This window comes from Vicugna pacos, chromosome 9 (genome assembly GCF_048564905.1).
Source record: "Vicugna pacos chromosome 9, VicPac4, whole genome shotgun sequence".
NCBI classification, from domain to species: domain Eukaryota; kingdom Metazoa; phylum Chordata; class Mammalia; order Artiodactyla; family Camelidae; genus Vicugna; species Vicugna pacos.
Window position 1 is genome coordinate 77,509,663 of NC_132995.1, and position 261,937 is coordinate 77,771,599.

General features: G+C 46.2%; 4 protein-coding genes and 2 long non-coding RNA genes across 16 annotated transcripts; 2 read left to right on the forward strand and 4 right to left on the reverse strand.

Moving 5' to 3' along the window:
- Positions 1 to 24,404: 24,404 nt before the first annotated feature.
- Positions 24,405 to 87,977, reverse strand: LRRC8C (leucine rich repeat containing 8 VRAC subunit C). Of its 2 annotated transcripts, XM_072968283.1 has the most exons (4): positions 87,742 to 87,977; positions 56,393 to 56,598; positions 51,315 to 51,456; positions 24,405 to 26,857 (listed from the first exon to the last, which is right to left on the reverse strand). In XM_072968283.1, exons 3-4 carry the CDS (start codon positions 51,450 to 51,452, stop codon positions 24,584 to 24,586), a joined length of 2,412 nt encoding a protein of 803 aa, XP_072824384.1. In that variant the 5' UTR covers positions 51,453 to 51,456; positions 56,393 to 56,598; positions 87,742 to 87,977; the 3' UTR covers positions 24,405 to 24,583. The 2 variants fall into 2 exon arrangements, with proteins under 2 accessions (XP_072824384.1, XP_072824383.1); XM_072968282.1 differs by lacking the exon at positions 56,393 to 56,598.
- Positions 87,978 to 96,405: 8,428 nt separating this feature from the next.
- On the forward strand, positions 96,406 to 97,434 carry LOC140698550 (uncharacterized). The gene is made up of 2 exons (XR_012076370.1): positions 96,406 to 96,937; positions 97,262 to 97,434. It is a non-coding gene; the product is annotated as an uncharacterized lncRNA (long non-coding RNA).
- Positions 97,435 to 105,166: 7,732 nt separating this feature from the next.
- LRRC8B (leucine rich repeat containing 8 VRAC subunit B) lies at positions 105,167 to 129,741 on the reverse strand. Of its 5 annotated transcripts, XR_012076065.1 has the most exons (5): positions 127,603 to 129,741; positions 112,104 to 112,258; positions 111,146 to 111,394; positions 106,797 to 107,130; positions 105,167 to 105,598 (listed from the first exon to the last, which is right to left on the reverse strand). XR_012076065.1 is itself a non-coding variant. In XM_006197310.4 (2 exons), the coding sequence occupies exons 1-2, from the start codon at positions 129,739 to 129,741 to the stop codon at positions 120,673 to 120,675; spliced, it is 2,412 nt and encodes an 803-aa protein (XP_006197372.1). In that variant the 3' UTR covers positions 120,498 to 120,672. The 5 variants fall into 5 exon arrangements, 2 of the variants coding, with proteins under 2 accessions (XP_006197372.1, XP_072824385.1); XR_012076063.1 differs by lacking the exon at positions 106,797 to 107,130; XR_012076064.1 differs by lacking the exon at positions 105,167 to 105,598 and having other exon boundaries at positions 105,645 to 107,130.
- On the reverse strand, positions 128,675 to 176,437 carry LOC102544274 (leucine rich repeat containing 8 VRAC subunit B). Of its 2 annotated transcripts, none has more exons than XM_072968285.1 (6): positions 176,362 to 176,437; positions 159,183 to 159,316; positions 158,013 to 158,136; positions 141,058 to 141,182; positions 132,257 to 132,358; positions 128,675 to 129,767 (listed from the first exon to the last, which is right to left on the reverse strand). In XM_072968285.1, exons 3-5 carry the CDS (start codon positions 158,118 to 158,120, stop codon positions 132,295 to 132,297), a joined length of 297 nt encoding a protein of 98 aa, XP_072824386.1. In that variant the 5' UTR covers positions 158,121 to 158,136; positions 159,183 to 159,316; positions 176,362 to 176,437; the 3' UTR covers positions 128,675 to 129,767; positions 132,257 to 132,294. The 2 variants fall into 2 exon arrangements, with proteins under 2 accessions (XP_072824386.1, XP_072824387.1); XM_072968286.1 differs by having other exon boundaries at positions 158,013 to 158,160.
- LOC140698551 (uncharacterized) lies at positions 166,181 to 169,037 on the reverse strand. The gene is made up of 2 exons (XR_012076371.1): positions 168,862 to 169,037; positions 166,181 to 166,542 (listed from the first exon to the last, which is right to left on the reverse strand). It is a non-coding gene; the product is annotated as an uncharacterized lncRNA (long non-coding RNA).
- A 49,821-nt stretch (positions 176,438 to 226,258) lies between the features above and the next one.
- Positions 226,259 to 244,665, forward strand: LOC102542648 (guanylate-binding protein 6). 5 transcript variants are annotated; one of them, XM_072968293.1, is made up of 11 exons: positions 226,259 to 226,377; positions 232,648 to 232,867; positions 233,666 to 233,793; positions 237,099 to 237,208; positions 237,399 to 237,595; positions 238,943 to 239,188; positions 239,935 to 240,215; positions 240,902 to 241,114; positions 242,052 to 242,154; positions 242,494 to 242,687; positions 243,629 to 244,665. In XM_072968293.1, exons 2-11 carry the CDS (start codon positions 232,678 to 232,680, stop codon positions 243,854 to 243,856), a joined length of 1,890 nt encoding a protein of 629 aa, XP_072824394.1. In that variant the 5' UTR covers positions 226,259 to 226,377; positions 232,648 to 232,677; the 3' UTR covers positions 243,857 to 244,665. The 5 variants fall into 5 exon arrangements, with proteins under 5 accessions (XP_072824394.1, XP_072824395.1, XP_031536339.1 ...); XM_072968294.1 differs by having other exon boundaries at positions 232,648 to 232,855; XM_031680479.2 differs by having other exon boundaries at positions 226,266 to 226,377; positions 232,651 to 232,867.
- The last annotated feature ends 17,272 nt before the right edge of the window (positions 244,666 to 261,937 follow it).

Consider the following 261,937-nt stretch of genomic DNA (forward strand, 5'->3'; position numbering starts at 1 on the left):
TATTCCAAGATCCATGAGCCTTGGCACCCGAATCAGATACCTGTGGACAAAAAGAAGCCAGTCAGTCATTCCTTTCTTCTTCCCCTCTTCTTCCTCCACTATTTATCTGTCCCACATTGTCAGCGAGTGAGTCAAGTGTTCAATATGGTTTCCACGGAGGCTGACTTTGGAAAAACCAGTACAGTCCCTCAGACTGTTTCTCAGAGAGTTCATCATGACCTTCTGGGATGCTGAAAAGGTCTTTTCTGTGTCAGGCCGTCCGGGGGGAGCTTACACCCTTTTGCCCATGTTTGGCAAAACAGATGGAGGCCAGGATGCCCACACAGCAGGATGGAGGCGAGAGCGTGCCAGGGCGAAGGGTGCAGGCGTGGGTGTGGGGAGTACAGTGTGCGGATGGAACGGAGGGTAAGCCGCCAGGGAGCGGTGAGAGGCCTCCTCGTCGGAACTGCTCCGTATTCCAGCAAGTCCCTAAAGCTGAGAGAGAATTCAAACAGGGGAGACCTTCCCTGAGGTATTTATATTCTTTGCTAACAAGGTCAGAAATAATCACCTTTACTGTGAATCCAAATAGAGCGTGTAATGCCAGTCACGGTGGGGTTTGGGGGAAACCGCCCCCGGGTGCCTCCCCCCGAGCCTGGTCTGGTGCCCACGAGCCCTGCTCCCACCCTTCTGTGTGTGGAAGCCCTGAGAGAATGCTGGCATCCTACGTTGGGGGGGGGGGAGGCGGGGCAGTGGGCAGGAATGGGGTTTACCCTGCTGTCAGCTAAGAATGCAAGCGATTTCAGCTAGGAAGTTTGGAACGGGGCTGGGGAGGCGAGGTGCTGCCACGCTGGAGAGCTCTGGGCGGCAAGAACAGCGATGAAGACACCTGTTCGGGGCCGGCGAGGTGCATTGGAAGACGAGTGGCAACACATGTGAGCGACAGCGTGGCCATGGCCCACCTCCCCCATTCCGGCCTCGTACAAGGGTGTCTCCTGCGGCCACTCTGATGGGAAACGTGCAGGGAAGGGAGCTGCGGGAAATGGAGTTCAGCCTCCCCATACTGCCCTTATCAAGCCACCACTCCAGGTCAGCTGCTTCCAGGTCTTGAGGCCTTTCCGTGTCACCACCTCACCCCCTTCCAAAGAGCCTTCTAAGTTGTTTGTTCACTTGTCCTGTTCCAGCCTGCTTTGAATGTTGGTGGCACAGGCCTCGAGCAGGGCTGGTTAGGGCTGGAGGCAGCGTGAAAGGGAAAGGCTTGCAGGTCAGCGTCGTCTAGAGGAGACCCCACACCAGGTTCAGCTCCAGCTGCAAAGGACAAGGGTCTCAGCCTCGGGGTGTGGGCTCCCGGGAGGGGCATTTTGCTTCTCACTGCCCCTACCCCTCCAGTGCCGCCCCCTCACACAGCCAGCCGCCAGCTCCAGGGGCGAAACCTCTGTCCTGCACAAAGCTGCCTGACCAAGCAGGAGGGCTGCGAGTGGGCTGCAGGACAGCCCTGCTTCCCTTGCCAGGCGTCAGCCTTGAGGAATGAAAGATGTTTCCAATCCAAGGTTCTGGAGGAGGCATCTTTTTATAGTTCGTCCAACCACTGGACGCGTAGCTCTGCCCTTTGAATCAGATGCCGACAGCTGCCTCACAATTTTTTTTTCTTTTTCTTTTTTTTCTTTTGGGAAAGACAAGCCAGGGCAGTCTGCCTGGACTTCACAGATTGCTCTCCGGTGAGCTCAGCTCCGGGTCTTCCTGTCTGGAGCCTGAGGGCTCCTCCACGTGAGGAAAGTGGGCGCTGAGAGGAGGAAAGTCCTCCGAAAGCATTAGCGCAGCGCGCCTTCACCATGGTTTGGAAGGGTTACTCTTTTTCTTTTGGAGGGTCAGCAAGGCATTTCAATGAGAAACTGAGCTTGACAGAGGGGGATTTTGGGTGTGTGCATGTGTGTGTGTGTCTGTGTTTCAAAAAGGAGGCAATCCAAGCACATTTGGAAAGAACCAGTTTCCCGTCAGGGTGGAAAGCTGACTGTCGACTGGCTTTGGCTACATCCAGCCCGCGAGCGCATAACAAGGACTCGCCGCATGAGGACGCCCTGACAGATTCACATCGACTCAGGGTGCTTCTTTCTTTCCTGCTGCCTGTCGTGGCTCAGTTCCGTCTGCATTAGCACCCCCAGCCTTTTACTCCGATGACCCTCGAGCTTCTACTTTGATCCCCACGGCCTGGCACGCTCCTTGTGGTGCTATTGTGGGATGGCTGGGTGGAGGTGATTTTGGACTCTTCTTCCAATTTCCTTTTCAGCAGCCAGTGAAATGCTGGAGGCATGTAATACTTGTGATTAAAATCGTGGTACAAAGTGCAACTGGCCCACAACTGATTCTGCTCTAAGAATCCAAAAAAAGAGGTGAGCCAGTTGGCTGAAGTGCACATACACATTGTGTTAGAGGCTCTGATGTAGACAGCATGACTCTTCATTATATGGTGGGCACTTTGGGCTACTTAGCGGCCAGGCCTGCCCTGCATATACCTACATCTGCAGACGTAGCTCAGAGCAAACCTGTACCACCTAGGAAATCTGTGTTTGTGTTCCTGGATCCTCACTAATTCTCTCTTACCTGCATCCCTTTCTCTCCTCTCTGGAACTTCACCATTCTTAACTATTTTTTGCAGTATGGAATAATGCAAACAATAATAGTTAGTGTGTGTTACTTACTGGGCATGTAGAAGCCATTGTACTGAGCACTTTACATGAACTGAATAATATTATCCAATAAATATTTACATAGGACGTATTTTATATTAGAAAAGTTTCCAGGTGCTGGGGGTGCAGAATAAAGCAGACAAAAATCCCTTCCTTCAGGGAATGTACATTCCAGAGGGAGACAAAGGGAATTGAAAGAGTGAAATACATGATATAAAGATGATGATAAATGCATTGGAGAAAAATAACACGAGGCAGGGTGCTGGGAAGCACTGGTGAGGGAGCAGGAGGCGGACAGCTGCACCACAGCTGAGCCACGGGCCACCTCTGTGAGACAGCTAGCGCTGCTGCCCTCAGCTCACCGACGACAAAACCGAGGCTTCGACTGTAAAAACACTTCCTCAAGAGTAAGTCTATCAGCCACTCTTATGCCCGAGTCCACCTCTCCCAGAAGCATTTGCTGTGACTTGCTTCCTAGCTGGAGAAGGCAAAGCAGCTGCACACAGGTAAGGAATTACATCACCAGTGGGTGTGCCGGAAGTGCGAGGGAGAGGAAAGGCCATGCTGCCTGTGGCTCAGACGTCCCCAGTGGCCCCGTCAGCCTGTGGCTCAGACGTCCCCAGTGGCCTTGTCAGCTTGCTTACCTGGGCTCCCCCTGAGCTAGAACAGCCCTCTGCATGATGCTAGGCAGGGTTCCATGGCCACAGAAAAGACTTTCAAAAAATCTCAGCCAGTTTTTAAAAATAGACTTCATGTTTTAGAGCAATTTTAGGTTTGCAGCAAAATTGAATGGAAAGTACAGAGAGTTCCCACACCCCCAACCGCCCCCCCAATGCAAGCCCCCCCCCCCCCACTGTCGACATCCGGCTGGTCTCTTTATTTACAAGGGGAACTTCTTTCCCTCCCTGTTGCTTTCTCCTCAATTAAGTCTAGGCTGCAGATTCAAATACTCAAATACTATCGCTCACTGGACGCTGACGCCTCCCGCGCACACCTGGGCGGCCGGCCGTTCTCTCCTCTCTTTTGCGCGGAGGACCCACTGCCCGCAGAGCAGGACAGAGGGCTCAAGGAGACTTGGGCGGACAGATGGCTGGGTTCCTGAGCGCCTGCAGGGCCATGAGCTGCTGCAGGTCTGAGGCCATCTCTGCCTCGCAGCGCTGTCATTGTAAGCAGCCTTCTCCTCCTGGCCAAGGCATGCATTTTTTTCTGGGAGTCTCTCAGTCTTGGATTTCCCCTTTTGCTTTTCATTTTATCACTGTGAGTTGGCTAGTCTTGCCCTCCAGACTTGCCCAAAGCGTCCTAAGTGAATGTGGAGCCGTGACAAGTTCTCGCTGGCCACCGTGTGCTGAGCCACAGTTCGTGCCGCTCCTCACTGGCCCCGCTGCCTCTTGGGCTGGCGCGCTCGCCCCGGGGCCGGGGAAGCGGCGGCCAGCCAGACGGCCTCACCTTGGACAGAGCCGCATCTGGGAGGGCTTCCGGCGAAAACAGGTCATCAGCTAGGCGGCTGAGAGAGGCACGGGGTGGGGCTGGGGGCGATATCACCCCGATCTTTCCTGCCGGATTTGACAGAGCTTGGCTTTTGAGGGAAAAGGAGGTGAAGTCATTGACGAGCTTTCTCCACTGACGAGTCAGGGGACGAGGTCACATCTGGGTTTGTCTTCAAACCCGGAGAAGAATGAGCTCACGCTGCTATGCCGTTTCCCTTACTCTGCGTCCAGGAGTGAGGGGAGAGGGCACGCCGTGTGAGGGTGTGCCTTGTGCGAGAGGCTGGGGAGGTCTGGAAGCGCTTGAGCCTCCAAAGGCAAGTCTGTCTTGTTCCCTGAAGAGCTTGCATTTCTCTGGGAGCAGCCCTCCCAGGGCAGCACAGTGCTGGGCAAGGCCTAAGTTCTGCTCAGGATGTTAGAGCACGCAGACCGCTAGATACGAGCAGAGAACGGGGATCCCAGGCCAAGTGGCAGAAAGTGGGCAAAAAGTACAGAGGCACAGGGCCAAATGCAGGAAACCCTGTACATGCCAACAACAGGGGCCCCTGGGTGCCAGAGAGAAGCAGGAACCTCGGGACTGGTGGCAAGTCACACATTTTGGGGTGACAAGTGCCCTGGAGGTCGGCAAAGAAAGGTGGGAAGAGGCAGGGATCTCCAGTGTCTGAATGTAAGCTTTGGCTCATTATGCCCTCATTTCAATAAAATTGGCCTTGCAGATGAGAATTGCCCATCGTGCACTGAAGCCATGACACTTCCGATCCAGACTAAATAAGGACAAAAATCCCTCCTCCCTTCAGGAAGGTAGAGCTGGGATGAAAATAAGCAAATACGACCCCAAACCCTTTCCTCCCCAGTGAATATTCCACCCACTCATTTCTACAATCTGTGTAGCCAACCTGCCAGAGAAACTCAGGGCAGCCGCTCGCCTGAGCCTGCCCGCCTCCCCCTGAGAGTGTAGCCTGTCCCTTAACAAACCCTCACCTCACCGTCTTGACCTCCGTGTCTCGCCTCTGAGTTCCTTCTGCAAGGAGACAAGAACCTACTTGCTGGCAACAAGGACACCCAGGGCCACACCGCAGCTTTCACGGGCCCCTTGCTCCAATAAGAAAAAAGAAAAGAAGACTTATTGTATGACTATGTTGGTATAAAGATAGTTCAGGCCGGTATCATTGTCACGGAAGTGTTATTGTATTCATTTTGTTCTGATTTTAAGAGAAAATTAAACACTTTTCTGGGTCTCTAAAAAGTTTCATGGATAAACTGGCCCTGAGGTCAGGGCGCTCCTCCCCTTCAGAAAGGAATCTGCGGCTGGAGGGAGAGCACAGAGGGCACCACCAGCTCCCGCCCTCACTCTGCCCGAGTGGGATGCTCTGCCGGGGATGGGGCTGCGAGGCCGCACGGAATGGCAGCCTGCCTCCCCGTACAGACGGGGGCCTCCCTGTAAAGACGGGGGCCTCCCCGTACAGACGGGGCACTGAGCAGAGGCAGGGCGGCCTGCCAGGCCACAGGCTGACTTCAGAGGACTTACTTCCGGCGACAGTGACATGGGCTAAGCAAGTAATCCACCCCTGGGCAGACGCTAGCCATTTCCCCAGCAAAGGCAGAGAGCCTTGGGGGCGCGATTTGGAAACCCAGTGTCCCAGGCAATCAGCCTGTGTTGAGGAAACAATATAAGGCAGGAGTGACCACAAAAAATATTCACATTTGTTCACTGAACAAGTATTTATTGAACATCAAGGACGTGCTAAGCACCAGGCCTTGGGAGACACAAGTCCTGTCTTTCCTGAAACTTGTATAAATATTATAGACTGTACTTTTGAATTCTCCAAGGTGTCCACTTACAGCCACGGATAAGTCAGGAAAAGGGGGAGGGAGAAAGCAAAATGTGCGATGCCATGCCTCTGGCTAGCAGTCTGAAAAGCACTGTCCCTTGATCCTCCTCCACTCCATGAAGCACGAATATGGAGGTACATCCATACCTCTGGGTAGGAAACGTGCAGCAGTTGCTACGGGGGCCACATCGAAAGTGTGATAGCCTCTCGAAGACACGCTCCGCAACTGAGCACGGCAGCCAGTAGCACATGGAATTAGGTGTGTGCTGGGCAGGAAAGTTCTCCAAACAGAAGTCGTGTTTCAAGGAGCAAACCTGACTGGGTCAAAATCCTGGGATGTACAGGACAGGAATCTCTGACCCGCAGAGTCTCCTTCAGGCAGGCACCAACGGTCTGGATACCTGTGGTTCCCACACAAGGAGTCCGAAACCACAGCACCACAGCCCTGGACACAGCAAGGCGTGGCTGGGCCCACTGAGGGGCTGTTTGCTTGTGACTTGTTTTGCCACGTCCTGGGGGTGTGTGTGTGCGCATGTGCATCACTGGGGACACAGGGAGCTGGGTCCCAGACATTCACAGGAGCCAGGAGTCCAGCAATTTCTGGATGAGCCCCGCTGCCCCCGAGGCAGGGCTGGGTTAGTGTGCCGCTCTCTCAGAAACGTGAGATTGCTCATTCCTTTTACTCCGTCTCTGCCACAGCACCCACTGATCCCAAACGTTTAAAACGTACTTAAAAATAATACCAGCAGGTGTGCTTCTGCACAGGCCTCTCATGCTGTGCTGGTTTTCCTCGTATCCCGAGCCTCACGCATGTCCCAGTGCTGCCCCCGCCCCCCCCCCCCCCCCGCCGCCCAGGCTTGGTCAGGCGACAGGAACTCGGCAAAATAACCCGCTGAGACCTAGCTGCCATCGTCTGCCCAACAACTAACCTGCATTTCTGCTTCTAAGCCCAGGCCCCATAACCCACCCAAGTCACTTTAGGAATAGAAGATTATTTTTCCTTCTTTCCCCTCTAAGTATCTGTCCAAACCAGGAGCACGGGAGTCTTTGGAAAGCCAGTCTGCCCCGCCTACATCGTCCCCCTTCCCCCCCTTCCCTCTCTTCCTTCTACGTAGGAAGTAGAGTATATAGAACATAATTTAATCTGTTTTCGTTGATAATGAAAATCCTTCTGAAATTTCAGATTCACTGCTAAGAATTATTTTCACTGGATAGAATGACAAATGTTGATGTAGGAAGTCTGCAGACTAGTCAGAATCAGAGGACTTTCAGAAATATTTAGAACTAGCCTGAAAGTTGGTTGTGAGCTTGTCCCAGTTTAGAGTCACTTTCGGGGGATTTCCCGTTTTCCCCTGCGAATCAAAGGCGGAAGAATGTCTGATTAGCTGAAGCTTCCGGTTCTGTCTCTGGTTGAAACTTCCCTTGCCGCCTCTTTTTTTTCAGATGCATCTGGGCTGAAGTGTTAGGAAGACCCTAACAAGGGGAAGTCCCGTTTGTCCAGTTAAACCATCCACATATCTGGCTACAAGACTATCTTCTTGTTCACTGTCACCTCTGGGCGAAAACACTTTATCCTGATCAACAAAAGCCCTCCTGCCGCTGCCCACAGCAGGGAAGAGCTTCCGGAAAGGACGCCAACGTCACTTCACCTCTCCAAACGCTCTGCTGGCCACAAGCCTGGACTGGCACATGCCTGCCACCACTTTAATTATTTTGTCTAGCACAGCAGACGTGTGGCAATTACATACTTTCCAATTTCTATCACAGCTGAACTCTTCCCACATAATTAACAATCTCAACTTAAAAAAATCCTTTTCTATTGTAAATGTCATATATTTTCATTGTAGAAAATTACAAAATACAGAGGAACATAAAGAAAAAAACCAAAGATAACCCATAATCACACTATTAAGTGACAATGTTAACACTTTGGCAAACAGCCCTCAAGTATCTTTTCTATGTATACATTTTTTATATTCAACTTAAATTTTACATTTTAATAGGGATTTGGTATTTTTCCAGCAAAAAATATATCACACACATTTCCCCCATGCAGGTGTTTGTGCACAACGTGACAATTAATGGCTATGTATTGTTCAGTTGTGTAGATGTATCATAATTTAGTAAATAAATCTATGGGGAACCATAGTTAGGTGGGTTTTTTGGACAGTTTTTTCACTCACATGTAATACAGACATAGACAGCTTTGTACATAAATCTTCAGAAAAATCCCCAATTACTTCCTTATGGCACATTTCCAGACATGGAATAGCTGGCTGACAGGCCTTAAACATTTTCAAGTCTTTTACCAAAATACTGCCAAACTGGCTTCCAGAAAAAATGTACGAATTTGTTTTCCTAAGATGGTAAAGTGAGCAGTTGTTTGTCTACATCCTCAACAATATACTGCCTTCAAAATAAAATGGTACTAATTTGGTTGTTGAAAAACGGGAACCTCATTTTCTCTGAAGCTTTTCTGGACGCTAGGGAGGTGGAGCACAGGCTTACGTGTTTAACTGGCCACTTGCGTGCGAGCCCCAGGGAACGGCTTCTAACGCCGTCTCCTCAGTTCCCCCACTGCGATGGCCGTCTTTACTTCCTGGCTTGTAGGTGAGCTAATTGTTGGGTGGTTTCCACTGTCAGATCATTTCCAAAGATGAATTTTACGGCAGTTTGTTTTATACGCTTCTTTTTTGTCAACTTCTCTAAGAAGATCGTGGAAAGTGAATACCTGTTAAAAACTGGCCAGATTACCTTGCTTCCAAACGTGTAAGGAATGTTTCTCCTAAGTCTACCCATGTAATTACTCTGTTTTGAAATTTTGCAGTGACTCCTTTTCATCTTCATCAAATGAAATTTATTAGAAGAAAAACGACATCCAGGATCCAGCGGCAGTTCTCCCCTGAGCCGTGCTGCTCAGTACCTGCTGGACCTTACGTCGAGCGTGCTCGGCACACACAGAAAGGGGTAACAAGTACAGGACAGGAGGAAGCTTCAGGAGGTGATGGATGTGCTCACGGCACAGGTTGTGGTGTGGCTTCACAGGTGTATGCTTACCTCTAAGCTTCCCAAGTTGTGTACGTCAATTATGCACGGCTTCTCGTATGTCAGCCAGACCTCAACACAGTAGCTGAAAAAATACAGTGGCCGCCAGCCACACGTGGCTGTCTAAATTTGAAAAATGAAATAAAATTAAAATTTCAGTTCCTCAGTTGCTCAGCAGTCACAAGTAGTGTGCAGGTACCTTTCTGGACAGCCCAGATACGGGATTTTTCCCTCATCGCAGATGGTTCTGAAAGCCACTGATCCACAGATTTTGCTTTTTCCAGTCTCCAAATCTGCTCCTTTCTGTATCTCCTAGCCTCTGCTTAGAATGCCCTCCTCCTTTTCTTTGGCTCATTCCCACATCTCCTTTGGCATACAGCTCAGATATTACCTACTCTGGAGAAGTGTCCCCTGACCACTCATGTCCCCCAGCCTGGACTGTAGGCCCTCCTGTGGCCCATTAGAGCCCTGGGCATAGAATGCCCATCAAAGTCAACCGCAGGTATCGATTCTCTGGTCCCTGTCCCTTTCCAGCTCACCAAGGGGAGAGTACGTCTTCAACTGCTGATCACCTAGGACCCAGCTTAGTTTCTGAAAAATGGACAAAGCTTAGTGTATATTGAATAAACGGTCCATCTACCGTTTGCCTCACCCTCTGCAAATGTGTTATTCTTAAAAATTCTCAAGAACTAAAAAGTATGCCAAAAGAAGTATTTAAAGAACAATATATTTATTAGAAGAGTACAATTGTGAACTATAATACAGTCATGACACACATGGGCACGCTTTATAAGCTGCCCCATAAAAGACAGTTACAGCAGCAAAACTATAAACTTTCTCTTTATATAGTTATTGACACGGTGCCTTTGTACTTCAACAGGTGTTCATCATTGGAATAATTGGAATAATTACAACCATTCCTGCTTAGTAGTTCTCCCCCAAAATAAAAAGCTTCCCGTTACCCTTAGTCTCCCAGAGTCTCTGGGGTCTCGTCTCCTGTTCCTTCTAAAGTGACAGCAAACTGGGGGGAGGGATAAAGGAAGAATCTGGGATTAACATATATACGTTAGTATAAAATAAACAAGGTTCCACTCTATAACACAGAGAACTATATTCAGTACCTTGTAATAACCTATAACGAAAAAGAATATGAAAAAGAACATATATGTGTATAACTGAATCACTTTGCTATACACCTGAAATGTTGTAAATCAACTATACTTCAATTTAAAAAATAAATAAAAATAAAAAAAAATAAAGTGACAACATACTGCTTGAGAAGGTGCATTTGTAAGCACCAGGCTCAGAGTACTTTTTCCCTTTTAAATTAGAAAAAAATCACAGTTAATATGTATTTCTTAGAGGAAAAAATTAAAATACAGATACTTATTTTTTAAAAAAAAGGAGAATCACTCATAATCCCCCTCCAGATGACACCCTCTGCTTGCATTTGACACAAAATTTTCCCCGATTTTTCTCTACAAAGAGATAAATATATATTTTTGTTTCTTGCAAAAATGAGATCGCACTGTGCTTGGTTTTCAATTTTTTTCAATGAACACATGATAAATAAGTTTATTTACATGAGATAGTCAACACTTTGTTATAAAACAGGCTTTGTGTTGATAAAAAGTTTATTTATCAATAAATATGCCCGCAACATTACTTTAAATGTTTATTATTTGAAGATAGCACTTTCCATCTTTGGACGCTTAGATGAGCCCGTCTTTCCCGCTTCCGTCGACAGCGCCGAGAAGGCTCTCCTGACCGAGCGTGTCCCGGGATCTGCAGGTCTGCACGCGTCCTCCTCCGAGGCAGAAGCAAGGAACGGTTTTCGGGGCTTCAGAGGGGGTCGGGGAGCGGTGGCTGCACACCCGCCCAGGCCGCCCCGGGAGCAACGCAGCTGAACGAGCGGCGCAGAGGGTTACTCTGAGGTCAGCAGGCCGCGGTCGGGGCAAAGCTGACCTGCTAGCGCTCCTTCGGGAGGCGCCACGGCCGCGCTGTGAACGAGGGGAAGGAAAGGCGAGGCCGGGGAAGAGGAAGGCGAGCTGGCTGCTGGCGACGCGAGACAGCTCGGGCAGCAGCGCACGCCAGGCGGCTGGGAGCAGCAGTGACTCGCCGCAGGAAGGACGAGGACTCGCCTTCCTCCCTTTGGTTCGAATCCCCCCACTTCCCGGCTGGCGCTCCTGGCCCCGCGGGCCTGGCTGTGGGCGGAGCCACGCAGGGGGCGGGGCTTCCTCTGGGTCTGAAGCGGTGGGAGCAGCGAGGGAGTCCCCGTCTCCTCAAGGCCAACATGGGTGATGGGCGCTCCCGCTGGGGCAGGCTCACGGGGGCCTGCCGGGCGCTGAGCCGCACGCACCCTGAGGGAGGCAGGAAGTGCAAACACACTAAGAAGTGGTGAGGCGGGAAGCCCCATAAAAAGACCGGCCAGACCCCTGGGCAGGGTCGCTGTTCTCCTCCCAGCACCGTCCGGTTCCCGGCCCAGGGGCTCTATCTCACTTTTGGCCTCTAAAGCGGCTAACTTACACCTAGAATTCTATTGGTTCCCTGAGCTTACTTCTGATTGGTTATTTCCTTCACTCCTGATTGGGTATTACTCTCACTTCTGATTGGTCCACTTCCCTAGCTTCTGATGGTTCATTTGTAGTACTTCATTTGCATGGGGCTCACTCCTGATTGGTCTACTTCTGCAAAGCTTGTTCCTGGTTGGTCAACTTCTGTTGTACTTTATTTGCATATGATGTTGCAAAGTGTAAAACCGACAGCCTATAAAAGGCCTGTGTAAACCGACAGACAGGGTCTAGAGCTTGGAGTGTTCACTATTTTGCGTGTGTGGGTGTAATAAACCTAAGTTCTCCGAGTGTCCGAGAGCTGCTTGGTTTTTCGCCGGAATCCAGGTTGCTGTCCCAACTGAGCTGTAACACCGGACTGTATAATGCATTTTTCCGCAACAGTGGTACCAGGAGAGGAAGGGCACGGCCTCTAGATTTTGAACTTACGGTTTCTCCACTAGGCTCATCAAAGCCCTTGGTTTTGAGAGAAGAAACAGTGCATAGTGCGTCCACGGGAAATACCAAGCCTGGTTCTCCCCAGGAGGCAGGGCAGAACGCAGCATGTAAGGAATGGGAAAAGGAAATTAAGCTCTGTGGGCAGGAGAGCTCCACCTTTTCTCTGGGGACAGAAAAAGAGCAAGAGGTCAGGCGAGGACACTTGGCTGTGTCCAGCCACGTCCTCCCCCGCATCTCCTGGTCTGGACCACCCCGCCCCCCCGTGACTCAAGCAGGCAGCTGGACTCAGCTGGGAGCGGGCTTGGGAGAGGGCAGGCGGATGCTAACTGTGCATCCTGCTGTGTGTGAGAGCAGTGGCACCTCCAAATGAGCACCCCAAAGCCACAGGGGGCGGGGCCAGAAGGGGGAGGTCTTGCCCGGAGAACGACACTCAGAGTTCAGCTTGAGTCATTTCCTTCGTGACTTTCCAGACTCTCAACAGAGGGAATTTCCGACAATGAACTGGTCTATTTAAAATATGGCAGCAAAGCAAAGGGAAAACTAGGGTGTGAAGGAAGAGGAAGAGGCAGGGACAAAGGAGAATGAGTCTGCTGGGCGGTTTCCCTGAGGTCCCAACGCCAAGGACAAGTTAAAGCAGCACTGCAGTGCTTATGAGTCGCGTTACGCACGGCCAGGTTTGCTCTGGGCATCGTCAGCCTGCCCACGCTTGTCTTCCCTGTGCAGTCTTCGGTTTTCTTCAAGACCAGATGGTAGTTTATTTCTTTTTACAAGGATTTGAAAACAGAGGAAGGTTTCATGTAGCCTCTGTAAGGTTACCAGGCTTGGACGTAACTAAGGACAGACTTAAATTCCTGCCTCTTCCCGCTGCCGAAGGATGTGCTCCAGAGCTCTGTGGTGCTGGGGGCAGGTCCAGGGCACCCTCAAGCCTGGGCTGCCCACCCTTACCTCCCATCAGTTTCAGGGGCTCTTGGTCCTTCCCTGCCCCTAAGTCCTCTAATGACCGTGGATCTCTCAACCTCTGTGTCCATTCAAAACCCTCTTTCCCCACAGGGCTCTCAATGCTGCCGCGGGGTCGCCGTCATCAGGACTCAGCTCAGGCTCCCCTCCCGAAACCCCTCCCATCGCAGGCAGATCTGGCCACGTCCTCCCTGTGCTCATGCGCAGTGGGAGCAGACTTCCGGGTGAGCTCCTGGGAGACTCTGGACACATGGCTGTCTTTTCCTGCCAGTTCATGAGCTATTAGAACACAGGAGTCATATTCATTTTTGATCCTTCAGCACCTAGAATGTGCTCAGAGAACGCTGGTTGGTGAAGACAGTGCCTGTGTGACCAGAGTGGTCCAGCTGGTCTTGTGGATCAGAGGGCTGACTATTCCACACCGCTTTATCTAAAGGACTTGGGCGTCCCTGGATTCCAGTATGTGTGGGGGCGTCGCGGAGTCGTGACAGGCAGATCAAATGGCACCGGCATTGCCGAGGGTTCTCTGATGGAGCTGGGAGGCCATTGAGGAAGGGTCAACTTACGCACATCTTGCCCAGACAGACTCTGACCTTTGGAACACTGACCGTCTCAACGCAGGCATCCAGCACAACTGGCAGAAGCTCACGACGCCAACCCGACCCTCACCCTGAAACAGCTGGTGGCAGCCCCGGGGACGAACCCCCCTGTCCTCACGTCACAGTGCAGACTCAGCTTCTGCCTTTGTAAGCCTCGAACGCTTTCTTTTCCCTGGGACACTCTGGCTTTATCTGAACCTGTGTCCCCGGCAATGCAGTTCTTAAGACCCCAGATAAACTCTTCTCTTACTTTTAGCCCTTTGAGTTTTCCGGTCCACAGAGCCGACCACCGCAGATGCTGAGGAACGGCTAGCCGTGTTTACACGCCGGCTGCACCGCTCACCGTGCCGCCCAAGGCAGCTGCTTCCCCGTGGCCCTCCTGGGATGCGCCAGCTCCTTGAGGGCAAGGGGACCAGCCTACTGCCTTTAAGGCAAAGCCTAGCATATTCCAGGTGTTAAATAAGTGTTGACTTTAGGAAAATGTGCGGTTTTGTAGGCTACTTTTTACATTATCCAGAGCTCAGCCTAGAGTCATCATGATACTAGCAAATTTCTTCAGTGCAAGCACTGAGCACGTCTTACACGTCACACAGCTCATCATCACAGCAGCCCTTCAGGTGGGTTCCCCCACACCCCTTTTACAACGAGGAGACTATGACCCAAGGAGCTAAGTGATTTGCCTCGATGCACACATCCAGACGGTGGCGGCGGGGAGATGTAAACCCTGGTTTGAATTCAGAGGCTCTGAGGCAGCCAGCTTTTTGGCTCTAGCCCCTCCCTCGTATCCCAATTACCTTTCAGTGTCTGAACTTCTAAGAAAAGGGAACAAGTCGTCCTTCCCGAACTCCATCCTCCTCTCCTCACAGCCCCCACTGACTGCTCCACATGAAGGAGTGAGGATTACTTTTGCAGACTTGGCATTTTCAGAGGGACAAAGAAAGGGGGAATTTTGAAGACAGGAGGAATAGTCAGAGAGGGGCAGGTCACAGCCACAACTTGTAACAAACAGGCTGATAAAAGAACGTAACAGCAGACACCAGACCTCCTCTTACGGGATGGACGCGTGCTGAGAAAACCTAGATAAACTGCCCAGAGTGATGGGGCTCAGCAGAAGGAGGTAGATAGCTGAAGAAAGCTAACCTGCCCAGCAACGGGAGTGAGGGATTTGAGATTAGAGCTGCGTGCTGAGCAGAGGCTGGGGACAGGGAGGACGGGGCGGGAGAGGGGAGGAGGCTGAGTAATGTCATAGACAGGCTGGGGGGCTTCTGCAGACCTGGGGCCCTGAAGCTGGCGTGGGTCTTGCAAAAGCTCTGCCTCTCCCAAACCTTCATTAACATCCCTGAGATGTACCAAAGCCTGGTGTGCGTGCTGGGGGGAGGGCAGGCTCGTCTCTCAGGTGTGTGCACAGGAGCACGGAGGCCCCTGGAATGACTGGTGGGAAGATGCGGCAGGCTGGAGGGAGAACCCAGACCTTCGTGCAGCATCGCCCAGACAGTTCGCACCAGCTGCGGCAGGGCAGGCCGCCCCGCTGCGAGTCACTGGTTTAAGCTGTCTGCTGGAGGACGTCTCCGGGACTTTTCTGGCCTCTTTGCTCGTGAGTAATTGTTTCCTAGAAAACGCTTCCAACCCCCAAACATTCCTCTTGAGCTAGAAGGACAGGGCCCAACGGAGCAGGCTGCCGTGAGCGGGGTCGGGGCTTCGGAGATCTGCTGCCTGGCCTCTGGGCTCTGGGAGCGTGTGTCCAGCGGGAAGCTGGGGCGCCGGGCGGACACCTAGCCCAGAAAGGAGCAGGTGCTGAGTCCCCGGGCTGAGCACGTCTGTGCCTTTCACCACGGACGCTGGCGAGACTCTTTCTTGGGGCTCTGTGTGAGCCGCAGGCCGGGGCCGTGGGTGTGCGCGTGCTCCTCCGAGCCGCGCAGGAGGCTTTGGCTGCCACTGGGAGGCACGTGAGAGCCAAGCAAAATTTCTGAAGGCCCTTTGTTTACACCCTGTCAAAACGTGGATGATTTTTAATGTATGGGTCAATAAAATGAAATGATGACTTTCTTCCAGTTATTTCATAGTAGAAGTTCAGCCAGGCTCTCCCAGCTTGCCCAAAGAAATTAGAAACAGAGAACAGGAGTGAAGGAAATAATAGCTTTCTCTCTTTTCTTTTTTACACTAATCACCAGATATGCGGAAAGACTGTGAGACTTTGAGTGTTACTTGGCCTGTGTGGATCCTGTATTTCTCACCTGCAGTCACCAGTGAACATCAGAGAGTTAGGCAAGGCTGCTGCCCAGCGGTTGAAGAGGACGAAGTGGACAACGTGACAGATTATGTTTCTCACAGGCGCCTCAGCAGTACCTCCTGTTCCACACGCGCCTTACGTGTGGCCCTGACACTCCTCCCTGAAAGATCTGACCCTAAACTGGGCGAGAGTTACAACTACATCAACCAACAGAACACGGCAGAAGCAGCGTCACAGAAGCGGGGCCCTGGAAGGTGGCAGAATGTGTCCTGCCTGTTGGAGCAGACGCTTTAGAGCCGCGCTGTCGTCTAGGATCTCTGGCTGCCCTGGAGCTGCCGTCCTCTGAGGCAGCCCAGGTGGCATGGGGAGGCCCAGCCGAGGTTCCAGCCAGTGGCCGAAATCCGACGCCAGACATGGGAGTGAAGATGCCTCCAGGTGATTCTAGCTCCCCAGCCATCGACTCTTCCCAACTGAGGTCCCAGACATGGTGGAGCAGAGAGAAGCTGCCTTTGCTGTGCCCTGTCCAAGTTCCTTATCCACAGAATCTAGGAGTGTAATAAAGTAGTTGTTTTTCCCTGCTAAGTTTGGGGGTGGTTTGTTACGTTGCCATAGGAACTGGAACAGACATGAAACCGGGAGCCCTATCCCGTCCTCCTGAGACCCTCTGTGGGAGGAAGCTTCCTGGAACACTATTTGAAAGCCTCAGGACTAAGCAGCCTTCAACAGCTCCAGATTCTCTGTTTCTAGGAGACCTGGAGTGTAATGGCTTCATCAGGAAAGAGCATCACCTTGCCCAGCATTAAGGATTGAACTGCGTTCTACCACAAGATGACATCCTTACCTGGTGCCTGCGCATGTGGCCTTATTTGGAAATAGGGTCTTCGCAGATTTTCAAAGTAAGATGAGGGCACTTGGGTGGGTCCCGATCCAATATGATTCTTATAAAAAGGGGACACTTGGACACAGACAAACACAGGCAGAACGTCATATGAAGGTGAAGGCAGAGATCTGGTGATGTGGCTGCAAGCCAAGGATTGCCAGCAGACCAGCAAAGACAGGGCAGAGGCGTGGGACAGGCCCTCCCGCACGGCCCTCCGAAGGAGCCGGGCCTGCTGACACCTTGGTCTAGAACTGTGGGACGGCACTGTGTTCACGTAGGCCACCCAGGGTGTGGGAGTCTGTTGCGGAGGCGCTAAGGAAATAGCACATCCCAGAACCATTTGGAACAGGGGTGACTGCCCTCCTGGCTCCAAGACCCTCAGTTAGGAGAGTGAGGCCTCTTGATTGACTCAGCAGTATTTTTCAGCACCCATCTCATCTAAGCCACAATGGGAAGCACTTCAGAAAAATCCGAAGGTAAATTAAGTCTTGGTTTCTGCAGTCACTGGAACTCCAGGAGGCGGCGAGTCCTAAAATAACCGTAGCACAAGTGAGAAGTGACTGGGTGATGCGGCAGGTGGAAAGTGTTAACGGAAATTCTAAGAAAGTCTTAAAGCTCTTTCAAAAGTCTCAGGGACCTTAGTGTAAGTAGAGCTAAAATCAGACGCGGGTGGCTGGAAGGCAGACAGAAGGGGCGTGTCTCCGAGCATTTAACTCTCCTCGGGTCTCCGTCCAGTCAAAGGGCTCAGGTGAAGTGCAGCTCCTTTACTGTCAGGCCTATTTAAAGCATTTGCAGAGTTACTTTTGCGTAACGTTGGTTTCCTCCCCGCACATGTAAGAAAAAACGTGTGTGAGTCTGAACATTTTAAAACAGCCTGGAATGCGACTTCTGTGTTACGACTGTTTACCATGATACAGTCAGTGCTGTTAAGAATGCCATTTGCTGTAAGGTTTTGGAGTCAACTTTCAGGCATATTTTTGGATGCAGGTTCTTGATCAGATCTGTAATCAAAGCACTCAGTATCGCTAGCAGTTTCTTTTAAAAATTTACTTATGCATTTTATTTATTTTATTATATCAGTTTCTGAGTTAGGAAAAGCGAATTGAAAATAATGGTTCAGCTGGTTGGCCATACTTTTGATCTGATTGTTTTAACATTGTTGTTGGTAGAATTGAAGGGGAACAAATCAGCCCGAATTTTAGAAAGTATACTGAGCACCCTTTATCAGGAGGCTCCCGGTTAAGCAAGGCACACCTCCACCCCCCCACCCCCCCCAACAAACAGAAGTCTGGTGTGATTTAATCAGGTGCTTAATCCCTCTGACATTTTCGTATTTCCCATTTGACACCAGTTCAGTTTCTTTGAGGGATGGTCTGGACGTAACAAAACATTCTTGTGGCTAAATATTTAGACTGAGTAGTTTTGATTGAAGCTAACCTCTAGTTGTCGATCTCACAAGTGTGAACTCATTTTAAACACTTCCTCACTAAGGTAGCGGTGGGCACTGTCCTTTGTTTCCAGATGCGTGAGACTATTAACGCTGTTTGCCTGCTGGTGTGGTTCGGGCTCAGGATGTGGCTCCCGCGAAAGTCCAAGGGTCATGTCACCAGAGGCTAGGACCCAGGGAGAATTAAGGAAAAACCCTGAATAAATAGTAAGTCTTAAGAAAGTCTTCCTTGCCATTCTAACAAGTGTCAGATTGATTTCTCCTTTAACAGCACTTAAGAGGTCGCTAGTGTGCACGGCCTCAGGTTTCTGTTGAGACTGGCTACGTCATAAAGTGCTCTTTATAAATAAATTTAAATCCCTAAGAAATGTAATTTATACATACAACTCAATAGGCATAAATGGAACACATTAATTCCCTCAGAAATTTGTGGGCATTTATTTCTCAAACTTACAAGGATTATCTTTTCATGTTTTTGCATTGGTTTTATTTATTCTTGGACTAAATCAGCCTGAACTGTTGAAAGTTGTCCAAATGTTACTTAGATCATGATTTTAGCAAAACTACTCCACATGGTCTCTATGAAATTACAATGGAATCCCAAGTATCCTGCAATTCAGATTGAAGAAATGTAATTTTTTCCAATATCAAAATCAGTGCTGAGAAGTTGATTTTTTTCCTTAGAACTATGGAGGAGATATAAATGCAAAAGTTACATGTTGCCTCTTGTGTGTCCCTTTTCCCAAGATCTGTCTTACCTGAGACTGCTATTAAGAATGGAACTAAACACCTTTTTAATGGTGATATCTAGGTGTAACTTGAGTTGAAATAAAATTAATTCTTGAAGATTAAGAAAAAAACTAAAGAGAAAGTCCATCTTCTACTTGTTTCTAGACTTTACAACAGAAGAATCCCTGAATCAAAATAATCAGAATGGCCAGTCTGGTTCAGATGTTTGATAATAACGTCTTTGCCTACATTTTTTATGCAGAATATCCAGACTCTGAAAGTACCCTATCGCTTGTGGGATGCCTGTCATATAAATGCTTACTTGCATTTTGCTTGAGAAACCCGAAGTATAACCTGCATTCAGAGCTTTACACACAGAAGTAATGCAGCTAAGGAACAGCTTTTCACTTTTCCCTACTCGGATATTTAGGGGGAAATTCAAACTGACATTGAGAATGCGCAGGCTTGTGCTGTGGCTAATTAAGTGCCCCACTGAGTCTAGAATTTTCTTCAGCGACTTCCCTCTTCGTGAGCTTCTCCAGCCAAATGTGAATGCTTGTCTTGTACCTTGCTGGCCAGCAACATGAGTAACTGAATCGACTTACTTAATGTCAGTATTTCTCTCACTGTTCTGTATCAGTGAAAGGACTGGAAGATGAGGCAGTGGAAGACGGCAGGGGACAGAGGCTTTTTCACAGGTGCAAACTGCACTGAAATCACCAGATGTCCCTAAATCTGCTGCGCATCTCAGCTCTTGTCTCCAGAGCTTCCCCGGAGCGCTCACACAATCCCGTCTGCTTTCTGATACACACAGCCACGTGGCCTTCTCACCACACCAGTAATCCTTCTTCAGCTCAGTAGTCCTTCTCCAAAGGACTCTCTGTTGATTATCAGTTGAATAACTGAGTCATAAATGGCTACAGGAAAAATATGTGAAGTGACAATTCAGCTTTGAAAGTTCCCAATCACAATTCTCTATGCGTAAGTGGTGCATGAAGTTTTCCTATAAAGGGCTTCCCTAAGCCTAGAATGTACGTGTTTAACTGAGGAAGGCCTTCTGTCTGTACAGAACCGTTCTGACTCATTTAAGTAGCCACAGTCATTACCATAAATGTATTTACCAAAAGTTCAGCTGGACAGCAGTTGTACAGTCTGATCTGGCAAATGCACGGAAATTGTGCTCCAGATTACACAGTAAGGCACTAATTACCCAAATGAAACTCCAGGGGCACCTTAGGTGGATGCAGTACAGAGAATCAAGGAAGGAAATAATTAGTCACAATTGCAGAAACAGCTAGTTATGAAGTGAAAAAATGCATGCGCCCTACTTCCTGCAGAGCCCAGGGCTCCTCACTAACAGCACAGGCAAAAATACAAGAGAAACGCAAGAGAGAAACATGATTTCCACAGAGAATACGCAAGGGACAGACCTCAACCTTAAATTACAAAAACGACTTTATTTAGGCTATTTTCTGTTCCTATGGGCTACTTAGCCAAATAACATTAAGACACCAATCATAAATTTACACTATGACATATCAAACTTTCAAGCATTTTCTTGACGGCTGTAGAGGTTCTGCCCGCATTTGACACAATCTGAATACATACAGTGGAGAAAACAGCAGCAAAAGGAAAACCAAGTGAGCACATAAGGCATTGAGGGTCAACCCAGTAAAGATACTCATCAGTCAGGTGGGAGAGGGAACGGCATTCAGCAGAGAGCAAATTTATACCACAGTCAAAATCATGCACAGGAACTGGTATTTAACATGGCTGAGAAATTAAGTTGTTTAAAGTTATATTCCCCCTTTTAAGATCTTTTGATTAGAAAAAAATTCCTTGGGGCAGGAGGAGACCCTCTTCCCTCTCCCCAAAATGAACTGAAGGATGTTACCTTTATCAGTGAAAGGCTCTGGGAAGATGGAGTCAGAGTGGATACCGAGTTTGGAAGGCTGGCATGAAACCGTATTAGAAGCATGTCACTGAGCCCTAAGTCTGAAAAGCCATGACTGGTCTGGTCAAGACTGCCCAAGTTTTCTTGCAATGTGTCTCAATAGACAAGAAAAGATGAGACAAACTCACAGACCCTGAGGCATTCCCCTCACTAAAACCCTGAGTTATTGAGACCCTCCCCAAAATGAGGACTGCTTGAACAGCATCACCACATTCCGGATTTAAAGGAGAATGTAAACTGAATCTTAATTTAGTCTCTAATCGCAAATAGAAATTGTTTTGAAATTTATCTTATCTATTCACTACTAAGTACTGCTGACAGTTTTCATAAAGATGGATCATGACTGTTCGCTGTTTAAATACATCATCACTACTGATCAGGTATTTGGTATGAAATTAGAGAGTAAAATAAACTACTTAGAAAATGGACTCTTCTTAGAATTAGGAACATAAACGACAGCAAAGCTCCTCCTGGGGGAAGTGGTGACTAGAGATACAAAGATTTTTTCTTCTTTTTCTTAATACCAGAAATCATGAGATAGCACATGGCAGAAACATGGACTTTCCTCATCCCGAGTAACCAAAGGGAGACTCCAGGTTGCTTAGACCCCTCTCTACAAAGACGGCCAGAGAGGCAGATAAGGAGGCATCTCTAAATGAGCAAAACCCTCGCAGCAAGCTTCGTGCCCGAGTCTTCCTGGAGGAGCAGCGCCTGCTGCCCAGGAAGCCACGTGAACCATCAGAACTCATCGCAGCAGCGCCTGGGGCACCGAGGGCAGGGGAAAGGCGGGGAGCAACCAGGGACTTTACCAGTGCAAGGGTCAGGGTTTACTGCACCAAGAACTCTCACATTAAAAGTGCCGTGTCAAGAACAAAACAAAATGAAAAGCCACCCCATAGCTGGCTTCCTGAGGCGTGCTCTTCTCGGGCGAGTTCCACTGGGATATATGTAGACACTCTATTTCAGCCAGATCATCACCAAACAGTTGTCTGTTCTACACTTAACCATTAACACTGACCCAAAAGCACACTCATCCTGGGTGTCGGTGTCCAGTAGCCACAGGGTTTAACGGTGCATATGATGGATGCCTTTATATGCACACGAGCAGCTTCTCATGAAGTCTGCAGAAGCTGGAGAAATAGAGCTAGTTGTTCCTTTTTAGCAAGAGCACTTGTAAAATACGAAAGGGATTAGGTAAATACCCCTTTGAACACTGAGTTGATTCACTGAAGGACTTTAGAAAAGTCAGCAGTTCATTTACCTGAGTTTCCCATTTAAAGGCTAAATAGTAATTAAATGCTTTTTACTTAAGAATGTGAACAAAAATAGACAATATTAAAAAGGGCCAGAGTCAGAAAATTTAGACTCAAGATGAAGTTTGAGCACTTTGAATTTTTATAAAATCTAATAGAAACATCTATGCATTTTTTTTTCCTAGTTAAAACTAAAGTCATAGAACTTATACTGATTGACTGGATGTTATTTAGAACTTAGGTTAGAGCCTGTGAAATCATTAAGAAAGCAAATCAAATTCTTTTGGCATTTCGAGCAAACTGTCACAAAGACTAATTATTAGCGATTTACTTCAGTTAGGAACCCATGTGAGATTATGAGTTAATACCAGATAGAGACTTCAGCATAAATATGATTTTTAACCTGAATAGATCCCCTTTAAAGGGTGATATAGAAAATAACTATAAATTTTCACCAGAAAAACAGTGCACCCAGTGTTTCACCAGTAGTTATCAAAGTTCACCTTTGAACAGGGGGGTATGCAGCCTTGTCGTGCCCAGCCACGCACAATCTTGTAGGGTATTTTGTTTGCTTAAAACAGGTTCTAAGTACAACACATTGTTTATAATCAGGATCCTAACAACATTCTAGAATTGAATATTTTATCCTACAAGAAATATAACCATGTCACTATTCTAAACATATTGTTTCAATTCCAGGTGGAAAGAAACCAGCTTTATAAAATCACCATTCTAATACTTGAACACAGAGCAGAAACAGCAAAGCACCTTGGTCTACATGATTCAATTATTAAATAAACGAAAAGCATCTCTTCCCCTAATCCTTTACTCCATGATGTATCATAATATTTAAAACACAGCTGAGGTACCTGTATCTGCTGAGTAGTTCCCATAGCTGTGTTCCGTGAATGACTCAAAGTAGCATTAAGCAAAGTCACCAGGGTCAAGGAGTAAATTTTAGAAGCAGCATTTTTAAACCCCAAACCATCTTCCTACTGCCTTTCACTAAGTCGCAGAAGTCCCTTAGCTCAGACCAGGGTTTCAGAAACACTCAGTGCAAAGCTGGAGAATGAAACAAAGTTCCCATTTAGGTGGGACCTGTCCCAGGCTGAGAGCACAAATAGTGTTTTCATGTTCCCATTCTATACTGTTTAGCAGTCAGTGAAAAATTTTGCCCCAAACCCATACTATGTTGGATTTTTAAGTCCAAAGATAAATGAAAGCTCTGCTGACACCAGGCAAAGACTATTTCTAAGTGATATCTGCTTAGCAAGTTATTCACACTTGGAAAAAAAAGTAACAAAATCATTTCAGATGAGATATGCTTATTTGATGCCAAAGAGAGCAGTTTCTGTGCCTGCAACACTAGCATTTGCAGGAAGGGCAGGCTTGAGGGAGACTGGTTAACATACATACACATACATGGATCGTTTCATGTAACAGGCAGAATTTGAACAGCTCCCCACAGCTGCACTGCCCAGAGGGTCGGTCAGCCTGGCTGGAGTGCATCAACTCTGTAACAGAGTGCTTCAGTAGTGCATTTTTTTTTCCATCAGATGTATTCACATATCAAGATATCAAAGATGATTAAATTACTAAAAAAACCAGGCTTCTAATTCTATGATTTTTAAATTTAATTACCTATTTTAATTAAAATAAATCTAGCTTCTCTAAGGTTGCTCACCAGTACTGCATAGCAATGTTGGTATTAAAGGGGAGGAATCTCTGTATTTCATTTTTAAATGATATTTTAAAAATGTTGGTAAAAATTAAATCATTTAAATTATAAATGACCAATTCAAGCATTTGACCTTGGAAGATTATTGTCTTTACTCACAAAAATTCTTGCCTGTTAGGTTTATGAAAGAATATAACTTAGGGTTCTGTTGGAGGCAAGGAGAAAATGTGAAGCGTCTATGGCAATGCACTTACGTGAATTTACACTCCAGAGAAGAGTTTTCTGTAGCATGAAGGACTTGGCTGATGGAGAAGGCAGCTGGTATTAAAATAACTAGCACAGATTCCTTGGTTCACATACAATGAAAACCAACAATAAGGACCTTGTAGAGATGTAAACAAGCTAAATACGACCTTGGCAAAATATCTTCATCTATTTAAGAAACACCAGAAAGCATGCAACTAAAATTCCCTCCCTTTCACAAGAATGAACTGGGGGGAAAAAAAACAACGAAAAAAAACCCCAAAACAAACCAAACAAAAACAAAACAAAACAAAACAAAAAACAGATGGAACCATGTTTTTGTCAGTAGAAAACAATAATAGATACATTAGGTTCCAGGACAAATAAAACTTTAAAATATTAATTTTGAAAAAATACAATTAAATTTTTATTAAAAAATACATACTCCTTACTCATTCTTTGTGCACATTTTGTTTTGTGTGAAAAAGAAAAAAAGTAGGAAAGGCATTAAGATTACCTAATTATTTACACTGTATTTGGTAGAAGCGTGTTTCAGCCCAACTTTAAACAAAAATAAGTTACTCCGTTTTCATCTGCTCGCGGACATCAGAAGGCAGGGTTTCAAACAGAGCATCTTCTACAACTAAGCCAGCTCGCTTCAGAGCCCGGCAGTCACCCAGTTCGGGAGGGAGGATTTCAAAGTGATTGCCTTTAACATCTAAGTAGGAAAGAAATTGTAAATTTCCAATTTTCGGGGAAAGTACTGATAGGCTGTTTTTCCCAATCTTCAGAGTTTTCAGTTTCTTACAGAAGTAGAGTTCATCTGGCAGGCTCTCCACTTTGTTACAAGTGATGGAGAAATACTGTAAACTTTGCAGAACTCCGATTTCAGGTGGGATAAATCGAATGTCGTTGTAGGACAAGTCCAGGTATCGGATTTTGTTGCACAGGAAGAGGTGGGAAGGCAGCACCTCTATCTTGTTGTGGCTGAAGGACAGGCGCTCCAGGCTGGTGAGCTTCTTTATGTGCTCTGGGATGTAGGCGATGCTGTTGTGCCACAGCTTGAGCACGGTCAGCTTTCGCAAGTGCTGGAAGCTAACGATCTCTTCTATAGATTTCAGATTATTTTCCTTGAGGTCCAACTCCTGGAGGCTGAGCAGGCTGAACACGGCGTGAGGAATGCGCTCCAGGTCGCAGTGGACCAGCTCCAGCTCGGTCAGGTTGGTCATCTTCTTCAGATTGTTGAGCATCACCAGCTTGGTGCCGTCGTTGTGAATGCACATCTTCTGGAGATGGCTGGAAACATCCACCACTGCCTGCGGGATTTTGGAAACGTTGCTTTTGATGGAGAGAATTTTAAGGCTTTTGAGATCCCGCAGAGACTCAAGGGTAACATTTCTGGAAATATCGTGACTTAGCGAGCCAACCAGGTAGAGCTCCTCCAGGTTCCGGAGTCCGTACATCCAGGGGGGCAGCTCCCGCATATCATCAAACTTGACGCTCAAGACCTTGAGGTTTTCCTTCAGGAAAGAGAGTGCCGCGCTGTGGATCTTGACCGAGCACTGGTGCAGAGAGAGCTCCTGGAGGTTGTCGAGCTGAGCAATGGTGGCTGGTATCATCACGTTCTTAATGATTTCAAGTTTCAGAGACTGCAACTCTGTGATTTCAAAAACAGTGTCTGGAAGGCCAGAGAGCATGATGAGAGGCAGTTCCAGGCGGTTATGGGCGTTCGTCTGCAGCTTCTGCCTCAGTTTATCAGGAGTCCACTCGTTATTCAAGTTCAGCTGCTTCAGTTTGTTTTCGCTCACTTCAGACAGGAACACTGCAAATCTCTTGGAATACAGAGGGTCATACTGATCTATCATATGAAGCATAAAAGCAAAGTCATTTTTCACATCTGGAATGTCGTCGATTCCAGTCTCCTGCCGGACGTACTCAAACGAGTACTCCCTCAGGGAACGGTAGAACAGCCAGTACAAGGTATACAGGCACGTCAGTCCATAGATGCTTACGAAGCACAGGTAGCAGAAGGAGAGCTTTGAGAACAGGTGGGCCATGGTGTGGTTGCAAGAGAAGTTTTTGTATCCGGTCATGTCTTGAATGTCAACATTACAGTCCACTGTGAACTGGACTTTGGAGACCAGGGCGCTGTTATATGCAATGATGATTAGGAATTTTATAACCTTAAGTACCATCTGGCGAACATACATTGCGTAGAGTATGTCACCTTCTTCCACGTGCAGCCTGAACTTCTTCACCTTCTCAAATAAGGCCTTGGCTTGCTCACCCTCCTTCTTATCGAGAGCCCCCGCCGTGGACTTGTCGACCACAAACTTCTCAGGAATGGACTTCAGGGACTGGGAGGTGACCAGGCTGCCTTCCGGGCCGGACTGGGTGGTGTTGGACCTGCTCACGTTGTTCTTCCTGTTGTCCTTTTCTTCGGAGTCCTCCCCGGACACTTCAGATAAAGCCCGTGTGGTCCAGGGAGAGTCAAAACACTTCCCCAGGATGGAGATGAAGTGCTCGATTTTGGAGCTGGAGCCAGGGAATTTGAACCAAAAGTTGCTGCAGAGCATGAAGACCAGTGTGTGGATGAGGACGAGGTAAGGGAAGTACTTGGCATACCAGTGGAGGGCTCGCTCGTAGCACATCTGGTTGATGAAGCTGTACTGCTGAAGGTCCAGGTCTGTCTTCAGGCCTTTCATTTCCACTGTGACCGGGTTAGTAGGAGACGGTTTCGGTGGAGGCAGTGGGATGGTACTGGCCACGGCTTGAGAGACATTTGAAACAGAAGAGTGGTTCTGAGAAGGCTGAACTCTTTTCGGAAGGCAGATTATCTTGTCTTGCATGACCTGAAACACAGAAATCATTTTTTCAAATTGTATTACTCAGAGAGCTTTCATAATGTCATTAGCATGAAGAGAGCAGGAATAACAGCTAACAAACGTCCATTTCCTTGGCCTGGAGGGCACCGCGTTCAGCCCCAGCACCAAGAGTCCACTTCCCAGCCCACGCGCTGGGGAGACGAGACACACGTCTCTGTTCATCGTGTCTCAGTCGTGACACAAAACACAGCAGTTCCGTTAGGACATAGAACAACTCACAACAAAATTAATATTGAAAGGACATTCACGTATTTTTGAAAATTTGCGTTTCTTCTCTCACGAGGGCGCCTGGGAGAACCAGCTTCTGGGCAGGGAAGCGCCTCCTCTGCCAGCCGTGCTCTCACGCTGGGTGGCTCCCGAGGCCTTATTGGCTCGTGTGTGGGGAGTGAGAGCGCTGCAAAGAGGGGATCTGGGAGAAACGCCTGTGTTTATCATTTCCGCTTTTCTTTCTGCCCATCTCCTGGACAGGCGTAGGTGAATGTGACGGGCTTTAATATAATGGGAATTTACTAAGCTTTTGTAAAAACTATTTCTTCACAGGGAAGTGAAAGAATACAGACATGTCCAATAGTAAAATAATTATCTAAACTTGTTGCTTTTCCCACAAAATATTACATTAACTTCTCTTTACCAATGCTTCAATTTTTTGAGAAGCATATTAAGCCCTAGGAGCGCCCAGCAGCCTCACACGAGTGCAGTCTGGGCACGAAGGAGGCACCCCTTCTGAGGAAGAGGTGGGACGAGGCGAGACACACCTTGAATCAACCCGGAGGAGTCTCTCCAGGAAGAAGACCTCCTAAGTGGGATTATCTGAGCAAACAGCTCAGAGGAGGAACAATGACCAAGAAGCTGACAGCAGGAAGTTGGACTTAGTAATGCAGGGGGGTCTGTCTGTACCTTAAAATGTCAAATGGCTAAAATCCACAGTGTTTGGTGATTTTGCAACGGCAGAGCCCTTTATGTAGATTCCGGAAGTGGAAGCTGAATCCACCACCATGTCGCCTGCTACGGCAGGGGAACGTGACCCCAAGCCCCCAGAGAGAGGTACAAGGTTTGACAGTGCAGAGGAGCACACAGCACTTCGCAGAGTGTCCGACACGTTGGAGACCAGCTGCACACACTTGCCGAGAACATGCGTGAACCCAGAACTGACACCAGCCCTTCCAGCTCAGAGCTGCAGGGGTCTGGGTGTGTGCCATGCCCTTCCTAGGGATGGAGTTGGGGATGCGACCACAGTGGGGACGGCGACAAACTTCCTGTTGTGCGTAAGATGCAGCCCTGTTCCAGCAATGCCATGGCGTTGTTTTAACAGTCACCTTATCCTTATTCCAGTTTCACAGATAAGGAGACCAAGGCACAGAAAAGTTAAGCACCTTGTTTAATGTCATCTAGCCAAGGCCACCTGGACCCAGCACCCACATACTTATTTTACTTTACTCAATTTCTAGGATAAACAAAAAGATCTCAATTTTACCTTATCCTAAGCAACAAATTACCTTATGTAAATTATATGTGTTTTAGGTGAAAAGCTCATCTCTCCCCACATCCCGTGACGATAACAGTGAAAGCATGAGGTGAGGGGAACAGACAAAGTTTCGCCTGTAAAGATTTATAAAAGCTCCACCCTGGAAGGTAAAGCAGGGGCGACTGCTTGCTATGTAAATCAAAAGAATACCAAACGTGATTGCATTCAGAGGGTTTGGTGGCTACAGCAGCGTGAGAACAGCTGAGAACGTCTTCAAACACTCTTATCACTTACCTGTATCAGCAAAAACGGTAAACACGTCCACATTTGTGGGCATGGGTATGTCTACTTGTAATTATACCCACAAAGTATTGCCAATCCATGTGTTAGATACTAGAAAGCTTAATTCTTCTCTCCTTAAGTTGAAAATAAACATAAATGAAAGTTTTCACTTTAATCTCATCTCTCAGTGGGGCATCCTTCTCATTTCTTGGGGGCCAAACACTCTGCCTTGGAAACCCCTGGAATAGAACACAGTGGGAGAAAGGCTACACAAGTGTCAGACTGCCCTGAAGAAACACCAAAGAGGGAAAACGAGAAATTCGGTACTTGGGGTCATGTTTTAGACACTGTCCCACTCATGTTCTCATTTAATGCTTCAGTAATCTGTGAAGTAGACAGAAGGTGGGTGCTAGAGACCAGCATGGGAAGGAATGCTTCCCTGAGCGTCTTCTCCAGGAGTGACACCTTAGAGCTAGGGCCCTAATACGACATGGTTAATGGTGTGATGAAAACAGAGAGGCCTTGGTGTGAAAGCAAGATCAGCACCTTCTGACGGTGCTAAATCCCTGCCAAGCACCCAGGTGGCCCCATGACTGCCCAGCCCCCGCCCCCAGCCCTTCCCCAGGCTTGCTCCTCAGGGGGGAAGATGAACCTCTGGGGCTTGGCTGCTGCCAGGGAGCCCAGCCAAGGAGCAAGTGTGGGCTGGAACCCTGCTGCGCTCCCCCTGCAGCTGCACCCTGTGGGATGCCTTTCTGTATTCTGCACAAGGCACCCGACTGGCTAGCATACTAGCATCGGCCATGCTAGAGAGGTGGGTCATTTTCTCCCCGTTCTACAAAAGGACCCGACGAAGGCTCAGAGACGCTCAGTACCTTGCCCGAGTTCACAGTCAGGAAACAGCAGCGCAGACTAGCCTATCTCCACCCCTCTACACAGTCTCCTCATTTCTCCACACTTCTGCTGCGACGGCTTCAGGAGAGCAGCCCAGTGCAGGAGGGCGACACAGAGACGATCTCCAGAAGCTCCTTGCAGCCTTCTGATGCCACATTTCTCCTTCAATCTTCATGGAGACGCAATTTTTAAAATGTGCCTATTTAAATCTCTGGAGGGTAAAGAGAATACTCTATCTTCTGGAAACTGTTAACTACTCAGAAATGAGCGCAGAGCAGAAAAAGATAATGGAATTTCGTCAGAGGAACAGTAGCTGCTTCTGCTGCCAGGAGGGCAAATCACAGTAAGATGCCTGCAGAGACACCGCTCAGAGCAGAATTCCCAAGGGATGTGACGGCAGGTGGTCAGTCCAGGACTACGGAAAGGAAGAAGGAAGGCTGTGGAGTCTAGCAGTAAAGAGTGTGACGACTTACACGGCAAAACAGCCACAGGAGAGGAAGGAAGTTACCCCCCGTGGTTAATAGAAACCCTATTTCTGATCGCTGCAACATGCAGCAAAACGGGGAGAAGCAACAGTGTTTTCAAAGGTAGAGTGAAAAAGAGCAAGAAGGCAGAAAGAAGGAAGGCAGACAGGCTTCCTTCAAAAAAAGAGAAGGGCAAAGAGTACTTTTGTGGTATCTTTGTAACTAGCAGCCTATAAGAACTTAAGTTTCTGTTTCACCTCTTCTGCTCTTTTGAGAAGCTGCTCTAATTAACCCTATACCCCACTTCTTCTCTTTTTGACTGAAGTGCAGTCAGTTACAACGTGTCCATTTCTGGTGTGCAGCACAAAGTCCCAGTCACGCATATACACACATAGGTTTGTTTCATATTCTTTTCCACTAAATATTATTACAAGATATCGCATATAGTTCCCTGTGAAACCAATGCCTCACTTCTTTCTATGTTTACCCCCAATTTAAAGATGAGAGTACAAAACACGCCTTAAAGAAAGGCTGCAAAACAAATTTCAAAGGAGCCATGGTTCCAGGCAGCTGGTGCCGGACTGAGAGCGGGTGCTGAGGGTGAGAGCGGGGGAACCTGCCCCCGTTCCGCTCTGGGCTCAGGCTCCGAGGCCCAGACCATCACCACCAGCACATGCACACTCACTCTCATGTCACCATGTGGAGGAGGTCCGTCTTCTTCAGGGGCAACCCTCAGACTGCCTTTGGAGGAAGAAGTTTTGAGACTAGAGTTACATGGCGTGTTTGTGTAGGGGGAGGGCAAGAAAGAGGGGCAAGAAACGGTGGTAGGGGGTAGAGACAAGAATTTAAAAAGCAAGATGAACAAGAGAATCTGATCCAAAATATTATAAGGCGAGAAAGTTACTGTCCTAAAAGTGGCTTTGGGGCTAAGTCTTGGATGAAATCATCTCCACTGAGGAAAATATCTAAGTTAGCTTGGGAACGAGGAGGAGGGGGCACTGAAGAAGGAGTCATTGAGGACAAAGGGCAGGTGAAGTCGGGCAAACAAAGCCGGCTGAACCACCAACCATCCCGGGGAGGGGCGGGCGTGGTGGGAAGGGCGGGGTCAGCAGAGCAGAGAGGGGCCAGACTCATCCGAAGCGGGTCAAGGCACACGTGAGGAGGCTGCAGGACACACTCATGTTTCCACTTTGAGTTGTAAGTACCTTTCACTCTTCCCCAAACCTTTGCTAGAATCTGCCACACACACACACACACACACATTTTATGAATGAATTTTGTAGAAATCACAGCAAAAAGGGACCAAATTTCATGCTTGGGTCAAAACTGTACAGACAAGGAGAGTTTGTCTGAGACACTGAAAATCCGTTAAGCTCAGCTGTTTCCATGGAAGCAGGAGCTGGGGCCGTGAGGCCTCTCCCATGAGTCTGCCGGGGCTCAGGGAGGCCACTCGGAGAGGCCACGGGCTGCGACTGACCCAAGACCTTCTAGGTCTCAAGGCGCAGCTGACATCCAGGTAACAAAAATATGTAAGATGCTCCTCAAGACTTTGTCAGCAAAGTTCCTGGAGGAATAAACACATACATGTAAAATCGTTCCATGGCTGTCATACTTTCTAGGTAATGTTTCTGCAAAAGAAACGCGAGCGCTGCAGGCACTAGGGAGATGGCCTCACTAAAACTTGGATTGATGAACTATCATTTGCAAATTATTTTAAGATGACAGCTGTTTTTAGGGGAAAAAAAGGAATTCAGCTTTTAAAATTCCTAGGTCAATGAAATAAACTGAATTTCTTGCCTTTACTTTCTATGGTGGGGGGTATGTTTTCAAGAGAAACAAAGTAAAATTCAGCCCTCCCTAAAACAGGAAACAGCCCATCTAAACTATGCCCTGAAATGCTGATCAGATCTACAGACATTAAATATTTCAAACTATAATTGTCAAATTTATACCAGCAAGGAGTTGCATTTTTAAGTGGAGTATGTGCACACTTTTTCGCAGCATACTGAAATACCTTGCATGGTCAGTGCAAAATTAGGGCCTTTTAACAGTAATTCTCATTATTTTAAATCATTAATCTTCATCTACACCTTTGATTGTATGATATACCTTTGATGGGGGTTATTTTATTATCCGTTCCTTTGTTAGAATCATGATACTCATTAGCATAATGTAAAAATAAGATCTACTTAATTTAGGCAGTTTCCAGAAAAGCACCGCAGTGGAAGCAGCAGGGACCTGTGGTAACACGTTTGCATGAGTGACACCGAAACGCTGAGGTTAAAACAAAGCAAGGCAGATCCAGAGCAAAGCAGACCACTGAGCTTCAGAGAAACTGTCTGAAATAACAAAGGTAGAGCCACACAAACAAGGGCCAGCTTGCCCGTTGCACGCGGGAGACACAACCATCACCGATGGGGCGGCGCAGGGCACGGAGCCCCACGTGCTCTGCAGTCCCAGTGACACCACGAGCAGCAAACTCTCAAGGTCAAGCACAAGAGGACGACAACTCAGTCAGTCATGAGTGTTGTAAGTGCTCAAATTCACGCCTGCCTTTCACAGCGAACTTTGCAATCAGCTTTATGGTCTAGATCCAGGAAAACAGCAGCAGCAACAACAGCAGCTCGGTGGCACTTTTACTGGGATGGCATTACACCCATGAGCTAATCTGAGGAGCACCGACGTCTTTGCGGTGCTGGCTCCTCCTCCCCGTGGCGTGTCCACTTGTGCACATCTCCGTTTGTGTCTCTAAGGCTGCTTTCTAGCTTTCCTCACATAGGTTTTTTGTTATTTATTGTTAAGCCTAAGCATTTTATTTTTTGTTATTATAAATCTTTTTTTTTAAAAAAACAAAACACTAGTTTTTAACACAGAGGGGAGATCCTCCCTTCCCCCTTCTGCCCCCACGCCAGCCCGCAGCAGGCGCTGGTCAGCGCGGAGCGGACTCCTCCGCAGGCGCCTCTGCGCACGCCCGCCGACGCGCACGGCCACACACGGCACCTTACCGCCCGGGCTGTCCTCGTGCCTCGCGCTTCCGCTCTCGCGGTGCGTCTTGGAGGCCTCACACGTCGGCACACAGGGACTTACTCCATTCTGGAGACCCCAGAATTACACAGTGCGGATGTACTACGATGTATTAAAAACACTCCGATGCTGATATGTGCATTTAAGCAATTTTTCAAATTAAAATCAGTGCCAGTCTCAAAAAATTACATGCTGCCTGGTTTTACGTGGCATTCTGTACACCCGTCCAGAGGGCACATGGGTGGCTGCCAGAGGCTCACTGCAAAGGCTGAGCCCCGGGCATTCCCTGGGGTGCTGGGACTCTTTGGATCCTGTGTGGTAGTGACAAGAACTTCTGTATGTTTTAAAACTCAAACGTGTATCTTGTTTTGATAAAGAGTATGTTCTTGAAGAGGGGAGGGCTGAATGTTGCCTAATACTAACAGTGCTCTACCAGACTTTTTTCTGCTTTTTTTTATATCATTCTTTAATCTCTATTTTGTACCTTTGTCTGTGATTTTGTTTTATTTTTTAGGTGCCTGTTTAATGGATTAAAAAAAATCCAGACTAATCATCGCTTTCTTCTTACAAGTGAATTTAATCTCGTCTTACTTTGTTCACCTCATTCATACTTGGATATTTACTGCCATTTGGATTTCTTTCCGTATCTTTAATTTTTATATATGCCTTTTCGTCCCCCATCCTGCCTTCTGTTGCATTGATAAAATTTTGAAACACACAATTTTAAAAACGTAATCTATTTGATTGCGATTATTTACATATTTATTAAATCATGTGCTCACTGATTTTTTTAGACCCTTTATCTTCCCCGGGGTTCCTTTTCCTTCTGGTTAAAGTATATCCCTTAATAGTTCTTTTGGTAAGGGTCTACGGATGAAAATCCAGGCACCGCACATGTCTGAGTGTGTCTATATTGCTTTATGTTCTTGAATAAGAGTTTAGTCAATTGCACAGTTCTGTGTCGACAGGCATTCCCCTTCGGCACTTGAAAACATTGTCCCATCTTCTGGCCTTTTCTTGCTGATGAGAAGGCTGCTGTCATCTTGCATTTGTTCTTCAGTGGGCAATCTATCTTTCTCGACAACAGCTTTTAAGATTTTAGCTTTAATTCCAGACCTTCTACAATTTCACTTTAATTTTAAATGGATGAAGATTAACACTGCTCAATGTCAGTGGTCAAGGACTTGACTGGCTTCAGTTTTGGAAAATTGTAGCAAAATCTCTTAAAATAATTGAAGAATTACTTCATCACTTCTTCCATTTTTTTCCTGCCATTCCTCCTACTGCATGCACATCACCGTCTCGCAGCGGGTCCCCTGGGCCACGGTGCTGCGTCACCCCGTCTCCCCGTGTGCTGGGCTCTGGGTAACTCAGAGCCCTCATCTAGCCCATCACTCTGCCCGCAGCTGAGCGCAGTCTTGTTTCTCTACATGTTGGCGTTTCTAAATTCAGCGCCTTTTCTTATTTCCACGACGTAGAGAATTTTTATATCCATTTGCTCTTCTATCAGATCTGCCTCCTTTTTTATGTTTTGTCCTTACACTTTGACCAGTCTAATAAGCACACTTATTTTAACTTCATGGTTGGTTCTAAAGTCTGTTTTGTCTCGAGCTGAGTGCATCGGGGTCCCAGCTGCCAGTGCTGCTCAGAGACTTTCTCAGCCTGGTGTTCCTCGTGTGCTCTGGGTGGCAGGCTTATTCTGAGGAGGCTGTTTTCTCACACGCGCCCTTTTGTGGCTTCCTGCACCCAACCCCCAGCCCCCGGTCCACCATCAGGACTCAGCACGATGCTCTGATGTTCCACTGCCACGTCAGGCCCTCGCAGATCCAGTCAGGGGGACGTGGGCAGGCGGCTCAGTTCCTGGGTGGGAGGCACCCCAGGTGAACGGTTTCCTCTGAAGCACCGGCTAACCGCCATTCTTTTTAGCTTCCTTTTGGGAGCCAGGGCTTTTGGCTACAAACAGTGACCAGGCTCCAGTCTCTTATCTTTCTTGGAGCATTTTCAGTTCCTTTCCTGGCAGGAGCTGAGCTCCTGGCCGCTACTGCCTGCATTTGGACGAGAGCCCGGCGGCTGCTTCAGCCCCCTCAGTATTCCGTTTGGGCTCCACACAAGTGTTTATCTTGTTTCGAGCCCACGTATGCGTTTTGTTATCTCTTTTTATGCTTTATCATGACTGTGCGCGTTGAACAGAGGGAGTGTTTTCAAGTGTAACTCTTGCTTCACTATCTTTTCAGAAGAGACAGACAGTGTGTTGTAATACAAAAATCAGTCTCAAGTCTACCATCATGAAGAATCAGCATCGCCGGGGTAAAGCCGAGCAAGGCACACCTGTGACGCCAAAAAGTCCCCCTGCCGAGGAAAGGCTGCGTTTCTCTTGCACCCTCCCAACTGCATACAAGAGCAGTTGTTTTCCTGTAACCTCAACAATTACGCCACAGTTACGACTAGGTTATCACTGCAAGAAGTGAGAAACGTAGCTGCGTATGATAGGACAGCAGGCCTCATTCCAATGATGTCGACGTGCGTTCTTTAGATGGTGACCTGCTCTTTCAGAAGATGGTGCTTTAGCTTGGTTCTGGCGAGTGTGACACACACAGGCAGACTAGAGCCGCAGCGGGGCGGGTGGGCCAACATGCAGGCGATTAGCTTTATCCTTTCCCCTCCCCCCGCTGCACAGATTCAAATACAACCACTGCAAAAGGCTGTGCCCTGAAGCTGACCATCCTGGTTTGCCCCCAATCTGGTAAGAGCAAAACAAGTTATCTCTGTTGATCTAAGAATGACCTAGTAAGAAGCAGACCCCAAAGACCTACCCCCCAGGGCTTGTTCAGAGGTACTAAGGACAGATTATCCGTGACTAACTTACACTCACTGACTGCCTACTTCGTGCGAACCAGATAGGAGAGGCAGGGAGGCGTAGCCAATGTTCGCAGTCCTGAAAGCACTTACGGTTTTGTTGGAGACACATAAATAGCCATGAGAAAAGTCACACAGGAGTGCACACAGGCTGCACGCCCACCACGTGAATGACGTGGTGACACAGAAGGAGTTCAGGCGCTGAGTGGGCCGGGAGGGCTCACGGAGTGGGGCAACGTCTTCATCTGGGCCTCGAAGACGCTGGACTCGGACAGCTTTGCGGGAAGGGGAAGGTCTGGACCTTGTGGGCTCCAGAGACAGGAGCAAAAGGTTTTATTTGGGAAGAAAAAGTGAAAAGTTTAGAAAGATGGACCATCACTATTCCTTCCTGGGAAAAGAGATGGGGCTGCAGGGGAAGGGAATCAGCTTTCATGTCACTAAGCTATCAGCTCATGTGCAAACTTAATTAATCGCGTTCTGCCAGAAACAAGATGCTAGAAGACACAGCGTCTGTCCTGAGGGACGTGCGATGCGTGCTCATCAGTGACAGAGCTAATGCTAAGCACGCAGATTTTGTTTCAAGGCTAACTACTGAAAATATTCTGAGTACAAAAAAAACTTTGGTTGAGAAAGAAAAGTAACTGAAAGGACAGGGAAGATGGTTCTAAAAGGGGCAAGAGTTAGGTACTTCCATTCTTAGCAACACCTTATTCACAGGGTGTGCTGTTCTCCAAGACCAGCACTTGTGTATTTGGGGGCAGTCGCCACTGGAGCACAGAACGAGACGCCCCCGAGCACACACACCGCCTCCCTCGCTCCCACCAGCACAAACGGGCGCTTGCCTGCAGGGGAGGCGGGAAGGCACGGCCGCAGGGCGCGGCCTCACTTCCCGCCTGCTGCGCACTCGCGCACGCGGCGCCCTCCCTTAACGATGGTGTTTAAACCTCACACGATGGTCAGGAAACAGCACCCTGTGTGCAGAGGAAGTCTGGACGCAGAGAGAGGAGGGCGAGAGAGACTGAGCCGTCTGAAGGAAACTGCCGAGTTTTGAGATGTTTATTAATAAACACGGGGCTGAGTAAAAAGTCTGTTTTCAGTGGTTGCTCATCTCCTCAATAGCAACAGGGAAAAGAGAAGAAAAACATCACAGCCTGGCGCTCCGAGGCCCGGGGTCGACGTCCTCGGGAGGAGAATCTAAGGGATCAGAGGGGCAGGCGGCCAAACCCTAGGCTCTTGGACCCCCGCGTTCTGCGGGCGGTGGGGCGCGACAGCAGCGCGCGTGCCGGAGGGGTCGTCCGCACGCGGAAGCAGGCACCGAGCAGATCTTCCCAGGTGACGCGTCATCGGGAACCTCTCTGCCTGCGGAACGTCAGATGCACCGGTCTGCTAGAAGAATTAAACACTTCGAAGCTAGAGCTTCACTCCCTGAGTCGTCACCGTGACGAACAGAAACATACAGACCACCAGAACTGAAGCGGTTTTCTCACAGCACCCACGCAAACACGGCGCGACTTACCGACCCTATGGAAACACAGCCTGTTTACCTGCCATTGACCTCCTGCACCAGGAAGCTCCCTACGGCAAGTTCCATCCTTGCTGGCCCTGCCTTGTACGCAGCACGCACGACACGCGAGGTGGATAAACACTGCGGCCCCGCCCTGGAGGAAGGTAAAGGCAGCACGGACCCCGTCAGCTGCCCGTGCACAGCTGGAGACACCTGCCTCCTAGCTACCTTCCTCTGAGACCAAACAGCTCGTCCACGCATCCTCCAAACTAGCCAGTGACCTCACCCAGTGATTCCTGAAGCCAGAGTGAAGGGCCGACTCACTTAAGACACACGGAGAAGGTGCCAGATTCAGAGGCTCTACCCATTCATTTCATCCCTAAGTGAGGGAAGAACCATCACACCCATGTCAGGACTGTGTCTGCACTTCGACATCCACTTAACAAAGGCGACTCTCCTACCGCTGTGAAGATGCAGTCTCTGACTTCCCGAGGGCAGGGATGACCGTACACACATTCATAAACGTTCATTTTTTTTTCTGACCTTTGGTTAGCCTGAGACTTTCCAGCCATCAAGGATGCATTCATTCCTTGTCTCCTGTATCTTAGTTGCATCCACACTGTGTTTTCTTTTGAGGAAAGCGTCTCCAGGACACAAAAGGAGTTAAGAAAAAATTTCCAAAAACGAGGGCACGGATGAGATTCCAAACTGTTTTCACTTTGCTTACGGCATTTTTCCAAAAGCCAAGTGGACTAATGAGTGATCTCATTCATGGCAATTTAAGACTTAAGTGGAAAGCATCTATTTCAAAGTCAAAACGACATGAAAAAATTCAGTGCATATGTAAAAACTATGGCTAAACATTACAGATACACTGTTAATCATTCATAACCAAGACAATTGGCTTTGGTTGCTTAAAAAATTTGAAATATTTATAATTATGCTCTTGAAGTAAGGAAGAAAAGCTCTTTCTGAAGCTACCCCCAGGGACTGGAATCTCAGTTCTACATTCAACTGACGTGTCTCTGGACACCTTGCAGCGCACTGATAAACCTGTGAGCAGGGTGACGACAGAAATCGGGAGAGTCCAAAGAGAAACGTAAGTCCTCCGGACTGTACGCCAGTGCGCAAGCAGCACAAGGATACAGAATTCTAACACGGGAATCATCCAGACAAACAAAGAGAAAAGTACTAAAAGAATCTTTTAAAAAGAGATTGTTTATTTTAGAAGTTTACTGTAATAATCCAGGTGTGATGCTTTTTGGAAGTTAAGCCACCTGGATGCCAGCAGCACCGCTACCTTGGTTCTGCGCATTCCAGGCAGACAGATCTTCACCATACAAGGTGATTTCAGTTACGGATTTTTTTCTTTTTTCTGACTCATCCAGATGGCCAATCTCTGAGCAGAACTCAAGACTCTTCTTGGGTCCTCCTGACTTCTGTCTCGGAGAAAGAGGGCTTGAAGAGATGGTAACATTAAAGGAGAAGTGTTGAACCTTGGTGCTCATAGGGGTTAAGGTTCAGAGGTCAAGCAGAGGCTCCGCTTGGCATTAGTTTGCGTGGAGTCTCCCTTAGAGCTTCTCCTGGGAGTCCTCGCTTTGAGGTCTTCTTCCTCCCTGAAGCTGATGTGACAGGCTGGGCCTGGAGCTGCCTCTCTCAGGAGCAGATTATGCCCCAGGAAGACCTGCGGAGGACCGCTCACAGACGCTCTCCTCTTGGCTGTACGGGGAGTCAAAGTCAGTCTCACCCTACCCCTCTCCACCCCGTCTCTCTCTTGCCTGGCTCCCCTTTTCCTGCTCTGAGCAGGCAGAGATTACAGTGCAAGCGCAGAGGCGAGAAGGGTCCTTGTGCCCCTCCCACCACCTTCTGGTCCAGGTTACGTGGGTAGGTCCCCAGCGCTTGGCCAAGGAAGTCCCTGTGACTTCTCTAGTTCTAGACCAGCTCACCAGGAGGGTGACAGGGAGGTGTGGGGCCAGAGCTGAGCCTGCATCACACGCTCTTTTGCCTGGTCTGGTCCCCTGTCTGCATGGCTACCACATGGGAGAGGGAAGCAGACAGTCGTGGGGGAAGAACTGGGCATCTGGTCCTTGATCGTAGATCTTTCTTGATCTGTTTGCCAGAGCCTCAACATCTATGACACGTGGAAATGCCCCAGAAGAGAAGGCATTTACACTCTATAGATAGAGACTAAAAATAACAAATTCCTACTTTATCATCATTATTTTTAAATCTGGGAAATGGGAATGATGCCAGTGTTGCTCATTTGATAAAACTGGCTCAGAAAGGTCATGTGTTTTACCCCAAATCACATGGAAGAGCCTATATTTTCTGCTTGAACTTTTGGGGAAAGATTGAACTTGTCGTTTTAATTTACTTGACCTAGCTGAAATGATAAAAATCAGCCCAGGTTTTGTGTTTCCAGTGAGCAGATGAGTTTCCTTACAAGGTAAAATGATGACATAGTTCGTAGCTTATTTATTAGACGAAAGACTTTCAGCTGATACTGCAGAATTTCTAAAAACATAAAATCAAATGCAGTACAATGAGGTGCACAAAGGAGATCCAGATGGGGACATCGTACCACGTCGTCTCAGCATGCAGTAGGCACTTCTGAGTCCAGTATCCAGCACCCACATCTACAAAGTCAACATCAACATCCCCAAACATAAGCTAACATACTTGAGCTTAAGGTGACACAGCCTCAGCTTTAGGTATCAGTGCAAAGATCCTCACCAGCTCTTAGGACTAACAGACCTTGAGCAGGGAGATGCCGGCTCCACTTTAAAACAGCCGACCCTAACATTGCCAGGCAGCATAGTTTGCTGCTTAGGAAGGCGAAAGCTTTGAACTTGCTATCACATGATGAAAAGTCAGGTGCATGTTCAAAGGCCTTTATTCCCTTGTTCTCAGAAACAGGAAGTGCCGATGCCTCTAAAAAGCTGGAAGTCCTTGTTTGCTAGACACCTCCAAGCAGACGTTTAATACTTTTTACTTTGCCTCACAAGTCTTTCTCTCTGTAACAACCACGACCCTTTCCCCCGTAGGAATACAATTTAAAGCATCCCACACACAGTATCAAGAACCTTGCTTTCCCAGGTACACTAGCTGCTCTTCCCCTCTACAGCCACTGCAGCACCAACAGACAGGCACACCCACCCACACACACACAAAACAGTTACCTTGTGTTTTAGAAGGATGCATGTAAATGCCCATCTTTGCAACCGTCTAAACATCTTCAGGGCCAAGACCAAGTTTTGTGCTGTCAGAACACGGCAGTGCCAGGAACACACAAGCTGATCGCCCTGGTGCGACGGCCGACCCAGTGAGCCGTTTGTCTCTCTAAATGCTCCCTAAGCTTCTCTGGGGCAGAGACGGAGCCTTAAATTACTTTGTATCCCCCATAATACCGAACACAGTGCTGGGAACCGAGTCAATATGCAGTAAATATGCACTGATTTATTTGCAGTTTCTCAGCAAAAATTTCATTAAACAGGACACTTCTCCCTTTCACCAAATTTACTCAGAAAGAAACTAGGTGTTAATCTGCCAAGGATGCTATAAAAGAGATTCCACATTGGACGAGAACGTCCAGTGTGTCACCTCTAAATTCTTTTCCAATTCTGAATTTGTCATTTTTATTTTTTAAAAGAAACCTCACTAGTGCAGGACAATTATCTTCTTAGATCAGCAAAAACCAACACCATGAAAATACCACCATCACTCAGAAACCACTAAATTTTAAGTAAATTAAAAAACAAAGCCTGAAAGACTGAAGTATACTGAACAGTTAATGAATGTAAGCCAGACCTCAAAGGTCCATCTAAAAACTGGTCGTTTAGAATGAGGAAACCATTTTCCCGCAAAACAGCACAAGGTGTGGAGACTCTCAGGGCCGCTCACAGAATCCATCCCACAGGTACAAGAGCAAGGGCGAGCACCGCTGTGGAACCCGGGCAACACTCACAGTGTCGCACACTCACTGCGCGGCGCCAGCAGGATACCTCTCCACACAGCACCCACTGCAAAGGGCAATCACTCGTGTAACAAAAACCTGGTGTTCACCACGGCCGTCAGCTTTATTATAAAACAGCCACCTATGACCAAAATGTGACGAATTCTCAGTTCTGTAAAGTATACTCCGTTGGTCTCACTGAGATGATTCTCTGTGACGTGCCTCAGTATCAACAGTTTCTTCAGTTTCTTTGTTGTAAGAGCATGATTTTTTTTCTATACAAATTTTGGCTGTAGTTTTCCAACACATGCGGGCACCTAACATACAAGTCAGGAATTGTTGATCTAGTATTAGCACATTTGTGCAATACATCCTCAAAGGATTTCTTCTTTCAAGGCTGTTACTCAAACGTAAGGGCCTGGCTCCTTTCCCTGGCCCTGGGTTCACGCGAACTACCCTGCAGAGGGTGCTCCCCGCATTCCAGTCCCGCTCTGCAGAGGCTGCACTTCATCTCCAGTGCTACTAAGAAAAGACCATTTGCTACTCTTTGCAGGGAGATCTGATTTTTATCACCTGTCGTTAATTATTGCACACAAAGCTCCCCTCCAGTTTGCGGTGCAGGTTTAAACTGCACGTTTGTGTAATTGCTTCTATCACTAAGTCCGTTCTTAGAGCCGCGGAAGCACAGTCATGCACTCACTCAACACACATCTCCCAAGTGCTACGTTTAAGACGCCAAGGTGGGCGCCAGGAGGTATCAGACCGACCCTGCCTTTGAGCGCCTGAAGTCTGTGAGGGGCAACGAGATATACCAGTAACGTTTTCTTCCACACACTGTGGCCGGCTGTGTCAGCAAAGGGGTAACACTGCTTGCTTTGGTAGTTCATAAGGTCCCGGGCTGCAGACACTGCAGGATTAAATTCTTTGTCCTAACTGACAAGTCTGAAGCTTGACTCTCAGGTGCCTGACACTTTTGGTGATGCTCAATTTAGGTCAATACTGATGTCAAACCTTATAAAGTGGATCCCAGCAAGAAAACCTGCAAGAGGCCACGCTCCCCTTGCCCTCTCTGTACCCGCCACACTGGCCTCCTCAGTTCCCTCTGCTGGAATGTTCTTCCTCCGGATACCCGCGGGCCCCTCCCCCTCGCAGTTCCGTTACTTCTGCTCCAGCGTCACTTCTTCAGAGAGGACTTCCCCGACCACACCGTTTAAAGCAGGACCGCTGCCCCCCTCTCCTTACACTGCTTTTTTTCACAAAGCCCTTACGTCTGACATTGCATTTGATTTATTTATTCATTTTCAGTTTTATTATTGAAGTGTAGTGGATTCACAATGTTAGTTTCAGGTGTACAGCAAGGCAGTTCAGGTACACTATACATACATGTATTATTTTTCCTTTTCATATTCTTTTCCATTATATGTTATTACAAGGAATTGAATATAGTTCCCTGTGCTGTGCAGTGGGTCCTTGTTGTTTACCTATTTTATATACAGTAACATGTGTCTGTGAGTCCCAGACCCTAATTGATCCCTCCCCGTCCTTTCCCTTTTGGTGAGCATCGTTTGTTTTCTACTGACGTTGCATTTGAAATGGATATGTTTATGCTTTTGGCAGGGACTTGTCATTTTTATCACTGCCTAACCCCTCTGCCTGGAACTATTTATTCTATGTCAAGAACAAAAGCACATGGTTCTCAGGACACGTGGACTCCCCCTGCAGCCTCCCCTCCGCCAGGCCACTCGCTCTCTGGACGGGCACCTCCAGTGACAGGAAACTCACTGCCTAACATGACACTTTCAGAAAGTTCTTAACTTTTTGAAAGTTTGGGTTTGTATTGAGCCAAAATCCTCCTCCCTAGAACTTCTGCTGTTGGTTCTGCTTGGTGTTGCAGGGCACGTGGAATCAGCTGAAGTCATTCACACGTTCCCCGCAGCGGCCCTTCGAGTGTCTGCGGTCCGTCTTCATGTCCCCTCGGTCTCCCCACCTCAGGCTACATGTACCTCAACCAGGCCTCACATAAAGGCTTTTGGTCTCTTTCTTCTACTGGTCACAATCTCTTAAGTTACACTATAAATACCCAGAAGTCAGTCTAGTATCTCAGTAATTCAGAAGTCTCAGTCCCCCTCCAAGGCCACTAAATGCTCACTGTGCATTAGCACACGGCAAGGACGTCTCATCCACTCTTCCTCACTCACCCCTTCATGCTGCAGAGCGAACTCTGGTGAGCCTGTACGAGTGCTGCCGGCTTTCGTTCTGGGACTGAACCCTGTAGACGAGGCCCGGCCTTGAGAAGATTATGTTCCCAACACTTAGAGGTTATTCTTCCAACTAGATTGTTGTTTTTGAAACAAAAGGATGATAAATCTTAGAGCTAATTATTCACCCACTTGTGCAACTTAGAGTTTAATTTCCTGCTTGTGAAAGAAACTAGAATATTTGCACAGAGGTTTAGAAATTCACAATTGGAAAAGGGACGCGAATTCGATGGAGCTTCTGACTTACATTTTATAAAGGAAATCTGAAGAAGTCAGTTCATGTAGTCAAGGTGACTGTGTGGTGGGAGAGGGGACCCTCGGGGCAGAGGGCTGAATTACCCACGTCCTCGATGCACAGTATATTATCAGTTCCTGCAAAGCCCCTTCCCCTCCCGCCACCTCTCCTCCTCCTCCCTCTTTTTCTTTCCCTTTATCACCTTACACCATTCTGTTCCCCTCCAGCACCGTAAGTGAGTGCTCTTCATGTAAATTTTGGTCTATGTTCACCAAGTTTCTCAAAACAAATTCTAACTAGAATTTTCTTAATGTTGCTTTGAGCTTACAAAATAATGTGTGAGGACCGAACATCTTTGTATGTGTGTGCCATCCAAAGACCATGTCTTTCCATTTATTCATAGTGCCTTACATGTCATTAGCTAGATGTGTGAAGTTTTTGTATGAAGTTCTTGTGCATTCTTGATTAGCTCAGTTCCTAGACACTTGATTGCTTTTGTTGCTGTTTTGGGCAGTACCTTATTTTCTGTTAAATCTTTTACTTCGTATGTATCTTTCTAGTTGGGAGTATTTCATATTTTAAAAAGTAAATACAAAACAATAAGACTATATATTTTAAAGAACTATACGAAGCCTAGATGTTCCAAAACAATAGCTATTATAAAATAAACATAACAAAAGTGCAGGGTTTTACAAAGGAAAACAGTAGCACAGGGGAAGAAGGAACAGACTCATTATTTACATTAAACAGAAGGCTCCAGACCCCAAACCTAGACACGTACTAGCTTTGCAGTTACAATGTAGCCCCAGTGTTCGCCTGACCCTGACCTCAGGGCCCTATGAGGCTGAGAGGATCCAGATGTTGTCAGCGTTCTCAGTGAAGTGGGACAGAGGGGACTTGGAGCGGAACCCAGTGGATCTGTTTGCCTGACAGGGTGAGAGGATCGGGGAGGGCCCCAAAGGGAGGGCCCTGATTAGAAGGAGAAGAGGATCCCCCTCCATGTCACAGTAAATCCACTTCATGGAGACGTTTACTGATTCTGGTGATTTACAAAGCACACACAATCCACGATGGATCGTGGCTGCTCTGGTGAGCATTCACTCATGACCGCTACTGTCTTTATTCTGGGGACACAGGAATGAACCCTACAGACAAGGCAGGTGGTGAATCTCATTTGCTTCACATAGAAAAACACCCAGTACGCTGTCAGTGCTTTGTTATTTGAGTGAAAAGAAGTATTATTAAGTAATCAACAGGCAGCGTGATCGTCACAGCCCAGAACAGTGAGATAAAAGGAGCTGTTCCCCATTCACTGACTGGCACTGGGCGGCATCAGATGATCTAAGAAAAGCACTTAGATTCATGCCCTGTGTTCAGCCCGAGAGTGAGGTGCAAGGCACTTACACATCACTCTTGTGGCCAGGAATTTACTGCACACTTAATTGTCAAGGTGATAGATGACAAGAAATAAAGCTCTAGGGAAGAAAAAAGGTATCAGTCTGAATAAAACCACCATAACAAGGAGGTCCTAACTAAGCCGAACTTCCGTTACTGCGTGTGACAGGGAGTTCGAGACAGTGTTTCTCGCACGGAGCCCGAGATGAGGAAGAGTGCTCTTTACAATCATTTCACCATCGAGTGATTTTTGTCTAACATTCCCCAGAGACTGAAGCAGATTGGTGCAATGTTGTGGGTGCACAGAAACCTTATGAAACACATCTTAGCTGAGGTCTTCATTTGAAGTCTACCCATTGGTGCTAACTGCAGTTTCATCACGATTCTGGATTTCATCTTAAACAACAGCCAATCTGAGTTAGAGTTTCTGACTCTCCATCTGTAAATTCAGACTCGGCAAAAGAAAAAGGTCTACCAAAAATCCCAGGAGAAGCAGAATAGGGAACTGGGGGAGGGCAGTGGAAGCAAGAATTCAGGCACATTATCAAGAGGAACTGCTCTGAAGTCACCTAGAGGGTATCACTTCTCCTGCCTGGCTTTCTGGTGAACTGCCTGGGGGCGTTTTCACCTGAAGGCCATTTGCCATGGTTCTGAGTCTGATGCTGACGGAGCTGATGCTGAAGGTTCTAAAGCGGAGAAGCAGTTCAGTATGTACCGAAAATAAAAGTGAGGATCAACTCCAACCGACACGCTCAGATGTCCCCAGCTCTTCTTCAGCGTGACCCTGCTGGCCAGTTTGCTCCTGGTGACTGGCTTAATCCACAAGGATTTTTCTGTAGGTGGTTTCAAGTCCTTGAAATCATTCTCTTGGCTTCTCCCCCAGTTCAGAAAGCAGGAAATGTCTTTCCTGCATAGCAGTCGCAGCGCAGTCCCCTAGGGCTTCCAGGGGCTTGTATCTTCCAGTTCCTGTTTCTGGTCTCTGACTTTAACTCTATATTTGGTAACGGCCCGACTGTGGGCTGTTTTGGATTTGGTCATAATAAGATAACCTGGAGTCACAGAGCAGAGATCTAAAGCAATCTTGTTTTTCCAGGAAGCGGTGTGTTGACCTTTCAGGATTTCGTCTATTTTATCAAGTGTGTTGAACTTTTGAATAGTGCTGTTTACAGCCCAAGGTCGTGTGTTTATGTTACTGGCCCTTGAGGGTGTGTGACTGTACAGAAATAGGATGCGCGCACCCTCGCGGTTTGCAGTGAGCTGATGCTTGCTTCTCACGTGGACTGATGCAATCTAGGGAGTGCTCTTCATGCGCGGTCTAAAGCCATGGCAGCTTTGAAAACTGCTACTTGCTCAGAAATGAATAGATACTTGTCAGATGAGTGAGGCAAGTGTTGATTTTAATCCTTTTACATCAGGGCAAGACAGAATCAACACCCCACTGATAGCCAGTAACTTCTTTCTTCCCCTAGGATTTTCAAAGCTACATAACGTTAAACCTATAGGCACACAACCTTCCAGGAATAAAGAGAATGAACCATTATTTGCCATTGGTAGAAGCCATTTATGAAACAGTCAAAAAGCCATGGGGTTACTGTTTTGTCACCAGTGAGTGCTCTTCTACCCCTGCTTAGACTTCACGTCGTCATGTGTCCCAACCCCAAGAGTTAACGTGTTTTGTCAATAAGGTCAGAACGGATGCTTGCACTGTCACTTCACAAAGGGGAAATCAAGGCGCAAAAACACATTTTGATTGTTGTAGTATCACCTTGGAAGTGGGACGAGACTTTGAGGTTCACGGAGAACCTTCTGTCTCTGAAGTTACCAGTCATTAAGCCAGTGTCAGAGGATTATCAGAGCAGAGCTAAGATAAGAGTTAAATTCTCCCCCTCAGGACACTACTTCCACGTGCAGTATGGATCCTGGGGGGTTACTTTCTTTATTAGTTTACACCTTATTTCTTTAATGTTTGCGATAGGTTACAAGTTGTTGTTTGTTAATAGCAGGTGTATAGTGAACAATCTTTAAGAAGATCTCAGCTGTAATTCAGAGAATTCATTCCTTTATAACTATTTTCCCTTTCAATCATTTTACACTTGTTTTTATACTTAAAATCCTGTTTCAGAAGCCAAAATTTGGCCCACAACCTGTACAACTGTAATGGTTCCATAACATCCCATAGCAGGGGGCGGGGGGCGGGGGGAGCCACATGCTGGGGAGGCGACCTGTGATCTGCACTCCTGCCGCATCCTTCCTGGCTTGGGGGCAAGTCACCTAACCTCTCAGAAGAGGATTCTCACCTGGAAGATGGGACGGATCTACCTCCAGACGCTCCTTCCAGGAGCTAGTAAAGCACATGCTGGCTCGAGCACAGCTTCCCTCCGTGGTGTCGCGCAGTGGGAGCGCCACTGGCGTCCTGGCTTCAGTGGGAGCGTCCCACCCACTGCAGGCCTCCCCGAAAGCGCCTCGAGTTCCCGTCAGCGAGGGCTTGTAAAGCGGTCACACCGAACCTTCTGCTGCTTCCACTCCTCTTTTAAAAATACTTTTTGTTCTTTGGTTTTCTGTATTCACTCTTTGAGAATTAGCTCAGTGTCTCTCAAGCCCCTCGCTCCAGGAGCTGAGCTGACAACGCCGTGCTCACCCTCTCCGCAGCCCACGCCGTGAAGGCCAGCGGGGGGCGCACGCTCCGAGGGCGGCGGGGCGTTTCTCCTCCGGTTCTCGGCGCCGCCCACCACGCGCGCCGTCCCGCTGGTGCCCAGGGGCGTCTGCCGAACCAACCGGCCCGCCCCGCACTGAGCCCGGCCTGGGCCCGGGCCCTGCATGCTCCAATGCAGTCTCTTTGGGGTGGTTCACACTGCAGAGCGCTGGCGTCTCGGGCTGCACTCTTCATGTGCCCGGTCGCCCTGTGTCCGTGTCCTTAAAGGCTGCAAGGACGACGCGGGCCCGTGTGTGAAGGGCCGGCTTAGGCCACGCATCCGAGGAGCCGGCACCGACTGGGAGCCGGCGGCGGCGGCGGCGGGGCGCGGGCTGCTAAGTGGGAAGCCCGAGGGCTTCCGCGCAGGAGAGGCTCGCCGGGGCCGAGCTCTGCGAAGAACGTGTGGCGCGGGTTCGGGAAGAGACGCTTCACGTCTGCTTGAAGCCCCCCTGAGCTCCCCGCAGACACATCCCCCAGACGGTACACGTGGCAGCTGCTTTCGTGGGCGCACGCCCCCGCTCTCACCTACCCCGCTCCAAGCTGACTGTGGGGTCTCGGTCGGTGTGACCGCGTTCCTGCTTCTCTCCCGCCACGCAACAAGCAAAGCGAGACGCGGTTCCTGGGCTTGCCGACAAGCAGGGCCGGGGACCAGGCGAGTGCCGTGGCTCAGCAGCAAAGCGAGAGGACGCGGGGCCGCCCGGCGGCGCCACGTCACTCCTTCCACCATTTCCCACCCTTGCGCGCCGCATCCGCGCTCCTCCTCGATGGCCCCGCGGCGCTGCCTCCCTCAGCTCACGCCGCTCTCGCCAGGGGCGTCCCCTCCCACTTCACGGAAGCTGGAATGCACGCGCTCCCGTCTCCCTCGGTGTCCCTTCGGCCCCTGATGAAGAGCGCCTGCAGCCATCACTCCCACCCAGGCGGAACGGACCCCTCCACCCACATCAAGGGCAAGCCCGCCTGGATCCTAGGTCCATCGCCTCCCACTCCTGAGGGTGACCCTTCTGCACCTACCCCGAGCTCCTGGGTCTTACATCCAACTGCCTACTTGACATCTGCACCTGGGCAGCCGACCTACGTCAAACAACATGCTCGAAATCAAACAGTTTCTAGTTGCTCAGGCCTAAAAATCTTAGTCGTTCTTTTTCAAAAAGATTATTTCACTCTAGTTGATTTATAATATTGTGTTAGTTTCAGGTGTGTAGCCTCAGATTCTTCTCCATTATATGTCTTTACAAGACACTGAGCACAGTGCCCTGTGTTCTCCAGCAGTCCCCGTTGTTTATCTATTTTATACATAGCAGTGGGTTTCTGTTACTCCCAGATCCCAAATTGACCCCTCCTTTCCCCCTTTGATAACCATAAGTTTGTTTTGTGGGTCTGTTTCTGTTTTGTAAAGACATCTTCCACGTGCCAAGGGTCACCACAGTCCGGAAGCCCCCGGTGCGGCAGCCTGCCAGGTGCTCATTCCCCGAGCCCAGACGCAGCTGGGCAACCAGCAGGGGTCTGTGCCATAAGCAACAGCGCCTAGTGACACAGTTACACTCTGCCTTCGTCAGGCTCCAGCGGAGTGAGCGAGGAAGTCAAGAAAGCCAGGCGTCAAGCTCTCCTGGAGAAGGGGAGCGTCTCTCACTCCTGCTGTTCCCTCCGCCTGGATGGCTCCTCCCTGGACGCCTCATGGCCTGCTCCCTCACCAACTTCAATGCCTTCATCAAAAGTCACCTCCCCAATGCGCCTATCGCCTGATTTGAGAACCGTGACTCAACCTCTCCTGCTGGGACCTCCTACCAGCCTCATATGCTTTCTTTTCTTTTCCATTGTCCTCACCGCCGTCTAGCATATATGATTTACTAACTGATTTTGCTTATTTTGCTAGTATTTTTCCCCCATAGAATTTAAATTCGAAGGCTGGGATATTTGTCTTGTCTTGTCTTTTCTTTCTTTCTTTCTTTCTTTCTTTCTTTCTTTCTTTCTTTCTTTCACCCTTTCTGCATTGATAATGCTTGGCACCTAGAATAGTGCTTGGTATACAGTGGGTTCTTCAAAGCTATTTCTTTTATTTATGAATATATTTATGTCCTTTCTGTCTTTCAAACGCTATAGTTTCTCATTGGCAAACCTCTTTTTTGGTGGTGGGGGAAGGAGGGCAAAATATTTCCAGTCTACAAATAAAAGGCAGCCTGGTGTCAGAGACTAAGGACAGGGACATCTTAGGGCTGACATGAGGATGAAATGGGTTAAAACACGTGCAAAGTGCTCAGAAGAGGGCCTGACACACAGGAAACACTACGTGTTAACTAGTGTTAAAATCAATGTTAAAAAGGCCTTTATTTCTACTCTGCACCATTTCTAGCTGTTTCCCTCTCCCCAGCTCCTCTTCCTCTTGGCTGACCTACCTGAAAGTCCCGTCTACCCCACAGCTCTTCATTTCCGCTCACTTCTCCAGCCACTGAGACTAAGGTTTCTAATGAGCCGGTCGCCGCCTTCCTCCTCAGTCCGTGAGTTAGTGGAACCACCTGTCGTCGCTGACCACGCTTGAGCCCCTCCTCTCTCCTGGTTCCCCCGTGCTACGGCTGCCCCTCCTCCACCTTCTTCAGAGGCACCCCCTTTTCCTTCTTTCTCTCTTAAAGTTATTGCTGGCATCACCTCACTCACCACATTCTCTGGGGGTGACTCCACTCACAGGCATGGCTCCAGCTCTCACAGCAATGACACCCAGCGTGTGCCAGTCCTACCGACAGTTCCCAGGGAGGCCGTGTTCTTCCTGACTTGCAGCTTTCTTTCCCCTTCCTGGAACTCTCTTCCTCCCCAGCCCCCTCTTCCTGACTACTTCTCGCGTTTTAAGACGGCCATTTCTCCTGCCCCCTCCCTCTGTGCTCGCTGAGTGCTGTGGGAGCCTCCACCACAGGGTAACGCAGCCGCGCCTGATTGCCGGTGTATGATTCAGCTGCAGTTTAATTCAGAACTAAACACTGGGCAGGACAGTGACATCTCATCAAAATGTCAGTTCTTCCAGAAAATCTCATCTGGGGGAAATATAAGTGATAAAGTAAAGAAAAAGTCCCATTTTAACAATCTAAGTGGCACTGTGGATACACATGCTGTCCTCTACTACAGAGCCAACTTTGAAAGATGAGGGACTCCCTTTGATGATAGTGACAACAAATACTGCTTGATTGTCGTCAGTTGCTATTTGAGCGCCATTAAATCTTATAGGTGCCGTATTTACCGTATTAGGAGAGTTCAGTAAATTAGGCTCCAGGCTCCCTGCCGTGATCACAGACACCACACACGAGGAGAGAAGAGCAACTCGTGCACACGGCTAGAAACCACACTGCCAGCTCTTAAGAGGTTTCAACAGCTTAGTTTTTTGCTCTGGCTCCATTCTGACGTGAGTCTAGGCACCTACCTGCAAAGTGCATCCAAATACGCCGATCATCAGCATGGCCACCGACAGGTAATCGGTGAACACGTCCCACCACGGCTTCAGCACGCGGAAGGCCGGCTGCTGCTCAGAGAACTGCCGGAATTCTGTCACCGGAATCATGTTTCTGAGGAAGGAGAGGTTACTGGTGAGTTGATTTATCCTTATGCACAACACACTGCACTGTTAACCGCATTTGAAATTCTGCTTCAACCCACTGGATTTAGCGGCTTAAATCAGTCCAGAAGCTGCCAGGGCACCTTCGGGTTTTAACAAGCCACTGAGAGAACCACCAGCTGAGGAAGGAGGGAGCCCCACGTCGAGAAAGCAACTGCCTTTGCCACCTCTTGTCCGGTCAGCCAGGCCCCTCGGCCCCAAGTGGACCAGGGAGAGCATGACCGTCCATTACTTCCCGGACTCTCCCTCCCCTAAACAGAACACGAAGACGCCAGAAACAGCAGGACCCGTCCTTTGAAATGCTTTTCTATTTATCATCTTGGGTTGTTGCCTTAGACTATTTTTTTTGAGTGTAACTTCAGTGTTGGTTTATATTAATTATTTACTAAGCCCTATTTGTAAAGCATTTTGCTTGCTCCCTGGGGAAGGCAAATGGCTTGCCATTGGTCCTTTTCTGGTAACAGGGATGATCACATTGGGGGGAGGGGGTGTGGGGGGAACTCCATTTTCTCTTGCCCTCCCCCCTTCTCTGGGTCCTCGTGCTTTTGACTTGATTTCTTTCCTCTATTTCCTACACCCCTTACATTTCACTGTGAACTTCGAACTTACCCTCTGAGATATCAGTTTGCCCTAGAAACACCTGTCTCCACCTAAATGACAGAAGATAAATGAATAGGTGTCCCTGGGCTCTGGGAAAAGGGGGAGACACATCCGTTTCCTAGTCTGCCTTGTCCTTCTCACTGCTCGTTCCCCAGCCTTTATTATGGTCGAGGATTTTAAGTTAATCATCCTGCCACCGGGAGAAGGAACAGTCTTTCCGTATCTCACGTCAAGGAGTGACGGTGGCCACTGAGGGCCAACAAGGCACTTCCTCTCCCTTCCGCCGTCTCTAGCCCTCCACACCTGCCTGGGCGTTCAGTCTGATGACAGAGCAGGGCAGAGGCTGTGTTCTGCGCTCACCCTCCCAAGCCTTTTTGTTCCTGGATCTTCGCTTCCCTAATACTGAACTGGATACTGCGTGACAAACAGCCCCAAGGAAACCAGCGGCTCCTCCTGGAGTTCGCTGGGGGTTACCTCTGGAGACGGCCATGACGTGCTCATTCTGTCTTGCTGCTGGTTCTGACTTTTCCTGAAGCAGTGATTTGCCTTCCTTAACACAATGTGGAAAGTTCAGCCACTTGGCGCTGCTCTTCCCTGTGACCGCCCTACTTGACTCTGTGCAGCACATGGTATAGTCTCCTCGTTCTGTGGAAACACACTTCCCTAACTCCACTCGGTCACCACCACCGGGCGCAGGCTTCCTGAAGGGAGGCCCTATAGGCCACGCGTGTCTGTGTCTCAAAACACATCTTGCAGGCAAGCCCCTGAGCTGAATAAGTAACTGCGCATCCCCAGCTTCACTGACACTTCGGACTAGTTTGCCTTTCCTGGCCCTTCATGACCTTTTCCTTCTCCCTGGATCATGACAATTCCACGGCCCCAGACGCTTTTCAGTCACAGCTGTTCCGGCTGGCAGTCACAGGCAGTCACTCACTCAGCTTAAACGTCCACATTCTGCCTAGAAGCTACTATTCTATTTTGCACCCCCACCACTTAACCACAGTGCCTGGCAGACAAGAGGCCCTGAACAACTGTCTGTCAAATGAATGAATGAACTCAGATGCTTGTTCACGGAGCACTGCTCGCCCGGTCAGACGTGGGGTGACCCCAGCCAGCAGCAGTGCTGACAGCCGTGGCCCCTGTGCCACCGGCTACGTCCTGTGGTGGGTTTGGTTGTCTCCCTGGTGGTACGTCCCCACACACCTTGGAGGGAACTGGGCTTGTTCTTCGAAGCAAAGAGCAATTTTAGGAATAAAAAAACGCCAAGGTAGAGCTGTGGTTCTCAAACTTTCTGATCTCAGGATCCCTTCATGCTTTAAAATGCAGTGAGGAGAAGACCTTAAAGAGTACTTTTTATGAGGGTAACACCTATCAATATTGACCACATTAGAGATTAAAACCAAGGAATTTAAAAAAATATATAAACCCATTGTAAGTTAACAAATTATATTATAAAAAAAAACTATATTCTCCAGGACAAAAACCATTAACAGGCAGAACGGCGCGTCTTACGTGCTTGCTGACCTCTGGCCGCCGGCTTGGTGGAGCACGGCTGGGCCCTCACATCCGCTGCTCAGTCTGCGGTGACGCTGCTTCGACTGAACGTTGTGAGTCAAATATATCCGCAGTTAGAAAAGGGAGGAGCATCTCAACAGACTTTTCACATAATTGTGGATGTTAATTTTTGATAACGTATCAGGCTAACGTGGTTAGTTGCAATATGGAAACTGAAAACTGTATCAATGAACTTTTCAAACTCTCTGAAGTTAAAGCTCATTGGTCTGTCTTGTGCTGTGAATGGATTATTTATCCAAGCTCGATTTTGTGATGATTTGCGTCAGTCATCTGGACAACACTGGTCACTTAGGGATGCAGATCTTCCAGATGTTGACAAATTGTATTTAAAAATCATTAGTTAGAAAACATTCATTAGTATCATCACCGCTTTTCTCAGGGGGAGGAAGCAAAGGAGAAGGTGACTGAAAAACTCCAAAACTAAAGAGAGCGCGCATGGACCCCGCACTCGCCTAATTAAAGAGAGATGCGTGTTCTTTCGTAACTCAGCTCCTCTCAACGCTGTGCATTAGCGTTCTGACACCTGCTTCCCCTTTCACTGCCGTCGCAGCTTCCAGATGACCTGTGACCGTTTCAAGAACTGTGATCTCAAGTTGAAGGAGCCACTTCTGAATAAACTGCTGAGTTTACATAGCTTTCTTCCCCTAGAGATCAACCAGGATAATTTCATTTATATTTAACATTTTTTCTATTTAGAGATTTTTTAATAAATGATTATTTTTATAATTCTTCCAACTCCAATTTCCAACTCATTATGTAAGATTTTAGCTTACCTAATAGTGTCTTTGGAACCATGGCATTGCAAATTCAATCAAGAGAATCTGATTAAAAATATATGATTTTTTACAATATGCTATGTATTTGACTCTATCCTTTTGCAGAAATCGACATGCATTTCTTTTATTAAAAATGCTTATTACCAAAAGTCATTTTAATGGTTCCATTATCTATAAAACTTTACCTCTCAAAAATACCATATCATGTATTTCTTTGGTAAAGAATATTGGTTCAGTTAGTTGCAAACCCAGAGTTTATTTCTTTCATTTATTTGGCTCTTCCTGAAACAATCTGTCTTCCCCCCTCTCAGGAGAGTTTTAGTATCTTCTTCTCTGGAATTGATCACACAGAACAAAGTCTACTCTACTTATCAACCATGACTTTAGCAAACATATTCTGCTGTGACTCAAGCCTGGTTGCCAACACTGCTCTCCAGTGGCCCTCAGGTGGGTGGGCTAACGCTGCTTCGTCCCACATTCTTCCAGCAGCTGGAGGATGGCACCGTCTTTACACAGTGCAATCACACACCATGCAAGGAGCCCAGGGCCAATCCCACACAATAGCAGTGATCATATCAGTAACATGGTGAGTGGCACCTTACAGAAATGAATGACAATACTCAGTAATTCCTGAGCACATGAAACATGAATTCTATAGGAAAGAAACCCACTTACATTATTCACCTGTGTGGCTAAACCTAACGGTCAGTTCTCAGCCCTCACATCACCCGCTCTGTCTGCAGCATTTGGCAAAATATGCCCATTGCCTGCTTGGCTTGCAAGACGCCAAGCCATGAGGTGTGCCTCCTGTTCCCGTGTTGCTCCTTCGTCCCTCGTTGGCCGTTCCGTCGTCTCCTCCCTGACCTCTGACCTCAGGGTCCCAGTGCCTAGTCTCCGGTCTAATTGTCGTCTCTAACTCAAGTACTCCCCTGTGATCACATTTAGTCACAATGCTTTCAATGGCATCATCCTAAACAAAATTCATACTGGCTTCCAGACTCACGGACCCAGCTGCCCACACAATGCCCGCATCTGGACACCCGCTAACTCGTGAAACTCAGCGTGTCCCAAGGCAGCTCCAGTCCCACTCCCCATCCCCACTGCCCGCTCCCGGCAAAGCCCTTCCCTCAGGCGACGCCCCTCAGTTGACGGCAACTCCATCGCTCCAGTTGCGAGACCAACATTTTTGGAGTCGCCCTTGGGTCTCGTCTCTTACCCCCCACATCCAATCTGTCAAAAGATACTTATATCCCTTAATGTATTGTCTGTCTCCCCTAGAAGGATGTATGTTTCACGATGGCGGGAACTTCCTTTTCAATTCTTTTTTGCATGCTGACATGTCCCAGTACTTAGAAAACAACGTTTGGCATATAGCAGGCACTCAGAACTTGCTGAGTAAATTAGTGAATAACCAGTAATGTTAATGAAGAGGGGGTGTGATTGCCTTTCGTTTTAGAAATGAGGACTACAAAAGCCTAGTGTGTCTGAGCAGTGTCACGGGAGGCACAGGGCGGGGACGTGGGCCCACGAGAGGCGGGAGGACAAGGAGAGCACGGAAGTGCCCGATTTATTTGCGGCCTCTTCCCAGTAGCACCACCGGCTCCGCAAGTCAAAATAAAGTTATCAGAATGTGCTCAAAACGTCAACTATAAAACAAATCGCTCTTCCTCCGGCAGTGCGAGGACGGAAGCAAAAACAGGACACAAAGCCAAACTTTCCAATCTTGTAAAAATGACAGCCTTCTCTCTTGGGAGAGCATGGCTCTAGGGTGTGTTTGACTCTGTAGTTGTGGCACCGATGGCAAACAAGTTTTAGAGAAGTCTGCTAAAGAAGACCGTAATTACATGGTTCTACAGAAGTAGATTTAATTTAGAGAAAATCATAAATGGGTTATAACCTTTCACAGCCTGAAAGGCGCTTTCAGAGGTCACCCACCTGTGACTCTCACTTCACGAGTGAGAAGCCTCGAGCCGGGAGAGAGGAGGTGACACGTCACCGTGAGCCGTGACTTCTAATCAGATTGCACCTCTTTATGCACAGCTCAGAGTCCGTGTGACACTGAATGCAAGGGATCCAAACCTCAGTCAGAAGCAAATGGTTCAAGCAGAATTTCTCCAATGTCAGTCTCTCTTCTCACGTCCCTAATTGAAAATATAAAATGAGAAACAAACCCTTACCGCTACACTTGGGTGACCCTAAGCTAGAACGCGCTTACAGTCCCTAAGTGAGAGCCGTAGGCTCAGAGGGAGTCGTCGCAAGAGGCAAGCCGAGCTTGCAACACAGTGGATGCTTCTGTACTACTGTCTCCTTGGAAATTTCTTTGTTTCCTTAGGTCATATGTTAAATTAATGGCCCAGTCACATTATTTAGAAAGTACTCAAATTGAGCTTAACCTGTTTTCCTAAGGGTGGTGGGGAACAAAAATCACACCTACCTGCAATTCTAGTTCTCTGTTAACCAACTATGATATGCTGCCTCTTTCTCATTGCACCTTTTCCATATTTAAAGGAAACCCCTTTAATGGCTGCACTTCACCCACCTCAAGGCCACTGCTTTACATAACAGTTCCCACTGTTACCTTTGTTATCTATTGAAGTCACTGAAACTTTGTGACATTATTATTATCGGTAGCTGCTTTTTCTCTCTCACAAGCACAGATTACTTTCATTTACTCACATACTTGCTATAATTACAGCATTGTAATAAAATTTACTTTAAAAATGCAGAGTGTCAGCTAAGTCAGGCACCATGTTAGGTGCTGAGGGAACGGAAGTGAACAAAACTGACCAAGCGCCCGCCACACCCCCTGGGCTCTGACGGGAGAAGGTAGCTAAGGAAATGCCTCTGAAGCATGAATTGTGACTGGTCTTCTTTGTACAAGTGACTGATTATTGTTTCCAGCGCCAATGACGCATTTAAAGGGGTGGCTGTTTTCACTTCCCTGAGGAGAGGGTTTATATTTTGTTTATCTGCGTATCTTCTAGGAAATAGCACAATACCTTAGAGCAGAAGCTCAGGTCGCATTTGCTAAACTCAAACAGGCCGAAACACACACACAGGCACACACACCCAGCTGAGCGTTCTGTAGCCGAGGCCAGACTTCCGTTACGTTGTCAGCCTCTGATGCAGTCTGACACACAGCAAATGAGAGAGAGACCACCGCCACGTAGCTTCACGCCGTAGATGGTGAGTATCCACAGCACACCCGCCGCTGCAGAGCCATCTGAGACGCGGACAAGGGCCAGGGGGGACGCATAATTTCAGAGGTAAGGGTCACTGAAATTCTAACGCACAGGGTCTGTCACTAGTCACAGGGAAAATGTGTGGATCACAACGGCCTCTTAGGCACCAGCGTGTCCCCAGCGGCCACACTTTGCGCCTCCCCTATCAGAACATTACCCTCTTAAGGAACAGGTGACAAAGAACAGAGCCGAACATTAAAGCCTTGTTCGCAGTGTAACGGTTTGGAGTGCCGCCTGCCTTTGTGACTCCTGGTGAGATCGTGACCTTTGGGGGTTTCTGTCCAAGAGCTTCAGCTACGTGTACATAACACTCATAATTATTCAAGGTTTAGTCTATATATTCTAAGTAAATCTAAACTCAGACATCTTTTCTAAAATGCAGCTAAACTGTGATCTAATAGTCTTTCCCGTAGGAGGTTGGCATCAAATGTAACTCACCCCGCCCCTCTCCTGTTACTCTGGACACACCCAGAGTCTTTGAGCAAGAGACTCCAGCTCTCTGCCTCCACCAGGCTTCCTGGCCACCTCTCTGTTTACACCGCTTCCACCTCCTTTACACCAGGAGCAGCAGGCTTCCAGGCGTCAGTGTCACTAAGCGCCCCCCTCCACAGGACTGTAACCCCTGAGGAGAGTGTGTGCTTCCCCTTGGACGCCTGACATCATTCAAACAGGACACAGGTGAGGCTTCCATTCTTACCAGTCTCACCATCCAAAAGCTGAGTTTAGGATCAGCAGTAACTCTGCAGTGATTGCTCTGAAGATGATTTATCCCTTCCCGGCGGACAAGAAGGGACTGAAGTTTATTGCCAACCCAGTTTTCCCCCTTGAACAACACAGCACAGAAGTTCTGGGCAGCTGGCACAGCATGAATGTACCACACAGGCCAGAAAACTCAACAGACCAAGTGCGGGAAGCCGTCTACCTGGAAGGCTGCTCTTCCCTGGAAGGGGTGGCCAGGGGAGGCGTGTGGAGAGTCAGGAAGGCTCCTGCGCTCCGGAACATTCAAAGTGGAGGTTTTTGCTTATTTTTCACCCCCTGGAGTTTAGAGGAGTCTGAACAGGCAGGGGTCCTCTTTTATTTCATTTGCTTGCTCTGGGACCCAAAGTGCTCAACGGTTTATTGAGCTGAATTCCTATGAGTCTGTGGGGGGAAGCTGCCTTTTCTGTCCCAACAGAAAGTTTGGGTGTTTCACAAACATATATATACTGGTACTTAGAAAAACAGAGCCAACAAAAAACGTGACAGGGAAGCTAAAGCAATTTGTTATCACAACTTTCCACTAAGCTTTTTTTTTTTTTTAAATGGGGTAAAATTTCACATTTCCAGCCACCAGGAACCAAAATGACACCCCTCAGGAGACAAGAGGCTGGTGGTCAAAGCGAGACGTCGAAAGACGAATGGAGTTAAATGTGACGACTTCGCTGTCCTCTTTATTAAACACACCTTTACAAAAACCTACCATTCAAAGTCTCCCTTTTAAGACCGGGGACCATGGAAAGGCTGGTAATAGCACAGAAATGTTAACTGCTGAATAAATCTCTTTGGGGCTTTTCAGGAAGGTTGCTCTCAAGAAGTGAGCTCTTGGTTCGTCTTTCCTGTTGGCTGTGCTCATAAAGTCATGATGAAAAGAAGCTCAGACCCTCCGGCCTCCAGGAAAACAGGAAATCAAAACTATAGGAGAAAATCAATGACCAGAATTACTGCCAGAATATTAAACCTGACATAAATGCTGTGGAAAATTGGAATATTAGGTTTCTGTCTATCCAGCCAGAAAATGTTTAATGCAAGGCTTTGTGCCTAAGAGAAAAATTTGTGTTGGGTTTGGCTCTAAAATGAGCATATTGATTTAAGGGCCATCTTTTCCAAGTTAGACACTACAGGAGTTCCCTCTCCCAGCTCTTGTTTTCTCACATCGAAGCTAAGTAACATCTCACACGATGGCATCTGATACTCCCAGAGCTTCACGTTCTAGCAGCTGAGGAAGGGCATGGAAAGCTTCTTGACACGAAGACTCTGGGACGTTACGCTCAGCAGGCACCTGCCTCTCGGACCTACCTGTGGCAGGACTCTAAGTGAGAAAAAGTGCTGGGAAACGCAAGTCATTAAAATGCACGTTTCTAAAGATGATACGTTCTTTACAAACAAAACAGAACAAAAACACATTAAAAAAAGAAAAACCCTCCCCTCCCCCGACAACCAAAAAGGAAAGAGTGAAGGTCGGTGACACACGTCACACCCTGTGGAGCTCAGGAGGCCTGCGGAGCTGTCGGACATCCCCCCAGAGGAGACACAGCAGCGGCACCAGCCGCTGAGGAGCTAACCCCGCACTGGAGCGCTCTTCGGCCTCCTCCCACCCTTCCGCCGCCTGTGCGTCCCGCAGAGCTTGCCTCGGTACCTCCCACTCGGGGAAGCCGTCCTCGATCGCCCTGACTAGGCAAAGCCCGCTCTGCAGGCTCACATGGCACTGTGCCGCTCTCGCGGCTGCCCCCGTCGCGGACACCCCGTTCCGTCCATTGGTGTGGTTTCTGGAGCAATGTCGGTCTCCACTGTTCTCCCAACTCCTAACGGTCTTTGGCATACAAGAGGTGCTCAATATATATTCATCGAACAAATGATTCATCAAAAACACAGAGACAAGAGCAATCCAGGTGTGAGGGCTCTGACTTAGCAACTTGAATGCTGTGTCGGCAAAACAAAAGCGGGCGGCAGAGTGCGAAGCCCACGAGCCACCTTGGAGTAAGACCCAAAACGGCGCGTCTTTCCAGACAGGCTGCGCCGCGCTTTGGAACTCTTCACTCGCACCCGCTGCCGTTAGCAAGAAAGATGGCTCGGGGCCAGACGGAGCCTCCCTGGGAGACGTATCTCAAAGATGTTCAGCGCCCTGCCAAACGCGTTTTTAAAAATGGTTCGAAGACCTGCAAGACGAGATGCTGAAGCCCAGGAATGCACCGGCCTGTGCGGCGGCACCGCTACCCGCGGTGGTTTGGCCAAACAGCTTCACTGGGAGGAAGAGGGGGGCTGGGGATGCCTGCAAGAAGCAAGACCAGTCAGGAGCTGTTAAACCGGAAGGTTTTAAGTATTAATCACAAATACTGAAAAGTCGTGCAGGGAGGCCGTAGAAATGTATTTTAAAACTCAGATTTTGAAGGAACAAGTGAGGAAGAAACAAGAAAAAAAGTTACTTTTAAAAGTCAAACGTCTCACGGCTGAGAGATCTTCGGAGCTCTGAAGTGAATGAGACTTAGGAACGAGCGAATGGCCCCCAGGCGGCCCTCGGCCGGGGGAAGGCGTGGTTTACGGGGCAGCTGTGTGGGCTGGTTGCTTTGTGCTTGTTCTGTAACGTTTAATCCTATTTTCAGAAGACCTGTGTTAACCCTGACAGACCGACGTTCCGGAGCTCTGCCGATGGCTATACAGACACAAACTAAAGTCGTTTCTACAAAAACAAAATAAATGTCTACTTAGCAAAGAAGCAGAAATTGGTGAAACAGATAAGTTGGTTCATTTCTACTCAGTGTTCACAAAAAGTGTCGGGATCCGGGGAAATGAGGTGCAGAAGCCACAGGGTCTTGAGGCAGCCTCGGTCTCCAATTCCAGAGGCTGAGAGAGGGACACGCTGTCGTTAGAGACAGCTGCTCCAGAGGCACCAAGTTTTCCACGGATGGAAGCAGCGTCTCTGAAAAGCTCTGTATCCCCAGCACCCAGCAGGTGCCCGGCAGCCTTATTCATTCTTTCTGCAATACTGTAGCGGCTTTCCCCTGCCCGGTGTTGAGCTCACTCATGTCGACACACCAGTGATTAAGACAGACACAACCCCTGTCCTTCTGAACCTTACATCGTGGTGGAAAGACGGACACTAGATAATTACACACAACTGTATCATCACAGCTGTGACAGGTATGATGAAGTGGGAGTTTGGGGTACTCTGGTAGTATGCAGAGGTACCTGAGCTATGGCGGGCTTAGGGATCGATGCCTGCACAAAGCAGGAAGTACAGGCAGGAACAGGGGCCTGGGCAGAGCAACACATTCTGGGCAGAATGAAAGGTGTGCAGTGCGATGAGTTTTGGTTCCCCTTTGAGATGTATCATTTTGCCCTCCATCACTCATTAGAAAGGTGTTGTTTCTTTTATTCAAGTAAGGTTGGACCTGACATCTTCCATCTCTGGAGACGTAAGGGCAGGGGTAGCCTGAGCTGGTTCAGCTTCCACGAGCCAGAGGGCAACAAGCTACATGTTCTTAGACTGAAACGGCAAAGAGTTGCCAGGACACAGCAGGGATCTTCTACTAAGGCGGTAACTCTCAGGGCCAAAGGCTGCGCTCCTCGCTTGCACCATCCAAACCCGCGCCCGCCTGGGAGCCGTCTCTCACTCAGCGTCGTCCGGGTTCCTCCTTCGGAACTGACTTCTCACAGGAAATCAGTCTTGGGTCAGAGGGTGGTCTCCTTGAGTCCGGTTTCGTCCCCTCCTTTCCTTTCTTGGATAGACCCTTCTTCCTTCCAGTTCTTTCTTCCTCTTCCCTTCCTTGCTTCTCCCGCCCTCTTTCAACACTTCTTATCCAACCACCATGTGCCAAGCACCGGGGATAAAAGATAAAGAAGCTATAGTTGCATATGTGGGCAACGGACCTACAAACAAGGAGGCTCCAGGTGTGTTGCCCCTTCTCTGGGCTTCTCAGATTCTGTGTGGATTCAAACCCAAAGGGCTTCTGCGAGCCAGACCCGCACCAGGAAAGCAGCAGCCCACTGGCCATCTCACCCCTGCAGACGGTCTGCCAAGAGACCTGCCAGAGAAGGGCGCAGACAAAACCAAGCACGAGACGGCCCTGGGATGGAGCGAAGCTGGAAATGGACACAGACGGGCATCTTAACTTCCACAATCTGAACTGGAACAGACTGGGATAGATTATTTTTGAAAAGTCTCTCCCTGTACAAACTCTTGCTACTTGCTATTCAAACCCCCCAAACCAAATAAATTTGTACAAGAGGGGCTGTTTATTCGATGTTCCCATTCATTCTCTCTTTGTAACAGGCACGCAACACTGTATTACTTTCAGCTGTACGACGTCATGATCTGATGTTGTATGTTGTGCAATGATGACCAGAGCAAGGCTGGTTGATGCCCAGCACCACACAGGGCACAGATTTTCCTCTTGCAATGGGAAGCTTTAGCATCGACTCTCCCTGCGCTTTCAAGCAGGCCATGCAGCACTGCTAACTACAGTCATCGTTACACACTGTGTCCCCAGAACTCACTGGCCTTGTAACGGCAAGTCTGTACCTTTCAGCCACCTTCACACAGTTCACCAACCCCCAGCCTCCTGCCTCTGGAACCACCAACGGGTTCTCGGTATCGATGAGATCAGTTTTGTGTTCTGTTCTTTGCTTTTTTAAGATTCCACGTAACTGAGATCACACAGTGTTTGTCTTTCTCTTTCTCACTTACTTTATTTAGAATACTGCCCTCAAGGTGCACCCATGTTGTTAAAAATGGCAGGATTTCCTTCTCTTCTATGACTGAATAATAAACCATTGTACACAGACACCACACTTACTTCATCCGCTCACCCATCACAGGGCACGGGCTGCTCCTGTGCTTTGACCGCTGCACACAACGCTGCAGTGAACACGGGGCGCAGACGTCTTCTCCAGTTAGTGTTTTTGTTTCCTTTGGATAAATGCCCACAAGTGGAAATGCTGGATCTATTTTTGGTTCTAGTTCTATTTTAATTCTTTGAGGAAACGCCATACTGTTTTCTATAGTGGCTACACCAATTTACATTCCTACCAACAGTGCACAAGGATTTTTCCACATCCTTGCCAACACTTATTTTTTGATGACAGCCATTCTGACAGGTGTGAGGTGGATCTCACTGCGGTTTTCATTTGCATTTCCCTGATGACTAGTGATGCTGAGCACGTTTTCACGGACTTGTTGGCAATTTGTATGTCTTCTTTGGAAAAATATCTATTTAAATCCTCTGCCCACTTAAAAAAAATTGGATTGCTCGGGGTTTTTTTCCTATTGATTTGCATGAGCTCTTTATATTATTTTGCTATCGGCCACTTATCAGATTTATGACTTGCAAGTACTTTCTCCCATTCCACATGCTGCCTTTTCGGTTTGGTGATGGTTTCCTTTGATGTACGGAAGCCTTTTAGTCTGATGTTACCCACGTGTTTATTTCTGCTTTTGCTGCCTTTGCTTTTGGTCTCACATCCAAGAACTTCTGCCACGGCCGACGTCGTGGTCTCAGCCCCCCCCCCCTGCTTTCTCCGAGGCGCTCCATGGTTTCAGGCCTTACGCGCAGGGCCTTAATTCACGTTCAGTTGATTTCTGTGTGTGGTGGCAGCTAGAGCTGCAGTTTCACTCTGCTGCTTGTGGCTGTCCAGTTTTCCCAGTATCATTTATTAACGAGACAGTCCTTTCTCCATTGTATATTCATCCTTTTTTCTTAAACTGACATTTTTTTTCTGGTGAGAAATTCCATAGCGCTTTTCTAATCCTCAGTGGGATTTGTATCCCTCAAACACACAACCACTGCCCCACAGCACATCAGCTATCATGGCTACAGAAAAGCAGAAAGCCTGTGTGTAAAGGAGGCAGCTGCCGGAATCAAACTAGAAAAAAACCGTAAGAACGTGAATGAGTCAGCATGAGGGCACAGCAGCTTTAGAAGGTATCAGCTTCAAAGAGAAAATGAAATTATTTGGGTTGCCCTAGTAACACTGAGATAAAATGTGGAAGTGAAAGTGCGGGATTCAACATTAGGAAAGCTTCTTGGGCACTAAGATCTCCCACATCCTGGAATGAGCTTTACCATGGCAACAGGCAAAAAACATGTAAACGGAAAAAGGAAGAAAGTCTACGAGGGCGTGGAAGCGCAGCGATAAAGACTGAGCTGGTCTAGTGAGCAGTCTGCACCGTCCTCTCCCTGTACTTTGCAGGATTAGAGGGGGGAAGGCGCGGAGTCTGCAGGGGCCAGATGTCCCGTGAACAGTGACAGCTCAGCTTCTCGTGTGGTTTTCACCCACTTGTTTTCCCCCACATGGTGCAGAACCTTCACTCAGTCTACAGCTCTGGTTTTACTATAGAAAAAAGAAAAAGGAAAGGAAAACATAAGGACTAGGTTACGTTTCCCACGCCCAGCCTCTGCTTCTCCGGAGGAGTTACGTCCCTGGTGACGAAGGCAAGAAGGGTCACTCGTGACAACGCGGCCCCAGGGCCCCGGAGGATTCCTCTAGTACCGAAGTGTTCAGGGCACAGCCCTGAAGCGCCCGGGTCTGAATCCTGGCTCTGCCGCCGCCGGGCGGCCAAGAGCAGGCTGCTTGACCGTCTGCTCCCTCACCTTTAAGGTGGGGGCAAGGACAGCAGCTCCCTTCTCAGGGCTGCTGGGAAGTGCAGGAGAGGGGGTTCCGGCAAATGCCAGCTGCTGCACGAGGCAGGGCACAGGCACGCATCAACAGAGCTGACAGTCAGGCCTGGCAAGTGTGACAGGGAGGTTACTACGGAGGACAAGACTGCCTTGGGGTTTGGGGCCGTCAGTTCTAGCCTGAGGTATCACACAAAGAACAATTCTTTACAGAACAGAAGAAACAAACTTCAAAAGAGCCACTTCTGTTACAGGGGAAAGGAAAGGGCTAACGATGAGCATTTGGTGTTACTGTGCCTACAGAGGCCAGGTCTCAGACAAGGAACATCCACATCAGACCCACGAGGCAGGCACCGTCTCAGCCCTGCAGAAGCAGCAGCATGCAAGGGATGAAATGACCTCTCCAAGGTCACCAAGCCTGTGGGTGGCACGGCAGGACTTCCCTCAGCCCTCAGGTTACAGTGCCCAGGCTCACCCCACTTCACGGGAGAAATTGTTTTAGCCTCTACAACCTCCTTCATGGGGAATTCAGCCTTGTCATCCGCTGGCAGAAACACCTATTTGAGGAGTTAGCAATCTGAGGACGGAATTCAGGGCTATCAAATTTGTGATACGCACACTCCAGCCTAAAACCTGGCGCTGCGAGAGAACGCCAGTCTGAGGACAGGCCTGTTTAAAGTTTACAAAGGACTCAGCCTCCCTCCGCGAAGGAGGAACTGGTGGGGCTCTCGCACTTCTCTCGCAAACAGCTGGAAAAGCAAGCTGTACCAGAGCCGCAGGTCTTCTTGTTACACACCTGGTTGCACCAGTGTTTCATTTGCTGGAAACCCTTGGGCGACGAAGGCAATCCCTGAATTTTGCACTGTTCCAGTTTCCCCGGGGGATGTGCACGTGCTTCCAGGAACGCAGTGCAGCAAAGCAGCAAGAACCTTCTGTACTGAGAACCTGAATACTGGGAAACGTGCACCAAATTCAAATAAAAGGACGGGGACTACTTACTTCCTTTTAATTGTTCTTATTCCAGTTGATTTGGTCAAGACCCTTAACATTACTCATCTCTCGCCCTTAGAAAACTATCAGAACCTCCCTTCCTCGATGCTTCGGCGAAGCGTCTCGCTTCACTGCAGATACACCCCCAGAGGGTTTGTTTTTCTAAAAAGTGGCTCAAATGCTCACTGTCTTTTTCAAGTTATGATTCTGCATTTCTAGCTTCCCCGTCTAAGCTCTACAGTGCTTCCTGAGGCAGCGGGCGGACTGTGCTTTGGGGGAGCTTCACGTGGGAGCCTCCCACGCGTGTCTGAAGCCCCTTCCCGGCCTGCGGGGCTGCCGCCTCAGTTCTGCCAGCCGACACAGGTCCCGATGTCAAGACGTACCGCGACGCGAGGACGGCCTGGCACTGCAGCCGCCTTCGGGGCCTCTGACTTCCGAGGCGGCTTCGTGTCAGCCTGCGTTCCCGGGCCCACGCTCCCTCAGGCTCAGCGTTCTTCCTATCCCCAAATCCCACCTGTGGGCACCTCTGCTGCGGCTCTGCTCTCTGTGTAAACTCGATTTCCTCATCTCGGCTTCCCAAGTTTCCGCCTTTTCTAGTTTTCCCCAATACAAGTAACTCACGACGTCTCTGGCGGCTCAGACATGGGATCTGAGAGAGACAATGAGAGCAAGATTTCGGCTTGAGAAACAGAAAGGATGGAGATGACATCTTCCAAAGGGAGAAAGAAACTACAGGAAGAGCAGGTTTGGTGTCGGGGGTTGAGGATCTTGGCTAGAGGTGTGTTGACTCCGAGACGCCCATTAAGACATCCGAGTGGAGGGACCGCAGAACAGCTGGATATGCTTGGCTGGAGAAATGAAAGATCTGCGCAGCAGACAGAGATTTGGGGGCCATCGGGGTGCAGGAAGTGATTAAAGTCATGGGACGGGGTAAAGTCGCTTAGGAAATACGCAGAGGGAGGACAGCTGTGTGAGGCCTCCTGCAGCAAGGAGCGTCTTCTCAGCAGACGTGGGGTTGAATCACTCTTACTTCCTTTAGGTTGCTGTGAAAATGCCATGTCATCATTAACAAGATGATGTCACGCCATCTCTGGTGACCCTATTTAAAAAATGAATACCAGTACCAGCACACGCTAAGCCCAGTAGTCCCTCCATTCTCCCGAGCACCTTCACACGGTTGCGCTACCAGATGCACCACCTGCGTGTTCACTTGCCTACTCGTGTTTTTGTCTGTCTCCTGTGTTGTAAGTACGTTCCGTAAGAAACAGGGACTCTGCTCACTCCTGCCTCCCCGTGTGCAGAACACTGCCTGGCACATAACAAGTACTCAATAAACAGTTGCTGAATGACTGAACAATGAAAAATGAGTGTACAGATTCTCAAATTCTTTCCATTGTCAAAAACGAACAGGTATACCTCGTTTTATTGTGCTTCACAGATAATGCTTTCTGTTTTGTTTTTACAAGTTGAAGGTTTGTGGCAATCCCGCGTGCTCAGGTGATAGTTAGCATTTCTTAGCAATAAAGTATTTCTAATTAAGGTATATACATTTTTTGAGACACAATGCTATTGCACACTTAACAGACAACATCACAGTATAAACACAACTTCACGTGCACTGGGAGGCCAAAGGTTGGTGCGACTTGCTGTGCTGTGGTATCTGCTTTACTGTGGTGGTCTAGGACCAAACCCACAGTATCTCCGAGGTGTGCCTGCATACAATGGGTATTTCTGTGGATACCAGAATTTGGATTTTTTTTTCAACACTGTATTTTCTCACGATGCCCACACTCTGCTTCAGGGCAGAGGAGAAACAAAGGAGGCACAAAAGGCCACGTGGGAGATTTATGTGAAGGTTGAAAAGGTACGTCTTTCTCTGCCTTGTTCGGGGAGTCGGCAGAGGGAAGAGGAAAGGAGTGGGGAAAGAGGTGTCTCGGCCTGATTTACGCTGAACCTCGGGCTCCGGTGTCGCAACAGCAGCAGAATCGCGTCTTCCCTCCACCCCCGTCGCCTGCCCGAGTCTCCTCCAGGGACCTGCACAGAATAAGGTAAAGGCCGCGAGAAGGGGAGCAACAGCGGGCCAGAATCCTCAGTGGCAAGTGAGCAGTAAGGCAAGCGCGCAGAAAAGCTGGAGAGCCAGGACTGTGGGAGGCCACGGAGGACGGAAGCAGAACAAACCAGTTAATACCAGCGTCCTTTAAAAACAGCTTGACACCGAGTTTGTGGCAACGAGAGCCAGAAGGCAGCCTTTTGCTGTCACCAGCATCACTCAGACCCCTTGCTGCAGTTTGAGGCTGCGTCTTTCGAGAGGAATGTGGAAAAATGTTAGACGGACACTCACATAAGACCGACAAGCTCTACCTTCCACAATATGTAGATTTCAGTATTTCCAGCTCCATTCTACTGAGTTACCCCGGTCCAGGCCATCGTCATCTCTCAGTCGGACTACGGAAACAGCCTCGTGACTGGTCTCCCTGCTTCTACTCCGACCCACACGGATTTGTCTGAACTGTGCGGCCGGAATGATCCTGTTAAAGCAGTGAGTTTCTCCTGCGTTCAGAACTCTCTGATAACTTCATCTTACTCAGAAAAAGCCAAAATGTTTACAAAAATCTTACAAGGCCCGTCACTGTGCTCACCCACCCCCAGCTCCAGTGTCATCACCCTCTCCTTCACTCTGGCTTGCTCCAGACACACTGGTCCTTCTGGCAGTTTCTTTAACATCCCAGGTTCACGCCTGCCCCAGGCCCTTTGCACTTGCAGTATCCTCTGCCTGGACTTCTCCTCTTTCTGATATCTGCATGGCTCAATCCCTTGCCTTCTTCAAGCTTTGCTGAAACTTATCCAGATTCCAACTGGTTTTTATCATTTCTGTCACCACCACTCTGGCCCAGGCCTTCACTAGCTCCCACATGGATAATACTGCAGCCCCAGCCAGGCCCCTTTCTTCCTGCCCTGCCCTATTTTTCTCCATAGCATTTAGCACCTTTGAACATACTACGTATTTTAGTTACTTATGTATTTCTCTTATCTTCTTCCCCTCAACCGTTAAGTCCCAAGATGGCAGATTTAGACACTATTTTTTCCCCTAATGTCCAGGAGAGTGCCTGGCTCACATTTGTCATTCAATAAATATTTTTTGAATGAAAGAAAAAAGCAGTAGAAACAGAATTTATACAGAAATGTTACCTAAACGGAGATAAGCAAAGGAACGTATAAGTCTCTAATAGATGAATCCAGAGCCTAGAAATATGTGGACAGACTAAGGTGCCAGATACAAAATGCTTCAACTTCGAATGTGAAAACAGGCCTCAAACTGCTGTACGAGAGACTCAGGCTGGACAGGAGGAACCTGCTGTTAAGTTATTCAGCAGAAGGTTCTAAGACAAAGCCGTGGGGTGGCCATGCCATGGAGGTCTGGAAAACAGGTGAAACTCGCTCTCCGGAGGCAGAGTGCTAGATGAGAAAGCTCTGTGCTGCTCTGCTCGGGGCCTAAGGTGAGCACCTCCCCAGAGGCCAGCGTCACTCACTGAACAGCAGAGCCCCGTGTGCTTCCAGAGGGAAAACACATGGACTGACACTAGTCTAGGAACCGCCCGCTGGAAAGCCTGCTGCTGGAGTCTGGGCTGAGCCAGGCTCCCGAAATCTGTCAGAACGCCTTGGGGGAGACGAAGCCTCAGGTGGGTAGAGTGGCGGCTCTCAGTGTCGGCTGGTTGCAGGTGGCATCGGCCAGAAGGCTTTAAAAATACTAATGCCCAGGGCCAGTTAAATCAGAACGCGCTCCAGGCGTGAAGTTTCTTTTTAAAGGTGACCAGGTGACCCCGACGTGCAGCTGAGGCTGAGACCTGCTTCCCTAGAAACATCTCGCTTCCTCTTCTTGTGATTGAAAAGTAAACCTACAAACCAGGTGCGGCCCTACGGGGAAGTCGGAGCTTTATCTGTGCCTGCAAAGCGGAGTCTGCTTTCTTAAGACGGCTTCAAGACTCTGAACTCACGCTGTACATCCTCGCCTCCCACCTCGCCCGGATCACCGCGTCAGGACGGGCGGGCTCCCGCGCGGCTGCCCCGCGGGACGAGCCTGCGCTGCGCGCTCGGCGGGGTCGGCGTCCTGGACCGCAGCCGCAGGGCCCTGCCCCGGGAGCCCGTGGCCGGTCTGTCCGGCCGCGGCCCGAGCTCGGCACCCGGCCCGGCCGCTCCGGCCGCCGCCTCGCCCCTGGGCTCCCGTCTCCGTGCCCGTGTCCCCCGACAGCGGCAGCTCCGCGCCCCAGGACGGCCGCGGCCCCCCCACCCCCCAGCGCCTTGGGAAGGCAGATGACGCTTCGCACACCGGAACTGCAGTTCTCACGGGGGCCACTTTCGCTCGACAGGGGTCCCATTTCCGAGTGACAGTGGGCGCGGCTCTGACTCGAAGCGGCCCCGTGCAAGGGAAGGAAAGCCCGTCCCGCCAGGCGGAGCCGCGGGCTCCCGCGCGCAGCGCCGGGCACCTCGCTCGTGCGTGCGACTCGCCCCGGACGCGCCCGGCGCCCCCACGGGGCTGCTCGCCCTGCCCCGGGCACGCGGTGGTGCCGGAGGGGCACAGCCAGGCGACCCGTCTTCAGAGCCAGTTATTCTCGTGAGTCACTAATCTAAGATTTCATGGGCAGCAGGACTGGAAATTACGCTTCTTGACTTAACCCAGGAGTTGGCAAGGAAGGGTGTCAGTCTACGGAAGGGGTCCTCAAAGCCCGGAGTCCGGCTGCTTGCAGTTTCTATTACCTGCATTGGAACGTCAGAGACGCTTTCTTGGAGACTGACTGTGTTCAGAGCATCCCATGTTAAGAGATGTTCTCTCAGTTTTCTCTTTGCCTTTCCATTGGCATTGGCTCCCAACTCTGGCTCTAAAGATCAGCTTTCCGGTCTCTCGGTCAAACACTTAACGACGTTGACGAACTGTAAGGGTAGAATCTACTTCGTCCAACAGCTAAATGAGAGCGCAGCTGATCCAGGGGCCTGTGTACGTCCGTATTTTTAATACAAAATTTGTAATTTATTATTTGGCGATGAAAGATGCCACATGGGTTCAGTTTTTATATCGAAGGCTTAGTTTTAGAAAGGTAATGAAGATTTCTTTAATCTTCTTCCCAGGCGATTCTAACATAAAAATAGTGATGCTGCTTAGGAATAATCTTTCTAAAAATGAGAACATAGCTGTCTCTTTCTAAAGCATAGTGTTTCTGCTCCCTTCCCCGCTTCCACTAAGTAAATGACTTAGCTGGACTATGTGATGTTGAGATGGGGAATAACTATCTTAAAATGTTGTAGAGGTTGAACATGTTCTTTTTGCATTATATGCTAAAAACAGATCTATTTTAAAACAGGCTTCATTCCAGGGGTCCGAGCAAACACACCCAAATAGATTAATTAATATATCAGAGCCCTATGCTGTTTTCAGACGGCATACTTACACTCTTATGATGTCACACGAATAATTTTGATTCAGTTTTGAATATGTCAACAGGAAGAAGACTGGCAGAAACATGAAAATTCTCAGCAAACTAATTCTGAGGCTCAAACATGACCAGAAACGCTAGTTCAGCCAAATAGCAGTGCGGCCAAAGGGTATCAAGGAACACCACTGTTTCCAAGATTCGTGGTTTCCCTACATAAGGGACCTATTCTGCTCTTATGTGGATGCGGCACAAGGGGGCCTTTTAAAAGTATGGTATATTTCAATTAAAAAAATCTCAATACAGCTGAGTAAATGTAAAGATGCTCTCAGTCAGACACACATTCTGAGAGTTTCCACACAGATGTCTGCTGCTTAACAGTCACAACACACCTTACTGCCTCACCTAAAACATTCTCCTTTCTGCATGTAAAAGACTCTAGTACGAAACAGTCCTTTGTGCATGGCTCCAGTTTGGGTCTAAAACTGTTTTCCCTTCTATTGAAAAATAAGTCTTCTGAAAATCTCGCAGAATCAGAGAGTCACCAAACCAAGCACCTCTTTTCTAAACCGCGACAGCCGCTGCCACCTGAGCTCCCTGGGCAGACCGCCCACGACGCTGGGGGTGGTTCACGTCCCTTCCGATGGCACTGACATGTCAGCAGCATTTTAATACAAAACTTATGTAATTTGTGCAAATTCTCTTCTCTATGAAGCGACTCCAGTTTTGTGCACATAGGGTGAAAAGAAATCCTGAGTCCAAAGCAATACATGCCAGCAACAAAACTGCGAAAGACCTTCCTGCTGCTGCCCCGGGCTGCATTTTACCTCGCCGAGTGTCTGAACTCTCAGAATGCTCAGCTTAGTCATAAGTAGCCACATTAATCTAAAAAGTGAAAATGAAAGTAAGCTACCTCTACTCACCATTTTGTTCAACATAGTGCAGATTTTACAGCCAGAAAGACCTGGGGTTAAAATCTAGTTCTTTGGCAACCTCTTTAAATTATGCACACTTTGAAAAGTGCCTGCAGTAAATATGACAATTATCAACCTGATTATTTAATTAAGAAAGTATTAGCGAGGCTTCTCTCCTGGGAAGCTTCTGGATTTTGAAAAAATCCCATTTAATGTATGTTCCTCTGTATCGGCTTTTCATAGAATATGCTGCAAAGTATCCCCAAATTGTGGAATCTTCTTTAAAACATTTCATAATTTTTTTCCTCAGCTCAGGATAGGCCAGTTTCTTCAAATCAGCCACCTCCAATTACATGTTTTATCTCTGTCGCATGGATATACTGAAACAAAACCCCAAGAAAATGCCAAACTACCCCGATTCTTTAACCAGATATCTGGAAATACAAAGTCCCAGATATGCAAATCTGTTAGACCCTGTGCCCCCCAGACTACGTGGCTCCCGTAGTTCCTAGGCACCTAGCATCTCTGGACCTTGACCCAGAGTTTGGAGGAAGCCTCAACAGCTAAGACCAGCAAAGAAGAGGTCAGTGGAGGAGTTCCTGAAGAACAAGTGCCCAGCCCTCCCCAACCACCTTCAGAGGCTAGCCCTGCCAGCATGAAAATCACACCACTGCGGAAAGGCTGTTCCTCTGCCCGCTGCCGTCCACGAGCGCCCCTGCCTTCCTGGGGTCTGCAGCACGGTCGCTGCTGTAGCTGCGGGGCCCACATGTCCCCTTAAGGGAGACTCCCGGCAGCCAGGGCGTGGCCTCCACGAACAGTCACCCACACGGCCCTCATGCTGCATCTCCCTTGTGTGGGGCCCCTCTGGCCCTGCGCCCTTTGTGGCCTGAGCTGGGACGGCAACGTCACGGAAGGAGGGATCGCTTATGGTCCCCTGATGTCCAGTGTCTCCTTTTCTACACTACAGTGCGTGTTCTAGGTCTCTTGAACAGGCGTGACCATGTGGCCTGGTCCTAGCCAGTGAAACAGAAATAGAAAAGATGTATTCAACGCTGTGTTGTGTCCTTAAGGAAAGGAGCTTACCCTCAACATGCCTTCACCTCACTTCTGCCCTGGAATGTAGGCTTAGTGTTAATCGTCTTCAGTTAGACCAGACAGGGATACATGATAGCAATGGTGGAGCATGAAGACTCGAGGCCGCTGGACCCTTGACATCACAGACACACATGATCAGGTTCCCATTAGTATGAGAAAGAATAATGTCCTTTCTTATTTAAGCCACTATTAGGAGGATGCAGAGATAGTTCAAATGCTATCTCTGACAGCATCTGAACTCACAACCCTTAGCCACATGTGGCAGTGCTCCCATCGGAGTAGGTGAATGCGTCCAGCTGGGGAGTATGAGAAGCCAGAAGATACACACGTGTATTTTCCAGGCACACTGACTTTACTCAAAGATTTACTCAAAGTGTCACATGGAAACCAATAAGGACATAGTTTCACGTGCTTTTCAGAGTTAAAATACAAGGTATTAAGTGAAATTTGGTACTTCACACAGTACGCTTCTAGCTCTATTCCAGGTTCCTGAAATAAGCAGAAAATCTCTTCCATCCTAAGGGAGGCTCTGATGGAAAGCTGGAGATGCACTGGCTGCAGAAGGGACATCTGGCTGGAAGTCCAAGGTTCTAGGCCCAACTCCACTTCCGATTACACGAGACAAGCCCTGCTGCCCTGCTGCTCCTCAGGTCTGCGTGCCCACACATGTCTGCGTGCCCAGTCCATGCACTGTCACGCCTACGTGTGCACTGCTGGGTTGCTTGGGAGGTAAAGACGACCCACCTACACGTGCTCTGGGAAGTGCGGTGCCCGAGCTGTACCCCGGGGACAAGGACACCCACGTAGAAGCCCTCTTGCTGCCGCTCCGTCAGGCCAGGGGTCGGCCTCTGCCTTTGCTGCTCCCTCCTCTTGGACCTCTCTCTCCTCAGTCATGGTTGGCTCCTTCCCCTCCTCCAGTCTCTGCCTTATAAGCTACGTTTTTAATCGTTTCTCTTTCCAGATATATCAGTGCTTGCAAATGTTTCCGTCCTCCTGTGCTAATGCTGCCCCTTGGCTTTGCCACACGTGTATTTGTTTACCCTGCTCCACCTGTCACAGAGGATGCCCTGAAGGACAATGCCTGGTTTCCAGCCTCCTCATAGGAGAGCGGGTCTGGTGGTGGTTTGCACCCAGTATGGTCTTGAATTAAAAACACATAGTTGATCTCAAGGGACTACCTGGCCACACCTCCAGGCAAGACCACACTCAACCAGGGCAGAGCCCCAACCCTGTTCAATTGCTGAAACCTTCCAAAAACCCAGTGAAAATTCTGTGAACTTTTGAAAACTGTGGAAAGCCTGACGCCTTGATGTCAAAGATTCTTAGCTGAAACGTCTCAGTTCTTTCCATTTTCCCACACAGGTTCACTTTTTCAATGCTCTACTCTTTCGTGATGGTCTCCCGACTCTTCCAAGCTTTTCGTCTTCCTAACTTAGACTGCAGGAGTTAGCGTGGTGGCGAGAGGGTCCCAGAGGCTGCTTTCCTTTCAGTGCAGCCTAGTGCATGCTTTTAAGATTTACCGGTACAATGCCTTACAGAAGAAAAAGTGTTCCAGGCTTGTTTGTATAACTTGCAACTCCTCCCAGAAAGAAATGAATGTTACTGACACAATGCTTAATCAATTGATTCTCATCAACTTTACTGACATTAAGAAGTTCTGGTAAATTAGTTACCAGCCAGATAGTTGATGAGCTGTCAATCAAGAGTTTAGTAGCCTTTAAGCAAATATTAGTTTCTTTTGATGTTGAATCTAGTGCTTTTCTAACCATTCTTTGAATTCATCTACTAGAGAGATTTTCTTTTATAGGAAACTTGTTATAAAACTTTGATACATGCTAACAACAAAATTGTCCTTTGGAGGTAGGTAATTAGGTTTGCTTATTTCCTTATTTTATTTTATTTTATTTTATTTTATTTATTTAATGGAGGTACTGGGGATTGAACCCAGGACCTCGTGCAAGCTAAGCATGTGCTCTACCACTGAGCTCTACCCTGTCCCCCAAAGTTGTCTTTTTTTCAGTGCAGGAATCAGTAAACTTGTTCTATACAGGGAGAGATAGTAAATAATTAGGCCTTACAGGTCACATCTGGTATATGTTGCATATTCTTGAAAAATTTTTTTTGAACAACCCTTCAGAAATGTAAAAATCAACCTCAGCAAGTGGGCCACACAAAAACAGGCGGCAGATCCAAGCCACGTGGGCCACGTTTGCCAATTTCTGTAGTGACGGTCCTCGGAGGGCCCATGGGGACGAGCACATCTCACAGGAGCAGCCTCTGGCTCAGGGAAACGTGTGACGTTCACGCTGTTCAGATCCCTTTCTTCGCTTCCTGAGCCTCAGGCTTTTTGCTGATTCAGGACAATCTGAGCACTAGAATGTCAAAGTCTAGTAGCCATCTGCAAGCATGCTTGTTCTACTGGGCATCTACGTCATCTACAATGATCTACTATCTACTTTGAGAGCTTGGAGAACAGTTTGGGCCCCAAGAACTGGTTAAACTTGAGGTTGGAGTTAAAGCAGAACCCTTCCCCAGGATGAGATTAGAGTTATTTTGACATCTGAGTGACATAAAGGACCCCCAGGAAGGGAAGTCAAGTGTAAAAGCCAAAGTTGCTGTCCCATGTTTGAGAACTTCCATGACCAGTGTTTTGCATTTGACCCACTCCACAGTCAAATGTTTGTTATATTACTAAGAAAAACTAAAGCCCTTAAAAAGGGTGAGCAACTATGCATTGTTTAAAAAAAGAAAGTATCCAAAACTTGGAAGTGAGGCAAAGGGAAGGCAGAATATCCTTTTACTGTTATACTGAAAAGTCATTTCTGTGGCCCATCCAAGGATAACTTAGAAAAATATACTCTTCTTTGACTTGCTAATTACTACTGATTACCTTCCAGACTTGTAGATTCTGTTAGGCAGAAGAGAGAACCCAACACATTTCTTTTTTATTGTGTAGTTTGTATCTAACCACGCAATGTTCCTCTAATGTTCTTTCTTCAAATAGTTCCAGAAATGCTCTTTAAACCAAACGCTTTTCCATCTTGTTGGCTCCTTCGTTAAGGAGGTGAATAGACCTTTGAGATGTTCACTTTATATTCACTTCAGTCATGTTTATCTTTTAGAAAATTATCCTTTGACAGCGCTCACAGAAGTCTCGTTACCTTGTGTTTTGCTTATGGCGGGTTTTTGCATATATCTGCGTTTGCCTAACAGTTAGAATTGCAGGTAGGACTGGCTCAGTGGTTTTCCGTATATCTGCCTGTTTCTGCAAGTGGTTACTTACAGTGTTCTGTGCCGTTCTGGTCTGTTCTGTTTTGTTTTGTTGGTCAGTGAGCTCTCTGGGCACCTATTAGACCGAAGCTTCTCACTTGCTTAGAGTACCTCTAAGAATGAAGGCCCTGTGGTCACAGGAGTTTGTCCTTTGTAGGCTAGGAAAACAGCTCCTTAAATAGATTCACTTTGAAGTGAAGGGAGAAGGGGAAATCTGCCTGGGTGACTTCATAATGGTGTGTGGGAAAGAGTTAAGGGGAATTTCTGCCCGGCCTTGGTCTGATAGTGAATCCAAACAATAGTTCTAAATAGACCAAAACAGATGGAATCTGCAGTTTATAAAGATAGTCCCTCCACTTTCGTCCTGGGCAGAGGAGTAGTGCCTGAAAGGATGCTGACTGGTGCAAGGCGTTTTACTGTGAAAAGCTCCTCTGCCTCTTTCCAGAGGGAAATTAGCAAGACCGTAAAAGCTCAAATGAGTGAATTCACATATTCCAAGCAGAAGGTAATAAACACACAATCTAGAATAAACGAATATGAAAAATGTCCACCATTCCCCACTGCCCGTAACAAAAAGAGTTAAAAACTGCACAAAAGGAAGTTTGGAGGTAACGGGAGGTACCGCAGGTCATCAAGGACAAGGGACCCCCAAGTGTGCAGACAGCTTTCTGGTTAGCCTTCAGCAGCACGTTCTATATTTCTTAACCAGAACTTTTAATTCACAGTGACTTAGTAGTACTTTAAGAGTACTTTGTGAACTACAACTGAATTATATAAAAATTCAAAGTTCAGTTGGTATTCCTGATAATGAGGAGTTCTTGGACAAATTAAACCCTTTTGTTAAATTTTGTTTAAAAGACAGTTAAGTGTCTTAACCCTGATTTTCTTCTAGTTTGGGGAGATGATGTAAAAATTACTCCTCATTGATATCAAAATGTTAAAGAGATATGATATGACCCAGCAATTCCACTTCCACACATATTTATCCAAGAGAAATGAAAACACATGTCCACACAAAAACTTACACACGAATGCTTATAGGAGCGTCACGCCTCAGAGCCCAAAGGTGGAAACAACCCGACGTTCTATCAACTGATAAATGGATAAAGAAAATATGGCATATCCACATAATGGAAAATTATTTGTCAATTAAAAGGAATGGTGCACTGATACCTGCCACCGTGTGGATGGATCTCAAACACATGCTACGTGGAAGAAGCCAGTCACAAAGGACCACCTGCTTTATGACACCATTTATATGAAATGTCCAGAATAGGCAAATATTTAGAGACAGGGGCTAGATTAGTGGCCACCCAGAGCTTGGGAGGAGAGGAGGGTATGGTAGAGAGTGACAGCTCATGGGTGCAGGCTTTTTTTGGGGGGGAGGGGTGATGAAAAGATTCTAAAATAGATTATAACAGTTGCACAATTCTGTAATTATACCAAAAACCAATAAATTACACACTTTAATCAAATAAATGGTATAGTATGTAAATTATACCTCAGTAAAGCTGTTACCAAGGATTTTAGTTCATGCCTGGCTGATCTGTTCTCCGACAGGATGCCTGTTTTAATCCTTGTATGTGTCTTATTAGATAATTACTTACACTAAAAATGTACGTCTTTGTAGAAATGTTCAGCAACACTGAATTGTAACTAGTGCCAGTTTACTTGACAGCTGTTGTGCTGCTGCAGCGATGTGAAACCATGGAGTGTCATATTCCCCTGGTATGTTTTCAATATGAACTATGATTATATGATTTTTAAGAGGCAATGTAAATTGTAATTCAAGATAATTAATATTAAGACCTAGGGCTAATATTAAAATTAGATAATTAGTGAGTAATCTATGGCAAATACTATCATATGATAGTTTTAACCTACGCATCATATCTAAACATAAACATAATTTGTCCTTCATAATATTAAAGACGACTATAATCGTTGTCTTATGTTGATAAAGTTAACTTTATTTTAAAAGCTACGGTCCAACCCTTTAAATACCACCACCCACCACCGCTTAGCTTATGTGACTTGTATGATAGATAACACGCAACGAGACAAAATGAACTATTTTTATTACCTTAGCAGAACAGATAACTGCAACTAAGGAAAAAATGGTTTTGAAATGGTCTTTTCTCAGTATGAGGCTGAAAAATTATTTACTTTCCATATATTCTGCCTAGTTGACGAAAGGTACTTTTTCACTCACCCAAACCAAGTGTGTTCTTTCAGAGGGGCAATTAGCCTTCCTGCTTTTGTGCTGCTTTTCGGTATTTGAAAATTATAAATAATTGAAAGCAAAAATAGTAAGAGATTTCTGGCCTCTAGAGAATTAAAATGCTGAGATTTCTTACACATTTTATAATTCATTGTGGGTAACAAGCCGGCCGCCAGCATGGCCTTCTCTTATCACTGGGTGCCAGCATTCTTATCTGACAACATTTTAAAATGTTGCTTTGAGATCGTTTCAAATTTGGAGCAACAAAAAAAAGGAGCAGTTTTCTATCACCTAAAACATGTCTGAGACACACTAGACAGCCTCTAGGTAGCACCAAGGGTTTGCTCCTGCTCCCGTAAGCCAGGATGTGGCACTCACAAGAAAAAGAGATGCTAGAGATAATTAGTTTTAATTGATTTGCTCCTTAAATTTCTTAATTAGGTCAACAGTAGGCTGTTCTGTTTATTGCAGTCACATTATGGGGAAAGCTCTCAAACAAAAAAAAAAGAGTTGATAGGTAAAATGTTGTTAATTGTGATAATGTCATTAGATACCCTTTCAGGATAAGTAAAATCATCTTCAAATTCAGGTACAAGGGCTGACTGAAATAGTGACTGTCAGCAGATTTACTTCTAAGATTTTGTTCATAAATTTTAAATACCCACCTGTCAGTTAGAGATTAGTATGGCATTTATCTGTAGTTGTTGCTTTGTAGATTCCTTAAGATATGGAATCCTAATTTCAAACACAAAGTCTGTAAGGAGAGAGACTTTTACTTCTTCCTTACTAACCTTCAAGTCTAATATTTTCTCATCCTCTTGCACCAGCTAGCCTCCTGTATGATGCTGAATGAGGATGAGGCTTGTCCTTGGAGCCAATCAGCTAACCGCTAGCTGTTAGTCAAGAGTCTAGTGACCTCAAACCCACATTTTTTATCTAGTCTAACAATGATACCTAATCATCCACTCTGCTTATAAAATACCCCTGGTAAGGATGAATTTTTTCACCGACCTACCAGAAGTCTTTTCTCTCACATGGAAGATAAAAATAAAATAAACCTTTAACACACATTTATAAATGATCTGTCCAAAAACGTTTCACAAAGCCTCTTCAGCTCTCTGGCTACCCACTGCCATCTCCTCAGGGTCTGTTTAACTTTTACCCTAATGGCACACAGTCAGTCTTTCTCCATCTTGCACTTCATTCATCTATTCACTCAACAAGTATTTACTGATCCTTTGCTACGTACTAGGTACTGCTCTAAACACTGGTGATACAGAAATGGACACAAAGCAGACAAAAATGTAGCATATTTGTACGGTTGGCTCATTTGTTTTTCATCAGGTACAACGCTATACCTCCCTCAAGTGGATTTCATTGCTCAGTTATGACAGTTTCCTTTCATTTTCATTTTATTTTGCCAAGTTCATGCCCAGTCCTTGCTTCGGCACTCTGCTGCTCTGTCCATCACGGGGCCACTCACAGAAACATCAGATACATGTTACGCCATCCAGATCCTTAGATGAGATGCTCAAACACTCAGCTCAGATCCGAACCCTAGACACACCACCAGCAGCTCTCCTCAGCTTCAGCCACGTTCTGGCTGCAGGGACCCACACGGCTGGGCACGAAACAGAACGATGCTCTGTGTGCTGCACAGCGCTTCCTAACTTTGCTGATAAGGACACTACCCTGGGCCCTGCTAACGTCAAAGGGGATAATACAAATTGGCCTGACCGTGTCTTCCTAATGAAGCTATTCTCACAGCTTTTTTAAAAAGTCAAGGTGTTGTTAGCTAAATAATCCCCTACAGCATTTTTTTCAGAAGTTGGATTTATAGGTTATAACTTTGCCATTAAACAAAGATATTTGAACTTGTTTCTAATTTTTGTAACTCTCTAAGGTATTTGATAAAGTAGTTAACTAATTTTTATTGATTTGATAAGTTCTTCATGTATACAGGAAGAACAGAACCCATGAGTTTTCATATACTTAACTTATTTAGTGACTTTTATCCGGGGTTTATTTTGATGTCCTGACTTCATATTTTATATAATACTTTATATAATACTAATTTCCAACTAGACATAGAAATATTTCCATGCAGGTATGTCATGACCCTATTAAGAAGGATAACTTCTAATTACACTCTCAAAGTTCATTTCTAGAATGTAAAATAATAGAAGGGGAAATGGATACACTCTAAGACAGTAGGTTAGAAAGTTTACTGTAAAATACGTCATTAAATATTTATTGCACAACACTTTCGTGAGTGGCTCTGTCCCGGGCACTGGGCAGGGGCTGTGGATACAGAAGTAAACAAAACGGTTATGTCCTGGATGGCCTCCATCTCTATGAGACTTTCACTGCAGGTAAAATCAAACAGAGAGAAAAAATGTTGAAAAATAAAGATATTTCTGGAGGTTTGAGGGTAAAGGAAAGGGAAAGGAGCAATATAGTTAAAGTAAAGCTGGAGGAGAAGAGGATTTTGGGGGGAAGGGAGCATGCCAAGGCTGACAGCCTCCAAATGCTGAAGGAAACCAATGCAAAAGGAAGCCAAGCTCTTCTAAACCCTTACAGCTCCGAGAGGGGACACCAGAAGCCCAGGCTAACACTCCCTGGGGGACTGGAGCAGGGACCCGCATGTGAGAAAGCTAAGAATGATCTCAGAAGCCCCACCCTCCCCAACAACTACTTGTTATGAGCTAAAATCTCGTTGATAGGGAACACAGTGTTTCATAATTATAAATAACTAGCTTAAAATGCAAACCCTGTAATGAATACAAACTAATTTATACTCATGAATAATTGACCTGTCACAAGAATGAATGGTTATTATCAGAGCCTTCCCAGCATAACAGAAGTGAGTAAATGAAAAAGATGTTGAGCATTTAAAATTTGGGGCGGGCTTCCCATCCCAGGAACAAAAGACTAAAGGTAGAGGAGGCTTTGGGTAACTTTGTGAATTTAACAGTCTTGCCATGGCGAAACTGGGACAATTGAAAGCTCCATAGTTTTTACAAATGTATTTCAGTTTAAGATCCAATGAAGTTGCTTTTTTATGAAGGGAAAAAAAGGGCAATCTAACTGCAGATAATTTGTTAATGAAGGTATCATCTGCATTCATATATACATACATATTGACTATCCGTCATGTCTTTTAGTTCCATATGGCTCTTCTGTGATTTTCAAACACAATCTAGAATCATGCTACATCATGTATTTTCAATAGGGGGGCAATCTTGTCTCCGTCAAAAATTGGGTCGGAGGGGGAGGAGGGTAAAAGAATCTTCTGGTTTGTAGCCTGCCAACAGGCAGCAGCACACAAACAGATACACAGAGTGTCTGCGGCGTTACAACGTATCTGAAAAAGGAGGAGAGGGACGGCAACAGTGAACTAAAGGCTAAGGAGCGCCCCTCACTCCCAGCGGGGCTTCCAGCCCCGGGTGTGTTTATCCCACCGCCCCCCTTGCTCTTCCTCCCTGCCCCACCCCAGCATGGGCTGAGCACCCGTCCCTCTGAGTTCTTAGAAGGGTTCTTGGAAGAGCATATCCCTCTCCCGGATTCCTCTGACCCAAAATGCTTCAGTCATCGGGGGCGTTTTCAGTTATTTCTCAAAGCTTCAAATTATTTTTCTTAAAACTGATTTTTGAATTTTGCCTGTCTTCTCTTTTCTCTTCTTAGCTCTGTTCATTCTCTGAATATAACCATTCCTCCCCTGACTGCCACTCAGAGGCTGTCGAATCATACTTTAAAGGGACACTCATCCAACCCCAGCAAAGGGTCTCAGATTCACTCACAGAACTTGTGATGGTGTGTTACCCTTCCACGTAGATAGCCCAGGTTATTTCTGTTTGTTTCATGCCTGGGATTGGAAAAGAGCTTAGTAATTCTCTACCTTTTATTACTTCCAGGAAATTTTCAGTGTATTCCTGCCAAACTATCTAGTTGAAGCAAAGCTCTAAGAACCCCTCCTGCCCAAGTGCTGGGAACAAACAGGAATATGTTAACATTCCAGATGTCTGAGGCTGCACTAACCTCTCCCCTCTCTGCCCATCTGACCCCACCCTCCCTGTCCTAGTTCTGAGGTCTGGGAAGGACCCACCTCTAGCAGCTGCACACGGTGTCCCGGTCCTGCTCCACGTCTTCTCCCTCCTCCTGTTTATTTTCTTCTGTCTCTCCTATCTGCGGTGAGACTGCCTGGGTCTTCTCCCTGTGCTGATTCTCTCACGAGGTCACTTCTGGTTGTGCTGTCCGTACTGTGCCAAGGTTGGTCTTATCCTCCACCAAAGAGGTCGAGACCCTCTTTGCCTATTACCTCGACCTTCTCTCTAAGGCAGGTGCAGGTATCCTCGCTTTTCAAAAGCTCCCTTTACACCATTTCACTTTTATGAAAGACCCACATTTGGTACCTGCTTTCACTGACTGAAAGAAATCCAAAGCGGATTTTTGCTTTTACAAAAAAAGGCAAAAGCAGAAAGCCGTGTTCGGCACTGGTTTTGCAGGGAGCAGGTATAGAGAGGCAGTGCGCACCCAGAGCAGCAGCAAGAGCGGCAGGGCCTGGCTCTCTCCCTTCCCAGCATCAAGCCCCGTTACTCCCACAGTACCTGTGCTGCTTCTCCATTTGTTTTGTGCATCCATTAGTAAGACGTGCCCTAAGGTTAACTGCTTCTTTAAGCCGTTTCAGCTTAGGTAAGTTTCTGTAGGAACTCGAATTACGGTGAGCAGGGAAACCTGCATTCCTTTCCCTCAGGAAGATTATATTCCTAATTAAAGAAATCCATCTGGACCGTTACCCCATCTAAAATGTTAAACTACTCAAATACTGTTGACATGATCAATATATTTGCAACCTAATGAGGTTATTATACCACCACGGGAACAATTTATCAATGAAACATAGCTATCCCACCTGGAACCTAATGGCCAAAGCTTTGTTTAGGAACTGTGGCCTGCCAGTAAATTAAATGCCAGTTAAATGGGCAAAGAAGGCTGGGAGGAACAAGTCCCAGAAAAAAAGAGGGAGGCACCACCAGCCATCATGTAACAGAGACAAGCAACCTGGGCATCTTTCCTGCTTATTGCAAGAACCTCTCTCTGAACATCTGACTCATCCTTCATTCAGGAAACTGAAGCTATCTGTGTTTCATACAAAGCAAAGAATATGAAGAAACAGAAAAATGTCCCTGTCCTCAAAGAGTTTACAGTCTATTGTAGAATATTACCTGAGCAAATAACGAAAAAAGTAAAAAATAAATAAATAAGTAAAAGTATTAGGGGTCCATGTTGTTTGAATTATAAGTGAACTGACAATAATTTTAAAGGGAAGGTCTGTGGGCTCAGGAAGGAGGTAGCATTTAGGCTGGGCCTTGAAGGAGAGGCAAGATTCCAGCTGGTGGAGGCTCAGTTAAGGGTGAGGTGTGTGGTGGGGAGATACCTGGATTGTCATGGTGCTTTGAGTGATAAGCAAGGCTGAGCTATCAGGAGAGGCAGAAAACAGGAAAGCGTCTTTGCCAAAAAATACAAATTCCAACCCATTGAAATATGGCTAATAATATTCTAAACAATGTGCAGAGTGGAACAAAGGGAAAACTACATAAGGTGAGTAAATGCTTTTAAGTCAAGACCATAAAAAAAGAGTGATTCGCACATTAAAGATGCTAAAACCAGATAAGACCTTTGTATAAAGAGTGAATCACTGACAGCACTGACTAATGGCTGCATGTGTGTAAAACACACAGATGTAAAACGAAGGGGGCACATCTCAGGGACAGAGCGTGCGCGTAGCATGCATGGTGCCTCCGTTACAATGAGCAGATGAACAAATAAACCTCATCTCCCCCCAAAAGCAAACCCTAAAAATAAAGTTTAAACAAGTAAAAGGGTTAAGAAACAAACGTAAAATGAAGCAGACACTTCACCAGTGCTAGAATACAGTGGTCCTGCCATCTATGAAGCACCTCCCAGGCGACAGGAGCCGTCCTCGTCGCTGCACTTAACCCACGCAACAGTCCGGCTGGGAGGGCTTCACTGATACACACACAATACACAAAAAGAGAGTGGGGCTCAGAGAAGTTCAGTTAGTTGGCACTTGTACTGTGCAGTTACCCCGTGCCAATCTAGAATGACTTATATTTTAAGAGAAATGAAGGGAATTCAAGGATACCCGCACGGCGATGTCACCTCCTTGGTTGCAGTATGCTTTCATGAGCGACCCAGCCCTGGAGATACAGCCAGCGCTCCAGGCACTGAGCATCAGGTCTTTGGGAGTGTGTGCTGCAGCCCATGAAGCGTCGTCGTCGTACGGGTGAGGGCCGCTGATGGGCACAAGTGAAAAGTTCATTCGGTTAAGCCCTGAATCAGTCATTTAATAGAGCTCAGCGGGAAGAATGGGGGTTTGGGAAGCAGATGGCACTGACTCCAAATTTGAATCCTGCTGTTTACTCATCACATGGAAACCCTAGCTGGGCGACTTTACTTCCTTGACCTCCATTTCCTCATACTGTCATGACAAGTTAACAAAAAATTTATGTAGGAAAGAAAAAAGAAGCAACTTTGGATGACAGAAGAGTAAGTGATTAAGGCCAAAGGGGCACTCACTAACTTAGCTGTACCGTCTTGGGTACATCACAAACTTTGAGCCTCCCTCTTCCATGAGTGTGAATGGCTGGCCATCTACCTTAAGGGGCTGTTGTCAGATTCTGAGATAATGTGCGTGAGGCCCCTAGAGCAACGAGACTGTTTTATAGTGATGCAACACGTTAAATTATTAACACAATGCTTGGCAAAATAAGGATGAGTTTCTACCCTATTTGTCTTTAAACCTGGGCCTTATTATAAAGTTATTGGTAACTACAACTTAAAAATACTACAGACTATTAAAAAACCATAACAATTTGATAAAAATTAGATACTTCAGAGTTTAAAATATTGTGAATTCGTATTGTTTTTAAAAGATAAATGTCATATAAGTGAAAAATCATTCATTCTTTTCTCTTACAGTTCCTAAAATTTTTTTTTAACTTAAAGCATTCCCTTCTAAAAAAGCATTCCATTAGGTGCCTAGTCAATCTGAAAAATAAGAGATTAGTATCATTAACAACTGCCTTGATAATTTCATTAAAAAGAACGCTGTTAAACATGCTCGCTATCTCTGATCTGATGGTTGGGTCAGTGGGCCTTATCTGTGGTCAGTCTATTATGTGAACCACAGAGGTATCCATCTTTGCAAAGCTGCTCCCCACCTCTCCCTAAAAAGCGAACAAACTGACCTAAAGAGAGTATTTAATCACTCAAGGAAAGCAAATCAGGGTTACATCCCTGGTCATCCCTATTGAAGCAAGTCACAGAAATGCAAATATCCAGATGAGAGTTGTATACGTCTTATCTGTTACCTGTGTCCACATACCCCACACACGGTTTATGAACCTGAGCAAATTTTGTTAAGTTCAGCTTACATTTGGGGTTTACATAAATCATTAAAACACTAAAGAAAGGTAATGGGAAAACATATAAAGCTAATTTGCTCTGGCGATTTTTCAGTGTTGTGCCAACCAAGAGGTGACCACTTGTCCCCCTCTTTCACCTGGATGGCATCTTAATGACCTGTCCATGAAGAAGCCTCGCGCAGCCTTAGAAACCCACCACGCACCTGCCCGGAAACGCGGTGCATCTCCTACACTATGGAGGGCCTGAAAGAAGTGTGCGACGGCCATTCTCTTCACCTGTTCCTCGCCCAGAAGCTGCAAGAAACAGCCATTCAAGCCTCCCTCCGCCCAGCGCCGGCCTCCCACACGGGGTGATTGGTTCTTATTTTTTTTTTTACTTTAAGGAGGATGGGCACTTGAAAGTGCTTCCTAACTGGTTTGTTGGGAGTTTCACAAGCTTAAAAAGAATTTAAAAGCGAAGTTTGGCCCTAAGCCTCTGAAATACTGTCCTGGGATGTGGGTAGCGTCTGAGCACTAGACGCTGGGCACGGGCGAGGTCTCGAAGGGGCCGGAATGGATGTACCCCGGCGGGCGTGGGGTGGGGGAGGGAAGACCCGGCCGAGGGCGAAGAGAAAGGAGTCAGCGCCCGCAGAGCACATCCCAAGGCTCCTGAGCCGCTAACTGCATCCCTAACCAGCTCGTTGCTGAGAGCCAGCCGGAAGGGGAAAGGCCGGCGCGGCCGCGTTCGGGTCCGAGGCAGCGGTCCTGGCCTCAGCGGCCGGCCTGGGCACCTGGCCGTGGGGCCCGCGCGATCCGGCGAAACCCTAGCTCCCCTCGGGTCCTGCCAGGGAGCACACATCGCCCTCTTCGGAGACCTTCCAATTCCTTCCTCTCCCCACAAGTGCCAACCTCAGGGGCTCGGGGGCGGCAAGGGGAGAGCAGACCAGAAGGGGCAGGCCCTGGGGGCTCGGGGGGCTTTAAGGTCGGAAGGAACGGCCATCGCCCCCAGAGTGGCCCCGTTTCCGCCTGGTCCCATCCACCACCTCCCCTCCAAACCGCAGAACCCGCCGCGCCGCGCTTGGCGCCAGACTGGGGACCCTCGCCCGACGCTGGGGCTGGCGTGGGGTGCGTTGGGTAGGGTTGGCGGGCCGCGAGCCCCAGCAGCGGATGGCTCCCGGGACCACGTTCCGCCTGCCCGAAAGCCGGGAGAAGGCAGGGGCGCGAACGAGGCGGGGCGAGTCTCGGCTCCGGCGCACCTAGCGGACCGAGCCCTGGGTCCTTGGCGGGCCGCCCCTCTCCGCCCCATCCCTGCGCGGTCCCCGCCCTTACCTCTGGGCGCGAGGGTGCCGGCAGCGGAGGGTGCTGGGGAGCGGCGAGCTGTCCCCCGGCCGCGCTCAGCGGCGGCCAGCGACAGCGGGGTCGCCCGCGGGGCCGCTGCTCATGGCTCGTCGCTGCCGGCGCACTGCGGCCGCGGCCACGGCGGCGCCCTGCTCCTAGTCCTCTTCGCGGGCTCCGAGCCGGGACGCAGCTAACGCCCCGGCCCCGCAGCCCGCCTCCCCTCCGCCTCCCCGGTCGCGGACGGAGCCGCCTCCAGCGCCGCCCCGCGCGCAGCCCGGCCAGCGGCCGCCAGCGCCGCCCAGCGCCCGGCCCCGGGGTCGCCGCGCCGCCCGCCGGCCCGCTGTGACGCAGGCCGCCGGGCCCGGGAACTTCCTCCCCTGCGGAGACCACCCCGCGCCGCGGCCGCCGCCCGCCGCCGGGGCTTCCTTCGGGGCGAGGAGGGAGGCCTCCCGCCGCTCCCCGGCGGGGCCGCCCCCGCCAGCGAGACGCCCACCTGGCGGCCTCTGCGCGGGGAGGCGGCTGGGCCCGGTACCTGCCCCCATCCCCAGCGGCGCGCGGAGAGGCCGAGGCTTCCCCGCGCCCGGCGCCGCGCCGCGACCGCGGCCCCTCCCCTGGAGCGGGGAGCAGCCGCCACTAAAAATAGCCCTTCTGGGAACTCCTCGCGAGGACCGGAGTCGGGATCGAGAAAGCCCCTCCTCGTTATCACCCTCCCCCCACTTAGGAACAGAAGGGTGGGAGGGGGTGGTGGGGCGCACTGAGGAACTCGGAAGACAAAGCCAAAACCCAGTGCTCCTGGACCACAAAGCCCACGAGCCCCTGACACCCGAGCCTGCTGTCCCGCAGGAACCCCGGTGTTCCCGGACCCCGACAGCCCGGCCCCTGGATCTCTCGGCAGCAGGCCCGGGGGTGCTGAAATTGAGCGCTCCGCGTGCAGTTTCGTACTGTGCGTGAAGGAGTTGACCGTGCACGTCAAAACCACCTGTTGTTTAAAGAGTACGGGGGAGGGCTTCCCCACCTTTTTAAAAATTGATCTGAACCACGCTTGTCTTCTCCAATTTCCCTACCCAGTTTCAGGATGAAAACGTGAACTCTGCCTTCTTGAAAGCTCACAGTAATCGGCATGGAAAATCTTCTGCCCAGTGGAAAAGTACACAGACAAGATAACTAAGTAATATGGGGTCTTTTGGGATTGCTTACCGATATTAACTCTTTTAGGAGCACCCCAAATCAAACTGTTGCTCTGTCCTGGAAGTCAGGACAAGACGGGTGTATGCCAGTAGAGCAGCGTAGACAACTGTCTTTCACGAGTTGGTTTGCTTTTACACAGAAAGCCTTAGAAAAGCAGGTGTCTCCTTTGCCCAATTTTTATTTCCAAGCCAAAATGAAAACTTGTCCAAAAGCTGTTCTCCTGGGTTTTTACCTGATTTTGCCCATGTTCCTCCCACAAACCACTACCCTTTTCCCAATTCCAGTGCTGTTGCTGAGGCCCAGAAGACCACCTGAAACCCTCTTGGGCCTTAGGCGATGAGCCTACCACCAGCCACATCTAGGGTAGGGTCTTCCTTCTGGACAGTAGGTGGGAAAGTTCCTGGGGAAAAGGCAGAGACTGTCTAGCAATTTGCTAAAAAATGCAAGTACCTTGCAAGCCACCAGGTAGTAGCTAAGGTAGCTCCAGCCCTAAGTACCTTTCCGGGATGTAAACACTCAGTGAGGCGAGTAGGACGGGTACACATGTCCTGTGAAGGGCCCTCTTCTCCAGGTGCTGTCTGAGTGCACCGCCGTCCTCCGTGTGCCCTTGGCATCCTCGCCTCAAGCTTTGGCATCCCTGAAATGCTCCCTCACTACCTGCTGTCAGGGAACCATGATCCGAGAGCTTGGACTCAGGTGAGCCGGGCATATTCCCCGCTCTTCCTGTGTAAATGTAAGGAAGTTATGGCTACTTTTTTTCCCCATCAACAATATGAGTATTAAACGATAGGGTGCTGTGAGAATCAAATAAGCTCCTTACACCACCAAGAACAGGGCCAAGCACGTTATAAGTGCTCAGGAAATGGGAGCTGTCGTGCCTGCTACTACTGTTCATTGACTTGAGAACAAAAGGACCAGGAACAGCAATGAGGTTTGGAAATGGATCTGAATCCCTGCAGGTTGAGTCCCTCCCCACCCTGCCCCCCACGGCTGCTTAAATTGCAATACTTTTGTCTGCTCTGTGCCTGCTTTGTAGTAGGGTAAACTGGACAGTTCTGCTTGCAGTCTGATGAGTCCCACACACACATAAGTCTGAGAGGCACAAGTCTGAAAATCACTATGTCACCCTGCTTAGGACTCCTTTGCTTATTGTACAGAATGTAAGCCTCAAGTCTAGTCACCTCACCTCAGTCAACCTAACTGAAATCAAGACACAGGCTTACCAAGCCTTCTGTAAAGCACGAGGTAAATCAGCAATCAATCAGCTAGCTTCTGTGAATGCTGGACCCCGAGGGTCTCAAAGAAGAATGAGGCTTATTGCCTGATTCAAGGTATTGATGGACCGTGGGAGAGGGGATCTGTCATGCACTTGAATCAGATAAACTGTTTTGAACTAAATGTGGTTGAAGTTAAGAGAAAGGCGAGGGCTCTGTGGGCCAGAGCCAACATCGTGATCTTTCACTCAGTACCCAGTTCTTTAGGCTGAAGTTTGGCATTCTGGATGGCTTCCAGGGTGAGTTCCCACACTTAGACTCCACACAGTTACAAGTTATCCATGTGCTGGCTGACAACAAGGAGCAGAAGTAGGTCTTTCTGGGCCACGCCTGACCTCGGCAAGAAATTTGGAATGATGTAGATCTGGGCTCAAATTCTGGGCTCGCCGCTCACTAGCTGCATGACGCGGAGTTTCTTTCTCTTTGAACCCTGCGCTCCCCATCCATCTGTCGAAATAGCAGTACCTTCTTTGTTAAGGTTCTAGGGAGGCTTAGACAGAATTTCTGCAACCCCTTTGGTGGCAGGTGTGCAAATGGTGATTATATCGCAGTATCTAGTTAGTTACAGGAGAAAAGCAGGCTGGACTATACCATTCCTTTAAGGCTTATTTCAGAAGTCACCTTCTCTGTGGGGCTCTGCAGACTGCAGGCAAATGTGACCCTCTCTTCCTTGTGCTCCCGCAGCACTGTTTTTCCGAAGCTCTGTTTCAGCACTTAGCATGCCACTTATCCCTGTGCGTTTGCTTCACTTCTGCATCTTTAGTCGTTTCTACATCAGCACCCAGCACAGAGCCTGGCATTAGATTTTGAAAGAATGAGTTTTAAAATGTTTTAATGTCTTGTACTGGTTTTGAATTTCAGTATAATTTGTATTAAACTGTAGGCGCTAAGACCTGAACCCCATTGGTCATAGTTTACACTAAAATCATGTATTATGCATATGTGTCTGCGTAAACCTTGATTTCTCAATGCTGGGCTTATTCTTTAAGACCAACCTGCTATACTTGTTTTGTTTTGTATGTGATGTCAGTTGATCCTGCCCAGTAATAGTGAAAGTAGAATCTAAGCTCTAAACCAGAACCGCCAGCAGGATTTTGCCCAGCACTCTCTCCCCACCCTGTGCACATCCGCTCCCCAGACGGTTTCTGGGCTTTGTGGGAAGGATCCTGAGCTAACGGGAAACGTTGTTTTAAGTTTCAGCTCTCAACACTGTTGCAACCATTAGCATTTTCTGAATTAATAGCTGTAAGATAAAATCCACCTTTAGCAACAGTTTTGAAAGCCTCGACTCTGTGCCATTAAAAATACTAGAACAGGGGAAACCTTCCCTAGAAAATGCGCTGTGAGCAGGAAGTTGCCCAAGAGGCAATTTGGTCACATGTGGTCTTGACCCTCAAGTGGCAGTAAGATCTGTGCCAGAGGAGAGGGTAGTGGTGCTGAGGACTTAAAAATAGGTTTCTAGAAAACTTTGGATCAAGTTCTTCTAAAATCAGTTCTGTATAGTTTATACACCTCCCTCAACACATACACACAAAAGACAGAGCTTCTGAGATATTCTCTGCAAATAACAACAATGAACAGCACTTGCTGGGTACGTGCTACGAGCTACATACGCATGAGCTTTAGATGGATGGTCTCAGCTGGTCGCCACTGCCATCCGCTAGCGGGCAGTGTTACTCTTTCCTGGTGGCAGAGGAGAAAGCTGGGGCACACTGTAGTCCAGGAAATAAAGGTCCCCTGACCGAAGAGTGGCAGAGTCAGGGTTTGGACCCGGGTGAGTCTATTTCAGAGCATCTCAGGCCTAACCACTACTCAGTCACATGGGAAAGGAATCTTTGTTTTTAAATTGTATCCATCAAGTATCCTCAGTTAGGTTAATGATGTCCTTTTTCAGTAGTTTCTGAAATTGCATTCATTTGTGTTTTTCCCAATAGTATACTCATGCCCAAAATGTGCCTTCCTGGGGTGACTTTACAGCTTGCTCTTTAATTGAAAAGTCTGTTATGACTGAAAGCAAACTTACTGAAAGATCATGAAGTGTCTATGGCTCTGATTTTAGGCAAAATGAAATATACCAGGCCAAGAGCCTTGTTCTTAGAATTATGTATAAATGGACCAATGATCAGTAAGTGACTTTCACATGGTAGATGCGTAGTATAAACTTAAAGTGAAACATGCGTGTGGCGTTCTCAGGAGTGACTTTCTGCACCTAAACACCACTGGTGTGACTGTTACTACATTTCGTTTGCTTGCTATCATTTATTGAGCACTTACAGCCACTGACCTAGGAACTTTCCACATGTTAACGCATTAATTAAGTCTACAAACGACTGGCTCTAGCCATGAAGTAAACTATTCTAAAGATAATGAAACACTCTTAAGAGATGTAGAGCTTCCTTATTTATTAAAAAGAAATACATTAAGATTTACCTCCTAAGGAAGGTAACTCGTTTTTCCCCCCAGGACTCAACATTTTCAGTCTTAACACCGTATCTCATTATGCATATAGAATGTGACTTCGAACAGCTCAGATCACAGTTTGACATTGACTTTCTTCAAATTTCAGTGGCATCAGCCCTGACAAAGCACCTGATTTCAGGCCTAAGGAATTACTCCTTTCCTTTGACTAAGAAATGCTCTCTCACTGAGGCATGAAGCTCCGTGGCTCAAGAAACCTTATCAGGTAGTGACACTGAAGACGCGCTTGTCGCTCACATACACGTGGCTCTCTCTTTGGGAAAGTCTGCTGGACAGTGCTCTGTATACTTAGAAAATGCTAGAACCGTGCCTAGCGGCTCTCTTCTGACACTGCCCGCCGCACTGACACAAGATACATTTTCTTGAGCCTTTTTGGAGCTCATTTGTTAATTTCCTGAATAAACTCATGTTGTTTACCTCTCTGGGGAAAAAGCAACAAGAAAGCCTGGTTTGCCTTCTCAGTGTCAATGCGAATGCTCATTAAGAATCACTTTCATTGCTGGTAGTGAAAAGAGCGTACACTGGGATTAATAAGGCCTGGACTCTGCGTGCAGTTCTGCTGTTGACTAACTTTGCAACTTGGGACGAGCCTCTTTGTATCTTTGGATCCTCTGTCTCCTTATCTGAAATGAAGGGGCTGGAACAGGTGATTTCTTAGGACTTGTTCAGTGCTAAAACTTTTCACATTGATCTTAAACGATACATATTTATCCTCTCTAGATTTGCCAGTAATGGATATAATCACCAACAGATAATCAAAGATGCAGGAAGGCATCCATCACTGCTGTTATGGGAAATGCCTCTGGAGCTGGGCAGACAACGTCTTCCTGAGCATCTTTCTCTTCCACCATCCACTGCCAGTGAGATAAAGCCTTCCCTCCATTGAGGCCTTTCCAAGTAGCATTCTGTAGTTCACTACCTTTGATAACCCTGGGAGACAGGGATCTGTGGTCAGAGTCATTTGGGGGAGTACTGTATCCCTCTTGGAGATTCACAATGCATATTGACATGCTTAGGGTTCTGAGAAGTCCTACCTTAAAAATACTTGTTACCTTTGCTGAACCTAGCATTTCTCTAACATCATTTCCCATGGAACTATTTCCTTTGGCACATCTATCAACATTCCAAGGAGAATAAAATCTCCTAGAATAGAATATTTGAATTCTTATTCTAGAGTTAAAGATTTAGAACCTTCATAAGATTTTCCCCCCTTGGAAAGAGAAGGGAGTTACAGGCCCTATTAATTAATTTAATGAATGCCTGCCAAGGGAGGCCCTCTTGATAGGTGCAATCTGCAGGCATTTTCCTTACAAACAGCCATGACAGAATGCCTGTCGTCTTTAATGAGACAAAGAGTGCCCATCCTCACTGGTGACAGTTGGCCTTGTCTCTTTACACTGAGGAATACGACTTTGCCTTTACATATTTCTGTTAGCCTCTAGGCTTCCTTCCAGAAATAGTTGAAGCTGGTACAAGACAAACACATCCGTTCTGAGCACTCAGTGGGACAGCACAGGATAGAGACACCGCTCCAGAGGTCTCTGGTATTTCTGCACATCTTGTGAGCAAGACTCTGGCCGCCCTTTCTTTCAGACTAGAGTTTCAAAGGTATCTGTGTAGTGAGCAGCCTGTGGGGACACAGGTTGTGTCTCTCTCTGGAGCAAAGGACAAGCACGTCTCTGTCCATACAATGAAGGTAGTATTTCCCTCCAGCGCAAAGGACAGAGAGACACTCCTGTCGTAACAGGCTCCCGCTCTCCGAGCTCACGCCCCCCTCCTGTAACACCATCTGCTGTCAATGTGGTAGCGCTTGAGGACCTGCCACGAAGAAATGCTGACGCTCTGGCCACTGCTGTTACTGAGAGCAGTGCGCTTTTTAAATCTCTGATCCAGGAGTTTCATGTCGTCTAACGGCACCCAAGAAACTGTGGCCGGCTAATTTTCTCTCTTGCAAAGAATAAAGTCTCAGACCTCTCACAGTCCTTGACAGTAACTGGCTTTTCCCTCCTTGTGAGTTGACGTTGGAAGAGAGACTTTGTATCCTCAGGTGTGCTCCCGCCCTGGTCTTGTGAATGTATTCTGCTATGAATTCTTTGCCTCTCTGGGCCTGTTGTACCACGTACAGCCTTCCGTCCCTGTTCCTGGGGAACATCGGTCAAGGGCTCATAGAAGCAATGTGCTCTGACTATGGAATTCAAAGACAGTCACCATAAGCGTCTGTCCAGCATGGTAACATCTCATTAAAATGACTAGAAAATATTTTACGTTCTATCTTGTTATTTTAAAGGAATTTAAGTGTTAATCCTCAGTGAACAGCACGTACCATCTTACAGTAAAGACTGGAACGTGTGTGCTGGGGGAGGGGTGGGTACTTCTGAGCTGGCTACGCTGACTTCCTCCAAAAGGAGCGCAGACAGAGTAAAAGGCTGGAGTTCAGATAAGGTGAGTTGCTTCATGTAGCCAGAGGGAGAATCATTTTAACGTAACATGAAAACAACTGTGATCGCATTTAGGAAACTGAAAACGTCCAGATTTCTTGAATGTCAACATGATTCTCTAGCTTGTGAAATGCTCCTGAGAACAGTCTGTTTGCATCCGACCTGACGACATTTCGTATTAACTGTCGGTTTCATTGGCTAAACCAAAACTCAGAATTACGCTTTCTGTAATAATACTTTTGATCAATTGCTTTGAAAGAAACATTTTCTTATTGAAAGGTTTTCAGGGACTTTAGAATACAATAATAATTGGTCTGGGAGCAACCTGGTCTGGAAATTTTAAGAGGCTGTCTGACAACTTGCTACAGTGATTTGAACGCCACAAATACAGCAGTAAGTTAACATTTGTTGAGTGCTCTCTGTCAGGCAGAGTTTAAAGGATTTTCCATGTATTATTTCATTTAATCCATGTAACACTGTGAAGTAGGTACTATCATTGTCCCCATTTCACAGACAGGGAGCCTGGGGCACAGGTAAGTATTGTGACTTGCCCAAGGCCATGCTGCTAGTAAATGGCAGAGCCGGTGGAATCAAGGTGTCTGGCTCCAAACCTGCACTCTTACCACACTCTCCTACTCCCTGTCTGCCTTATAACGTCTGAATTTTTTAAACTGCTAGAAACTGTGATCTTTTTTTTTCTGGAATGCTTAAGGGAAATAAACATCCATTTCCTTGCCTCTTTGGTGTTTTGACTCTGGATTATCTTCCCAGATGTAGTGTCTTGTTCTTCACTTCTCTACAGTGAATATATTTCAGGACCATTACGGGTGAATTATGTCCATCATCACTGCATGCTGAGAAAGAAGATCCTGTGTAGCCCATTTTGAGTAGGGAGACACTCCAATTAAGCCCCTTTGAAAAGTTCCACACAAGGTTTTGATGTATCTCAAACTCCTAATGTAAGATGTATTTGAAAAATATTTTAATAATCTAAAATAAACACAGTAGATGCCGAGTGTCTGTCAGTCTGTATCCAGAGAAGGAAGAGAACAGCAGTATTTTAAAGGTTGCCATGCCTTCCTTGGGCAAGCTTTAATTTTTCATGATCAGGAGGGACGCTGCTACCATCTCCCAGTCATCCACAATTGCCACAGTCCCCAGATGGGCACATTGTGACCCTGCCCAGGCTAACAATCGCATCACAATGCTTTTCCTGAGATCAGACCAGCGGCTTTTCCCATCTGACCTGCCAAGGAGCACGGAGGTGAGGAGGGGAGAGCAGGGGACTTCTGAGTGCTTTAAGGGGAGAGGAATTTTTAAAATCTTGGCTGACTACTGCCTAGAACGGCGAGGAAACCATGTAACATGCAGCATTTGCAGATTGCTGGCCAGCCTCTGAGACCCCAGAATGATTTCTGAAAATGAGTGGTAGGAAGGTTTCATGTAAAACTCTCTGCATGTGGGATCTGCTCAGTGTTCTGGCTTTTGGAGAGCGAGGACATGGCACAAATCCAGCTGCGAGAGCGTGATGCATGTCTGAACCCTGACCACCACGTGCACGAGAAAATGAGGGCGTCATCATGGGCTTTGCTGAACAACCTCTGTGGAGATTGGTGGGTATTTTGCTCTTTCTGCCAAGGACTGGAAGAATTTTCTGCTTCTCAAATCTGGACTGAATCTAGAGGTTTAAAAGAAGCAAGTTGATGGTTGTCAAACCTCATCGGGAGCGTCCCAGGTGTAATCTGAAACTGGTCCCCTTACTCAGAGGGCAGGGAGAGACTGAAGAAAGAGGCAGACCTCTCCAGATTGGTAGGTGGCAGGTTTAATACGGGAATCTATTTCCAAGGCTCATCTTGGGAGGACGCAGGACAAGTAGATGTCCACACCTGCCTGCCAGAACCCTAAAAGTTTACATAGATGCTTTAAGTGGGTTTGGTCATGTACACGGTCTAGATGGTCTCATCTCCACATTGTCACCTCCAGGTTTTATCCTTTATCTAAAGCTTCTGGGAGGAGGTGACACCAGTGGAATGCATGTTCCAAGGACAGGGGAGTAGGTGGGGAACCTCCAGTTCCCAGAGTTTAGCTTGCATGTCAATTCACTGGCCGTGCCTTCTCGATGACTTCCCCCAGCACAAGGACGGCTCCATCTCCTGATCTCTGCAAGACCTCAGGGAGCTGCCCAGGAGTAGTGTAATGCCTTAACTGAAACGATTGGGATTTATCTGGATTTCAACCTGCGCTGTGTGTTTCTGTAACTCGTATAACTGAACACCTACGGACCCAGTGGCTTTTTGGCAAAATCACTTTCGTGAGTGTTGCATTTGTTTGCTCTGAAGGGGACACACTGGCAGGTGCCGTCACTGGCTGTGTGACTCTGTACCACCACCTTGATGTTGTACATGTCTTCACACTGCCTTCTGCGTTCTCTCACTTCCCTTTTCTCGTCTCTCCATTCTCCTCCAAATTCCGTCAGTGTTTAAATGTCCTAGTCAAATTCTCTATAACTCTTTTTTAACACTTTCTTCTCTGTAAACTCTTACAGTATTTAGTCATCTTCTTATCTTCCATAGCTGTGGGAATTTGGATAAACTGCTTATGCTCTCTGAGCTTCAGTGCCTCTGCAGGCGAGTGAGGCTGTGACGGTCCCTGCTGTGGAGTGTGGGTGTGATGAGACCAGCACAGCGCCCGGCTCACTGCAGACGAGCAATGAGTGTTCATTTTCATTAATGTTTAACAGCTAATTCTCTCCTCTCTTTTTTGACACTTCACTTTTTTTTCTGTTTCCAATACAGCTGAGGTTCAAAAATGACTTGTTAACTTAATTATTTCAATAATGTCGAAGGAGGAGACTTTCCTTCAAGTTTTTTTTTTTTTGAGTGTATTGAAAACATGAAGAGTTGCCAGTTGCCAATTTTCTTAAAAGTTAACATCTTGTAGCTTTTTGATATATAATACATTTTTACAGCAAACATAGTAATGCTTATTGCCTGGGTACACTGTATATATTTTTTGCTATTTCGTTTCTATTTCCAATTTAATGTATCACCCATGATACATTAAAATAATCATGGCTCTTTCCCCCCAAATTTAGAACCATGAAATTATTTTTTTGAAAAATTCTGGGCTAAAATATCTATCATATTGCAGAACTTCTGCAGATATGAGTGATTCCCTGTTTTAATTACTAATGTGGAAAAAGGAGTACACACTGAGAAATCTGAAATGTAACTTTTACTGTTTACTGAAATCTGCATGCTGAAAGAAATAGCTAGTTTTAACACAATATTCTCTTTTACATGTGATTTACATAGGGCCCACCCCAACATCCCTGCCCCTCCCACTTCATGAATTTGCAACCTAGGGGAGGGAAGGCCTTCCTCTCCTTCTTGGACTTAAAAATGAATAAATTCAAAAGGCTATCTGAAAGGTAAAAACTGACAATATTCATTTGAATAAGCAGAAACAGGTCTTCCATTTGAAGAAGAGGGAAGGCAACATTTTTTTGTTCAGAAGAACAAAAGGGAATATGGCATTAAAGATCAGGACGGGGATCCTGAAGCTGTTCGAGAGGTAAAACATTAAGATCTTTAATATTAGTTGAATTTTTAATGTTTAGGCTACAAAGTTCTGTCAATCACCAAGAAGTCACTCTGTCAACATTACCTGGAAATCTTTAGAAAGCAGTTTGACGCCTCAAGCAGTTTTCTTGACCCATTGTGTGGTGTTTAATAACAGAGACAGAACTTTAAATAATTGAAGTCTTCCTTCCAAATGCCAGCTCCTCCCTCGGCGTTTCCACTTCAGCCCAGTGCAGCGCTCGGCACTCTGGCTGCACAGTGACTCTGCCTCTTTCCCAGTCTCAGCCGGACCCCACCCGCTTTGCAATTACCTATCTTATTGTCCAAAAGTACTGCTCTCAGCTCTTATTTTAGGAATGGCTGGCCTGCAGTAGCTGCTCAATGCATGATAATTACAACTTGCTTTGAGTAACTCCTCAGTGCCCAAAGGAAAAAACTCAAGCTCAGAGCACTGGCAGTTTGTAAATAATAAGAGGCTGTGGTACAATAAAGAATATACTTGGTGTTGTCCCTGCTCCTGAAACAGAGCTCCTGAAACTTGGATTTACCTGAGTGATGGAGTGCCCTTGTTAAGTTAATGAGGCAGCCACCTGGGCCTCTAGACAGTTTCAGGATGAAGGCTGGACATCAGAGAGACTGACCATGTGTTTAGTGTGTTGAAAGTTTGGGCCAGCCTGACCTCTGGGATTGGGGGTTCCTAGAGATTGAGTTCAATCATGAGGCCAGTGATTCACTCAATCATGTCTATGTCGTGACACACCCTGACTATGTTCTCTCCTAGACCTGACACCCCCTGACTCGGGGGGAGAGGGCCCTGAAGTCCTATGTTCTCTCCTAGACTTCCTCCTCGGCACCTCATGTAGCTGCTCTTGAGTTGCTGCTTCTTCTTCTTCTTCTTTTCTTTTTTTTTTTTTTTTTGGTGGGGGGAGGTAATTAGGTTTACTTATTTATTCTTAGAGGAAGTGCTGGGGATTGAACCCAGGACCTCATGCATGCTAAGCATGCACTCTACCGCTTGAGCTATGACCTTCCCCCCAAGTTGCATCCTTTTTAATAAAACCGTGATCATTAGTTGAGCACTTTTTGAGCTCTTTGAGTCATTCCAGTGAATTTTCAAACCTGAGGGAGTCATGGAACCCCCAACATTGTAGCCAGTTGGCAGAAGCGTGGTTGGCCTGGGGATCTCCCAAGACTCGTGGCAGCATTTGAGGTGAGGGCAGTCCTGTGCGGGACTTTGCCCTTAACCTGTGCAGCCTTGCTGCCCTGGGTAGTCAGTGTCAGAGCTGGCTTGGGTAGAAACAGAGCTGACGGTATTAAGATGCTGTTACTGGAATCCACAGAAATGGATCAAGCCACCAGCACATGACTTTGTACATCAGCTGTAATGGAAAGATTGATTTATTAAAAGCCTCTCCAGGGCCACAGAGTAGCAACCTGTCTCCTCTAACCTGGCTTACATGGAACCTGCTAGGATGGCCTCATAGTGAGAAATCATGCCTGTGAGTCATTTATAGAGGAGAGGAGTCAGAGTATTGTGACTAGCTTAGTGCAGGGCACTTTGAATGTATGGTGATCTATGGTCTTAATTCCATGAGGTCCTACCAACGGTTTATTTTGGCAGAAGACAAAAAAAGTGTCCTTTTCCACCTAGTGTCTCTGAGAAACATTCCACCTGGGCGAGGCAACCAGTTCTGGCTGACGTGTCACAAGCAAGTGCGTAGGTTATGTGCAAGGATTTGGAGTCCTCTATGCTGTCTGCATCCCCAGTAACGATTCTGGGAAGAGCTGAGCTGCGACTGCTGGTAGTAGTGGCTATGGGAGGAGGGAGGGCATTGCCTATTTGCTGCTCACCAAGCTATCCGTTTCCAATTTTGGTAGCAAAACATAGCAAGAGAGGGAGAGGAGAGAAGCCGCGGGCACTGAGCACCTGCTGCCTACAGGCTTGGTGTGAGTGCTTGCTTCATCCTGGTAAGCCCCCCGAGGAGGCGGCCTTATCTCCACATTACAGACTCTGCCGCTGTGGCTCTCAGCTCCCTGAGGTCTCCCGGCTGGTAAGTTAGAGGACAAGCGTTAGTCTTCAGGGCCGTCTGCCTCCAAATTTAAACTCTACACTCAACTTTAGTGCCGAGGTTCCAGCTTCGGGCCCCGCCCTGGCACACCTGAGTTACACCCTGGGTTGGGAACACAGAAGGGTCATCTTGTCACCTGCGCCTGGCCGGTGGCAGGGAGAGTGCTGGCGGTGTGTCAACCAGCCCCAGCCCAGGCCCCGGGGCCAGATTCCCCGACAGGTCACGGACTGCCACCTGCAAGGCAAGGCTGAGAGCTTCTTGCAGCCTTTTCTCTCAGCATTCTTTTAGGCAAATTGGTGCCAATTCTGGGGCAGGCGGGGACAAGTCACCATCACAGCCTCCTAGAGACACGCGGTGCAGCTGCCCGGGGCTCCCCCTCTTCCCTGCATCACCTCTGCCCTCCTGCAAATAGCCAGCTGTGGCTCTGCCAGCCAGAAGCCTTGAGGGTGCCTCCCTCTGCCCTCAGAAGACTCACTCGTGGGCTCAACACAGGCTGAAACCACCCTGGGAGGCTGAGGCTGGGGCTCCGCAGTGTCACGTGTCTATTTGTCGTTAGTGAAGGGCCTTCCCCGCGGTGGTTGGCCAGGCGTCTAGCACTGGAGGTCCTGGAGTATAGTGTCCAGTCCCCTGGTGGCAAAGGCTCAAAGGTGCCAGACAAGACACGCTGATCTTGGCAGTGTCACCTGGCCACCAGCGGGGGGGAAGCCCAGGACAGTGTGTCATCTGTCCAGAATTGTGCGCGGCCTGAGGCCTGGCGCCTGGGCCGCAGGCTGAGTGCAGCCGGTCCTGGACGACACCTCAGAATGAACACAGTCTCCCTCCTGTTTCCTACGGTTTCACAGTAGTTGATTTCCCATGGAAACAAGCAGAAATCTGTTTTAATCATTGGGCATTTTTAGTTTCCTAATTTGTGCGGGAACCTGGGGATACAGACATATGGTATGTTCATCATCCCAGAAAGCTGCAGCGGAAAGAAGTACGGTTAAAGCCAGTCTTAACCCCGGCAGGCTTCAGCCTCCGCCTCCAAAGTACTTTTCTTCATCTCGAAGACTGTCAACAGTGCTGCCAAGAGACTCGGTTCTGTTTCAGCTCAGTCCCTCCAGCGGGATTTGCGTTTGCGCCTCAGTGCAGCCTCCCCCACAGCCCGGCCAGCAGGCCGCTCTGGCAGTGGGTGGGGACCCCCCTCACTGCTGAGCCAGGTGGGTGCTGGCCGGATGTTTTCCCCGACCCTTGCGCAGACTAGTCTCGTGACCCTGGGCTGAGAGGGCTTCTCGGTGCCTCTGTCCTCCTCTGAAACCTTCATTCAGTCATTTAACACGCATTTATTGAGCACCTCTTTTGTGGTGGGCCCTGTTCCAAGAGCTGGGAAGAGAGCAGTGAATGTTACGGGGTCCCTACCTTTGTGGAGCTTAGATGCTGCTGAGGGGAGATAAACGAGAAAACAAATGGGTAGAAGGGATACGAGTTAGCTGGGACAAGGGTTGTGGGGAGAAGCCAAGCGGGGGGAGGGGATATCTGGGAAGGGAGATGACAGACTTAAAAACACTGGTCCAGGAAGCGCTCACTGGAGAGGGAGCAGCCGAGAGAGGTGAGAGAGGCCACGTGGATGCTGGACATGGGAGGAAGAGAACTGGGGAGGAGGCCCTGAAACTGGAGGTGACCTGCTGTCTTTGAGGAACAGCAGGCAGTTCAGTGTGGCCATCCAGCCTACGGCGTTGTGTTACAGCCGTGTGGATGGACTGGGACACCGGCTAGCGTTGGAAAGAGGGTGTTTATGACTAAGGGCGTCAGGAGATCACGGGAGGAGAACGTCTGTGCACATATCGGTTTGCAGCAGCTTTCTGGGCCCTGAAAGGAGATGGCTGTGAAGCTGGAATTAAACTGTGGGAATTATAATGTCTAGCTGGCAAGGGTGCCCAGGGCCTGGCTCACAGTGGGACTCGATGAATCTTAGCTTGCCTTCTTTATCTTAAGGACAAGAACTCTGTATTATTACTCTTTGTAGTCTGTGCACAATAATCTTACTTACATCTAGATTTGGATTTAGTCACTTTCTATACTGATATTTCTAAGGTACTGGAGGCTTAAGGGTCAGGTCGAGGTAAAGTTAAGACTTCAACCTAGAACAGTGCTGCCAAGTCGAAACAGAATGCCAGCCACATGGGTATTTTAAGCTTTCTAGGATCCACATTTTAAAAAATGAAAAGAAAGCTATGTGCAAACTTGTGCTTGCCAAGGGGGCGGGGGGTGGGAAGGGACAGACTGGGAGCTCGAAATTTGTAGATACTGACAGGCATATGCAGAATAGATAAACAAGACTATACTGTACAGCACAGGGAAATATATATATAAGATCTTGTGGTAGCTCACAGCGAAAAAAATGTGGCAGTGAATATATGTACGTTCAAGTATAACTGAAAAATTGTGCTCTACACTGGAAAACGACACAACATTGTAAACTGACTAAAACTCAACTAAAAAATGTTAAAAAAAGAAAAGAAAGAAAGCTATGAGATTGATTTTAATTATATTACTTAACCCCAAATACTCAAACTTATCCTTTCAACATGTAATCAATATAAAAATATTGGTGTGTCTTATTGTTTTTAGCTAATTCTTTGAAATCCAGCATGCATTTTACGCCTGCAGAACACCTCAGTTGGAACTAGTCCCACTTCAAGAGCCTGGTGGCCACGTGCGGCCGTCGGCCGTCATACCAGGCGGCGCGGTCCTGCTGATGGAGGGGTCTCCCTCTCTCGCGTCATAATTCTGCAAGCCTGACATCCGGCTGAAGAAACGTGGTGTGTTTTGTCAGTCAGGCTCAGACCTGATGTGTTCCTTTGCTTTCTATGGTAAGCAGTTAGGTGGTGGCTATTCCTGAACACGCTGAAAATAGGATCTCGAGCCGTCTTTATGCCTCACCCACTTGGAACGGCAAATTGCCCCACCAAGCACCAGCTGCCCCTGTTCTCACTCCCCGCAGGTAGAGGCACAGCCCAGAGCACGAGGGGAAGGTCCAGTAACAAGACTTCTGCTTGTGAGGGCGGCCACCCTAAAGGCCGCTCTTAAACTCGTTGGCTTTCTCTGGTTTTATGGTGGAAATTGCTGTGATGAAAAAGCATAAAAATGCTAGAGTGGAGCACAAATAACACAAATTCATGGCAGTAGATCTTCTAGGAAATGGCATCGACCGGAAATAAAAATAAAGGGAAAACTATCCTGGAAAATGTAGAGCTCTCAGTCACAGAATAGGTGGAACCTTAACTTACCTCAGCTCATAAAAATGACTTCGTGTACTTTTGCTGACTTGACCACGTCTCTGACTTACAAAATTCCTCCCTAACTCCAGAATGTTAGTACTGGAACTTAAAGGGGAGAAATACCACAAGGAATATGGTTCTAAGCACTTTCTATGTATTAATTCACTTAATCCTTATAACAGTCCAATGCCCCTTGTCACAAACCTGCAACAGATTTGGCCTGTGTGAACAAACAAACAAACATACAAATACCGGAGAGTAAAATGGTGGTTACCAAGGGATGGGGGGGCGCAGAATAAGACTGATGGCACCGAAGCGTGCAAACCTGTAACGAGTAGGAGGTTAGCCACAGATCTGACGCTCAGTGCAATGAATACAGACGGTAATACTGTGCTGTATGTCGTAGATAAATGCCGTTACGATGGCAATCATACAATATATAAATATATAAAATTAATCTGATGTGCATCTTAAATTTACAGACTGTTATGTGTCAAGTTTATCCAATAAATAAGAAGAAGAAAAAGAAAAGTTAAAGAAACACTAACAGATTTGAATCTCAGCTCTGTCACTTGCTGGTTAGGAAACTCTCCGAGACACAACTTTCTGCTATTTAAAATATGAATAATGACTCAATTCAGAAGGCTGTTGTGAGAATTAACTCGAGGTGACGTGTTAAATGTGCATACGACAGTGCCTGATACGGTAAGCTTTCCATCAACATTTCTACTATTACTGGGGACAAATGGCCACTTCACAAACCTTGAGGAGAGCGGTTACAAGTGCTCTACAGCGGAGAGGCCACAGCGTTAGAAGCTCTTCTTCTAGCTGTTAGCAAGCTGTTATTAGTGGTTTTCGAGAACCGCCATCCCCCTTGTCCACGTATTAGACAGTTGTGGAGTCCCTGCTAACCTTCAAGGCATTGGACACTCTTTCTAGAGCATTCCCACATGACTATCATTTTTAAAGTAATTTTAAGATCGGCAATACATGCACATAATGCAAAATTAAAAGAAAGTACAAAAAGATGTGCAGAGAAAAGGGTAGACAGTGTTACTGTCTTTTTGTGTATCCACCAGAGATGTTCTGTGATCCCTGAGCTTACACACACACACGCTTTCAAATATATTCTATAGAATCTATTGTTTTTATTGAGATACAGTGCTGGCTGGGGTCTCCGCAGGGACACTTCCTCACAGGCTCACAAGTCGCTGTTGACTCTGCTAGTGATCGTCTCACCAAAGGCCCAGAGGGGTGTCAGTAACCAGGTGCGAGCAAGCAGCATGCGCGCCTGTGTCAGGAGCTGCGGGAGAGAGTGAGCTCGCGCCTCGCGGTGCCTTTGTTTCCTGTGTGTCTTCGTGCTGCTGTTTCACAACAGTCAGGTTTCTGTGCCACTTATTTAGAGAAAGGTCAGGTAAATGGTTGCGCGGCTTGTATTTGCTCTTATCTCTCAATCTGCTCGTTGGCAACACTGTGCTCTGTCACCCAGAGAGCATGGGTCTGGCTGATCCACGGTAGAGAATCCGGTTGCTGCCCTTTTCTCATCCTGGACTTTATAACCTGAGAACACAGTTTTAATGATATCTCCACAGCAAAACAATCAATCTGAATATTTAACACATTTTATTAAAAATACGATTTTTCCAGAAATATACAGGTATAAACTAATTAATTAAAATGTTATGTTGTTTATTATTAAAGAAAAGAAGCAAGTGGTGAGTAAGAAGGGTGCTCAGGGACGGAGGGCAAAGCTAGTGAGTGACCCGGTGCTAGACGTGGCTCTAAGAATTTTCAGTGTGCTGTCCTATTAAAATTTCCCAACCAGTTATTCCCTCCCATTTTGCAGCTGAGAAATGGACATGTGGGAAAGTTAAGTGACACGCCCAAGGTAACATGGATAGAAAGTCGAGGAGGCAGGATTTCGAGGTCCTAAGCCCAACGACCTCCACCCTCGGGGTGGGGACAAAAGGATCAGGCGCCCAGGATGGTGGGGAGGGCCTGAATTGCCAGTTGTTCTAAATGCTCTAGGAGGCGGGGGAGGTGAGATCTGAAAACCCTAACGATTGCAACATCAGATACAACACCCACAGAGCGGGGACCGCAGTCGACGACTCTTCTCTGCCTCAGCAGCTCTGCAGACCTGGGACTTCACATGTGCACAGAGGTCGGCCCTGAGACCAGCACACAGCGTTGTGCTGGGGAAGACAGCGTTCTACCCTCGGTGCTGCCTCACTTAAGGAGCTAAGTGGAGATCAGTCATAAGGACCTGAGCACATAACCAAGATTTTTATAAAAAAAAATCAGACATGCTCTTCAGGTCCGGAGCTACTGTTGTCTCCGTCAGTTCGGGCTGCTCTAGCAGAATACACAGACGGGGGTCTCACACACAACTTGCTTCTCACAGTTCCAGAGGCTCCAAGTCCAAGGTCGACAAGTCGCCCGTCCAGTTCTTGGTGACGACCGTCCTCCTTGCCTGCAGACAGCTGATGTTTTGCAAGACAGGGAGAGGGCGAGAGCCCCAGACTCGTCCTCTTCTTGTACGGACACTAACCCCTTCGAGGAGGCTCGGCCCTCACGACCCCACCTAACCCTAATTACTCCCCAAAGCCCCGCCTCCTAACGCCATCACACTGGGAGTCAGGGTTTCAACACATGCATTTTGGGGGGACACAGACATTCAGTCCTTAACACCAACGATGACAAAACGACACAGGCATGCAGAGTTTGGCAGCTGGCAGAGAAACTTTATGCAGATCACCTCACTTGCCCCACGTGGAAGCTGTCTGTACGTTAGCTGTCTTCAGTTTCCCTGCTTGACAGATGAGGAAGCTGAGTTGAGAAGGACTCGGTGACCTCCCCGAGGTCACACAGCCAGTGAGCGGCAGTGGTGGGGTGCAAACTCAGGTCTCCTCATTCCAGTCCCCTGTTCTTTCAGCCGCGTCGGGAGTCAGACCGCTTGGCCCCGAGTATCAGCAGCAGCAAAGCGGGAGCAGCAGCTGGCGTTCACTCAGCGCCCCAGCGTGTGCCGTTCTCTCTGAAGACGTCATCTCCCAACTGTGCACACTTACTCCAGTTCACGTCCCTGAGGAAACCTGAAATGACCAGGATTGAGTCACTTTCCAAGAACACACAGTTAGTATATGACAGAACAAGTATTCGAACCAGGTCTGGCTGAATCTGAAGGTCGCGTTCAAATGCTCTGCTCCAGTGGCCCTTGACATGCTCTCTGAAGAACAGTATGTGAGATGAACATGCTCCGTTATGGAAACGTCAGAAATGAACGTCCTGCCCTTTAAAAGCGCTGGAGTCCTACAATGTACTCCATTGTGGAAGTCCCGAGTTTTAGGCGCTGCAGATGGAGGACAGATGTTCCTTTATGCTCTGAAAGGTCCACTCCGTGCAGCTGACCATAATGAGATTGCATCTTGTTCCGAACGTTTCAGAGAAATGGCATCAGACGATTCCAAATGGAGGCTGAACCGAAGGAGCGATGGCGTAGATCTGATGAGAACAGCAGCAGGATGTTACCCGGTGGTTTGGGGGGAGCCTTTCACTTCAGGGCTCAACTGAACCACACATTTTCAGACGTGCTGTACCCTGACATTCAGCCCGAAGGCCGAGAACGGCACGTCCGTCTGACGGCGACGTCTGTGAGGGGGTGTGGAGGGCTAAGTCTGAGCAGTGCGTAGCTGAACTTTCAGAACGATGCAGAATTACAAGCAGCGTAACGGCCCCAAGGCGTGGAGAGCGAGGGAGAACTTTGCTGTGACAGGTGTGACTGTTCAGACACACAGATAAATCCTGTGGGGTCAGCAGTTACAGCTCGGCGCCTGAGCGTCTCGGGGAAGAAGAATTAGACTTTCAGACAGTATTTCGCAGCCTGTGCTGTGTTTTGGAGTCGTGACTGCAACCGGTAAAGAAGTTGCTCGGGGCCGACGCACGTGTGCACGTGGTTGTGACTGAGCTGGTTTCCGGGCAGGAAGCCCATCTGTGCTCCAGAGAGAGTCACAGCGTCTCAGAGCCCAAAACTGGCCTTACAGCCACCTGGCTCAGCGCTCCTCATCTTGGTGAAGAGGAGGCTGAAGTGGGCCCAGGAAGGGTTAGCGACAGCCTGCTGTCGGCCTGAGCGCTCCCTGAAGGCCTGAAGGGCCCAGCTCTAGGTGGCGCTTGCAGACTCGGTTCAGTTTTTGCGCCGTGTTGAAGAACACAAACCCTGGAATCAGATCTGGGCTCTAAACCAGGTTTCTTGGCTTATTAGCTGGTGTGTTTTCGTGAAACATTCGGCTTTCTCAAGCCCCAGTTCCCTCACCTGGAGAGCGAGCAGATTTCCGTACTTCAGCCTCACCACACCCTCAGAGAGCCCCAGGCTCCACTTCCTCGCGCTGCTTCCCCGCCCACAAGCCTCCAGGGACTTCCCGTTGCTGTCACAGTCCGTCCACGAAAGTGCCCGCTAGCAGTGTCTGGCGCGGACGCTTGTCCTTCTACTCCCTGGCCGACCCACTGGCCCCGGGACAAGGCTTGCCAAAGCCTGGCTTCCGCCTTCCATTCTCTCTGCACCTACACGGTGCTATGCACCCTACTAGTTGAAGGGGATACTGAGACGGATAAGATTTGGTTTCCGTTGTCAATTTAGTGTGGAGGAAATCTAAAAATAACCTCAGTGCGCTGTTACAAAGGTTAGGAATACAAGCACCAAACTCCAGCTTGGGAGAAGGAAGGTGGTCAGAGACAAAATGGTATTTTGTCGTAGTCTTGAAGAATAAATGGCGGTTTGATAGACAGACAGACAGATAATCTTCCAAATTTATATGGAAAGAAGGGACTTCTGACTGAGAGAAGAGCATGGGCAGAGGCATGGAGATTTAGGAAGGCCTGGAACAGGGAACCGGCATGCGTTCCATGCCATGCACCTGCAGGAGAGCACGTGGGACGTCCAGCACTGCCCAGAGGATTTGGATTCTGGCCAAAAGAAAACCACTGGGGTCAGGTCACAGTGCTGCTTTGTTAAACCCCACAAGGCACCAAAGGGCCAGAACACTCGCATCTGCAGTGAGTCACACGTAAGAAACTGCGTCTCCTTCTCAAGGTACTAAGGCGGGGGCCTCTCGTACTGGGTGGTGGGGTGAAAAAGTCAGCATGGTTACATTTCTGCTGCTGTCACCATTCCAGTCATGCAGCGTTGGATTTAATTTTCTCAGCCTTCTCTCTACAGCTAGGAGGGACAAGACTTCTTCCTTTAAATGACACTGCTTGGCTGTGGGAGACAGACAAGAGTGTGCCTGTGGTGCCTGGTCTCAGAGAAGACCTTCCCGCCCTGTTGTCAGCAGTGCCCTGAGCGGTGGCGGATAAGCACTTGTTAACAGTGGAGGCCCGTCATGTCATCCTTTGCACGGTGACTTGGCTGCCCAATGGCTTCCAAGGAGATGCAGGTCTGCCCAGGGCGTGGCCGGTTTTCTCCACCGTCCCTTGGTTGTCCCTCCTCTTCATGTTCAGAGGAGGATGAGAGGGAGGGAAGAAAGGGCCCATGTGCTCCTGAGGGATGTGTCACAGTCTCCTTTCCTTGGTCCAATGTAGCTTTGTCATTCAAAGGGGAACATCCCCTTCATGTGTCAACCAGTCGGATGGTCAGATATTCACGGAGAACCTCAAAGCCAGATGCAGAGGCTTCTGGTAGCCGTGGAGCCTCTCCACACCAGGTTTACAGTCTGGTCAGGAACACGGACACCAAACAAGTCGGAGTTACCAAGGTGATGGCTATCCAAAAGCAGAGTGCCAGCTCCCGTGAGAACACACAACAGGGGGGCCAAGCGTGGGCCTGGCTGGGGAGGTGCTACCCGGAGGAAGTGACAGTATAACCAGAGAAATGGATGAACAGGAGTTAGATAAACGGATCAAGGAAGAGCCTTCCAGGCAGAGAGAAACACAGGGGTGAAGACTGAGGTTGGAAAGATATTTTAAAAGATTTTTCTACCATCTTTGGAGGAAAACTCACTAGAGCTAACATGAGGTGAGCACCCACGAGGGTCAGACAAGATGCTAAGCATTTTACATTATCTCCTGGAATCCTCCTGAGACTGAGCGAGCTTTGTTTCCCCGAGGGTGGGACCCTGTTGGTCTTGTCCTGACCCATCCTCCATACCTAAGGCAGCACCTGGCTAGGAGCAGGCACTAAATATTTGCAGAATAGAATTTACGTTTTGCAGATAAAGAAACTGAGGCTCAGAGAGATAAGGTCACCCAGTCCTACTGGTAGAGAGAAGGCTCCACCCAGGGCGCAGCCAAGAGCCGTTCCAGCAGCCGGCTGACAGTCCAGCTGTAAGACAGCGGTCTTGCTCTCTCCTCTTCTGGGCACAGCAAAGGCCCCGACCCGGCCTGGATCAGTCCTGAGCCGGGCACCAGAGCACAGAGTAGGTGCACAGAGCAGGCGAACGGCATGCAGCTCCAGGACAGCCCACCAGGGGTCAGTCTGCCCTTGGCGCTGGCGACACCTCTCAGGGTCCCCAAGCCTGGAGTGTCTCTCCAACTAGCAGCCGAAGGAACTGAAGGAACACTGAGGCCCAGAGGCCCACGGAACAGGAACCAGAAGACTGAAAACTTGGAGGCGTGCGTTGGCCCCAGGTGAGACTCTGGGCTGCACAGCAGTGGTGATGGACCAGCCTCAGAGTTCATGCTTCGGTGTTCAAGCCCCAGAGGGCTGAGCGCCTCCCAGATAACTTTCCACCGGTGCCACCCGAGGCCCTTTCTCCTTCCTGGGAAGCGTGACCTGAGAGGACGAGGCCCCATGGAAGTGTTCCTACCTGCCCTGCCCTAGATGGCGCCTCCTCCCCGCGCACCTGCCTCTCCTGACGGGAGGCTCTGCAGAGCCACCCTCTGAAACAGTCCCATCCTCCTCCTCTTGCCATGATGCTTCAGGCTCTTCGGTGAATAAAAGGCTTGTTCATATGCCCTAGAAGTGAGTCATTTCAAAACCTAAAAAAGGAAGTGCATGACATGCCCAAACGCTTAATACTCAGCGTTAACCCTGACTGACACTTCCCGCTCGCTGAGCATTTTATGTAGATCAGAATACTGGAGTTGGAAGGCACCCCAGGGACCACTGAGGCTCACCCGCATTAGGCTCCCTCCGCCCAGGACCCGGAGCACACAGCACGCGCAGGGGACAGTGGAAACGGCAGCGTGCTGACGCCTAGGAGTCACTGGTCTCCCACGTTCTCTCCCATTGTGAGCTGGCCAAGCTCCGAGCCACAGCTCATCCTGAGAAACACGCGGATTTCCTGCAGACCCTCTGGTCAGGGACTCGGCCGGAGCCTCTGCTGGCTATGCGAGGCAGCCCCGGGCTGTGGGCTCGTTTCCAGTCTGCAAAAAAAAAAAAAAAAAAAAAATCTCTGTAGGTGCTTGTCTCTAAGCTGGAGGAATTAGACTCACCCCCAGAAAGAAAGAGGGAGGTGGGCCAGCTGCTTTCATCTTTTAGAAGAGCACAAAAAACAGCTAAGGTGAAGGTGCAGAGTCACTTGGTAAGTCACCTTCTTCTCCTGAGCCCAGTGCAAGGAGGAGGGCCTGTGAGAGCGGCAGCCCCACTGTGTGGAGGGCCTTGGACGTGCTGATCTGGGTGCTCAGTGGGCCCGACACACCCCCTATCTTGAAGGGCAGGCACATTCTGAAGAAGCCAAGGGGAAATGCAAAGTGAACCAGTGCTTTGGGGAGTCAGTGCTCAGAGCCCCGTTAAGGCTTTCTCCAGGCGTAAACGTGTGTTCAGCCACAAGGCAGGGACAGGGAGGGACACACCATCGTTTTGGGGTAAGGAACATGGCTTCTCATCTGGAGCACGGCACGAATTCAGTAGGGACAGCATAGCCCGTCCCTCCTCCTCCTCCTCACCCTCCCGACGTCCACATCAGCAGAGCACATTCAGAACAAGTCCAGCCTGAGCTGTGCCCGGTAGTCCCTCTGCAGCTCTAAACGCTCTAAGTGCAGCATCTCCCTACGTACATCAAGACTCCCAGGGAGTTAAACTGGAACTACAGTTCTGTACAAAACCCAAGCTGACTGGGAGCCCCCTCTGCACCTTGAAACGAGGACCAGAACGTCGGCAGCTCTCTTTAACAGGATGAGGTCTTCATCCAACGTCTCCCACAGGGTCTGAAATTCAGAATGGCGCTCTGCTCCAAGGAGAGCCCACGTGCTCACAGTTTAGGTCAGGACGTTAAAATAAGGGGCCTGCTGTTGGGAAAAGAACCACAAGGCTTAAAATTACATTAGTCCTTGGGGTGAAATTGCTGTATTTATACTACAGGGTGTTGAGGACGTGTGTGTGTGTGTGTGTGTGTGTGTCTGCATGCACACCACCCCTCTTCCAGGGTGTCTGCACATCCTGAAAGACAGAAGACTGGGTTAGAGGCCAGAGTCCTCTGCTGCACTCGGCGCCATCACTCACCTGCCACAGGACCTTGGCAGCACGCACTGTGCAAAAGGCAGAGATGTGGTGCCACAGAGTCTCCGGCTCAAGGCCTCGGCCCGCTGCGCCCTGGCTCTGTGCCGGCCCGCGGCCCGCTGCGTCGGTTAGTCTTCCTGGACCGCTTTCTCTTCTTCCATAAAATGGAGTCGGCGCCTGCCTTCACGCGTCGTAAGCATCAGCGATGCTTACAAAGTCTGGCAGATGCTTTAGCAGTTCTCAGTAACTGTAACTGTGGATGGTCCTTTCAGAGCCCTGTTCCCTGCCAAGTGAGATGGGGACGGGAGCCTCCAGGGCTTTGGGCGCAGTGATAGGGAAGGGTGAGCATCAGGACGCAGGCCGTGGCCGCAGGGACTGCGGCTGCTCAGAGGCGGCCCGGGGCCGGGCGTCGGGGAGGACGCCTGGGCGCTAGCTGTGGCTCTTCCGCTAGGCTTTGGTTTAGCCGACTCTGTGCCCCGGAGGGCCAGCCCAGAGGGTGAAGAGCGCGCTGAACGGGGACACGCAGTCCCCGTGCCACCTCCCTCAGACAGCGGGCTTCCGACCGCGGGCCAGCCACCTCGGCCTCCCTCCTCAGAAAATCCCCCATGGTTCCTCTGACTGGAAAGCTCTGGTTTCTAAATCACATTAGGAGACGAGGCGGAAACTCAATGGCTAGGAAGGGACTTGCTGGCTCAGGAGAACACGGCTAGGACAGACGGGCAGCGGGAGGGCGCACCAGCTCAGAGCCGGCGAGAGGAGACCAGGGAGCGCTGGGGACCACGGCGTGAGCCCGGCGTCTTCAGACACCCGGTGGGGAAGGGAGAGGCGTGCCGAGCTTGGGTGCTGTCTACCTGACCCTCCGGGGGAGCGGCTTCGCAGACCTGGGGGTTAAGCAGGGTTCCTCTTCTGAGCAGCCATGAGACGCTGGGAGAGTCCTCACTTTTAAGTTTGCTTCTCATCTGTGAAATGGGAATGACACACCGAAGCAGGCTGTTGGGTGGGCTGACACAGCACACGTGCGGGGCCGGTGGAGCCCCTGGCAGGAGGTAAGTGGCTCGCTGAGGTGCTTCCCCAGAGGTGACAGACTCCACGCTGGAGGAGCGGGGATGGAGCGGCTAGGTGTTCATCTTTCCTCAGCGTGGAGCCTCTCATGAGGCCTGGGACGCTCTGCTCTGCCCAGGTTCCGCGTCACAGGTCCAGAGAGTTTCCCTCAGGCCTCTTGCTGCAGACTGCACCGGTGCTCCTTCACTCGCAGCTGCTTCAGGGTTTTCCTTCCCACAGAGCAACCGCCTGAGATGGGTTCAGTCTCGCCCTCTTCTCGCCACGATGAGCCGAGTAGCCCTCCATGAAGTGCAGCAGAGGCAGGAAGACTGGCATGTGAGCCCGCCCCCCGCTCGAGGGAAGACTGGAGGGGGCTCCCCGCACAAGGCGGGGTTTGGTCCCCCCGGTGTTTGAACCCTGGCCCGGGTGCTCACTTACAAGGGACACCGAGTGCCACTGGAATGACTGGTACAGGGTGGGGACCAGGCCACTCAGGCCTCCACGTGCAGTTAGGTCACCAGCCCAGGGGACGCGATGGCCCCACTCCGTCCAGCACAGAGAGCAAGTCTCTTCTTTGGAACTGGGAGTTGTGCCAGGAAGCCCCCTTGCAGGGAGTGGGGACCTTGATAACGGAAAGACATTCATTTTGATGAGCACAGGCTAAAACACCCCCTTTGATACGGCAGGTGTGTGATACTTTCAAAGCTGGGGTTTAGTGATGGGTGAGGGTACGTAAGCTTGGAGTGTGCGGTTAGGCCAGTGCCAGACAGCCCGGAGAGAAACAGAGAGAGACAGAGGCAGGGACAGGGAGACAGAGGGGGAGGGAGGGAGAGGGAGGGAGACAGGCACTGGAGTGTGCAGGGAGTGGAAGTGGGAAGGGACAGAGTCGGGCCGAAGAGCAGGGCGCCCTGATGGAGAGACAGGAAGGGAGACCCAGCAGCCAATGAGGCCTGGGGGAAGAGACCATCCCCTGGGGATGGTTCACAGAAGTGCCGTGAGAACCCTCCTTTGCCCAGCAGCCCCCTCCCCGCACCTGTCTCTCTGCTCGTGGTCTCTAAGCGCCACCTCCCTCTTGTACCCAGGCCGCCTGCTCACGTCTGGTCTGGTCCTGGTGCTGGGAACTGCATGGGGCTTCTCAGGGCATCTCACTCGAGATGGAGTCATCGAGACTAAGTGAGGGTCCCTGAATTCTCAAGCGCCTACCTCGGGGGCTGCACTTGGCACAGGCAGGGCGGGGAGGAACTGAACCGACGGGAGGGAGTGGGAACCGAGCGCACGTCTGCTTGACTTACTCTCATCTCAGCGGCAGAGGGAGGCAGAGAATCAGAAAAGATGTGTGAGAGCCGCCCACACACCAACAAGCAGGCCTGTGTGAAAAGGCACCGGACACGGAAGGTATTGGTATAAGCAGCAATTTGAAAAGCTCCTCAGAAGCACACAGGCCGTCCTGGAGGCTCCTCGGCACGGCAGAGGCAGGACTAGGAATGCCGGCCTGGAGCACGACGAAGCTACGCGGGCGCAGAGAGCTGGCTCTCCATAGACGACGCACGTCAAAAAGTGACTTTTCTCCTGATCCTTCTTTGGCATATATGTTCTTCCTCAGTGTGGGGTTGAGCTCAAGGTCTGGCTCTGTGCTTCTGGATAACTGCTTTGCTCTAGACCTGAGAGATGAGAGGGACAGAGGACACGCGCCAGGAACCCGGATTTCAGAGAGCCGAGACGAGGGGCAGGAACCCAGGCACAAGCTGCAGCTCCAGAGAGTCCAACTGTGGCCTCCACGGCGTCAGCACGGCCTCTCTCTTGCACAGCCAGGCCCTGCGTGTGGGTTGAAAAGTGAGTTTTCAAAGCAGAAGGGAGAGCTGAGGAACCCGAGGCCACCTGCTCCCCGCACTCTGGGCTGGGTCACAGGACCCGGCACCCAAGGCACCTTGCAGGGAGGCCCGGGCTCAGGCACTGGCTTCATTTCCTAACGCATCCCCACTCCTAAGGCACTGAGAGGTGAGGGAAAGCCTCACTTGCAGAACTGCATTTCCAGGGGAAATACGGCCGCCCGGTTTCCTTCATCTGTATCGAGTTCTGTCCCCTCGGTACCTGCTTTACCGTGTTCCTGAAACTCTGCGTGTGAGTGTGCGTGACTGAAGAGGAAAGCCTTCCATCCAGAAGTTTCAACCAATGCATGCCTAGCTTACCTGATAATTCAATTTTTTCTCCCTTTACTAAACCTTCTCAAAAGTTTCTACCTTGCAGCTTCTCACTTTTTACTGACCCAGGCCACCATTCAGTATCGGTGCCGGACTAACAGCACACAGAGAAACGGGAGTCAAGAAGGAGGCGGGGGGAGATGGGCTGGCCTGTGAACACCAGTCCCCAAGGGTGAGCACGACTGGACAGCTGGGCCTGTCAGGAGAGCGGCAGACTGCACGCCCTCCCCCACCCCAGCGCGCTCTCGGCTCAAGCCGGCTCCTTCCAGGGCCTTGATATTTTGCGGCCGTTGTAGTGTACTTTGAAAACTCCCACTACTGCTGTGAGAGACGCATGCAAGTCTAAAGTCAGTCTTCCAGTGAATAATACAACAGGACAGTCGCCCAGGGAGCCGTGGGAAGAGGAGGGTCCCTCTGGCCCCTGGGCCGCGAGGGCGAAAGAAGTGCGGGCACTGCGTCCGACACGGCGTCCGCTTGTGTTCGCCGTTTATTAGAAAAATCAGATTTTTATTTTACACAAAAGTTACCTTAAAAACAGAAAATTTACCGAAAACTACTGAATCTCAGACAGAATGGTTACTACCAAAATGCAGATTTACACGGTAAACCTGAGGGCCCAAAACATTCAACTCACAGCAAAGCCTTACATCTTCAAATAATCATTATCAGAAGCAAAAACCAACTATGTACATATTTCAAAAGACGTGACAAAGACAAAATAATGAATGCCAGCCTTCGCTGTGAAGCTAGCTAACAAAAGAAAATGCCTCTACTCAGGGTTGGCCCATTACTTTGCTGAGAGTGAAACATTTGAAGAGTTTTTAAAAATATCTGAGCATAAATATTTAGGGCTGCATACAACACACATATGCACAAACACATCCATTTTAATTCTATGCCCCTTTGTATTTTTAAAATTGCACCGTCTCTGTCAGAGATAGCATGTAACATGCAGGAGGCATTCCTGTTTTTCTCAGCAGTGGCGTGTTACACAAGTCAAACGCAAACTCAAGAATGGATTCAGTTCAGCGGGAAGCCACTGCCACTTGGTACTTTGGCTCATAATTCTGTTAATGCTTTACGGGTTGATGAAGTCGTCCACATAAAAAAAGTTGGAGAGAACGCAGTCCATTACCAAAGGTACTTGGCAGACAGTCCCCAGTGCATGCAGAAGTGCTGGGCCGGAAACCGGAAGGAACCAGTTAAACAGCACAGCAGTGTTCCCCCTGCTTCAACTTCCATATCCAGCTGAAGATAAGAAGTAATTATATCCAGGGCACTTTGCAGCAGTTACTAGTTTATGCCATTTCATGTATATAATGTCTTCATAATTCACACCAGGATGCAAAGTAACTCCTCTCCTCTCCTCTCCCACCAGCCTTCCTCTTGTTTCCAGAAAGAAAGAAACACTGACGCAATACGTAGCTCCTGAAAACAAAGTGGGTCTCCAGTTACAGTCACGGGCTGCTGGCAGGGATGAGGGATCACGGGACCCGCCCTAAATTCTGCAGGATGGGACAAGAGGACTAACCAGTCAGGCACAGTGATGGGCTCTGGCTCCCCCCAAGATACGTGCCCGAGGGTCACTGCACGTCCTCCAGCACAAACACACTCTGTTGCCTCACAAATTCAAGGAAGCGGGCGAGTGGAGAGGGAGAACAAAATTCCTTCTCGGACGGGACAGTGCGAAGGGACAGTAAAGACGGAAAGAGCATTTCAATGAAAATACGAGGAAGGAAAGCTGTAAGCCCTCAGGATGATTGTTTCAGTGGTTTCCGAGCCCGTCAATACAACGCAAACCCTAATTAAGCCACAGGACTCGACTCACGAGACGCCCGAAGGACAGAAACAAGTATTTCACTATCAAACAGCAATGTTACGCCAGTAACTCACTGCACTTACGCTGGAGCTAAGCCACAGCGCTGAGACCCCAAGGACCTCTGTCCACCCTGTTCAGCACAAACATCTGCTGAGTGACAGCAAGACGTGGTGCTCTCTGGGGGAGAGATCGAGGGCTGAGGATGAAGGATGAAACGCCGTGTCTAAGTGGCACACAGACGTACCCCGACACAGGTTAGGGAGGGAACACCTTCCTTACCGGGAATGCTCAGAACCACCTAGGTTCACAGACCGAGGCTGAGCATTCAGGTTTCCTTGAAACGTTATAACTAAGAGAATGGAGCACTCCGCGATCACAAGTGCGGAATAAAACAGAATGCCTGTCCCAGCGCTAACCCGCAGCCTCTGGCGACTTTGGAAAAACACTGAACATACCCAGAACCAGTAAGTTACATTTTGCACACACAGGGTGCGTGTCTGTGTACGCAAGCTCGTCTTTGTGCATCTGTGTGTCCTTGTGTGTGGATGTAAGTAAATGAATCAATGCCATTGTCAGCATACGCCTTCAACTTTGTTCTGAGTAACATCTATATTTTTTTGGAAAATACATGATACATTCTTGGAAATCAAGTGCCACCTAAAGTCTCAAAATTATAAGTGAACAAACTTTATTTTCTTCATTTAAAATCCTCTTATATGAATACAAACACTTGCAAAATGAAGATCTGCTCCCACAGAGCAGTGGAGGTGGCATCAAACACCAGATTTTTGCACATTAAGCGGGTGGCCTCAGAGTCCGTGGCGTCAGTGCTACATCATCCGAAAAGCTCCCTAACACTGACGCGAGGGGCTGAGGCAAAGAAGAGGTCCAAAAGCTACGGCGTCAAGAACAGCAGAGTCTGCTCCAGGGACCACTCCCTGCTGTCTGGAAAGCAGTGTACAAGATTCGTCATGGAGCCCGCCAGTAACTCGCTTCTGGGATTCCAACAGTGGGCGAGATTAGTGGCTTTTGCAGGTAAACAGAGCCAGTGACTAGCCATGGGGAAGGTCCAGTCTCGAAGAAATGGTAGCAAATCTGAAAACTGGTTTTGAAAACCCTTTCTTATAGAAGAGGGTGGGATTTTCATACAAATCATGGCTAATTACATGGCCCAAAACATTTAAACACACCTCCATGTATCATATTCATGTTCCAAACACCAGATAACCCTATCCAACAGTGGACTCGGTACACATGACAATTCTATTGTGAAACACAGATGCAAAACATTAAAATGATCAAAACTCACATTAAGAAAACTGAACATAACAGAAAACCCTAGAGAGAGTGAGAATCTGTTTTCTGAAGCCCTAGAGGAACGCTTCGTCAGTTACGCCTGGGTCCCTGAGAACTCGAGTGTTCTGACTAAAGGCAAGTTTTGGTAAGAATTGCGTTTTTACACTTGTTTACAACAAAATAAACAATGTTTTAGGCAGCCTTTGGTGTCTTGTGTGTTTTATAGTTAGTATTACTCAAATTTTGTCTGATGTGAACAATTCTCTTCTCTGTGGATCAGTCCAGGGGTGAGTGGCAGGTGAGGGAAGCTGCATTTTGCTGTAATTTAAAGACCCACTTCATCCTCTGGAAGGGGCAGAGCACGAGGCACCGCACCTCACGGTTCTGTGCGCCTCCCAGGTCTGTCCAGGCGCGGCTGGCAGATCCCCTCACGGCTACGTCCAGAGCGAGGCGGCAGCACGACGCCTGGGCCCGTCAGAGAAACCGCACTGGAAATGCACATTCCCCCGAACGAGTCAGTCGATTTTATTCATTTTACAACATGCGTGATAATCAACGGCCAAGCACAAAGCTCTTTATAAAAAAGAGCAAAATGGACTCCAGGAAAGTTGGACAAAGGCATGAGATGCATTTCAGTTAAGTGGATCTACTGCTTTCTGAGCTTTGAGAGCTCATCTGAACCACCGCATAGAGGCTGAGTGTTTTACATCATTATCACATCTAGAGATCATGCAGACGGAGAAGAAAAGTATTTGGCTTAACTCTTACTTCTACAGAGTGTTTTACAGGCAGTTTTAAAGACCCAGATCTGCGCCTCTCCCCTCCACCACAGCTCTGGGAGTAATTAGCACAGCGATAGCAGGGCGACCAGGGAAGAGAGAGGCAGACGATACGGCCGTCTTCTTAGAAGGAAACCCCCAAATATTTTACGGCATGAAACACAAGGCTTTTGTTATCCAAAAGTAATTAGTTGCAGAGTACAAAAACATTTTGGAGCAGAATGCACACAAATATGAGAATCATAAGCCGCCCAAACCAAGCATATTAATAATAAATTCTTAAAGAAATGCATGTGTTCCCTGTACCTTACAAAAATCATTCCCACAGATTTTGAATCCAAGATTATATAATAGAAAATATTTATGTGTTTTACATTGAATATAAAAATTACTAGCAAATAAAAAAGGCTTTGACGATACACAAGAGGACCTTTCAGCGGACACATTCATCTTTAGGACGCCCCGAGGGTGACGTGCCCTAAGTACCCTGCTCCTGCTCCAGGTAAAGGCCAAAGGCAGGCACTTCCTCAGCGTTCATCACTGTCATTAAAGGAAGACTCAAGGAAGCTGGGACAGGAAGTAAAAACTGAGCCGAGAAGGAATTCTGCCAAGCACAATGCACCCTGCTTAAAAATATTTAAGAACAGAAATCAAAGACAGTACTGAGGGCACATCAAGGGACTTTATATTGATGCGTTTATGGTCTAGGTGACCAATGTCACAACAGGAAGTCCGCTAAAACAAGTGTGCAAATAAGTAACAGGGGCTGGGGGGGAGAGGAAATGTCTACTCTTCAGGGTATAAACTGCAGCAATGTCACGCCCCCATTCACCCTCCACGTGCACCTCGGACACCTCCGTAAGTTAAAGACCAGTGACTCACAAAACTTCAGTTCAGTGTTAACACTTTTTTACCTGTTTAATTTAGGGATAGACACTGAGTTTCTTTAATAAGACATTTGGTTCTAGTTACTCACAAAGATCCATTTTTCATCCTTGTAACTCAGGAAATTTTAGTTCTCATTTAAAGCCCTGGAGTGTTCTCTTAGAAATGATTTGCCCTTTAGGTCAACATTTATCTAAGCACGTCTGCAAACGTTCTGTTACAGGAGGAGGAAGGGTGCTGAGCAAGCTTTCCTCCGCGATCAGGCAGCTCCGTTTTAGGGACTGGCACCCTTCCAGTTCAGGAGGAAGCGTTTCCAGGTAATTACCCATGAGCTCCAGATGAGTAAGGTTCGACAGCTCACCCACGTGAGGGGACAAACTCATCAGGCTATTTTTCCCCAAAAGTAAACACTGCAGCTTTTTGCACTGAAACAGCCCATCTGGTAGCATCTCAATCTGGAAAGGGAGAAAAAGAAGCTAGTAAAACTGGTTTTGGATGGCCTACCACAACACATTTGTTTATATACACCCTTACATTCCCCCAAAAACATCTGAAGTAGACAGAGACGATTTTAAAGGAAAAATGAGGACATCCCGACATGGAGTCAGGACTGAAGCCACCACGAACTTCTAAATTCCTGTTGTACACAAGTGGGCAACCGGTTTGGCTCGAAACGTTCTAACGAGCAGTTCTTAATTCTCAAAGAAAACCTCTCCGTTACACATTCATCCCTAAGATAAAAAAACAAACCAGTAACTCGGGAGAATCATAATTATTCTTGAGTCTTAGATCAGAAATAAATCGATCTCAAGAATCCTCAAACGGAGTTTGCTGTGTGTGTAAGGGGCTACACCATCAAGAACGTCCCGAGAACGGACACAAGGCTACTTGTGAGGGCTTCACAGTATAGACTGAAAACTCGATGCTGTTAAAAAAAAAAAGTTGACAGAAGCAGAGACAAAAAGATATAATACATACATATGTACAGTTCATTCCCCTCTACATACACACACACGAGTTTTCACTCTTCCTGCTCTCTGGGAGCTTTGATTAAATCACACAACAGAGAGATCACTTTAAGTACGATAACCAGCCCGCAGTTAGGTCAAGTCTCGCAGCGGCTCAGCTGCACTGCTCCGTCTCTGGGGTGAAGGGTGCCATGTGAGTTTCCGAGGGAGCCACAGTGTATATATAAATGTACAGGATTTACTGGGGAAAGAGCTCCAGCGAGAGGCTGAGCACACACAGTGCCCTTCACCCTCATCCTGCCACTGAGGGGCATGTTTGCCCCGGGCAGAGTGAGCTGCACCAACCCGCCCTGCAACGCTCGGCAGAGATGCAGCAGAGAGATGAGACAGAAGAAATGTAGCCTTTCTGATCAGAGACGCCTGCAGCTCAGGAGCAGGGTCGGTGAGCAGAGGGAACAATCAGTCCTGCGCTGTGAGCTCAGGGTTGACAGTGCCCTTTGATGCCGAGGCAATGACAAGCAAAAATGAGTTGGAAGGACGGAAGGCTTAGCTCACCTGTATTCAGTGGACGCCTGCTGAGCGCCTGGGCGGGGGTTGTGCCAGGTTCCCAGCCAGGTGTCGTACACAGAGTGCTGAGTGAGACAGATGGGTCTTTGGGACCCATGCAGGGCCTCTCAACGTTGGCACCGTGGACATTTTGAACGGCATAGTGTTTCTGTGGGGGTGCCCTGAATACTGGTCAATGTTCAGCAGCCTCCCTGGCCTCTGACCACTAGACACCAGTGCCACTCTCCTCCAAAGCTGTGACAACCAAAAACGTCTCCAGACAAACGTCTTCTGGGGGGCAAAACTGTCCCCATCTGAGAAGCACCGGTCCCACAGGGGAGAGAAACAGCAAACAATCACAGCAATCAGCAGTCTGCAACGGCCGCCGTGCAGAAGAGTGCCCTAGCCAGGGCTGCACCAGGGAGTCCCAGTCTCCCTTCTGCGGTCGGTCGGCTTCCAGATCCCAGCAGGTACCTTGCTTGACTGGACTATTTCCTGCTGGGTGAACACCCTGAGCCATTGCCTCCCTCTCCATCTGTCCGGCTGTCGGTACTACCCTGTCTCACCGATCGTCCTTCGAATCTCAGAATTTGTGATTTGAGCGACTTCCCAGCCCCCAGTACAGGCAAGGGATTTCGCCAGGTAATAGGAGTGCCCCTCTGGGGTCAGCCCCTCAGTCGTGTTGCTTTCATGAAAGGAGCTAAGGGTGTGGCTAGAAGCATGCTCCCTGAGTGTCAAGCGTCCCTCTCAGGGGCCTTCTCTTAGGATCAGCAGCCAGCTAAAGCACAGGACCTCAGCTCACCTGCTGGAATTCATCTTTGCTAAAGGAGGTGGGGGAGCTGTGTTAGAGACTTGAGCAGTTTTACCCTGAAAAATCTACTTACACATTTTGCCTGAGCCAGTAAAATTTAAAAAGAAATGTTTAGATGGCATTTATTTACACTGAATTCATTAAGCATGCTCTTTCTTAGACTATATAATATGTGAGTCAGGAAGGAAAAAAATTCCCCAGTGGACTAGTGATTTCCTCTCAAAAACCAAAAGAAATATTTAGACTATCAGATGATAAACTTTATAAACAATGGTTTTATAGGATAAATTTTATATATACATAAACTGAAAAAAAAACCAACCACCATACTAATGGCTACATGACCACTCTATATCCTAGAATTTCCCTACAACCAAGTATCTTCAACAAAATCGACTGGACCCCCAGAACATGCAGGGAAGGATGGCTCTTTCTCTGTGTCCATGGCTGACACTGATAATTAAACATTCCCCTGCTTCCCAGAGGCTGGGACCCCACTTCAGAACTCCTCAATGTCAGACTTCCTATTTTTCTGGCCATTGACACATGCTGTCTCAGAACATGCCAACCTAATCTATGAAATCCAATCATTTCAAGAAACAAAGTTGCGTTATTTCCGTATTAAGTAGTAATGTCAAAACCAACAAGCAGCGCTGCCAGATAAATGGTCTTCCAAAGAAATTTCTGTATTATTCACCTTCTGGCTAAAGTCTTCCAATTAATAAAAGAAATGCATTCGATGCAGGAAAGGAGAAATTGGAAGACCTAGGTGTAAACTGAAATGGTTTTTAAGATGTGAGCAAAGCTATTACATCCTCCCCCTTCCCTGTGCTTCTCCGTCACATTTAACACCATCATTGTCCAACTATGCTTTGGCACCAGATAGAACTGGGTGCTGCCTCTCCCTCTCCCATCATCCACACACACCACTGCTTCCCATGGAACATCATTCGGACCAATGCATCTGAGATGTAGTAGAAAGAGCACGAGAGCCGGAGCTGGAACGTGGGATCCATCCCAGATCCATCCCTGGGAAGCTTTGGGTCTCAGGCAAATTGCTCTGAACCTCAGTTTCAGGACCAGCAAAATGAGGGCAGTGGACTAGAGCAGAGGTTAGCAAAGTTCTTCTCTAAAGGAGCTGGACAGAAAATATTTTAGGTTTTGCGAGCCAGGTGGCAAAATTGAAAATACTACGTAGGTACTTAATGACTTAAGAGGGAAAAAATTCCATATTATATTTTTAAGTGATGAAATTAAAAATATAAAAACAATTCAGTACAATTCTTTTTGGAATACAGGCCCGCTAATGAGAACAAAGGAATTTATTCATGAACACTGAAATTTGAATTTCCTATAATTTTCATATGTGATAAATATTATTATTCTTTTGATATTTTTTCCACAACCACTTAAAACTTAAAAACCATTCTTAGGTCAGGCTGTGGGTGGATCTGGCTTGCAGGCTGTATGTACTTTGCTGACCTCAGGACCAGGTGACCCACAGTGTTCCTTTCAGATATGAGCCTTCGTCTCCTGGTTTTAACCTACCTTCCTACTTCTGAACCGTAACTGATTAAACCTCCCCATGGGGTTTCGTTCCTCGACTGCCCTCTCCCAGCCCTTCTGAATGCTACCACCAGAGCCTCCCTTGAAGGCACCAGTTCAGGCTCACGAGCACTTTGAAATTCAAGTCTGATCCCGGCTACTCCCCAGTGACTCAGCACTGAGCTAGACTGGCAGACTTCAAGGCACTCTCCTCCCGACCCACCTTCTGAAGGCTCTCATCTCTTACTCCATCGGGGCAGGCCTACTGCAGTCCTCTGGGCATGACCTCTATTCTTTCACATCTCCCCATTCAGTGTTCCCAGCAACACTCTTCTCCAAGAGTTACCACGAAAAAGAATGCCCTGCTCAAACACGCGTGGCCACCGTTGTGCACCACACCCCCCTCTCAGAGAGGCACAACGCATGCTCACGGATTAAAGGCTTCGAGGAGTCCTGCAGCAAAAATATCATAAAAGTGTTGAATGTTTTTTGTGATAAGAACATTACTACCCTGTGGAAGCAGCCCTGGAGTGCCCTCTCAGTGCACGTCTGCCATGTGGGGGCTGCCCAGCACCCTGATGTCTAGAGAGTTCCCCGTCTCGTCTCGGTGGGAAGCAGAGCCCACTTCCCACTAGAGGAACTGTATTTAGCATCTGTAACTGAGTTAGCATTTGTTTCCTCCATCTATATACCTGACACAATGCCTAAGTCTTTGGAGAAAAAGGAGTCTTTAAATCCTCTTTTTTCAGGAATCTTTACCAACCTCCATTCCGAATGGAGGCGTTAAGTCACATTTCTGAGTATATGCATATCTAAATATTAATACAGCCAGTTTGATTTTTTGTTTGTTTGTTTTTGGAGTTTTTCGGGAGGAGTTAATTAGGTTTATTTATTGATTTTTTTTTTTAGAGGAGGGACTGGGGATTGAACCTGGGACTCTACCACTGAGCTGTACCCTCCCCTTTTATTTTCTAATTTTTACAAATATTTTGTTCTACTTCATAGAATCATGAGAATCTCAAGGTTTCAAGAAGGAACTCTGAAGAAATTATTTAAATCCCTACGTGAAACATGAATCCTCATTCCTTCAACAATATTCCTACCAAGGGACTGACCATGTATATCTGGACAGTTTTATGAATAAAAAGATCACTTCTCCCTTCTCAAATGTTCATTCAGTCTTTAGACAGCTTTTTTGGGAAGATGAGAAAGCTTTTACTGATTGTCTAAGCTCTAATATTTACAGCTACTCCCAATAAGCTTTCTTTCCTATGTAAGTCTTCCAAACATTTGAAGACCAACACTGTGGACTGTTTCTCGCCCTTCCCTCCCCAGTACTTCCCATCATTAGGCTACACTGTCCCATTAGAGAGGAACTTGTCCTCTCTCTGGCTGTTGTCTTCCGAGTGAGTTCCTGTTCCTCAACATCCGTAGTAGGTAAGACTCTTTGTGGTTCTAAGGATGCTCAGCATCTGCTGGTCACCAGATTCTGCAGACAACACAGCCAAAGGCACCACTCTACTCTGGCCATGAACTGTCCCCAGCATAAGGCTCCTCACGTGCTACCAAGTACCTCCCTTATCCAAGACAGACTGTATCTGACACTCACGCCTATTCTGTCAACCAAGATCAAGAAGTAAATGAGCTTGGTATCAAAAGTACCAACGTCTTACAGTTTCACTACCTTAAGGCAGGAAAAAAACATTAACCTGCTTATACATTTAGATAATTCAAGAGCTGCTAACAATTTAATCAGCTCCAACTTTCAAAACTTCATGGAGTGATTTAACCATACAACAACTTGGTAAAACCGATGCCTTTCAAAATAATTATATTTTTATTATAGGTTTGACAATGGAAAAGATGTCACCAAAATACTAATATTAATCAACTGCATAAATCAATGACACTAACGGTAAATCTCGAGACCTGTAGTTTTCCAAGGTGGTCGCTTGACCAGTGGCATCAGCTTCCCTTGAGATTTTCAGAGCTTCAAACTCTTGGGTCCTACACCAGACCTGCTGAATCAGAAACCCTGGAAGTGGGGCCCAGAAATCGGTGTTTTAACAAGCCCCTCAGGTGATTCTGATGTACACAGATAATCCAGATCAGACTTAAAGGAGTTTGAAAACCTCATAATCCTTTAAGACCTTAAGTTTTTTGTGTCTTATAATGGCTTCTAATCTTGTACATATGAGTAAAGTCACAGAGTTCTATAAGCATGAATTTTGCTCTTATTCCCTAGATCTTTGGTATTTTTCCAACAATCCATGGTTTCTGAAAATACCGTCAGGTGATTAATATGTTTATCAGCCAACACCATGCTTACAGCTATATTCAGCATAAAATATGAATTACAAAGGAGGTAACACCTTTCGGGGTCGGGTAGAGGGAAGTCATCCCCATGTTCGACTGGAGAGGGGGCACCTCCATCGTCTGGCAGACCTGATTTCTGACAGGTTCTTCTCCTTCTTCCCGTGCAGATGTTACCATCACTCTCTTGCCCTTCCAGCCAGCATGGTTTTCGTTTTTTCCCTCCTCCTTCACATTTTAACCTAGGAAACTACTCATTTATTTTGTTTTTTCTTGTTTCAGCAAAGTTAAGTTTTCCTTAACTTGGCTTTACTGCTGCAAATTATGGTTCATTTTAAAAGCGTGGATGCTGGAAAAAGCTTCCAAGAAGCCCTAGTGTCGCATTATAGAACCAGGCCTTTCATTTTGAGCTGTCTTTCTACACATGCATGGAGATCTCAAGTCTTTCTTACTGCATCACAAATAGGGTTTATGAATAACTCATGATCCCAGTATTTTTAACAGAAAGTTCTCCTATGACAGATTTGGAAAGCTGAAAAGTTCTACGAAACTTTCTAAGTACTTAAGGCTTTTCCAAAATGAACACAAGCTCTGTCATAACTAGTTAATTAGTTAAAAATACTTCAACTCTGATGGTTACATAAAAAAAAAAAGGGAAAGAGAATAAAGAGAACATTTGTTGATCAACTACTGTGTGCCAGGAACTGTGCCAAAGGCCTATCCATTTTCTCATAAAATCTCCTTGACAGCTTGTGAGTTAGATTAAAAACTGATGCTCAGTGCTCTGAAAACTTGTCTGGTGGGTGGTAGTCAGGCCAGCTCAGGACACTCAGCATGACTTAAAGTCCATTATCTTTACTTACATCACACACTGTAACAGCAGATGCTTGAAAGCCTGGCCAAACAAAGGGAAGAGTGGAGTTACTTACGTTGTTGTTGGTCACAGCAAAGTACTGCAGATTACTCAGATACTGGATTTCTTCCGGAATGAAGGTCAGGTGGTTGTAGCTTAGATCCAGGTAATGTAGTTTGGTGCACAGGAAAAGCTGCAGGGGCAGATTCTCTATGTTGTTATGGTCCAGAAAGAGCTGCTCGAGATTAGATAATGCCCCGATCTGTGCAGGAATATAAGCGATGTTATTGTGCCACAACTTCAAGCAGGAAAGATTCTGCAGATGCTGAAAGCTAATGATCTCTTCCACAGTTTTAAGGTTATTTTCTCTGAGGTCTAACTCATGCAAATTGTTCAGGCTGAAGATGGAGTGTGGAATGCGTTCCAGGTCGCAGCTGATCAGCTCCAGGCTTTTCAGATGGACCATCTTTTTCAAGTTGTTCAACACAACCAGTTTGCTTCCCTCATTATCGAGAGACAACTTCTGCAGCGAAGGCAGGAGGTCTGTGATGACTTGTGGGATCCGGGAGAGGCTGCTCTTCAAGTAGAGGGTCCTCAGGTTTTTCAAGTCCTGGAAGCCCTCCAGCTGCATGGTACTCACCTGCTCAGGTAGAACACAGCCTGACAGGTAAAGTTCCTTGAGATTCTTCAGGTGGAACACCCAGCGGGGAATTTTCCCCATTTCAGTAAATTTCAGGCGGAGGACTTTTAAATTCTCCTCTAGGAAGGCCAGGGCGGGATGGTCGACCACCAGAGATGAATGGTACACGTGGAGCTCCTTGAGGTTGACCAGCTGCGAGACTGCGGAGGGCAGCTTGACCTCAGGGATCAGCTCCAGGCTGAGCACTTCGATTTCAGTCAGCTCGAAGACGTTGTCTGGAAGACCGTTTAGCATGAAAAGGTGCAGCTCTGCCTTGTCCTGGGAGTTCTTCACAAGCTTACTCTTCAGTTTCTCAACCGTCCACTCGTTGTTGAGGTTGATCTGCTTCAGTTTGTTCTCGCTGACCTCCGACAGGAAGATGGAGAAGCGCTTGGAGTAAAGAGGATCGTACTGGTCAGCCAGGTGCAGGATGAAGGCGAAGTCATTCTTGACGTCCGGGATGTCACTGTAGTTGCTCTTCTCTCGCAGCGCCTCAAAGGAGTACTGCTTCAGAGAACTCCGCAGCATCCACCACAAGCTGTACGAGGAGGTGAGGCCGTAAAGGATAACCAAGATGACGTAAAACGAAGCCAGGACCTTAAATATCTCTGCCAAGGAGTAGACGCACTGGTAGCGCTTATACCCCGTGAAAGCCTGCAGGTCCACCGAGCAGTCGATTTCAAGGGCGATGTAGGTTAAAAAGTACGGAACGTACGTGATGATGAGGACAAACAGAATGACCTTGACGATGATCTGCTTCAGATACACTCTGTAAATGATGTCCTTCTGCTCCACATGCGTGCGGAACCTTTTCACTTTTTCAAAGATGGCTTTGGCCTGTTCGCCCTCCTTCTTGTCCAGGACGCTAGAGGCCGGGCTTTCTAAGCCGGCTGACTCCAAGCCAGGCTGCGGGAAGGGCAACGGCTGCTTGTTGGAATCGACGTCGGCTGAGCACCCTGAGGACGAAAGCAAAACCTTGGACTTGGAGAGTGTCAGGGGTCGCCCTGACTGCTCGGCCACCGTTTCCGACAGAGCTCGGGTGGTCCATGGGGAATCGAAGCACTTGTGCAGGATGGCCACAAAGTGCTCGAGCCGGGAACTGGTGCTGGGGTAGTGAAGCCAAAAGTTGCTGCAGGCTGCAAAGATGAGCGTGTGCAAGAGCACCAGGTAGGGGAAGAACTTTGCAAACCAGTGGAGCTGCTTCTCATAGCAGACAGCGTCGATGTAGGCATACTGCTGTCGGTGGAGGTCATTCTGGATTCTGAGGGGGAGCGGAGGCGGTGGCCCAGGATCGGAGGACGCGTTCATGCTGGCTTTCAGGACGTTCCAAGGCACGGCGCAGTGATTGTCGAACTCCACCTTACATGGGAGACAGCACAGAACCCTGCTCTGTGTCAGCTGGAGGGCTCCAGCCAGCACGGCCACCAGCAGCATGATCAGGGTGATGTAATACCAGAAGACATCCCACCACGGTTTCAGGATGTGATAACATGACTGGGCGTCTGCTAAACATTTTAGCTCTGTTAGTGTAATCATGACTTCCCCTTGTAGGAGTACAGAAGCTGGAAGAGGAAAGTAAAAGAAAAACTACTGAAGCAGGTACCCCAAGTAAGCTGAAACTCTAAAGCTGATGCACGTCCACGCAGGACTCAACTCAGGGGCAAGTCTTGGGAGGCAGGGCTGATGACCAAGAGGCAGGAGAGCCTTCTGGTTTCATGTGAAACCTCAGGCCATCCCTCTGTGTGCTACACAGCCCCTCAGGTGAGACACATTCGGTGCCGGCCAGGCTGCATCTGCAAAGGTATTTGGTGCAGGACATGGAGCAGCTACCTCGTTTCCTCCTGGAGCGCCACTCCATGCTAAGCTATTAAAAACCGGAGGCCAAATTTTCTTCAATCAACATGAGGAAAACTTGTTTTTATGCCACTAACTTCTAACAGCCACGTTTTGTACCTTCCAAACGATCTGTGTAAGCTCTTTCTCACGCCCCACTCACTTGTCTGGAGCATCGGTCACAGCCCCAGAGCTGTGTTCCCACCACTACAAGAACTTCCTTTGAGCCAACACTGCTTCATAAAATTATCCCCTAGCGTTTGAGTGATTTATCAATTGTATGGTCAGAACAAACTGTGACTTAATACATTACCTCCTTTCCCCTCCAAGCTCTTGCTCCGTCACTTAAGTTCACATCCAACTTAGAATATTTAAAAGCTGACACACACAGCTGACAGCTTAAAAATGGGTGGGGAAGGAGGCCCCAGTTACGACTCCCCCATGGGGACTCTCTCACGTTTAACGGCTCGATGGCAAAGCACTAATAAGATAAATGATCAGGGCACATGCTATTATTAAAGTATTTTTGCCTTTAGAAAAACAAGGTGGATTTTGCATTTTCACGTCAAAAAGTACTCAGACAATGCTCTTTACAGAAATGATTCATGTAGTGTTCAGCCTTACATATATCAATTGTTTAAAAAATTGCTAGCTAGTAAAATCCAGACCATCTATAAGATGGCACAGATTAAGACAGATAAAAGAAAATATTTGGATCTAGTAACAATTCTGGTAAAAATTGCAGCAGCATGGTCGTCTTTTGCTGGTGGTCCAGCTCCAAGCTTGGCTCGAGGGCTTCTCTTGCACTTTTTTGAGTCTGAAGTCTTAACCTTCCTGGGTCTGAGTTTCTCTCTCTGGACGCCCTAGTACTGGGAGCACCCCCAAGGAAGACTTTCTGCTCTCACCAGTCCCCCTCCGAGGGCCTGGTGTCCTGTCTTTGACCCTAGAATCCCATGACAGAGGCCCTGGGACCTGCGAATACGCATCTTCTCTTTTGCTAGCCGGTCCGAGCATGCTCCTGACCACCTGACCCTGAGCCCTAACTCTTCATGCAGTCTCCTAACAAGGGCACCCCCTGATCCTGACCTTACCTGCTGGCCTGGGGCACCACCGTCCAGCTGTATTCTCACTGGGCACCAGCATGTCATATGGATTCAACTTCCTCTTAGGACACATGGCTTGAATAAGTAACTCTCCAGGGCACCTTTACTTTAGTTTGGTGGGTCTAGCTCTTAACTTCCCCCCATCTGCCTCACCCCACTGCAGTTAGTCATAACTGCGTGTGAAGACAAGACAAGACAGAAGCAAGAGGATTATAAGAGACAAACAGAAAATCCTGGACTAGGACCCCCAAATACTATAAACACGACGGGAGGAAAGGATGGCAAAAAACACTGCTGGAGGAACATGTGAGAAGTATCTAGGGGTCTCAGGTGACATAAATGCATCCTTTAGGCTAACTGTGTCACAGCTATGTGCTGTATTTATGCTGAAAAGAGTTATGGCATGACTCATAGCATTACACGAGCCCAGTAAAGGGGCAACAGTCCTTCTGTGCCCAGCTGGTGAGACCATACCTGGCACCCAACATGCAGTCATAGGGTTAAAGACTAAGTGGGCAATAAGGTAATCAGGAGCGACTTGCCTACGAACCATTTCCTATAGAGGAACACAGGTACTTGACGGAGGAACACATGCACTTGAAGATATTCAGCTGAGATAAAAGATGACTAGGGGAACCTGAGAATTTATCTTTACATCTTGCAGTGCTACCTCTTGGATTAAAGAATAAGTGGAATTCTTCCAGAGGCAGAACGAGGTGGGCGCTCATTTTAGAAACGACATTTTGATTCAGTCTGTAGCAGAGCATCCGTAGAACTGACTCCTCCGAGGAATAGCTGAGGCCCTTCTCCCGACTGGGGCGGAGCTGAGTAAGATGACCATCCACCAAGGAGGCTGCAGAGGGATTTCTTGCAACGGATAAAGAGGGTGAACGGGACCATCTCCACGGGCTCTGGCAGCTCAAAGCTTAGGGCTTTCTGTATAATCTCAAAGGTCCTGAGAGTTAAATTCATGTAAGATCCACAGCTGAAATTATGGAAGAATGTAAACACAAATGGCTCTGACAACAAGGGTGACAAGACAGTGAATATTCATCCACCAAAGAACATAAGTCAACACTGGCCAAGATAAAAATACTTCAAATACTTATACTTACTATAGTGAGGAAAATGAATCGGAGACGTTGACTGTTCTTCAGTCAGGAGGCCTACACCTTTTGAAATTTCTTAGACACACCATCTCTGTGATTGTCTTCATTCTATGAGAAAGCATAGGTAACTTGAAATAGCTGTGGATGTTCAAACAAACAAAGCTGGAGACACTATCCTCAGAGACCCTCTCCATCGTAAAACTTCATATGGCAGATGGCTTTTTCATAGACCAGCTTACTTTTCGTGTTGGGGGACATTCTGGCAAAGGTGTATAGACAGGACCCTACCCACAAACAGATCACACACAGCCCCTGAACTCCCTTAATTTACAGAGAAGTTTCTACAGAAATTTAGACATTAATGTATTTCAAAATGCTGTGTCTACAACACTTAGATGAACACGTGGCTTTCTCAAGTAGATTATGTATGTCAAGTTCTCTCACTTGGTCCTCACACACAGTTGCATTTATCAGATGGCCTGTCAAACCATATAATTTTTGAACCTTACCATCCATCCATCCAAGTAAGACCCAATGCTCCTAAAACTTAGCCTAGTGACTCATCAGATAGTTACAAGTTAATAACTTTTTAAGACATAGTCCCAAAATATGGCTGAAATTCTCTGAAATTATATTATTAAATACAGCTACACCCTTTGTATTGGGCTTTTGTTTTTTACCTTGTAGGTGAATAAAAGCCATTCTTAGCATCTACTTAAACAATCATTTGCAGTAGTCTAAATTACACATATATTGACTAGTTTGAAATGTGAAAACATTCTAAAACATGAAAAATTTTTTTAGCTGGGTATGAAAAGTATATGTTTAGTCCCTATGTAATCTCTGAAAAATTGCTGGGAAGTTCTATAAATTTGGCTGAAGATACAATCCTTTTTTGGTTTATTAAGTACTTGAAATCCAGCTCAGAGTACTGACCCCAAATTGTATTTAAGGTATTTTTAGCAGTATTCTTGTAACTTTGTCATTTTCAAAGATCAAAAAGTTAGCTTGTCTGAAATGTACTTTGGATTTACCAATCCATGTGTAAAGCCTGCTTTATAATTACCATCCAGTATCAAATTATTTTGCAAGCCAGAAAGCACAGTTAGTGTGTGACAACCCAGCTATGTACTAGTTCATACTTGGCGCCACTGGAGTATGAGTTTCTTGTTCACAACTCATTTTTGAAAGGCTTACAACATATGATACATAACTGCATTTATGTGTAGTAAGCATGATAAAGACATTCACTGTGTGAAACATTTACATATTTCCCACTGCACTGCATCTGTAATGAGCCGGGGAGAATTTATTGCCTAATTCCAGCATGCTACCAGGCCATCATGATCACTTCCTGCACAATACAGTTTCCCTTAAATACTGCAAATACACTTTTCTGCTTTAAACATGGTATTTCTAGGAAAAGAGAGAGTCACAAGCCAACTACAGTAATATTTTAAAATAATCATAATGAGAAACTTCTGCAACTAACCTGTCAGAGAACCACAGCTGAGGACAGGCTCGCCATATCTATTCTAACCAAAAATTTTTCTAAAGAATGTTTCTTGTTCACCTTTTTAAGAATTATTTTTAAAAAAGAATTATAAACTTTTCTTCTAATCACCTAGTTCACATTCCCTTTGATGATTTCCTTGTCAACAAGAAAGCAAATAAAAATCTATTATTAATAATCTAATGTCTGTTTTTCTATTTTCAAAGCACTTTCACTACATTAGTTTCATGCCAACAACAAACCATTAAGATAAATATTATTCTTCACACATTTCATAAACATGGAAAATAAGGCAGGCCCAAAGGAGCTATCTTGTCCAAGGTGACAAGCCTGGCAAGAAATAGTTACAGCTAGAACTTAGGTCCTCCAGCTCAAATCTCCAGCCTTGTGCACACTAGACCACGCTGTCTCATTCAGTTAACTATGCCAGTCTGAGTTCTCTCAAAAACTAAAAAGAAAGCTGAATATTTAACTCTATTCCCTAATTACAATATACTGAATGTTTGCATCCCTATAAAATACATATTTTAAAATCCTAATCTCTAAAGTGATAGTATTAGGAGGTGGAGCTTTGGGAGGTGATTAGGTCCTGAGAGTGGAGCCCTTGTGAATGGGATGAGGGCCCTCACAGAAGAGACCCTGGACAGCGCGCCTGCCCCTTCCACCACGTGAGGACACAGCAAGAACGCGGCCATCTGGGAACTAGGAAGTGAGCCCTCATCAGACACGGAGTCCGCCAGCACCTCGATCCCAGGTCTCCCAGCCTCCAGAAACTGTGAGAGATAAATGTGTGCTGAAGGGATTAAGACATCAGCTTACCCCCACATCTGCATTATAACTGCTTCCATTTTAACCTTTTGAAAGACCAGGACACAAATAAACAGCTTTCTGCAGTGTCTCCAGTTACATAGTATATAATCTGCTTTCTCAGCTAAACTTTTTCTACTAAACATTTCCCACTGAACTACCTAAGACTTTATATAAATATGTTTGAATTTAATGATGTATGAAAAGTTTCAAGCATTTCTATGTATTAAATGTTAATTTTCTAACTGAAGTGTTTAACTGGAGAATTAGAACATAGCTCTCCTTTGTCATTACAAAATTTAATACCGTTTGTGTGTCTAGGGAATTTTTTCCAGACAAAATTTTTGCAAACAATGAGAATTCAATCCGAATCAGATCTCTATTTCTAATATACCAATGCACTAAATCAGTTCAAAGAAACAATGTTAAAAGTAAAGGATTTTATGGTCCTAATTCCATTCCTTTAACTTTTAAACCTCATCAAAAAATCATAAAAGCTTTCAAAGCACATGAATTCATTTGGCAATCTCCCCCCCACATAGTCTCTAAGACTGAACAACAACACTCAAGTTAGCCGGCCTTCACTTCCCACTAGTCCTTATTTTACTTTGAAAGCATTTCCAAAATAACCAGTGAAAAAATAAACAAATGATGATCAGATGGCATTTAGAGTCATTATATGCTGAGATCCGGATGCCACTTCAAAGGTCTCTGCCTCTGGCCCCAGGCAGGGATACAGCCAAACAATTCAAAATGGGGTTTCTCTATATCACCATTGAAAATTGATTTAAAAATCACCTTATATCCTTTCAAAATGCTTAGTCCTACTTCTCATCAAGATGTTTCTTGGGTTTAACATACACCTAACTGAAGTTTACACTCACCTCTGTGAGTTCTCTCGCTGGGAGACAATGTGTTATATCCAGGACTAATTTGCTCCTTTTCTTTGTATTAAATAACCCCCAAACCTTCATCAGAAATCTGAAGGCAATCATTTAGCATTTCTCCAGCACTTGAATGATCAATTAGCAAGACACTGATTTTGAGGTCTAGAAGAGAACTAGGATTCATCCAGTAAAGGGTTTCTCTAACATCAATGCTCGTGAATCACTGGAGAGCCTGTGCAGTCGAACACAACGAGCCCCTCTGGGCGTTTCTGACTCGTTAGAGCTGGAAGAGGCCCAAGAATGCGCATTTCCAACAAACCCTGAGTCGACATTGATGCTGCTGGCGCAGAGGTCACTTTTTGAGAATCGCAAATCTAAGACAGTGGTTCTCAATTCTGGCTTCACGTTAGAACCAGCTGGGGCACTTTTACAAGAAACTGAAACTCGGGTGCCGCTCCTACAGAGCACTTCAATTGGTCTAGGTGAGGCCAGACTTTTTTTCCCCCAACTTCCCCAGGAGAAGAGGCTCACAAGACAGACTGGCAACAGAGTATCTGGGGAAAGCGCCTACCTTTTAAGTCTTCCCAGAAGTTTCAGGTGTCTAGAGCACACACACCCCCTCCCCGCCACAGACCACGAAGCAACAGCTACCGCCAACCACACTTCAGAGACTCAGGCCTGTGAGGCAGTGGGACAGCAAGTTGCTGACTGCAGAGAGTTGCAGGATGGGTTTAAGGAGGAAGGATCAGAAATAGGGGGCCAGCTGAAAGGCTATTTCAGCCATGTCGGCCAGAGATGATATGGCGACACTTTGTAATATATTTGAAAAGAAAGCAGTAAATGAAATGATCACTGTAAATAAAAATTCAACACCATTAGCAACATCAAATATCCAAAGAGAGGGCCATGGAGAAGCAGGGTTGAAAAGGGCTCTGATTCAGATCCTAAGGTATTATGGTACCTTCCATAGTTTCTGGCACGTGGTGTACAATAAACACAGCTGAACACACAAAAAGCAGAAGGCAGAAGAAAGTACGTTCACGCCTTAGGCAGGGTGTATCTAAGGTGATTAAGCCTCTCCCTGGAGAGGCTAGAACTCAGAAGCATATAGATGGGAAGGATTTTGGCTAACTGGTCTGCATATTCCAAACCTTAGTGGCTTAAAAGTAGTTTTATTTCTTGTGATTCTGTGGGTGGTTCTTTCACCTCGTGGTGTTGGCTGGCACAAAGAAGGCCCAGATGTCCTCACTCGCCAGGCTGGTAGTTGGCTCTGACTGCTGGCTGGAACTTCACCTGAAACTCTTCTTGGCGGCTCGAGTGTCCTCACGTAGCCTGGGGTTGGGTTCTACAGTGGTGCACTCCGAGCAGAGAGGTGAAAACTGCAGGTTTTTTATGGCACAGCCCCCAAAGCTACACAGTGCCAGCTCTGCCACATTCTACCAGTCACAGGGTTCAAGGGGACAGGAAGCAAACGCCTCCTCCCCGCGGGAAGACGACGGGGGCGTGCGGCCATATTGGATACACCACAGTCTCTGCCCACAGATGACTTACCATTCTCCCACATGAAAGGCCTCACCCTCTCCGCAGCCCTCCAAGAGCTTCATCTCACCATGGCGTCAAGTTCAGCTTGAAGTCTAGGATCCTGTGCTCTCAGTCACGTCCAGGATGCTGCGGGACAACACTCTTCAGGTTCTGTCTAACAGGGCAGATCCAGGAGGCACTGCCTTAAAGCCTTTTGAAGTCTTAATGCAGGGTCCTGCACCCGTGCCCTGGCGTTCATTCGAACCTTAAGACCGAGTTTTACTGCATGAGCGCTCTGGATCTGTTCTTTCAACTTGAGGCCATTTCTTACTTTGGGTCCCTTTTGCTGGGTGGAGAAGCTAGGAACAAGAAACAGCTTCATCCATGACCCCAGAAAATTCTGGACTGGAAACGTATCTTCTAAAATCTACTTGAAATCTGAACCGTTTCTTCTTTAATTAACCTCTCTCTTACAATATTTTGGGCATAAGTGGTCTAAAAAAGTCAGCTGGTACTTCTAATATTCTGCTGGAAAATCTAACCAGAACCACAAATTCATTAGGTTCATTTTCCGTTCTCCACGTTACTGTGGGTGTCAATCTTGTCAATCTTCCCGTCAGTACACAACCAGGGAACCACTTCACACCCTCCAACAGCAACTTCCTCACTGCCCTTCCAGCCACCATTAACAGTCTTCTCACTTCCCCTCCAGGTTCACCACCGTCTGGTCCCAAAGCCAGTGCCACATGTTTTGTTACAGCAGAACCTCACTTCTAGGCACCAATTTTTGTTTTGGCTCTTTATTGCTATGTAACAACCATCCCCAAACTTGGCAGCTAAAATAACCATCCATCATTTCTCATGATTCTGTGGGATGATGAGGCAGTTCTTCTGTTTCACATGGTGTTGGCCGGAATGTTGGGATGGCTGGACGGTCCAAAATCACAGGGCTGCTGTTTCAGCTGGCTGCTGGCCTGAACTCAGCTTGAGCGAGTGGCCAAGCGCCGGCCGCCCTTCCACATCGCTGGTTAGGCTCTCTCACAGCCAGGTGGCTCAGCTCTAAGCGGGAGCAGCTGCAAGCACCGGAAGGCAGAGGCTACAAATCTCCTGAAGGTCCAGCCTTACGAACTACTCCACACCATTTCTGCCACACTTGATGGGTCAAAAAGGTAACAGGGCCAGGGCAGATGCACAGGAGGGGAAACAAGACTCTACCTGTTCATGGGAAAAATCACGAAGCATTTGCAGCCATCTTCAGCCCACCACTGGAGTCATGAGCATTTACGGAGCAGACGGTGCCATAGAAATGAATTCATTCTCTGAAAGAATTTAGTCAGTAAAGAACAGAATTTCTCTTCCCTGCATAACATATCAGATGAGGAAGGACAATCAGACAAGGATGATTTAGCAAAGGGGGACAGAGAAGCAGAGTCAGTAACGTAAAAAAAAAAAGCAGCAGTGCCCTGCTTGTGGGCACAGAAGCCAGAGTCGGGCTTCGCAGCCGAGACACAGAGGAAGCAGAGGAGGGCAGTGACCGGCACCGCCTTTCTGCAGCTTCTTGCCCAGAGCTGTGAATCAGTCCAATAACATGCGAAGTATGAGGAAAATCACCCTAACCAGCTGAAGCCCCAGGAGAAAGGCACTGGATGTGACAGGTGAGAGCATGTGAGCAACTCCAGAAACCCTAATTAAATCACTTGCTGAACTTTAAGGACTTTGGCTTCACGTCTCCTTGTTTCTGACGGTTATGAAATACATCGCGCATTTAATTTGGATGGTAATTGTGTTTTTAGGAAAAGACCTCTCAATTCTTTGATGCTTTTAGTAAGCTACCAAATTATCTATAATCCATTTAAAATGAAGAGAAGTTACAGCCACATTATTATAATATTAACACTAGAGCATAAGCCACCAGTGGCTACAGAATTCCTAGAATGTGTAAACAGAAGGCAACCTCAAACCCTTCTCCACCATCTTCGTTGTTTATAAAATTGTTTTCCTGACCCCTCCTGTCTCCTCAGAGTAAGCAAGCCGTAAAGGAGAGCCAAGCCCAGTCACTATGCATGGTCTCTGGTGACACACACATGCTCTCCTTTCGGATGACGAGCTGACGGCAGAGACCATCAGCCCACGCGCTTCTCCTAGTGCTTCCACAGGTGACCCACCTTCCACAGGAGCAGGACCCCATGGACGACTTAACCCAGGAAGAAACCGCAGAGTCTGGGTCTACCTCTCCGCAAATAAGAGAACTAAATACCAGAGGTGTTCGAGCAGCTCCTCTATAGACACAGGGTAGCAGAATGCGGGATTGTGGCCAACTTTCCTAATTTGAAAAGAACTGGGAGGTTGACAGCATTGCTTCTGGCCACCTACCCTAAGTAATGATAGGCCTCCTTAATAAAATAAAACAGGGTTTTGGAACATGAAGTGGCAAACATAGTCCAGAACATTTCTGTGCTATAATTGTTTTTAAACTATAAATCAAAATGAGATTTTTTTTTGAGCCCTGGGACACAGAAACCAGTGTATTCCAGAAATACTTAAAGGTATGATTAAGCCACCAATCTTAACCATTTCTCTAAAGTTAACATTTATAAGCATTCAATTACGGAAGTTAGCATTACAAATGCACACCAAGGCAATAGGAGGCCTGTCTCTGCCTTCATGGGATTTGCAATCTTACTGTGGAGAGAAGACATGCATGGTTGAGAGTGAGCCCCACCATCTATGCTGTCACTTCAGCGCCAAAATGAGCAGGATGATGGCCAAATCTTTACTGGGTTCTGCATTTGGTTCTACAGAAACAAAATGCCGAAGGAGAATGGGTGAAAACTTACCGAGAATGGCAAAGCAGTACTTGTCAATGAGAGGGCAGGATTTTAGTCTGTTCATGCAACAAATACTTAGAAAGCCTACCCTGTGCCAGACAGAGTTCTGTGTGTGAGGGTAACATAGATGTGCAAGACAGACTAGATCCCAGGGGCCTCACTGTGCAGTAAGGGAAGAGAGAAAATCAAATACACGCACACGATGGAATCAGAAACTTTATGAAGAATGCACAGCTACTGTAGACTGGGGAGTCAGGGAAAGCGTCTTTGAAAGGACTACCATTAGAATGGAGACCTAAATGGAGCCAATCATGTGATGGTCTGGGGGAAGATCATTCCAGGCAGAAAGAGCAAGAAGCTTAGGATGTGTGTAGATCAAAACGGAGGCCACTGGCTGGACTGTCAGAAGCCTGGGGAGAGCAGTACAGAGGGCCCGCAGCCGAGATGAAGCGTTTGGGTATCAACAGCAGTGGTGGAAAAGCCACGGAAGAGTCCTAAGCAGAGAAGTAGCTCATCTGTCATCAGCTTTTAGATTCATGGTCAGCTCAGCGGATCAGCAGGGAAATGCGGGGACACCCGGGAGGTCCGAGGTCCACACCTTCAACCATGAAAAGAAGGGTGTTCAAAACGCAGCAGGGGGCAGACCCACTGTCCTCATTCCTGCCTCACCTGGACTGTGCGTTCAGAGCTGGTGACGCGCTTTTAACACATGCGTTGTATTCTCAGCACTAGAGGGCCATGCTGCTTAATACCGTGTTCACATGAATCACCCACTGTGTCAAAGTCAAAAGCTCTGCCACAGAGCTAGTTTAGGATTAAACTTCCAGAATTACGAAAGATGAGTGAAGTCTGCAGGAGGTGACAGAGCGGAGGACCTGGTTATTTCTGTCCCACCTATTCTAGGAGAGCGTGGCCAACCTTCCCTTATGGAAACATGGCAACCGAGTCCATGCGTTAAAAATGCTACTTAAACAAAAGTCAGAAAAGTCTAGACATGGAGTCGTGGAGCGTAAGGCTCTCACAGACATTCATTAGATTCATTAGATCTCTAATGGTAAAAAAAATGACAAACCCCAAACATACACCCTTTTCTACATGCAAAACCAACAAAGGATAAGAAGATAACATTTTACCAGAATGCATTCAGATTTAATTTTCTGTTTAATTGGTTTAAAAACATCAAAAGGAGTTTACTCAAAACGTCTGTCTGAATAGTAATTTCTTTTTACATACCAAGCAGTCAGTACTTACCTGCCCCAAGCTACCAGTGTAATAGTAATTTTCTTTGCCGTGTGCTCACAGTTTAGAATATTAATCTTACCCTGTGAGTGCTGGCCAACCGGAAGCTCTGCAGTTAGTTTCTGCTTGAAAAATTCCTAAAGAGAAATCATAAACATATTGTTATATTTTATGCATCACAGAACTGCAAGACAATGCAGCCACCTACGTGGCTCTAAAATTTCAGACATGTATAATAACTTTATGCAACATACAAAAGATAACTTTTTTAAAAAGTGAGCGCTGTTAAAAGAGATCACTTTCTGACCTCTCACAAAAGGTGTCAGCTGAAGCCCAGGGAGAGAAACAGATCTCTGCCATAAGGCACACACCCAGTCCCATCCCCACGGGAGCTCACAAGGCAAGAAACACGAATTTTGAATTCGTAATGAAGAATGAGACAAGCATTATATCTGAGGCACCACTCATTTTATAAGCAGAAGACAGGAAAGCTCACTGAAAATGTCTGTGCTTCAAACAGGGGAGCACGGAGCCGCGGCGGCTTAATGTTTAGGATCACCTTCTCCTTCCAGTTTGCTGTTGCTCTGCTTTTTGCTGGCCCGCTGCTGTCACACAATCGCGCCATTATAAAATTCAACAGCAGGACACTGAGGCCTCTTGTCGCCTCATTTCTCAAACGCTTTCTTCACAATGTTGTGGTTTCTCTGTATATCATTTTTGATGGAAGCATAGTAGTTCACACGTGGATAGGTCACAGTTTACAAAATCACTTCCCTTCTGAATCTTAGATTTTCTCTTTTTACTACTAATTAAGCTGTAAACATCTCTAATTATGTTCACATGACTTCCTTTGCACGGACCTCCAAAAGTAAGGGTGATGGGTCAAAGAGCATTAACACCGTAAGGCGTCTGACATATAACATAAGTTATCTCCCAAGGAGATTACACCAATTTTCCTTCCTACAAACAGCACGAGCAGCACCCTCACCACATGTGGGAACCATCGTCAGAAATAAGTCTGCTCATCCCACACACGAAAACGGTCTCGCTGTTGCCTTACCGTGCATTTCTTTGACTGAACTGGGCTGAATGCCTCCCGACATGTCTGAGCAATGAGTTTCATTCCTCTTTCCTGTTTCACATTTACCTAAACTGGAGGAATATTTTGCTGGGAAGACTAAATGTAGAACTTAATGAAATCTCGCTCAGAACGACAACCTGTCATCTCAGAGTGAAGCCATGGCCATCAAGCGAAAAAAGCAAAATCTAGCTCCATTTCTTTACCCGGGGTAAAATCAAATCACTCAAACTAATTTTAGAAACCATAGCAGAAGTTATCGTCTTTCTTCCTCCCCAGCAGCAAACAAAAACACAAGTGGGAAGGAAGAAACCAACACGAAAGCACTAAATGGCAACGCTCCTCAGAACAGGGACAAATGCTCCCTGGCAGGCAGGGTCAGGGCAGGGGCTGGACCGCGACCGAGGCAGAAGGGCCGCTGAGGCGGCCCCCGTGGGCTCCCCAGCCCAGTGCTCGTGGAGGCCGTAAAGCCGGCATTATCTTCCCCTGAAAAATGTTTTCTCCCCCCAGAGGCAGGACAGAAGAGACATGAATTTTCACTCCAAAAAATAAATTCCCAGATCATCTAAAAAAAATGTATTCCTGAAGATCTGGCAATGACAAGCATACGCTGAGAACTCCCTTTCTCAAATGAGAGCTCCTTTCAGAAGGTTCCCAGTGGGGGGCAAGAAGGGCTACTCCCAAGTGACTGCGGACTAAGGAACAACAAGGGGCGGTCAGCTTCCTGACGGAAAAACAAAAGGCCCCAAGGCGCGTGCTCCTACCTCCCTACCGTCAGGGGGGCCAGAGGGGACGCACAAAACACACTGCCTGGAGGAAAGCGAAGAACTGCCGCACAGTTCTGGAGTCTGGGGATGGGCGAGTCTGTCTTTCAGCGATAGTTAAGCAGACTCCTTTTAGGGTTTGGCAAGGAGGCAAGAATCTCTGCAGGGCCACTCGACCCATTTTGCAGGTCAGATGCGGCAAGAACCACTGCGACAGCACACTCACGCGACCTGCCTCGTGCAAGCCCCCAGGCTGAAGGCGCCAGGTCGTGTAAAATTCAAGTGTCCTGTGTCCACCAGTTTGAAAGGTTCAGACCGTGAGTACCAGGTGCACTTAAGACAAGGACGCCTGACTTCACCAGCAGCCCCACCCTACGCCCGCCGCAGGCCACACTCACTGCTCCTCCACCTGCGCCCCAGAGCCCGCCACTAGCGGCTCCCTCTCACTCTTTTAAGAGACGCAATAAGCGACTGCCTGCAGACCTTCGAGGACGGGGGCAGAACCTCACTTGCCTGCATCCTCGGGACCTACCCCGGAGTCTCTTTCCAGGGCCAGGTCAAGGGCAGCCGCCCTGTGCCAGTTCATCAACGGGCGCCGCAGCATCTCGGGAAAACTGCTGACCTGCACAAACGTAGTGCCCACCCGACCTCCCGTCGGGGCCTGTGCAGAGCGTGGCTGGAAGGGACGGCTGGGAGTCTGCTAGGGGACTTCTAGCCGGCTGAGATCCTGGGAGCTGGCGGAGGGGGGGCCGCAAGGGGCTCTCTGGCTCCCTCTTCCCTCTCATACAGCTCCTGGCTCCTCTTAGAAATGCGGAACAGGTGTTTAAAGAACAGCGGCCTGAAGTGGCATCAGATCCTTAGCCTGCCCAGGACACAGGCTGACAACCCGCCTCGGCTGCCCCCAGTCTCAGGCCTGCCCTCCTGCACCGGAAGTACTGAGTAAGGAATTACTTCTGAGCCAATGATACCAGCTCAGGTTTCCCCAACCAGCCAGGAACCAAGGGCACGGAGGAGCGGGGCTGGCGCCCTGAGGGACCTGGGGGCACATTCGGCGGGTCGGGAAGGGCGATGAGCAAAGCAGTGGGGCCAGAGCCTCAGGCAGCCGTTCCACCAGCTCATGACAGGCACAGAGGTTCAGAAGCAGAGGCTGAGCCTCCCCCTTCAGAAAGAAAGGAGAAAAATTCGTATTTGCCAACTCACTCACCAAACACGACATCTCACAAATCTGAATGGAGAACTGCTGTCGCATTCAGCAGGACTGGCTGCGTCAAAATGGCAGCGAGTCACTCTGAGTCAGTGACGGATCACTGGACAAACGCCACGCATCCCTAAACGAGCTTGAGGTCTCACCACATTACGATTTCACGATTCTTCTTCCGTACAAACTAGCAGCATAGTGCAACAGGAATAATGCTGGGACCAGTGGAAGTATCGAGCTTCCGCCCCACAAGGATAGCGTGCACCATGCTGCTCGGTGCCCAAGTGCTGCCCAGTCCACCTCCCCCTAAGACCACAGGCTCCGGGAAGGTAAGGACGGCCCTTGTCGCCCAGAGCCTGCCGCGTATGAAGTGCCCCCTGAGTACTGTACTTCCACAACCCTGTGAGCTACGATCAAGATGACAATATTTCACATCTTGGGGTGGTTTCAGTCTCGTAACACCGGTAACTTCCGACAGTGATCACTGTAAAGAACGCTTTGGCCGCTGTACCATGTTGTTAACCCAATGACAGAAATCAAGTTGCTGTGCAGGGCAAATCAGAGCAGTGCTTAGATCCAGCTAATTTCTGACCCAAAGAGCAAACGATGTTTCAAATAAACACTGCTGCTCACTCTTCCCCTGAAACGAGCAGTTGTTCCACAGGAGGTGCTCCTTTGGCGCTGAGGGAGCGCTCAGTGCTCTACGGCTTCTGTTAAGCGGCATCGCCATTAGCTGGTCAGGCGCTGCCTTCCTGCCTCTCAGAAGGGCTCAGCATGCAAGACAGGGGCTGACACACCAGGTCTTCTGATAATCGTCTGTTGAATGGAGAAAGCGATGGGAGGTGGGAGGGGGAAGGCTACAGCTACTGCGCACTGACTGAGGTAGGAACAACCATCCCAACTCTAATGGTGAGAAAGGTAAGGCCTGGAGAAACCAAGAAGCTTGCTCAAGCTCAGGCTCACAAGGCGAAGCAGAACTCACAGCAGCTCTGACTAAGGGCCGTCCGCTACACCGCCTCTGCAATGAGCCGTGTGAGAGGGAGTTTTATATAGAATGTGACATCGCTTTACAAAAAAAACTACAGTCTATCTTTTAGAGAAACTAAAAGACACAATCTGAAAATCAGGTCCCTATAGCTGTGCTAGCTCATGACTCAGCATCCCATCTAGAGAAGCAGAACCACCCACTGCTCCCTCCATCCTGCCTGCCTCTTTTAAGTAATTCAGATCAACGTGACAGACGCCTGAGCAGGGGAGCATCCTGCCGGCACAACCTCTCCCAGAGAAACATTGCCCTCCCGTCTAGCGACAAGAGGAATAACCCGCGTCTAAACTGTGTTTAAATGATGTTTCACGTGGCTTTTCTTCCTGGCCTTCCTATCAAATGTGGCTAAAATAAATTTATGCCACATCACCTAGATATGACCCTCCTTCTGAGTGCCTTGATAAAGATGCACCTCATGCCCTCGTTGTTACTCTGTCAGGCCTGGTTCTTACCTGAAACTCATACAAGAAAGGGAGGGTGCACAGCGGGCAAGGCCGAGTGCAGACCGTGTCATTTGCTACCTGCTTGATCTTAGACAAGCCAAGTATCAATTTTCTCATCCGTGAAATGGAGGTAAGAATGGAGTTGTTCTAACAATTAGATAACTTAGGAGGCAACTATGGATCAAAGCGCTTAGCACAGCAGCAGGAACTCAGTAAGTGCCCGGAAACGGGCGACCCCAAAAGGCTGGGCAGACGGGACCATGTTCTGTGATCACCGTGACTCCCACTCCCTTGAGAACAGCTGGCACAGGAAGGAAGGACGCGGCACCACGCGGCTCCCGGGCGGCAATCACACAGCCTCGCGGGCTCGGTGTGGCCACCTCCGCCTCCAGCTCACGCTGCCTGTGTCGTGGATTCTGATGCAGTCTGGACGACTGCGAGGGGGAGGGGGCTGGGAGGCCTCTGGCTCCGTTTCTGTCCACCCGTTGCTGGCGTCTGTGCTCCCAGAATCAGGCACCTTTACAGAAGGTCCCCTCCACCTCCTGGTCAGCAGCGCTCGCTGCCGGGGTGGTCGGTTCTGGGAAAGCAGTGTTTGGCCCTCCTGCCGAGGCGCTGCTCTGTGAATGTGCTGGAGACGTTCTAGGTAACTGCAAACTGCCCGCTTATTATTTATTTGTGTATCTTTCCTTCCCCCAACCCTCCCCTCCCCTCCCCCAAGTGGGAGTGAGCGGTAGGGGCTGGTTTTCTCTGCTCACAGCGTGGAAAACGTGCCCTGGAGCGATTCCCAGGCCTGCCTCCACCTCCATCTGCGTGGACCAACGCCACGCACTCACCCACCCCAGGCTTCAAAGCGTGGACGCTCATGCTGGCCTTGCGAGTTGGTAGCAGTGGTAAAAGAAATACTGTGGAAGCACTTTGAAATCATTAACAGTGCACGTAAATGTAAAGGGTGACTCAGAGAAAGTAATTTTTTTTTTTTGCCAGTAATTTTAAAAGAAGCTGCTTTTGGCCTTGGAACAGTATCCGAAGTTGAAACAAACAGCCATGAAATGAGCCCTGTTCACACCACTTTGGTTCCAAGGAAACAAAGCAGCAAGTGCTGGAAGGCCACCGACACTACCTCACGTTCAAGTCCTGCTATAAAGTCAAAAAGAACTTCTTAAACAGGCCCAGCGGTCCAGGTGGAAATGCGTGGCCACAACAGAGCTGCAGCAATCTCTTCCCTGCGAGCAGGCAGTAGCCCGAGGAGGAGGCCCTTCTCCAGGTCGACCCTGCAGCAACGAGCAGGAACGGACCGAACACGGTGCCAGCTGGGGACCGACCTCTGCTCACGGCGCCGATGAAATGCGGCCGCGCCTGTCTGCCCAGCGCAGAGACGGCTCTTCAAAACATTCCAGCCAGCCAGGACTGCTTATCTCTTCTGGCTCCTACTTTCCCTGGAAGGAGGTGCGGACGTAAAGGGTTGAGCAAGAACGCGAAGAGAGAAATAGGTCAGTTTCGAAAAAACAAGCTCTTGTGTCATCCACGTTTCAGGTAAAAAGTCCGCTTTCACCCTGGTGTTCAATCGGAGCTTCACTTTTGCAGCTTGGTTATGGCCGCTGGGGGTCTAGACCACTGGCTTCCACTGGCTCCTGCTGGAGCAGAGAAACGTTTGGTTTCTATTCAGGGGAAACACAGCGAGTTGCCTTTTTTCTGACACCGCCCCCTCTGCACCAGCTGGGTGTCCGGTGACGCAAGGCTGCCCTGACACGTACGGCGGTGTCGCTCCACAGGTTTAAGTAAGTGCTCCGTCCCACAAGACCGTCGCCACTGCAGGTGCCAGCCTCCAGTCCCAGGGACCCAGGTTACCCACACTTTCGTCCAGCTCGACTGGACAAAATTCAGGGGCTCTCACACCCGCCTCCTCAAGTTCAGTCATTCACCAGAACAAGTCACAGAACTAAGGAAAACCGTTGCTGGCACACACAGGCTTACTGTGTAGGACACAACGCAGCAGCAGCCAAACGGAAGAGAGGCCGCGGGCGAGGCACTCGGCGGTGGGGGAGCGGGCGGGACCGGGGGAGCTTTCCACCTGCACTGAGCACGCTGCCCTCCCAGACCCTCCCTTCGTTCCCCAGCCTGGAAGCTGCCGACCTCTGGCGTTTAGGGGTGTTTGGGGAAACTTCATTACGTAGGCATGCACGGCTGATGAACTCATGGCCAGTGGAGATGGAAAATCTCCAGCCCCTACCGCCCCCTCAGCAGTCAGGAGGTTTACTGAAAGCTCCGCCCCTCCAACCACCTGGTCAGCTCCTCTGGCGACCAGCACCCCCACCCAGAGTCACTCCATCAGCATAAACTCGGGCAGGATGGAAAGGGGCGCTTATGAGTAACAAAAGACGCCCCAGCCGGAAATTCCAAGGGTTCTAGGAGCTCTGTGCCAGACACCGGGGGCAAGGCCAAAATACACACGAACTTCTGACTGTACCACTTGTGGCATCACACTGCAGGGGGACAGTCTCGCAGGAGGTCTAGTGCTTATTTAGAGCAGCTGCAATCCGCAGCAGTGCCAAGCAGGCCACTTAGGAAGTTAAGCTCCCCTTCAAGGACCAAGCAAAGAGGTGAGCCAGCAACATCCTGGGTCAGTGACTAGAGCAGTCCCTTCTGAAGGGAGGCCTTCCCTGGCCCCTCTGACCAGCCCTTCACAACATGCTTTCAGTTCTCCACTCCTCGCTTTCACAGCACTTATCGCATACTTTCATGAAGCTGTTCAATTGAGGCCTATTTCTCTCCCACTAAAGTAAGTGCAGCTCCGTCAGGTCTGCTCTATGTGTATCATGCTCATCACTGTATCCCCAGGGCTTAGCAGACAGCCGCTGCTATTAAATATTAAATGAACATTAAAAGAATTAAAACTAGACCCTCCCCGCCGTGTGGAGCAAAGACAAGAATAACTTGTCATCGCTGCATCGTCTTATCTTCAATTCACCAAATTCCACATGACATGCACAGCCTCTGACTCCTCCAGCAGGTAAAGACTCGTCCAGCCCTATCAGCAGAGAAGAGACTTCGCTCAGCCACGGCATCAAGAATACTTCGAGGCAGCTCTCGGGACGCTGGAGTGATGAGTACGGTCAGGCTTCCATAAGATCCCACAAAGAGCTAACAGGGATCGGGGAGGACGCCCGCGCTCCAAGGAAGGGGAGTGGCAGCGTCCCTGCACATCAGGCTGGCTTTGGGCTTCAGAACCCAGGGTTCTGCGGCCTTGCTTGGTGTCAGCAAAGAGGAGAAGCCATGTTCTCTCTGCAATTTAGTTTTGATGGCTTCCTAGGAAACAAAAGCCACATTCCCCATCTGGAAGCTTCACACAGGATTTCTAAGTCAGGGAGGGGCTCTGTCTGGCTCAGCCAGCCGCACAAGCATCACCTCCGCTCAGCGACCTAGGCTCCTCCTCTGTGCACAGCAAGTAAGTCTACAGTCATTTCTCAGCAGCAAACCTGAATGTGGAAGGACTGCACCAAGAAAGCTGATGGCGTCTTTTTTTTTGTCTCCTTCCCCCCCACCAACCCCTACACAAGAAACAGCATTTTTCTATTTATACTTGACAACGTCATGTGTTTTTATTGTGGAAAGTCTTACTCATTCAAAGAGGCAACAACTTAGGCACTGCTAGTTGAACAGAGAAAGGAAGAGGCCTCATGTGCTACCAACGCACGTCATGACCAGAGGTGGGTACCGAGACTGTCACATCTCGCATCCTTTCTGACATGAGGTGTCCTCAATAATCATGGCCTAACCGCTAAGGTGCAAAGCATCATCACCCCAGATGCTGAAGAGGATGGCAAGGTGTCCAACTCAGACACAGCCTCCACAAGGAACTCATGCTTCGGTGAAATAAGCCTGAATGTGAGATCAAACAAATGGCTTCCACAGTTGTGTCTTAAGGGAATCTGTGCCAAAGCAGTAAGAGCCACTGCCCAGGAGCTACAAGCTGAACCAAGAAAGATGCATGGGGTTCACACAAATGGAGGTGAGGGATGAGGGGCCGAGGGAGGAGGATTAACGGCAGGGCATGTGATACGTCACGTGAAGGAATGAGGAACAAATAAAGAAGGCGAGGGAAGACAAGGTGAATTTAAGGAGTCAGTGAAGAGACATCTATGGATGAAGTGGAATTTTTGAGACAGAAATAATGGAGATAAGAATAGAAAGTAGATTTTGGTCAAATACTAAAGTCTAGAATGTCTGGCTAAGAATTTTTCAAGACATAGCTCAGCCCTTCGCATCAACAGGCACCTGAGAAATAACTGCTTTGGCACAAAAATGCCACTTTCAGGATTAGTAGCCAAATATCTTTATGAGAGCAGAAAGGAATTTAGATTTGATCACACAAGCAGTAGGGAGTCACTGATGATACCCGAGCAGAGGAATGATGGAAAAAATACACTGAAGGGCATGTTAGTGCGCATCAGGGACGCTGACTCGAAAGCATCAGGACTGATTCATCAAAGGGGGTTTGAGGACGAGACAGGGCACCTAAGCCTGTACCAGGGCACATACCACATCACCTTGTGAAATAAAACAGAGACTTCAAAGGCAAAATACCAAGGAGAAACACGAGGCAGTTCAATGATGCAACGGACAAAACAGTTAGATTTTGAGGCAGCAGACTTTTCCCAAAAGTCTTAATTGATATTTTCAAAAGAGGAATGGATTTGATCAGTTTTTCTACACTACATGCTACTTGAATACTTTGGTGAAATTTGATGCTCTGGAGTAAAAATATTACTTTCAGAAACAGTAGTCAAATATTTCATGCAATGCCACAACACACAAGAGCAGTCACTTAACACACACACACAATGGCGCCAGATACGCGAGTGGCCGTGCTGGATGCACCACCGTAAGCCAGCCAACAAACAGCCTGACAGCACGATGGGCCTTCCTTCTGGAAAAACCATTAGGCGTGATGTCACTCACCATGCAATCAAACCTCTGCTTAAAATCAAGTTACAATTATTCTAATTATGGGCCAACATTTCATTTGTTTCACAACTGGTGCCTAATCAAACAGTTCTGTAGACTGCACCACAAGGTAACTTAATTAAATTCAGTGCCAAAAAAGTGGGGTCTTTTTTTTTGTTTTCTTTAAGCAACTGATCTATCAGTTTAGACAATAGAAACCTTATTTCTATAAAAATTATCACATGAATTAAATCTAAATCAAACCAAAATGCATCTGTTAAAAAACAGTCTTCTCTCACAAACTCTACTTAAATATTTCCCAGCAACCGGCTTATGTGAACAAACCAGGAAGTGAAACCAAATTTGGTCACGTTGTGAAAACCAAGTAACATGAAAGAATCCGTTTGGCATTAGCTGAAGCACTGTGGAGATTTCACTTAAAACTTCACCCCCTTGGAAACAGCAATTTAATTAAAGCAGCGACAAGAGGAATTTCAAAAGCAGAAGTCTTCATTTTGCTGTTTGGCAACTTCCCTCCATCGTCTATGCAAACGTCTTTTCCTGTAGCCAGGCTGGCTCCTCTGAGGTGCGAGTGCTCACCCGCCGGCCTGGTGAGTGGGGAACGGGGATAAGCTATCATTTTCATGCTACTGAGACAGCGCTGCCACAAACCAGCACACTCTTTAACGACCTGCTTTGGAGAAATGACCTTTTGCCTCTGAGGTAACAAGCAAATCTCATTTCTCCTGATTGTTTTGGGGCTACTGTCATTCCCTGGATTTTGCTTTAAAATACAAACTCTTTAAAAACAGGAACTGTATTTTACTGTTTGTAGTTTGTTTTTGAACTGAGTATGAAGACTCAGTGACCCAGACGTACTAAGTTATTAAGTACCTACCGATCACCCTGACTGTCCAAGGACAGTGGTGTCAGACAAGACTTGTCACAGTTACGTTCAATATCTTACGTAACCTGTAACGAGAAAGGATGTGAAAACGAACATATACATACATGTGACTGAGACAGAATGCTGTACACCAGAAATCGACACAGCACTGTAAACTGACTACACTTCAATTAAAAAAAGACTTGTTACAGTTCATATGGCCCTTCTAAGCACAGCCATAAGTCCCTGCTCTCCACTTCCACCCCGATTCCTAGCGGGTTGCCTGTGGAAGAGACAGCTAGAAGATACCTGCACAAAAATAGAACGAGTTCTCATTTACTGATTCTTTTTCTTTATTCTTAAGCAAGATTTGAGTGAGTTTAATATGAAAGATACTGCAGTATTTTTATGGACATTTCTTAGCAATGAACTACCTACGACTTCATCAAGTGGTCAGATACCTCCCATCAGACACCGCACAAACACAGTGCAAGTGCGAACACCAGCGCTGCTCTGCAGACTATGCAGACACGTGGCCGCTGCACACGAGAATGAAATTTAAAGACAAAAAACCTGCGAAGATAAGCAGCGACGTGCAAACCCACTGGCATGTGTGTGTGTCCATACCGTGTGTGTGTGCGTGACAGCCGGCACACTGACGTGGGCAGTGAACGCAGCAGACATTTGGAAGAGCTGTGTCATGCCCAAGAAAATCAGACGGCCCTACTGCCGTTTTGTCAAGAGCCCGAAGAGACTGCTGAGGGTCTAACAGGCTCCCTCGTGGACCGTAAAGAAGCTGTGCGGAGGCAGTCGTCTCCTGGTCAGACCCCTGGTCTCGGGCACCTCGTTTTCTTCCTGTTACTCTCACTTTCTGTAGCAAGTACCACAATGTCACGACAGCACCTGATATTTTGCATTCTTTGGAGTCTGGGAACAGGGTGGAATTTATTGCACATTTACTGTGGATGTGGGCTAAACTGGACAAGAAGGAATGATAATCAGTGAATGAGAATTCATTATTTCATTTTACTCTGGCATTTCACCTTAAATCTATCCTTAAAACACTCAAAGTTAGGGAGATGGGAGATACACACAAAATGAATAGGGAACAGGAATATATATAACCAAGGATTAAACAGTATAATTGAAACAGTGAGATACATTTGCATAATGCTTTAAAGTTTATGGAGCATCTTTTCCCACAAGTCATTTAAATCATGCACTTGACTTTGCAATATGGACACCAGCTCAGAAAGAAAAAAATAAACTAAGTCACACGTGTCTGGTGAACGAGAGCTTGACTCCATAACTGACACCAAAATCGTGCTGTTCTCGCCGTCTGAGGCCGCCTCTCACAGCTCAGGGAGTGGAGAAAGCAGCCCAGGCGGTGTGCACCTGAGCCCCTGGGGGTAAGCAGGGGCCAACCAGGAGGAAGGCGTCTCGCTGGGGCGGCAAAAGCAGCGGGGTCTCGCGTGAGGAAGAGCAGCGAGGCAGCAGGTCCCACTGAGGAGAGAGTCTTCACAGCCAGAGAGCAATGACGTCACAACGTGAAGCAGTGACGTGGTGAGGACAGTTTGGACCTAAGATTCCAGAATGAAGACTACGGCTTCACTTGACTCACAAAAGGGAACCATTATAAATTCTGAAATAGAACGTGAGCAATGTTCTGGGAAAATTAAGCTGGTATGGCACGGGGGCTACCCTGGGGCAGGAGAAGGGAGGGGAGGGAGACAGAATGAAGGCAAGGGAGCCAGGCAGGATCCCACGGCAGTAAATCAATAACTGAGGAGTGAGGACCCAAACAGGGGGTGTCCGTGGAGATGGCCAGTGTGACTTTAAGTAGTGCTAACAGGGAAAAATCTGGCTGTACTGGCTGACGGGAGAGATGAGGAAAGGAAATAGAAGTAGACATGGGCGAAGGCTTTATCTTAAAGTGTGAGTTAATATTTCAATATTCACTGGAAAGCCAATGAGCAATCTGGTGAATTTTGCTCTTTTCCTTTGAATCAAGGGTAATTTACAAACATAATTAAGGTTTTACACCTTTATTAGGAGTTTGGCATAGCTAAGTTTTGACCGAGCATTGCTCTTGGGGGTGAATCCAGGGGGAAAGCTGAAGAAGGTGAGGTGAAAAGGCCATTTAGGTTCAGGTCATGATGAGACTTGGGTACCATGCTGTGGAATTCATGAAGGTTTTTATGCAAGGGAGTGAAATGTTCTGGCTAGTGTCAAATTTCAAATTTAGGAATTTAGCATTTGCTGCTTTGGCAGCAGCACAGAGGGTTCATCAGAAGGGAGAAGCGTATGATGTGGGCAGGAGGCCGGAGACAAGAAGGCTTGCGCCAAGACGCAACTGTGAGGAGAAGGGGGAGAGAAGCAAGTACGTTACGGCGCTGTTGAGTACCACCACTCCTAAGCACTTTCAAGCAGGTGTTCTGCTGAACAGCTTATGGGCACGGACTCCAGGCTCCCTCAGGGACTGACCAGGACTGGTGGCAGACCAGGTGCTAAGGAGAGCCAGGACTCAAGAACAAGTGACCACCCTGGTTTTGGTCACAGAGTCGATGGCGAAAACTGGTCAGTGGAGAAGGGTGAGGAGTCTGGTTTTCAAAATACTGTGACTGCAATACCCCTGGGTCACTGGGTGAAGGTCTGGCAGGCAGTTATAGATGCAAACTGGAGCCCTGGGTGAGGAGGACGAATGAACGAGCTTGTTAGATGTTCGTTGTTGCTGCTGGCCCTGGCCAACGTTGGACTGAAAGACGTGCACTTGGTAATTTGGAAAAAATCAGTTACTTAAAATAAAGAACTAAACGTAGACTGAGTCCATCTTGTCTGCAAAGGATGCACTTGGCACTTTCCTTTGTAAATATTTCTATTTAAAGATGAGACAATTTAACTTTTTACCAGGGCAATCAAGTTGACTAAGACATGAAGTCTGCATGTTATAACACATCCACACACACACACACACACACACACACACACACACACCCCTCCTTGAGTGGTTTCTGCGTGTCTGCCCAATCCGGTAAACAGGACTGGAAGTTCTCAGGTGACTTCCAGCCTCCCTGCTGCAGGTGCTCACTGCCGCCCTGTCCACGAACGGACGGCTCTCACACGATACGCGAGGGCCTGTTTTCACTGCACTGCACTGCGAGAAGGCTGCTCTCCCCCCGCCCCCCGCGACTTCAACTACATTTCGTGCTCTAAACCTATTGGTTGTTTGAAGAAATAGTGACTATATTTAGCTTATTGAGGAGTTGACAGAAACAGGAAGGAATTTTAGACGTCGTATGTTTTGTATTTTTACAAATACCGATCTTTCCTTTGCTAGCTCTGGTAGAGTTGGAAACTGTATCCTGGGGAATCCAATTCTCAAGAACACTTCCTGTTCTGCTCTTCTCTAATTTATCTCTGCTTAATGTACTGTGTAACTATTCTGTCTGTTTTCTGTGTCTGCCCACTAGCTTCAGGAGCACAGAGCTTTCACCTGTTGGGCTCAGCGATGTGTCCGCAGATTTCAGCCCAGAGAGCAGGAGGTCAGTAAATGACCGCTGAGCAGACAGATCGCAGCCCTGTGACTCCTGCGCGTCGAGGACTCAGCATGCGTTTCTCCTTAGCAGTCATGGCTCAGTCTCCATATCCCAGCTTAACCCTGAACCACGACTTCTATTTATATCTCCAAAGAAATTCCTTCAGGATCTGCATCTTGGTGGGACCCTGTAGGGCACTGAAGGTAACTGGTGCAAAGAAATTACCAGTGGGAAGAAAGGAGGAGTCACAGTTTTTCTCCGCATCCCACTCTGGCTTCTGGTTTCCTGATCTCAACTCCTGTTTTCAGCACCTGCTTCAAGCCAGACTTCCTTTTGCTATTCTGACCCGGGCTTACCTGAGCCCGACACCTGTCGTCTTCATCGCTTGACATCTTGATTCTCTTTCTTGTGGGTAAACCTAGAGAAAGGCCGAAGCCTTTGCTTCCACACAGCCTAGGCACTCACACAACTTCAGCTCACAAGACAGTGGGATTTGACACAATGCTGTGAAATGACTACGACTCAATCTAAAAAATGTGAAAAAAAAAAAGGCTGCTAGACTTTCCCCTCAAGGTTCTTACTGCCTTTTCTTGTCCTCCTTATAACACCCGATAATTTCCTCACCCCCGTTTGATGGGATAATCACAGCAACCACTTGCATTTCTTACTCTACATAATTTTCTCTGGTCTACTGGATGTAGTCAGCACGAACTATCATACAAAGACAAGAAGAAACTGTTACCATTCTCCAGATGCATAGTAAGAATGGAATTAAAAAGGACTTCAAACTTAGAAAAAAGATGTATTCTAAGCAATTTACGCTACAGATTTTCCGTTTGATGTCTAGCTATGTTAGGAGAAAATTCTGTGCTTGCGCATTCGTTGTGAGATGCAGCCAGTGCGCAACCTGAACTCTGCACTTCAAGTCGCTGGACTGGGTCGAATTTAATTCATCGGCCAAACACATCAATTTTATCAGCAGGGCAATGTTTAGAAAGGCTCTCGTCGTCTGCACAGAAGACAATTCACTTGACAGCACTTTCTTGAGTAATGACTCGAATCAGTCAGACTGAAAATAAATCTAGAGGGTGCACAGCTGTCACACAGCCCACAGCAGTCCTCTAGCAACAGTTTGATTCATTTTTCCCTATCTGTACAACTGGTTCTGCAAACACGACTGCAACCCAATAAACGCATTTTCACCCCACTGTGAAGAGAGAGCTTTCCATTGTAGTGGGGAGGGCCCTGTTGGATTCCTTTACCCTTACAGGTATGATAAACTGCACATAGTGACTTCTGGATTCTATTTAATGAGAAACAGACATTTAAAGTCAATGATCTATGTAAACCAGTTACAAATGAGGGCTCTAAAATTAGAGAGTAATGTTTTATCAATTATAGCATCAAAGTTTGAGGGACAGACAGGTACTAGACTGTCTACTGGGTAAAGGCAACTTATTTATTTACACCGTAACATTCCTTAGTTATTACCTTTTTAATTATGGAAAACTTTCAACATACGCAAAAGTAGTATATGAAACCCATGTGCCCATCACTCTGATACAGCAACCGTAATACCTACCCTGACTGGATTATTTGAAACAAATTCTAGATATTACATCTTATCTGTCTTATTTCAGTATGCACCTCCAAAAGGTGGAGTTGTTTTTTTTTTAATGTAGCCACAATATCCTAATTATGTGCTGGTGGATATTTAACAACCAGTTCTCTGAGGAGGACATAAAAGGCCCTGATCTGTAGTCTTTGCCAATTTCCATGGTGTAAATATTCCACCACGGCCAATTTCAAGCTACTGACACGATGTCAGTGAATGTGCAGCACACACATGCAGCTCCTTTACTATGCAGATACATTAGACATACATAACCTTAAGAGCACAGACAACAGCAAACTATAGTAAAATAGAAAAAGTTTTGAGTGTGACTTTTATTTTAATACTTTGAATTCGGTAATGGTTGTGTCTAACAACTGGCTTGCAAGGTTCTGGAGAACATAGCAATCAGCTCCCATCAGCCCCAGCGCACCAGTGAGTCCAAGCAAGTAATGAACAATTCCTCAATACCACCACCACCCAAACTTCTCCTCCTTCCTTCTTCCTCAGCAACAGAGGAGCATTTTCAGCAGGAAGGAGGAGGAGCTCTGCTTCGGCTACGTCAAAGTGTTAGGCTTTCTAAATGGTTCGGTGCTGCTGTGCACAGCTCAGTAGACTGTGAGAGGCTGTTTCTAGGCTAAATGAGACGCCATCACGCACGGGTACCCCGTATTACTGGCAATCGGCAGTGTTTTTATTTCACTTTTACTGCCCATTCTCAGGCCCGTGAGAGAGAGTTTGAAGAGGAGCAGGAAAGCGACCTGGCAGAGGGAACTAAGCCCTTTCCCAGGTGGACAGCCACGATTCGTTGGAGCGCTCTGCAGGAGAAACTCCTGAGATGCCAGACAGATCCGTCCCACCACGGAGACTCAGTTTGTAAAAAGCCCACTTGAAATGTGCCTTCCAGAGCTGAGCATGGCAAGTCAGATGTGGTGGGGCATAAGCATCCTGCCGAATCCTTGGCAAGGGCACCAGGCTGCCCTGTGACTCCACCCTGAGCTCACCATCAGGTGAAACTCAAGTCCAGTAAATGAACCAGTGTCTGCCAGCACTCACCCAGACTCCAGAGTGTACCTTCACGAACCCCCTCCCGCCACCCAATCTGTTCCCGAACATCACTCCCCACCCTGCCGTTGGACAAACCCTTAATTCCAGACAGGCCGGCCTGCCCACTGCCCCACAAACACACCCCGTCTTCACATATGTAATACGTACTATTTTATATTTATACAGAAGTATAAATAGTAGCACAAGGAAGCCCCTGCGGCCTTCATCCAGCTGCAGCAGTTCTCAACACACCACACCCACACCTGGGATTACTGCAAGCAAATCCTGGACGCATCACTTCACCCACAGTTCGTCCAGTGCCGCAAACATTCTGCCCTCTGCACATCTCTGCTCAGACATGTCCCTCCCAGCCCCTGCACCTTCCCAAATCCTATCTCATCCTGCCAGGCTCACCTGGGTCTCATGTCCTACATTGTTCACACTGAACCTCCCGAGTCGTACGTCTCCTTGGACATCCTTCTTATCGCTGTCCTGGGGCTCCTTACCTCTTAAGTTGCACATTCACAACGTCATTGGCCTGGAAAGCAGGAAGTTGTTCTCACTGCACAGACAGTGCAGTGACAATGCTTAGTAAAGAAAGAACTAAAGGATAACAATTTGGTCTTATAAAATTTATTAAAATTTGGTACACCAACTTCACACAGAAAACTGACTAAATTCCTCACATGGCAGACGTCTCGTGGCACAGAACGTGGTGTGTAGTATGACAGGCCAGAGAGAGCACTAGACACAGAGTTAAAAGGCTGGTCCTTGTCCTGGTCCTTCTCTTTGTGTGTTTTTTGGGTACACTGAATGACTTAGAGTTCACCCATAAAATTAACTTTAGCCATCCTCTCTCCCCGTCACTGAACCGTCAGAATCAAATGCGATTATATATGTAAAGACGGCTTTGTAATTATAAAGCATTTGTTGATACACATCATTACTTATAAATGTAGAAATGACTGGCCATCTGATTTGATAACAAGGAAAACTAATGCTTTGGATCCTGATTATATGAGAATAAATTAAAGCTCTCAACCGGGAAAACGAGAATGTGAAAGTCAGCATCATGGTCAGACAGGATTCAGAACCACAAGATTAACCCTGGGGGAATATAAGAGCACAGATAGATTCTAGCTTCAAAAACCACTTCCTTAAAAGGTTAGGGCCCTGTGTGGAGCCCGTCCATGGGCCAACCATAACCCTAAAAATGATTATCCAGACCAGGGCCCTGGAGGGCAGAGGGGGCTGTGGCCCCCTGTCAGGTGGAGGGCTCAGTTTGCTGTTGAGGGTCGAACAAAAGCTGTAGGTGACTGGCTCTCAACCAGCGTGTCCCTCCCAGGGCATGTGGCAGTGGGGAGGGGTCCCCATGCTGGTGGGGCTGAGGTTGAGAAACCTGCTGTAGAAAAACATGGTTTGGGGGGATTCACTGATGAGATTCCATGTCTCAGAAAAAAAAAAAAGAAAAAACCACTGCCTTACAATCAACATAGACAAACCAAAGGACCCCTAAAAAGAGACTGCAAAAGAAGCAAACCAGACAGTCGGCTGTTTAAGAAAAATTCCTGTTACATGACTTACATGAAAAGGCAAAATTCAACGTCTGATTCCCTCCTTCAAATGAAACTGCAGAGTTATCCAGTGGCATGGCTGTCATTCTGAGTTTATTCTCTCCTAGGACATTTTCAAAGTCTTTGGCTTCTCAACTTTTCTTTCTGCTTTGCCAGAGAACAATCATTACTATCAAACTGCAAATATTTATCGTATTATGCTAAACACTACTTAAATTACAATGGAACTGAGGTCTCTTCTTCCTCCAACAGAAAAGAAGATGGATGGCGTCATCAAAAAAAATACCGTTCTACAAACGACACTGCAAGCAGTGTCCCGTGAGGGAAAGACTCAGCCTACCTAAATGATCCACTGGAATATTAGTATTACAAGTTTTCTTGCAAGTAAGTGAAAATTATGAGGGGTGAGGAAAAGGCTTCTAATTTTTTTTTTTATAAAACTCAGGATAATCTAGGCCAATGTAGAGAAAAGGCTTTTTCAACTCTGAACGTTAACACAATTCAGCAATAGCTGGTAAAAACAACAGCTGCTAAGCCTGGTGGATCCAAACGAGATTACTAGTTCAACATCACAGAAACACACAGAACATCTCAAGATTCGCAGCACACTGACGACAAAGCACCAAAACGAAATCTCATTAGGAAAGGAAATCTTTTGTCTAGGGAGACTTTTTTTATTAGACTGAACCATGTGTAACACCTCTGAATGCTTCACCGGAAGGGAAAACACAGCATCAAAAGAATGAACCGCGGAGCGGCTTCCTTCCTCTGCCCACTTCCCCCTCTCCCCACCCTCCGCTGCACACGCCGGCCAGCTCTCTGCACCCTTACGGCTCGTTCTTCACTCGCACACCCACTTAGACAGAAACCCTTTTTTTTTTTTGAAAAATCATCATTTTTCAAAAATGAGATCATATTGTTAGAATAAACCTTCTCTCATCTGGATTGCTTTAAGATTAGGAAACTATCCCTAACTGACTCAGTCGCCTTCACGCCCAACAGGAAGAGAAACAAAGGCGTTCTAGGACTTCCGACAAATAAAAATGAGCATTTCCTACCACTTAGACTTACGTGACTCTGAGTGTTGTTACCATGAGGGCCAATTATAACGAAAGACTCTTCAAAGTTAAAACCTACGTATCTCAAAATACGTGTTAAAAATGGGAAGGACCATAATTTTTTTTACCTATTCGTTTGCTGAATAACTTGTGCTTGAATTTCAGAGAATGCAAAGACTAAACATATTTCAGGCTACAACAAAAATTTAGAGGCTTTTCCAGCCTGGTCTTGGAACAGCTATAATTTCTTCTAATTAGTCTGTAGTGCTCCTGGGCAATCAGTAACTATACAAAAGCCTGATTTTCCAGAATTAAGCAATTTGACTCTACTTTAAAGATAACCAGGAAAAAGGTCCACTGAAGCCTAGTTAACTGAAACAAGTCATAAATCATCAAGAGACAAACCGGGTGGCACCTGCCCTAACAGTTCCTCCTAGGTCAAAGGTCAATGGGACTCAACAAGTCCCGTGTTTTGTGAGGCCCTGAGAAGCGGCTGACGTGAGGCTGAGGTAGTCGAATATGGCCCGTATGTTCTGACTCTCAGCTGCGGGCGCTGATGCCCATCACAAGGTGACCACGTGTTCAATATTCTATTTAGCCCTTTACATCAATTGCCTTATTCATGCTCCCAACAACTCAGTGAGGTTATCTCCACTGCAAGATGAGGCAACTGAGGCAGTTACGGGATTTACCTATGTCTGCATAACCAACCACGTCACCAGGCTAGCACGAATGCGAATAACCTTCAAACAGACGTTGGAGGAGAGTCGAAAGCAGCTCAGCCCAAGATGAGATGAACATCAGCCTGAACGTGCTTCGCGCCTTCGCGCCGCCGTGCGCGCAGCGCAGCGCTCAGCAAAGCGGCTCGGCAGGGTGGCCCCTCACCCTGCCTGGCGGCGCCTTCACTCGAGCAAGCTCGTCTCTCAGAACGCAGCTTAACTGGGAAAGCAGAAGCAGCGCTGCCTGGCCTACTGTCTCCTCCACACTGAGACGGCCTCCAACGCAGTGGCCACTCCTTCCGCTCCTTCCGGAGGCGTCAGAGAACAACCGCCCACGAAGGAGTGAGCTCCTCGCAAACACAAAACCTACCCGACAGCTCTCAAGCGTCCTAGAAGACGAGGAGCTGCCCTGCACGGAAGGACTGCCTGGTTTCTGCAGACTCTCCTGTGCAAGAGTCATTTTTCTTCCCACAGAATACACACTCCTTCTCCGCAGCCTTCCCTCGTCGCTAGTCAGAAGACACTCACGTCCAGGACCGTCCTAGTCCACTGGGGCTGCTGCCACAGACTCCCACACCCCGGGCGGCTCAGTCAGAAACTCTCACCGCCCACAGTCCCAGAGGCTGAGAAGCCCAGCATCGAGGAGCCGGAAGATTCGGGGCCTGGGGAGAGCTCACTTCCTGGTCCACACACGGCTGCGGCTGGAGGGGCCAGGGAGCTCTCTGGAGACCCTTTCACAAGGGCACTAGTCCCGCTCTTGAAGGCTCCACCCTCGTGACTCAGTTACCTCCCGAAGGCCCCCTCCTACCACCATAACCTTAAGGGTTAGGTTTTAACATACGACTCTGGAGGGAGACGCGTTCAGTCTGGAGCAGAAGACTCCGCTTTAAAGCTGCGCTGGTATGACGTATATTCACGGGTAATCTGAAATTTGAGGATTCGAGGGGCCTCATAAATAATCAGGAGGAACTCAATCCAGTCCTTCTGTGAAAAACCGCTGAAGAGTTAGGACTTCACAGTAAAACTAGCAAAACTTCAGCAACGTAACCACCGTGAGACCCGTGATGAGAGGAAACAGGCACATTTACTCCTCTGACCTCTTCCTCAGGCATTTTTTCCCTACTAGACTTCTCTGCGCCATCCTCACTGCCCCGCTTGGTCCCTCAGCGTGCTCTCTCACATCTCCAGCTCGTCCTCCACACAGCTGCCAGCATCGCTTCCTCGAGCAAAGCCGATGTCACCTTCTGCTTCCAGACCTTCCCTGCAGCTCCCGGGCTGCCCCTGATGAAGCTGCGTGCTGCCTGGGGGGCCGACAGTGCATGTGCAGGCCCGCCCTGGGCAGAGGCTGCGCCGAGTCAGCACTGGGAGCTCCAGCTCCCACTCCAGGCTCCAGTGCTCTGGTCCTCCCAGGCATGGTACCAGGGGAAAAGCTGACTTTGGTGGGGAGGGCTACACTGTTACATATGGAAAAGCCCCAAAGCATGATTCCAGGCGTATTTCCACATCAGTGCAAGAGCCAATATAGGAGATAAAACTGGCAAAGTACTACTTCATCAGGCAAAAAAGAAAGGAGCCATGTGGCCAAAGAAACTCGAATTTAAAGCCGAAAAGAACTTCAGGCCCTCATGCCACACACCGTGCAAGACACACAGAGCATTCACCTTACTTAGCTCCAAAAATGTGATTCATGTCCCTTGACTTTATATACTAAAACATGGCGCTAACTTATTTTCCCTTTACATAAACATAAACATAAAATATAAGTGATGCAAAACTTAAGACATAATAATAAATTTAAAAATAACTGTCCAGAAGATGTAATTAGCTGGAATACTTTATTTAATCTCTGGGTATTTCATAGTGAGTGTCTAAGAACCTGACATGTGAAGATGCGACGTATGAACGAATGACCACGCGTGTGGAAGGTCAGAAACTGCCCGTGGGCACCTTCTCCCAGATCTTATGAAAAACCCTAATTTCCACGATATCTAGAGAATATTTAACTGTAATTCTAAAACAAGCACAAAATAAGTGCACAATAGTTTGACCACTTATTTTTAAAAATTTAATGGATGGGAGCAAATACTGCAAGCTATCAGTAAGCAAGATAGATTTTTAATTTTTGAAAAAATCTAATGCAGGTTAAGTACCTTGAAGAAAGGAATGTCCATGCTGGCAGAGCCCCTCTCCTGAAAGGTCGTGTTAAACAACGCTCAATCCAGCCAAGGACTCAGGACGGGCAGACCTCAACACCAGCCAAGATCCCCTCCCACGTGCTACGCTCAGTAGGTTTGCCTTTTGCAGTGGGCTGACTCTGCGGCACTGATCTCTGCCGTGCACCCCTCCACAGGCTCCCACCGCTCTCCATTCACCTTCAGGACTACGGGTCAAGAAAGGGCTGGTGAAGCGCAGAGCAACGGAAGAGCAGACCCTGAATCAGCTCGTAGCCCCGGCGCCCCCTCTCAGCTGGGCTGGCCCAGTTCTACTACCAATAAAGAACAAGCCACGCCCGAAAAAACCTAGATCCCTTTTTAGCACTGTAAACCATGGAGGAGATGCTTATTACATCTGCTTTGTTCTCGATTTCTGTGGTGCCCATCACCATAGTAACAAGGCGCACAGATGGAAAAGTAGGCTAGAAATACCCAGAAACGGGGGGTGGGGATGGGAATATGGAAGAAGGGTCCTTTCACTGGTTCAGAGAGAAAAGGCCAGAATTTTTCTATCAACATAACACTAAGGGGCACTTCTAATGGGGAAAGTAGGTTTCTTTGTCTTCAAGAGCAGCAATAGAAAGCAGCCTAAAAATTCAACAACATCAATGTTCGCAGGAGGTAGCTGCCAAGCTTCACAGGGTTTAAAGCCAGATGTGTTTTATTAGAAAATCCTGTATGCAAATCAAAAGCTTTATACAGCATCCAACTTTGGAAGTCACATACACACTCCCCAGCGTGGATGATTACTACTGAACATTTTTTGTTATTTTGCAGTGTTAAAAGTTGAGACATCTGTTAAGGAAGCGTGGCTGGGAAGATAAGCTGATACAATGAGTATCTTCCTGAAAGTGACAACTTTGTCTTCCAAGTTTTTGTATAAAATGGCCCAAGAGGAAATCCCTGGGTGGGGTCGTGGGGTGGCTGTTACTTCCCCCCAGGGAGTCGCTGTCCCTGTTGAAACTGGGACAAGGTCTTTCCCATCTCCAGCCCCTCTGATGTCTGTACAGAGACCTTCAAAGGTGCTGTCAGTCCCTATCAGCTCTGTAAGAAAAAGCTTCCCGCTCCAAGATCTCCATTTTATTTTTTTGTTTTTTTCCTTCCCTGCCACCAGCCCGGTCCTAATTTTCTAGGACATCTGGAATACTTGGGATATTATTTATGTTGTTACTGGTCAGGAAACAGGAGGAGACACACTAGCTGCACGAGCTAGTTGGGGAGGTTTTATGCCATGGAAATAAAAATGGTGTATATACAAAACAAAGCAGGAGATGCTTTATGGACTAAACTGAGAGAGTTTAACACTCTAGCAACTCACGAGTTTAGCAGAAAAAAGCAATGGGCAGCTCTGTGGGACTCGCAGGCCCTTGACTTGGCTGCGAACCAGTCTGCCACTGGATGCTTCTTACCTTGATGTCTTAACCTTAATGTCTTGTCAGCAAAAAGAAAAGCTGAAATAGAGCAGGGGTATGAACTGGAGGTGTCAAGGCACGTTAAAATGTTATGCATGTGTGTTGTTCCGGGAAAGACTCTCAAGGCTACGTACATATGCACGTGCGATGTAAAAACTGAGATACTCTCTAAGGTCTCTTTTGCACAAGTCTAGAATACCATGAACCGAGTCAGCTTATCCACATGAACTCGAGGCTTTGAGCTCCGACTCAAGTGAGCGTAATACTCAGGTCTTCCCAAAAGTCCTCACCCTAAGCTGAGGGATGCTGTTCCTGGCCACCCTGTGCAACCCCCACCACCAGCCACTCTCTAGCTCTCTGCCCTGCTTCATTTTCCTGACCGCTCTTAGCACATGGCATCATGTGTCGGATTTGCTTACTGCCTTTCTTCTCTCCTCTGGGATGTGTGCTACATCCAAAAAGGGCTCATTCTGTCTTCTTCATTACTGGGTTTGAATTCTGTTTTCTTCATAGTTGCATATAGATCCCAGTGCCTGGTGAGATGCCTGGTAAATATGAATTGCTCAAAAAATAATGAGTGAACTTTTTTTAATCCATAACACAAAGCATGGCAGACCCAAAATTCAAATACTCTTTTTTTCTTTGTAAAAAATCTGGGGGCCTGCTAAGAGCAGTGCACTCTGCTGAGCATTTCACGAGTGTATGTATCTTATTCAGTCTTCACGTGCTCACCTTAAGACACGTTTTCCAATCTTTAGAGCCTTCTATAAAATAACACATCCGGGGAAAGGAGGCCGGCAGCATACTGCAGAAGAAGTTGCCTCATCAGGTGCCAGATCTGCACTAACGTGTGGCATCTGCTGAGACAAGCCACACATCTCCTTATTAACTCAGTGTCCACGTTTGTATCATGGGGATGGATAACACTTGCTCCATCTCCCACAGGTCATTAGGAGAATAAATGCGAGTGTAAATGCTTTAGTATGAGAGAAGCGGTGTGCAAATGTATAACACAGTACTGTGGTGGGGGCTCCTGTAAAGTGTTTCAGGAGAGAAGGCAAGGGCACAGGGGACATCTGCACAGTGTCCTGACATACAAGGTGTCAAGAGCATCCAGGATCCTGGAGGACCCAGTGAAGACTTCCCACTCAATGGCATGAAGCCAGACTCACCTCCTCTGCCTTCAGACTGCAGTGCTCTGTAAAGAAAGCAACGTCCCAAACCTAGCCTGGGACCAAACCATTTTGCATGTAATTCACAACCTCCTCTTGGAAAGAAATTAGCATTCCTGATGAAACACTGCAGAAATTTTTTTTTTTCAGTGGGATTAAAACTTGTTTTTAGAAGTCACCTACTGCCGTAGGTGATTTGCCGGTCAAGCACCTGGTGATCCTTACCAACATTCTTTTTGTGTCTAATCTAACAATGAGTATTAAAAATTTATGTACTATTCCTAAATGTTCTAGGAGAGTTTGAGCATACGTTCTTAAAACAAATGGTGATTCAATTACTTTGGTATCAAATTAACTTCCACCAAGTATTTTTAAAAGAGTCATAAGCTCCAACCATGTTCTTTCCTTAATGAATGCTCTTGTTCACCAAGAAGAAATCTTTAAACTGGTCTATTAGAGGCCTTTCCCCTTAAGAGTTGATAGTTTGACTACTCCAAACCAGCTGATCTTCAAAGTGGGTATAGGGTTTGGGGGCCTTTTGTTTTTGGAAGGAAGGGTACTCTGGTAGAATCTCTTTCCAGATCACCAGTTAACCCTTGTCTAAAAAGCATCTGCTTCAGAACCCCTGATGTCCAGCTGGTTCTTTCTGGCCATCTCCCGTTTTCCCTTTTCAGCCGTCCTCTCCCCACGTTCCAAAAGAAAGGTAAACAGCTCACTCATCAGGAGACTGCTTACGGTGCATTGCCTTGGGCAGTGAAAATCTCCAGGGCCCAAAGCCGAAGGTCATTTGAAATACCTGTAGGGTGAGACATGTTAAGAAAGAGAATGATTTTCAAGACCGAGAAATCCTTGGGGGAGTCAGGAGAAAATACCCATCCATGTCCTTGCTTCCAACAGCACTAGAAGAAGACCTCATCAAGCTGTTAGACAATCACTTCTGTGGTCAGTCGCTAGGTAACTTTTGGCATACACCTCAGGAGTTTTAATACTGCCCTCATGCCCATATATTCATTTATGCAGTAAAATAACGTGTCTCAAGAATTACATTTAAAGAGAAGCACTTGATTTGATTATGAAGCCTATCTTGTTTTAGCATACGTGATATTTACCTCTGCATAAACAAGCTACTTTAAAGCCCCAGGCACCTCACTGAGAAATTATTTTCCAACAAAGTTTTACCTGTGCTTAATAATTATTCATCAAAATTCTAATATACTTGTTCTGGTCAACTGTATGTTAGTCAAAATTAATAACTCAATCCAAATGAAATTTTATTTGAAGTTTAGAAACTTATTGTCAAAAGAACTTAAAAAAATAGATATAGTATGTGTATATGTGTGTCACAAGAGTATGATAGGTAGTAAGTAAAAGATTTCAAACGTAAGAACATTGTATGGGGATTAAGTTTTATAGGAGAAGAGGAATGAAATGATTCCACGAGGTAAACAACTGTGTAAAACTCCCAGCTTCTCTGGAAGAGTCTGTTTACAGTGTGGTTTTTACACGGATGACACGGTAGAGACAAAAACCACTTCGGTATTAAATTTGGCTTCCGTTGTGTACATTAAAAAGAGTGGTTTTTAAAAATCAGTGTTTATAATATCAGAAGCACCATCTTTTATAACTATTTAAAATCAAGATAAAAATTTTTGATATTAACTTTTAAACTGGATGAGAAAAGGACAGTGTTTCAAAATCCTTTTAGAGGTAGTGGATGAAAAACATTCAGACACTTTGTTCTAAAGTGCCTGGAAGCCAAGACCCTGTGCTGACCATCTAACGTTTCGATACAATAAAAAGATAAAGCCAGAGTCATTTCAGAAAAGTCCGAAAGCTGTCTCGAGCATCCCCTGCAAATGGCCAAATCCAGAGCTCTGCACACAGTAAGTGTTCAGTGAACGCCAGCTCACTGACAAAATACTTCGGCCATCCAACTGGCATCTACCAGCAGCACGTGTACAATACCCATTCTTCCTACCTCTAACCTTCAAGGAGGTCTTTCAACTTTTCAAATACCAGCCAAAAGTGTCTTACTGAAACACAGCCCCGGACTAGATAGTAAGCACACCGAATCTGACTGCTCAGTTCTTTTCCAGATATTGATTCACGTGCCAAGTGTAATGCCTGGCCCAGGAAGCTCAGGAGACGAAGAAAGTAGCTTCACCACGAAGGAGCACCGAGCAGGCGGCGGAGACGGTCTCTGGCGCGGGGATTACACAAGGGTTAGTGCAGGCTCAGAGCCAGTGCAGAGAAAGGAGTGAGGAGCTCCTGGAAGCGGTGGGCAGAGGGCAAGGGTCTGGAATGGTCTTTCAGAACAGGTACGCTTGAACTGACTCTTGAAAGACGGGCAGGTGCTTGACAAGGCGATGTGAACACCACAGACAGAGGGGAGCGAAGCCACCTGGCAACCTAGTGCCTTCCTCCCTGCACTGCGAACAGTCTGGGATGGCTGGTGTGTGGTGCGTGCAGCGATGACTTAGAAATGACAGAGGGGCGAGAGGTGCAGCTGGAGAGCTGCAGAAGCACACAGAGGAAGACTGTCTTATGTGGGTCTCCCAGGCATCTGGACTTGATCCTGCGGCAAAGCAAGTCACGACATGATTGTTCAACTAAGCAGCAGTGGTGTGGAATTTGCCTTCCCTGCAGTGTGGGTGACAAATCTGGGAGGTGGAAGAGGGGAAAGACTACAAACTGAACTGCCGGCTGGAAGACAATTAGCGGTGGTCCTGGCAGGACTCGAGGCAGTCAAAAGGCTGTGAAGGAAGGGCGCTGAAGGGAGGGACCTTAAGGATGTGGCCTCTGGACAAACTGGTTACTATTGTTTAAGGAGTAGTTTAGGGGGGAACAAAGCAAAGAGAAGCCCAACATGTGTTCTAAGTTTTTTGGGTCATGTAATTGGGTAAATGGTATTGATATCTGATGGAATCAAAAGATGAATCACAAGTTTCAGGGGGAGAAAGTACCTTCAGCACCCTAACTCCAGGCCCCACTTGTTCTGCGAGGCAGGTGATTTTTTTGCCCACTATCACATGCAGCAGGTTGGGAAGTTTGCTCCACTCCAGGCTTAAGAGCAGGTAAACCAGGGAGACAAGATCCACGCTTTCACAGAACTTACATGCTGGCGTCTGTGTTGGGGGGGACAGAAGATGAACAGGTCGGCAAGCAATAAACCCAGGCCCGAGGACTGCAATGGGGGCAGGCAGCCGCACTGTATCTGGGCGATCAGGGAAAGTATCCCTGAGGTCACACTGAAGCTGACCTTCCATTGAGAAGGATGCCGTCATGCAGATTCTTAAGGGAAGAATGTTCCAGGCAGAGAACAGCATTTGAGAAGTCCCTGAGGTCAAAACAAGGTTGGTGCACCCTGAGGGAGGAATTCCAAATACAGGGCAAGTGAGGAGCTGGGGGAAGTCCCAGTTCCTGTGGCATTCCTGGGAGGGCGAAGGGGAAAGGCTTGCGGCCCCTTAGGGCAGTGCTGCCTAGCACAGATACTCTCGGGGAGGGCTGGGAACCTGCCCACCATGCACAACACTGTGCCTCCAGAAGCTGCATCATGACTCACAATCGCTTTGGGAAGACAAGCCACTGCTCAGCTGCCTATTCCCGCACTGAAACAGGGCCAGGAAAAACTCCTTTAGGTTCGCCTAGACAGATGAACTTTAGACCCTTTAGACGAATGGAATTCACCCTAAACGTATCAGCTCAGAACAAGAAAGCGCCTGCAGCCCAGTGGCAGGCGGCTCTGCCCCGAGGCTCAGTCGTGCCCTGACATGGCACACGGGAGCAGAGCCTCCAACCAAACCCCAAGCCCTACCAGGGGCCAGAGGTGACATTTCCCCCGAAGGATGCCCTGCTAGCTCAGCTGGACAGGACAAGGAGAAACGGCACCCCACTGCCAAGGTGCCAGGCTGGGCTCTTGTCTGTGCGGACCTGGAACGCCCTGGAGAGACGGGTGTTGGGCTGCCTGCTGGCCCTGAGATGGGCCGTCCCAAGCACGCTCCCGCCCGCTCTCTGGCTCACGCTGCTCACACCTCTCACCCCGTGGTCGCCTTCCACTGCTGCATTGTGGGCTACCTGTTCTTCTGCCCACAGTGTTTCACATGCCCCCCATTCAGCCAAATGGCTTCCAATTCCACCCGCTAAGGGCGATGCAGATCCACCTCGGACCCTATCTGAAAAGAGACTGCTTTACAGCCAGTTTTGTCAGATGCCTCTGCTTGGTGTATCAAAAAAAAAAAAAAAAGTAAGTGAATTTAATGTTTGTCAATATAACATGAATAAATTGTGAAAGAATTAAATTATTCCTAAATTATTCAGCCCCTTTCAGAGCAGCACGCTGAGAAGTTACATGTCATGGGCACTTATTTTAAAGATGGCCCCAAACCATGAAATGCATTCTCTGGAGAGGTGCTGGAGACCGTGGAGTGTTCTGGTCCATGCCAAAGGCAGGCTCACCTTGTGTCCAAGCTCATTTCAAACCATACGTCCATAACATCTCTTTACTTCAGCTCACTGGCCAATTTTTCGTTCCTAAAGTCACCACTCAACCTCGGATCATAAGATGTTTGCACATACTTTCACAGCACCCGCACGTCTCCTTCCTAACACTTTAATAATGGCAATGTTTCACTTATTTGCAGTGATCGATTCACCTGTCTCCCTCAGTAACTGCAGCTTCCACAGCAGCAGGGACCATGCTCATTTCTGCTTACCAAGATGTCCCCAGAACCTAGCACAGCTTCTGGCACACAGTAGGCGCTTAACAACTAGCCACTGGGGGAAAGATGCTATGAAATAAACTCACTGGTGGAAATGTTTCTGCTTCTAAGAGTGGATCTGCCAAAAATCATTCAAATCAAGGCTGAATAAGGTTAAATAAGGCTCAGCTATGCTGGTTTTTTTCTTTAAAAAAATACATGAAAGATTTTGCTGCTATTTGGGTTTAAACTGATTTTGGAGACAATTATCAAAAGGTTTCACTAACAATTTAACAACACTCATTTGGATATGCATGGAGATGGCCAATTTTAAAACTTTCTTTTAATGGAATAAGAGTTTATTTTCAAAAAGGTTCACCCAGATTAGGCCAAATTAAAAAAGATAAGAAAAACTACCACTGACTTTGTCAGGCACTCTCTATTATTTTCACTTAATCCTCATATCTGAATCTTACCCCTGGGTCACAGATGAGGAAATGGAAGGAGCAAGAGGCTGGGGTTAGACAATGAGCAAGCGGCAGAGCCAGGATTCACACCTAGGTCTATTTGATTCCAAGAGCTATGTCTTAAATCTAAGCCATACCTTAAGCTAAAAATAAACACTGACATTGAATAATAATGTGTGTGTTGCTCCCTCTCATGAAGAGGTACAAGACTACAGCTTAGTACCATCAATTGGGGCAAGTATGTAAAATAGGATTTGGATGCCCATGATGCAGTAGCAGGGAAATGAGAAAACTCACGAAAAAGGAATAAGGAGGGACATGAACTAACCCTAACTGAAAGCTTGTTTTATGCCAGATGCTGTATTAGATGCTTTCATAGTAATATTTCTTTTAATCCTAAGACTCCTGTGAGATGGGTAATAACAGTCAAGAAAAAAGAGGCATAGAATAACTGTGGTATTTGGCTACTCCGATGTTCCTTTTCCCCTTTCTTCCTAAAGATGTGAACCTCCCACATCTCAGCTGAGCATAAGGGTGTATGGAATAAGGACAATATTCCCCAGTCTCTATACCAGCTCGGTGAGGCCATAATACTAAATTCTGGTCAATGAGATGTAACAGGAAGTGTATAACAGCCTCCAGGAAATTTCCTTAAGAGACCATAGATTCTTGGAACCCTCCAACACTGCTGGTGGGAATGCAGTTTGGTGCAGCCACTGTGGAAAACAGTATGGAGATTCCTCAAAAGACTAGGAACAGACTTACCGTGTGACCCAGGAATCCCGCTCCTGGGCATGTATCCAGAAGGAACCCTACTTCAAAAAGACACCTGCACCCCAATGTTCATAGCAGCACTATTCACAATAACCAAGACATGGAAGCAGCCTAAACGTCCATCAACAGATGACTGGATAAAGAAGATGTGGTATATTTATACAATGGAATACTACTCAGCCATAAAAACCGACAACATAATGCCATTTGCAGCAACATGGATGCTCCTAGAGAATGTCATTCTAAGTGAAGTAAGCCAGAAAGAGAAAGAAAAATACCGTATGAGATCACTAATATGTGGAATTTAAAACAAAAACAAAAACAAAAACAAAACAAAACATAAATACAAAACAGAAACAGACTCATAGACATAGAATACAAACTTGTGGTTGCCAAGGGGGTGGGGGTGGGAAGGGACAGACTGGGATTTCAAAATGTAGAATAAACAAGATTATACTGTATAGCACAGGGAAATACATACAAGATCTGATGGTAGCTCACTGCGAAAAACAAATGTGACTATGAATATATGTATGTTCATGTATAACTGAAAAATTGTGCTCTACACTGGAATTTGACACAACATTGTAAAGTGACTATAACTCAATAAAAAAAAGTTTAAAAACGAACAAACAAAACAAAAAAAGAGACCACAGATTCTTGCCTTTCTCCATCTTCTTCCCTTCCTTCCTTCGTCCATTCTACTTTGCATGTGATGGCTAAAGCCCCATCTAGGACCATGAAGTTGAGGCCTCATCTGATGTTTAGTGGACCTAAAAGGTAGAACCAGCCTAGGTCTCAGGAGATTTGTGAACTCATAATACCAGTTCTGGATTGTCTCTCTAGAAACTTTTTTTTTTTAATGTGAAAGAGAAACAAACATCACTTTGTTTAAGCCACTCTTCTTTGCAGTCTCTGTAACTGGCAGCTAATTTTACCTCATCCAGAAACTCATCCAAAGTCTTCGTGTAGGATTCAAATCCAGGCCCGCCAGTCTGCAAAGTCCATGCTCTTACGTAGAAGCCTGAAGAACTCCTGCTTATAATTCTACAAAAGATTGGTGGTAGGGGAGGAGTGTGTGTGTGTGTAAAAATGCTGACAAGGATTTGACAGAAGAAAAGAAGGAAGGTTCGAACACACTCTCAACTCTGCATACCTGAGAGACAATCAAAGGGAATGTGCTACTGGAGAGCAAGAACGTAGTCTCCATCAGAGAGGGACCTGCATGGAGCTGAGAAGGGAAAAGAAACAGAAGCTGTGCAGCTGGTAATGTCTCTGAAAGATGCTGCTGACAGTGAAGGAGGCACTGTGGAGCAGAGCCCTGGAAATGGCCACAGGATGAAATAGACAAGGAAGAATTACAAGGAACCCTGAAATCAGAGAAGCAGGAGATGAGATGCACGGTCTGGAAAGGGACAAGCCAAGTCACATGACCCATATCAAAGACAGCATACAGCCCAAAAAGGCAAAAAGAAAGGTCAAGGTTGAAGCTCTGACAACTCATTTTTATTCATTTCCTTTACACAGATTCACAACAGCATTGAAGAAGTGAATTTAAATTGTGTTGCAATTGAGTAGAATCCTAAATGAGGGGAAGTCATAGAACAGGGAGTTTATTATTACCCTTTGTTCAGTTTCTAAATGAACAGCACTGATAAGAACTTAGCAGAGGGACCCAGTGATTGGAGTTAGGCCTAATTTTATTTAAGATCAATCTTAATAGTCCAGACAGGGAAAGATAAGTTGTTATGTCTGACAAAGACATTATTTTAAACACCAGGAAAAAAAAACTAAGTCATAATAAGGTTATGCAAGAAATTTATAAAATATAGATGGGAAATAAAATCCAAGTGGGCAATAGCAAAAACAAAAAAGGAAAGGCAGCAATGTGAAAGCAGACAAGACAGAAATGGCAATGCATTCTGCAGCTGGTTAAATGCACTCTATGCTGTAACTGGACCTCCCAGATTTCTTTTGAGTGGTCACAGGCCAGACGTGTTTGCGGAGCATCCTGTGCTCCCCAAGTCAGGAAAGCAGAGAGGGACACGCTGTATAGCAGGCAATGAGAATCCTGCCGCCAGCGGGAGGGTATAGCTCAGTGGCAGAGTGAGTGCTTAGCATGCACGAGGTCCTGGGTTCAATCCTCAGTGTACATTTTTCCTGATGATATCAGTGTATGCTAGGTGGATGCTGGAAAGGAGAAACAAAAATAAAATGTGGAACTTCAATGTGAGAGACACTAAATAAATTTCAGAGATTAGACTAAATAGGCTATTTTTGTATGGGCAGTAAAAAATCCAAAAGGAATATAAAAATACTCAGGTACCATCAAGAGGATTTTTAAATTAAAAAAAAAACTTGTTTATAGATTTTAAAAATTAGCTTAAGCAAGAATCTTCTACATATTAAAATATTTCTACCCTTCAACCCCAGAAAACAAAACAAAACAAAAAATTACAAATTTCAAGCCATTGTGGGAAAATACCCACACAATCTAAAAAAATTTGGAGGGATAATGGAATATTATTCAGCACTGAAAAGAAATAAGCCACCAAACCATAAAAATGCATGGGGGAAACTTAAATGCATAACACTAAGTGTAAGAAGCCAGTATGAAAAGGCTACAGACTGATTCCATTGACATGACATTTTGAAAAAACAAAACTATGAAGACAGTAAAAATATGAGTGGTTGCCAAGGGTAGGTGGGGAAAGGAGGCATGTATAGGTGGAACACAGAGGATTCTGGTGGAGCACAGGACTTTTAGGGCAGTGATAATACAGTATAGTACCACACTCTGATGACACTGTAATGGTGGACACATCATAGAATGTACACCACCAAATGAGCCCTAATGCAGACTACATATGGTCTGCGGGCGAGAATGATGCATCAACGTACGTTCATCGATGTGTCGGACGGACTAGTCTGGGGGATGCTGATGATGGGGAAGGATGTGCAGGAGCTGGGGGCGGGGGTATAGGGGGACTCTGCGCACTTCCTCTCAGTTTAGCTGTGAGCCTAACACTGCTCTAAAAATAAATTCTATTTAAAAAAACAAACCTTGGAGGACATGGTATCTTTTTCCAGTTATATTGACTAGAGCCCTTTTCATTTTAACTAATGTTAGTGCTTTCCTTCTGAGAAGTCAGAAGGCTGAAACAGCAATGGGGAGGAGAACGGTCTTAGAAAAGCAAATCTTAACAACAAATCTAAATCATTGAAAATGAAATCACTCTCAACGTGAGAATGTGCATGTTAGGCTGGACATGTTGGAACACCTTTCCAACTGAAGAAAAACAGAACAAGTTTCAAAGAATCGTAAATTTAATTCTAACGTGCAGTAGAGGGGTAAGTAGGGCTAAGTGCCGTAACTCAGCTGTGCACTCAGTGACAGCTGTGTGCCCTTCATACCTGAACTAAGAGCAACGTCAGATACGTCAGCGCTTATACTCTTAACTCACACAGACCCAGTTACTTGTGCGCTTGGCTGTCATTTCATGTTCCTTCAAGGGTGGAGCTATTGACTAGGAAAGCCAGGCGCAAAAGAAAGTCATCTTGGCACTCACAAACCAAAGAGCATTTTGGGGTCTCAGGAGGTGGAACCTGAACACACAGAGGGTCCTGGAACTGGTAACTAATTACACTGCAGTTTGGTTGCTTCTGTGTCTTCAACCTAACACTCAGGTTTAGCAGACCTGTCTGATAAAGAAACATGCCATTTCATTTCCTCTTGGAAAGCAGTGAACACTGCCTGTTTTAAGTTGGCCACATATTTGCAATTTAAAATTTTCATACTGATATCTTTTCACGGACTTTTAAAAAGGTTTTGGCAAGGCAAATTTGCTCAAGGAAGTTCACGGGTAGGCTTTTGTTTTAAAATGTATCTGCCCTCCTCTCGGGAGGCGGGAAGGGGGCTGCTGAGAGGGAGCCCTTCTGACCACAAAGAAAGCTTCCACCAACGTCATCCGACTAGAGGCGACCTATGGACTTCGGGAAGTCAGCTGAGGACACAGAGTGACGAGCCAGCACCGAGCCTCCTCCCCGCCGGTCTCTCAGCACCTGCTCCGCTGCAGCCCCGCCGGAGGAAACTCCCAGCTTCTCTCTCGAAACGGGTGTAGGTTGCTGCCTTCGCCCTAAACGAACGCCGACACCACCATCATATCGCAGGCCAACAATCGAAGGTTTCCCATGAGCAGAAAATGTATGCCAACCAACAGCGCCAGGGCAGGGGTCAAGAGAGAGAGACCGCAGCGCAGACGCCCCCCGGAGAGGTCCGCTCCCCTGGGGAGCGCGGGACTGCAGCCCGGGGACCCGGAGCCCGCTTCCCGGACCCCCGAGGACGCGCGCTCAGCTGCCGCGCCGAGGGGCTCGGGGAGAGTGGGGGCTGCTCGCCGCGGGCGCCCACTCCTCCTGCCCGATGACCGCAGCACTCGGAAGAGGTCCCCTCCGGGGTATCACTCCCTCTCTGCCGGGGACCAGGGAGCGGCAAAGCCGCGCCTCATCGCTTTGGCCCGGCCGCCTGCCCGCAGGCCCGGCCCGCAGGTGAGACGGGGACAGGTACCCGCACCTGCTCGGCCGGCCCCACCTGCTGCGTCCCCTCGCCCGGTCCTCCTCCTCCACCCCCGGGGCGGCTCGGCTCCTGCTCCGCGCCGGGGGCGCCCCGCCCCGACCTACCTGCGCGCCTCCGGCCCAGGACGCCGGCGCTCCCCGCGGCGGGCGCCCTGCGCCGCTCCGGGCGCGCGGGCGGCCGCCCCGCGCCGGCTCCCCCTCGCCGCCGGCTGCTGCGGGCTCAGCGGGAAGCCCCAGCGCTGCCCGGCTCGCCGCCTCCGAGCGGCTCCATTGTGACGCGGCGCGTCCGGACGGCCAATCGGGGCGCGGCGGCGCGAACCGCTGACTAAGAGCGCGAAGGGAGGGGGAGGGGACTGGGCGGGGGCGGGGGCGGGGGCGGGGGCCGCGCCGGGGCGGCGGCGGCGGAGGAGGAAGAGGGAGAGCGGCTGCGGCGGCTGCGCCCGCTGTCGACTTCGCAGCCGCCGCGGCCCGAGTGCTGCCGAGCTCCGGGACTGCGGGGCCGGGGACTCACCGCTCAGCGCTGGAAACAAAGCGCGGCTGCCGTCTCCCGGGAGCGCGCCACGAGGCCGCCCGGCCGCCCCGCCGCGAGCGCCGGTGCGCGGGCAGCAGGGCCCGGCTGCACACCTCTCGCGGGCCGGGAGAGGGCCGGGAGAGGGTCGGGAGAGGGGCGTAGGACTGCCCGGGCGCACATGCGAGGGGTGTTTGCGTCGGCCGCCGCCTTCTCACGTGTGCATCCTGAGCGACTGGTTATTTACAGATGGGTTTGCAGCCTAAGGGAAGACTGGGAGCAGGCGAGAACTTAACTCTCACCCACAGAAATCTCTCTCTCTTTTCTTACACCGCGTGCTTAGACAGGCTGCAGAGCCGCGTGGCAGTTTACAGTTGTACCAAACTAAGCGGCTTAAGTTAGGATTCTGGGCCTCCAGTAGCGTCCGTCTCTCTCATAAATCCTTATCCTCGAGATGGGGAGGGAGCACCATGGCAGAGGGGCCTGGTTTTACTCATAAAGGGGGTTTTACGGCCGGACCACCTGCCTACTGCCCCGCTCGGTTTCCTTCTGCAGTTGAGTGGCCTTCCTTTGAAAAGCAGCAAGGCGCCTTACCGAACAAACAATCCAAATCCAGGAATTCGGGGGATTTAAAATTTTTGTTATCCCCATTCACCACCTCCTCTCATCCCCACCCCAGATTTAACTGTCTTTTTGCACAGGCTGTCATCCTCAACACTCTGATTCAATTTAGGCAACACCTCTATCTCCGGATTGCTACAGGGATCACATTCCCATTTAAAAAAAAAAAAAAGTCTTTACAGGAACCTCCCAAAGGAATAAAATAAAGACTATAAAAAACTAAGCCTTTGAAGCATATCTGATCGGTTTGTATAAATGAAAGTAAATGGCACAACTGTGCTATCTGAGACGGAGATGTGCCCGACAGAGACTGATTAGGACTAGGGATTGAATTACCCTGAAAAGGAATAAGAAGGCTGTCTTCTCTATTCTCTCCTTGTCCACTCCATTCTGAGCTGGCAGCTGCCCTTCCTGAGTCTTGGAGGAAAGGCTGAAAGAGCATTCCTTCCTTTGGTCATTGATAGAGTTTTTATTGAGCTTGTGAGTGTGAGACATTAGAGTATGTGTGTATGGACAGATCTTTTAAGCTAACTTAGATTTGGGTTTGGTCCTCAAACTGCCTACAACCTGGAGGGGAAGATAAAAGCTACAGAATTAAATATAAAACAGGGGAAAAAGTGAGTGTTATGAGAAATACTGATTGTGAAGTCATGACATTAAAAACTGAAAATGTCTAATTTCCCATATGTGTCTTTGAATGTTTAGAAAGGAATATTCTCTCCCTTTCCAAATCTATGAACAGAGAATCCATTCTTCTGTCACAGCAATATCACTACTTGTGTGATTTGGGGGAGTCACTTAACGTCCTTGGGAGTCAATCTCTTTATCTATAAAATAAGAGATTATAAACTAGACGATCTGTTAAGATTTCAACTCCAGTGAGGGTACGAGTGAAAAAGTGACTCCCGTGCTTGGTAACCCAAGTCACCATTAGCAGGAAGATAAAGTGCTCAAGTTCATAAAAACTACCATATCAGCTCTGGGTTCATCTCAGATATGTAGCTTATTAATGTGTTTATTTTGTTCCAATTCTCATTAACAAAATCGCCCTCCATGATAACAACACATATTACTAACACTGGAAAAAGTGGGCTTCTGAATTTGAGCTATTGCTCCTGGGAATCCTCCTCTGAAACTGTAGCATCAAATAGATGTTTCTTTGTTTCTTCCTCCTCCTATTTCGCTTCATGTAAGCTCCTGCCTGCGTTGCAGTGGGGAGAAAACTGAATAACCTCAAACGCTGTTCTCGAAGAACTTTAATACTACTCACGTGATTCGGGCCCAAAAAGAAAGAGAGTATTTAGTAACTAGAAATTACTGGCATCCCAGGGTAGGCCTTATAATGAGAAATACAAAAGTGTTTGGTGTTTCATGCCTGTTCCCAGTTTTTGTACTACATTGCAATCTCTTTGAAAACACAACAGGTGGAGTCTTGAAATATGCTCAAGTCCTTAGAGGAGTATCTGAAATTCTCTAAGGGACTCTCTGATAACTTATTGTTATCGAAGAAAATCAATTATTCTATTCAAAGGAAATTCTAGAAGACTCAGTCAGTATGTCCACAGCCAAATTTGTCAAAGTGTAAAATTGTGTTTAGAAGTCTCATCATAAATATTAAGCACTCATTTTGTGCCCATCAGTACGCTAGACATCAAGCGTGATATCAAAAAAAGCGTCAGTCTTGGTTTCTGACCTCAAGCAGCTCAAAACTTAGATGAACATATGGAAGACAACCAAGTACTACTTACATGAAGAGCTGGATCAGTGCAGGTGGTAATAATCAGGAAGAGTCTGATTGTTTAGAAAGAACTAAATTCTATACCTTTGCCTTCTCTGCCCCAATTATTGTCTTAAAATGACCAATCCACCCTCAGGGCTCAGTCAATCTCTTTCTGGTTAGCTGAGAAACTCTGGAAGAAACAGACGTAGAAATACTCTTTTCTTCAGCATGCCATTGGTTTGGGGAATAGCTAGGGGTAGGCGCCCCACATTCATATGATAAAGGGGATGGCTGTGAGCAGCAGTGCTGCCAGTTCCGCTGCCCAGTGACACAAGCAGAGTCACGAATAACAGACATGAAAGGGTCACTACAGCCTGGTCATCTGGTTATTGAGCTGCGTGAGCCACATGGAATAATCAGCTCGCTCCTGGGCTTGGCAGGGCCCTTCTGAGTTGACTCCCTGAAAAACAAAATGAAACAAAACAAAAAAACCCAAACCAAACCAAAAAAAAGAGAGAGAGACCCTGAGTGTCATCAGCATTAAGCTATGCTCCCATGTGGCTGCCTTGATAAGTGTTCAGTTTCCTCTGTGTCATGAGAAAATTTTTATGATTCATAGAAGACAGAGTATTATCCAATATTAACAGTTCTTTTCCAATTCTGTATTCTAAAATTATTTCTGATAATGAAAACTCTATTTCTTTAAATTAATTAAAACATTGAAAGTCTACAGCGTCTAAAAGAAAGCACTGGAGATCTGGAGAGGTGAGGCAGAATTCCACGGTAAACAGGAATTATTGCTCCTTTCCTCAGAGGCATGTAGTCTTCAGGGGAAGCACGCAGCACCTGAACGGAGAGGAGAGGTTGGTGGGCCATGCAGGGTTGAAGGAGGAGCATAGGAACATGGGTCTGGTAAAGTCTGGCTAGCTTTATGGTGCTCGATTGAAATACTACTTTGGAATATTGTCTCAGCATCAGGGTTCAAGTTTGTTAGTCCCACTGAGACGTCAGGTCAGAGAAAAGAGCAGCAGTGAGAAGGCATGCACGGCTCTGCATTCTCAGAAAGTCACCCCCTGGTTCAGCTGTGCATGACTGGGCATACTGTCACTGAGGGAGAACTGTTATTTATTTTTGGCCAGAGACTTCACCATGTTTCCCTGACCTTTCCAGTCTCCTGGTTGGAGAGGTTTAATGTGAGCTCTCCTTGGGCCTGGGAGAGACTCTGAGAATGACCCCTGAGGATGAGCTCAGTGGTGAGAATTCCAAGGACAGGATGAGGAGGACACTGCGTGTGTTTTTGGAATAAGGTAGCTTGACTAGAGACGGTAATGGTGCAAGGCCAGCTGTGCACTTCTGTGTGAGCTGATCCCTTATCATGGTCCCAGTCTTAAATATTCACGACCAATTGCTCTGTGTTCTCGGTACCCACTGTACTGAGTGACCCTCTGCCTTAACTATGGGACACCCCTTCCTTTTTCTGACGAGTGTTAGGAAGGCGACCTTCCAGGCTCTACTCCAAAGGAAAAACACGAATTCCTGCAGCAGGATGCCCGCCATCCCCAGCTAATCTGTCTTCTGGGAAGACGTCCAAACGTTTCTTTGAAAGTTTCCCATGCATCCCATTTAAAGAATATGTACTGTCATCTGGGTCACATACTGTGTTCCACCACACAGGAGCCAGCCAGTTATTGACTCTTGTCCCTTTCCCATCCATAAAATGCAGACTTCTAAGAAAACGTTTGCAAGTGAAGCCAGGCTGAAACTTAGAATTAAAGCAGAGCTGGTGCTCCTTAGCTCCTGTGAAGTGGTCTGAAGAAAGCCCTGATGGGTTCTGCTAGAGACAGTGCCTGCTGGGGTCCCTGTAAGCATTCAATGTGTGTTCCCTGGACCACGTTGAAATCTGGGCAAAAGGGTTCCCGATGCTGTGGAAGCAGCTGGTTTCTGAGGTTCCTCACAGTCAGCTCATTTCTTTGCTTTGCAGTGACCCAGGTCTAACACCATCCAGAGTTTGATTCCACCCCCACTCCCACGTTTTGTCCCTCAGCGGCTGTGTGTGTATGCACTTGAGCACGTGGGTTTCTTGACCTACTATTAGGCTATCTGTTCATTGTAATACACATTTAATACCGGACTTCAGTTCTCGCCCGGACCGATTCTCTAAGAGTAGGATGTAATGTGTGCGCGCACGTGTGTGTGTATAATTTGTTAAGAATTTTTTTAGACTCAAAACAAATTATAAAAGAACAAGATTCAGAACAGTTTAGAGCTAGAGAGGAAGAGATGTGTGCCAGAAAGTGTATGAGAATTTGTGTCTTGGGTTCTGCTGGTGGCTCTTCTGGCCGTGAGACCTGGGGCAAGCCACCAGCAGTCTAGGCAGGAGTTTCTGTTTTCTATGTGTTTAATGTACCTACCCTGGACTACATAAGAAAAGCAGATAGAAATAGTCCATGCTCCAGCTATCTCAGACTTCATTTCATTTTACTCACTCATTTATCGTCCAACAAATATTTATTCTATGCCTACTGTGTGCAGAACACTGGACTGGCTCTGAGGATGCACTGGTCCATTTGATGGATGTGGCCTTTGCCCTCCTGGGGCCCACAAGTCTCCAAGCATTCCTCCAGGGACCGTTAGGCTGGACATGATAAATCAGTGAGGACTAACTAACCAAACCCCAGTGTGTCCCCACACCACCATTCTCTTCAGCTTTGTCTCCTGAATCCTATGCATCCAAATGCAGACACACCTTCCAATTATCCACTTATTCTTCTACTAACTTCTCTGCCAACTTCTTTATATCCAGTTCACTCTCTCCACCAAATTTTTTGGAGCATATAAAAACAAAAAGACATGTGCCCTCAAGAATCTTAAAGTTTTTAAAACAAAATAAAAAATAGAGGCAAACAGAAGAGACAGACTGGGATTTCAAAGTGTAGACTGGGAAAACAGGATTGTACTGTGTAGCACAGGAAATATACACAGGATCTTGTGGTGGCTCACAGCAAAAGGGAATGTGACAATGAATGCATGTGTGTTCATGTATAACTGAAAAATTGTGCTTGCCACTGGAATTTGACGCAACATTGTAAAATGACTATAACTCAATTAAAAAAATGTTTAAAAAAAAGATACATGCTTACCAAAAACAAAAAAAACCAAAAAACAGAGGCAAACATGTAGCTGGATACATGAGCAAATACAAGGCTGAGCAGAATTTCCTAATACAGGATACTGACATGGGTCAGAGCCTACGACTCAAATACGCTTTGTCACAGCTGAATGTAACCAGGTCGCCTTTGAAAAACAGAAGTATGATAATAAACCAGGTGTCCTTCATCTCGTTACAAAACTGAAGGGCAAAGATAGTCGGGTCTCACACGGTAGGTGAGCGTGGGTTAAAGTGGAGAGGACTTCCCAGATTTCTCAGGGAAACTGAGACTAAAGGGTAAAGTGAAGGACTTGAGGCCAGGGCAGAATAGCTTTTGGTGTCTGCTGCAGGCCTGTGTACCTGGGGGAGTTACAGACAGCTCGATCACAAGTAAGAGCGAGGGGGAGTGTACTAAAGGACGGAAACGGATGCATAGGTTGGTCTAAGTTTCACAATTTTGCCTTCATCTTTGAGTGAACTTGATTATCAAATAAAATCTCTGGGTTTGCTTAATTTGCTTAACCAATTCAATAAGCAGGTAAAATATTTTGCTCTTCAGGGTCCTCAGGGACAGAAAAAAAAGATGTGTGCATTCTGACAAAACAGAATCATAATGCAAGTAATTTCTATTTATAAACTATTTTATGGTTCATGCATATCACTCAAACAGTGTATTACTGCCATTTCTAAACAATATGCTCTCGCCTCTGTCGTCTGCACACCTGAGTTACAGCGTCTATTAGCAGTCCCCAGTCTTGCTGAGTCATTCTTTTCATCCTCCTGTAGCTCGGCCAACATTCAGAGGCCCAGCAGGTTGAGAGTTGACAAGTGCTTAGCTACAGATCCCTAACTTCCTCTGGAGGAATGCTGCAAGACTGTGGACCTCAGGAGGGCAAAGGTCACATCCATCACATCGACTAGGACATCCTCAGAACCCAGTGCAGTATTGTGCACATGGCAGGCACCAAGTAAATATTTGTGAGATGATAAATGAAGGAGTGAAGTGAAGTCTGAGGCTTCTGAAATGCACATCTTCTCTATCTTGTACAGTGCAGGGTCCTCTCAAGCTTTGATCCCTAGCTCTGTCTACGTTAACATGTTCTTACTTGATGGAAGAATCAACACACTTGAAGACTGGGGTTTGGAAGTGGGAAGGAGTACACAGGAGTGATTCAGGAAAACAAGGAAATGGGATACAAGAGGCAACATTTGTCAAAGTTTGCTAAAAAAAAATTACCTATTACAAGGTTACTATTATATTTCTCACTGCTGTGTATGTCTGCATCTTCACCTTCTGGTAACATATACATCCACGTTGGATTGAGCCATTTTCCCCAACTCAAGGATGTTGTGACTTTGAAGTACCATAATATCTTGAGATTTCTTTGATAATTTTTGACCAGTGGGTTCTAGAGATGCTGGAAACCTTGACAGTATAAAATAACAAGACACTGTGAAAACATGAGTCAGAAAATCATGACTCCCTTTAGACACAGCTACTTAAATACTGCATGGCGACTGAAAGTATGGATTCTGGAACAAGATTACTTGGATTCAAATCCTGACTGTGCCCTTGTGAGCTGCTCGATTTTTGTTGTTACTTGATTTCTCTGTGCCTTAGTTTTCTTTTTGAAAACTGAGTTGTGGTGAGGACTAAATAAATAACACTGTTAGAGCAGTTCTGGGCACATAGGAAGTGCCGTATTAATCTTGGCTCTTGTTGCAAAACAGGCAAGTCACTTACCCACTCTGGGCTTAGAGTTTCCAGGTATAAAATGAGAGGTTTTGACTGGATTTTCTCTAAGGCCCTCCTGAACCTACTGTTTTCAAATGCTTACAGTCCATGCTCTCTTCTACATGTACAGATGCCGTTTGTGATAGGGAAGTGCATGATTAGTTAGTAAATGCTTTCCTTGATTGATGGAAGGAGAGGTTACTAGGAGATTGAGACAGTCTCCTTCACTAGAACTTAAATCCCTCAGGGTAAGAACTTCCTCCTCAGGGTCCCAAGGCCTAACGTGGTGCCTGGGGACAGGGGCTGCTCTGTGAACTGTTGATGAAGGTGGCGTAAATGCCTGGGTCCTGTGTCCCCAGGGCTGTGGGGCTGGGAAGGGGCTGTAACTGCTTCCTAAGCCTCGTCTCAGTTACAGCCACTTACACCGAATATTCAGAACACATTAGTGCTCTCTGCTGGGGACATTCCCAGTACAGGCGTTCATGGTGGATTGAGGCTTTGACGGCAAATTCTGACTTGAGTCCGTAAGTCCTGGATTTGAGAAGCAGGGTACGGCAGATACACACAGTTTGCTGTGTCGCAAGCACAGATTTGGTGTTACGGCGTTGAGGATGACACGATCGGCATTAAAACGCCACGTCTCATTTCTTTGCCATGTATTTACGCCTTTCTTCCAGAGCACTTGTGTCCATACATTTGTACACATGTTGTGTTTGTTCTCATTCATTTTAAGTGAAAATAGAGATGGCATTAATTAAAATATTAAGGTTAAGAAAATGAAAAGACAGCCCACAGAGTGGTAGAAAATATTCACATATAATATACCTGCTAAGGGACTTACACCCAGAGTGCATGAAAACAAAACTCAGCAAAACAAAGGGATTTACGCTTCCCGTTTAAGTGACTATTTTCTCTATACCTCGAGTTCTTTTTTTTTTTTGACGTTACTGCTTTCTTTTTCATTAATTGAACGTTTTCTAATATTACGTTTTAATTTCTCTAATGATTTTCTTGCTGTATATTTTTAGTTGTTTCCTTAGTCATTGCTTTAGGGCTTACCGTGCACATCTTATCAAAACCAGTTTCGGAATTGCACCAGCCATTCCAGAGGATGTAGAGACGGCGTTCCCACACAGCTCTGTTCTCTCTGCCCTCTTACTATGGTATTCTTGTCGTAGTATTATCTCTATGCATGTTACAAGCCCAACAAAACTTCATTATAATTATTATTCTCTTATGTAATTGTATGTCTTTTACAGAAGCTGAGAGGAGAAGGGAGAGCAAGTATATACGTGTAACTTTTCTCACATTAGCCTTCTTACCATTTCAGGGTCTCTGCACTTGCTCCTTTGGATTCAAGTGAAACATCTGGAGTCAATTCTTAACCCAGCGTAGGTTTGTTCTCACCAACCTCCTTGCGCTGCTATTGGCAAATATATTACATTTCTGTATGTTATAGGCCCTCAGATACAATTAAATATATATTGCTTTATGCTTTTTAAAGGAGGTAAGAGAAGAAAGGGTAAGAAATAGGCATTTATACTCCTTTATAATTGCATGATTACCTTCACCAGTGTTCTTTGCTGTGTGTGTGTGTGTGTGTGTGTGTGTGTGTGTGTGTGTTCAGATTATTGTCTTGGGTCATTTGCTTTCAGCCTGAAGAACTAACTTCAGTATATCTTGTAAGTAGGTCTGCTGGCAGCAGATTCTTTCCGTTTTTGTTTATCCAAATGTCTTTTTATTTCATCTTCATTTTTAAATGATAATGTTCCTGGATGTAGGAGTCTTGATTAAGAGTTTTTAAAATTTGAGGGCTGAGAGTATGTTATCCCATTGCCTTCAGCCGTCTATTGTTTCTGACGATAAGTCAGCTGTTAATCTTATAGGAGTTTCCCTGAGCGAGGAGTCATTTTTCTCTTGCTGCCTTCAAGATTTTCTTTGGCATTTTTACTATGATGTGCCTATTCGTGGGTCTTTTTGAGTTTATCCTACTTGCAGGTTGTTGAACTTCCTGGATATGTAGATTTAAATTTTTTCAGTAAATTTGGGAATTTCTTAGCCACTAACTTTTCAAACATTTTTCTGCTCCTTTCTGTCTCTCTTCTTCCGGTGCTGCCTTTCCACGTCTGTCGGTGTGCTTTAGTGTCCCACATTTCTCTGAGGCTTTGCTCATTTTTTTCTTCATTCTTTTTTCACTCTGTTCTCTGGATTGCATAATTTCTATTGATCTGTTCTCAAGTTCTTTAATTGGTACCTTCTGCCAGTTTAAGTGTACTATTGATCCCATCTAGTGAATTTTAAAATGTCAGTTACTGCACCTTTCAACTCTAAAATTTCCATTTGGTTATTTTTAATAACTGCTGTCTCTTTATTAATGTTCTCTATGTGATGTGGCACTGTCATCATGCTTTATTCTAAAATCGCGGTTTCCTTTGTTTCTTTGAACATATTTATAATGGCTTCTTTTCTCACATCTGGTCGCTCCTGCAGGTGGCTTTATTGCCTGCTTTTCTTCTGGTATCTAGGCCATAATTTCCTGCTTATTTTGCATGTCTCATAATATTTTTTGGAAAATGAACATTTTCGATATTGCAGCAACTTTGGGCACTGGCTTCATCTCTCCCCTCTTCCCGTGCTTCTCATTGTTGTTAGCTGTTTACTTGTGTAAAGACTAACTGGATTATCTTAGTGATGTCTGTTCCCTGCTCCTCCTCCTCTATCCCCTAAACAGACACAGGGTAAAGCCTCTGATGTTTTTCCTCAGGGATTCATCCGTGGACATGGCCAGCCACTCTGGGACAACAGGGTTTTAGAAGGACTTTGGCAGTGTTTGTCTAGTTACCTGACCACACTAACCTATGAAACTCCACTAACTGCCGGTTAAAAGCTCTATTGTTTGTAACAATGCCCTGGAGAATGAATTATTTACACCCTAATCCAGTCAACTTCAGGCTGCTATGAAGGGACAGTTCCTGATGGTCAGTGTTTGAAGTTTATTCAGACTCTAGTTCTTGCAGCTGTTTTCTCACTTTTCTCCAGCAACTAGTTGGCTTATCATTCAGCCTGTATTTTCAATGAGTTTATCAGTCTCCTCCCCACTGCCTCTCACCAACACTTCTACTGTTTTTGAAAGCACCCTTGGATTTGAGCTTCATATGCTGTTGCAAATAAAGTCGGCTCCTTTGGGGAGAGGATCTGAGCTCTCTGTTCTCAGGGAGAATCTCTGAGCCACAACTCTGGTGCTGGAGCGAGGACCAGCAGGTCAGTTCTGGGCGACAGCCCAGTGTGGAGAAGTAAGTGCCCAGCGGGTACAAGGGCAGGAGCCCCGGGTGCCCTCAGCCTGTCTCCCTCGGCACAAGCCCAGGTCCTGTCAGCTGAGTCCAGAGCAGCTGGGGCCGCAGTGTCCTGCCATGCCCAGGGGAGAACCCTTGTCTCGTGAGAGGAAGCTTGGTGGAAGAATGGAGCCCCCGCCTTTTGGCTGCACTTGTCCAGAACTTTGCCTCAGCAGCAAGTATCTAGCGGCAGCATGAGAAATGCTAATGTCCTGTCCTTCCCAGGAGGACAACCCTCCAACCAGGACCTGGGGGGAGTCAGAACCTTGTGTTCTTGGTGGTACCAGTCTGGGTGGAGTTCCCAGCTCAATGAGTGGAGTGGGGAAGGGTACGGGTCTTCAGTTGCTACAGACTCCTGTCGTTTTATGGAGCTGTAGTAAATATTTTTGAGTAAATGTGTCCTCATTTGCTGTATGCCTGTAGGGGCATTTCCATTTTTTGTATGCCCATAAGGCCAACTGTTTTTAAATGGGTGTTTTAAAAACAATTTTCATCAGTTTTGCTGAGGAGTGAGTCTGAGTTGCACACCGTCATGCCAGAAGTGGAGCCAGAAAGGGGAAACTGAACCAGTATAGATTAGCATTCTCTTTAGCTGAGGGCTTGGAGTATCTTTGGTTGCTAGTGGAAGGCCTAAGATATATTTGTAGTATTAAAAATTAATAATTAATAATAATAATAATAATAATTTTCTTATGTTAGTATCTTAGAAGCAAAGCCTAAGGTGGCAATTCCTGTAGATGATTTGTTGCTTGAATCCTCTGAGAAGAAATCTTTAGAGAAGTGGAGACATGGGAGGATGCAAGTTCCCAGGCATCTCTCAAGGGAGAGCATGTGAGCGACTAGCAGCCAGCACTCACAGCATCCTGGGATGGATACTCTGCTGTAAGGAGACTAAGAGAGTTCAATAGCAGCTATCAAAATCTAAATCAACCTCACAAAAATGATCATAGTAAAGAGTATGTGAAGAGCACAGACTCAGAACAGAGTTCAGTAACAGCTGCCACAAGAAGCTAAATCAACCACATAAACATGATTGTAGTAACAGTAATAAAAATAATATAACAGCCACTCTTATCGGACACTTTCTACCTTTTAAGGAAGTGCACTTATCATCTCTAATTCGCATGACCACACAGTAAATTAGATATTATTCCTACATTTCTGCAGGTGAAGAGATTAGAGCTGACCTCTTCTAGGTCACTTAGCTTGGTTCTAGAGCTTTGTCTCAGATGCAACCCATCTGACTCCAAGGCCCGTCCTCTATCCATTATTTACACAAAACTGTCCAAGAAGAGGTAAAGAAATGAGAAATGAAAGCAAAACAGAGGGTAAAAACAGAGAAGAGAATAAAATGGTAAGCATAAAAGTATAAAAGTATAGTCATGCATGGGAGCGCCAGGGCAGGACCAACAGGTGCCCCAGTAGCTCTTCATGAGCACAAATACCCTCAGATTTGGTCTAAGCCTTCTGAGGTCAGCCTTGTCAAGGCTCAACAATGCTGAACTCTTTTGGTTAATATCACTCAAGGGGGGAGAATTTGAGGAAAATTGCACATGGGTCCATTTCTCACTCAACTTGCTTAAATTACTTGGCTTAGCAAGGAGCAGAGCTATTTCTCTGAAGCAAGAACCCCGCATGGCAAATATTTTCCTTCAAATTAATTGGCAGTGGAGAGACTCCAAGTAGTGCTCCAGCCCCCGAAGCCCCATTGTGGTTCAAATGCTAAGTGTTCAGCTGCTCCACGAACATCAATTTAAATAGCATCCTGCAGTGGCCTCTTCAGAAAGAGCCAGATTTGTGTAAACAGAGAATACACACACCTGGTCTCTCTTCACAAGGTAGCACTGTGATGTTTCCTAGTAAGAACGAATACATGTGTGAATGTGCATGACTGGGACATTGTGCACCAGAAATTGACACACTGTAACTGACTGTACCTCAGCTGAAAAAAAAAAAAAAAGAACATAAAGGAGGACTTACAAGTTGAGCCCCAGTCGCTGTTAGATGCAACAAATGCTTTCCTTTTATATTAAAGATACTTTGTGAAGTAGATCATGGAGGCCATTCCAAAGCCTTCCCTTTTTAAGATTAGGTTAAAGAGAAAGTGCCATCTGGTGAGAAAACGGTTCTACTGAAGTGGTAAGTTAGGCGCCCAGCTAAACTGATCTATGCCAGTGAGTGTGCAGTTGGAGTTAGAAATCACTTTCTCACTTTGTCTTGCTACTTTAAAATGCATTAGCAGATAAGTAACTCTCTCTCATGACTCCAAACGGTGTGCGATCTGAATATCACAGAAATATTTGAAAGTGGTGATTTTTATCACGAAACAGAAACTTGCCTTTTCTCCTAAAAACAGAAATTGTACTTTCAGACCTAGAAACACCTGTGCAATCTGACAAGTTAATAACTTCGACAACAAAATTATAAAGACCTCATTGGCATATGAATAATGTGGGTGTTATAACAAAGACATTTGAGAAAAGTTTATATCTATTACATCGAAATGAAATAGTTCCTACAGTTTCCTCTAATGTCTGCTTCTTTGATGCCAGCCAAGGCTGGTAAGATGATTGAACTATATTTCTAGTCTCTTGGGTTTCACATTGTTTAAATCTGTCATGCAAGAATACTTTTTAGCATATGGCATTTCAATATTTTTTAAGGTTTCTTACAGCAGTTTGTAGGAGAGCTTAAAACTAAATTCTCCTTAGGAAATCACTCCTTATGTACCAGTAGAAACGTAGTAACGTGCCAGCAGGAGTGGACTAAGAAGTCACAGCTGGCTTAGGCAGAGCAGCTGAAGCACTGGTACTGACGCTTGGTAGCCTGCTGAATGACCACTTCCGGTGTTTCATTCCCTACAAGATCAGACTGATCTGTAATTCACTACTATTTTTATTATGCTTTTTATTTTATGATGCAGCTAGAACAATGGACAGTACTTTAGGACATAATCCAATAGGAAAATAATCTATACTCTGCTTACATCAGTTTTCAGTATTTCTATGTGTTGTCTCTCACATGTATTCCATTTGCAGTGAATTACTATCTTCAATGGCCCTTTATTTCCGTTCAATGCCCGACAACTCCACTCTCCGTGGAGAGGATAAGTCCTTCTCCATATTTTCAATCTTATTCTTCTTTTTGCTAACCCTTGGGACTCTGCCCCAGTTAAATCAATTCAACGTGTGTCAGTGGCTGACAACAGCTTAATATATGCTAAAATCAACAGTCACAAAAAGTCATTAAGCATCTACCATGGACTAGATGGAGTATATGCTTATAGTCCATGTTATAGTGTACACACACACACACACACACACATCAGGCAGGCTCTTTCCCCGGAAGACTGAAATGTAACAATGGCCCTATTATTTGAAAAAATCAAACATTCTCCCGACAATAGTGTTTTCAGATACCAATATATAGTAAACGTTATACAATACTCTTTTTCCATGTCTACTGACATTGATGAATAAATACATAATTTTAGGCTTACAAAGAACTAAAAAGAGAGATGTCCCATTTTTATTCATGTAGGGCCCAGAAACTCAGAATTATAAAACAGTTTAATTAGATGTGGTTATTTTTTTCCAAACAAGGGTGCTACCTCACAGGATTCTTTTAAAGTGTGAACTCTGATTTTAACATCATTGTTAATAATTAGATTTTTAAAATGGAATTTGTGCACCAGCTTTCCCGTAATCATTACAGCTGCACAGATTGACCCATCTGAGCTACTTCCTGAAAAATAACAAGCATTTGGACAGAGTGCTAAACTGAGGTCAAAGTACTTTTTAAAATTTAAAAACATTGTATTTGATTCTCTTGGAACATTGAAGCTAGAGAAGGAAGCAGAGGTAACTAAACTTCATTTAGTATTTAATTTTTCCAGACTTTCTGCTAAGTGTTGTGCGTCCCACTTAGGCTCAGAGCAGGCTGAGGCGGCTGCTACTGCCCTCACTTTGTAGATCGGGAGCAGAAGCCCGTACATGACCGCAGCGACGCAGTTCGTCAGGGCTGGAAAGAAGCGTATAATTCAGGCCCACGGGGCTCCACAGTGCATACCCTTTTAAAAACAAACAAACAAAAATACAGTTCATCAGCCATAAGAAAAAGCAACTTCAAAAAACCTTGACTTTGGAAGGAAATAAAAAACAAACATTTTCTGAGTACAAAGGTCCAGATCGTTATCCTCCAACAATATGTAAAATAACTTTTCTTTTCTAGTTAGCTCGCTTTCAGGTAAAACAATCCAGGCTCTTGCAAATTGTAGGTTTAGCCTCTTGGAAAACACTGGAAATTTACCATGCAAGAATTGAACAATTCATTGCACCAATTATAGCCTACTGGCATATTAAATGCCCAGCTTTTAGGAGGAAGCCGTGCCAAATATAGGGTAATTTTAGCCACTGAAGTCTGTCTTTATGTAAATAGATGTCTGCTCTCATCGGTGCCGTCCCCAGGAACACAGATGGGCTACTTGTTGCCCGGTGCCAGCCTGTAGAAAGAGCTTGGAAGTAACTGGTCTGCTGTTCGATTTGGAACTGAGCCAACTACCGTATGGTAACTCCAGTCATCTATTTCGATAGTCAGTTCTCTTTATTAGGATTCATTTTTGCTCTGGGGATTCAGCTCTTACACAAAGGGTGGGTCCCTGAAAGCATCTGGTTTACCCCTTCCATATCACTGGCTTTGGATATTTTATTAATTGCCGTGTGAGTTGGCATCATTTACTAGTTTTGAAAGCTCTGCAAATGCCATCAGTATAAGTAATTCTTTGTTCTTTCTTTACAAAAAAAATCACAGGGTTCAAAGTCTCTGGCTCATTACAATGCTGTATTTTATTTCATTCCTGATATGAAGTGAGCATAGCCAATCTCTCAGAATGTCATGACAGATTTTTGCTGCATGACTACAGCATTTTTCTTGTATGATTTCATTTTATACTTTCCTTTAATCTGCCCTGCCTGCTCCTGGAGCTCCTTCTGTTGATCCTGTCCTGTTTTCAGTTCCTTCTCAAAGCAGTAGATGCCACATCTATGCCACTTCAGAACTGTCATGTATCCACACCCAAATGATGCCCTTTACCACCTCCATACCAACATGTGACTATGGACCAAGTGGCTACTCAGGCAACGGAGGGATCTAGGCTATGACGCGACTGGTTTATCCTTTTCTTGACCCACTCTACCTCCAAAGTAAGAGTAAAGTCTGGAAAAATACTCAGATTAGAGACATGAAAATTCTGATGTGGCATACACGTGACAACTATTACTATGAATGAATCCTATATATTAAAAGCATCAGAGTCTCCTACAGCATGCCAGTGAGGCAGCGTGCTGGACCCTGCCTCAGAGCCTGCAGGACCTAGAAGACCCATGAGACACAGAGAATGACAGAGCCTTGGACAGCACATCAGATATCAGCACACATGCTGCCTTCTCTTATGCAAGCATCTGTATTCTGGGTCTTGAAATGGAAATACTGAGGTTCCTCTATTCCTTGTTTTACTTCTTTTTTCACTCAAATGTTTACTGACTGCCTACTATGTGCCAGGAAGTCTGCTAAGGACCAAAAATACAGCTCACAATCATTTTCTTGGCATTGCAGTGGGTTTTCCCCTACTTCCCTCACAAATCACGATGATACCATTGTTAGGTATTTGCCAAGCATTGGCACTGTGCTAGGCACTGTGGTGGTTATTTACACAGTGTCTCTCATCAGCATCATGATCCTGTACGGTAGACACTAACGCTCCCATTTTATAACCGAGGAAACTGAGACTCAGAAAAACGAGTTTGTTCTCTCAAGGTGGTGGAGCCTGTGGACCCTGGTTCTGGTGGGCTCCAAACAGCTCAACTACACCTTCTTTTCCCATTAAGGGGTAGAAAACCCTCCCGGACTGAGAGTTCAAGTGCCCAGCACGCCAGACCCAACAGCTCCCTGCAGCATTTCGGAGCCATTCCAGGTCTCTTCCCACCAGGACTAAGTTCAGGCTTCCTCCCCTCTCCAGGGTTTTGGCAACTGAAGGAAGGTTCTTCTCCCGAAACCAGTCTTTTTCTCTCGTGTCTCTTGCCAAGTGTTGTCCAGTTGCCCAGTTAGCAGATTCAACTTTTTTTTTCCTTCTTTACAGCTCTTCTCACCTGTGTATGAACAAATTTAAAGTCATTTGTTCTCTCTTACCTTTCCTTTTTCTGAAACACACTTGGTCCTCTATATGTGGTTGAAGTATTTCTGCGTCATTTCCTGGATGGATTAAACGCTTTATTTCCTGGTGAACGTGTGTGTCCCCACTGACCAGCTCTTCTCCCTCCTGTCCCAGGCTGCCTCCTTGCAATGTTCCTCACCTGCTGAAGTCTGGTCTCCGCTGCTTACGAGCAACGAATGTTGGGTAAGTTTTCTAACCAGTAGGTGCCTCGATTTCTTCTTTTGTACAAGGCAGCAGTACCTGCCTCACAGAGTTGTTGTAAGAACCAAAAAAAAAAAAAAGACAAGATACTCTACAGCGAGACTGGTGCTTAGTAAGATATCAGTAAGTGTTAACTGCTGTTTTATTGGGATTTGGTAGAACATGTCAGTTCTTTCCACCAGAACAGGCTCAGTGGAGGGGTTAGGCCTTGGCAATAAACCCACCCGCTGGGAGCTGGCACCTGATGTATGTGCTGGGCTGGGTTTAGGCTGTCAGGTAAGCATGCGTTCTGACTTTCTGAGGGCTACAGTCAGGTTCAATCAGATGTGTAGTTGGTAACATAACTGACAGTGAGGCAGCAGGGAGTTCTGGCTTGCGAGCAAGATGCAGCAACGAAGACCTGAAGATCTGTCAAGGGACGTGAAGGCTCAGTTCCCTCGGCTGATTTCTAGGCCAGGCCTCCAGTCATTCAGAAGGGGCCTTGGAAGAAGTCCTGGGGAGGAACTGAAACACAGACAAGTAATCAGAAACTGGGAGATGGGCAGAAGCCAGCGTCAGCCATGGAGGTAGATGCCAAGCCCTGGGAATGCAGTCGAGGCCCAGACATCAGAAGAGAGACCCTGCACTAGGGTTAGATTTAGGACAAGGGGAGCAGCAGGGAACTCCGAGACGTGGGGCTGGGGCAGTCCCAGGCCAGGACTAGGGACCTAGCCAGCCAGTGAGGGCCTGGATCCAGACCCAGCGATTCTGGGTGGGGAGAGATACAGAGGCAAGGAACCAGGCTGAACTAGATCTTTACAAATCTCATATTTTATTAGGCTATATTGGAAGTATAAACCCTGTGAGTTTAGATAGCTACGTATGCATAGTTCTCTCGATGTGGTGCTTAATTCATATCTTACTCCACCACTACTATGAAGTATTATAGAGGTAAGGAAAAAAAGATGTGAAAGGGATTTTAATTTTTTTTAATGCTTTTTAAATGTAAGGCATTGTGGCTATTATTTATAATCATACCTTTTCATGATAGCAATTCAATTTTCCATTAAATCCTTATTTTTCTTTATAATCTAGCCTAAATAATATTGCCACTACAACAAATAGAACTGGTATATTGAATAAGCATGGTTTGAGGGATGTAATAAAAAAGCAATTTTATTTTTGCCTCCCACTGTCACTTTAAAGCGTATTCAGTAAGGTAAATGTTTTTCCTGCTGCCGGATAAAAGCTCAAGGGATCGTAATGACAGAAAGTCCCAGGGTTGCTTTAACTTGCAAAACAGAGCTTGATTCAGAAATTAGACTGTCTAGTCTAAATTTTCATTTTTGCTTAAGAATTCTTTCCCCTCTCCTTCTCCCTCCTATTGCTAGCTGCCTCCTCCAAACCTTGTCAGGCAGGGACCGTGGGTTGCCTGTCCCACCTAAGCAGCCTCATGGACGGACCAGGAAAAAGCAGCCAGAATGTTCTTACTTCACCGGTACTTCCATTCCGTCTCTTTGCTCTCTGGGCTTGGTTAGTGCTTAAAGCTGACTTTCTCTCTCTGGGGCCATTCTGGATTCTTTGACAGCTCACCTGCTGGGCGCCTCAGACCTCACCCCCCAGTGCGGACAATGCCCCTCATTCGCCGACTGCGGGTGCCCTCTGAGCTTCTCGGTTTGCTGCAGTCCGCCCAAGCGCAGACTCTGTTGGGACCTCTCGCCCTCCAACCAAAGCTCTGTTCGAACAGACGGGAGCGCTTTTAACATGACTCCGGCAGGGCAGTCTCCCAGCCACCAGTCTCTGCTGGTGAGCTGACAGCAGCCGGTCTCACCTCAGGCCAACAGCCGCAGCGTCCAGCCACCGTCCTCAGACATGTGACACGCCCCAGCCCAGCTGCTCCCACAGCTGCAGGGACACAGATTACGTCTCCCAGAGTCTCCTTAAGGGTTTCCCTGCCTTGTCTGAAGAAGGGCAATGCTCTTTTCAGTAGGTAAAATTTCTTCATAGTTCCACCCTCTCCATCTACTCTCAACTTTTTACATCAGCAAAGTGGGTCAGGGTACCCAAACTGGTTCTCATAATTTTGTTTGAAAATTGATACATGGTCTGGTGCCTAACTTTGGAATTAAATATCTATTGTATCACGATGTATGAGACAAAATTTCCAATTTGCTGTCCTAACATACAAACAAAAAATGTATCAGTCAAAAAAGGCTTCTCAATTATTTATGTTTCGAATACAGGGAATTTAGAGTTTCTCAGGCTGCAAAATCGGTGGGAAAAATAAGAATCCTTATTTACTCCTCGAGTTCCAAGCCCAGACGTCTCCCGACTGTGAGAGCGCGAGCCCACTCTTCCCTGTGCCTTCGCGGTGCTGGGGCAGCGCCAGCACCACTGCACTTGTCGTTCCACCCTTACATTTACTAAATTTTAAAATCCTGGAGAATAAGGACATGTACTTATTTTCCCTTGTATTTTTGGTGCCTGGCGTAGTATTTGGAATATTGAGGAAGCTCAAAAAATGTTTATTAAACTAAATTAAAGAGAGGTGGATCTGGGCTCTAATGATAACTGAGTGAGTGACGTAGGAATGCAGGGTTCCTGTTTTCTAGGCTCCTCATCAGCAAAATGGGGAAACCACTATTATGCTAATTAATAACGACGAAAACTACCAAAAATGACTTAAAAAACATTCTTAAAACAAAGTGACTTATAAATGCTAGTAATTACTTCTATTACTAGATGTACTGTCAAAATGACCTAGAATCACAGATTTTGCCCAGACTAAGGGACAGGAGGGCGAACTCTGTGTTCCTCTATAGGATTTCTTGATTTCACAGTCCTTGACAAGTCTTCATTTATTATACGGCTAAAAGGAAAAAAGCTCAGGTGACGTTTGAACTGAACTACAGTTTTTGTTTTGTTAATCACCAAGTCAGAGTGACATCAGGTGTGGTAGGAAAAGCACATTGTCTGTTTGTGAACATCTTCAGGAAGAGACCTGCAAAAGCAAGAGTCCCAGTCCATTGTTCCCTTACGCTTCTGTGAAGTACGCCTGCCCGAGTCAGCATACGTCAATCCAGCTCTCATCTAGTGCTGCGTGGAAAACTGCCGCAACACTTGCCAACTTAAACCAGCAAACATCTTTATTGTTTCACAGGTTCTGTGGGTCAGAAATCTGTGGAAGGCTTGGCTGGTGGTTCTTGTTCAAAGCTTCCCACGTAGCTTCAGTCAAGGTGTCTGCCAGGGCTGGAGGCATCCGAGTCTTCTCTAAGTCTGGAGAATCTGCTTGGCTGAGAACTACAGCTGTTGGCAAGAGGCTTCAGTTACTCTCCATATGGGTTGTCTTGGGATTGCTTGTGACGTGGCTTCCCCCACAGTGGTCTAAGAGAGAAGGAGAAAGAGAGAGGGGGAGGGAGACAAACAGAGGCAGGGAGCAGGGGGCTAGCGACAGAGGAGAGTAAACAGCTCCCCAAACAGAAGCTTTATGCTTTGTAATCTGACTTTGGAAGTAACATACCATCACTTCTGCCGCGTATCCTGGTCAGAGAGACCCACCCTGGTACAGAATGGGAGGGAACTACACGAAGGTCTGAATTCCAGGAAGTGGGGATCACTGGGGATTCTAGGAAGCTGGTCACCTCCCTCAGCACACCCGCTGGCCCCACAGATTCACCTCCTCTTCCGCTCTTGTCTGCTCCCAGGAGCCCCACTGCAGTACCAGCCTGACGTCCAGGCTCTCATCCAAGTCGGGCGCACGTGTGGATACGACTTCTGGGGTGTGTTTTCTTAGGTATAGAAGCTCAAGTACAGCTCCCCTAGATCTGTGCATTTGTGAGCTAAAGACACAAGGATATGTCCCTCTCAAAACACCCAGTGAACAGTGGTGTGGAAGGCACAGGGTCACTGCTATAGATACAGCTGCACAGAAAGGGGACACCGGGGAGTCACTGATCAGAGCAGTTATAAAACCCAATCAGACGTGCCAGAATTCCTTGATTAGGTCTCTAGCCCTGGGGCCACTTCATCACAGCTCTCAGTGCCTTTCTCTGGGCTCCTGGCATTGCTCTCTGAACAACCCTTCTTTTCTCATGAAAGATAGCATGTGTTGCCAGCTAAGCAGTTTTCTCAGCCTGCGTCCTTCCAGTGGAATCTTGTAGTCCAAAGGTCACTCTCCATACTGGACTGCTTCTGTCCTTTTCGGGCCAAGCTGGTAACATTTCTGAATGTGTAATTCTTTTAAAAAACATTGTGGATTTTCTGTGAATCTTATTAAGTTGTACCATTAGACAAAAGCCACACCCACAAACCCTTTCAGTGTAGCCCTGTCTCTACCTTAGGTTTTTGCTGAGAAGGCTGAGGAAAACTGCCTGTAAACTTTCCAGAAGCCCAGTTGTTTGAAAATATCTATGACACACACTGCAAGTCTCCTCGGAGAGCCTGTTTCTGGCCGCGTCGCACTCCAAGGACCCAACCTCAATGATCCTGAAGGTTAAACAAAAGACTCTGCAGTCACATCCTTCGTTTCATATTTGACCCCCACCCCCACCTTTTTTTTTTCCCCTGGCAACACCCTGGATTTGTTCTTTGCTTAGAAACCATTTCTTAATTTAATTTTAGGATCATTTGCCTTCCTGGGAAGCTAAGGACTTTCAAAATAATTGATTCCTGTCTCTTTTTTGTTTAATAAAGTCTTCCTTTAGTCTATCTCCCCTTGCATTCTACTATAAGCAGCAAAAAGAAAGCAGGTGGTATTTTCAGCACTCTTGCTGGAAATCTCTGTCACCCAGTTCATTAGGTACATTTTATACTTTTTATATAACTACGTGCAACACTGCTGCTGAACTTTCTGCTATTTAACTGAAGGCTCTTCTCCATTCTGGGTTCTGGTAACAGTTACTTTGCTTTCTGGTCAGCCCTCACTCAGTGCCTTGTCAAAGACTACGAGGCATCTGTTTACAGCTACTTCAAGGCACTTCAGGCTTCCATGAATGCCCTCTTCAATGCCCACTGCCCAGTTCCTAAGCCACTTCCACACTTTAGGCCTTGGTTATGCCTATTCCAGACACCAAGATCCGTGCCAGTTATCTATTGTGTAATGAATTACTCTCAACCATAACACCTTTAAATAGCAAATATTTATTATCTCACAGTTTCCAAAGGAAGCTTGGAGCAGCTTAGCTGGAAGCTTCTGACTCAAGATCTCTCATGTGATTGTGGCTGAGCTGTCAGCTGGGCTGCAGTCAGTGGAGGCTTGGGTAGGGATGGGGTTCCATTTCCAAGCTCTTTCCAGTGGCTTTTCGCAAGAGGCTTCAGTTCCTCCTCACCTGGCCCCTCCGCAGGGCTCCTCATGACGTGTCTTCTCCTCGAGCAGGTCATCCAGGGCAGAAAAAGTGCGTTTCCAAGGAGGAGTCTGCAGACCTTTTACACTCTAACCTCAGAAGTCAGTACCATCACTTCTGCTGTATCCAAGTCATTAAAAATCAGTCATTAAAACTAACCTACACTCATGGGGAGGGGATTAAGCTTTACCTCCCAAAGGGAGAGGGTTCAAAGAATTTGGGCGCATACTTTCAAAACCACCACAGGCAGCATGCTGACTGGGGAAGGTAGTTTTAGATGGTTTTAGTTTCTTTGATTCCCTGTTGTCAGATTTTAAGGTATAAACTATCTTAAAGTAACCCCATCCCCTGAAAGAGAAGTCTCAAGTAATATTAGCTATCTGAAGGCATTAAAGGGACTGGGCATTAAAGGCACTGGGCATTAAATTCCACAATCTAGTTGAGGCTAAAAGAAAAGAAAAAGAAATCTTGTGCGTGTGGCTGGTTTATAAAGCATTGACATCAGTGGATTGAACATATTCCTATTAGCAGTGAAAATGGACAGCTCCTGCTGATGACTTTATCTTGTGGTTCCTTTCAGATTTGTGATTAAATAATATGTGGTCAGAAGGTTTTCATCATCTACCCTGTCATTATAAATACTTCCTCTTTGTGGACATCTAGTTAACTTTGAACAATTAATCCATTCCAATCTAAATAAGTCTTTTTCAGAGAAAGTTCATGAATTTGAAAAACATATAACAAATGATATGAAAGCCACAGTTAAGTATTATTACAGACATGGCACAGACATGACATGTAGGTAACATTCAATGATCGTAAGAGGTTGGAATGGGTCTAGAAGGGCTAGATTGTAAGGCATTGTTCTGAGAGAAGCTAGAGTTCACCAGGAGCACTCAGGATAGGAGAAAGAAGCTTTTCCCAGTCTCCCCTAATATGCCCACGTGCACTGTTTGAACTGAGCATTCAACATCAAGCCCTGAGAATGGAAGAGGATGTATTAAGCAGAGTTGGCAAACAGGAAGAACGCTTCCATTCATTACTTCTTTTTAAAAAAATTCACCCTCCTTGGCCCTGGGCAGAATGCTGTGCGGGATCTGGAGTGGCTGAAGTTAGTGATGAAGATGATGTTAGTGATTCGCTGGTAGCACTGGGCGGTCGTGTGTCTCAAAGCCTTGGAATCGTGCATTCTGCACCTCGCAGCTCCCCCTGGCGGCCGGAACTTGATCTTCTTACAGGACTCCCCTGCTTTTCACAGATCCCTCTTTCCGAGTTACACCAGAAGGCGGCACAACACTGTAAACTGACTGTATTTCAACTAAAAGCCATAATAAAGGATAACTTCTCCTTGCTTACTTACTCCTACAGCCAACTCATTAGAAGTGGGAACATAATTATCATGATTTCACTTGCCTAGTGTGTTCAGCAGTGGTAGAAATCAAGACATCCTTGTCGACACTGGCTGGCTGGATGTTCACTGCTACTCTCCTGTGCCTGCAGTCCATACAAGCATTCACGGCTTTTCTCATTTTGTTTCCTCAAAGCATGACATAAGCAGAAATTTAAGAAATCCCTGTACATGTATTTTGACAAAGTCATGAGGGGTTATAAAATTAATAAAATCTCAATAATTTCCATGAATTATGATATTAAGGTGAATGGAACAAACCACAGCGACCAGAAGTAAATAGTGTCATTATGAAAGCGTTAGAGAAGGCATCTGATGGTGACTTACAGTGGTGATGAGAGAGGAATTTCCTAAGCGGCAAACTTGGAAGTCTGCAGTGTGCTCGTCGGCTGATGGGTCTCTGTGATTATCACAGCAGCATAGTATTTCATCAATAAAAACTTCTCTATAAAATCATACTTTCCACTGTAGAACAATAATAGTAAACAAAAAGTAAGGAATACTTTTCCATGTTTTGCATATTTCCATTTTTAATTAAAAAATAGGAGTAAGTCTGACCATTCAGAAAAATGAACTAATGGTAAGTGTTCAGCTCAATAAACTATCACAAAGTACACTCACAGGGCAATCACAACCCAGGCCAAGAGGCAGGGTGTTATCTTCATTCCTCTCCCAATCAATGCCTCCTCCCTTCTTTCCCAGGAGCACACGTTATCCCGACTTTTAGCATCTCTTTGGCTGCTTTAACACTTTGTATGAAAGCAACCACACAGCATGTATTCTTTAATGTTTGGGTTCCTTCGCTCAACATTGTATTTGTGAGGGTCATCTATGTCGTGCTGAGCTTCAGTTCTTTAATTCTAATTGTCACATAGCATTCGATTTTATGAATATGTGCCATGTGACCACTCACTCAGGGCTGGTAGGCATTTGAACCCTTTCTCGCTCAGGGCCGCTGGAAGTGCTGCTATTACAGATGCTCGTGAGCGTGTCTTTGGCGGCACAATGTATGCATTTCTGTTAGCTGTAAGCCCAGGAGTGGCTCTGCTGGGCAGGGCTGGCTTCACGGCATGCAGCTTGTACGGCCGCACAGCGCCCTGGGCTCACTAAGGCCCTGCGCTTGGCTCAATGCTCTGCTATTGCTGCCTTGAAACTCTTGATAATTTCGCCTTGAAGCTTGTGTGTTGTAACTGAAGTCTGATGGGGATAGTGAGCATGCGCATAAACAGAGAAAGGCACAACATGCGTGCTCGAGGCGCTCCTGGTGACTTCGTTTACCTATGACTGAAGGCCAACAAGCACAGACTTCTGGTGGAGCCTCTATTCATGGAAGTTCAACAAGATTCAAAACGAATTTAAAACAAATGTGTTAAATCTACAGCCTGGACTGAGCAAGCGGGGCACTGACAGCCTGTGGAGGCCGCGCTTTCATTCGATTCAGAACTTGCATCGAATGCAGGGAGGAGGCAGTGCGTTCTAGGAAACAGGACTCCCAACCACTAACTCTGAACACGATGACAGAAAAGGAAAGGGAACGATGAGGCAGCCCTAGTTTCTTTCCTTTCCGTCCTCCCTTAGTAAGGGCTAAAGTAAGCCAAAGGTGAAGACTGTTGACAAAATGCGACCATGTCAAGACGCGAAATGGAAACAGCAGAGTTAGTTTTGTGCGGTGTCTCAGCAAAGCGCATCTGCATGAATGGGGTACAAAGCACAAGGCGCGGGATGTCAGAGGCTCCACACACGCATCAAACACGCGCTCTTGAACTGACACTGCACAGTACAGATTGTAACTGTGAAATTCACGCCGGCAACTTAAAATTTTAATTTCTCTTTACCTAGAGTGGCATTAAAGAGCAAATCAACAACATCATGACAAGTTGCCAGAGGACTGAGGAAGAAAGGAAGGTATGTTTCATTACCTTTTGCAGAACTTTCTCCCTGCTGTTTGGACAGCAGGCCGTATTTTTAATTTTGCACTGGACCCGCAAACTTTGCAGCTGGCCCTGCTACGCAGGGTTGTAGGGTATGCGCGACCATTTTAGAAAACAGTTTTTGGAAGCGATTGTACTAATTTACACTCCACCTGAAGGGGACAAATTTCCTGCTCTGTCATAAGTTTGTCAGCACTTGATGTTGTCAATCTTTTTAAGTTTAGATATTCTGCTGGGCGTGTTGTGTGTCCCTGGTGATCAGTGAGACTGAGCCTTTTCATATGTTTGTTGGCCACTTGGTTGTTTTCCTCTGTGAAGACTCTTTAAAGAGACCCATTTTTAACTGGTTTGTGTATTCGCCCTTTTTGTACCCGTTAGTAGTGTTCTCCTGTATTCTGGACGAGCACTTTCAGATTTGGGGCCGAGAGTGTCTTCTCTCACTTTTTATTACCTGGATAAAGTCTTTTTATGAACTTAAATTCGTAATTTCGATCCAGTCTGACCTGTCCATCTTTTCCTCTGTGATTTCTGCTCCGAGTCCTGTTTCAGATAACCTTGCCCTACCTCCGAATCCTGACGCTCCTCCGTAACAGCTTCTGAGAGCTTTACTGTCTTGCTGTTCACATGCAAATCTACAACACATCTGGAACGGATGCTGGTTACAGTGTGAAGCAGAGGTGATGCTTCATTTCCCTCACGTCAGGATCCAACGAGTCCAGCACGGCCTGTCCCAGATGCTCTGCAGCGCTACCTTTTTCACACAGTGAAGGTCCATGAACATGTGGGTCTGCCTTCTCAGCCCTCCGTTTTGGTCCACTGTCTATTTGTCTGTCCCTGTTCCCATACCACCCGACCAAGATGGCTTAGCTCCTGAGGCTCGGTAATGCATGTTTCCTGATACCTCGTACAGCAGATTCTCCCAGTGGTTCTTCCAAAGTGTCTTGGCTAATTTTAGTGCATTGTATTCTGGTACAAATCTTAGACTCCACTTGGAAATTAACATAACACAAATCTGTTGTGATTTTTATTGGGATTGCAATGATTTATCAGTCACTTTGAGGCTTTCATCTTTACAGTTTCGAGGCTTTTAATCCTTGAGTAGAGTGTACATAATTTTCTTTAATTTCCCTCTATACTGTTTTATAATTTTCCATGTAGATACCTTGCACATTAAAAATTAAATTTAAATTAATTTTATTCCTAGATATATGATGTTTATTTTTGCTAATATCTTTTTAAATTTTCATTTTCTAACTTTCACAGACATACATATATAATGTACTGTAAACAGAAATAGAATTGAGTTTTGTAATATTGACCTTGTGTATAGATTTTTGTTTATTTTATGTATATTATATTTTTGTGTCATTTGCAGATAAAGACAAATTTCCAATCAGTAATCAGTTTATTTCTTTTCCTTGATTTATTGTACCGGTTAGAGTCTCCAAATGTGTGACATTGAAGTGGGTACATTGAATATTTTTGTCTCACTTCTATTCTTGAAGGCATCGACTCATTAGGTACAATGTTTTCTGTAGTCCTTTTGTAGGTTCCCATTGGAAATTAAAGAAGATCCTCTCTCTTTGTAGCTTACTATATTAAATTATGAGAGTATTGAAATTTCTGCATTTATTGAGATTCATATGGGTTTCTCTTTTATTTTGTTAATGTAAAGAACAATATTAATTGATTTAAAAATGGTAACCAATTTTGCATTCTTTGAATAGCCTGGAGTTAGCTGTGATGCATTATCCTTTTTACATATTATTGTATTATTCTGTTTTTATTTTGTTTGGGATATTTGCGTCAATTGTCATCAATAAGAAAAACTCACACATTTCTTTCCCTGTAGTGTATTTGGTAAAAACAAAATTTTAATTTCGTTGGTAATCTTTTGGGCCTAGAGATTTTTTTATGGAAAATATTTAAATTATACACTTGATTTTTTAAATTATTATAGAACTACTTAGATTTTCTATTTCTTTTTGTGTCAGTTCTAGAAAGTTATGTTTTTCTAAACAAATGTATTGATTTGTACCTAAATTTTCAAATATATTTGGATACTATTTTTCCTAATATCCTCTTGTGACATTTCCAATGTCTTTGTGATCCACACAGACATCACTTTGTTAATTCCCAATGTTATTTATTTTGTACCTTCTTTCTCTCTTTCCTTGATTGCCAGGGTTCAGTCAGTATTTTTATACATTTCAAATAATAAGCTTAAGGCCTTGCAGATGTTTTACTCTGTGTTTGTTTTTCTGCTTTGTTCGTTGCTCTTACTTTTCTTTCCCCTGTTCTTTCTTTGGGTTTAATTTGCTGTTCTTTTTCTCAGCTTTGTAACTGAGCTTAACTCATTGATTTTTGACCTTTTTCTCTCTCTAAATATGTATTTTAAGTCTATAAAGGTTTGGCTCTAGCTGCACCCTAAAAGTTTTAGTACTGGCTCTTGTCATCACCATTTAGTTCAAAATAGTTTATAATTTTCATTGTAATTTCCTTATTGTCTCATGAGTTACTTATTCAAAATGCAGATAAACAAGACTGTGCTGTGTGGCACAGGAACATACATACAGGATCTTGTGGTGGCTCACAGCAAAAGAGAATGTGACAATGGATGTATGTATGTTCATGTATAACTGAAAAATTGTGCTCTACAGTGGAATTTGACACAACATTGTAAAATGACTATAACTCAATAAAAAAAGTTAAAAAAAAATAAAGTATATTTAAAAAATTCCAAATGTGTGAGGATTTTTATTTTATCTTTGTATTATTTATTTTTAGCTTAGTTCCATTGTGGTGACATAATATGTTCTGTATGATTGCAGTTTTTGAAATTTGTGACTTGTTTTATGACCCAGAAAGTGTTAAAAAAAAAAAGTGTAACTGTAGGCGTTTGGTGCAGTATTTCACATGTTTCATACATTAACTAAGTCATTGCTGCTTTGTTGTTAAAGCTTCTCTAGGCTTATTAATATTTTTATCCCATTGCTCTAGTTAATGAAAGAGGCTTGGTAAAATTTCCCACTATGCATATGGATTTATGCATTTTTCCTTGACATTTATCAATTTTTGCACCATATCATTTGAGACTATATTGTTATTATAGATGCATATGATTACAATTTCTTGGTGAATTGAAATTTTTACCATTAAACGGCTTTCTCTAACTACAGAAACCCCAGGGAAGACCAATGAGAAAACCGCTGAATGGGAGGGGCCCCACGCTTCACTTCTGTGGACTGTCCCTTAGTTACTTAACCAAGTGACGTGCTTATGACACGCTCAGATATGTGTATTTTAACTGTACAGATATGTCTGAGTTATTTCTATTCTACTTGTAGTTCAAGTCCTGGCAAAATTGCCATTTCCACCGTGACACCATTTTTGACATCTCAAGGTGAGACAGTTGCTTCCTCTTTAGAACCTTCATATTTGTATGGCTGCAAAATGGCACTGCAGCATTCTGTCTTCACTGGTTCTATGCTACTTCCATTTGCAGTTTAAGCTATTGAGAAGAAGAAATCACGTCCCACCAAAATACACATGCTCTGAAACATCTAACATCGTATTTCGAATGTAAAATGAGCTTAATATATATTTGCAAGGTAAGTAGAGGGATGAATGAACAAACAAGTATGCTGCATTGCAGTGAAAGGAGTGCTTTTTGAAATAAGATCGAGGTTAATGGGCCATCTCTACATCGGGCAAATGTTTTAAATGTTTTCTCAGTGTCGTCATTTGTAAGATCGGAATAAATGCTTACCTCAAGGTGTTTTGAAGCTTAACAACATAGTCTATCTTCATGTGCACTCTAGGACCTTACACAAATATAAGGTGGCCATTTAAATTTTAAAAGCATGGGAAGGAGAAAATATATGCCTGTAAAGGCATAAAATATCTTCAGAAGAACACAGAAGAAACTCTAGACAGGGGAACTGGATGGTGAGGAGACAGGATAGGAATTTGACTTTTAACATTACATACCCATTTGAATTTGAGTCCATGCGAATATTTCAACTATTAAAAATAAAACAAATGGAATTTAAGAAAAATATAATGTGTTGTTATTTCATTTTGTGTCAGAGAACTTGGCTCAACAACAACAACAACAAAAAAAAAACCCACTTTGTGCTGATAATAATCAAGCTTGAGGTCATTATCTAAACAATCAACTTTATAGATAGAGATGTAAAGAACTTGTGAATTAATTAATTTGCTTTTATTATTTATTAGAGAGTTCTTAATCTGGTTCAGAGGCTGGAACATATGTTGATTATTTTAAAAATTCGTTATGTAGTTTAGGTTTGTTAGATTATCACATAACTAGATTCGGAAAGGTCAAAAAGCTAGAGATTTGTGGAATGTGAGGCTTCCTGTCATTTAGTATAATTTAGAAATGTTTCCTGTACACTGAGCTACAGAAACACTCTTCTAGGACATCGAGCAGGGAAGGCTACTCGCATATCCTCGGTGATGATACTGTCCTCCGGGCTGACCTGATGGCACTGCCAGGGACACACGAGACCCAGTGAGGGGGGATGGGGCCCTGCACCACCTGAGTCAGCCGTCCACCTGGGTGATAGAGGGGATGGCACATGCGGCAGGCTGACGGCCTTTACCTCCAGAACTTCTGTGGAGGCTTTCCGAGTCAACTTTTCAGGCATTTAAAATATTTCTTGATATCCAGGAACATTTCCTAGCCTTTAGCTTTGTCTGTGTTCTGGCCCCCGTCAGCTGCACCAGGCGACCAGGAATCTTATATCCAATCTAACGGAAACTCTGTTCTCTTTGAGCAGCTCTTGCCGAACCTCAGTGGAGGAGGGGAGTGAAGCTAAAGCCTCACCTGAGGATGGAGCTCTGCTCTGGAGCTCATTCATTTATGTCTCCCAGGTTGGCAGGGAAAAAAATGACTTCACTCTGTCTCCAGCTATTGTAAAGTGATTTCTGATTTTCTGAAAAAAAGTTCTTCTCCTCCTTTTCAAACTCTCCAGCTTCACTAAATTCAGTTTATGGTGTTTTAAACTAAATAAAATGAAACAGACTTTGGGAGGATATTTTCTGTTCACAGTTTGTTTAGGTTTTCCAGTTTCTTAGCCATATCTTTCAAAAGACTCAGGATTTTTTTAATATTTTTAAAAGCTTTTATAATTCTCTTGAGAGGCACATGAGGTGTCTTCCCAGGCCCTGCAATTTCCAAATCTGAGTATCAGAGATGAGTCACTGCTGGAATTATATTAACAAATTTTATGGTCCCCACTAAGCTGAAAGTAATATGAGAACTTGTTTAGTTTCAACTTGATTATAAAACTGAGCAAATCATTGTACAATCATGATTTTTGGTTCTGCTGCTTAATGCAAAATATCACATAAACCAATTTTCTAGGTGTTTCAGTTCCATCTGTTTATGATTTAAGGTGGTTTGTTACAGAGCAACGGGGAACGGCAACAACAGGCAATAATCCTGTTCATTTGCTCGTGATTCTGCGGCGGCTCAGCAGGGAGGTACTGTCTCTGGACCAGCTTCACTCACACGCCCGATGCCTCACCTGGAGTGGCCGGGCCACCTGGGACTGGTCTTCCCTCTTTTCTCGCAAACCCTTATTATCGAGGGCTTCTCTCTCTGTACAAGCTATCGTCTGTCTGTCTGTTGTCTGCCCGTCCAGCATCTATCAGTCATTGTCTGTGTATCTGTCTGCTCATCCACCCACCCACCCGCTCACCCACGCACCCCTCCACCCACCCAAGCGGCTTCTCTCTTTAACATGGTAGAACTTCCTTACGTGGCTGCTACCTTCCAAGAGAATTAAAACAGGACTCACCCTATTTCTGAAGGCTAGGCCTTGAACCGTGAAAACGTCACTTCTGCCGTATGCTTGTTAACAAAACAACTCACAAGGACACTCCAGATTCAAAGTCGGGGGAAGGGACTCCACTCTTCAGGGTGAAGTGTCACGATACACAGAGGTGAGAGGAAGATGGCCTTCTTTGGAAACAATTATCACCTCAAGACAGCCAGACCAGTCTATTAAAATATCTCTTTGATGAGCCCCTTTGCTCCTAAAAAAGAATCAATTCATTTCCCGAAAATGTGTCCTTTTGTGGAATCTGACCTTTTAATCTTTACCTGATTATCATCAATATGCACAGGTTTTTGCACTTCTCACCTAACAGATTAGATGCTTAAGTTTGCCTTCCTTACTACATTTTTTGGTAACAACTATGTAGGCTTTTATGAACACCACACACACACTCACACAAACATACACACACACAAACACATGCACAAAAACGATTTCTGCGATGAGACAGAATCAGGTTTTAATCCCAAGTTTTATCACACATTAACGGTACGACTTTGGGCAAGCTCCTAAACTCTAAGATTCTCAGCTTCCTCATGTGAAAATTGGATTGATAGAAATATTTATTTTATGGCATGGTTCTCAGGTTTGAATGAGACGGGCAATATCTGATAAGCTTTTGATCATTATTAACTATTATCATAGCTTCTTTTATAATTTCAGGGTCATTTATAAAATTGTTTATTTTCACGCTTATTTTTCAAGGCTCCCTGTAGTTTGAGACACCAGGCGCATGGTGGTGCCATTACTGAGGTGGGAAAGACTGAGACAAGAGTGTGTTGAGATAAGTAACCTCTGGGTAAGAAATTATCCCAGAGGCTATTAAGGTGATACATGAGCATATAGTCAGTTGTGTGCATATGTTTACATACACACGCATGCGTTTACATGTATACAGACACACAGCAAGACACGCAGACTCAGAATGGGGTTGGCGGAGGAAGGGGAGGAGCAAGAGAGAGAGAGAGAGAATAATTTTGGAAACAATTATCTCAACTGATGATGGACGACCAAGGGCTATTCATCACTCTGCTCTCAAAGGCAGAGATTTTGCCGTATTCATCTTTCTAGTCTCCATAACACATACCACCATCCATCACCTCCATGTGATAAAGTGTTCATACAATTCATGTAATCTTCTACTGAACTGTATGAATACATTCCTTGTAGAGTTGGCCTGAGAAATAACCTGGCAACAATTTTCAGAGCTCCTTAATATTCCACAGATCCAGTTATACCCAGGTCACATCACGCCTCTCACTTGCTGAGTGGGTTGAATGCCTTCTCTGCTTTCTCGATACGGCAGCAGAGCGGGGAAGGACTTAAAACGTGGGTGTTCTCCTTGTCTTCTAAAGCCAGTAACTTCTGTTAGAATTTGAGCAAACAAATATATTTTGTTATTTATTAACATTCAATGCTAATTAACACTTATAATTCATAAATCATTTTCATAGTCATTACAGAATTTGATAAATACAAACCCTTGGAGTATCATTATTATGCCCATATGACAGGTAAGGAAACATGCTCAGAGTTTAAGCATGAGCCAGTATGTGTCAGAGCTGGGACTCAAACACGTGTCTTCTAACTCCAGAATCTATACAATAATAAAATTTTGATAGGAGAAGCGTCTTTGGGAATGTATATGGATTTAAATTTTTCCTGGTTCCTATACCATGAGTAATTTGGAAGGACTACATATTTCAAAATTTCTAATTTGGTTTTTGGTAACATATTTAAAAAATGCACCATCTGTGATTCTCCAGCAACTTTTCGTGGCAGATCTGTAGTTTATTTTACACACACAGGTTATTAATTCATAATTAAAATGAACACAATGCTAGTCAAAGAAATTCACCAAAACAATGATAAATCTATCATTAAAAATGATTCTAAGAATCTGTTCTTTCGGCTAGTTATGAATAAGATTTTTGAAATTAAAATCACTCCAATTATAGCACACGGTTACTCGTTTTCGTTTTTCCATCCCACAGCGGGTTCAGGACCTGACTGAACTTCATTCCTGGCAAATTGCTTCTTCCCTAGCAATGAAAGGCTGTGACATGAAATTGCGGTTTCAGTACCAGCTAATGGACTGGCGGCTGCTCTCAGTGCTGCTACTGGTGATCTGAGCGTTTGCTAGGGTTGCCTTTTGAACAGCTTCTGACTGAAGACGCTTCTGTTACTAACAATAGCAAACCCATGAGCCTGCAGCCTGTGCCAAGCATTACAGAATTATATTTCACAGAGGTATTTAGTTCCAGACCTGTTATAATAGTCCTGTCTAAATGTTCAAGAAGAGAGCTAAATTAGATGGCACAAGTAGTCATTGCTCAAGGGATGCTGAAACACTCCAGCCTTTTGTATGTTCCTGCCAGCTTGCAGAACACTTTCTTAGACTTATCTAATCCTCGAGATGGCTTCAGGCGCAGGTGTTATAACTGAGATCTTACGGGAGAGGAAGTGACGTTTAGAGAGGTTAAGGTCCCCTTGGTGCTGGCAGAGTAGGGTCCTGGGGCATCGTGGTAAGAGCAGGGTGTCAGAGAGACTCAGAGACACTCAGGTTCCACCATCTTTGCCGTTTCCTAGCTCTGTGACCTTGAGCAGTTTCCTTGAAAACATCTGTGTCCGCTTCCTCATCTGCCTTGGGCTGCTGCCAGGACTGAGTGGGCACTGGGTATGGAGGTGTCTGACCCCTGAAAGGTGTGTGCTAGTTACACCATCCAACCTTTGGGGAGGAGAAGGGAGATGGATCAGTGCTGCGGACTGCAGCGTTTCGTGTCAGACAGGACTGGCTCCAACCAGCACGTGCTGCTTGGACTTGCGTGTGTTACTTGAACTCTCTGGGTCTCTGTCTCCTCTGTTGTGAAATGTGTGTCGTAGTGTGACCTTGGGGAGCTGCGAGCACCGACCGACGTGACAGAGGCGAAGTGCGGAGCACGGCACAGGCCCTCCCCGAGGCACTGGGTGCGCATCAGGGCTCCTCTCTCTGGCTCCTGGCCTGGCGCTGCTGTCGGACAGCGCCGGCTCCCTAGAGAGCACCGACGGGTGTGGTCCAGCCCGAAAGCGCTGTGACGGGCTTGCAGGGCTCTTCAAGGGTGAGGTCTGAGGCCGGAGGGGCGAACCCACTTACCCAGGTCACAGAGCTAATGGCAGAGGTGGACGTGGAGCCCAGTTCTGATTTGAGCTCCAGCAGTCTTTTCTTTTTCTTTTTCTTTTTCACAATGTTACAATAACCTCATGATCGCATTATTCGTGCCTCTCTTGCCTTGTGAAAGTGACTTTTATTAAGAATCATTAGTATGTGTAAATAGCATTGCTAAAGCAGTTGAACCAGACCTGCACTTCTCCACTTCACAAGCAGCCAGCTATAGGACTTCAAGCACAGAAAGCTTTCCTTTCATGTCGTGAGCTGTTCTCCGTAACAGAACCGCGGAGGTTACTTGGTCACTGTGCCTGGTGTTTAAAGCTGTGCTCCCTTGGAATCCAGTTGCACACTTTCAGCGTCTACTCACTTGACTTCAAATTTGCTGTTGCTATTGCTCCAGAGACGTGTGTGTCCACTAGAAGACGTGTGAAAGAGCCCAGCGCAGAGGCGCCAGGAAGCCCAGATTCTGGTTCCACGTTTGGTGCTAACTGGCTGTTAAACCTGGTTGGAAACGAATTTACTGCCTCTCTGGTGCCTCTGGAGATCCTGAAGTGAGTCTGGGATATTTCCCACGGTGGCGCTGTCTTACTGCTGCTGTGACAGACTACCACACGCCTAGTGGCTTTAAACAACATGGATTCATTTCCTGCTAGTTCTGGGGGTCAGAAATTGGAAATGGGTGCTATGTGGCTAAAATCAAGAAGCTCGTTCCTTCTGAGGCACAGGAGGCTCCGTTTCCTTGCCCTTCTCAGCTTCTCGAGGCTGCCTGCATCCCTGGGCTCCGGGCCCCTCCCCTCCGTCTCCTGCTTCCATGAGCACATGCCCTGCTCCTCTTTCTGACTCCTTCGATGTCCTTCTTATAAGGCCCTTGTGGTTTTATTGGGCCCAGTGGCATACTCTGGGACAATCTTCCCACGTCAAAACCCTTGGCTGGGTCGTGTCTGTAGTCTCCGTTGCCACATGAGGAAACATTTGGAGGTTTCAGAGATTAGGGTGTGGACACACTGAGGGGGCAGCATACCCAGCGCACCATGGTGACCCAAGTGGTCACACAGCAGAGGCCTGGGGGTGGAGGAGGAAAGAATGAACCTACTTTTAGTAACTTCTTTCATTTCCTAACACTGTGAGCAGCAGCAGAAGAAGCAGCGCGGGAGCCTCGGAGCCCTGCAGACCCAGACCCCCTGCCGCTCGCCGACTGTGGGGCCTTGGCAAGCAGCACGGCCTCTCTGAGGCTCTGCTTCCTCCCCTGCAAAATGGCAATGACAGCACGGACTCTTTTAAACGTGAGGATTCAATGAGATAATGCACAGAATGTCGAGTTACCAGACAATGACGAGTGTAGGTCCAGACCTCAGCAGACGAGGCTGTCAGCACTGCCACAGCCCAGGCCTTGCTTCTAATTCAGTCAGTATTTTTTCCTTTTAAAGTCTGGACCTCGGGTGCAGGGCTGAGATCGCTGTAATCCTCAGTGCTCGTCTGGGCAAGGGATCATTCTGTTTAATTTTCATGTAATTAGATTTCAATAGTCTTGTCCTTCTTCCCCTGGTCCCCACCCCCATTTTCTCCACCGCCTCCTCAACAAACCCTCTCTAACGTGCTTGATGTGTGTCTTCGGATTTGTCTTCGGATTTGTACGTATTCTTTTAAAATAAACACTATGGTGTAATACCTGTGTGCTTTAAATTAAATGTTACGTATTGTACTGTAGAGTGTGTCTACTTCTTTTTTTTTCCGCTCACCGCCACACTGCTCAGGGCTTCTCCCTCCCAGCCCGTGTTGCTTAGCTACTTTGGGGTGATGGGCATCTGCCCCTACTACAGATGAGTATCCGTTTCTATGCATCTTTACAGACTTGTGCAAAAGGTTCTCCAGGTTACGCACATGCTAGTAGGAAGCAGGGTCGTGAGGGAAGTCCTGACAGACTGCGCTGAGCACTACTGGCATCAAGCGTAGGTTTGTATACTTGCTGGTCCTCAGGTTTCTCCATTCTGTGGATACATATTACATATGTGTACGTATAATTTACATGGATATTCATTTGTTGCTCATTTCTTTCTTGGCCTCACTAGCTTTTTGTTGTTGTTCTTTCTTAATTCACTGGTGTTCCCTGAATGTTCTAGATGCCACTTCTTTGTTGGGGCTAGACAGTTCAAATTTCTTGCCCCATTCTTCATCCTTTTATTAACTCTGTCTGTGATATACGTTCTAGATATACTCAGGTGCAGATGTCATGCCAGTTACAAGTGCTGTGACTAACTGTGCCAGATCACCTGGATCTTAAGATTGGGAGTGTTTCTTTGAGGAAAAGAAACTCAACTATTTTCCCCTGTGTGATGTATGATTTGGGGGTCTCATTAAAAATTTCTTCCCCACTCCAAGAGAACAAAGATGCTCGCCTGTATTTTCTTCTACTAGCTTTATATAGTCCTTCATACTTTCAGTTCCATGAAGCTTCTGTGCTCACTTTTGTGTGTGGTGTGAGGCAGAGGTCCAGCTTAATGGTTTCCCACGTCAGGACCGGTTTTCCTTGTGCCATCTCATGCACGACACATCCTTTCTCCACTTGTCTGTGGTGCTGTGTCCATCATATGGCAAGTTTCCAGATGCACATGGACCTATTTCTGAACTCAGTATTTAACTCCAAGGTCTATTTGTCTGTCTGTCCCTCCATGAATATCATGTGTTTTTAAAAAATTCCTGTGGATAGATAGCGTGTCAATTTCTGATGGGCAGAGTCCGCCCCTTCTCTGTACAAGAACGGTTTTTGGTATTCATGAACTCTTGTTCTCCCACGTCCTAAATGTGCTGAAGTCCTCTAAAATTTCTCTTATCATTTTGATTGGGATTTAATGGAAATGACACGTGTAATCTTTGATTTTTGGCACTAGGTAAGTTGTGAAGAGTCATGGCTATAAATACTACAGAGTTATTTCTAGCTTTTGCTACAAGTTATGGAGGGATAAATATTGCATTTATGCATAGGGACTGGGAAGTATCTTTGAAATATAAACAGTGACCTTTTGCTTAACTTGCAATTACAGCAAAAGGTGCAGTGCTGCAAGAATGTTTCTACAGCCAGAAGATTGTAGCATTTGAATACCATTTTATGAAGCCTCTATGTGTGCAGACACAATCTCAGACAAAGTTCCCAACAGAAGAGACTCTGTGGCCACTGACTGTTTCTGCATAATGTGCACCTTGTGGGCTGTCAAGCTCATTCTGAGGCATTTTTAGTCCAAAGCCTGACTTCTGGAGCAAGAGGTTAAATGAGCACTTTTTGGGTGGTATATGTACAGTTATCTATGTAGTTATCTCACTCTGGAAGCATGGTTATTTAAATGTTACCATGGCACATTTGTTCTCCGACTATCTCACAGAAGCAGGTCTCTTTCTCTAGAAACAAATATTCTGAAACATGTGACCACTGGAGAGGTGCTGGCCAGAAACATTCTCCTCTATTCTGAATAGAGTTTGCCTGGCATAAGATTCTGCAGTGGCCCGTCTGCCTTCGGTACCCGTCTCATGCCTAGACCTGTGTCCGTTTCCCACTTAGGTGCTCACTCTCCCACTCCTAGTAGTCCTGGTCTTTCCTGCCCTAGTCAGCTGGCTCTCAGGAAGTAATCTGAAACCCATCCAGATCAAGGTGCAAATGGCCCCCAGACCTAATGGCCTGCTCTCCCGTCATCCTGCATAAGAACAGAAACCTCAGTCTCAAAATAATGATATGGATCTGCAAGGTATGCAGCCCCCCAAGCCCCCGGACGCATAACTCACATTCCATTTATGCACAATCTCAGCTTTAGAACTAAGGAAAGGATTCTAGCAAAGACAAAAAACCTAGACTGGCTGTTAATTTTTTTGAATGTACAGTCACCAGGTGACCTGCAGCGACTATGAAACTCCACATAACTGCTGCCCCACTCCTCCAGCCCCAAAGGGTGACGTTCACTGTGAGTCTCTCTGTGAATGGATGGTGCGAAGGTCACCTCTCTCCACTCGCCTCTCCTCTGGGCTTTCTGCAGGAGAGTGGGGGGCGTCGAGCACGACCAACCTGAGCACAGCGTGGCCTTACCAGCTCAAAGCCCACCCAAGACACGGGACACCAAGGGCCGTGTCCTTGGATTTGTCCTGGACAATTACAGCTGCCTGTAAAAGCGCCCCGCCTGGAAGGAACCTAGTACTCACCAAGGAAACACAGTCTTCGCCAGCCTTTCTGAAAAGGAGCCAGGCACAGAAGAGGCTCCTTCCAGCTAATCGGCAAATGCAGAAGAAATATCACTTGAGTATTATGGCAGTTCAACTGTAAGGAATCTGATGGGTTGTTTCTGGTTGAATTTTACTTAAAAAGTGATCCAACTTAACCTCTGAAAAAAGGCTTAGGTCAACAGTTAGTCAGCACCTGGTCTCTGCCAAATGTGGACTGAATTTTCCAAAGCTGAGCTGGGGTTGGAAAGAGCCAATGGGAAAAAGGAAGTCGGGGTCACGCTGAGTTCAGCTCAGGATTTGGGGCGGGCTTTCCCAGATACTGCCCTTCTGGCGGCCCATGGATTAATCAGGGCAAAATGATTAACAAAACTGTTCGTGTACTGGGGACACAGTCAGCCATTTCAAATATGCCCGGACTGACAAGAATGCATTTCTCAACCCTGGGTCAAGAGGAAACTGATCACATTTCACAGCAGATTCTGGACGTGCACTGCTTGCTCATGATGAAAGTCCTAGAACGTTAACTGTGGAGCTGAGTAACTCCCGCTCTGTCCCTTCCTAGCTACCTGGAAATCCTTAAAGACAGAGACAATGGCTCACTTGTTTCAGCTCCCTAGCACGCAGCACAAAGCCCAGCACATAGTAAATGCTTAATTAGTGTCTGCTAAGTGAGGTACGCAGTAATGTCCGCAGGCTAATGCAGAGGAGCAGCCTCATAATCTGGCTGTGCTGTGACAGGCCCTTCAGTGTGGCAGGCTGTGCAGCTGTAAGCTCACTGGGGGGAAAACACCTTCTAACTTATAGCCCATCACTTCTGTGCTTAGAAACCAGAGAGGGCACAACACTTAAAGCCATGGATCTGTTTATAGGTCTGTTTGCCTTGTCTGCGTATCAGACAAGGTAGCTACCACCTAGCACTGGATTCAAAGGAATGTCATTATTTAGCAAGGGCAGAAGGGGTGCCTGGGACCTAAGGGCAAAGAAACGAGAAGGGAGTGCTCTAAAGGAAAAAGGGATTCGAGTGCTCGAGAGGTCAGAGAGACAGTTCTGCCCCAGCGGATGCTGGGACTTCGGGCCTGCTAGACTAGGACAGTGGGCAGATTTCCTGGATTTATGGCCGTCCCGAAAGCAGCAAGTAAACGATCTTGCTTTTAATCAAACTTCAGTAACATGCAGGCTGCTTTCCAGTACCTCACCCACATCAAGCAAGAGGAAGAGTACAGGGAAAACTGAAACTCAGAGACCACAGCCACACTTCCTCTCTCCGGAGCAGTGCGTCCCCGGCTTTCCCCACTAGACTCTGACAAAGAAGCTCTTAGCCCTGAGGCCCCTGCCCGCCTCTTCTTCCACTTCTGCTGTGCGATCAGAGACACGGGTGAGGGGAGTTTGGAGTGGAAAGCAAAGGGCCGAGGTGACTGACAACGGGACAGTAAACCTCTTGGGGATCGCAGACTCAGACGTGATCGCAGAAGGATGGGACTCTGTCTCCTCCACCCCGTTGTCCTTGCCATCCCCCAGACGGTGAGGCCTCTGAGCACGGCCGCTCAGCAGCTGCACGTGAGAGCTGGTCACTCACAGCCAAGGGGACCGGGTGATGGGTCAGCCCCACTCAGACCCTTGAAAGGACACACATTTACCTTTGCACGCTTCCACCAGGAGTGTTGTCAGGGACTCACCTGGGTCTTCCCGGGCTCTGTCCCAGGGCCTGGTGCAGCAGCTCTGCCCCTGCTCATGTCTGTCTACGGCGGCACAGTCACTGCGTTCTGGGGGCTTGGCTCCTCCCTGGCCCTCAGCCCTCGGGGACCCACCACATCTTTCCTTGTTTATTTCCCCTCTCCCAGGGGGAGTTTCTTCCTGGACTAAGGAGAGTCCTTCTATCCGGTTTGCTTTTTCCAAGACTCTCTGCTTGTAAATTCCCTTTCTCTCTTCCACAAACCTTCTAAATTCCCCCATGGGTTTAGGCTCTGTGAAATAAAACCTGGAAATTGAAAGAGGAAGAGGAAAGGAGGAAATATAGGGAGAAGAAAAAAGAGAAACTCCTAAATTAAAGGCTTAAAATGTATTTTTTTCAAGATGTAAGTATTTGTAGGTGCTCTGATCCCAAATAATCATAATAATAACGTAGAAAAATAAACCGTTCAGTACTTGAAGGGAAGCTACTGCAGACAGGTAGGGTTATGGGGCCCCTCAGATGCCACTAGGCTTGCAGTTTTCCCCAGGTGAATGTGAGACTCCCCTGAGTACAGTATCCTGCAATATTTGGGTTGTAACTAATATTTCCTGCCATCTCTCAAAAGGTTAATCCCTCTACTCTTGACTCCCTCCCTTTTTTTGTTTTACTCTTAGCAGGTTTTCGTGGATCAGATTTCCTTACATCTTCCTTCTACCAGACTTGGCTTATTTGCCCTGAATTGCTTCTAACAAACTTTTACGAACTTGCTTCTTTATAAAATTTATTTTAAAATCTCCCCCTCTTTCTTTCTCTCCGTCTCCCCTTGCCTCTGTCCTCTGTCTCAAGTCCTATGAAGAGGGCAGCCAGCTCTCTTAAAAACAAAACAAACAAAAAACCCCAGAAAAAAACAAACAAGAACTCCTCTGCTGCCCTCTTGCGGGTGTCTGCAGAGGAGCAGCCGACGGTCAGGCGCCCACTAAGGAGCCACAGATGGGTTGCTCTCCTCTGCGGCAGCGGCCCGACGCTGAATGCGTCATCGCCACACGGAGACGCAGCTAGTCTTCCGCTGTTGGTAGCTGATGAGAAGTCCCCCCTCTTTTGTGTCCTAGTCCCAAGGCCTGGAGTCAAGGAAGAAAGCCAAGCATTCCACGATGTGTGGCGCTGTTCTCCGCGAAGAGTGGCCGCCCTCGGACGGGCAGCCGCAGCCCCCGCGCGGTGCCGAGGCGGGTCGGAACGGGCCTGCTCGGGCGTCAGGCCGACCTGCATTCCGGGTGCCAGGCAGTGACTGTGAGCTGCTTCTGCTTTTTTTTTTCCCCTCCAGGATAGGGCATAAGACTTTAAGAAAACTTTTTCAAACAGAAGTCACACGTTCACTTGCACACTGGCAGAAGCAGACAGTGAGAGGAAGAGAGACGCCCCCGTGGCGCCAGCACAGAGCCGGCTGTCGGCGGCTTGCGTTGCATCGTCCTGTGTGCGAACGCGTCTTTGAAGAGCTGCAACCTAGCAGAGGAGCGAGGAGGCCCGGGGCCCCCTCCTCGCACAGCACCGCGACTGCGAACGCGTTGCTCGGCCAGCTCGTCCGTCCCGCCCGCGGCGCGTCCGCCTGGCCGCGTCACCGCCTTCGCACTCCGCTCTCCCTCGTGAGGGGGAGACTCAAGAGGCGTCCCCCGTGGCAGCTCCTTGTTGCCACGCAAACCTCAGCTCAGATACTGCCACCCCAGGGTCGCCTTCCCGCCCCTTCAGTGTAGGGACGCTCCTCTGTCATCTGTTGCTTCCTTCATGCCATGTGTCAGTCCCGTCGGTAACGAACTTGCTCATGCATTTGCTTGCTTGTTTTTGGCTCTCCCCCGAGAGCCCAGGCCTTCTGCATCTTCTTTATCACTCTGTCCCCAGGGCTTAGGGTAGTATTTGATGCCGAGAATTTGCGTGGGTGATAGCTGCTCACTGACTGGCTGAATTCATTCTGTGGCTGGACCGACAGTACCAAATGCGTTTAAGTGATTTGTTTTTGCGGTGCCTTTAGGTTGTACCCCGAGTTTTAATATTTTTAACAGCGCTGCAAGAATGCCTTTGTACACTTTTCTCTCTCCAAACATTAAATTGAAACATTTTAAACATACAGAAAAGTAGAAAGGACAGTGCAATGAACACCCAAGTACTTTTCATTAAGATTTAAAATTTGTTAATATTTTGCCACGTTTACTTTCTCTCTCTACATACTTTTTTTGATGAACCACTTAAACCTCGCAGACTTCCTGACACTTCGCAATAGCCCTAAGCATTTCAGCATGCATCTCCCAAGAATAAGCACCTTCTCCTAAATAAACACGTGTCATTAGCATACCTGGGAAAGCGAGGTAACTAATGGTTCACTGACACCACCGGATGGCCTATATTCGAATTCCCCAATCACGTCTAACGTACTTTTACAACTGTTTCACTTATTTATAATTTTGAATCAGGGTCAAACCAAGTTTCATGCCCTGTATTTATTTGTTACATCTGTTTTCATAAACCTGGAAGTGTCATTGTGTGTTTCTGATGTATTATTCATTTAAAAAACAGCATTGAATTTTTAAAGAAACTAGTTTCCTTATAGAATATCCCACCTGTTTATTTTCTCGTGGTGTCTTTTTTCTTTCCCCATGTTTCCTATTGCTGAGGTTAGATCTGGAAACTGGCTTAGGTTATGTGCTTATAATCACTTACAGTCGTGATTCTTTTTGTTGTTAAAATTATCCCAAATTTGCCCATGAGGTGTCTATTTGGCATATTTGATATGATCTCATTAAATCTTTGAGTGTACTTTTGGTTTCTGGCGCCAAAATATGTCATAGCCACATGTTGCGTTTTTCCCCTACACCTGCAATCTGTGGTTTCTCCAAGGAACATTGTTTGCTACTTTTTTTAAAGTGAACAAAAACTATTTGAAAACAAAAATCTGGGTGTTGCATTTGCTCATTATTACTGCAGTGCTGTTGCTTCAGGAACATTTTAGTGTGCCAAACTGTTATATATATTTTTTTAATTTAATTTAATTTAATTTTTATTGAAGTTTAGTCAGTTTACAATGTTGTGTCCATTTCTGGTGTACAGCACAATGCTTCAGACATACGTATACATACATATATTCATTTTCATATTCTTTTTCTTTATATGTTACTACAAGATATTGACTATAATTCCCTGTTATACAGTATAAACTTGTTTATCTGTTTTATATATAGTACTTAGTATCTGCAAATCTTGAATTTTTCAACTCAAATTTATACTATAAAGACTTTTCCTAACTTCTTTTATTTTACGTTTTTATATAAAACACTCATCAACCAAAACTCACCAAGGAAAAGATTAGATTTGTTTAGCTTGTTGTAGCAAAGAAAAATGCACACCATAGGGAATTGAGGGGCCATCTAAAAATTGGGGCATTAAGGCAGGCTCGGGGGATGGGAGTTGAACATAGGATAGCCTCAGCAGAAATTATTTAGAATTTGTAAAGTTGGAGAGTTGCTGATATTGTTTGTAGTTTATCTTTAGAACACAAGGGTCCCCGATGAGTTGTTGATAGCCATGTAGTCTCTTCTCAAAACTATGGGCTGAATGAGCTGGTGTTTGAGCTCAATTTGTCTCACATGTTATATATTTTGTGCACTGTGGTACATGTATAGTAAGTTGTGGTTTCTGTTTCAGTTACTAGTTTCTGCTCTTGACTTGGCTGACATCAGGGTTATTTCTTTAAAACAGGTTTATTGAGGTGTAATTGATATACAAAACTGTGCAGACACAATGTCTACAGGTGATGAGTTAGGATATATGCACACAGCCATGAAACCATCACCAGTATCAAGACAATACACATATTCATCACCTCCAAAATTTTCCTTGTGCTTCTATTTTTGTTTTTTGTTTTTGGTTACTCAAACTAACCAATCCTAGCCCTGCCTCTTTGCCTTACCCCTTCCCCCAACCCTTCCCCTTCCAGCAGCAGCCACAACGGAAGATAATTTTACCCTATTCATCTTACAATTCCAACAAGAAATTTAAAAAAAAATTAAATAGCAATAAAAAGAAAAAAATAACCAAGCTCAGAGGAAACAATGAGCAAACACCCCTCCAACAAGAAACCCCAAAAGAATAAAGAGACTAACAAAGTTTAAATATTGAAAATTATTGAATACAGATTACAAACTCATGAGCTTTCTCTGTTTAAACAAATGAAAGACAAACTTTAAAATATCAGCAAGTAATAGAAAACTATATAAAGTGACAGCAAATTTCAAAAGGAATGAAAATGTCTTCCATTGTGGAGGATTCACGTTTAATTCTTTCGGGTGCCTGTGACTATTACTAGTCCAGAATCACCTATTTTGGCTTGAGTTCCTGGACCATCCAAGAGATGCAACCCTGTAGTAACTATATTTACTAGCTTCTGGGTTTAATGGTTTGGCATCTTGGGACTTTGCAGTCCCTGAAGAGACTGATCAACCCGGGACTAGCCAACACTCCTTTGCAAGTGTGCCTTTTATATAAAAACCAACCAATCGATAGCCCATATTCCAGCCACCTCCTCTATCAGCCTTCACACTCTGGGCCACTACCCAGCTGCTCTTGCCCAGGTTTCTCCTTGCTCCCTCTGCCCCTGACTGACCCTGGTACCTTCTTGTGTGGCCCCACAGGGGCGTGGTGTGCCCTCTCCCCTTGGGAGCTGTGGATAACAAACTATCTTTTCGATGACAATCATCTTATCTGTTGGCCTCACCATATTTGAATAATAACAAAACATACATTTTAAAACAATCCCCAGTCTGCAAATAAATGTGATAGCCAGGAATCTTTTTTTGCTTCTACTGTCTCTCCTTTCCATGTGTATCAAATCAACCTTGGATGTAACGCGTTGGCAGTGAGGGAAGACAGACTTCCTTCTAGCTCACGCTTTCTTTGCTGGTGTGCTCCAGTTGTTTTCATCCTTGACTGCAGTTAGAATCACCTGGGGAGGAGGTCTTAAAAAAACACTCATCCTTGCTCCAAGTCCAGGTCTACCGAGTCAGAGACTCTGGTGGTGGTCCAGAGAGCAAGTGTGAGCATTTTTAAGTGTGTCCCTGTTGATGTTCATGTGCAGCAAATGTCAAGAATTACTAATTTAGTCTTTCAGTATCTGAAGGAGGTCTCCTACCAGACCCTGTCTGTCCTCCTAACATCTTATACTGACAGAACTGAACTCTGCCGTTTTGTGAAGGAAGAATACTTAAGGAGTTCAGCTCTGTTTTTTTCAGAGTAGAGAATAAAGGGTAGACTTGGAGTTGGGAAGCAATGAACTGATAAAAGCACAATCACACTGAGAATCACACAGGTGTATAGTGATCACACGTAACAGGTTAACACTGAGCAAGTCTGGCACAGTTCCAGGGATGCTGTAAGCGATTAATATATATGATACTGTTACTATATTTTCTAATGTAACATGTAGTTTTACGTATTGTAAGACCCATTCCAGTTTTATTATCAGATAGTGCTGGAGTTCTCACTAATGGCTCCAGGAGCTGTGAGATGACCGGTAGTTTTCAGGAGGGGTGAGACAGCATCTCTTCCCTTCAAGCTGAAAAAACAGAACAGCAGGAAAAAGCACAGTTATTCATTTGCCTCTTACAGATCAGGGAGCATTCCGACCTGAGGTAATTTTTTGCAATGAAAGTGTGAGCCCCTCAAATTGCAGCAAGAATGCTTTGCTAGGGTTCTAGTATGGGAATTACAAGCTTAGAATTTTTATGTTCAAACAAAACATATTTCCTCACTAATAAAGACAGTTTGCCATTGAAGCGTCATCACCTTTTGTGTTGAATGGAACTGTGTTGTCATTGCATTAATCCTCAGGGTTCTTGAGAGGCAAGAGTATAGAATTATCCATCCCATTTTATATTGCTTTTACTTCTCATAATTGGTTAATATCATGTTATTAAAACCTATGTTCTTTACCTTTTATTTTTCTTCTTGCTAGCAATAGACTAGCAATCTTTGATCCTGAATAATAACATTTTGATGTTTTAGTTCATGGATTTTTACACTGTTTTTAAATTGAGATGTAACTGGCATATGACATTATATTACTTTCAGGTGCACAAAATCATGATTTGGTGTATATATATATATGTATCAACTATATATGTATATGTATCATATTTATGTATTTGATACAAATGATCACAGTAAGTCTAGTTAACAGCCATTGCCACAAATAACTGTATTTTTTTCCTATGGTGAGAGCTTTTAAGATCTGCTCTCTTAGCAACTTTCAAACAGATAATACAGCATTACTGACTATGGACATCAAGTACATTACATCCCCATAGACTCTCCGGGTGAGCTCTGGCTTTTGAGCTCTTGCCCCTTATCTCATAACACCTTCAAAACTGATGGTGCATTCCTTCGTTGGACAACAGCTTCAGGGCTCCACCTACCTCACTGACTTCCCACTTTCCCTTGAAACTTGGCCTAATGATGTCACTTAATACCAGTTTAAAATTTTTATTGCGTTTAAAAAACACCTTTTCTTAATCCAGAAGTTTACATTATTTTCAGTGTGAGGCTTTGTCTGAAAGGGTTATTCAGATTCGGTCACCCTATTTCCCAATTCTTAGGCTTCAGTTATCTCCAACACTCCCCGTCTGCTCACCCTGTCTCTCGCCTCCGCTCTCAAACCCACCGCAGCAGAGCGTTCCTGGTACCAGTCGGCTCACGTCTGTGTCCCGCCTCGAGTGCCTTTCAGCTATTCTCTCTCGGGCTTTCCTTTACACTGTGACAGGCAGCCCACTTTGCACAAGCACGGCCTGTGGGCGTCAGGTGTTTAAGGCCCCACAGAAGCTCTCAGCCAATGGGAAGTGCGCCTTGTTGGACAGGTCTCCGTGCTGCCCTTCAAAGGGATACTTCTGAGGTGCGTTCCCCGTCGTTCTTCAGAAGGTCCATGTTGGGATTGCCCTCCAGTTTCCCACAAGGGACCCAGCGCAGTGACTCACCTTCCTTGACTTGTCCCTTTTCCTCGTCTACTCCCCTCTGGATTCCTGGGATCACTGCCCAGATGAGCCACGTACACCCAAGTACCTGTTGCTGTGAAACTGTCTCTCCATAGAAGCTTAAGACCTTACTACTTCTCTCTTCATTTCAATTAACCTTTAAAGAAACTACATTATAGCCAATGTTTATGTTAGGAAACATATGATGGCAAAACTATTATTGCATGCATGTAATATACTTGTATATGTGGATTTCTACTCCGTTATAATTGAATTTCTATAAAATCTACATTGAATTTATATTGAATTCAGTAAAGCGCTTTTGGCAGGGAAACTCACACATCACTGGATGGATGATGGTTCTGAGCTACCACACGATGGCAGTGTCGGCGAGCCTTTACACCTTAGGTTTGGCCTTGTGCAGCGTCTGTGGGAACCGTGTTCTGTGCTGGGGATGAACAGACCATGTTGCACAAGTGTAGGCAGAAGTACCCCTGAAAAGTCTCTCATAACCTTCACCATTGCCCCGCCCTCTCAGGCCAGCTGGGGTCACCTTGACTGGTGCCCAGATGTCAGGCTTCCTCACTCTCTCACAGAGGCCTGCAGACCTGGGCAGATGTCACACACCAAACCAGCCTCTCCCTCACTACCACTGACTGTATTCCATCACTTTTGGTTTCTCTTCGGCCGGTCTAGGAGCTGCTGGCAGTGCTATGTTGCTGGGAGTAAGACAGTTACTGGCATAGCTATGTGGATGCGTGGCTTGGGGACCCAGGCAGGAACTCATGTGGATGATGCGTAGACACGTGGACAGTATACATATTCCTTTTCTGCATCTCTGCTCCAAGACTGAGGATATTTAGACACTGTTTAACCCAAATGGCCCTAGAAGCAGACACTCAGCCTGAGAGTCTGGACTTGGACCATTTTACTCGGCTTGTAAGACGATGATACATCCATGAGCTGGTGACAACCCCTGGCATATGGTAGCACCACACTGGCCTAAACCAGGATGGCTCCCCATTGCCCACTTTTGTAAACAGCGTCTCACTGGAACACAGCTGTGCCCGTTCGTTTACCTGTTGTGCAGGGATGGCCTCACTGAACAGCTGTGACCGAGACCCTACGGCTCAAAAAGCCTGAAATACTTACTATCTGGCCTTTTATGGAGAGGTCCCCACAAGCAAGGAGAATGGCGAGGAGGGCGGAGAAGGGCAGGGAGGAGGGGGCTCCCTGCACCCTCACAGCCTGGCTTCCCTGGACGTCTCCCTGCTGCACCACTCGTCCTTCCCTTACACACTGCTCCACTTTCTTTCTCACAAGCACATGTGTGCAGCCAGTCACTTTCTTATCTGACCAGATACATCCCTTTGGAACTGGTCCAACTGGCTAAATTCCTGTGGAAACAGGGTATCTGTGTTAGGGGAGGGTCCGTGTGTCGGGGAGGTGCAGGCATGCTGAGCAAGTGCCAGTGGTGGGCATCTCCAGGTGATACAATGAAGGGCTGTTCATTTCCATCTTTAATCTTTATTTTCTAGTTACTTGTTTAACTAAATGTATATATTAAGGTACAGGTTTAAAATGTTACAAAAATCCCCAGGAGTCCCGCCAAGAGAAAAGTGCTTGAAATATCCTTGTTGTACACAGCCTTGCCTACGTCTGTGCCCTGGATTTTCTCTTTTTCTTGTTTGCCAAGGAAACTTAGGCCTCCTTCAGCAGCCTTGCACCGGGGAGAGATGTATCAAGAAGGGGGCTATGAAGGCCTTCCAGTGCGGGGCGGCCCCCAGAAAGCAGGGCATGTGTCAGGGTGTGACGGCTAAATAGCTTTTCCTAACTTCCTCTCACCCTGAACCACACGCACCCATATTTGTGCTGTAATGAGTGGGTCTGGCAGGAGTCCGCTAGCTGAAAAACAGCATGAGCCACTTTTGCTTTCAGCTTCAGTTTCATCACCGTTGTGCTGGAAGAGACGACGGACCTGCTCCCTCTTTTTTAGCCTTAGTGAAGGAGGGACAGAGAGGTGGAAGGAGCGAGCGAGCAGGGTGTGAGAGGCACTGAGAACCGTTCTGGTACCCGTGTGTGGAGCAGGTATGTCCTTGCCTTTTATGTGCAGCACAAACCTGATTCCTTTCTTTTGTTTTTGAAGTATAGTTGGTTTACAATGCTGTGTTAGTTGCTGGTGTGCAGCACAGTGACGCAGTTACACATGCATATGTTCTTTTTCATTATCGGTCACTGCAAGGTGCTGAATGTAGTTCAGTGGGACTTTGTTGCTTATCTATTCTGTATGTAGTAATCTGCAAGATTGATTTCTGATTCAGAGTGACACCTGAGGATGGGCAAGTGGCCTGCGGTCTGGCATGCAGGGCTCTGTGGCTGGCTTTAGCTTGAGGGAAGCTCGGCTTCTCTGTTTGGACCAGTGGCAGCTGCAAAGTGACAGCCAGGCACACGGTGTCCCCCTGGATGTGCTGCTCCGTGAGAGAGTCCTCCTGGGAGCCTGCCTGTCTTGCTCTGTCAAGCTCTGTGGGCTGGCTTAGAATTCAGAGAATAAGACAGTCCCTGGCAAGGAGGTTATAGGGAACTGTCATCTAGAGAGACAGTTTCTTTTCAATGTTTCTATTAGCCAGTCTAAGAAAGCTCACAGTGAGAGCTCTGTAAATCTCTATGTAGAGATAAATTTTGTTCCCTCACCCCTGATCTTTATTAGTTAAACATTACAATTGCGTCAAAATTCTCTTTCTTTTTCTGTGTCTCTGGCTCCCCCTTCCTCCCTCTCATTCTCTCGCTTCCCCTCTTCCCCACCCCCACCCCCATGTTTGTGGGTTTGTTTTTTGAAAGAACATTGGAGTCATTTGTAGCATGTTTTAAACGTACACAATCTGGGTTTAATGGTCCCTTTGGATGATTCATCCCATTTTGAAAACCAATCTGGAATAGGATTGAAGAGCTGCAGTTTGTTAATTTGATGTTAAAAATTCTGTGGCTCATTCACAGCTAAGAAATCACAGACCTGGTTTTTACAAAGTTGTTTCCCTCGCATTTTCCTGCAGCTTCCTTTAGTGTTCCCTTTAAAGAGGGGACTGGACAATTCTAGTCATTATAATGTGGCTGTCAGAGGCTCCTGTTCTACCTTTGTGTTCTTTGCTCCCACAATGAAGAATCAGACAAAAGGAGATGGTGCAGGAGCAGTGTTTGAATTTCCTTGCTGCTTTGCTCTGATAAAAATTTTTATTTATAGACCTTGTTTCTTAGTAACCCAAAGTTTGCCGATTGTGTTCAAATGCGTAACCCGATTTGTCTAGTGCAATATTGTGGATACAGCTCCACCTAATTCAATAAACATGCACTGAAACCCCATTTTGTGCTGCATGCTATGCTCAGATACAAGCTAATAGTTATCTAATTTTATTATCAAAACATCCTCCAGACTGGACTTATCATTTTCCTCATATGACCCCTATAATTATTCTTAAAAACTTAGGTTTAGCTAGGTGAGGCTTCTTGTTTAAGGCCACACAAGTAGTAACTGATAAAGCTGGTATTTTTTTAAAAATATTTTTGATAGTATTTGAGGCATCTTTAATATTTGACTTATAAATATGAAACTGAATATTTGAGACATTTGAATATAATATCATATTTATATAGTCTAATTATGAAACATGCATATGTGTTACAGGGAACTTTTAGTACAATGGCAATCAAAACCATGCCCGAAGACCCGTGGTGTAACTGTGCTCTTGAGGCTTGATTTTGTAAATCAGATTGTGCCTTGGAAGACAATGACAAGGGAATCTCTTGTTCTTTTCACCTAGATTTACCCACCGGTTACATTTTGCTGGATTTGCTTTATCTCTCTGAATATATGTATATGTCTCTCAAAAGAATATAAATGATATTTGCATTTTCATTCTTATTTTCATTTATGGGATTAAGTTGCAAAAAGTCTGACCCTTCTCAGCTAAGCACTTTGGACTAAATCTCTTAAGATTCAAGACATCTTCCTGAAACAGAAGAAGAGTGGCAAGTGGAAGAAGGAGCAGCTGTGTGGGAAGGTCGCTCCACAGTGTGCGGCCCCTGCTCAAAAGGGGAGGCAGGCAGAGGGGAAAGGCTTCAGTATTTTACCTATGAGTGTGATGCTAGCTGTGAGTTTTCCATACACAGCCTGTATTATGTTGAGGTAGTTTGTTTTTACTCCTAGTTTTATTGTTTGGTTTTCACATATTTGTGAATTTTGCAGTTTTACTCCATCTATTAATTTCTAGTTTAATTTCACTGGGTTCAGAAAAGATAATTTGTATGATTTTAGCCTTTTAAAATTTGTTAGGGCTTGTTTTGTGGCCTAAAATATGATCTATCCCTTGGAAATATTCCATGCCCATCTGGGAAAACGTGTGTTCTCTTGTTGTTGGATGGGAGTGTCTGTATATGTCTGCTGAGCTCAGTTAAGCTATAGTGTTGTTCAAGTCCTTCATTTTGTTTTTGACCTTCTGTCTGTTTTTTCTACCTATTATTGCAAGTAGGGTATTAAACTCTCCTACTATTGTTGAGTGATCTGATGCTCAGTTCTGTCAATGTTTATTTCATGTATTTTGGAACTCTGCTGTTCAGGATATACATATTTAGAATTGTTTTATCTTCTAGATAAACTTGACTCTTTTAACACAATGTCCTTCCTCGTCTCTTTTAACAGTGCTTGAAACACATTCTCTTTTGTCTCACAGAGGCATAAGCACAACAGTGCTCTTTTCGTTGTTATTTGCATAGAATACCTTCCTGGGGAGTACAGTAAGGTGGTAGTTGCGGGGGCAGACCTGTCTCCAACCTGTCCGGTGGCAAACCAGCACCCATTCACTCCTTCTAGCCTAGGCTTCTCCAGCCTTTCTACCTGTTTCAGTCTTTCTCCAAGTAGCCAAGGGGGCTTGTCTCCTCTGTGTAGGACCCCAGGACTGGGATGCCCAGTCTGTGGCTTGACCTACTCACTCCTCAGGGTTAGGGTCTGTTTGCACCATCTTCCTTTTCCTCTTAGTCCGTCCCCAGGTGCACAGGTCCCAGCCTAAAGTTTTCACCCCTGCCCTACCTAATTATGTCGAAATATGCCTTGAAATCTTGATTGTATAGGAGTTCTTCTGTCAGTTTTCAGTGGGAAATTCTTTTCCATCATCTTGATCCCCCTCCTCTGGAATCAAGTATTCTTGATTGACAGTTTCAACCCCCACCCCATCACTTTCAGTTTTTAGCAATTTAAATGTATCATTCCACTGCCTTCTGGACTCCAAATATTTTGTTGAGAAATTGACTGACAATCTTATTGGATGTGATGAGTCACTGCTTTCTTGTTGCTTTCAAGATTCTCTCTTTGTCTTTTGACACTTTGATTATAATATGCCTCAGCATTGGTCTCTGATGCTTTATCCCACTGGAGTTTGTTGAGCATCTTGCATTTGTAGATGCTTGTATTTCATTGCACTGGGATTTTTCAGCCATTATTTCCCCAGATAATCTCTCTGCCCTGCCTCTCCCTTCTGCTTTAGGGACTTTCACAACGCACATGTCTGTCTACTTGACAGTGTCCCATAACTCTCTTAGGCTACACTCACTTTTAAAAAGTTATTTCTTCCTTCTGCTCCTGAGACTTGGTAACTTAAAATGTCCTGTCTTCAAGTTTGCTGAGACTTTCTTTTGCCTGCTCAAGTCTGATCCCCTTTAGAAAATTTGTAAACTCATTTACTGTATTTTCCAGCTTCAGAATTTCTGTTTGGTTTCTTTTCTTCTTATTATTATTTTTATCTCCTTATTGATTTTCTAATTTTGTTCACATATTGTTTTTCTGATTTTCTTTTGTTCTTTTTCTGAGTCTTCCTTTAGCTTTTTGAGCATATTTTTAAAAGTTATTTTAAAGTCTTTGCCTAGAACATCTAATGCATGTGTTTCTTCAGAGTTGTTTTTTACTTTATTTCATTCCTTTGAAAGGGCCATATTTTCTTTTTTTTTTTTTTTTTGGTATGCCTTGTGATTTTTGCTGTTGATGTTGTAAAATTGGATATTTATTTATTTATTTATTTTAAATGGAGGTATTGGGTATTGCACCCAGGACCTTGGATATGCTAAGTACATGCTCTACCACTGAGTTACTGTCCTTCCACTCCCTGAAATCTGAGCATTTATGAAAGCCGTCACCTTTCCCATCCTTTGCATACAGGCTTTGTGACAAGGAAGTCTTTCCCTAAGCTGGCCCTTGGTTTTGAGGCTTGGGATCAAGCTAAGGAGAAGCCTTAAAGTCTTCTTAGGCTTTTCTGAACATGCATCTTCCCTGGGCCTGTGTGTTGCGTTTTGAATTTTCCCATATATGTGCTCCTTTTAAGTATATTAATTTCCCAATGGGTCACCACATATGTTAGCATTTTTTTCACACTAAGCAATTCTGACACTAACTGCCAAGAGTTAGTTCATCCCTACAGGTTAACGGCTCAGTCCCACAAGATGTCCCCTCAGCTCAGATGCAATTACAAATCCAGGCTGCCACCTGTGCTTCTGACTAACTGGCTACACACTGGAGTTTCCCGCCGTCTCTTCCCCAGGTTCAGTGATTTGCTAGGATGGCTTAAGACTCAGTAAGGATAGTTTACTTACTGGATTACTGGTTTATTTTAAGAAAGGATACAACCTATAAACAGCAAAATAGAAGAGATGCAGAGGGAAAGATATCGAGAAAGGGGTGTGGAGCTTCCATGACCCCTTTGGATGTGCCACCCTCTAACCACCTCCACATGTTCATCAAGCCAGAAGCTCTCTACCCCTTCAGTTTGTTTTTGTTTTTGATGGAGGATTTATTAGATAGGTACGGTTGAATAAACTATTGGTCATTGGTGATTAACTCAACTTTCAGCTCTTCTCTGCTCCCCAGAGATTGGGGCATCAAGCTAAATGTTCCAACTGTCTAATAACATTGGTTCCCCTGGCAACCAGCTCCATTCTGTAGTGATCCAGGGGCTTTACAGAATCACCTCATTAACACAAACTCAGGTGTGGCTGAAAGGTGCTTGTTATGAATAACAAAAGACTCTCCTCTCATCTTTATCACTCTGGAACTATTTTAGGAATTGAGGACAAAAGACTAAGGGTTATAAGAAAGATAATTTCATCTCTCTCATCACATAGGGTTTTAAGAGCTATGTACCAGGGATAGGGACAACAATCAAATATGTATTTCTTATTATAAATCTCAACATGCCCATAATGTCTTGCCATAGGTGTCTGCAGGTCATTCTCCCTGCAGGTTTCCCAAGCAATGTCCACCGCTTCTCCCTGCCTAAGATCCAAATAGGGGAAAAAGATAACAGTCCTTCAGGCAGCCCATGAGATGTTAGAACATTGTAAATGCAGTCTGCTCTGCTTTGTTTAGTTTGAAGAAGGGAGTTGGAAACTGAAATGATGCCTTAGATAGTCTATTTTATATCTTCACTGCTAATCTCTTGCTCTAGGCATCTGTGGAGCTGTCTCTCCACATTTTTCTTGAACAATACCCACTGCTTCTTTCCACCTGATGTCCAAGTTATGCCACCACCTACCCCTCTGCCACCCCTCCCTGAGATTTATGCGAGGTGAAACAGAGACCTGAAGAGGCAGTCCTGACAGGTTAGAACATTATAAAATTCCCTCCCTCTGGATCAAGGGAGGGAATGGGAAATGAGTTGCCACTTCCTCCGACAAAGACCTTACCACAATAGGGACCAAGGGCAACAGAAACACCGCAGAATTTCCTACCATTTCAAATGAGGCTGTTTCTTGATTGGGTACGTGGCTGGCTGCTTTGGACCTTTGACTGTTTTACAGAACTACTGGAAGGTTATTCTGGCCAGTATTTTGGTTGTTTTTGATGTCTAGTTGGAGAAACAAGAGCTTAGAGCTTGCTAGCCTGTCATTTTGCTCAAGTATATAGATTTTTCAAGCCTTGCTCAATCACTTACTCACTCAGCCTTTGTGAGAACCATTTACCTCATTTGTAAAGTAGTTATATTAATTTCTAACTTTCAGCCTCTTGTGAGTATCAGTTTAGCTGGGTATGTAAGTTACTATTAAAGGGCTTGGTATATTGTAGGCCTTCAGAGCATCGTAACAATAACTTTAATTATATTATTATTTTGAAGTAACGCTTTGGAGAGTGATATTATATTATTTCACTACCAACATCATGAGAGACTTGAGGGAATGATGGGGGAAAACCTCTGCAGTATGCTAATTCTAGGTTACATTTTGTCTCATGGAAAGCGCAGAAGTCTTACTTACCCTATGCTAAGTCGATGGATGCTTTGTATAAGTCTGAGTTAGAGAACAACTTTGTAATCTGATTTCCAGTAGGAAGCTCTTCTCGGTTGGCTGGTTGCCATGGCATCTGGACCCAACATGATGGACCCCATTTGTCTGCTGGAAAATGATGATGAGCTGCTGTCAGTGAACAAAGAAGCTCTGCAGATTCTTGGTGAGATTTCTCAGCCAGTGGTGGTGGTGGCCATCGTAGGACTGTATCGTACGGGCAAATCCTACTTGATGAACCGTCTTGCAGGTCAGAACCGTGGTAAGTATTGTACTGGGTCAAGGGCCAATTGCTTGATTCTAGCTAATATCTCAGCTTCTTAATTTTCGTCCCTGGTCATGTGTAGGGAGGACCAAACTTCTCTTAATAAACCAACTTTCCACTTCTATTTCTCACTGCGAAATCACTATCTTGGTGTAATTTGTTATCATATTCTTTGTTTTATTCCTGTAAAGCAAAATTTCTTCTGCTGATGCACACAATCCTACCTTATTTTACTTGCTTAAGCACTGGGCTCTTGCAATCATGTCTACTCTCTCTTGAAATACATTTTGCTTTTTTATGGCATATTCTCATCAGCATATGAAGATGTTTGAATATCTACAGTCTTAAAAATCTTTCCTGGATGTCATATCCTACTGTGGCTAACACCTCTCCCCACTTTTAAAAAATAATTTTGTTTGGCAAAAAATATAATCTTGATTTCTTTTTTCCACTTCTTTCTCTTCCCATGTTTCTCTTCAGTCCACTTCTCTCTGGCTTTGAACCCGACCATTCTTTCAAAATACTCTTGTTATGGCTACCAGTGACCTCCATTTTGTTGGATTCATGGATTCCCCTTTGCCCCCGTGTGGAGCCCTTGCTTGGTATCCTTCTCACAGTTAATATTCCCTCCTCCTTGGAACAGATGACACACAAAGTAGGACATTCTTGAGGAAATGGAGAAGCACCATGCCGTATGCTGGGGTACTGACATTCCAACAGATCTGACTTTGTGGCCCCTTGGCTGCTTAGATTATCTGCTCTCACTGAGTGCTGCTTTCTCCCCTCTCCTCGCAGGCTTTCCTCTAGGCTCTACAGTGCAGTCTGAAACCAAGGGCATCTGGATGTGGTGTGTGCCTCACCCCTGCAAGCCAAATCATACCCTGGTCCTTCTGGACACCGAGGGCCTGGGGGATGTGGAAAAGGTAAGGCAGAGAGTCACAGTTAAATCCTTTTTATTCTGGATTTTCTCCTTATCTCTCCATGATCCTAGAAATTTTACTGCTGTAATCTGTAAAATCTGGAAATCAATGACAGTAAATGAGGAGAACTATGGTTTGTTTGAACCTCACTTCTAGGTAAGGTATCGTGGTGTATTAGATAAAATCTTTTATTTCTTGGCACCAAGTGGATGACTTGATTACATTGAATAAATCATTATTGAACAGCTGAGTTCTAGGCCTTTGGACTTAGCACTGTAGATATCGTTGACCAAAGCAAAGGTCCTGCCCTAAGAGTCTTTAGTTCAGTTGACAAGACCACATTATCTGCAGTCAGATTTACTATCATGTGATTGGGAAAGAAGCAGGCTGGAGAGAGGAAGAAGATGCATTGCATTGCAGTCCCCAATTTCTGTGAATTCCATGGGAGCTCCGTGACTGGAATGGCCTTTTTGAGCTATCCTGAGTTGGGACAGGGCACTGATACATTTTTGAAGAGCTGCTCTGGAAGCCTTTCTAATTAAGAGGGCTGACACCTGAAGACTGTCTTCCACCAGCACTCCCGACAGCTGGGGGAATAAGTCCGTCAGTCTTGAAAGGTGATCCAGGCAGCACCCGCCTAGTTTTGAGCACTTACAGTTAAGCCTAAGGGTGCCTTGGTAAGAAGGAGGAGAAACATCAACCTGGGAGTGAGGAAAGATTTCTGATTCACCTTCTTAGCTGCCAGGTGAAGAGTGTATTTGAGGGTTGGATTTAAGAGACGGGTTTACATTTCCCATGATGAAGTTCATCAACTACTCACAGAGGGTTCTGGAAATCTGTGAGACACCTCTGAATGTGCGAGTTCTATGAAAGTAAGTACTTGTCCTGCAGGAAATGGTTTAAGATGGATTTTTGGTGTTCTGGCTCTCTACTAATGGGTGGAATGAACCACCCCCCCCCCCCACTTTGAGACTTGTTTGGAAATAGTGCCTACGTTTTTATAGCTCTCTCTTTCCTCAAAGGGGAAGTAGAAAGTCTGTGTTTATTTTTAAAGCCATATGTCAAACAATGATATAATCTCGTTGTTGAAATAATTTATCACTTGTCATAAATGCTACTTCTTACCGTAATTTATTATTTTTTAAAATTGGGTTTTTGGGGAAGAAAGTAATGAATAGACTATTATCCCCCCAAACTCCCACTTAGAATCTTCGCAACATAAATCACAGTTTTTGCATTTGCACTGGGAGCAACTTTACATGCCGTTCATAATAACAATTTCTGGTTTATGCCATTACTTAGCCAATGCTGCGGCTGACACAAATTAGCCTGGGCTTTAAGGCCCTTGATTAGGGTGCATGAAAGCTCCCCTTACCTCCTCCACTTGCCCGCTGCTCCAGTCAAGTCAAATGACTCTGTTTTAACCGCAAGACCCCTGTAAGCTCCCATCTCTAGTTTTGTTTCTCTGGGTGTTCCTGTCTATGGGCTCACCTTCATTTCTTCAGTTCCACATTTACCAGTTCTTTAACGTTCAGCTCCAGACCTTGAGGAAGGTTTCAGACCATACATACTTCCTCCAACTTTCATAGCTCTGTTCTTCCTCGATAGACCTCTAAATCTGAGTTTAGTGCTTCAGCTATAGGTTCCAGGCTTATGCACATTATTGAGAGTAAGCTTTCTACAGACGCTGTTTTCTTTGTTGCACTTACGGTTATGGATGTTTGTCCACTGCTTTGAAATAGCCATCTTGAAAGGAATAATTTTTATTTTTAGCATTGCTTTTTAAAATCTAAGAACAGTGGGGATCTTTAGTAGCTTCCTGCAATTATTTATTGATTGGATAGAATGTAAATACCCAGTTGTGCCGACTGCGGTATCGTTTACAAGGAGTCCGATCAGTGAGGACGTGTAGCATGAGTACGCGCCGCCTTTCTGAAGAGCCGACCAGACGGCGGAAGCGGAACAGAGGAGGAGGCGGGCCTTTCGCGAAGCGCACGAGCCGCCGCGTGGCCGCGGCCTGCGAGCGGCCGGGGCAGCTGCACTGCGGCCGGCGCCGCGGGGGCCCAGCCGGGCCTGCGCGGGGAGCGGCGCGCGCCGCCGAGGCGCCTGCGCGAGGCCCCGAGGGAGGCGCCGCCCGCGGAGAAGCGCGAGGTGGGGAAGACGCGCCTGCGCGATGTGGCCGTTTCCCCGGAGCCGGTGGGCCGCGCGGTGCGGTGGGCGTGTGCAGCCAGGTGGAGGGCAGGCCCGAGGTGATCGGCCACTACCCAGGCGAGCTCTCAGTCGCGGCAGGCCCGTGAAGCACGCCGGCCTGGCGTCGGGGCCAGCCACTCCTCCCGCTTCACCCCCTCCGGTAGCCTGCGGGTCAGTAAAGGCACCAACTTCTCTAAAAAAATTAAAAAGTGCCCGCACTCATCACTGAGTACCTTGTTACACAACAGGTACTGTACCAGTTTTTCTATATATGTTATTTTGCTTTATCCACTTGAGGAAAAAGAAAGCACCGTGAAGATTGAAATCCTTTTATATATGAAAAAATTGCAAACACGAGAAATGTCTCAGCCGCCCATCTCTCTCCCTCCTTGGAGACGGCCCACATTCTGTCTATGGAGTGTGTACCTGTGAAGGAAAAGCCCAGCTGGGCTAACGAGCTAAGTCACAAATCTAAGTGTGATAAGTGTCAGTTTACTGATATAAGGTCTGCCGGGCTAACTCGTAAATCTGAAGTTTAATGTCAGTTTACTGGGCTAACAAGCTAACTCGTAAATCCAAGCTCAACAAGTGTCAGTAACGTGATCTGTTCCGAATTGATAAGCTTCAGTGTACTGATTCCTTGTTTTTTTGTTGTTTGAGCCTTATTGGCTAATAGCCCATACTTGTAATTAACCCTATAAAACCTCATGTGCACGTCTTGGAGGTGCTCAGAGCTTCAGAGCAGAAGCCCCTCTGAGCCCGCCGGCGTAATAAATCTAAGTACTCCAACCCTCCGAGTGGTGCTTGTTTCTTGGCTGGCCTGTCATTTCCGTAACATACCTACTTTTAATCTGAGCACCAACCCCTACACCTCATAGCCTTTCTCTTGCCTTTCAATGTATCTCCCTGAATAAATCTACCTTTACTCAAAAATAAAAAAAAAGCCTCTGTAATTGTCAAAGCTGATATCTGCATTTATGTCTGTCTTCAAGCGGTTTCTTTGCATGGTGAGTATGTTGGCTGGAATAATAAATGAAATCATGATTGCTTAATTGTAATGAATGAATTTCTAATTTAGGAGTAAACTCCTAACTCTCTTGTTCTAATGTGCTTTCTAGGGTGACCCTAAGAATGACTCATGGATCTTTGCCCTGGCCGTGCTTCTGTGCAGCAGCTTTGTCTACAACAACATGAACACCATCAACCATCAGGCTCTGGAGCAGCTGCAGTATCCTTTCCTTCCAGGACCTGAACTGCCATGTTTCACTGCAATCATAGGAATGGAGACAGAGTCAGTCTCTCCTCCCCTGCCGTTTAGTTTCCCTGGGTGGAGCGAAAGAGGGTGTTTATAATACTTTTATATTAGTGAAGTGTGGGAATTGTTGGTAGTGAGTTTCTTTTCCTTAACCAAGTCCTAGTTATGTGACAGAGCTCACAGAACTCATCAGGGCGAAGTCCTCCCAAACACCTGATGGAGTAGAAGATTCCACAGCATTTGTGAGTTTCTTTCCAGACTTTATCTGGACTGTACGGGATTTCACCCTGGAGCTGAAGGTAGATGGTCAGCCTATCACAGAAGATGAGTACTTGGAGAATGCCCTGAAGCTGATTCCAGGTATCAGAGCATGGCCTGGGCAGTGGACGGTCCAGTAGAGGGTGGGATCTGCTAAACACTGTTCCTCATCTCTGTGATTACATTTGCATTTGAGACTAAATCAAAGTCTGTGGAAATGGTGGCTGGAAAGTGGGTTGCAAAGATCTAGGGGCTACAGTTGAAGTTTACTTAAGAAAAGTAAAGTGTAAAGTGAAATTACTCAAAACCAGTTTGTTTTTTTAATACATCTTTAAATTTAGCATCCAGATTTAAATGGGTGCTGAAGTATTCTCAAGACCAGACACTGTGTTCCCCATTTTGGCTTTTGCTTTTCTCTGTTGGAGATAACAACTGACCAGCTAATTGTTAGACGTGAAGCTGCAGTGAAAAGTCTATCTGGTGAAAAAAATACATATTTCACATGTTATTCATCTCAAAGAGAGATACATGACTTTCTAATCCTGTATAATTATATCATCTAAAAAATGATTTTATGTTCTAAATAAACCTGAAGAAGTGTCTGTCTTTTCAATCTATGCGTTTTCAATATTGCTAACAATTATTAGAACATTCGTTTTACCTTCCACATCATGGCTTTCTCCTAATTCCCACATATTTACCCATGATTTAATTACAAGGTAATAAATTATTTTCACGGGTTACATTTACAAGGATGTGTGTCTATTGAAACCCTGAGAGAAATATCAGTTCTGATTTACTCATTCTCACTTTCATGTTTCTGTTCATGCTTTCTCAAAGCATTTATTGAGAAATTGGCTGGCAGGAGAGGACCACTGTCAAATCAGATATAACCCTTTACTTCAAAGAGTTTATAGATTAGTGGTGATATCTGAAAATTACACTGCAGGTACATTTACCCTTCAGAGGTCTTTGCTAAAAAATAGATAATACTACATCAATTATTTTTAGCATCAAAACAGTTTTCCTTAAATAATGAGGGTGTCATTCCTAATATTCCAATTATCGTCAATGATCCCTTGTTTGTAGCTCCTCTTTTTGGTTCCACAGCTCAATTCCTACATGAGGTCGAGTTGAGCAGAAAGTTTCATTTGACCTTTCATCCTTTTAGCTGCTAGTTAAGCAGACACCTGATAGACAACCATGGTACTGTGTGCAGGTCTGGAGAGAACAGCCATAGGTCTCCTTTACTGGATCAGATGTCTCCCTAAATTCCTCTGCAGTTATATCATTGGTATAAGTTTGATGTGCAAAGAAGTATTGAATGTCTATGTTAAAGGGGTTCTATGCATAGACGATGGCAAAGACACACAAATCCCCACCGGGAGCACCTGTAGCCCCCTCGCCTCAGGACTCTCCACGCTCTAATCCTGTGTTTCTGTCCCTCAGGGAAGAATCCCAAAGCCCAAGCATCCAATCTGCCCAGAGAGCGCATCAGGCAATTCTTTCCAAGACGGAAGTGCTTTGTCTTTGACTGGCCAACAAACAACAAAGAACTTCTAGCCAATATTGAGAAGGTACCTGAAGACCAACTGGATCCTAAATTCCAAGAGCAAACAAACAATTTCTGTTCTTACATCTATGCCAATGCAAGGACCAAGACCCTCACAGAAGGAATCATGGTCACTGGGAAACGTGAGTCTCTTTTTTCCATTTGCATGGGGACTGATACGTGTTGAATGCTGTATATAATGGGATTTTCAGTTAATTTTTGTTTGATTCTGTAAGGAATTCTGGGTTTGCAGACATTTATACTCCATGAAGGAATCTGTATACTTTATAATTATCTTACTTTGAGGGCTTTATAAACCCCTCCCCCAAATTGCAAGTTTTGTCACTGATGTCTGTGGCTTCCACTTGTCTGAAAACTTCTTCCATTTAGAATAAAATCACTATCTTGGTATAAAAACAGAATATTCCATGTCCTCAAAGGAAATCTTATACAATGAGTGTTCTTCACAAGGAGAATTCAAAAGATATTTTGAGAGTTTAGAGTGGTCCAAAAATAAATATTAGCCCATAAAAATCACATAAAATCCATTCAAATCCTCAGAATGAGGAATAAATTTAATGTGGTACACCCTGCCTCATCTTTCTATCTATGTAATCTATTGTGCTTTCAATTTTTAAAATGGGAAACTGTATTTTCCAGATACCCCTTAGTATGCTAGATAGAAATACATATATAACATTTTAGTGCTGTGGCCTGGAAAACCATAAAACTGAAAGTAGGAAAATGAAGGTGATAATAGTAGAAGGAGGTAGGGGTGCCTGTGTGTGTGTGTGCATGTGTATATGACCCTAGAAGCGTAGTCTCAGAATCCTGGATCCTGTTGACTGACAACTTGATATTAAGCCCCTAAATTTCCTGGCTTCTTCAGGGCTGAGGACTCTGGTTGTGACCTACGTGGATACCATCAATAGCGGAGCAGTACCTTGTTTGGAGAACGCAGTGACAACTCTGGCCCAGCTGGAGAACTCAGCTGCCGTGCAGAAGGCAGCTGACCACTACAGCGAGCAGATGGCCCAGCGAGTGAGCTTCCCCACAGACACGCTGCAGGAGCTGCTGGAGGCGCACGCCGCCTGTGAGAGGGAAGCCACTGCAGTCTTCATGGAGCACTCCTTCAAGGATGACAAGCAGGAGTTCCAGAAGAATCTTGTGGTAATCTGTCTTAGTGTTTACCATGTGCCCCCTGCCCTTGAAGAATGAAGCCTAGAAGTGCTGTTACTGGTCCCATGGCTCGTCTCTTGCTCAGGGACAAAGTAGTCCCTGTCCTCATGAGGGGTAGAGTCTCAAAGGATTACATTTCTTTCTTTCAGGCAGTTTATCTGGAGCTCTCTCTGATCTTTGATGCAAAGCCAGTGTAGATATCCTCTTGAAATAAATTCTTCTGTGGATTCCAAGCCTGTCCAGAACACCCAAAAGGCGTTCTTTAGCTGGCTTCTTTTTCTGTGAACACACTCCTATGCCTGGGAACCAAAATGTCTCTTTTCGGATCCACATCCCAGGCCCCTTTGAGCTTAGGTTGCTCCTTGTTGTATCTGTCGTTGAAGACAGATAGAATCACTGAACGTGGCAGCTGTAAGGAACCAGAGATTAGGTAATGCAACTCCAACAGCTTAGTTGAAGTACCCAAAAGGAGGTTAAGGACCTTTCCCGTGGTCTTCCAGAGTTTTCAGAGCTGTGAGTAAATCAAATCTGTGACTGCTGTTTTATTACATGTCCTCCAACAGAATACTTTTCTCATGAGGACAACAGTTAGACCAATCCTTCTACCAGATCCTTTGGAAACTTACCTCCTCTGTTCCTTGCTTCCGGTGACATCCATCTATATTTTTTCCCTCCAGGAAATCATACAGAATAAGAAGGAGGATTTCCTGATGCAGAATGAAAAGGCGTCTCTCAAATACTGCCAGACTAAACTTGATCAGCTTTCAAAGGCACTAATGGAAAGTATCTCAGCAGGAACTTTCTCTGTTCCTGGAGGTCATGGACTCTACAGGAAAGCAAAGGAAATTCTTGAAAGGGAATATCATCAAGTGCCTGGGAAAGGAGTGAAGGTGAGGAATGAGGGAAACATGGGGAACCTACAGAGCAGAGCCAAAGGGGTCTCCTGAAAATCTGAGCACACAGCTCCATGCATGCATAAAGAGAGAGCATGGGGCCATCAGGACAGCTTTGGCTCTTAAGGTCCACTGCATGCTGTTCATTCCTGAAGAGAGTGGAAGTGTCAACTCCCAACCATGAGTGCAGGTTTCTTAAATCCGCAAGAGACAGAACATAAGTTATTCATTTTTTTAACCCAGCAACATGCTATTTGATGTGTTGAGCGCTGACAATTCGCATGTCAGAGTCTTTGTACTCAAGGACGACCACAAGTGAGACAGGAAGTCAGCTACATAGACAATTGCATACAAAGTTGTAGCACTCAGGAAAGAGCTACTTAGGTGATAGAAACAGACACAACAGTAACAGTAACAGAGTGGTAACAACAATAGTAACGCAACTAACGTATACTGAACTGCTGTGTCCTGTGGCCATAAAGTCAAGCTCTTGCCCCAGACCCTTCAGCTTGCTCTTTCACGTAACGTTAAGAAGCATCTGCTTGCGTTTTCAACATTTTAAAGATCCGAGCTGGGAAGCATAGGCAGGTGAGAATAAGCTGTCTTGTTGTAACGGCTAGTGGCAGAGGAGAACAGCAGCACAGCGTGGAGGCACTGTTTCACACCGGGAAGGCAGACACGTGAAAGCACCAGAGACTTGGGGTTTGCAGAACTGGACGCAGTTCCGGCTGGCGGGAATCTAGAGAGGGGAGAAGGAAGCAGCCCTGGGCAAGAGACTGGAGGGAGACAGGTCACTCTGAGGAGCCTGGACTCGTTGTAAGGAACCACTGTAGAACTTTAAACACGAAGCGAAAGTTACATGGACATAGTTGTCTTCGCAGCACTAACCTCCCGATCGGAAATCTAAGTTCTGTGCTCCTTCTTGGCTCCTCAGGCGAATGAGGTCCTCCAGAGCTTTCTGCAGGCACAGGTGGCAATAGAGAAATCCATCCTGCAGGCAGATAAAGCCCTCACTGATGGGGAGAAGGCCATAGCAGGTACGGGGTAGGGCTGGGCTCACAGTGGGAGGGGTAGGTTCCTGCAGTGCCCCCTGACAGGTGTGAGAGCAAGGCCTTCCCAGCAGAAGGAGCTTCCTTCCGTTCTGCGGACCAACCCTGCTGCATCTGGAAACAGCAAAGGGAACTGTGGTTGGACGCCAGCCAGCCAGAGCCTTTCCCCCACATCCTGAAGTGTGCTCTCGGTGGTGTGGACACGGGGTGGGGGGAGGACTTCGGAGATTTCCTGCCTCTCTCAATTTGGTTTGGTCTCCGAGCTCAGGAGGGTGGAGGTCAATCCTTGCCTTACTTTCTTCCCTCTCTACAACCTCCCTGGGGCAGAGGAGCGGGCCAGGAAGGAGACAGCTGAGAAGGAACAGGAGCTGCTGGAACAGAAACTGCAGGAGCAGCAGCAGGAGATGGAGGCTCAGAACAGGAGTCTCCAGGATCACATAGTCCAGCTGACGGAGAAGCTGGCGAGGGAGAGAGAAAACCTGCTGAGACAGCAGAACATGATGCTGGAGCATAAGCTGAAGGTGAGTCAGGCTGCGGCAGAGGCAGGCCCTGATAGCCTGCCCTGGTTCCTCAGGAAGGCTGGGTGGTGGTTACAGCAAGATCACGCAGGGACCACCAGTGCGTCCACTGCTCGTGACTTATAAAAACCCCGAAGCCTTGGAGTCCCTCCAGAGCCTTCGAGTTCTGCTCTGTAAGGAGGCTCTGGAGAGTTGGGGATGAGTAACGGCCCCCACCCCGAGCCCTCGGAGAACGTAAATAGGGTGGAATAGCCGCTTGGGGGATTTTAAATGCTCTCACAGGATGTTCCAACCATGTGCATTTAACATGAGCAACAACTAGTGTGCTCTAGAAGATCACTACCATGTAGCCGGAGCCCTGCTCAGCCCAAGGCCCTGAGGTAGATCTGTGCTGACAGAAAACTACCGGAAGTCCAGACTTAAAAACACAGGCAAGCGGCAGATTTACACTCGCCGCGCTGCCTCCAGGCGTGGACGGAGCCCCGGGCTGTCACGCGGCTTGGAGGATTTCTCTCGCTGTCCATCTGAACGTGCTTTATGAGCGATTTCTGTAACTTCGGGACCGTGCGTTTACAACAGGTTTCTATCATATGGGCGACAGTACCACCCTGAGTGGGACTGAGAACCAGTGCAGTCAGAGCAAGGCTACCTCTCTTGCACTTTTTGACTGGAACATATTACATTGTCCTCATGTCAGGCTTAGCCTCCTGGCAAAACCCTAGGGTGCATGAATATTATTAAGGCTGTAAACTACACTTTCTCTTAATACTCAGATCCAAACCAGGAAATATTCCTTGTTATAAGAGTCTCCTTTCATGATTAAGAGAGAACAATTTTAAGAGTAAAACAAAGATAGTTTGACAGTTTTGAAGTTTGACAAAATGTAATCCTTGAAAAAATGGGGAATTTAAAAAGTTTTACTTCCTTCCTCACTTTTTTTTTAGGTCCAAGACTCTCTACTTAGTGAAGGATTTAGAAAGAAATCTGAGGAGATGAATGCAGAGATAAGCCATTTGAAAAATATGATTGATGAAACTAAAAATGATGATGTTTCCTGGATTGCAGTGGCCTTGAACAAATTTGGCAGTGAGATCTCTTCACTGTTGTCTGTCCCAGCTAACCTTGTTGGTCACATTGTGCGAGGAGTGAGCTCACTATTTAAAAAGAAGTAGCTCTCCTGGTGAAGAAATTAGATACATAATATACTATATATGTGTATGCTCTGGGCTGTGTCTGGTGTGTGTGCTTTTCACTTTCATTCAGCAAAGCTTTAAATATAACAAGTGGCTTCTGGAGAATTTCGATGCCTGGCCCACATTGGATAGAATAAATGCATGGACACTTTGGTATAGCATGTTCACTTTTAGGAAATGTACATGTGTGCAAAATCATATCTATGTATATGTACATACGTACAAGAGGTTCACTGAGGCTTTGCTTCTAATGGCAAAAGATTGCAAACCACTCAACGCTCATTTGTCTAAATCGGCAGTATGTGTTTTGATGCACAAATACTGGAACACTGTTGCTAGTGAATAGACAGTGGGGCTCTGTCTGTGTAAATATAGAACCATCTGGAAGATATATTGTCAAGTGAAAAAATGAGTCACAAAACAGTTTGTATAATGTGTTCACCATAAAAAGGCAATTATTATGGGCACTCATACACATGTATACGTAGCACATTTCCGGAAACGTCATTGGAATTGGCATCATTGGTTCTCTCTGGGGAGAACAGCTTGGCATCAGGGGCGGAAAGGACATGTGCTTTTCATTATATTCTCTATCTTTTCCATTTTGTAAAGCTTGTGTTGTCATTTCTTGAATAACAAAGAAAACAAAGTATAATACTAATAATTAAAATAATAAATGGAATATGAATAAATGGAATTGCTCATTGCTTCTAGAAATGACATCAGCCTGCTCAGTAAGGGGTCTAAGACTAAGATCAGAGTACTAGAAAATAAAATTTGCATCCTAATCTTGTTTTTGTTTTGGCCTTGGTTTTTAATCCCTTATATTTGCTTCAAAAATAAGGTATGAACTTTCCTGTTACCCCTTGAAATCTCAGCAAGAGTAACCTTTACTTCATATGTTTGAATTACACTTTTAAGGTGTTTAGAAGCCAATTACTAAACATTAAGAATATTCACTGGTGAGAGGAATTCCCATCATCCTTAAGTTCAGTGGTGGCCTCTCTGCTGTAGGCAAGCACAGAAGGGGCATTCACCACTGCAGAAATGGATGCCTTGACAGTACTGGGGGATGATACACCCAGACGCACGGAGGCCAGGTGTTGGCACTTAAACGTCACTATCCAAGTACATACAATGAGAGTAATGAGCATCGTGGTTTGTCTTAGCTCAGGCTGCTATAGCAAACTACCATAGATTGGGTAGCTTACAAAACGAACATTTATTTCTCCCAGTTCTGGTGGCTGTAAGTCCAAAAGCAGTGTGCCAGCATTGTTATTTTCTTGGTAAGGGTCCTCTTCCAGCTTTAATGACACATTTCTTACTGTGTCCTCACATGATGAAGAGAGGAAGAGAGAGAATGAATCTCGTGATTCTTTGTCGTACTGGCACTAACTAGATTCGTGAAGGCCCCACACTCCTTGCCTCCCTCCCCCCAAACCCCACTTCCAAGCACATTGGGACATTGGGAGTTGGGGTTTCCTCCAATGAATTCTGGAAAACACAAACATTCAAACATTCTGTCTATAATATGGTTGGAGAGGCAGCCAGCAGACCTGACCAGAGAAAATTCTAAAGATGGCAGGTGGAACAAGGTGTCTGTAGAGAAAAAAGGAATGGGGAGGAAACAAATGGAATCAAGGGTATTTATCAGGAGGCTGAGAGGTAGCAGGATAAAAGGGGATGATCCCTAGCCTTCATCTAAACCGATCTCATATCATGAGACTACCACCCGGGGAGGGGGGCCAGCTCCCAAGAAAAAGGCCCTCGCAGCTCTGGGATGAGGATAAATGGTACTGATTTTCCCAGTCCCTCTCCTAGGGGAGCTCTGGGAATGCACTCGAATCTGTGTGCTGGGACATGAGAATGCCCAGACATTCCAAGGACTCTAGCAATCAGGATCCCAGCTAGCAGCGATGCCCAGCTCCTGAAAAGACATCACAGTGTCCCTGTTAGAGATGCACGTGGCACCCTGGAAAGAAACGCGGTCTTGGCCCAGGTGCAGCTAACTTGGTCTAGTGTTTGGTTTCAAATAAGAGTAAAGTTCATCTGAGGACAGACACCATTATATGTACTTTTCTGTATTTCTTCATAGTGTATGTTTAGGCACAGAGGGTACTAAGTAAGAATCTTCTGGAAAAACAAAAAGCTGACACAGGTGTGAGTGTTTTCAATTGCCAGAATTCCATGAACACTCCAAAACTCTGAGGTAATAGATCGTTTGGATTTTAGACATTAGATTAAAGTCTCTGAGTTGACTTAAGGGCCAGTGGAGCAGAAGAAACGCTTTCGGTACAGTCTCCCCTTCTGTGACCTTATGCACCACAGTCTCTGTATCTCTGCGAGGATGTTAACTCATCTCCACTGGAGATTTTAAATCACTCCATCTAGCCGTGGCTTCAAGTCTTCAGAAGGAAGAATGAACGGCTTTGCCTTTTAAAGAAGAAAGCATATAGTAATGAATATGTGACCAATGTATCGTGGGGTTTAATGGAAAAGCAAACCATCCTACGGAAGTATCTGTAAATCTTACCCCACTGAGAGCTTGACTAAAGTAGACGTTCTAACCGCTTGGGCCAGACACACCCTGAATTGAAGAGCAAAGAGAAGTCTTGCCTTTTTTAGATGCAACATGTAAGTGATACCACACAGTTCTTGTCTTTCTCTGACCTGTCTCTCAGCATAATGTGCTCAAGGCCCATTGATGTTGCCAATGGCAGGATATCCTCCTTCCTTGTGACTGAATAATACTCCCTTGTGTATATGTATATGGGCCACATCTTTCGTATCCATTAACGTGTTGATGGGCATTTAGGTTGTTTTCATTTCTTGGCTATTGTGGCTAATGCTGCAGTAAACATGAGTGCAGGTATCTCTTTGAAATACTGGTTTTTTTTTTTTTCTTTCAGTAAAAAAAATAAAATAAAACTGACTTATAATGATCACTTAATAAAAGAAAAATGCTGTCAAAAGTAGTTAACAATTTATTCACACATCTATTCTAATTCTCACTAAAGAATGCTTAGTTCTAAGTATTTACACTTTGCTGTATTCTTATGTCCTCCCTGCCATTGTTCTGGATTATGTAAAGAGAGAAAAGCAAAGATCTTGTCCTCATGCAGCTTACACCCTGTATGGGCCTCACACAACATTATTTAGGCAGTAATAAATATTGTAAATATATATACATGTATACACACACACACGTATATATCTTACATGCAGTGATTAAGAGTCCAAGTGGAAACCAAACAGTCCTTTTTTTAAGTTTGGCTTTAATCTAGTGCATCTTGCCTCGGGTTGTAACTGTGCATTATAGAGCCCTAAGGACCAAATAGGACAACAGTAAAGTAAGGTGAAACCCAGCGTGCCTGGTGATTGAAAGAATGGATAAGTAGATGAATGGCTGGATGAATGTGTAAGTGTAACATCTGTTTATCATTTCAAAGGGTAATAAATATCCCTCCTATTACCGATAGGCAATAAAGTAATGGCGTTGACTAAGAATTCTGTGTTCTTTGATCTCTACTCCTCTATCACCTGTACAAATTTATTGTGTTTTAACAAACTAAAGTGGATTCTGTTTCTATGACTGTACTGTGACTGGTACGTCAGCGCTGGAATGTTCTTCCTAGCGTCTCTTTCCATGGAAGTGTGGCTGTGCTGCTCAACAGTGTTACTTGGATGGAATTCCTTTTACTTCAGATAACAGAGTCTTATTCCCTGAACACTGTTTTTGTGGACAAGTGGCCCACTGTTTTGTGGACAGTGGTCCCATGCTGCATTGAATATGGTGCCCACTCTTGGCTCAGGAAACAGTCCCTGATCAACCATGAACAATGAATTCCTCCCCGGATATATTTGGTCTAAGGCCCCAATCTCTCTCTGTCCCTGCTGACTGCCCATTTGTAATATAAATTGCAGACAATCAAGTTCTATTTTCCTTCCACTTAAAAAACCTAGTTATTTTATTTTGGTGAAATATACACAACTATTAACTATTTTAACTATTTAAAGTGTACAATATAGTGTGATTAAGTATATTCACACAGATGTTACAATCAGCATCGCTGTCCACCTCCAACCCTTTGCATCATGCTCAACTGAAATTCCGTATCCAGTAAACAAGTCCCCACTTCCCTTGCCCCGAGCTCCTGGTGATCGCGAGTAAACTTTCTGTTTCTATGAATTTAACTACCCTGGACACCTCATATAAATGACATCATGTAGTATTTTTCTTTTGTGACTAGCTTATTTCAGTTAGCATAATGTCCTCAGGTTTATTTAGGTTGTAACCTGTGTTAGAATGGCCTTCCTTTTTAAGGCTGAATATTATTCTATGGTAAGAATTACTACATTAAAAAAATTTTATAGAACTTTTACGTTTCCACCTAATTTGCAATTATTACAAAGTACTGGCCATATTCCCCCTGTTGTGCAGTACATCTTTGTGGCCTGTCTTACACCCAGCAGTGCGTTACTCCCACTTCTCCCACTCCTCCACACCTATATTGCCCACCCCACTCCCCAGTGGTAACTGCTGGTTTGTTCTCTGTATCTGTGAATCTGCTTCTTCTTTTTTGTCATATTCAATAGTTTGCTGTATTTTTTAGATTCTACATATAAGTTATATCATATAGTATTTGTTTTTCTCTGCCTGACTTATTTCACTCAGCATAATGCCATCCAAGTCCATCCATGTTGCTGTTAATGGCAAATTTTCATTCTTTTATGGCTGAGTAGTATTTCATTGTGTGTGTGTATGTGTATATATATATACATCCATTGTGATATATATATATATATCATTATTCATTGTGTGTGTGTGTGTATCACATCTTCTTTATCCGTTTATCTGTTCATGGACACTTAGGTTGCTTCCATACCTTAGCAACTGTAGATAATGGTGCTGTGAACATTAGTGTGCATGTATCTTTTCAAATTAGTGTTGTTGTTGTTGTTGTTGTTGTTGTTGTTGTTTTAATATATACCCAGGAGTGGAATTGCTGGCTCATACAGCAATTCCATTTTGAGATTTTTGGGAAACCTCCATACTATTCCCACAGCGGCTGCATGAATTTACTTTCCCACCAAGAGTGTGCTGAGAGTTTCTTTTCTCCACATTGTTGCCAACATTTACTATTCGTGTTCTTTTGATGGCAGCCATTCTGACCAGTGTGAGGTGATAATGTACCACAATTAATTCATCCATTCATATACTGACGGACAACTAGACTGTTTTCACTGTTCAGTTGTTTTGAATAATGCTGTGATAAACATTGGTGGACAACTATATGTTTAAGTTCTTACTTTCAGTTCTATTGAGATATATAACTAGAAGTGGAACTGTTGAATCAAATGGTAATTTTATGTTTAATTTTCTGAGGAATTGTTATACTGTTTTCTACAGCAGCTTTTCAATTTTGCATTCCTACCAACAATGTACAAGATTTCCAATTTCTCTACATCCTCAGCAAAATTTGTTTTCTATTTCTCAAGGAATAGTAACCATTTTAATGTGTGTGAAGTGTACCTCATTCCCTTACTGAACAATGATGGTGAGCACCTTTGCAGGTGCTTATTGGCCGTTTACATCTGTTACCTGGAGAAGGTCTGTTCAAGTCCTCCAATGTTTCTGAATTGAGCTCTTTGTTGCTGTTGTTGTTGGGTTAAAGTGGTCTTTATATATTCTGAATATTAATTTCTTATCAAATGTATGATTTGTAAACATTTTCTCCTATCCTATGAGTTAACTTTTATGTTGTCTTTTGATATGCACAAAAGTTTTAAATTTTTGTGAAACACAGTTTATCTATTTTTTCATTTGTTGTCCACACACACTTTTGGTATATGCAAGAAATCATTGTCAAATCCAATAGAATGAAGATATTCCCCTACGTTTTCTCCTAAGAGATTTTGTTTAGCTTTTACATTTAGATCTTATATCTATTTTGAGTATAATTTGAAATATGGTGGAAGGTAAGGGTACAGCTTAATTCTTTGCACGTGAATATCAAATTTCCCCAGTACCATTTGAAAATATTGTGCTTTTCCCGTTGAATGGTCTTGACACCCTTGCCAAATCACTTGACCATGTATGGGAAGGTTTATTCACTCTCTTGGTCTATGTGTCTATTTGGATCACAGTAGTTTGTAGTAAGTTTTGAAATCAGGAGGTATGATATCTCCAGATCTGTGCTTCTCTTTCAAGATTTTTTCTTTGTTTATTTGGGATTCTTGAAATTCCCTATGAATTTTAGGATGAGTTTTTCTTTTCTGCAAAAAATATCATTGGAATTTTGATAAGAATTGCATCAGATCTGTAGATTGTGTTGGGTAGTACTGACATCTTAGCGATATTAAAACTTCCAACCTATGAACCTGGATGTCTTCCCATTTCTTTATGTCTTATTTAATGTCTTTTGGCAATGTTGATAGTTTTCAGTGTGCAAGTCTTTCCCCTTCTAGGCTAAATTTATTTTTAATTATTTTAATCTCTTTGATCCTACTTTAAAAGGGATTGCTTTCTTAATTTTTTGAATTGTCATGTTAGTGTATAGAAATGCAACTGATTTTTGATTGTTGATTTTGTATCCTCAAAATTTGCTGAATTTGTTTATTTTTTCTAATATTTTTGGTGAAATCTTTGATATTTCTACATTTAAGATCATATCATGTGTTAAGAGAGAATTACTTCTTTTCCAATTTCAAATCTCTTTATTTCTTTTCCTTGTTTTATTGCACTGGCTAGTACTTCTAATACTATGTTAAATAGAGGAGGCAAAAATGGGCATTCCTGTCTTTTTCCTTATCTTAGGGGAAAAGATTTCAGTCTTTTGTCATTGAGTATGATGTAAATGGATTTTTCATGTATGGTTTTTGTCATGTTGAGAAAGTTTTCTTCTATTCCTAACTTGTTGAGCTTTTTTTTTTAAAGAAGGATTGTTAAATTTGGTCAAAGTATTTTTGTGAATCAATTGGATGATCATTTTTTTCTTTATTCTCTTAACGTGGTATATCACATTGATTGATTTTTCTATTTGGAATCTACAGGATGTAATCAACATTTATGAATATCAAAAACATCAGAACACACATTCTTCTCAAGCTAACATGCAACATTCACAAGATAGACCTCATTATGGATCATAAAACACACCTTAAAAATTGAAAGGAATAGAAATGTTACAACGTATGTCTCAGACTACAGTGAAATTAAACTAGAAACCAACAACAGAAAGATAGCTGGAAAGTCCTAAAATACCTGGATAGTAAACAACGCACTTCCACAGTATACGTAGGTCAAGCAAGTCTCAGGAGGGATTTTAAAATGTATTCAATGAAATAAAAATACAACTTATCAAAATTTGTGAAATGCAGTGAAGGTTGAAGGAGACTTGCGAGTTTTTTCTTTTGCCATGAGATGTAATCTTACGGAGACCGTAAACTCAATTTTGGGAGGGGAATGAGAAGACACCATGCAGCTATCTGGGTACTTTTAAAATTCATCTGAGTAGATAAGTATCCACTCTTTCTCCAACTAGTCTTTTCAGCCTGTGGTAGTTGCTTTTGGGGACTTACATTTCCCAAGAACCCCAGGAGGGGGAAGGAGCCCTAAAGCTGAGTGATTGTAGAGAGTTTAAGGGCTAGAGTGGGAAGGGGAAAGTCTGATAAGGTAGATTGAGGGTTGAAGTATGTAGGTAGGGAAACATAATAATAGATCTCAGGATAGAGATCTATTTGATTTGAAGGGGAACATATTAGCATCTCAGGTCTTGGAATAGCCAGTATCCTTTCCATTTGGCTTTTTAACAGCCAGAATGAAAGTGTTGCATGGGACAGAAGTAGGAACCACGAGTACCTTATCTAATAGTTCTTGAACTATTGGGCAGCATCCATCAAGTTTCTCTTCTGTTATGTTATATTGGGGAATCTTAGGGAGAGGCATGGACAACCACCTCTACCTATCACAGCATTCTATTACAGGGTTCTCCACCCAACAAATGCCCAATTTCAATTGAATTCCTGTCTATAAAGAGGAGAAATCCTGTCCACTAGTTGGCTTAAGTCCACAGTAAGATGGGTACTAGGTTGAAGAGGACAGAGAAGCTTAAGGAAGTCAGGCAAAACCATTAGAGGAAACAGAAGTGAAGGAAATGAATAGGAGACCTGAGAAAGAAGCCCTGCAGGATCACAATGAAGTGTAATACCCCAATCCATGAAGCTGTTGGGGTAGTTCGTCTAAGAGGAAAATTGTGTAGAGACAGAAGAGATCTTATAAACACACTGAGGGGCTGGGAGGCAAACTATGAGGCAAATTATCAAAACCCACCATTGGCAGTTTGGTGACTTTGAAGAAGGTGCCAGAAAAGGAAGCAGTGTTAACAGTGAAGTATGTCACTCTGATATTAAAGAGAAATGTGGCAGGGCGCCCTTCGACTCACAGGGGTAACCTCACCCTGTGAATTCAGTGGGAATTGTGGGCAAGGAATGTTCGCTTTCTCAGAGCTAAGTTACTATTCCTCCTGTGTAGAGCATTTTGGTGGCTTTTCGTTCTGTTTGGAGTCTTGACAGTCAGAAACCCAATGGGTTTTTTTCTTTGTAATACCAGCAAGTATCCTGTTCAATGGAGGCCCATATTTTGGGGTCTTGTCTTTGTTCAGGTTTTTCTAATTGTTTTAATTGTAAAGCCATGTGATTTGATTGTGTATTTTCTATTTTTTAGAAATGTTAGCCTCACAGTGCTGGGCTAATGTCTGAAGTTCAGAAACCTCAGCATTTTAACAGTAGATTTTTTTTCCTGACTGTCATGAAGCTCAAGTCTTACACCATCTGGAAAGCTGTGGCTACAGCAAAGGCTATTTTAGTAACTCAGTTCAAGCCTTGACTGCTCTTTCCAAATAGTTTCCAATTGCTGGTGTTAATTTGCCACAATTCATCCTTCAGGTTGTCTACAATTTTGAACACGTAACCAAAAAATTTTAACAGGACAAAACTTAGAATGGCTTCTAACCCCTTTTCTCTAACTCTTTTACTCTCTGACTGAACTCAGCATGGTTTGAGACCCTTAAGGTCTTCCAAGATAGTGGTCCATTTAGCTTTCTGAAACCAAAGAAAGGCATCTCCACAAATAAGTGGATAAGTTGATAAAAGTTGGGGAATCTCAGAGAGTAAGCAGCCAAGGCCTCTTGAATCATTGTGTAACTTCCCTCTTTCCTTTTGGGACTTGGGGATATCATTTGCCATGCAATTTGATTGAAGACAAAGGTTTAAATGTTACTTTCTCAGTTTGCTCATGGTTGGGAGTAGGTGGTGGGAGTGGTTTGAGCATTATCCACAGAAGGTGGAGAACCAATAGATTTAGTCTTCAAAGTAAACTGAAAAGCAGGAGAGCACTTTGAGATGGAAGTGAAAGAGAGAGCGAAGAGGGAAGAATGGAGGCTCTGTAGGATAGGGCATAGGGGACTGTGCTTGGGCAAGGCCAAGAAGGATTTCAGGGTCTGAATCAGTGATCTTAGAGACTTTTTTCTTGGGCTTCTCTAAGACAAAAGTCAGCAGGTATTCAAGAAGGAAGGTCTTCAGTCAACTGAGAAGCTCCCATGTTCTAGATCAGAGAGGTCTGGGATTCTAATGCAGTTTCAAAATTATACAGACTGAAATTCGAAATCTGTCCTTACTGGTCTGTCTTCTGAAGCACTGGATCAGGAGTTGAAGTCACTAATGGATCCCCTATCAGTAAGTCAGGAATGAAAAAAAAAGTCTTAACAAGTGCACAACTGGAGTCCAAGGTGAACATTCTGCGGGGCACAATGATAAATCTGATCTTGTGTGAGTTGCAGTACCAGACTATAATGGAAATATTATACTAACACTTCTCAAAATAGCAAGGAAGACTTTATTCAAGATTATTGCAATAGGGGTCAAGGCTGTTGCAATAGAGAAGAAAGGCTGAGGTTAATTCCAAATACAGAAAGGTCATCTGGGGTAATATAGTTGAAGAGCAGAATTAGAGGTTCAGTGGAAGGAAAGTTACTAAAAGACAAGGGTAAGGAGATTCTTGCTAAACTAGATTCTTAATAGGATTTTGATAGGACAGGCCAAGGATTTAGATATTAAGAATCTTAGTCGGTTTGGGGTGCCATGACAAAAATACTGTAGACTGAGTGGCTTAAATGACAGAAATTACTTTCTCACAGTTCTGGATGCTGGGAAGTAAGATAAAGGTGCTGGCAGACCCTGAGTCTGGTGAGAGCCTGGCTGCTGAATTATAGACACCTGTTTTCTCATTCTATCTTCATATGGCAGAGAGGAGAGAGAGAGCCCATGTTCATTCTCTTCTTATAAGGGCATAATTTCCATTTATGAAGGTTCCATCCTTATAATCTAATTACTTCAAAAAAAAAAAAACCCGCCTCCAAATACTATCACATTGGGGATTTAGGCTGCAACATGAATTTTGGGAGGACACATTCAGTCCATAGCTTTCCATTCCAGGGCCCTCCAGATTCACATGTAAAATACATTCATTTCATCCCAACAGCCTGTAAAGTCTTAGTATATTCCAGCATCAGCTGTACAATCTGAAGTCCAAGGTCTAAGCATCATTTAAATCAGATACGGGTGAGGCTTGAGGTAAGAATCCTCCTGAGGTGAAACTCTTCAGCTGCGACTCTCTGAAACCAGACAAATCATATGCTTCCAAAATACAAAACTGGGACATCGATGAATAGGTGAAGATAAAGAAGGAAGGTGTGAGTGTCTCAAGCAATTCTAAAACCTAGAAAGAACTCTATGAGACCTTAAGGCGCAAGAATAACCCATTTTCTCAATGCTCGCCTTCTGGCTTTATTGTGGCAAGTTTCTGCTGCAGGGCCCGCTGGAGATCAGCCCTGCTTCCACAGCTCTGCGTGCTGGGGGAGGGAGGCTCTGCCTGGCAGGGGTCTTGTGCCTGCAGCTCTGTGCTATGGCGGTCATGCTGCTACAGTTTCTCGGCTGGACATTTTCCTCACCCTTTGAAATCAAGATAGAGGCAGCCCTGCACCCCTACGTCCTAAGTCCACGCACTCTGGGCGTGTTGTGGAAGAGGCAGCCCTGATGATCGCTGAATTGCACTTGGGGTTCTTCCCTTGTCTCAAAAATAGTGACTGTTAGCAGAATAATGATTCTATGTGATGCAGGAAAACAGATGTGGGGCGTGAGGATCGCTGTGTCCCAAGTCTTGGTTGAGCCCCTGAGCCCCTGGGATGTGCCGCCAAGTGTGAGTCCTTGGCTTCACACAGGAAAGAGTTCAAGTGCGAGCCACAGTTGAGTAAAGGTAGATTTATTTAGAGAGATACGTGCTGCATAGCGTGTAAGGCAAGAGAAAGGCCAGGAAAGAGGCGTGGGAACTGGGTGCTCAGGTTAGAGTAAAACTAGGCACGCATTCCACAGGCAGAGTGCCGGCCATCTCTGAAGTGGGTTGAGAGGCCGTGAGGGACAGTGTTGCCCATTTTTATGGCCTTTGGTAGCTTCATATGCAAATAAGTGGAAGGAGCAGTCCAGCTAGCCTGGGGAAGGGGCTGGGGTTCCTGGGAAGTTGGCCATTTCCCACTCTTTGACTTTTTGTGGCTAGCCTTGGGACTGTCCTGGTGCCTGTGGGCATGTTATTCATCGTGCTAACACATTACAATAAGCATACAATTGAGACAGGAGAGAAGGGGGCAGGGCACAGCCACTCAAGGAATGACAGCAACCAAAATGGTGGAAGATTCACCTCCTGGTTGGCCTTGAGGCTTAAGGGGTTTAACTTCTAGTAGGCCTTAAGCTTCATTATAAGCTCATTGTAACAGCGTGATCAAATAACATGCCCGCAGGCGCCATGACAGCCCCAAGGCTAACCAACCACGAAAGGCCAAAGAATGGGCGGCGGCCGAGTCCCTGGGAATCCCAGCCCCTTCCCCAGGGCAGTTGGAATGATCCCACCTGTAGGCGTGTGCAGCCACTGAGCCCATAAAAAGTGACACCGCCACGCCTAGTGGCCCTTTGGGCACTCTCTCTCCCCTTTGGAGACGGCCCGCAGTCTGTCTACGGAGTATGTACCTACTTTTACTTTAACCTGAGTACCCAATTCCCACACCTCGTTCCTTGCCTTTCTCTTGCCTTACACTCTATGCAGTATGTATCTCTCTAAATAAATCTACCTTAATTCAACGGTGGCTTGCACTTGAATTCTTTCCTGCGTGAAGCCAAGGACCCACACTTGGCGGGGCACGTCCCAGGGGGCTCAGCAGAGACCTGGGACTCGGCCCTCCTCACGCCCCACATCTGTTTTCCTGCATCATGATGAAGCTCAAGGTCTACTAGAAGTTAGATTTTCCATCATCTTGTGCCTCAAGGCCTACGGGAGGGTTGAATCTTTCACCAATTTGATGTTAATTGCTGTAGCATTCCTTGAATGGCTGTGCCCTGTCCCTTTCCTGTCTCATATGGTCTGGTTCTGTTTGGTTTAAGTCCAACAGTCTTTTTTCATTTCATTTTGTTTTCTCTGTTACCTTGTTATGGAAACGACAGGCCAGTCAAGAAACAAGCATCACTCGGAGGGTTGGAGCACTCAGATGTATTACGCCGGCGGGCTCAGAGGGGCTTCTGCTCTGAAGCTCTGAGCACCTCCAAGACGTGCGCATGAGGTTTTATAGGGTAAAGTACAAGCTTGGGGTATTTGGCCAACAGGCATGGAACAGCTTTAGCAGCATTATCATCACAAAAGTGGAGGCAGGGAGGCAGCAAACCAACATTCCAAAGCCAGACATATATCTTTGAAAACCCAGCTGGCTAGCAAAAAAACATGAACAGCAAACCAGCACTAATTAACCTAGATTTACAAGTTAGTCTAGCAGAACTAAGATCAGTATTCCGATACTTGGATTTGTGAGTTACCTTGTTAGCCCAGCTCAGCCTCTCCTTCACATCCCTAGACCTGTGGGTTACCTTGTTAGTCCAGCCCAAACTCTCCTTCACATTCCTAGACTTGTGGGTGACCTTGTTAGCCCAGCCCGGTCTCTCCTTCACATCCCTAGACTTGCAGGTTACCTTGCTAGCCCAGCCTGGCCTCTCCTTCACATCCCTAGACGTGTGGGTGACGTTGTTAGCCCAGCCCAGCCTCTCCTTCACATTCCTAGACTTGCGAGTTAACTTGTTAGCTCAGCCCGGCCTCTCCTTCACAACATGTGGTCCTAGCTGGCAGTGTTTTGCAGGCATAACCCCATCTCCATCTTGCCTTTTGTTGAGATGGGAGATCTGGCATAAAATTTACAGCCAGAAAAAGAATCTCATATGTCACTTAAGGCCACTTGAAATAACATTTTCTGTAAATATGATCCAGATTGAAATTGAAAGCAAGGATAATCTCCTTTTGTAACAGGCTTCTCTCTGGGATACCAGAGGCCTTTCTGTAGGAGCAAAAGGAGAGCCTGATTTTAAAGATCTAAATCTATAGCAGAATGCGAAAACCGTGTAGACAATAAATAAGTGCCCGTAAAGTGTTTCTGCAGACTCGCCTTAGAAAACACACTCTTCCTCCGGTGTACGCTGTATTTCACTGGCCAGAAAACGTCCATGGAATGTGCAACTGCTGTTTGGCTAGGAACTTCACCAACCCCAGAGTGGTGTAATTCAAAATGTGTAATTCAATCTAAGCTGCATGTCTCTGACCTCGAGTCGTCCATTTTGCCAAACATTTCCAAAACAAAGGTGTCTGGCCATGATTTGAATTCTTAGAAATCTCCATACATGCCCTCTTTCTTTCTTATGCAGAATAGATATCGGGCCAACATTTTCAAAAGATGAAACAAAGTTTTATTATCTTTAACATCTGATCCCCAGTTCTTGATAGAGAAGGAGATGTGCATGTTTGTAGAAATTCGCTGGCAGGCCTCCTGGAGCAAACAGGGGGAAAACCGGGATGTAAGCGCCAGTGCTGCCCAGGTCTGTGTGCCTGACACTCAGTGAGGCCGGACAAACCCAGACGCCAGAGTTCGGAGCAGGGAAAGGGTTACTGCAAGGGCCCAGCAAGGAGAGTGGGTGGCTTCTGCTCAGAAGGCCCGTACTCTCCCGTGGCCTTCCTGGAAGAGTTTTTAAACGTCAAATTTGCAGAATGTGTGACTTTCTTCTAGTTGGCTGGCAATGTGAATGAAAAATACTGCAAACCGTATCAGTAAACAAAGAATGCTGAAGCCATCAAGTCATCAGCGGCTGCTGCCACCCCCCAGTGAAGGCAAGCCTGCAGCCCAGCCTCTGCAGCCACTCACCATGGTGCACCCTGAGGGGACTCAATAATAAAGGACAAGATACTGGCCCTAGACAGCTGGGTGCTTGTCAAAGGAATGAATTCAGTGAGCCCAAATGTTCGCTTGCTCCCAGGCATAGAAAAGAGCTCAGTTCTTTAACTTGAGGTGCCTGGTTTTCTTTAGACAACAAGTAATCTTTTATTGTTCCAACTACCTGGTCTGTGTTGTAAAGCTCCTATATATCCTGGCTCCTCGCCCACCTCTTCGGAGCAGTCCCTCAGAGCGACCTGAGAGGCTGCCATCCGGGCTCGAGTCCTCCCGCCACATAGAACATAACTCTCAACTTTTAGGCTGCGCGTTTATTTCAGTCGACAGTAATGAAGTAATCGGATGCTGTCTCCAGAAGCTCAACCTTCTGTTTCAAACCAGCCTGGGGTCCACGTGCTTGTGGTCAGCATGTGGTCATCATCTTACACCGGGGCGAGGGTCTTAGCTTCTGTGGAAGAGCTCAGAGAAATGTGTCAGGTTGTTATCTACACCCCTTTAGGAAGAACTAGGACTCCTGTGGCTCTATTATCCTGTGATGTGCTTCAAGCCGGCTCTTTGGAATTTAGGGAAGGCCTAGGAGACTAAGCCTTTCCCCCCCTTCAAACAAGAAACAGGGGGCACAGAGGGGCTTTTGCACCTGGGAGGGCCCTGCAGGGTCTTGCTGGTTTCATCAACAGACCCCTAAGCAGCAGAAATGGTGCTAAGTTGCTTTGTTGGAGAAGTTTTAACTGCTCTCCAAAGCAAGGTAGAGAGTAAACGAAGGAACAAACTACGGAGAGGAGCCAGTAAGATAGAAAGGGGCTGGGCTTTGGTGGAATGAAGAGCTTATGGCTCCCTTCAAAGCTGTGATGGGCCAAATAAATCTTAGGAATACAGATATTTTTCCCCCAATGTCAGTAAAATCTATTACTCACATAAGCTTTTTGGATGGTCTTGGCTTTTGCAGTGGGGCTATAGGAGGTTTTATACGCAGCTGTATCTCTGATTGAATTATCATCCAAAAGATGAGAGGTCACCTCCCCCAAGACTGCAACAGTCAAGCTGCAAGGGATCAGGCACTGATACAGCATGATGTCAGCCAGCCTTAGACACCACCAACATGCCATGGGAAATAATGGAAAGTGCTCCTTGACTCCCTCTCCCCTTTGGAAGGCTGTGTAATTTGAAACAATCTGCTTAAATTAGATAAATGAGTTTTTATTCCAATAAATCATCTTAGCAGAGTGAAGAAGGTTGTCATGTACTAGCCAACAAAAAAGAGCTCTGAAAGTGAATTCCTAGAGAAGGGCATGGAGACCCATGCCACATAATCTTGGATTGTTCTAAACCCTTTGTATCTCTTGTGCCGAGACAGAGTGTCCTGAAGACTGGATTCCCTGCATGAGATTGGCATTGACGTAAGTCCTGGAGGAGGAGCTACAGATTCGTGGGCTGCCAAAAACTAGGGATGATCTGAAATATATTTAAAAATGAAAGCAGCCTAAATGTGTTTTAGTGGATAAATCTAAATGTTATAGCCATAAAAACAACTCTTCAAAAATATATACATCCACATGCAGTTCCCAAAACAGAAAAAAAAAATGTTAAAAACAGCTACATACATAAATGGCATCATTTTTGTAACAAAACAACAACAACAACAACAAACACAAAACGGCCAATAAACACATGGAAATTAAATTCCCAATATGTTACTGTTACGGAACTCAGGTTTGACTGCTCGCCACTCAAAAGCCACCACTCAAGAGACAGGTGTTGGTTGTAAAGGAAAAACTGCTTTATTCAGGAGTTGGGTAAGCTGGGGAGAAAGCAGACTCATAACAAAAACCAACTCTAAAGATTCTGCTGGACCATGAAAATGTTTAAAGGGAGAATCATTTGGGGAGGGGTCAGAGTCTTTGTTATCTTCCACTAGGTGCAGGCTTTCTTCTGATTGGTTGGTGAAGATGATGCAGGAAAACAGATGTGGGGCACGAGAAGGACTGTGTCCCAGGTCTCGTTTGAGCCACTGGGACGTGCCCCGCCAAGTGTGGGTCCTTGGCTTCATGAAGGAAAGAATTCAAGAGCGAGCCACAGTTGAGCGAAGGTAGGTTTATGCAGAGAGCTACATTGAAAGGCAAGAGAAAGGCCACAAGGTGTGGGGGTTGGGTGCTCAGATTAAAAGTAGGTACACACTCCATAGACAGAATGAGGGCCCTCTCCAAAGAGGGAGAGAGAGGGGGACGGCCGCGAGGCACCGTGTTGCTGGTTTTTATGGGCTTGGTGGCTTCATATGCTAATAAGTAGAAGGACCAGTCTAAGGGGATGGGGCTGGGATTCCCAGGAAGTTGGCCATTTCCCACCCTTTGACCCTTTGTGGCCAGCCTTGGGACTGCCATGGTGCCTGTGGGCATGTTTTTCACCACGTTAACATATTACAATGGGCGTATAATGAAGCTCAAGATCTACTAGAAGTTAAATCTCTCATCATCCTGAGCTTCAAGGCCTCCTGGGGGTTGAATCTTCCACCATTTTGATGTTAATTGCTGTGGCAGTCCTTGAATGGCTGTGCCCTGCCCCTTTCCACCCTGTCTCAAAGAGGTAACAATGTGGTGTTACAGGAATCCTGTGCTCAGCCGTTCTCCACCTGGGTGAGGGGTCTTAGTTCCTGCAGAAGAACTCAGAAATATGTTATGCATCTTCCTTGAGGCGGAACCAGGACCCTGCCCCAGGCTGCACTGTTGTTTCTTGAATGCTTTCCCCTTGTTTCTGCATTCCCTCTTTTCTCTGATTACCAACTGTTAAAATCTGCCCTTTGGAACTATGGGAAGGTCAAGGAGGCTGAATGAAGCCTATTTCCTACCAACCAGAAATAGTGACACGGAGAGGATCTGTACTTGGGAGGGCCCTATATAGTCCTATTTGGTTACAGCAATGCGGATCTGTTGGTTTTGAAAATTCATGAAGTTGTACATTTATCAAATGTGCACTGGTCTGTATGTGTATTTATGCTCAGAGAAGTTTATTCAAAACATGTGAGAATAAATCCAACAAACATATGCAATGACTATATGCTGAAAACAGTATTACTGAAAGATTTAAAAAGGCTTAGTAAACGGTGGGACATATAAAGATGACGGCGTGGAAGACTCAGTAAGAAGTGTTATTTATTTCCAGTTTATCTATGGACTCAAAATAAATCCAAACAAAATCCCAAGGGATATACAATTGTGAAAAAAGGGGAAATTATATGAAAAAACCTATATGAAAATGCCAATACCCAAGAATAGCCAAGGCAATTGTGAAGAAAACAAAATGAAAGAATTCTACAGGATATCAAAATTCACTACAAAGCTAGAGTAACTTGGATATCATGGTATTGGTGCACACATAAAGGAATGGATAGAGGTAACCAACTAGAGATCTCAGAAACAGACTGACACATGTACAGAGAGCTGATCCATGGAAAATACAGAGAAACTACAATTTTTTCAATAAATTGTGATGGATTGATATTATATTCAAGAAAAACTCTTCAAAATTTGATTACTACATCCCAAGATCCCCCCAAATCAAATGCATATGGATTGTAGATCCAAACGTGAAAGACAAAGTAATAAGGATTTTAGAAAATATTAAAGATACTATTTTCATGTCCTCCAGGCTTAGACATAGGACACAAAAGCACTGACCATGACAAACAGTTGAAAAACGTAACTGCTTAAAATTAAGATTCTCTGTGCATCCAAAGACTGCATGAAAGAATGAA

Excerpts from the sequence above, each read along its gene's own strand:
- LOC102542648 (XM_072968293.1), top strand. The coding sequence starts at position 232,678 with ATGGCATCTGGACCCAACATGATGGACCCCATTTGTCTGCTGGAAAAT. Across the intron at positions 240,216-240,901 it reads AGTTCCAGAAGAATCTTGTG|GAAATCATACAGAATAAGAA; the intron begins GTAATCTGTCTT and ends TTTTCCCTCCAG. Across the intron at positions 241,115-242,051 it reads TGCCTGGGAAAGGAGTGAAG|GCGAATGAGGTCCTCCAGAG; the intron begins GTGAGGAATGAG and ends TTGGCTCCTCAG.
- LOC102544274 (XM_072968285.1), bottom strand. The coding sequence starts at position 158,120 with ATGTGCAACTTAAGAGGTAAGGAGCCCCAGGACAGCGATAAGAAGGAT. Across the intron at positions 141,183-158,012 it reads ATGTAGGACATGAGACCCAG|GAATTTTTCAAGCAGAAACT; the intron begins GTGAGCCTGGCA and ends ATTTCTCTTTAG. Across the intron at positions 132,359-141,057 it reads ACACTGGTAGCTTGGGGCAG|AATGAAGACAATCACAGAGA; the intron begins GTAAGTACTGAC and ends GCTTTCTCATAG.
- LRRC8B (XM_006197310.4), bottom strand. The coding sequence starts at position 129,741 with ATGATTACACTAACAGAGCTAAAATGTTTAGCAGACGCCCAGTCATGT. Across the intron at positions 120,946-127,602 it reads TTGCTGTGACCAACAACAAC|ATTGAGATGCTACCAGATGG; the intron begins GTAAGTAACTCC and ends CTCCCTTTCCAG.
- LRRC8C (XM_072968282.1), bottom strand. The coding sequence starts at position 51,452 with ATGATTCCGGTGACAGAATTCCGGCAGTTCTCTGAGCAGCAGCCGGCC. Across the intron at positions 26,858-51,314 it reads TATTTGGATGCACTTTGCAG|GTCATGCAAGACAAGATAAT; the intron begins GTAGGTGCCTAG and ends TCTGTGTTTCAG.